Source organism: Dromaius novaehollandiae, chromosome 15, assembly GCF_036370855.1.
Source record: "Dromaius novaehollandiae isolate bDroNov1 chromosome 15, bDroNov1.hap1, whole genome shotgun sequence".
Classification (NCBI taxonomy): Eukaryota; Metazoa; Chordata; class Aves; order Casuariiformes; family Dromaiidae; genus Dromaius; species Dromaius novaehollandiae.
Genome location: NC_088112.1, coordinates 15,097,866 through 15,386,223, shown reverse-complemented (window position 1 = coordinate 15,386,223; position 288,358 = coordinate 15,097,866). Strand labels below are relative to the sequence as shown.

General features: G+C 42.0%; 3 protein-coding genes and 1 long non-coding RNA gene across 6 annotated transcripts; 3 read left to right on the top strand and 1 right to left on the bottom strand.

The window, feature by feature from the left end:
- The first annotated feature begins 49,956 nt into the window (after positions 1 to 49,956).
- On the top strand, positions 49,957 to 96,936 carry CPEB4 (cytoplasmic polyadenylation element binding protein 4). 3 transcript variants are annotated; one of them, XM_026122609.2, is made up of 9 exons: positions 49,957 to 52,966; positions 63,530 to 63,611; positions 81,781 to 81,804; positions 83,827 to 84,000; positions 86,684 to 86,773; positions 87,410 to 87,528; positions 88,485 to 88,599; positions 88,819 to 89,000; positions 92,494 to 96,936. In XM_026122609.2, the coding sequence occupies exons 1-9, from the start codon at positions 51,845 to 51,847 to the stop codon at positions 92,719 to 92,721; spliced, it is 2,136 nt and encodes a 711-aa protein (XP_025978394.1). In that variant the 5' UTR covers positions 49,957 to 51,844; the 3' UTR covers positions 92,722 to 96,936. The 3 variants fall into 3 exon arrangements, with proteins under 3 accessions (XP_025978394.1, XP_025978395.1, XP_064377086.1); XM_026122610.2 differs by lacking the exon at positions 81,781 to 81,804; XM_064521016.1 differs by lacking the exon at positions 81,781 to 81,804 and having other exon boundaries at positions 49,959 to 50,630.
- Positions 96,937 to 105,227: 8,291 nt separating this feature from the next.
- On the top strand, positions 105,228 to 112,741 carry C15H5orf47 (chromosome 15 C5orf47 homolog). The gene is made up of 5 exons (XM_026122598.2): positions 105,228 to 105,507; positions 106,993 to 107,081; positions 108,564 to 108,666; positions 111,429 to 111,478; positions 112,548 to 112,741. The coding sequence occupies exons 1-5, from the start codon at positions 105,228 to 105,230 to the stop codon at positions 112,572 to 112,574; spliced, it is 549 nt and encodes a 182-aa protein (XP_025978383.2). The 3' UTR covers positions 112,575 to 112,741.
- Positions 112,742 to 123,710: 10,969 nt separating this feature from the next.
- NSG2 (neuronal vesicle trafficking associated 2) lies at positions 123,711 to 162,371 on the top strand. The gene is made up of 5 exons (XM_026122673.2): positions 123,711 to 123,915; positions 124,335 to 124,485; positions 138,628 to 138,747; positions 158,722 to 158,832; positions 160,390 to 162,371. The coding sequence occupies exons 2-5, from the start codon at positions 124,357 to 124,359 to the stop codon at positions 160,579 to 160,581; spliced, it is 552 nt and encodes a 183-aa protein (XP_025978458.1). The 5' UTR covers positions 123,711 to 123,915; positions 124,335 to 124,356; the 3' UTR covers positions 160,582 to 162,371.
- LOC112996938 (uncharacterized) lies at positions 162,259 to 284,082 on the bottom strand. Its single transcript, XR_003262577.2, has 4 exons — positions 283,993 to 284,082; positions 170,232 to 170,348; positions 166,471 to 167,097; positions 162,259 to 164,774 (listed from the first exon to the last, which is right to left on the bottom strand). It is a non-coding gene; the product is annotated as an uncharacterized LOC112996938 (long non-coding RNA).
- Positions 284,083 to 288,358: the final 4,276 nt, after the last annotated feature.

The window sequence follows — 288,358 nt, the reverse complement described above, 5'->3', positions numbered from 1 at the left end:
ATGCAGGTGAAGCCATTCCTGCGTTATGGAGAGCGTGGTGTGGCCACATGCCGTGCCACGTGGAGCCAGCCAAGGCCGTCCCATTGCGTGGGATGTTCGGCTCCTCTGCGCGGCGAGGAAGCCTTGGGCACCCTCTCTGCCCAGGATAAAATGATCCTGGACAAAAAAACCCCCAATGCTGTGTTTGCCAGCCGTATAGCAGAGCTCCTGAGGAAGCGGATGAGAGTGGGGGGCCAGTGCAGCTCCTGAGCTTGAGGTGGTCAGAAAGAGAGCTGGTTCTTCCAGGTGACTTATTGCTCTTTCCGAAGAATCGGAATCTCTTTTTACTGTACCCCTAACAGCGTGGTCTCCCCTGACTACCCTCCAGCCCCACTATAGAAACAGATTTACTTTGGTGTTGCTTTTGTGCAGAGATGTCCCTTCATAATCTTTCCACTCCCTTTTTTACGGCTTTTAAAAAGTGACTTTGACAGGGGGAAGAACCACTGTTGTGATAGCTTTGTAGACTGAACTCTTAAAAAAAATCTGTTGCCATTAGAGAAGAGCTGAGGGAGCACTGTTTGGATTGAGTTGGATCAGTCTGGGTGATAGGTTTCAGTATTCAGTGATGAATGAGTGCTGAGCCTCATGTTTTGCAACAGTGCAGTCCCGCAAGCTGTTCTCCTGAGAATTCACTATGGACAGCAGATACCGTATCGGAATGGCTAGTCTCATAAGAGCTTCCTCATTTTTAGCTGAATTTTTGTGAGAAGTGCTTTCAAGATAGCTTCTGCATCTGAACTTTTTCCAGAAAATCATAGAATAATTTAGGTTGGAAAGGACCTGTGCAGGTCATCTAGTCCAACCTCCTCTTCAAAGCAGGGTCAGCTTCGAAGTTAGATCATATTACTCAGGGCCTTTCCCAGTCAAATGTTGAATAACTCCAAGGTTGGAGATTGAACAGACTCTCTGAGCAGTGTTTAAACTCTCTCATGATTTTTTTTTCCTATATCCAATCTGAATTTTCCTTACTACAGCTTATGGCTGTTGCCTGTTATCTTTTTGCTGGGCATCTCCGAGAAGAGTCTGTCTCTGTCTTTTCTATTATCTGTCTTTAGGTTGTGGAAGACTACAATTAAATACCGCCCTAGCCTTCACTTTTGAAGGTTAAACAAGCTCAGTCCGCTCAGCCCAGGCTTGTACACCATGTATTCATGCTCCCTAACGTCTTAGCGTCCTTCTGCTGCACTGTCTACTGTGTGCCAATATCTCTCATATCTTAGGGAGCCCCAAACTGGACCCAGTACTCCAGACGCAGCCTCACAAGTACTGAGGAAAGGGGAAAAATCACTTTTTTTGAACCTGTCTGGCTATGCTTTTGCTAATACAGCCCCGTATATGGTTAGTCTTTATTGCTGCAAGGGCACACTGTTAATTCGTGTTTAACTTGACATCCATCAGGACTCCAGGTTCTTTTCTGCAGAGCTGCTGCATAGCCAGTTAGACCCCAACCTGCCTGAAATAACCCTTTACTGGTTTCAGATTGGTCATGAGTGCAGTGTGATTCGTTTCTGGATTCCAGACTGCGTAAGCAACGTATTTTGGAAGAAGTTTGTATTTGAGTGCTCAGCTCTGAAGGTTTGTGTGACAACCATGTCATGTGGACAGACCAAGAGCTTTTCCTCCACTGCCAGCAAGGATTGTTGATATATGCCACTGCAGAAGAGATGGAAAACTAAGGCTGAAGACAGATATACTGTTGTGTCCACGGTTGAATCAACCTGAGAGGTTATTGGCAGGGAGTGGCCATTTGTTCCATGCTGACCCTGATGGACCTCAAAGGGGACCATCATTACTAGGGATCAAGTCAAATTGAAGTCTTTGAGAGCACCAGCCCACACACCTGGCAGTCTGGCAGAGCTCCCCCTTCTAATATGGCAGCACTGAAGTTGGTGCAAGGCACCAATGATGCCATGAGAGGTCACTTAGGCAGCCCAGGTATTTGTAGGTCCCACTCCTTCCCACATGGATGTTTTGAAGAGACTATTCAAAAGCACAGATGGCAAGTGCAAAGCTGAGTCCCACTGATTTTTGAAGGGCACATAATTCCCTTGGGCATCTTTGTAAAAAACAGTTAATTAAATTAAGCTTGTTAGTGAGAATTGAGTGGAATGAAAGATTGTTGTGGCTGGTTGGGTACACTGCTTAATTGCACAGAAAATGGTCATTTTCTTTAGTTCTTGCATACAGACTTGAAATGGAAGGCATGCATTTGTGTGTCTAAAATGTCAGCAATCAGATCCCTTTATTGGTCCATGTCTTGTTCTGGGATTACAGTGTATTTTGGGATGTGATGCCACGAATAGAAGGCAGCTCAGGGCAGTGTTTTACGTAAGGTAGCACTCTGCACTATTTTTAAATTTTTATGATACGACAGGCTTGTTCTAGTATTTTAATAAAATGAGATGTGCTCTTCCTCTTCTACAGCAGCAGCAAAATCTAGATTAGGGCTGCCCTGCTTGACAGCTTGTGGCAGGATTATAAGAAGGAGTTTACTCTGGGGGCATATAAATGTTATGTGTGGGTGGAGGTTGGACACAGTGGTTTCATGGGTCACATCTAGTGTGCAGAGCACCCTTGGAACAGCTTTCTTCTGCAGTGGCTGGGTGTTGATCACATAGGACTCTTATATTCTAATTTTTTGTTTATTTCACAAAAATGGGGTCTGTGGCTTTATCTGTGCTGCCTCTTGGAGGAAGGGTTGGAACAACCTGGAGCACGGCACCCTGGCAGAGGTGCCCAGCACGCCTGCAGAGTACATATCTGTACCTCAGCGTCCTATATCCCCTCAACCTCACAGCACATGTCAGTTATTTCTGGAGAAGAGCCTGGCTGATTTCTCTGCCTGATGTTGGTGTAGACAGATCGAGATACGGGGTGAAGGTTTTCTGCCTCCCTATCCACCCTGCTGCTGGGCCTGCACCAAAGCCTAGCCCATGGTCAGGCTGTCCTCCTCCTCCTCCCATGTGACCTGGAGCAAGTAGGTGCAACTCCAGATCCATCCACATATGAGGCACATTTGGGCTTCAGGCTGAACTCGTGCTTCAGGCACGCTGTGGACATTATTGTCATCTCACTGCTTCTGTCCTCAAAATAAAGCTAATTGCTTTCCAAAGGAAGCAACTGCTTTCATCTGTGATGTTACTGGAGCACATTTTTCCTCTGCAATTTCCCCAAGAGTGTGGTGCTGTTTGTGACATTTTCCTCCCAATTCTGAGTCATTTATACCTCCGTACAGTAACCCTGGCTATGTCTACAGGCCTAGTTCACCATGAGTTCTAAGTCCAGAGCTACTCTGGGACAGTTAAAATAAATGTGCACTCACTTTAATCATGTGACCTCAAATACAACACGTGTAAATCTTCTTAAAAGTTAACTAGGAGTTGTTCAGGTTTTGATAGTTTAACTGTGCTTAAATAGCATTTATCAGATTTTCCTGAATGATTCACCTTTAGGCTAAAAATAAAACAGGAGGCACTTCAGGGTGATTTACAGAAGTATGCATGAAAACAGGGGTTTGGAGCCAAAGCATCTTCTCTCACATAGTTAGAGTATCACAAGGCAGCACTGATAATTCTGTGTAAACAGCCTGATGCGGGAGAGACAGGGAGAAGAGAAAAACATTGAGAAGCAAAATCTGGCAGATTCATGAGTGTTACTCCAGATTTTTACTGTAGCAGCTGATGGTAAGAATTTACCCACCAGGGTTTAAAAAATTCAATAATGATTAAAGAAAACCTCACCAACATAGAAAAGGACAGAAAGAAAGAAAGAGAGAAAGGGAAAGAAAGAAAAAAAAGAAAGAAAGAGAGAAAAGATAAGTCTGTAGTGATGCAAGGAAATGCTGCTGTTGTCTTCAGGCTAAATCTATTGGAACAGAGCACCATAAGTCGAAGATTCATTGCTCCCTCTGCTCATTAGCTGTGTGAAACTGTGACTAAGCTTGAAGGTTAGTTGGTGTGGTGCAGGATTATCGTTCTTATTGCCTTGCTCTGAATCAGGAGTGTCGGCAGGCAGCCATGATTCACACATACAGCCTGCCTTGCTATTGCCAGATTTCCACTTTTTTTTTTTCCATGAGGGAGAAGATTATGCAGCCTTGTATGTCTTCTGGCTTCATTAATTTTGCCTGGACAAAGGCAAAATTATTCAAGTGGATCTCTTATTTATTGAAGGAATTGAATTTGTTCACTGGACTAGACTCGGAATGTAACAGGCAGCAATGTAAAGCATGAAGGATACAAGCCCAGTGGACATTTTTATTTTAACAATGAAAATATGCAATCTGTCTCAGCAAAATACAGCTGCTGAGCAAATTAACTTGTGTTGAATGCTTACTGGGGGCCCACAGCTCATTCTTTTGTTCTTCCTGTTCAGCAAATGTGTTTTTCTGACTAAGAAATAATAGATTGTGGCTCTGTAGAGTCTTTCATCAGATGATCTCAAAGTACTTGGCAAAAATTAGTGATGTGCTTGGGAGAGACTAAATCTTAGAGTATATTCAGTGGATGGTACCTAGAGAGCACGGTGAAACGCCCACTGTAGCTGCTAGAGAATCCCGCAAAATGTTATGATCATACAACGAACAACTATAAGGTAATGGTCTCTGACTGGATGTCTGGTGTTAAAGCTGAGATTTTTTACATTTATGATGATAGTAATGGGATATAATAATGAGGTTTTATTTTATTTCTTTCCAAGTTAAGGTGCCCGTGCCCACTCAAATATCTGGAGAACTTTTTTTGTCGTGTGTGTGAGCCCTGGCTCCTATCCAAGTCTTTGTTCCCATTTCCCTGCGCTGCTCCTATGGAAAGTAGCCCATCCCACCTACCAGCTGGGAATTTCCCTGACACATGGGCATTCTCTGGGTAATGTGAGCTTGGCAAATGGTGTTGTGTTGCAAGCTTCCATCTAGGCAATGAAGGATGTTAGGAGTGCCTGAATATTCAGTATCCAAAGAGTTTGAACTATAGCCTCTCTGTGCTCTGCCTCATCTTGGTTGCAGTCTATAGGAACTGTAGAAATTAAACAGGAAAACCCTGGAGCTATGGTAATTTGAGGCAGGGACTGGAGAAGTCCCCAGGCAAGTCCAGAGTTAGGGCAGAGATAACTTTCTCCCGGTCTTCTTGGTTGCTCCTACTTAGCTGTCTTGACTTGAAGGCTTTAAAAAAAGCACAGCTAATATTGCCCTGTATCTGCCTTTAGTTTGCAACTTTTAGACTTCCATTTCTGCTAACCTATTCTTTTCAACTGCTATTCCAAACAAGATTTACAAAATTTCAGCAGGAAATCAAGCATCTGCTCAGGTTTAGGAGTTTTACTGGACAGAGTTTTGAGGACAGAGTTCTGTGTTTGGAACTAGACTCAAACAGGAGTTGGAAACCTGATACTCCTCTTCCAGCTCTCTGAAATCTGCAGAGGGGAAAAATGTAACCTTCTGGGCTCAGAAATTATCTACACAGTTCCCCAACCGGTAGAGCACTCTTCTGATGCAATCCTTATATAGTTAGTGGTGAAAATACCACAAGGCTGAATAGTCACTTTGGAAATAAAATCTTATGAGAACACCTCTGAATTTTGGTAACATTGGATCCAAGCTTATGTTACTTTTTAGACCCAAACGTCAATTCACTTGTAATGCAATTTTGTTATGAAGATCTGAGAGCTCTGAACACCATCATCTTTGACCTATCTCCAAACAAAACCTGTATGATCTGGGGTCTCATGGAGAGTTTCGTGTGGTGCTAATAAAACCCAATGGAATGGTGGGAGGAGAACAGGGTCATACTGAGAGCAAACCACTGAGTGCAGCTCCCTAGAGTAAAAAAAAAAAACTTCAGCTCTACTAAGAGATTTACATACAGTCAGGAAAAGTGATTTAAATGCAAATAGCCTGGTAAGATTGTTAGAAATTTTGCAATGGCTTTGGCAGCCAGGTGTAACATAAAGAGAAAGGAAGCTAAACAAATATTTCCTTCCTTCTGTGAGTTCATTTATTTGCAACGCAGGTTCATTTCTTTGGCGGGTGTATTTTCCCCTTCATCATAAAAAAAAAACAAAAATAAAAAAAACAAGAGAAAGCCAGCTACCCCCTCCTTCCTAAACAAAGTCCTCCTGCATTACTACAAAACAAGCACCCATCTGTAGTATGTAGTCAGTGAATGACCTCTCCAGGTGCTATGTAATATGTGTATTTATTGAATTTGCCATCAAGTCCTGTAAGGTGTCCAGACGCCAGTATTTTATAATAATTTATTTTCCAGCTCTCTTCTTACATCAGTTGCGACACACTGGTTTCAGGTCTTGGGGGGATCTACCGACTGCCTTTTTTAACTCTGCATGTTCTAAAAACTTGATGAGCTCTGTCAAACTTGCAGCAGAAGTTAAGGATTTGCCCTCCTGAAATGGTCTTTCAGAGGGCAAAGCAGAGCCACAGTGTCGGCCACCAGGGAAATGCCCCTCGAGGCTCGTGGGTTTCATACAGCCCGGACGATGCAGAGAGGGCGCAGGGAAAGCCTGAGAGATGCCAACTGCACTGTGAACTCTGAAGGCAAGGGAGGCGCTTCGTTGGTCCTGCAGTAATTACAGACCTGCCTTGTGGGATTCCCCTAGCACATGGGAAGAAAAGAAACAAGACTTATCAGTGAGAAACTTTGTTTTCTGTATCAGACTTGTGAGCATGTGTCTTGGATGAGGTGTCTTTACATTTTCAGCATTTTGCTTGGGGAGGAAGCTGATATCTCACATGGAAAGCAGGGGTGATCCAATGTGACACCAGCACTGCTGATCTTGTAGCTACAGCTTCCTGGTTGTCACAGATTCACCGTGTGAAGATTTTGGGAAGGTCATTTGAAACTCCTGAGGTGAAATCTTGGCTGCACTGAAATCAGAAGATCTTTTAGCCATTGCCTAGAATCAGCTCAAGGCTTTATCTTTGATGCCTCAGCTCCTCCTCTGTGAAGGGAGGATATTAATGCTCTCTGGATGGCTGTGAGGCTCAATTCTTTTGCTGAGGGTAGAGTGGTTTGTGGTCTGGGGATGGATTCCTAAGAAAGAGGAAAGAAAAGATTATACAGTTGGTGTTAATTAGTTACCATTTTATAGCCAAAATGGTGCCAGGTGTTTTGCTGCCTTCAAGTTCCAGTGACAGTAGAGGACACTTCCAGTGCACTCAGTTAGCAGAGAGCTGGAGCGAATCCCACCACAACAAACATTTCATCTGCTAGACCATTGGTCTCGTGCTTCGTGATACTGCAAGTGTATTTGTTCTGTTCAGAGATACTGTAAATATTTAGGAATTTGCTGGGTCTCCTTTATGTCTGACAGTTTTTCCTCCAGAGTTAATGATGAGCAATTTCTAAATGAACAGAATAAACTGGAGAAAGGATCTATTTTATTTTATTTATCTCCCAATACCTAGGCAAATTTGAAGTATCTTATCAGTCAGGCTAAGAGGAGATACACATCTTTGGAGCAAAATCATGTAGCATCTGTTCAAACTTCTGTCAGCAGAAACACATTGCATTTCGCAGAAAGGCCATCTGACTTATCCAGGACAGCCCTTATCAGGAGCACGAGTAAACCTACATTTGCAGTATGTTATATTTTGAGATTGAGGAAGGACCTCGTGGTCAGTCTGCCTGCCTTGCTGACCATGTGTCACCAGTGCAAGGGCTGATGGCGATGGAGTGGGAGACTTTTCCTCATGCAATGTTAAAAACATTTGCTTAAGCAGAGACTGGCATCCCAACTTGATGGCTACAGACCAAATCCGGATTTGAATGCAGGCTTGAGCTTGCACTGAATATATCTGCCCAGTGAGCCTGACCTCGTTTGGCAGTAGCCAAAAGTGGTCACTGTCTAATGGCTGCTCATTGTGTCTCTGTGATTGAAGGAAGTTTCAGCTTGGCTTTTGAAGAAGCCTCTGTGCTAGGGATTTTTTCAGCTTCGCCAAGAAGCCAGTGAGTGACCTGGCTGTGCTTTGCCCTCGTAAGAGTCCCTGCAGGTGTAGTGAGGCAGCTTCCCGAAAGCCACTTTGGTCATTATCACTCCGGCTGGATTTGAAAGAGCTGCATCTACCATGCTGTCTCCTGAGTGTGACAGGCCCATCCTGCAGTAGTGAGGGTTTTTTTTTGTTGTTTTTAGACTTTCCAGGAATTTTTTTTTCTTGTGAACTTCTTCTTTCTCCAGACTGCAGTTTGTTTATTGAACTTTTAGTCAAATAGCTCCAGTTTAAGTCACTGGGCTCAGTAAAGCATGTGAAGATGAGTTAAGATAAGGAGCTAAACCTCCACTTTGCTGATGATGCCATTTACACTTTACTATAGCCTTGAGAGTCTTCGGAGTCTTCCATCCCTTGCATATCCCCCCTTTTTGGATCTCAGCATGCCAGCTGTGGAGAGCTTTTTCCAGTCAGTCCTACTGTACTATACGACTGGAAAAAATATTCATGAGATATGCAATATAATATGTGAGCGCTAACCTAATCTAGCAATTATCTTCACTTGTGAGGGCAGATGAGATTACTCACTCTGAGAAAGGTCATAATAACTGAGATCAGCCATCATGTGGTGTTTACATACACTGATTGTTGTTTTATTGCTAGATGCTAAGACACAGGAATAAGAGCTACCATGAAGCTGATGTGATTATAGGTATCTATGCCTATTGTAATTGGATTTCTCCTGGCAACATAAGAATGTTTGCGGAGGAATCCACACTTGACTCTGCACTTTTGCATGCTGCGTATACTCCTATGCTTGCTTTGATCTCCAGTGAAATTGTGCTATTAACAAGAGTACTTTGACCTTTGTTAGCTCTGAAATTTAAACAGACTCCAATAATGATCTTGTGCAAAATCTTGATGCAATAAGATCATCATTTTTCTAGTTTTAAGTATTGTCATAGTTTTTCTCCCTGGGATCTGAGTATGCTTAATGGGATTTTAAACTTTCTTTCTTTCCTTTTTTTTTTCTTTTTTTTTTTTTTTTTTAATGGCTAGGTTGCCCTCAGTGATGCTTTCTTTCTTTTCTTTTGGTAATAATCTTTATAATTTTTTTATGCTTCGGTCTACACAAATAACCAAGGGCTAATTAGGCGAACTCTGAAACTCCAGATTATGTACTGGAGAATCATCATGTGTTTGAAAAAAAAAGAAACAAGTAAAATATGCTCTAAAGCTTTGTTTGGTTTCATTTTCTTGTCTCTGATTCATTGTTGCTTGCTTCAGCTGGGTTAATCAATACTCTGGAGACTATTCTTAGATTCAGTGACAGGTTGACTACTCCCTCAAGGCAAAGACAAAAGTTTCCAGGTCTCCTGCAGCCGTAGGTTAGTTTTGTGAATGGCTTTGCAGGAGAGGGAAAGTGGCCCCTTTCAATAGCACAGTATATTTAATCTTGGTTTGCTACTAACCAAGGCTCAGTTTTTCAAGTGTTTCACTTCCATGGTAGATAAATAAGATTGAAACTGCCATTATATTGGAGGGAATGGTTTTAAACCTTGATGTCTTGATTTTCAGAGGTGCCCCTGTAGCACTTACTCCTTTGCTGCTGCGCTCCTGCCTGGGCTGAGCAGCCCCTCAGCTCCCTCGCGCTCGTCATCCTTGCCCCTTGAGCACACCGGCTACCACAGTGGCTTTTTTTTTTTTTCCCAAAACTAACCTGCCTGCTTTTTTCCCCCAAAGGCATCAAGTGATACGATGCGGATCCAGAGTGTGGTGACTTAAAAGACAGGAGCTCAGGACAGGGCCGCGCTGCCTGTGCAGTGCCCCTGGAGCATGTGCAGCCGCAAGGTTGGCATGTACCGCTCTGCAGCTGCTTTTGTCTTTAACCTCTACCTGTTTGCTTAGCTGGGACTTGAACAGATCACTGCATCCTTGCGCTAATTACAGTTTAATAATTAGTGCCTATCAAAACCCTGCCTTTCAACTGCCACTCATTTTGCTCTGTGCTTGCCAAATAACTTCACCTTTCCCTTGCTGCAGCCACTGTGTTCAAGGGTGACAGAGTTAGCATTTCTTAATTTCACATCCAGTTCCTTCTCCATCCTACATTTTAACCCTCGCTGGTTTAAGTTTTACTCCCTGTGCTAAAAGATACAAATCACTTTCAACATCCTTGTGAAAAGCAGAAACCACGCTGCAAATAAACCCAGTCCACTCTTTTTCTGCACAGCTACATAGCTGATGCTCCAGCAAAACAAAAGCAAAAGAGATGGCAATCAGGCTGGTCAGTGCCATTTTAGGTAGTAGAGATTCATTCTTGTTTTAACCTCTTGTTGTAGGAATTATGGAGAATCAAAAGCACGAGAAACTAAAGGGAGCCTGGTCTCTGTTCCCAGGATTTTAGATGCACTGAGACGGAAGAAAGTTGCTAAGGAATTGTTAAGACAGAGGAAAATTATTTCCTGACCGTAAGCCTGATGATCAAATTGATTGCTAAAAACAAGAATCATTTGGCACATAATCAAGTCATTTGGTGACTTTGAAGTCAGTATAACTGTTTCCATCTACTTGAATGTCAATAGCGTGGTTCAGACGCTGCTGCTTCTGTAACGAAACCCAGTTGTTCCTGAGTGACAGTGTGACTGTATGGAGGAGAGACTGTGCACCAGGAGAAGGACAGCAGGTTGATTTGATCTTGCTTGCAGTGTAAGTCAGGGATCAGGAAGAAGCTGAAATTTGACTTGAACAGTTTTCAAGAGGGACTTCTGTGCTATGTCTCGTCAGTGTTAATTATAAGCTTAGGCTAGTGATTAATCAAACATTAGAGATTCTACAGACCAGGATCTGTCATGTGAGCTTTGAACACCTTCATTGCTTTTTGTTAGGGGATATTTAATAAGTTTGTCTTCATTTTACTTTGTTTTAATCAGCACAATTGCCCCCTCACTGTCAATAATGCTGTAAAGCACCTATAAACTTCCAGCAGTGAATCAATAAATGTTTGTCTCTCCCTGCCTTCTGCCCATTTGTTCCCTTGTCCTCCAGAACTGGAGGCATCAGGACTTGTCCTTAGGGCTGCAGAAGCCAAGAGCCCTGTCTCTGCCTGGTCAGCGATAAACAGCCAGGAAGAGCTGCAAATAGTTACTGTGCTGTCACTTTCTGTACGCTTCTAAGGTTAAAACAAATTTTTAAATGATATTCTGCTAGTCATTAAAAAAAAAAGAGACGGTTTAATGGTGTTAATGTGGCAATGTCAGACTTGAAGCCAAGAACCGATGGGGTGCCTGAGGCCAGATCTCCCTTCTGGGCAGGCTTCAGAGGGCAGTGTGAGCTGCCCAGCTTGTGCATGCTACGTTTGGCCCTTACTGGACTAGCTTGATGGAGAAATAGGGCTTTATCCTTCAGATCTGTCTCTCACCGGCCCTTGACACTACACAGCTCACCTACCTGCTCTCACCCACAGCAGATCTTACCACTGAGGCACAAAGAGGCTGGAAATCACAGCTTGGCACTGCCAGGTTTTCTCACCACTACCAAGCAGCACTTTGCACAGATGTGAAGCGAGCTCGTGACTGACCCAAGCTTTGAGACATCTCCTTCCCATCCGGGCCAAGGAATTCCATAACTTATGAACAGATCCATCTCTGGGGGGGTTGTTCTGATATTTCTGCTGTTCTGTTTTTGTAGTCAAATAAGATTTCCTACTGAAATGGCTATGGTTCAGGTTAAAAATGCAATACTTACTTACCCAAAATGTTCATAACCCTGAAATATAGATGCTAATTTTTTCTTTTCAACTGTCATTATATACATGGAAAACTACCAAGAAAATCCCAAAATGTTTCAGATCTTTGTTTGAGACAGGACACTAACCAATTCATCTCCTGCTTTTATCAAGAGGGGGATTGCTCAGCTGATGCCATGTCAGAACTGCCGTCCAGCGCAAGGAATTGGATGGAGAAAGGGCAAGCATAATTTGAACACATAATACAAATAATACAAATATGAATAATCTAAATAATGCATATTAAAGTGATAGCTCAAGAAGCTCTCTGCTTCCTGATGATACCATGCTGCGTTAAAGGAGCAGGATAAATCAGAGACATGCTACAGCTGTTCAAGGAAGCAGGAAATCCTGCAAGGGGATCAGTAACCCCTATGCGTCTCCGTGCCATCCAGTGCCTTTATGTACCACAACTCATTTTTCCTCCCCTGCAGCCCTAGCAGGGCATCCTTATATCTCAGACATTAGAGAGCACTGAGAGACAGAGAGGTGAAGACAGTCCCCAGCAAACCTGGAAGGTTCCCCAAAAAGGAACACACTTGGGGGCAACATACCTGTGCTTTTATAATCCTAATCTTTTCTGCAATGTTTGTTCTCACATTAGCATCAGCAAACAGGCTCTGACCTTGCCTGTTGATGCTTTAAATGCCCTGTTACACAGCAAGCATGGGAATGAGTTAGTCACATGGAAAGTACTTAGTCTCACATGGGCTGTTCATGTGCAGAGAGGAAAAAAAACCCCAGTCTCACAAATACAATAATCTCTGCAGGAATCTCTCTCTCTCTCCCCTTCTATAATGATGAAATGCAGGCTGGATTTTTGCTTTAAGGCAGAATCATATCGCAGTTTCAAGTCATTTAAAAAACATGGGCAAATCAATACTTTATTCTTCTTAACAACCACGGTATTAACTTTGTCACACAAACCTGTCTCATAAGAAGCCACCTTTTTTTTAATGCACAATGCTTATATATCTCAGCTCAGGGTAGTATAACACTCCAAAAATTGAAAACCCAAAAGCTCCTGAAAGGAGACATGGGCAGAAAACAGCGCAGTCTATTCCCCCCATCTTGGCTCTCTGTTCCTGGGCCAGAGGTGAGCTGCCAATGCATCTGGAATTCATGGAAATGCAAGAAAGAGGTGGGTTTTCTGGCTGCAATGCCTCATTCCCAGAAACACACTCAGCGCAGACCCAAGCCAAAGCCACTGCAGTACGCTCTGAGATGTGCTCTGTTACGTTCTTAGACCATTTCCTTAGTCGTCCTTACCAAATAGCCCCACGTTTCCAAGTTCCTCCAGAGACAATGCACTGCTACTTTAACCATAAATCTAATGCGTGAAGTGGTAGGGCTTGGGTGTACAGTACACGGATACTTCTGCTGCATAGTTCGATCAGTAAAGCTCAGACAGATCTCAAGGATTTCATGCCTGTGCTATGGCTCTGCCAGGTAGCGAATTCACTAGCAACACCCAGAAAATTCTTTCCATATTTAGGGGAACCCGCAGCAGGTGCACGGACAGCATAACCTTTCCCCAGCTGGAAAGCCTTCACTAACAACTGCAGAGGTATTTATCAGGGTTGCAGGAGGATGTGGCTCTGCCTTTTGTTCCAGCTCCCAGAATAGCCTCTCGCAGGGGGACTTGGCAGCTGAGACAGGAGCGTGGAGTTAGCCCTGCATGATGCTCTGTTTTGTGGTCGGACCCACGCCAGCCTCCTGTAGCCCCAGCACAGGGGCCGTGTTGAAGGTTTGGTCCTTGACCTCCATCCTTGCCCGTGGCCAAGTAGAGCCACGTGGCTGAATTAGCCCGCCTTGATCTGTGAACAGTCCTTGTGAGCAGGGGACACCTCTGCCCTCAGCCAGGGCTACACGTGTGGGTGCTTCTGAGTTATGAGGCGAGTCCCATGAGGCATATTCATCCACCTGTGCTGCCGCACCACTTGTCCTGCTGGTGATAGATCAGTTGGCCTTTCTTCCCCTGCCCAGCTGGAGCCCATAACTCTGGCAGCTCCGGGCACTGGTGATGTTATCTCTCTCGCAGCCAAGCACTAACATCAATCGTCCCCATAACCTTTCGTTTTGCTGCCGTCTCCATGCCTCATTGCTGCTGCCTGGGGGGCTCCTATTTATGACTTCTGCATGCAAGTGCGTCTCTCCGCTCTCTCTGCCTTCCCGCTGCCAGACCTTCATGAGAGCACAAGCACTTTCTGCTGCCTGAATTTGTACCTGTTGCTACGAGGCAGTCTGGGGTGGGGGGGGGAGAGGGAGGCAGTAAATGCACAGTCTCTATCTCCATTTGAATGGAGTTTTTGCCAAATTTCCCTGTTCATGTCCTTGGGATGCTTTTACATTTTAACTCCCTGAAACAGTGACTTTCTTGGAAATCTGTAGTTTGAAAGCCTTTTCGTCTGCAACACCTGGTGCTGCTGTCCTTTCTGGACCTGAAGAGCCATAAAACCATATGAGCTGTGCAATGCCTAACACGATTCAAGGCTGCAGTGCATTAGAGGACTAGGAGCTGCTTTCTCATCCCCCTTAATACCAGCTGGCCTTTACTGTCAATTTTTCTTCTGTTTTTTAAAACATGATTTCATGTGGGGGAAGGGCCTGATTCTGCTCCTTGATGAAGATCATGATGTCAGGATTGCTGGGGGGGGTGGGGGAGTGTGCCCAAGCACATATGCAGGTTTTGGCTCTCTAATGCCTAGACTCACATGGATGACGGGAGAGCTATGATACTATTATCTGCTAGCCATGGACTCCTCTGGAGCTGCTGGGCCAAAATTCCAGCCTTGGCTCCGCAGACACTTGCTTAGAGATTGTCCCTTTCCACTCCAGCCCTTGGACTGATAACACCAAGTAGCAGAATTGAGTCCTGATTGGTTTTGACAGTTCTCTAAAAGTGGTTCTGACTATAAATCTCCCTTACCAAAGGATTTTCCCCTGAACTACACTACACAGGCTCCTTCAAAGAGATATACGTATTTGAAAAATGAAAAGAGAAATCTATGAATTATTAGCAATGATACTCAAAGGTCACATGCAAGTGCTCCATCCCAACCTGTATTTATATAACATAATAGAGCATATGCTGAAAATACACTTGGGAGCCCATGAAGAAAGTGTGACAGTAGTTGCTTGTGGCACTCATCTATTCTCAGTACATTTGCCATTGTAGTAGGCAGAATCCAAGGAGTACCTTTAACATTGTTTAAAACAACCATCATTTTAATACATTTGCTGTAAAATTAGACTGTATGTTTTGTATACTGAACTTGCAGGTTATCACAAAATAAGTTCCTGAATGAGCTCATGTGAATGTGACGCCTTTCAGACATGATGGTCCCTACTGTTGGAGAGGGTAATATTAAATGTCAGCATAGAAAGGTGTTCTACCTGATTGGAAGAAGCAAAAAATCTCTTCTTATTCTGGGAACATGCAATGCTATACACACTGCAATGGAAGGAAAATCTTGACTTTTCACATGAGATGTAATAGTTTTTTGATTACACATTTCAATTGAACTTGATTTCTGACCCTCTGCCAGCTATATGTAATGCGTGGACAGCGCTGTGTCCTGGTTATTTGCTGTTCAGAAGTAGCGTGTTGCTTTGTATGTAATTACTGCTGAACATAATATGAGGCTGTGTCTGACTTTCCCTGCTCACAGACTGCAGAGGTAGTACAGTTCTCTCCACGTGAACAGTGCTGCAATGGCTCGTTTGCTATTAGCCAGTCGTGACATTTAGCGTCGCCTTGGTGATTTTCTGGGTTCTGCAAAGTTAGCCTGAGCTAACAAAACACTGTCTTGGAGCAGAAAAAAATTATTTTTTGTGAATAAATTATCTGGTAAAATGAACCTTTAATCCTGCTTGTCGCTCTCTCCTGCTCCAGATCTGCTTTCCACAGATTCAGCTGATATGCAGAAGAGTTTGCTGAATAGCAGCAAATACATTTCAACCTCTGAATTGTTTGCAAATTGGGTGCTTTAATGATCTGTGGTGGGTGATGGGCCACGAGAATCACAATGCTGCTCCCAGAAAAAGTGTCTGCAGGTTTTAAACAGGAGAATGCTATCCGATTATAGCAGATGACTGGTGCGGAAGGACAAGTCTGTCTCAAATATGTGAAACACATTGGCTTTGGATAGTTATTTTTGTTATAATCTGTACTATAGTAGGTCACAGTGAGCCCAGTCAGAGGCTGGGCTTTGTGAATCTCAGCACTACCCACAGAAGTAACCAAAGATAATACCTGAGCCTGGGAAGCAGCATGGTGTGGGGGGCACGGTAACAGTGTGGAGGGGTGCAGCCCTGGTAGTGGTCTCAGTAGTGCCTGAAATTTCACTGATAAAATAGCAATTGTCTAAAGATTTTGACAGTGAATGATAAAAACTGGTGTTTTAGAGGAGTGAAAGGTCTGTGCTGTTTGACCGAGCTCTCAGCTGGAAGCTGGAGGCCCTTGTCACTGCCACCGCGGGACCACCAGGAAAGAGAAAAGCTTCTCCTGGGCCTCCTGCTTTTCTTCTCAACTCCTCCATCCTCTCGTGCCTGATTCTGCAGACCCCTCACTATGTGGACCTCCAGGGTGGGGTGTGCTGAGCTGCAGCAGCAGAGGGTCTCAGATAGAGTATCGCTGCTGCTGCTGCTGCTGCATTACTGCCACATTTTCCCATTTAATGGCTGCATACCCAAAAGGGCCACAGCCAGCTGCCTCAACCCTGGGCAATGGGCTACAGAGCGTCAGTTATTAGAAGAGATCCGTGCACTATGGTCATGCCTTAGCGCTAAAGAGCAAAATCCGGGGAGACATCACATGATAAAATACAGACTATTTCTCTATCTTTTAATTGATATATGTTAATTAAGGAGCTCATCCTTAAGGAACTCATCCTCCCCATCTCCTTTCCACGAGCCAGTTCTCTGTGCCTTGCAACGCCACCAGCCAGAACTCCCTAACTTCGAGCACGCTTAATTTCCTGAGGAATCTTTTGTACACTTCCTAATCATGTGCATTAATGAGAGAATGAAAATCACTGTTAGCCTGTTCCAGCAGTTGTTGACATCTGCAGCATCTCCCCAGTATGCTGGAGAATAAATAAAAAAGCTCTTAGTTACAGTGAGATGCTTCTGCGGCTGTTCAGTGGGGATTTCACCTTAACAGGACCATTCACATGCTATCTCCAGGCCATGTTTACATTAAATGACTATCCCTTCGGCCCCCACACTCCTCCTCAGAGAATCTTATTCACTCATTAGGTTTTTTCACTTGGAACCATTCAACCTTGCTGCTTTGATTTTGTAATAGGACAAACTCCAAGTCCTAGTAGGATAAACAAGATTGCATGGCTAATGATTTCTGAGCTTGGCCTGAATGCAATTTACTGCAGAAATTCTGGCCTATGAGACTTTGTAACCTGCTAATAAAGCATTTTTGGCAGTGGCTGTACAAATACAAAAGATTTCACAGCCTCTGATTCTGGGTTCATATCACTGTCCTAACTTGCAGAAATGCTGCTTTAATGTACAGCTTAAATGTGTAGCGACAACTGTCAGAATCAGACGGGGTTTTACCTCAGTTTGATTTCACTCATGAGGTGTCACGGATGCTCATTTATTTATTTTACAGGCTGTAGCCAGAGTCCAAAGATGCCTTATAAGTGAAACGGGATCCTGTCCTTATCAAGCACTGGGTAATAAAAAAATCATTATTTAGTAATGCTGGACTAATCAGTGTTAGCAACTGTGACTCAGCTTCTTTCCAGGTTAGTTCCCTGGACAGGGATCATGGGGCAATGGTGCACTGTGTCAAATGAAGATTATCTGCTGTGGCAATCTGTTGGATTAGGCATTTCCTCAAGACTCTGGGCTTCGGACTGTGGCTCTGGCACTTAGTATTTGACCTTGTGCATGTCAGTATGCTTGGAAAAAGGAGATAATTACTGTTCTTTGCGAAGAGCCTTGAGAGTCTAATAGTAGTTATTTTAAGCTGCCAGAGGTTCATAACCATCCTCAGGGTCTGGGCTCCTGTCGCTGTGATACCTAAGAGCTGCTCCCTCTCCTGACCTCCTCGTCTGCTGAAGTTCCCACAGGCGCCAGGAGAAAAAGCAGACAAACAGCCAAATACTGACAATCATGAGCCTGTCTGCACTGCTCGCTTTATGCCCTGAAAATCTGAGGGCTGACCTGGAATCATAGATTTGTTTGTTTGTTGAGATTCAGAGGCCGGCTTAATTTTATTGACTGCAGAGAGTCTCTCCCCTCATTCATGGATGTAGTCCACTCCCAGATTTTAGATGGGCTGATGAGGAAATGTCTGGTTATCCATTTCTTTGTCAGAGTCAGAAACCTCTTCCAAACACAGCATTAGCTGACACAGGCAGACTGCTAGCTAGACAAACACTGGTCTGTGTGTCGCATTCGAGTAAATACCTGCATTTGATTCCAAAGGGCTCCATTGATTAAAACCGGCTCTCCCCGCAGACCAGGAGAACAATCGTCACAATAGGACACTGAGCCATTGAACATTACTACACAAAAATGCTGTTGGATCCTTTCGTTTTGTTGCTGTTCTTCTTGTTGTTGAGATCTGGAAAATTACCCATCAATCACTCCTTAAGCTGCTTATGGAAGTGTAGCTGAATGTGGGGTCTGAGTTTGCTGTTGAATTCATTAATACTTGCCACTGAAAAAGAAATAAACCCACAGGAAGCCTATTGCACTTACATTAGATTGTCTTGGTAGCTGTTATTTCTAGTCCATTTCAAATGCATTGATACTGGCATATAAGACACAGAATCTGGGATTTTTTTGTTATATCGTTTCCTATAGATACCATTTTTTCAGGCTGTCCTCAGCACTCTGGGTAGGTCTGCATGAAGTCCATCTTGGTCACCTTTGGTTGTTAGGTCATAGAGGAAATGTCTTTATAAGAGCATAAGAATAGGGTGCAGATTGGATATGACCAGATGCTCATCTAGAAATCTATCCTTAGGGTAATTAGGGTTATTAAAGCTTTTATTTATCGTGACACACATGGAATACATGGATCTTAACAGAAAGCAGTCAGGGAATCTATCTGACAAACAAAATGCCTTTGGGATGATGCAGGTTAACTTAGGAGTCAGACCTAAGGCACTAGACTGTGCTGATATTTGAGGCCTTAATCTTGCGCTAGGTGGCAGGTAAGATAATTAATTATGAGGAACAGCAGGTAACACCTCTGTGAAGGGAGGCTCCACCTGCCAGCTGAGGAAGGGTAAGCCTGGACTGCAGTCCCTCCTGCTGTACAAAGCCCAGGGAAGCTCTCTTGGAGGTCCAGGGGAAAGGAGAGCTTGGCAGCACAAGGGAGGACAACCACACTCAGGAGACGATAAGGCAGGGCAAGTGTTTGCCAAGACTGTGTTATGGCACTGGCTTAAAGGCACTAAAAACAATTGAAGGGAAAAGGGAGACGCTGGCAGCTGACGTTCATTTTTCCCAGGCAGTATAACACATACGGCTCTTCCACCTCCAGCATTCAAGATGGGTTGAAAAGTGCTGTGCAGTGGCTGAATGGTTAAATTTGGAGGTGGAAAAAGCCCAGCAGTTGTTCGAGCTTGATCAAAGGGAGGTATTCGCTCTAGAATGTGGAGATTTGATTTTCTCCGTTCTGAGTTAAATCCCAAAGCAGAAGCTGCTTATTTCCTCGTTTAAATGTGGCCAAAAACTTACAATAACAGCCACTACTGTAAGAGTCTGACGTATGGCATTATGAGACTTAAGAGAGCAATGGCTCATGTGAGATTTCCATCATTTTGTGAAAATATCTCATAGATCGACTTTTATGATAATGACAGCACTGAATCTGAACCAGAATCTTAGTCCAGATTTGGTTTCAGATCTTTCAGTCATTCTAAAATTAACTTCCTCTTTCAGCTCATGCACACATACGGGCAGGAAAGCAGAGAAATAAAAAGCCATCATAAAATGTTAGCTAATGAAGGGAATGAAGCACCTGTGATCTCACACGTATTATTTCTATTTTCAAAGACGAATGCAAAGTCCATTGGGTGGAATTTAAACCACTGTCGCTGAGCTAACTGTAGGAACACAGCGTTACTATGGAAAATTCCTGATTAAAGTCTGCAAAGAATTTCCTATGCAGAGGCTGTTTATTAATAGGTACCTCAGCCTCACATCTGACATTGACAATTCTGCCCTTTAAACGCATCATTTTGCAAGCGGCGTGATAAAATGCTGCACTACTTTTTTTGCACGAACAGAGAGACTGTCCCAATCCTCCCCCTCAGGCCTCCGCCAGCTGTAACCGCTACAGTTTGCTTTGCTAAGCACAGGAACAAAAACTGCAACCATGAAATTATTTTAACAAGACCATAAAAAAAAAAAAAAAGAAAGACAACAACAACAACAATTTGCCCAAGTGATGCTTGGAAAAAAAATCAACTCCTCTCTCTAAACTAATTAAACTGTACTATGTGTCCTTGTGCAGTTCCTGGCGTTTTTCTGGTTCACTCAGTTTCAATAGCTGCATGAGGACTGGAGCCAGCGCTCCTGAGTGACTAGTTCAGAACAAAAGCAGGTCTCCCGAGCATTCTTGAGCAGCCAGCAAATTGAGGGAAAGTTATTTTGGGTTAATCAATGTACTTCAGTTGCAATCACATTGAGCTTCTAACAGAGGAGCCTGCAAACAAGGAATTACTGTTCTGCACTCAGCTATGGATGGGACTGGAAAGTGTTGCTGGCTAGACTGTGCTCTTCTCAATGCCTTTTTTTTTTGTTGTTTTGTTTTGTTTTGTTTTCCTTTTGCGTCCCGAATTTGGTTTGGCAGTTTTACGTGTCCTCTCCATTTGCATTTTTTCCCCTTGTTTATTTATTTATTTATTATTGGCACTGGGAGCATGGGAAATTATTGGCAGTTGCTTAAAAGTCCCTGCAGGGGAGAATTCGTACCATGTTCTAGCCAGGCCTACCGTATGGAGCTAGAGTAACTGTGATCAGGGTTCAGTTTTCCGGCAGTAAACCCGTGATTTGTGCAGGTTTATGTTTACAGGGGCTGGCAGGTGAAATCACTGAGGTGTGGGGAAGAAGGGGGATGGGTACCTGGAGCTTCTTGGACCGCAGGCAGGATGTAAGAGAAGTTCTTTGAACCAGATTCGCAGGTGAGTTTAACAGCAGCTGAGGTGCCTAAATGGAAAACATCTTCTTTCTGAAAATCACCTCTCCTCTTGAGGATCCTGAACGTCGGGAAGTGTGACACCTGCCCCTGATGTCCTTTTGCAGGTCTGGCCCACCGTGTATGCGGTGCAGCGTGTTCGAGGGGATGGCGGGGCACGGGCGCCTCGGTGCCCCGCGGTCTCAGCCGCTTTCAGCCCCAGCGGTGGGGCGTCCACACCAGCGCAGCACCGAGACCAACCCTGCTGAGGAGGCTTTCCAGCCTCCTGCTTCTGGCCCTGTGACCAGAAGCTTTCATAGGTATTTATAGCCCTGAAAGCCAGTCTGTTAAATGGAATCTGAAATCATTGCCTCTGCCGCAGTGTTTTATGCATTCAGCCACTCCTTGCCATTCATGTATATGCTATTACACTGCAAAAATGCTTGGAGTCCAGGTGCTCAGGCTGTGCTGGAAGAACCAGTTCAATAGATCCATATCTACTGGTTCAGGTAGAGCCAGTGCTCTCAGTGCAGTCCCCAAATCCAGCACCCCCATCTCTTAGGATTTCCAACTCACCTCCCCCTCCTGAGGATCCTGCCTCTTCATGTGCCAATAAGCCCCCAGTACTGATGTTTTCATTATTCTTTCAGAACTTGGCCATTTAACAGGTTGAGGTGGCCAGACCCTACTGAAATCATGTAGGAGTCAGGGTTTCTGAAGCACTGGTGATGGTCTGTGGTTACCTAATCTCTTGCAATTAAAAATTTACCTGGACAAGCACAGCTACAGGCAATTTCCCAGACAAGTTGCTTTACATCCCATCTGTCCTCCTGGTAAGGTATATGTCAGTAAATATAAGCTTAATATGTTTACTCCATGAGGTTGCTCAACAAAATACTCTTACTAGGAAAGCATCTTGAATAAAAACATGTTTCTTTCAGGTTTGCAGAAGCCTGGGCATTATATGCCCTGCGCAACTTTGCAGTGCAGTGTTCACATACCTGGCTGTGGATTTATTGTGTCCTTCCCAACTTGTGCCTCCCCACAGGGACCAGTGCGGTGTCTAGCAATGGTCTAACTGTCTGTGTGTGGAAGAGGTGGGCCCAACCTGCGGTTTCCCGTCCACACACTAACGAACTCTGGATCTCAGCCCTACTTTTGTAGCTTTATGTACAAGCATGAAATAAGGGCAGTGTGCAAAGTCCCGCTTCCCCCTGGCCTGATCAGGAAGGGGTCACTCATTAGGCATGCGGTGCTACAGAGGAGGACCTGGGATCTGACTGCAGTCAAGCTTAAGTGGTCTGCTGCATCGCGACCACTGAGCTGTGTGCCTTGCAGGGCTCAGCCCAAGGTGGGTGAGATCTCTGAATCTGTGCATTGAGTGAGACTCACAGTCTCATAGGTAAGTGAACATGAACACATCCATCCCTATAAACGTTGCTTTTGTTTTCTCGTACTCTAAGGATGGATAGGAACTTCTGTGGGTGAGACCTTCTGTTGCAGAGACTTACGATCCATCTGCTCTGGAGTTATATGTGAACATTTTCTAGTTCAGCTCCTTCTGTTAATTTCTGTTTTGAGGAGCTGTTTAAAAACGTCTTTATCTGGATTTGCTTGTGCCATTCTTGTAGAATTCTTGGGTGGAAGCCATGTCTTGGAATCCCATAACTTTCTCAGGCATGTTTTTCAGCGCTTACCGTCCTCTGCAAGGCTTGTATCAACTGCCCTTATTTTTTTGCTTTGAAATAATTATTTTTATCTTTTTTTCCCTCCTCTCCTTTTCCTTAAAGTAGTTTTCTTCTAGCTTCTTTGATTAAATATATATTCAGGTCTCCTGCTTTCTGGAGCTGCATCTGAACCAAGATTCTAGACCTGAATGCTTAATATCAAGCTGAAGCAATAAGTTACTTTGGCATTCACATTTTCTGAGATTGTTTTCTTGAGGCCATATCAAAGTGTGAAATCTTGCTTATCTAATTACAGGTGTTTTTGAAGGCCTGTTTTGAAAACTGGGTGTTACAAGAGTTACTCTGATTTGTTTTGCCAAGTTACAGGTGAACTTTGAAAGGTCTTACCTTACTGAGAGAAACTCAGGTTTTTAGCATCAACATCAAGCTTTAGGAATATCACTAGGCAATTATAAAAGCCCAAATCTGTTTGGCCTAAAGCTTTATCCCCTTGTTTTGGTGGGTTTTAGGCTACTTACACAGAAATACTTGATCTGATAAAGCAACGTCAAGCTTTTAACATTCAAAGCTATTGATAGGATGTTAACCATGCCATGATGTGCCTTTAAAGCAGCAGAAAATTCACACGACTCAAAAATGCTATACGTACAGATTTGAAAGCAGAAAAACCTAAAGTCTAACTTAAATTGGGACAAGAGAAGAGATGACTGTGGAGAGCAATTGCACTCACTCTAGTTCTACCTCTTAAGAGAGAATATTTCATGCTGGCTGGAGCAAAGAACTGGAAGTGTCAGATGGGACTTTTTTTCCAGCTCTGCCAGTGACTCGCTGGGTGACTGTGGGCTAAGTCACTCCACCTCTTTGAGCTGCAGCTTTTCCGTCTATAGTGTGCTAGTGTGAAGCTTGAATAATCAATGTCAACAAAGCTCTCCTAGAGCCTTGATGAAAAATGCTTCCCGAACGTGAAATGTTATTACTACTGTGCCAAAATTTTACAGTGGTTTTGTATGCGGTCCAGGGTGCAATAACAGAGTGAGCTGAGGTGTGTGTCCTATGTATGACCTTGGGTTTTCTCGCCTTTGGCAATTTAAGTCAGGTCTCCCTTTCTCTCTTCTGTATGTTATCTTAACACAGTTGTTTGTAAGTCTTAATACAATGGGCATTTATTTTATTCCAGTAAGTAGCTCTAATTAAATTAAGCTGCTTTTATGACCAACAGGTCAAATTTCTCAACTAAAATTGACATTTACATTCTTATTGTGTCTCCCTTATTGGATTAAGTCTTGATCAAGGAAAATCATTTACTAGGGCAGTGTTCAAAAAGGGGCAAAACAAAATCCTGTAGCCTTTTCTGTAGCCTTCTGTTGTATGAGAGACACTATACACTGTAGTGTGATACAGAGCTGTTTTCTACAGTCATTTCCCAACTTGCTGGCCACTAGTCAACCAAATTTTTTTTGACTGAAAGCTGTTATCATTCAGGTATATTTATTTATAGGCTTGTATATTCTGAATGCGTCATAGATGCTTATGATTTTAGCTCCTCTGTTCTTCCCAAGAATGTCCTATTTTGTTGGCAGTTTGGACAGAGAGGTCAAGGGGAGACCATGTCTTGACAATAAATTCTCTTCACAGGCTAGAAGGGACTCACAAGGTCAGAGCTGAAATATATATATGTAGTACATATGTTTATATATACTACATACATATATATATGTATGTATTCTAAGTGCTGAAAAATCAAGACTTGGTCTTGCAGCCCATCAGTTTCTTCCTGCAAAAAAGCAAGATTTCTGGTTTAAAAAATGTCATGAGCTCTCTTCTCTCTTTTTTCTTTCTTTTTTTTTTTTTTTTTTAAATAGAGATGTTTGGGCTGAGTTTAAAAAAGAAATTATTTAACTTCTGATTTATGAGGCTTAAGGGTCATGTTTTTAAGCTTTTCTCTGCAGTCATGAGACCCAGAGAAAAATGAAAGCTAAGACTTTCAGTTAATGAGAAGAGCCCAGGAGTTTAGGCTTCATGAAAAACATCAAATTCCACAAGACTTGCAGGAAAACTGCTAGTGTTGTGAACCCCAGCTGTTCTCCGGGGAGGGTTGTTAGGAAATACTGCCTGTGCTTCTGGTTCTAGTAAGTCAGGATGTTTTAGGGAGCAAAGGCTATGTAGCTCCCAGTGAAGCAGTGCACCCTCAAACCTTTCCGTCCCTCTGTAAATGAGGTCGTATCATTCACTGCGGTGTTACGATCCCACTCTAGGACGGCATAGGTTCCCAACTAGATTATAGCCTGGCAGCGGTCCAGAGACATAACTTCGTGATACTGAGGAAGGAATTTAAAGCTCTCAGCCCCTCTTTGCACATCCACTTCCTGACAAGGTATTTATCCGTCGGCCTCCCTTTCCCGCGAGCCTTCTGCATGCTCTGGTTTTGTGGCAAGCCTGCTCTCCCAGCACCAGCTCCTAAGCCTGTTTCCCGGATGGCACAGGAGATATCGTATTTGACTGTTCACAGAAAGTTTTCTGACCTTTATCAGAGTTCGGTATCAGCTTTCCAAAATGGCACTAGGATATAATTTTGAGCGTGTGAACATCTGTACACACAAATGCACCATCACCCTCGTTACAGTATCGAGGCCCGAAACAGCACCCGGTGGCATAGATGCTGATGTGACAAATGATGTCTGCATGGGCAGCTCTTCATTTCTATGGTAACGCTTTTCCTCCTCCTGTTTATGTTCATCCGTATGTGCACATACAAGTCTGTGTTGTTTATCCTCATCTGTACCGACATTTATAACCACTCTCAGCCCACCACCAGTTTGTCCAAAGAATTAAAAGTGCCCCTTCTCCTGCTACCTTTTTCGGTTGTGCAGCAAAGAGGAAACCTGAGCACTTGGCCAATTCTCTGAATTATTAATCGTGGGAACAAAGGAGAAGGAGGCTTCCTTGCCAGGAGCAGGGCGAGCAGAGCACAGCTTCTCCTTGGACTATGCAGGAGGAAAAGGTGATGGCTCTGCTAGTAATGGACTGGTTTAGCCAGGTTTTGATTGTTTTGGATACATGCAGGGATGCTGCAATGACTCAGACAAAATTGCTGCTTTGTCTGAGACACGTTTACTTCTCAGGGTAATGAGTTGATCTCTGCTCTGATTAGATTTCACTGCAGTACTCGTAACCAATGGGTGTTGGCAGGAATGGGAGTGGTGGAAGGTTTAAGTCGAGAGACAGAACAGATAGGAACCTGCTCTGCAAAAGAGTATTAAAAAAAAAAAAGGCATCAATTGCAGCATAAAGTGATCATGCATAATAATAGCCTCTTTCCACCCTCACCTCAACACTAGGCAGTTTCTTCAGTTTGAAGCATACTGATCCCTGACAGCTCTGGAGATTGGCAGGAAGATGAAGTGATTTACGGCCTTACGAACACCTCCTTCTGCCCTCCCGCTCCAGCTGTGCCTGGCAGGCAAATGGGTCCTACCACGGGCTGAAATTCCCATCGAGAAAAGGGCTGGAGACAGGCTCTGCCCATGGCTAACGCCCTGCGAAGGCGCTGTGTGGGCTGCCTGCCCGCCTGCCAAATGTTTGTTGGCACGAAAAGACCTTGGGAAGTTTGGGAAGGGGTCAAGTTGCAGCACATCCAGCAGCCTCCTCGCCTCTGCAGGACTGGCAGGTGAGGCGGAACAGCGCAGCGGGCTCCGGGCTGCAAAACCAGCGTGGCAGATTTCACCTCCTAACTCCAGCTGCCAAAAGCCCCAGTGAATGTCACCGCGGCTCCATGTGCATTTTAAATATTATGATTCATTACAGTACATGAGAGAACTTTGTCTCAGGCAAACATGACATAAGAGTACAGCTGGGTGAATAATACCAGCGACATTTTCTACAATTAATTAAAACTGAAATTCCAGTTTGATCTGGCCCTCTTCAAAGGCCTTCTCTAGGCATTCCTGCATGGCTAAGGAGTCCTCACACTGGTGTGGGTGGAAACACTGAGCTCACGTAGGCAGGTCCTTGCAGAGGAGCAAACTTTATCTGGGCTCGCTGTGGGCTTTCACAGTGGGAAAACTTCCCAAGAGTTTTATTTCTCAGATGACAAACCAGGAATGAATTCCAACTGGGCACCTGAATATCTGACTTCAGAGTAAAAAGTAAATAGCTTGTCAAATGATTTTGAATAACAAAAGACAAAATTGCTGCCTGCTCATGGGCTCTTTCAAACAGAGGGAGCAAGTGTTTTGCTTGCCAAGGTCTCTTGCAGCCTGTGTGTCTGATGGGCCAGCACTTCTGCAGGGTTTTGATAGATGTTTTTGCCAACTCAGGGAGAAACCGTGATGGCCTGCTCAGACCCTTGCGTCAGGGCCCAAATTGTTGGTCATTGCCAACTCCCATGTGACACCCAAACAAACTCCCCCTTGGCCCACATGTGTTGCAAGTTCCTCTGCTCTCCCCTGAACCCGTAACACCCTGGCTGGGTTGTTTATCAAGTACTCTTTCCTGCCCGTCTGCTCTTGCGGGCTGCTATTCTCTCCTATGTGCAGAGACCCAGAAAATAGGTGGGGGACAGGAGAGGCCGTAAGTCCGTGCCCTGCTGCCAGCACTGCTGCCTCAGTGCGGGGGCCAACAGGGAGTTATCGCATGCTCAGGTCCTGGCTCGGGAGTCCCATTTGGAGCCTCTTCTAGTGATGGTGCAACCACACGGGCATATGCTGCTCCTGCCATCTGTCCCAGACTTGTCTGATAAATAATTGATCACAAATGCTCAGCTCTGTTTCGCAAAGGAGCCTGGTACCACCAGTAACTCCTCACCCCCACATGCAGCAATGCAAAGGGTGCCTGCTCCCTTCGCTTCTGGAAAACGTCTGGCGACAGCAAACAGCCACCACTTCTCCAAGCCTTGAGCAAACATTTAGTCAAGGAGGTCAGTGTCTCCTTGCTCTGCTCACCACAAATGGCCAGGTCGGTTCTCCACTTCTGTGTCAATATAATACTTTCCAACCTCCCTAGCTCTGAGAGGTCAGGTCTCAGCATGAGTCACGCAGTGCTGGCTGGTGCCATTGCTTCGGGTTTGAAATGATGTTTAGTCTCTTGAGCTTTCTGAGTTGCATGTATTTCAGTCTTAAAACATCCCAGATACAGGGGTCCATTCCCTGGCTGTCCAGGCTCATTCCTCCGGCTGAAGCATCTCTCACCACACCATCTGCCCTTGGCTCCCCTTCTTCCAGAATATCCCAGAAAATTGACTGCGTTTCTTAGACTATCTCAGTCCTAGCTGTCATTTCTGTTAGGCTGTAGAGAGCTCAGATCCCTTTTCTGTTTTGCCTTCTGCTTTCATTTTGAAAACATTTCTAATATATACTCTCATCCTTTAACCTAGAGCCTCTCCTGCATGGGTCGGTACCATCAAGGCTACCCCCTCCTCTTCCACATTCTGCCTTAAAATCCTCTTCAGCCCAAAAGTGCACCCAAAACCTCAGCAGTGGTTTGGCAGCTGATGTGCTATCAAGATAACCAGTCTTGTTTCCATGTGGTCTTCCCAGAGAGCTGGGTGAGATAGTTAGAGATAGTGGGTGAGTAGTTAGAGAAGTTCTGGTAAGAATAGAAGATTTGGAAAAAAAAAAAAAAGAAAAAGAAAAGAAAAGGGTTTCACTGAGTTGTTCATTTGAAAAAGACACAAAAAACATCTAGACATTTCACTTGACATCTCAAACAAGACATGTTTTCTTTTCCTTGTTTTAGATACAGGCTGACCCTTCATTTAAAAATGTTCTTCACTTTGCTTATTACAAAGTCCAGGGGGAAACATCTTTGTCCAGGGCCAAGTGCCTTTTTAAAAAAAACTTTTAAAATTTCTGTCAAGCAAAATTACTCATTTGTGTTTACAGAATTGTCAGCAAACTGAAAAGTCATTTTTTCTTGTGCTCCCTTGCCTGGTCTGTCCGTACGCACTCGTTTCATTCATACCTAGCAATCCGTTTGAAGCAGGGAACGTTTTTGTTGTAATGTGCTGATACACCACTTAGCGCAATGGAGCCTCTTTCATTACCAAGGCCCTTTGGGCACTGTTGTAGTACAATAATAATATTAAATGGTTTGATCCACTTCCCTCTGAAGTCAGTAGATGTCCAGCCTAGCGTTTCTTTCTCTTTCAAATCATATGATAAAAGATCTCAGAAATCCCCCCTCTACTGTGGCTTTCATACACCTGTGCTATGCAGCGGTTCAGCATATAGCTCATTAGCTGCTCTGCTGGTAGATGAATGCTGACCATAAAAAAGGCAGGAGGCCAGGCTCTGAGATGGAAATGGTTTCCAGTAATTCTCTAGAGGGTATTTTCTGGTAGCTTGTAGTTGTTTGCACAGCGGTATAGTCATTTCAGCCTGCATCTGGCCTAATACATTAACATACCAAATCTTGCTACTGGTTCTTCTGTGCAAAAGGGAATTTCTTCTCTAGCACTGTCCTAAGAGTGAATCTAGCAAGTTACAGTTCTGGAGTCCTGTGAAAAAGGAGGAGAAAACATAAAGTTCCCCCCAAGTTCAGTATTGCTGTGACTGCGTGAGCCGTATGAGCCCTGAGTTCAGGGCACGTTTCTCGTGGCAGGGGAAGCGTTCGCTCGTGCTCTCCCGCTCTCAATGCTCTCCCTCAGCAGCACCAAACCCAATACCAGCCCTTCACAAGCGATTTTTTGTGTGAGAACATAGGCGGATGTGTTTACTCGCCCGCAGAGTAACGAATCTGAGAATTAATCAGGCTTCTACTTCTTTCATTGCCCGAGGAAACCTGCAAACCTTAAATAGCTTTTCTGGTCTTGTTCTTCACATTCTAGAGGGGATTTTTACAAATCATTGAGCATTTTGCTTTGGTGGGCAGGTTAGGTCATGTTGCAGTATTACCAGCTCTGGCTGTTATGGCACAGGATCAATAGCATTTCCCGCTGTGACTGTGCCTCCCCGCTTTCTTCTGCGGCCCCCATCTGTTTCGACTTTGTGGACTTCAGTTGCAAGGCAACTGGTTCCCTTCATGTTGGGAAGCGGTATCTTCTCCCACATAGGGAATTAGTTTAGCCTGGGATTTGCAGTGCAGCCTAAAATGCGTAGGTGCGCAAACCCCCAAATTAAATTAATCTAAATCCCAAAGCAGCTTTGAAAAAATTTCTGTCAAGGTCTCTCTTACCACTAAGGGACTTAAAGGAAAATAACTTGGGGGTGACTTCAGATGCCTGATTTTACTGTCTGGAATATTTTAGTTTCTTGGTCTTTTATGTATTTTGAGGGAGTAGATGGAGGCCTCTGTAACAATATTGGGTTAACCAGTCCCTCTGCCCCGATGTCTGACAGCAGAATTTGGGCCTACATTTGAGTTTGGACTGTGGCTTGAGAGGTTGGTGGTACTGAGGCGGAAATTGAGGCCTGGGTCTGTTTCTGTCTGAGAAAGCAAAACTGGGGGAAAGCAAGCAAAGTGCATCACCTGGTTCTCTTCTGTATCACCGTCCTTCCAAGTGACAGGGGTCTGGTCAGAAGCTGTTAATGCCCATCTTTGCCTGGACATGGGCTGGAGTGACACGAGTGGGCCAAGGCTCTGCAGAGGGCAGCGCGGGGCTCAGAGCAGCGTTCTCGTGGGCAGTCGGGTAGCTCCAAGCAGCAGGAGATGTTCTCGGCGAGGACTGAGGCAGGAAAGCATGTTATGTGGGCAAGGCCAGAGGCAAAGCATTACTTTTGCCAGCCGTGGGAGCTGCGGACTGGAAGAGCAGGTAGTGTTGTGCAGGGGTTCAGGGTTGCGGGCTGGAGCGATGGCACCTCGGCGGGCTGAGCGACGGCTGGCGCACACGTGCAGCACTCAGGGTCCGCACGAGGCCGAGCCAGCCCCCATGAGTGCTGTACGTCACTGTATGAGCTCCCTACCCAAACCCCGTGTCCTCACCCCTACTTCTGCCTTCTCAACCCTAAGCAAAGTGCATGGGCTCAAGGGTGTCATCAGTGAGAGGCTTTGGAGGCAATCGCAGGAATACTCTGAATGGTTTTGAACAGGTAATACTAGAGGCACCTTGACCAGGAAGAAGTTTGCTACAGGCAAGCCACAAGCTGATTTGTGTCTGGGTTAGTTTCCTCTGTGTGGGCAGAGAGGAAAGGCTAAAATTTAACATATAGCAGAAGAAGCGACAGGCATTAAACATAATGTCAGGTCAAAGACTGAGTCAAGGAGGAAGCCTTGGTAGAGAAGGGACATTCGTATTTTCTGCAGAAGGAAGTGTACGGGGAAGGGAAGGTTTGGGGGAAAAGATGAAGCTACTTGTCTGCGTGGCATGTGGGTGGGCAGCTGTCCTGGGCTATGGGCCATTTGCGGCCCGGCACCGCCAGCCCCGCTCCGTCCCAGGCTCAGTGGGAAGCGTTATTTTCAGGATGGGTAAAAACCACCAGCGCTAACATGGAGCCCAGGGCTCAAAGGAGATAGACGAAACCAGAATGTCACCACTGAGCATCTCCAAACTCAGTCACTCAGAAAGAGCTTTCGGAATAGCTCAGGAAGTTATTCCCAGAGGCACTATTCCCTGAGGGACTATCGCAATACGCACACTCACTCGTCTAATTCCTTCGCACGTAACATCAGGTGCGGAGGAGTGCACATAATAATGTATTTTTCTGAAGATAACTGAGAAAAGGTGAGTTGTTTCAGGGGAATCTGCAGTTTTTCACCCAAATCAACAAAAACGACGACAGGAACTGGATCAGTACCATCCTGTTTCAGAAGAGAGACCCTGGGAATAGGAAGAGGTACGTAACCAAACTGGAAATCATTATAGTATAAGATTGCATGTGTTTGGTTTTAAGAAGGCATTCAGGTCAGTCTCCACCCAGGAGGGATCCAGGCACGCTCTGTACTGGGAAGGGAAAAGCCTGAGCCAACTATGCAATCATTCTCCACCTTTTCATTGCCCCAACATGACTAATGAGCTAGGGACAGTCTGGAGGGAATGAGGAACATGGAAGCAGTAGCAAAGACAAAGTAGGAGTTTGCTACACTTCTTGTTCGGAACAAGTGGGCTGCAATTATGCAGCAATCCTTCCCTGCAAAGCAAAGGAAATGGCTCTAGATTAAGCAGCTAGATGATGTTTTTATCCATCCCCCAAAATAGCAATTGCTTTTTTTTTTTTTTCCAGTTGTGTGGAGGGGGGGGGGAGGTTGACAGTGGAGGAGCTGTTATTTTGTGTTTCAACTTTGATCTGATCTTCCTGTCTCAAGACTTCACTTCAGCTTCTTGTGGCAGACAGTTGCTGGTTATGTGCATCATGTGCTTAATACATACGCATGGCCCAGCTGCTTATTTTTCTGAAGGCCAGATCTGAACTTGATAGATTTATGTGATTAAGTTGCAGGCCAAGGATGTGCTGTGTCTCTTAGGCATCACTGCTCCTCTTCTTATTTTGAAGTGGTGGATCCCACAGATCAGGGGTGAAGATCCTCCTATCCAGTTAATTATAAAGTGCCTATTGGCAGAGCTGTGAGCTGGGGAGAGCTTGGCTGTATTGTTAGTGACCAGAGCAAAAAAAAAAAAAAAAACCCTTGCTTTCAGGAACACTAAATTAACTGCAAAATAAATAAATAAAATAAAGAGCTCGCTCTTGTTATTGTGCTACAGGCATCATTTATTAGATGCTGCTATACTGTGGAGTCCTTATCTCTCCCTCCAGATAAAGTAAATCAGAACTCCCATTGCTGACACCCCGAGAGTGTTCTCATCTGTCAGAGATTTAGCTGCCCTTTTCTTGTATGTTTTCCTAGAGAGCAATTTTTTATTTTTACTTTAACCCTCAGCATACTCATCATTCATGGTTTACACACTCAGGAAATAAAGGGCCAAGGAGGGATGCTCCAAGGTCTTTTGTTCCTGTTGATGAACGTTTCTTTCTGTCCTTAGTGAGAGGATCTCTGTCAAAGGCAGATGCTTTAGCCATGCTAAATATGTGGTGCCTTATGTAGCACAGAGCCAGGGCTCCCGGATTGGATGCTCCCTTCTCTTCCCACTCCAGCTACGGTAACTAGACTTCAGCCCCACTGCACTGCAGCTTTCAGTATTATTCCCTTAATGGGATTAAAGATTTTTCTGCTTCTGCAACATGAATCAAATACACAAATTACTTTTGAAGGTACTTGGGAAAAGCTGCATGTTTTAGCCCCAGTGACTTCTCTCACTCTGAGAATCAGTCGGATTTCAGCCAGAGACAAGAAAAAGGCAGATCCCATGTGGATGGAAGAGGCTTGGGTTTCCATCTCAGCAGGTGATAGATTTGGTGATTTATCACTGCTTTACCTGGTTTAAATATACTATCTGTTCATCCTGATGACTTACTGAGGAAACTGGGCCAAAAAAATCTACTTACAATTAGTTAGTGGCTGTCAGACAGGAGAATGACTCTAGGAAATACATTATCCTCTCTGCCCAGTGGATCTCTACTGATGGTAAAGGACTTTGTGTAAAGTCCCTCACTTAAATAGAGCATGGCCTTCATAACTCACTTTTTGGGAGTATAAGCCTGTGTGGAGACATACTTTTATGACCTTCCCTATCCTTCTTCCCTTGTGTCTTTCTTGTTTGTGGGTCTCTTGGCCTTATTACGCTTTGTCTTTCCCTGACGTCGCTCCAGTGCTCTTCCCTCCCTTAACCATCATTCTCATCTCTTTCATAATTTATCTGTGAAAACTGTCAACAGGAAATAGTTGGATTTTGAGGGAAAAAATGTTAGCGCCTTGTCTCCAGTAAGACTGTACATTGAGTTAACTATTTTGTTTGCAGCAAAGACAGGGTTTTAGTTTGGTTCTTCCTTTCAGCAAAGGTTCTGAGTAAACCAAATTGCTGTATCTATTTTTACTCATTTTTTAAATCTATTTGTGAAACAGAGGAGTCCTCAGGGTCTAGTGCCTAATCAGAAGAACAGAAAGAGACTGCATGAAGAGCTCAAACAAAATAAAATAAATATAGCATGATGACAAACAATCTAAGTTGTGGTATAGACATTTAAAGGTGTAAATTAATCATATGGTTTTGGGTTGGTGATCAAGGACTATGAAAAATTAAATGGTGTCTAGCTTTATAACAAGTGTTATGACAGCTAAATGACATACATGAATGCTAAAAGGAGGATTGTTTGTATACACTCTGCATCACTTTAGATATGAGTAGAAGTGTATATTCTATATGTGTGGTATATACACTCTCAACTGAGATATTCTGTTCCAATTTTAGTGAAACTGAGCAGTGGCAAAGAACAGCTCTTCATTCTTTCATCTTTCAGAGACAAATTCAAACAGCTGTTTTGTGCCTAGAAAATAACAGTCTCAGGAAATGGAGAGTCACAAAATCCAATTCCTTTTAAGGGTGATTTTGATCCAGCTGTATTTAGCTTTAAAAGTTTTTTAAAAATCCAAACAAAGCACCCATCACTTCAGGAGAACTCCAGAAAGCAGCTCTGAGGCTCCCTAGCAACAACTGCTTAATTATCTCTGCAGGTTGGTGTTCTTGTTTCAAGCATCGGTAAAGCAATCTGTCACCAACCCTAACACTTAGTGCTGTCGTTCCTAGGCCAGTTTCTGGTGCTCAGCAGGAGCTGATGGTTGCAACATGTTTTGCATGGAGAGCAGAGTTTTACTTGAAAATCCACAAAACCTCAGAGGTATTCTGGCCCACGAGCTATGGTAGTAGTTGACTCTGGGGCAACCCACATACATTTCAGGAAAGCTGCTGGAATTAAGTCGAGGCTGAACAAGAAGAAATAACCTGATGGGTCTTTACTGGTCTGATAGGTCAAATGTACCAGTTTTACTATGCTGAAGAACCATCTAGTAGGATGCCCAACCGTAACAGTAGAAAGAGAGCTTCTTATTTTGGGTGCTAGCAGAGGACTTGGGGACTTGAATTGCTCTGCTACAGATTTCTTGAGTGAACTGTGTCCAGGTCAGCTGGGTCAAGGTGCTAAAAGATATTCAGATGCTTGAATACTGTTGATATCAAGACAAATTAAATTCCTAATTCTTGTTTAGGTGCCTACCTTAGTCTGCCTCTGTTCCTACTTGTGCAATATGTCCTGCTCCATTTCCTTGCTCGGAGGGTGCCAGGGATAAAATATGCTGAGGCCCCTGGTTCAGAGGTAGAGGGCTCTTTAGAAGAGGAGTGTGCTTTGTTTGATAGATCTTAAATGATACAGCAGGAGATCACAAAATCACAGGCTGAGCTGGGCTGGCTTAGAGCAGGTTGGGATATAGCTACTTATTACTAATTTCATCTTGTGCTATGGAATCTATTTTTTTCTTTTAAAATTATGCTTTCAATGCTGTGATTGAAAGATTGTTTTCAGAATACAGATTAATTACACTCAGTGCAATCAGCCTGGCTATGGTGAAAACCTGAAGGAACATCTCAGAGATGAGCATGTAGAATAGAGGGGATACATACAAAAAGTACAGAGACACCAACCTCTTGGATGGTGCAAGTACACTGCAAGAGAGGACCTGCCCTTACTGTATAAAACTGTGTTGACACTGAAGCTCAGCAAAGGTATTTGTAAACCTGTCAGCATGGCCTGCCTTGAATAATTAAATACAAGTCAGCGCGTCCTACTGTTACCTCATTAAATATCAGCATTTACTAATAATTGCTGATTTCCATATACTGTTGAATTAACTATATTCTGCTCCTCAAAACATGAATAAAAGTGGCAGAATGATTCAGACACAAAAAGTCAGCAGAGTCAGCTGTCTGTAACTTAACCTGGAAACACAATACAGCTTAGAAATGGGATTGTGCAGCCCAGAGGATATAGATAGAATCTTTCATCTCTGTTAGATATAGGCCAGGGCTGCAAAGTTCAGATCTAGATTTGGATCACTGAACTAGTTTAGCATTATCCAGCAGGAACTTGACTCCACCAGATATCAGGGCTGTTTTCAGGGTTTTGAAGATTCTCTGCACACTTCTGCTTACCTTCGACCAAGTTACACCAGTGTAAAATGTAGAACTGAGCCTAGATCTACAGAACCAGGGACACAGAATGGCAAGTGACAAAGAGCGTCTTCAGTCTTCTTCAAAGTCAGAGTTTAGTTTTCAGCAATGGAACACTAAATTCTGTTGCTGAAAGACTGAAATTAATTATCATATTTATTTTTACTATTAGTAGCTTTTAGGGCATCAATATTTTGCAGGGTGCTGTACAAACGCAGAGGAGGAAATAGTCTAAGCAGAACGAGAGAGGAGAGAGGGGAGTCAGGGTTAGAATGAGCTGCAAGAAACCCCAAGGAAGAGAGGGAGGACACCAAAGAGAGGTTAGGTGGACAAGCAGTGCAAAGGAGCAATGAATGAGACTGGGGTGGAGGATTCTTGAAATCCCAAATGCTGGACATTTCATGTTTTGATGGGTTTTTTTGCTTCTCTTCCTCTACATGGCCCACCTTCCATTTGTTTTTCAGAATTTCATTTGTAAACTTCCAATTCATCTTCTCATCCCGTCTTTATCTTTTTTACATCCATTTACATGCTGGGCTTCTCTGAGGGCTGGCATGTCCTGGCTTAAACTGCAGCTGCCCTAAGGATGATTTTATATTTAGTAGCTCCTTATGAGCTGCTCTCATTTAAAGTAGCCCAGACTGCCTGATACAATATTTGCTCTGAAAATCCCTTTCTTGCCTCTCCACATTGCAGTGTAATGATAAGGCTGACCCTAAGAAGGGGCCAGCACCTTACCTAAAGTTTGCCAGGTAGCAAAGCCTGGTGGGGCACAGTTTCTAGCCCCTAAATGCCATCAGAGTAAGAAATAAACTCTGGAGTAAAGGATGAAATCTGTCCCATCAAATCTGTTGCTAGGAGAGCACAGCTATCAGCTGGTATCATTCAGAATATACATGTATATAAAGACTGAACAAGTGTGACCTTTGATATTTTCCCATCGCATATATTTTTTGCATTTCTTGCTAGCTAACCCCTTCTTAGGCTGGCATATTAATTTGGAGGGCTTAAGAGAAAATGTTCTTGCGCAGGAGTGATTCAAATGCATAAAATCACCTGGTTTCTCCCATCCTCTGGGTGTCAGAATTAAAACAGACAGCTTTCACAAATTCCTTTTTTTATCCAAGCCTTTGGCCTTAGTATCCAAGTGCTCTGATATGACCATTGCTCCCCATGCCAAGTCCTCCTGACAGAGATGGGAGTAAATGTTAACCTCCAGCTTTCCTCTTTTTTAATGGAAAGGTCAGCGGCGAAGGTTCAAGGGACTGCGAGAGATACGCAGCCCTCCTTCCAGCCATCCCACTAGGCTTGAATCTGTAGCAAACAGACAAGTCCCTTTTAAAACAGTCCCTATTTCAAGCCTGTGATGCTTTCAAGTGTGACAGCGTGTGGGCGGGAAGCTCTGTATCAGATGGAGCACTGGCTCAGCTCTCGGCTTTGTGCGCCTGCAGAGTAAAGAAATGGCACAGTCTTGCCTCGGTGGAGAGAAGCCTTTCCTGGAACGTGCGGCTGAGGCGGTGACACGGTAGCGCAGTCTCTGGGCTCTCTAGATTGTGTTCCTGGAAAAGCCGTTCAATTATTGATAAGGGTCGCGCTGACATCACCAAAAGACAATGAGGCTCTTGCTTCCCTTCAATAATTTCTTACTCAGCAGATCTTTCATTTACAGCTCAGCAGAATCAGCACTGCAGAGACATCAGCTGAAATGTAATATGCATGCTGGAAAGACAGAGAGGAGACTGCCCAGCTTTTTCATTTTTAATATACACACAGCAGCCCGGGTCAACTCTGCTTTGCAAAATTCTAAATGCTGTTATGGATTTGGCATTACCAGGTTTTCTTTTCAGCTGTTAACATTTGATCCTTGTTCATTGTTCAGTGCTGCTCTCCCACTTACACTGGAAATGAGGATTTCCCAATATAGGTAAAGAGAAGGGACTGATGCCAGTGCTCCAGATCGAATTGAATTTAACAAGCACTATTCTAACTAGTAGTGCTGCTGCTGTTTTGTTCGGAGTATGGTGCTGACAGCTTATGCAGGGAGGAGCATTAACCCCATGTGTTCCTTTAACTAGGTACAGTATTCCAAGATAATGTTTCAAACTAGAGATAAAGCTTTAAGTCTAAGTGTCCCTTTGAGAAACGGGACCATCCTGGGTTTGTCTCTTGACCATGGCCCTACTGAATCAGTTCCCAGCTGGAACCAGGGTAAAATTTCAGGAGAGCTTTGTGAGAGTCCAGCACTGTTAAACCTGAACCCCGTAGTTGGTTTGTACCAAAATCTGAATTGCTGCCTAAAATAAATGCATACGAAGGGTCCCATTTTTAACTCGTTGTATTGTTCATAGACATTTCTGAGACTCATGGTGGTGGCTACCATTCAGCTGACTAAAGGGATCACTAGCTGTCTGTGTAAGAAGGAGGCTAATGACTGAGACTTGTTAAAATATGGAAGAGTGGAAGAGAGACACTCTTATACCAGCAGATCTGAATGTCCGACAGGGTTTTGCATCAACTTGAAAACATGAGACCTGTAACATCCCATAAATTCCACATGTTACTGCAAAATCAAGACTGTCCCACAGTGCCATTCCATGGGGAAGGGTCAGTCTGGTCATGAAGATTTAGTCCATCGCTTCAATTTTGCTTGAGATGACCGCAAGATCAGATGCTGTCAAACCAGCTGCTTTTCCATTTCCTTTCAGTTTTAATGGCAAGAAGAATGTGCCTGTTCAAGCAACCTGTTTACTGTGCAAAGGCAAATAGTCAGGTGCCATTTTCACAATTACTCCTGTGTTCGAGGTAGATGCAAACACTGGGTTGCCAGTGCTACTGCGTCACAGACGCAAACAATTTTCATCAGGGTGAAAACCTGGATGATACCACCATGGCAACCAACTTTAAATAGAAACAATAGGCCAGCTCCTGCGCTGAAATAAAGGCGCAGGACCCGAGGATCTGATTCCATATTCGTAAACATACAAGATCATTATTTTTGAGCATTCATATTTTCTGTGTTCCTATTGCCTCTCCCCTCAAAGGATATCAGCATACTGTTTGCAATCTGGATGCAGTAAATACTAAAGAAATGAAGCTAGACACATCTCTGTGTGTCTAGCAGCAGTCAAAAAACATCATGGCAGATACAGGAAGGTCTTGCCAACTTCTTCAGCTTTCAGTTACAGAATCTTTAAGTCCCATGCAGAGAAGTCAGTCCGGTTTTCTCTTGCAAATCTGCAAAAAGAGTAAACAACAAATCATTCATGTTGGAAAGACGAAGTGCTGAATCATGCCTCCCACACTTCAGCACTTGTGTTCCACTGAGTCTAATTATTTCACACTTGCTACATAAATCTTTGAGAAGTCGCTTCCAGGAATATTCACAGTGATGGCTGAAAAAGTTCAGATGGGCAGTCTAACATTTGGACAAGAGTTTTGGTCAAACTCACTGGAATCTGATGGTGACTTCTCTAATAGGAATGGGACTTTATTTGGCGCCAAACATCTCAAGTGAAATTGCAGTGAGAACAGTACAGTCAATGTGCAGCTGACTGAGTGTGTGGAAACCACAAGAAAATGCTTAACATATTTTTAAGCATTTTCACCAGCTGTTTTTTGCATATCTGAATTTAGGTGAAAATATGTTAAAATATCACCAGGTCTCTCTCTCCCTTGTTCCACCTAATACGCCCATAATAGAGCAGAGAATCAGTGCATGTAGAAATAGGGAACTACTTTTTGCTGTTGCTTGAGCATCGAGGATAAGGATTTTTTTTTTTTAATTACTGCTGACCTACAGCAAATTCAGAAAGGGCATGTATCAAGTACACCACACCTCCTAGTTTTGAGAAGGAACTTCAATGGTATGGCATTGTTTTCCCCTCTGCCATTCTTATCTGACAGGTAATATCAGGTGCCAGAAACTATCTGGGTTTATTCTGTACTTTGTATTACAATATAAATGGAGCTGAATACTTGTCATAGTCCTTTGGGCAGGGCTCCTGACTGCTGCAGAGTTCAGTATTGAGATTGGCAACACTAACTTAGCTGATGTAATCCGTTCCATTACAGATATTTACAGCATGCCACATTACAATACAAAGGCAGAGGTTTAGAGACTAGAAAAATGTAACAAGCCAAAAAAGCCAACCCATTCAAAACTGAGGCTGCTGCTGCAGGGGTTTATTCCCCTCACTGTACATTCACAAAAATTCCTTTTAATGCCATTGGGAGCATATGCGAAGCAAAGTTCAGATCAGGCGTAAGCAGACAGTAACTCCACTGATGTCAAATAAAGTTACTCTCAGACACACCACATCTGCCTTTAGGTCTGTCTTTAACATTAGCTGGTGACTCATGATCACCAGGGTGTACTGTCCAAAGTCACTCCTAGGTTTCCCCATTCTTTGGCCAAACATCACAAGCCTTGGTCTATTGTAACGCGGGGGGGAAGGAGCAGCGGAGAGAAGTGTTTGTTCCTCTTTCTGAAGAGTTATTACCAGTCTGAAAAGGATCCCGGAGGATCCATGGCAGATATTGTGCAGAATCAGCCCTTCTGCAAGTGTTAACGGGGCCTCTGCTTGTGGAAGACCCTGGAGAGGCTTCACGTGTAACTGAGGAATTTCTATTACAGACCATCGAGGAGATATACACACCGCCTGGTACTTGTGATTCGAAGTGAAAAAAACACTGATAATGCGGTTTGAATGCAGTGTTTTGGATACAAATAGCCCCAACCCAAGAGCTTGTTTCGCTGGATTTCTTGAAGTTCAAGGGAGGCTGGTGCCAAAGCGCTTAATTGAAGCAGCCTAATTTTGTGTTTAGTTTTACATGTAATGGAAATGGCAGAAAACTGAGTTTATGAAACATATGTTGTTTGCCTAACCATTAAATCAGTTTCTTGCCTTTTGCAATGGTTCCTTAGTGCCCTTGGTACAAATAATGTTGTTTTTCCAGTATATCATGTAAGGTGATTTCAGTTGCAGCTTTTCCATTCCTAACCGACACTCTACGGGCAGTTTAGACAGTTTTATATGTTTATTGATTACCTGATGTACTATTCTAATTTCTAGGAAATAAGAATATAGCTCGTAAATCACCCAGATTCTCTGAAATGCTTTAATTTCCTCAGGCAAATAGAGCATCTTTTGCCAGGAATCTTAATTGTATGATACACGGATCTGGTTCCACTTTTACACAGCTCTTATACTTGTATAATTCCCTTCACTTCAGTGAAATTACTTGCAAATAACATTTTAGAACCTACAGGCCCGGGGTATGGGGAGGGGGCTGGATTAATGCTGTTTTTTTTCTGACATTGAGTGCCTTAAAAGCACTCTGAGGCTGTAGCCCATTACTATTCCTTGGTAAGTGCCCTCTGAGAGGATTGGGAAGGATTGAAGGAGTTTCTAACTGATAAGTCACATCAGGTCTTTCATAGCATGGTAGAGATTTAGCCATTTGTAGCTCCTGGGTATTTGGTGAGCATGTACAGACGGTAAGCTGGTGGTCTCAGTCATGTCCCAGCGGACAAAGTGTCCATACCACAATTGCTGCTATCAAATTAGCTCCCTTGCTGCCAGCCTGAAAAAAGGGTCTTTCTAGTCTGTGAAAGTTTTTCTGGCAATCAGTTAGGAAGGTGTTTTATAAAAAGGCTTTACAAAAGTGTATTATTTGCCTTATCCAGAATTGTCATGCTCCAGCACCTAATACTAAGGCTTATATTCTTTAAGAACGACGTCAAACTTCCCCCCCATGGATGACTGCTGAAAGTTATAAGCACTCCCAAAATAGGGCTGGATTTTCACAGTGATAATTGAAAGCCGTAACTTTCCACCAGGGAGCAATAGCAGAGACAGTAGTATCAACAGAGTGAAGGCTTTTTACCAGGATGTTATCTAATTAATTAGAGTGAATATACCATAATCCTATCAATGTATAGCCTTTTGTTGGTGGATGTCTCCTGCACATAGTTACGGGCCCATCTTTTGTGAGAAAAACTCTAGGGGAGATAAGTAAAAGGTTCAGTCCTTATGAATGCCCTAGGCCCTGGTTCAGGAAATTATTCATTTTCAGGACTGCATTAAAGCTTTATGGGCATTCTTAAATCCTGCTGGGCTCCGTGAACTGACAACCAGAAAAAATGTTGATGCAGGGTTTTGTTTTCCTTCAAAAGAACTGAAAAGGTTATTTAGTGCTATCACTATTAAGAAAATCCTAAAACCAACAACAATCGCTGTTTAGCTCAGATCTGATGAAAATATCTGAATATTTAAATGGGAGTTAAATAATGAGAAGCTAAACAGAGCAATATTATGAGTCAATGTAAGCAATAATTGTTTTTCTTTGGGGACTATATGACTAAAAAGATTGAATCAAAGAACACTTATGGGTCAAATTCTTATCTGCTACACCACTGTCCCAATCAAATGACTCCAGAGTTGCATTGCTGTAATTGCTGTTGAGATCAGAATCTGCATATAGATACTCTATCAAGTTCTAAAAGGACTATTATATTTCAAGTTAAAGAGAAGAGAAAGAGAAAACAAATAGCACAATAATTTATTTCAGTAGATTATTTGTGTGCCTGTGTGCTCCATTTAAAAGAATAATCTGTAAATTACTTATTATTAAGAAAAGTTATTTGTTTGCACTAATCAAGCCTTAAACTTGGAGGCATAATATGGAACTAATTATTTTTAACTAACTAATCAACATGTTTCATTCATAAGTCGGGATTTATCAATATAGCACATGAAAGGAGAGAACATATTATTATTTCAATTTAGATAATATGCAAAAAGCACTGTGTTTGTAATGACCTGCTTTCACTGAATATAATCAAGCTCCAAAGCTCTATTACAGGCTGGAAATAGCAGCAGCTTACTTTAATGAGATTTCTGGCTCTGGGCCCCAGCTGTTCTACGCAAGGCTCTCCCTTTGCTCTATGACCTACCAATATGTGCTGTCACCAGTAATGAGACAGGACCTATTTCCTAACATGGGGAAAAATTGGAAAGCATGAGTTCATTCTGCTCTGTCGGTGGAAACACACCCTCTTTCCCCCTGCAAGGCACAAGGAGGGGAGCACTGAATATGCAACATCCCCCCTCCCTTGCCAGTAGAGTTATAACATGAAACCCCTAAGACAGAGAATTCAAAGGTAAGGCTGAAACTCCCTTCTTAACTCATCCCTTTAGCACGTGGAGACGAGTATTCGTTAGGTACACACACAGTATGTCTCTCCCCTGCGAAGCACCCCAGCAGAGGACTCTGCATGATCTGCAAGGCATGGGGAAGTGGGAATGGTGGCAGCCTCAGACTCCGAACGTTATGGATTTTGTGGAATTACGTTCATCTCGGGGCTGCACTGGGAATGTGCCAGGAGCTGAAGAGCTGCACTTAATTTGCCTAAAATGGAGCAGATTGCCACTGCTCTCCTTTCTAATGATGGACATGCAGCCTGGAGACTACAGATTCCAGCAAGCAACACTCTGGACTGAGCCAAGCTGCCCGGCCATGGCGCTCGGGGCAGAGCACTGCGCACTGGGGCTCAGCCTCCAAAGGCTGGGTCTGAAATGCTGCATTAGGGACAGCGTGGCTCCAGGGTAAAACACCACCAATAGCATTTTGGTCACTCTGAATTAGACTCTTAATATTGTTTCCTGCATCCTTTTTATATAATATCCCTGAGAAATACTCTTCAAAATTAGCACTGGGGAAAATTCTGTCCCTGAAAATGTTTGATTAGTTAAAGTTTGTATTTTGTAAGCTATTTTTATCCTTAACCAGTCACTTGGAATTATTAATACTTTTGACGTGAATCTTTTTTTTTTTTTTTTTTTTTTTTTTTTAGGACAAGAAGCCACTGTTTTTCCCCTGAATAGCATTGTTAAGTATTTCAGGAATCTAAAATCCACAAATTTTTTCTGTGCCCTGAATACAAACCTCTTTGGAAAAAGCTGATGAACACTTTAGTCTGAAAATTGGAAGGCGTGTGCTTAATGCACTTTGAAATTAAATGATTTGGTGCTTTTCAATTTGTCTTTTTGCCCTTCCCAAATACCCAAAGGCACTAGCCCACTTTGCAAATGAACAGACTACGAAATCTTTTTTTGAGAAATGAAGGTGTCACCAAGTAACAGTGAAAATCATACGTAGCACCATTGCACTTCATAAGCTTCAACTAATTGACCCTGGCAACAACCCTGATGCATTCCTCCTTTATTAATAGGAATTAAATATCTAATTATTTTATTTTAGAGGTGGAAAAAAGAAAAACAAAGAGACTGAGAACCTGAGTCTCCATAGTAAAAACAGCTCTGCTCCTAAACTGCTATTGTCTTCCAGATGCCTTTGGGACAACTGGTGGATGCCCGTGGACAGCCTGTCCCAGCACGCCGGGGGCCTGCTGACCTGCTGGTGCCCAGGCACGTGGGCTGCCATGTATTCGGAAAGAGGCGCCCTGGGCTGGGCATGCAGACTGCCCGTGTTTGTGTCTTGGAAAGGGTTTCAGGGCAGCCCTGTGCACACAGACGAGGCAGCAAGGAGGCACCTCCCTGTTGCTTCCCCCGTGGAGGCGATGCTCGACGCGGCTGTGATTAGCATTTAGGAGCTCTTAGCTGCAGAAATCCCGTCTACATACAGCGACCTGCTGGGCTCTTTGCAAAAGCCTGCAGTGGGTAAATACTCCCTTGTATCCTTTTTTCCTTCTATGATTTCAGAAGTGAAATTATAGAATTAGCTTTCAAATTTGCATTTTAAAGCTGTGCATCCGTATGGAATTCTTTGCCCGGTTTGAGAATGGTACCCTTAAATGAAAACAAGAATTTCCAAAGGCCACATTGCCAGACTTTGAAGTATAGCAAAAAGAACTCTACCACTGTCACAATGCTACCTATTTCCGCTTCTAAATTATTTATGTGTTTATTGTATTTTACATGAGCCATGGAAGCTAGAGGCATTTTTGCAGTGTCAGGTCATTCTAAAGTACATTCCATACAAAGAATAGGGCTGGAAAAAACGGTTGTACGTAATATTGTTCATTAATATTACATAATTACTGTACACAAAATAGTTCTCTGGGCAGTGATAAGGTTTTTTTCCATAAAGACTAAAGACTCCAAGGCAATGCACTCCATTAAGGGGTTGCTTAACATATGAGGGTAGTATCAGGATATAGTACCTTCATCCAGTTGCAGAAAAATGACAAAGGCGGCTCAGCCAGATGAAGCCATTAACATGTATAATGTGTTTTACACAAGATTTAAATGGTTTACTGGGTTTATAAAATCATACTTTGATATTGCAATGACCAAGCTGAAATATGATCTAGGAAACGGCAGTTTGCAGCTGTATCAGCACAAAAATGAACTGTTGGATTTTCTCTGAGGCCTAGAGAAGACTTTCTGCAGTCTTTGATAACTGCTCTGATATAAAAATTTTCTCTATGTGTAGGCTAATATTAGCTACTGACAGCCTGCCTAGAGTTTTTAACTCAGCTTTCCTGAAGCAATTGTTCAGGACAAAATGTTGATGCAGCTTTTCAGGTCTGTTGGTTGCCTTTATTACCATTGAACGTGAGCAAGTCCTGTGTCTTATGTGATACATTAGACCTAAAGTAATGTGAAGGAACACCCGAACTGACTAATAATCTCATAAATGAGCTCCTTTGAATTTTAATGCAGCCCAGTGCACCCTTCCCAAAGTCCTTGTGATATAAGTATAGTGCTAATTTTGATGTTTAATTTGATTTATTAAATTGTGTTAATATGCTGTAGACATTTGTATGAAGATACAACAAACTTTATTAATATAAAACTGGAGATCTGGACATCCTGACAGGGCTTTTGACATTCAAGAAAACATCAGGCCGTGTTACACTTTTTGATACATAGAATTCAGCTGATAAATCTGTTTCTAGAAAAGAGATTCTTATCCCTTTTCTGCTCTGTTTTTAAGGCAGAAGATGACTATAAATTTATGGCAGTGGGACTTGAGTTCTCAGTTGCTCCACCAGCAGTGTTAAATAGGTGCATCAATCTGGCGTTTCTGTAATCAGCAATGTGCGCAGTGCTAATATTTGAAGTCTGTGTGTCGAGTCACTGAGGGCTCACCTTTCTTTCCAGATGACACCATGACAGCTGCAATCAGCAGATGCATGAGAGCTGACATCCTCTGATAGAAAAAAGGGGGTTGTTGGCAAGGCATTTTCCATAAGGAGTTTCTTCTAAGCTCTGTAACTCATTTCACATTGTAGCTCAATAGTGCCCTGATTTGATAACACCCAGGGTATATCACAAACAGCACATCTGCTCTCCTGGACTCCCCTGCGATGAGGAGTGTGACTGATCTGGAGAGGTTTCTGGTTGGGGCATTCCACTTTTTTTTCAAATTGTTCTGTGAGCTCACTGTATGAAATTATCAGTTCATGGTATCACCTCCTAAAGGTCATACGATCTTACCAGGGCTATGCAGTCCACCTGGCAAAGTTGTTCTGGTTTGCACTGAAGATATTTACCCTCTGTTGTGTTTTATCACTGGAAGTTTGAATGGGTGCTTTATTAAATCCAAACAAACCACAGATCTTGAGACTCTTTCTGACCGAGTAAAGTCAGTGCGGCCATTCTCGATTTTTACTGACTTGAGTCACACTTGAACATTGATTGGGTGATGTGTTACAGGGAGACCGTCCGAATAAAAGCAGGCTAAGAAATCTCATCCTCAGAGGAGAGCCATATGTTCCCACTTGTGATTTAGTCTCTCAGTGAAGAGGTTGTCAAGGGGCTTGCGATCCCGGAGATTGGTTCTGGAGGTGCCTGCTCAGTGCACGGTGCCACTGACGATCTCAGCTAGAGCTGCCTGATGCTGCCAGCCGGAGTGGTCAGGGACTCCTCTCCTGTGCAGCAGCCAGCAGAGTTAAATTGCCTCCAGAAATGAATCCATTAGGTGCTGACAGTGATTAGCGTAAGGTATCATAATGACTAAAAGTACTTCAAGTGTAATTCCATTCTGAACCCTTTTCAGGTGAAAGGCGTTAGCTACATCCATCACTGCAGAGCTGCAGCCATCTCTTTGGTGGATGTGACAGCAAATCTGGACACTGAATCTCGGACAGCTGAATGTTAGCAAGGGCAAAGGAAAGGATACGAGGACAACTTTTCCCCTTCCCTCCCTTTGAAAATATTCTTGGATTTTTATTGTTGAGGCAGAGTAAGAGAAATTTAGGATTATATTTCTAAATTATTTAGAGTCACATTATTTAGATGCCCAAGCTTTTTAAAATTATTTGGATCCTACATTTAGAGATTTCACCTATGTTTTAAAGATTTCCAAGTTAGGTCATGACAAAAGCTACAGGAAAATCTGTATGTCACTTGCCAGAGGATAAAGGGTGGATTTGACTGCAAAGATTTGAGCTTATGGTTTGAGCACTAAAAAAAAAATACTGCTTATACCGCTAGATATATATTGAATTACAGCAATAAGAAAGTTTTTAGGAATGCTTGTCACTATTTTAGTGTGTCTGTAATGAAAAGCAGTAATAATAATATCTTCATGATTCCCTGGAAATTAGCTTAGTTTTGCAGTGTTAGACAGCTGGGAAAGTAGGATATTCTGTAAAAGAAGGCAGCAAATGAAATTCTATGAAAAGTGATTGATTTTAAAATGTTTGACAAATGTGCAAGCTGATTTGATGATTAGTTTCTGCAAAACTTACGTGGCAATTCAAAAAAAATCTGCTTGGTTCTCATGTGTTCCAAATAAAGCTCAGACGCATTATTTGAGACTTTCTTTACATCATCAAATCATCAAAATGGCAACTTCCTCGTAGGCTGTTAAATGTACTTGTTTATAGACACTACTTATTTTCTTCAGGATTTATTCTTCTTTGTAACTAAATGTAGTGACTGCAATCCTTGTACAGTGTTCAGGCATTTTTCCTCAAAGAGGTTGACTAAAATGACACAAATGCTGCTGGGCGGCTGATACCATCAAAATGTCAGCCATTAAGAAATCTCCCATGATTTCAGCAAACCGTATTTCTCAAGCAAAGTGATTAAAGTCAGATTTGGAAGTTCTGCTCACATCACTCTAGCTGATCTGCATCTACCCTAATGCATTGCAAGGGTGTGTCTGAATTAAATTAAGGCCATCTAATCAGTCTTTCCCAAACTATTCTTTTAATAGCAGTATATTACTGGAGCTAGGTGCACAGCTCCTTGAGAGATGTGCTTATTAACTCTGAATCTGATGATGATGATAATAACAGTATGACAATAAAAGTATAGAGGAAAATAGTATTTAATAGCAGATGGGCTCACAAAGGTTGCAAATAAAAAACGAAAGGGAATATTATAATCCAGTAATTTCATGTTCACAAACAATGCTACTTTCACCATATGTAGCCAAGTACATTATCACACACGGAAACGTGGGATATATGATTTCAAAGGAAATGGTTTACTTAATAAAATGCTTGAGAAGTACCGGATTTGCTAAAAATATCTGTATCATCTAAACTCACAACCAAGTGACTGAATAGGTTGGAAACAGAATTGTAGCCAGTGTCAGTGAACAGCCCACCACCGAATGAGAATTCTTCAGGAAATGCTTCTGCAAGTTTCCATTTTCAGCTGATTTTTCTACTAGTGTATCTCTGTGTACCTATTTTAATTTCACTCTCCTTTTGTTATTTAATTTTGAACTGTATTTTTTGTATTTTTACTTCTACATGTGCAAAAAAAAGGCAACCATCCCTAAAAACGAACCATTTGCCAGGACTCCTGTGCAGTAGACCGAAGTTGTGATGGCCATCCTTGCATAATCCACACTCCTTTGCAAGGATAAATTTTACGGAAGACAAGCACGTGTCAGCTTTGGAGCCACAGTTGTGCCCATAGACCAGGTAACTGTAATTATGAAAAGCCAGTCGGATGTGCAATGTGTGGTGTTATCCAGCTGGAAACTGGAATTTCGCTTTGCATACGCAGCAGGCTGGGAAAACCAAGCCCATTGCTTTTATATATTTGCTAGGTGAAGTAATAATCACTAAATGTTTAATAAATAACCTAGCTTTGTAAAACACATGCTGAATTAATATTTTACATCGGACTACTGACGGTAATATTAATTCAGTTTCAACCCAAGGCTCTGTAACGTACATTAGAAACGAGGGCCTTGCCGTGTGTTGCCGGACGGATGGATAGATGGATGGACAGGGTTCCTCGTGGGGCAGCCAAGCCCCAGGTGCTGCACGCGCGAGCTGCCGCTTCATTCTGGTGTATTTTAGTCTGGCTGTAATGCGTTTGCAGTGCGAACGGTAAATGGCTTAAAACCATCTACATCGGGTGTAAGGTTATCTGGGGATCTATGCTGTTCTTAATATCTCTAATTTATTGTACATTTATTCACTTCTGTGTTTATACCTTTCACTGGGTTTTTTTTGCCTTTGCCATAACCTTTCCAAAACCAACACAATGCAATTGATTGAGGAGATGCTTTAAAATATCCAAGTGACTCAGTTCCAAAAAAGACTTTCAGAATGACAATCTCGGAAAACTCCCAGATTTTTTACATATTTTTACTACCCTTTATCACTGTATCCTATTCCTATGTTTCGAGAACTAAAAAGTCAAACCGAGGCTAGCTATTGTTGTGTTTTCTCCAAGTAAGTCGCTCTCTGAACATTTTATTAAATTAGCTTATTTACTTTCCGTTGTATGAGCAGGGCCTAGGAATTGCGCTGACTTGCAGGCAGCAGGACAAGGTGGTTTTAAGGAAGGGGGTATGTGCGAGGGGCCTCGGGGCCCTTCCGGGAATTACACACCATAGGAGGACAAGATTTGGAATTGGCTCTGGCTTGGGTGGGGGGGGATTCTCATAGACTGGATATATAACGGCAAGTGAGCGGCTGCAATTTCCTTTTCCAGTGTTTTATCCGGCCAGTTGATAGATACGCGGCTGATTTTCAGGGGCAGGCAGCCGACGCCCCCTCACCGCCCCGGCCCCTCAGGGACCGGCCCAACTGCCAGCCCGCCCCCTCCGCCTGCCCTCCACAAAGATGGCTGCCCGCGGGGGTGACTGCGCTCCTCGGTCCAAGATGGTGGCCCTGCTGGCATCGGGGTGACCTTTACGCCCTCACGTAGCATGGCTACCCAGCTGCGGCAACGTGCCCAAACCAAAGGTGGCCGCCCCTTAGCGCAGGTCTTCCCTTGCCCCTACCAAAAATGGCCGCCCGAGGCGGCCGAGCCGCGGCGGGCGAAGCCGGGGGGCGTGTCGGGGGCGTGGCCCGGGCCTAAGGAGACGAGCGGGGGGCGGGGCGGGGGCGCGCCCGCCGCCGAACCGGAAGTGCCGCGCTGCCTCCTCCAGCTGGTTGTCATTTCGTGCGGCAGCTCGGTCCGGAGGAGACGGGGCTCGGCAGCGGCCGGGTGGGGAGGAGGCGGAGGAGGAGGGAGGCACCCACCGGCTGCGGCACCGAGGCAGGAAGCGGCGGCCGCTGGGGGGGGTGGGAGGGGAAGGGAAGGGAAGGAGGAGAAAGAGAGAGAAAAAAAAAAAAAAAGGAAAAAAGAAAAAAGGCAAAACGAGCCAGCGGCAGCAGCGACTCTGCGCGGAGGACCCGTGGCGGCCAGGCTCGCCGGCTAGCGCAGCGCCTCCCCGGAGCCGGTACCGCGGCCGCCCTCGCCCGTCGCCCGCGGAGCTTCCCCCCTCCTTCCACCGCCCGGCAGCAGCGACCCCGCCGCCGCCCTCGCGCTACCGGCCGGTTTACATGAGGGGCTCGGCCGCCCGCCTGGAGCCGAGAAGACGCGCAGCAGGGGAAGGACTCCGCCGCGGAGCCGCCGCCGCCGGACCCCGCGCCCCGGTTAGTCCGCCGGGCCCCCCCTGCGCTCCGCCCCGCGGCCGAGACCCCGTCCCGTAACCTCCGGGCGATTTGGGAGAACCGGTTAAACACCTTCCATGGGGGAGAGAGGAGCCCGGCCCCCCGCCGCCTGCGCCTTCCCCTCCCTGCCGGAGGCTGCTCCTCTCCTGAGGTAAAAACACCCCTCCCGCCTTCCCCGACGCCAGGACTCTCGCGAGGGAGGGGGGACACCGCGGGGGGACCCCAGCGACACCCGGGGCCTGGCGAGCCGCGCCGCGCCTCCCCGCGCCCTCCGGCCCGGCCCCGACGAGGAGCGACGCCCGCCCGCGCACCCGCCCGCCCGTCACCGCGGCCGCCCGCCCGCCCGGAGGCGACCCGCGTATCTCGGAGGCAGCAGGCGAGCCCGGCGCCAGCGACCACCCTCCCGGCGGCAGCGAGAAAGCCTCCTTCCCCTTCCTCCCGCCCGGCTCGCCGTCCTCCCCTTCCCTCTTCCCCGAGCGCTGAGTCGCGGACCCGGGATGAGACCCTGCCTCTGCGGACCGCCGTGAGGGACGCGCGGACCCGGCATCGGCGAGAAGCAGCGAGCGCAGAAACCCAGCCCCGAAGCAGCAGCCTGGAGAAGCCACCGCGCTCCTCTGCGCGGCTCGCTCCCCACCCAGCACACACGCAGAATATTAATTTCCTGCGATCAGATCTCACCCCTTTAAACAACCACACGCGCACACACACGGTGTACATCACTGCTACACACAGTAGGTGAACCCAGCAGCACGGGAAAAAGCCTCCTCTGCAACTCACCCCCCACCTTTCACCCCACTGAATGCTGAAGTTCTGAGGTAGATTTTTCCCTTACCCACAGCAAAGACTGTTTTTGAACAGGACACAAATATATATTAGATTATAGAGATGTATTAAATTATTCCAGATTTAAATCTATTTTTTTGCTGCCAAGGAGTAGGGGGACCAGACATCATTGTATATTTTTTTTCCCCTCTTAACTCATTTATGGGCGAGTCAAGGCTGCTGAGGAGGAAAAAAACAGAATAGTTAGAATCTCTTTATCCTTATCCCTAGAAGCTTTTTCTCTCATTGCTGTGCATTTCCTTTTGAAAAAGGAAACCTCTTATTTTGTGAACCAAAGATTTATTTTTCCCTTCCTCCTGGCCAAAGGAAGGAAACAGACAAATTGTCACATTTAAGTAGTTGAAGAGATTATCTTTTACAAAAAAACAAAATCTATATCTGAATCTGAAATAGTGTGGAGGGAGAAACTGGAATATCTAGCTAAAACCAGGATACTTACTAATCTCTCCTCAGAAGAGGAAGAGGTAAACACTAAACATCAACTTGTTCTTACAGGGAGGATTCAAACCCTAAATATAATAAATGGGGGATTACGGGTTTGGAGTGTTAGTGCAAAACAACACTGGAAATAAGTCAGCTTTTCCCGTCAGATTTCATCCACATCTGCAGCCTCCACACCATCATCAAAATGCAACCCCCAGCCCTGCTGCTTTTATAAATAATAACACAGCTGCCAATGGCAGTAGTGCTGGGTCAGCTTGGCTCTTTCCTGCTCCAGCTGCCCATAATATTCAGGATGAGATTCTGGGGTCAGAAAAATCTAAAACTCAGCAACAGGAAAAGCAAGAGTCCCTAGAAAAACAGCAGCTTTCCCCTAGTCAAAGTCAGGAAGCAGGCATGCTCTCTGAACCTGAGAAAGCTAAAACTGAAGAAAATCAGGGCGATAACTCTTCAGAGAACGGCAATGGAAAGGAGAAAATAAGAATAGAATCGCCGGTGTTAACAGCATTTGATTATCAAGAGGCTTCAGGGCTAGGTACTTCAACGCAGCCCTTGACATCCACCGCATCTTCTCTGACTGGTTTTAGTAACTGGTCTGCAGCTATAGCTCCTTCTTCTTCTACAATAATCAATGAAGATGCAAGTTTTTTTCACCAGGGAGGGGTCCCTACTGCCTCGGCTAATAATGGTGCTCTGCTATTTCAGAATTTTCCACATCACGTCAGCCCTGGCTTTGGTGGTAGCTTTTCCCCCCAGATTGGACCCCTCTCTCAACACCACCCTCATCACCCCCATTTTCAGCATCATCACAATCAGCATCAGCAACAGAGGAGGTCTCCTGCAAGTCCTCACCCACCACCATTTACACATAGAAATGCTGCTTTTAATCAGTTGCCTCATTTGGCTAATAATCTTAACAAGCCACCTTCTCCATGGAGCAGCTACCAAAGTCCATCGCCTACACCATCTTCATGGAGCCCTGGTGGTGGCGGATACGGTGGGTGGGGAGGGTCCCAAGGTCGAGACCACCGCAGGGGACTGAATGGAGGGATAACACCCCTGAACTCCATCTCGCCCTTAAAGAAGAATTTTGCAAGTAATCATATCCAGTTGCAGAAATATGCTAGACCCAGCTCAGCATTTGCTCCAAAATCATGGATGGAAGACAGTTTAAATAGAGCTGACAACATTTTTCCTTTTCAGGTGAGTATACTCTGTTATATCTGTAAGAAAAATAACATGTAAGTGCATCAAAATGCCCTAGAAAGGGTGGGATGTGGGGGTTTGAATAACACGGTCTGATTGTATGACCTGTATGTTTGTAACTAAAAAAAAAATACATGTCTAACGTGAAATGTCACAGTGTGAATTACACTCTTCATGTTCTGAGCTGTGAATCATGCTTTTTTTTAACCGTGATGGTCATATCTATAGCCTACCAGCCATCTATAATCAGTCCGTTTCCTTGATCTTAATACTTACACACATTAAAAAATAATTGATGAACGTATATAGTTATAAATAGCCAGTAGAGCTACAAAAAGGAGTAAGGAAAAAAGCGTTGCCTGATGAAGTGCGAAAGATCTGAGGCTTTTTAAAGTATTTGGAGATGCACCAAATCTGAGGAAAACTATTAAGTCATTGTACTTTGTTTTACGGTATCATATGGACTTGTAGTGCATCATGATTTTTGCAGACTTTTCTGAAAACTTAATTTTTTTCTATGGTGATAATTAATGTATTTTGCTTTCCTCAGCAATGGTAGCAAATTTTGATTACAGACCATTAAATCATTACCAAAAATAGATCTGGACAAATGTCAGTTGGTGGTCTCCTGTATTTCAATACGGCCTTATCCTGACAGGAGGCAGGTTGTCTGACATTTCAGCCTCTCCTTCTAGGCTGCCTCTATGTGAATTTGAAAAGAACTGTATAATGTGGAACCTAATTTGTAGTAAACATTGAAATAGAAATACTCTTTATCTGACCACTGTTTAAACCTAGATTTTATGTGCATGTGCTTTTTCTGAACTCCTTGAGGGTGGATCTGGAAACGAAAGAATTCTTTAACATTCAGTGCATTGTTTTTCAGGACCTTCAAAGGAGGGCAAAAGTAAAAATTTCAAAATGATTGCAGTATTTCTCGCCGTGGTGTAAGAAGCAGAATGACCTAGTTTTAAATAATTTGAAAGATCAGTAGATAAGAGCCATGCAATATGTCTCTTGTCATAAGCCACCCTAAAGAAATAGAAATATGTTTAACAACGACCTTGCGGATTCAGACAGAGGAACAGTTCAGTTCCCCTTAGTAAACTGCCCAGTTTCTGTTTGGTTTACAGGGCCTATGCAGCCTTCTGACAACAGAGCAGCTGCTGGCAATAACTTTCCATTAAAGGCCTTTTTTTCTACTGCAGAGCTACTATAGCTGGTTAAATATCAGGTAGAGTCCGGGTAGCTTTAGAATGCATGGTAATAACTGATTTTAATGTTAGGATTTGGAATTAATATAAACAACCTGTGTCCAGCACACCAGATTTATGCACTGAAACCATTAGAAAAAGGGACACAGCTGGAGTCGGTCTTTTTTCAGCCTCGCTGCAGCAAGACTTGGCTCACAATTTAATTCATTCTGTACCCTGACACATAGCTGATGTACAGACTGACAGAATGAGATCAAGGGTGTCCTTGCTGCTATGTTTAAGGCCCAAACGTACATGCGCTGATAGAAATGTGTTTGGTTTGATATCAAGGGAATTTCAGGAAATTGAAAAATCAACCTTGACTTTTAGATTATGTTCTGAAGATAAAATATAAGACACCTGTCTTTTGATCATGGTCAAAAATATTTTTTATGTAGCATGCTGGTGTCTGTTTACGTAAACACTAAGATGAAGCTATGCATGTCAAGACCAAGTCTGACGCTTGCACATGCCAAGAAAGGGAAAGTGTTAAAGTGAAGTGCTTTCCAGTCTGTTACTATCACTTCTGTGAAAAAAAGGGCAGGGCCGAAAACCAGGACTTCAGCACTGCAGACCTAAAGAAAAGAAAATGCTGATTAATTTTGAAGCCATCTTGGATAACTGCTTTTTATAACTTTTTTTTTGTGTAAAATCTTTATCTCCTTTGGTCACCTAGTGATTTGAGTTTCAAAAGCACACTACAGTTTTGAATTGCTGAAAACAAGTGATGTAAAATTTGACCTTTTTAATTTTTTTTTCTTGATTATGCTGATTGTGTGGCTGACTTAAAGCAGAAATGAGGAGTTTTGCTTATGGTATACATATGTGCATGCATATACATACATATATATATATATATATGAAGCATCCTTGATGCAATCATGTATTGTACAAGACTTTTTTTAATGGAATCTTCTTAGATTCCTGTTTAGGAAATAATTGAAAGCTGCCTTTGCTGCAGCAAAATAATGGAGTAATTTGAGACAACTATCCCTCTCATTTAATATTGATGTTTTGTTGCTTAAATGATTAACAAGTGTTGCTGTAATAGAGTGAAAATTAGTTTCTTTAGAAGGCAAGATGTAAACCAGCAACTGCAGATATTTGGGGCTCACTTTTTGTGTGTGTGTGTTAGCAAAGGCTATCTTTACTCCAATGCTTAGTGAAACACAGAAGTATATGTTTTGATGGAAATGTTAGGGTAACCAAGCGTAAGTGCTCGTTTCCTCTTCGGAAAGGACAACATTGCATAATGTCCCTATAAACCACTAATGCGAACTACTGCTCGCTTCAGATATTTCTGCCTACAGCTCTTAGTCACTTGCGATGAAATGGGCATTCCAAAATTCGCAGAGAAAAGGAAAATACTGTGTTGATCTGCTTGATAATCTCGTGGTTATGGTGGTTGCTTGCTCGGTATTGAGAGTTGCAAGCAAACCATTGTGCTGTTTTTCCCGAGCGTTTCTCTTTTGGAGCTGTGTCTCGTTGCACCTCACAAGGAGACGTCTATAGCAACCTCTTGTTGCAGAGGTGGAAATTGAAGCAAGGTCAGAGAAGACTATTACCAGACCTGTTAATGAAATTAAGTCTTGATATTGTGCTTTAACCAGTGGGCAGCCTTCTCCTGTCAAAGATCTTTTGAAAAGAGAAAAGCCATTGTTCTTTGTGCGTTCATTTGAAAAGGAAATGGTCTCCGAATGAAGAAATGGTTCCCGAATAAAAAAAAATTTGAGTGCTTTTGGATACTGTAGCCTTCGCTGACCATTAATAAGTGAAAAGAAATGTGACTGTGACTATTGCATCTGACAAAGTTACTGATTTTTTTAAATAATTCCTTCTATTTCCCTCCTTGCAGCACTGTCAAACTAAGTGCTCAGTAATTGCATTTTACTGTAGCATTGCCCTCAAGATTGTTTGGGCTTTCCTTTTGCTATGTACTTGTACTTCCTCATGAGAGTGGAACATCCTGCCTGTTATGCAATGCATAAATCTTGCTTTTATAGGCATTTCCAGGTTTCCAGATCTCATCTTCAAATGCACGATGATACTTTTTAGATGGGTCTTTGAAACCACTAGCAAGTTAAGCAATAGCGTTCCAGTTTTTATAAAAAATACTTCAGAGTAATTTGTGTTTATTTCTGGAATCAGACTTGAAAGTAACTGCCCATTTGAAAGAATTTTGTACATGAGGCTAGTTCATTATATCCACTTGTTCAAAATGTTTTTTCCTTTTTTCTGCAGTGGCTAATTTCCAGGTATATAACCCCTTCCAAATTCATCGAGGATCTGTGCCAAAGGGACTTTCTCTTCCCCCAGGCAGATATGGAATGTCTGAGAAAACACATATGTGATTACAGAATGTGTTTTAATTCTAAACTATAAGTGACTATTTGTTTGCATGTAGAAATAGTTTGATTTAATAAGTGCATTAAAACAACTAATTCTCAGGAATTGTAATTAAAAAAACTGCATCCATTTGCCAATCTTTCCTCTTGAAGAAATTTTGCAAGTAAATTTCTTTACTATGCTTTTAAAGCTGCATAAAATGAGGCTACTTGTTTTGCAGAAAGTTTTGCAGATTTTTTTTTTCTTCATTCTAGTAGCAGCAATTATTCTGTGAAATTTCAGGCTATCATTTAAAAACAGAATAAGTGCTCAAAGTTGGATTTTTAAATGCCTAGTCACCCATTCTTCTATAACTATATCAGCTGTGTAGTAATTAGTGTTTTGTGTGCCGTTCCCGACAACTCTTGGTCTGTGGAATTAGAAGCACTCTAATGTGGTATGACATGCATAAGTTAAGTACTATGGAAGTTAACACTGTTCTTGTTTTATAAACTTACTACTGATGTTAATACTTCGGCTTTGGCCCTCCTGTGCGTTTTTGACCACAGGGTTTCTTTTTAAAGAGAGCTTTTGTTAGAAGCTATTTGAATTATGTTTGTATTTTTCAAAGGTTAAAAGGAATACTCTTATTAAGCATTTTGCTTTGAAAATGAATTGCATACTTAGCAGCCCAGCACAAAGACTGAGAACACAAGATATCGTGGAAAATAGTTTATAGAAGATGTATACATAAAAACAAATTAATATGTGGCTAAAATAGGATCAGACGTGTTACTGGAAATTTTTATAAAGGTCTATAATTTCTAATGCTTAAAAATAAGTTCAAATTTGACAAAAACAGAAGTGCGACCTCCCAAAAAAGCTCCTACATTATGTGTTACTTAACTTTTCCAGTTTTTTCTTATTGTTCCCTGGTGAAGCTATAAAAGATGATCAGGGCAGCATACAGCAACATCCTTTCAGGAAAAACCTGTTTATTCAAAACCTTTAATTCACTGGATACTGGACTGGGAGCTGGAATACAGCATTTGCAAGGTGGTGGGCAGGAGGAGAAGCTTACTCAGAAGTAGAATCAAGTCCAAATTTGCTTCACAATTAAGAGAAAAATGTGGAACTTGTATTTAGTATCCACAGTATTACCTCTCCCTGCACACTGTACTTTGCCTGTGATGCCAGGCTTCTTAATTATGGGAAATAGGTACAAGGTTTCAGGCTTCTGGTGCTATAAATGAGGGTGGCAAATATAGTTGTGAATTTTCTAATTTTCACTAGTATTCTGGTTTGACAAAGATTTAAATATATAAAGTAAGCCCTGGTTTTAAGTATCATACATATAACTACACTGACTCCATAAATAGTGCTTAATCACCTTCAATAAATTGCTTAACTCACTGGCTTGCTTTGCATTGTTAGTGATGTTTCAGTCTTCAGAGGAATCATATATTATGAGATTAGGCACAGCCTTAGCTACGAGCAAGGGCTCACACCCTGACAGGTTTTACTTTTGTACAGTTTGGGTTTTTAGCATTGGCAGGCTCTTCTTGGGAAGGACTGAATAGAAGCTCTCAGGTTCTGGAATCTTATTTGTTCAAGCGATAATAATGCTGTGGGTGTAGATTAAATATAGAAGGTCTCCACTTTAATAGTGAAGTTAGACCTACATTTTTCTGATATACAAGAGAATTTAGATAGAGGATTTTTGAATGCTGAGCGTGATCTTCCTATGCATGAAAAATTCCTGTTTAATTTCTACTGCGTATGAGGATATCCCAGTATATATTATATATGCTTAGTACCAAATGACTGTTCTTTTAGAATGAAATGTCTTTGGACTTTCAAAAATAAAAATGGAATAGGAATTAGAATCTAGTGATTTGCTATTTGCAAGTAGTTTCAGTTTTACAGGACCTCTAAATGTAAAATGATCCATCTAGATGCTGATGGGGAAAACACTATAGTCACAGAGGTGAAGTGGTTTGCACACACTGTATGAATCTCGTGATGAAGTTGTGACATGAAGTCCTGGGTTCTACTTTTAATGCTTTAACAATTAGATTGCATTATTACGAGCACTCTACATACTTTCAAATGATTTCTAGATAGTAGGATAATGGGAAAATTTTATTTCTCTGTGGACAGAGCTGGCCAGGGTTTAGCTCAAAACCATGGTGTTTGCTGTTGTAGGAATATCGACAGTCTTGATAGCTCTCTCTTAACCAGATTTGATAGCTGTTACCTCCTGTATATTTTGTGCAAACAATGCTGCTATTCAAAATGATGTTTAAGGAATATTTCTTAAAATGTTACTGATTTTTAAACACAATCCTGTATTAAGACTGCAGGTTGCTTTTTTGTGTTTTTTTATGGTCTTGTTTTCAACTCAATGTCCTTCTGCCTCTGTTCCGCTTTCCCAAGGGTAAATGTGCATGCCCTTTGAGCTCTCTGATAAAGCAAAATTTTAGATACACTAAAACAAACTCCTGTAAAGCAAAGTTCTTGTGATCAACCTGTGTAAACAATATCAGGCTGTAGTTAACGTAATTTGTTACTGAAGTGTACACACTCTGCTTTATTTCTGGGTAGGCACTGCTCCTATTGAAACACAGGAAATTCCAGCTGAATATAAGACAACACTTCTTCACTGTGAGGGTGGTTGAACACTGGAACAGGTTGCCCAGAGAGGTTGTGGAGTCTCCATCCTTGGAGATATTCCAGACTCGACTGGACATGGTCCTGGGCAACTTGCTGTGGCTGACCGTGTTTGAGCAGAAGAGTTGGAACACGTGATTTCCAGAGGTCCCTGCCAACCCCAACTAGTCTATGATTCTATGTCTTTTATTTATTAAAATAAATAAGTATACAGTAAGCAGTCCAGCTTCCTGGAGAGCACTGTTAACTTCATGAACTGATCCATTAAAAACACTATTACATTGTTATTAATTCCCTCTATATGAAATCTCTTAAAGAAAACATCCCTTTTTTTCTGAAGTACAGCATAGTTCACTTGCTTTCTAACTCACAACTAACATGCATTTGAGAAGAATAGCGCTTTCCCATTTTTAGTTACCAGTTAGTGATCAATATCCACTAATCTGTCATCGGTCTTTATTTTCAGATATATTAGATATGTATTAGATGTATCAGATACATACTTCAGATGTAGTATGTCTTCTTGGTAAAATGTGCTGATCACCTTGGAATTTCTTAGAGAAGCAAAGTTAGTGCTACTATTTTTAAGGCAGTCTCAAAATAAAAGGTATTTAAATTCTATAAAAACTAAAAAACTACCAGTTGTGACTTTCTCTTGTACTGTGGACCCTTTCAGTCTCCTGATAAGTAGTCAGCTAAAGTAATGGAGCTGTCTTACAGTAAGTACTGTGCAAACCTCTGAACCAGTTGAGTAAGGCATTTTGGCTAATTTTATTTAGGACATCTAGAACTCTGACATTTTTTCACAGCATAGGTGAATGTATATACCAAGTTCTTGAGTTTATTCCACTTGCCCAGGGAGATGGGTTGCTACATTCATTTCAGGAATATATCAAAATTCAATGTAACAGTAGCATCAGTACATCTCTCTTAATCTGCTCTTGCAGATTACAAAGCACAAGTGTTATGGTAAAGAAGAGCAGTAAATCAGTAATTCATATTCCATAGCAAGGGAATGTGGAATTCAATGGGATTTGTCATGAAATACTTACCTAATGCTTCTAAAAATAGTGAGTGAGCAGCTTATAATAATTGTCAGCTCCTGGTGAGAATTACTCTAGCTTCTGCTCTACTTTTCCAGATAAGCGGCTGTTTTTGGTAAAGGCACAGCGCTAGGAGCTTAACATGGTTTGCCGTCTTCTAATGAATGACTATAATGAACGGAGACATGGAGGAATAAACTGTTTCAAACAGCGCAGTATCAAGACCGATCTTCCAGAGGGTGTTGAGGCTGGAGCAAGTCAGCACCTTGAGCTAACGAGGATGTTTAGACATTCTGTAAGCGCAGAGGCCTTTCTGCTGGAAACCTAAGCAAGAAATAGGTATTAGCATATCAGCATTTTAAGGGTGTTCTAGATGCCTACAGCATCTAAACTCTGTCAGATGAGACTGGACAATAGGAGTCCTTAGATTCAGTGTTTCATATTAGTACTGCCCAAGTTAAGGGAAGCATTGAAGAGCAAGGAATGTGAATGCAGGCCATATTTTAGGCATGCTTTATAGCAAGTCCTTCTTTCCAAGTCATTGCCAATAGCTGCAGATATGAATATGACCACTTAATCTTTTATGTTGTGCACAAGGTTGTGTTTTGAAGTGTTAACAGTAGGGTTAGGAGCTTGTGGACCAAAAAAGGACAGCCAACTGATTGACCAAGAAGAGGAAAGCTAGGAACTCCTCCCCACAGAAACCTTCCCTTAGCTTTGTGGTGCCCTTATCAGATAAGCACTTCAATTCCATCTTCTAGCATTTAAACTCTGTTCTCAATGCTGAAAACTACCTGTCCCAGGGAAACTGCGTACTTCAGCATAACACAGACATTTGGGAGACAAGATACTAGCTTAGGGCTCATGCAGCTCAGCCCATACACAGCAAAATAAACCAGAAGTTACTTGACTTTGGTTTTTCTTTTAGTGTCTCTCAGAAAACTGAAATGTTAAGTGCCACAAGTTCAACAAAGACTTGAAACTCCAAAAGTTTTGCACTTTGTGAGGCAGGAATTTTGTAGCTGTTCATGGCTTTGAGTTGAGGTTAATTCCACACAAAGAAACACAATGCAATATAAAAGCCAGGATGGAAAAAGAACAGCAACTAAGGAATGTCTAGTTTTCAGAAAATGCTTCCACCTGTGTTTTAGGCTATTTCTGTCATTTTGTGGAGACTGCTGAAAATGTAGAGATTGTCTTCTAGTAACCATTTCGGAGCTGGATCCTGCTGGAACCTAATGGATCCAGGATCCATTAAAATAGTGCACACGCTACAATCTTTACACCTTTAACCGCTTATGCCATTTAATGACAACCTTCCAAATGTACTTTAGTGTAACTAGAGCTTGAAATAGTTAGGCAGTAGCAATATATAAACCAGTCCAATAAAGTAAATATTGCCAGGAAAGGAAGAAACCAGTAGGAAATGCATGAAACAACAACACCCCCCCCCCCCCCCCCCCCCCCCCCCAGAACTTAAGAATACAGATGTTTGTGATGGTTTCTCTTAGGTTCATCTATTCTCTTTTAATATATATGAGCAAGGAAATAAATACTGTGGAGAGACAGAACAACTCTATACTTTTTATAGCAATTTTGATTTTAGGCTGAACTAATATTGGAAATGGTTCTAAACTCTAATCATTCCAATGCTATTTGTAATGCAGTACGTGTGGGCAGAAATACTTCACCTGTTCTTTGTCAGTAATAAGCTGTTCTAAAGAGATGAAAAATAACAGTAAATTTAGTTGAAAAACTGTTTTTATCAGTAGGAATGTAATCTACTAACTTGGAAATGGATCAGGACCCTAGAGGCTTGTGGATTCCTGCTCTTAAAATAGTATTAGATATTTAAAATCCAAGATGACTGATCACTGTCTGATACAAGGAATGCCTCTTGCAACACTGCCCTTGGTACTGCTCTAGCACCTTAATATACTGCAAGTAGAGGACAATATATCTGGATACTCATAGTTTTAAAAGTGATCAAATCTAGATCTGTTTGTTTTGGAGAATTTTCACCTTCACAGCTAGAGCTGGGAACAAAAACTATGTATCCACTGCGGTGTTAAGGATAGTTGTAGTAGAGAAGCAGGTTAGAGCAATCATCTGTCTTGAGTTGTACATACCTTGCTTTCTTATTTGAGCAGATACTTTCCATGCTTGAGCTCGGTTCAGAAATGAATCTCTTAGTGAATGAAATATAACCTTCAGGACTGATTATAGTATTCTTCTTGGACACAGAAAAATTAAATGCAAGGTCAAGTAATATAATTATGTAAAATTCTATCTAGCTGTTTCCATAAGTATCTGTATGTGTAAACAGATGAAGAAGATGGATAGATGAATAATTTTGGGAGTGAGAGAGATTTTTTGCTTGTATTAGTGACCTTTTATGATACTATAAAGATTTCAAAATTTATATTTACTTTGGTTGTCCTGAATTTACTAATTAATGTAGTACCGGGATATTTTCTTGTGGCTTACATTAACATAATGCCAGATTTGCAAATGTAGAATTTGATGTTTTAGTTGGGAAAGAGCGAAGCATGTAGGTGTTAAATGGTGGCTTTGGCTAATATGAAGGAGAAATATTTGGTGAGTATACTTCAAATGGATTGAGATAACGAAATGGTAAGGTATACAAGTCATCTTGCCTCTGATTTGTTGTACTTTCCCTCATTTCTAGTAATGAGTGGAATATCAAATTTTTGAACTCTTTGAATTAAAAATCAGAGCTAACTTTTCACCCAGTAAACCATACTATTTGAAATAATACTATTTGCATGAAATGCTTTATAATTATGCAGAGTCTGAAATGACTGTGCAGAACTAGATTAGTGCAGTTTATAGTATAGTAGTTTAGGTGAAGGAAATGATGCAACTTTCCAGAATTCAGATTTTCTGTAGCTAGGCTGAAATACCTCTCTTGTGATTTTTCCTTGCAATGTGTCTCCCAGTATATGATCTTTACTTCCTGACTGTGAACTGAAAGTCTTTTAACAATGTTTAATAAAATTTAGCAAGAAATACAAAGGAATTGGGGATCTTAAATGATTGATTATGATAAATATAGATCTGACTCATATTTAAGAATATTCTAATTTGCATTATTCTTATGTCACACTGGCTTTAGCGGTGTATAGGTATGTGCTTTTGCTTAATTCTGCTCTAATGATGTAAAACAAAACTGCAGTTTTTTCTGTTTGAGATGGCTTTGTTTAACACTGTGTGTTGCCTAACCTGGCTTTGTTTATGTTTACCTGCAGGATCGCACAAGGACTTTTGACATGCATTCACTGGAGAACTCGCTAATTGACATAATGAGAGCTGAAAATGATTCACTGAAAGGTAAATTTAGAAAGACTATTTCCTGCAGTGAATAATTGGGATGACGTGGTTGCTTAGAATAAGAAACTTCAGTTTTGGTTAGGACAAGTAAAGTTAAATTGTGCACCTAGTGCATATAGGTCAGCTCACATAGGCCTCATTTTTTCAGTTGTCTCTAGATGAAGATGTTGCGGCACGTGAGCACTTAAGTGTCTTCTACCTTTATCCAAAACAATAAGAAACACAAATGTAAGCTGATCTTTTGTGTAAGTTGCCTGTGCTGTTTTTGATAGACACAGTGTGTGCCGCCTATAGAAATGATCAGCTTCAGGAATCTTTTTCTGATCAGTAAGAGACAACTTTCCGCTTGATAATATTTTCCTACTGAAGTCATAGTTCTTTCTGTCTTGGGGAAGAATGAGGTTTAACTACTTTAGTTTAAGAAGAACGTTGAATATTTCATCACAATTTTTTTAGTTCTTTAATTTTGCCAACTTGAATTGCGGAGTTCTTTATATACCAAGGGGGAAGGAAGGGGCATTGAACCAACTTGCACTTGGGATTTATCTTTTTTTGACAAGTGTAATCTTTCTTTGAAAATACCTTAAGTTATTGAATATTCAAAGCATTGTCTACATATTTAATTTTATTTATACCTGAATAGAAGTGGCTTATGAATTCAGAAGTTTAGTTTTTCATTCTTTTTTGGTATAAGCAGTAATCTTTGTTTCAGTTCAAGGGTTACTTGTAAGTAAAAGTGGTCAAGCTTTTATTTATATTCATTCTCTAAGAGTTCAGTTTTGTTACCATTCATGAGACCACTAAAAACCAACATGGATGTGTGGTTTTTTTAAAAGTCAGTTTCTTTTGATAAGCAGGGCTTGTGGTGTTAACGAAATCCGACTTGTTTTAATAGTGATTCTCGCTCAGAGGAACAGTCTTTGATAAACTGGCAATACTTTGTGTTCTTTGCGTTCACTTTGGTCTGAAATACAGCTTGCGTTTCACATCCCCAGTACTGTGCAACAATTTAGGGTGACAAGAAACACCAAGAGAAACACTTTCCGACTGAAATTACAAGGGGAGCTTGATAATGATACAACGATCTCCAAATAAATTCAAAATTCAAAATACTTTCCCTGGTGAGGGTCAGGCCTTTATTAATGACAAGTATTAACAGCTTTTCTTTGTTTTACATGCTGATGGCAACATCCATATTCCCAGCATTGTATACTGAAGCAACAGTCGAAGTGCCCTTCCTTGATTGCAGCACCTGGGACTTGCTCAGACTGTCTATTCAACTGTCAGGCAGGCCCAGCCCAGGTTTTAGCTGCTAAAATCTGACAAGATAACAACCCAAAGTGACATGGCTGTAGACCAAATAAAATCTACCTTTAAAGTTGAATTTAACAGAGTCAGGTTGCTGTGTACTTACATTCAGTGACTAAGCAAGGGTAGTTTTGTACAGCACTGCGATTTTTGGTTTAAATGTTCTGAGAAGATTCTTTGGGATTGAAAACTCCTTTTCAGCGCTTTCCATGTTTTAACAAAGAATGCTGGAATAAGTGTGTCAGCAAAGAATATGTATAGTTTGATGCATGCTAATTCCTGCTTGAGCTTGATTGTTAATCCCCCATGCAGAGTCATCCAGGCTTTGTCTAAAGCTTTGTATTTATTACATCAAAACAATCGGAACAGCGTAATAACAATATGGTTTCATTCTGGGAAATCTACCTTATTAATAGGGTCTTTATAAGTCATTCTGTTTCAAGCTTTTAATAGTTCTAAAACACAAGAAAAAAAAGCCTCAACACTAAGAACAATTTAATAGCAATGCTACTTGAAATACTTTGTTGTGAAGTCTCTTCTGCATTTTTCAAGGGTATCTTCAGCAAAAAAGTTAGCTTACAGTGAGGCATGCACTGAATTTGACTGTTGCTTGTCTGGCATAGCAGACTTATACAGTGTCTTATTCGCGATGATAGATTTAGGAGTGGATTCTTATTCAAACTAGCATCTCCCATGTTGTGGTAATGCTGTAGTGATGGTCTGTAAGCAGGACAGGGTTCATAAGAAGAGGAAATACCTTTAGTCAAACCAACTGATACAGCTGGAAAAAATTGCCGCTTGCTGGTCCGAAACACATTTCAAGTCACATCCGATGAAGGGTCCATGTGACCCCAATCCTTTTATATTTTCTTCCCATCTATATCAGTTGGTTTAAGTTGGTCTTAACACAGATTGTATTTCTTTTCCAATTTTTGCCTCGCCTTTATTTAAAACAATTGGAAGGAATCTTTAAAAACATCAGATGTATAAGTATTAAAATATGACATTCTGGTTGTCAGTTCAAAATCCTGCTTTCCATTTCAAATACGGGCAGTTATGTAAGCAGATCTTTAAGAAGTTTTTTATTTTGTGTTTTAAATAGGTTAATCGATACATATGATGCTTTTAAACTAAAGTTGGATAGTCTCATAAGGGAAAAGCTTCTGGGCCTGAAACTTTAAAAATAAGCTGGGCAAGACGCTAATAAAACATACTACAGAGAGCAATCTCAGAATGGCATGGAAATAATTTAGATGATCTAATAGGTCTCACTGCTATCTTTTGAGTCTTTGAGAGGCTTTATTACTGCCTTAGCGTATGTTTAATGCACAACACTACCACCACCCCTTTCATATTGTAGTGGACTCTAAGAGAAAGGGGTGCGTTGGTAAAGTATACCTTCAAAATAACTTAGAGTATGGAAAAGATATTAGATACCAATCGCAGCTTGGAATTCGCTGTCTCTTGGAACTTTAAAGAAATCCTCTGGGTCTTTAAACGGTATGTTCAGAGTAGCGGCTTTTGGATCATGAAATAAAATAATCAATAGGAGTTCTAAATTTAACAAAATCCATCCGCAGTGTGTCCATGTTGACTGAGGTAGTTAGCTCTGCTAGTCATGGGTTTGTTTAGGAGAGTAATAATTACATTCTTGGATTGTTTTGCTGTATGAAATAAAAGTCGTGTTTCCTAGTAGAGGTTTAAAGGTGAATCCTAAGTCTCATTGATTTAGTATATTCAATATTACCTTTTAACAATTTCTATAGGCATTTTACCATTTTTTTCTCATTCTAATTTATATTTTTTATCCCTGCTTGAATCCTCTTCCTTTGCTGAGCAGCTGCCATTTCAATATGTTATTTTTATCCACACGAGTGACTGTGCTGCATTCTGCATAGCCAATGACAATCTGCAGAAGCCTTTCCCCGGAGACTAATTGCATCTTCTTTACAATGTATTTGGCCTTCATGAGCTGAGCCTGGGATCCAGAGACTGATTTTTTGAATCTGGGTCTTCCAGATGGCAATTTGAGCATTACTGTAATAGTAGTAGGTTGCCTAAATATTTCCTTGTTAACTGACACTGAAATGTCTTTAAATACTTTATAGCAGCAGACTGCTTTATTACTGAAATATTCTATGCTTCAGTTCAGTTCAGGATATAGGGTTATTGCCTGGAAATACTGGAAGGTGAACTGGATTAAAGCAGCACACCAGCACATCCTCCTCTAGGATGGCAAAGCGGTCTTGTAAAATTGTGGCGTGAATAGCTCGATATCTGCACGAATGCCATGTGGTAAAAAGATGAGATTGAAGATACTTATGGATGAAAAGGAAGGGTTGCGAAGTAGCAGAAGGTCAGACTGTATATGCACCGCTGGGAGGGCATGTGGAACAGCGGCTCTAAATTTAAGAGATGAGAAAGGCAGCGTGGTGAGAACTGGAAGAATCTTTTGTTTCATTTATTTATTTTTCTAATGGTTCACCATTCAGGATTTCTCTGAGGGAGTTAATAAACTTAATTTTTAAAACAGTCATCAGCCCCTTCATATTGACCTGAAAAACTATTTCAGGTGTGAGGAAAGTGGGTGGAGATTCCCACAATGAAACTCACAGTGTTCTTGGATCAAAGGGGATGAATGGTTTTGATAGTTTTCTGAATGTCGGAGAAGAAACCAAACGGGTTGCTTTTCTAGTAGTATGGAACGTGCAGTGTGTTCATATGAATCGAGCAGAACGTGCCACTTGGTTTCCCATATGACCCAGGTAATTTACTGAGAGTCTGGAGAAAATGGGACCCAATTTTTGCAGAGGGCTAAGTAACGAACACTACAGTTCTTGGTAGGTAAGTGGTGCTTTATGCATGCATAGGATAAAAACAGAGCTTTTTTAAAATGTAAAATCAAGATCTTGAGGGTTTTTTTTAATTATAAAACCTTCTTTATGTTTTCATGGGGATGAGGAGAACTTCAAGCTGGTGGCCAAAATCAGCTTTTCTCTCCTGCTCTTGTTTTATGCTAAGAGATATCTGGGCTGTTTGCTGAGTGCTGAAGCCTAAGGCCTCTGACAAATCCGTGTGGCTGCTCCCTGACACTGCCGCTGTCCTCATGATCTCTGACGCCTCGGGTATGGGGAGCGAGTTTTCTCACGGGGAGCTGTGGTATTCTTACCCCAGGCTTGTATGAGCAAGCTCAGCTGCCGAGCCAGTTTGGGTGCCTTATCTCAGAATGGTTTTATGTAAGGATTACTCGTTACCAGCTTTATTATATCAAATAATTGATATAATTAGCATAAAGCGCGCAAAAACTTTGACCGCCGCTGCGTCAGGCACTAACGTGGTTACCCCAAACACGGTGTTTGGGGTGATTTTCTTCAGGAGCTGGTGAATGGCTGTACTGAATGATTCCTACCCAGGATCTGCGTGAATTTTACCTCTTACACAGTAATCGGGAAAGGCTAATGGGATTTGCAGACAGAGGCAATATGAATTAAGAGAAAAAACAGTTGAAATATTCTCTCAAAAATGTTGCCGAGCTGGGGCTTATCGCAAAAAGCTAGAACTCATGCTGACAGAACTGAGATGGGGAGCAGTCTGCTTGCATTTACTTCGCATCGGCAGCTGTCATTGCTGTTATACACAACTGTTTTGAATTGGGTTAGGATACAGGTATTATAATTGCTATTAACAGATAAGGGCATGCATTCTTGCCAAACATAGATAGTATTGATTTGGCCTACTTTTTTACTATTCATATATAAATTTAAATTTTTTTAGTGTTTTGCTATGCCCATTTTTTTTTTCAGTTTCTGTCTTGGTTATTGAAATGTTTGTTGATTCATCCCTACTTTTCCAGTGTTTAGATTTTACTGGAGCCTTTGTTTAAAAATAGCCAACAGTCTAGTAAGAAAATGAAATTCCCTGGGCAACAGGAAATAACAGAAATCTCCCATTAATGAATGCTGAGATCAGACCGTAGATTTGATTCTAACCACACACAGAGGTAATCGTGCCCATATATAAGGTTGTGGTTTTACATTCCCTGTTATCTAACAAACTTTCAACTTTTCGTTTAAAACAAAATTTAAAATGGAAAGTTTCGTGGCTTGAACTGAACGCTGCTTTGTAAGAGATGCTTAACTGGATGAGACTTAATTGGATGAAGGCAGAAAAACTTGCGCAGCAAGAAAAAAGCATGCACGGAACTTGCAAAAATACGAGGACTCGAACATGCAGGATACCCAGCTATATATTTACGAAAAAATAAAAGACGCCCACTTGCGTGCGTGTAGAGACCTTTTCTGCACGGCCCCGTATTGCAGCGAGGTGCTGCATCGCCCTGAGCGCCCCTAGCCCGGGGCTCCCAAACCCCGCGCCGTGCAGGTGAGCCCATTTTAATGGTAGAAGGGGGCGAAGAGAGGGGGGCAAAAATTGATGCCGCCCGCTGAAACGTGGATTCACATCTACGGGTGTTGCAAGCACGCTCCGCTTGCGTTGCATATTAAAAAAAAAAAGAAAAAGAAAAAGAAAAAGAAGAAAAGGGGAGAGGGAAAAATAAAAAGGAGGAGGGAGCTCGCCAGTCCCCCCGCAGTCCCTGTCCCGGTGGACCGTCCCGCGCGCTGCTGCCGGGCCGGCGCGGGGGCCGCGCTGCTGCCGGGGCCCGCGGGAGCCGCCACCGGGGCCCGGGGCCAGGTAACTGCGCCGCCGCGGGGGACGCCCGGGTCGCGGTGGTGAGCGCGTTATCTGCGCTGTATTTCCGAGCTGCTGCGATCTGCCCTCACTTGTGCGGACTCGGGGGGGGGGGGGGGGGTGGATCCGGCGCCTTTGTGCGCAGCCCGTTGCCCTGCTCCGCGCAGCGCTGCCGGCGGGCGCGCTGCGGCCTCCGTTGTTGGCCGTGTAACACCGATATTAAACAACGACGGGGATTTTTAATATGGCTGGAGCCTTAAAGTCGCAGGCAGGCTTTTTTTGTTGTTGTTTTTTCCCTCTTTTTTGGCGTAGTTCAGGATTCTGGTCCGTGACATGTGCAGACCCCCAGGCCCCTGGCAGTGCGCAGCGTGCCGCGTCGAAACGATGGGTATGGCAAGGGAAAGAACACAGATGCTCCTAAGTTATGTGGACAATATACTAAAGCCTGCAATTAAATTTGTTTGCCAATTTATTTAACGGTTACCTGTTTTCGTGAAACTCTGAGCCGTAAGAAAACGGAGTCAGATTTTAGGGTTTTTTTGCCCTTAATTTATTGACGTCTCCGTTTGGCAGCGTTTAGACTGCCGTAAATGAAAGGAGAGTTTGCCCTTTATTTGGAAGACGTATGTGGACTGGAGCATGGGCTGCCCTGAGGCAGTTGTAGAGTGTAATTTAGGTTAAGACTTGTGAGATTTTTCAGTAATTATTTTATGGCTTTGGCACCTTAATTTTCTGTTATCAACTGTGAAAATTCAAGACCCATTTATGCTCTCTCAGAAAATAGTGTGCACTGTGCTATAAATACTTTAAGCCACTTGTTATATGTGTATGATTTAAAAAAGATAAAGTAGGGGCTAAACTTCTTCCGTTGGTTTTACTGTTTGCTATAAATTTTTATATTACTATGAATACGGCAAAAATCTCAGGAATACAATATTTAAGATGGTTTAATTTTTTTTTGCAATCATCTGTAGTAATCTGGCAAATGTAGCTGGGTAGTATTCTCAGTTATAGAAAATATCAGTTGGAAAATATCAATTGCTGGTTACACTCAATTAATTCCCTTGTGTTTACTGATTCTCTTAATTCTAAGTGTTTGAAATATTTAAGTTATAGTGTTGCTCAGAGTTTTGGGAATTTTTCCAAATGTTGACACATTTGCCTTTGGAACTGCATTGAGAACTTCAACTTGACTTATGTTAAATATAGTGCTGGAAGAAAATGAGGTAAGGAAACAAACGCTGTCGGGTGCCTGTGCTGGTACTGCTTTATGATGCCATCTGCGTCCTTGGCAAAGAGTAGTCCTTGATAATGCAGATGTCAAATAGCTAGTTATTGGTACTTTACAGGCTTTGATATATGATAAAAATTCAGTTGAGCAAGAGTACCACCTTCGTTTATGCTGTCTGTCCTAAAATTGAGCCATTGAGTAATAAGCTAGAGGGTAATAACTTAACCACCCTTCAAGGCCAGGAAATTCTTTCCCATACCACTACAGAGCAGTACGAATACCCCAGGGTTTTCTGGTCCTCATCCAGCTTTGAAATGGATGCTGACTTCGGCCTGAGGCCTGTGGGGTTTTTTTGTCCGGTCTTGAAACATTTCTCATAGGCCGCTTGCCATGCCGTGCCATCCCTAGAGTCTGCGTGGAAAACAACATGCTTTCCATACTCCTTAGACAAGATATTAGGAACGTATGGTCTGCAAATGATGGGGTAGTTACAGCTTTTTCAAAACGCAGTGGAACATCAAAATAATGCTAAGTTTTGTAATGTCTGCGTCAGTGATTTGATCTTGAAAAGTGTTAAAGCTAACAAGCTCATGCTGCATTCCGTGGAAGCAGTCCTGCTAATCTGATTAAAACCTTTTTTTAAGGTTTTCTTCCTTTGTATATTTTTGCCTTTGTTATATTAAAGAATTGTGTTTAATCTGCCTTGATCGTTATCACTGTCCACCAAGTACTTTTTTCCCCCCCTGTTCTTGAATTCCTGTTTTGATACTCTTCGACCATTCTGGATCAGCTTCCGAGAAGCCTTTAATTTGGAGCTGCATGCCATCAGTGTTTTAGTTCATTACTTGTCTCCCCTTCCAAACTGCTGAGACTACACGTCTGACTTTTGGTTTTTTGCTCACTTCGTTCATGTTTTTTTCCCTTGATGTCGAATTGTTACCTCTTTGAGTCCTTTGTTAGCCACATTTTGCATAGTCTACCGTCATGTGCGTCAGGCTAGAGATGACATGAAAGGAGCAGCAGGAGAAGCCTGAAGTGCTTGTCTTAAACCTTGAGGCGAAGAGGAAATGAGAGGTATAATGAAAAGGAGGACACTTTTGAAAAAACATGAGATGTCAAAAATACAACGTTAGCGATAAGTAGAAATGGGAGCAAGAATCTAACTCTGTAAGTAGAAAACCTGCACTTCTATGGATGTTGTCTGTTACTAGTGTTATTTTAGGGAGGAAAGAAGTAACACCAGTTAGACGGTTACTTTTCTTCTGGATAATGGGACAGGTAGTTGCAAAAGTGTCATTGCTATTATAGAAGATGATCTGAGCTGGACATGTTTAGGAGTAATGAAATACGGATGACCTGTAAAGAGGTTCTGTGACCTGTTACATACTTGCAGAGGAGATATCTTTTCTATAATATCTATATTTTTTCTTCATTTTATCCGCTAGGGCTTTGGTAGATTTGGGATAGTGTTTTTCCAAATAGGACTATGTTTGGCTTCAACAAACAAAATTTGGATCCTTTCTTTGGAAAGTCCGGGTACAGAAATGTGGAGTTCATTCTTTAATGCTCGTCATTTCAAGGATGGGCAATGGAGCTGACTTTAACTTGCCTAAAGTATAATAATATCCAATTATTGCTTGTGTTTGCCAAGAGGGACAAATTAAGAGTGTATATGCAAACAAACACAGCATTTCCCACATTTGAGATGCTTGGTTATGCTTCTTAGTCTTTTTAAAATGCTTTTTACTGGGGGCTTTAAGAGGAAAAGGTAAAAGTAAGTTCTAAATGCTGCTTAACTACTTTGCTGGGAACAGAAGTAATGATTCAGATGAGTCCCTGTTTAACTTTTGCTTTTGAAGAGATATTAAGAAAATTTGTAAGCCCTTTAAAAATCACTTTTAAATCAGTATCAGTTTAATTATATATTTGCTTGTAGAACATTTCTATTAATTAATAGCTATTTAATTCTTTGAGGCTGGACGTATATCCTGTGCCTTCAGATCATCAGCTGCTCTACACATCAGCCAATTGGGAAAGGATGAAATATTTTTACATAGTTCCATGTCTTTCTTTCAAAATATTTTAATTAATTTTGATAAGCTTCTGGAAGAATCATACAAAACCATTTTTTAGTAATGGGCAGTTTCTGCATTTATGCAAAAGAATGACTGTGCAGCAGCCTAAAACCTGATACCACGTTCAGTTACTTAAGATATTTGGAGGGAGACCTCTGACATACCAAGAATTTCTGTTTCCAGTATCTGTGTATTTTAGTACTTGAACATTAGGTATCATGATAAGAACTTCTGATGAGAATCTGGAAATATATCTGAAAGTAGGTATCTTTCTTACTTGGCTTATTTTACTGTTTTGTGGGAACACAGATTTTTTAGCTTTGGTGCTAGGGGTTTTTTTTTTTTTTTTCAATATACTGTTGATAAGTGGGCCTTCAGATGAGTGGAGCAGTCATTTGCAGTCTCCTGATATGCAGAAGTTAAGGGTATATGGAGTGGTGGTCTTTCTGCTTTACAGTGTTAGAAATCCCATTAACAAGAATCCCAGCTCGGCAGTCAGATCCCATAGGTATGAGAAAAGGATAAATGTTGCCTTTGGAATCTAATAAGTTATTTTATATGTTACTATATTTATTTATAATAAAATAATAAATTCCCAGTAATTTAAAGTAATGTTACACACAAATCTTTATATTGTGATTCCTGTTAGTGCACATATGTTTAGTGAGATGGGGACAACTTTCTGAAAACCTTCCAGAGAATGTCTTGGTTATTTATTTGTGTTTTTAAATGGATATAATAGTGTCGATGTCCCGTCCTTTATATCATCTGGAATCTAGGTGGAGGAAAAAGTGCTGATCTATTTTAAATGCAATTTTTTGATTGTCTCCCCATTTGGATTGGGGAGATGCATAGTACAGTTCTCTTTCACATAAATTACTAGAAAAAACAGCATCTTAACTATGCTGGTTGCTGTAAAAATGAGAAATGGGGAGGTGTTACGTTGCAGAGAGTTGATTGTGTTTGATGTTGACTTTGCTTGTATTACTGTTTCCTTATTGTTTGGGAGTGAAGTAAGAGGATGCTTAAAAAAGGAACAAAGTGCTCATGTAGTATTCCAAGCTGTCTTGTGATCATTTCTTCCATGGACAAAAATAAGTTGCTTTGAACCTATTATTGTACTTAGGGGACTGTGTTTTTGAATCTTGCAGCACGCTAGTACATGCCAATGTAAATCCAGCTCTTGTGAGTCACATGCAGGAACTGCATTTCGGGTTGTTCATTAAAACATGGGCAGGATTCAGCCTGCTGCTTTACATAAATTGTATCGCTGATAGTAGAGGCAGAGAGCAGCATCTGCTGAGGGCAAATGCCATGCAACGAATCCAGGAACAGTGCATGTGAACCAGGACTGTGAACGGAAGGTTTGTCAAGTTTTTGCACCTTTTACAAATGTTTTTCTCTCCTCCCTCCCAAAAGGCTCAATAAATTAAATGTTACTCTGTCACCTTACAAAATATAACTTCTCCAGCAATTCCCTGCAAGTCATACATTAATATAAAATAAAACAAAATTCAGTGCCACCAGCAGGAGAGTAGCTGGTTTTCTGAAATGCACATATAATTCAAACTAACATCCATTCTGCAGCACTGGGTTATGATCATAATTTGCTTTTCTGCTCTTGATTTCTTATCTCTGACCCTGTGTAGGTTACCTGAGGAGAAGGAAAAGTTATATTTGAAAAGTGTGATTCTTAAGTGTTCCACTTAAGTTGTAACCAGTTTAACATAATTGGAATTACAAAAAAATACTGGTACCTTGTAGACGAACTTGCAGCTATGTTTTGGATTTAAAGCAGATGTGTTCAGAGTTCTCTGTATGCTTCTCTTTGACAGAAAAGAAAACTTCAAAGTTAGCTTTGAAGCGTCTGTGTTTTTGAGAGGAGTGAGACAGGGTTTGGTTTGTCACCTCTCATGAACAGGCAAGTGGTTTCTGCAGTGTGTGAAAGATAATTTTTTGAGGTTCAGTCCATGAAGTGGCTCTGTGTTAGTGTGATAGTCTACCTGATAGCATCAGCAGTAAAGCAGTAATAGTAGTAGTGTTTTTTAAAGCGCTTACTGTTTTATTGTGATGTTTTAATAGCTGTTACCTTTTTTTCCATTTTCCTTACCCAAGGACACTTGCATAGCATGATGGAGCCATGTCCAGGACTTGGTGTCCCAGTTGCTTAGTTTGGGTATTAACTTAAATTTATTACGCTGTTAATCTGCTTTGTGCCACACAGTCAGGTTCTGTATTTTTACCTTGCGAACCCATTTAATTCAACATAATCAGAGGTGAACCATCAGAGAACCAGTGCTTTTATAGCTATTCTTCAGGCTTTTATAGACACTCTTCAGGGTTTGGAAGAAAAGAAACTGGTCTGGTTTTTGTGTGGTGGTTGTGCTGTGTGGTGGTGGCCTTGGATTTAAAATGAAAGATTCTGGTCAGACCTGTATTCCAGTGCTAGGAAATACCAGAATCTTCATTTCATTAATGTTCCCTGCAAGAGTAATGAGTAAATACTTGCTTTTAGGTATCTGGTTTTACTTGAAATAAAGCATAATATTTGCCTCTGTAACAGTACTCTTGCTTTTTGGCAGTAGTTTGGACATTTTGGAGTTTAAGTATCAGAACTGAAAATTTTTCTAGTTGAGTTTTGAGCACATTCTACAAATTCCTGTATTTGTTGCAGGTCCATATGAGTTTATTTCTCTACAGGTTCTTTGGATAGCAGCGAGGATGCTAGGGTTTTGTTTTTAAGTAACCTTTCAACCAGGTTCAAAAACATTTGACCTGCTCATTGTAATAGTTTTATTCTCCAACACGAAATGCATGACATTTGAACACTTCTTAAAGAAAGTGAATTTTGGAACTGTGGCAGAATTCATAAATTTATATATTTAGAAATTTTTAGCTTGTGGTCTAACATTACATCTGATTTTCAGTGATGCTAGTGGAAATATGTATTTTTTTTCCCATCATGTTCTTGGACCACTGGTGGCCAACCAGAGATGTGTGATATAAATTTCAGATATGGCATGTCATAGCTTTTCTGGTGAAGCAAAGTACATAGTTTTTTCTGTTTCTAATTTAAAAATCATGAATGTGTATCAATAATTCTTTTTTTTGTCCAAGAGTGCATGCCCCAGAACAATCTTAAAAATGATTTTTTTATATTAAGGCTGCTGTCACATTTGGAAATGATCATACCTATTTACTTTCTTTTGAAGCTCTGTTTTCCTTTACAGAGTAGAATGAGTCCTTTTGATAATATTTTATACAAAGTCCTCTTAAAGTGGAATGATGTTTCTCATCACATACTTCTTTATGTTGTGTTTATTTAAAAAGAAATTAGGAGGAAAAAAGCAATTTTTTGGCATCTCTGCTGCTTAAATCTGCAGAATCAGTACTTCCAGAGGTGTCAATCCTTGATGTTTACAGTGCAGCCAAATGTACTTTTCTTTTTTGGTTTCATGCTGATTCTGACACTGCCCAAAGTGTGACAAATATGCGTTCTCCAGATGTGTATACAGAGGTGTTTATTTTTTCTAAGATTGTCTTTTGTTAGGAAAATACTGTTTGAATGTTTTTCGTTCTTTGAAGTTCAGCAGTATTTGAAATCCACGTAATACGGTCTCTTATGTGTCCTGTTCTAGTAGCTTGTCTTTGACAAGAACTTTTAAAGCAGGGATCTCATTTGACAGTATCATAAAGATGGCTGTGGCTGTAAGATGCAAAGTTCTGATATGGAATAAATTTGCTGTCAGTTCAGATGTGTTAAAATTTTGGAAGGTTCATTCTGTATTGACAGTTTTTCTGGTGGATCAGGGATTAGGTGACTGTGCCACTCTTTGCGTTCAGCATGCATCATCCGTTGTTCCGCAGTCAGTGTAAACTGTATCATGTACCCTGGATAATTTGACAGAAATGAAATTATTATGCCTGAACTGGTAAAAATTTTTGTGCAGGTGCACGTCGTATGCTAACAATCATGGAACCATGGCCTAGTTCTTTTGTTTTTAATATTTTAGAACTAAAATCAAGGAATGCATAAAAAGCAGTGCTTTTTTGCCTGCTATACAACAATTTATGATACTGTCTTATTTCAAGTTGGAAATGTCATGTAAGACTTCAGTTGTAAAATCCATTTAATCAGAAAAAAATCACGTTTATATATAGATGTGTATGACTTCTGCATTAGCTCTAATTTGAGAAGGTACGTATACTTTTTTGCAGATGTCTGATTTGGACTCATGAGTTGCTGCTTCATGTGTATAGATAATTTAACTGAAGATTAGTTAAATGTAGATGTTCTTTATCACTTTCATTGTTCTGCTTCTGATTTGGTTATGGATAAGATTACATTCTCAAAAGTAAAATTGGGGTTGAGATGTCCATACAAAATGTTTTGTGAAATGTACTGTTATCTGTGGTAGAATCTACTTAAAACATGTGGTCCATGCATTGCTTATGAAATGCATTGTGAAACATAGAGTAATGATAAAATCCAACTTGAGTTATAATCAAACCCACCTGCCCTTGGGGGATGGTGGGAAAAATTATAATAAAATACCATAGTTCATATTTTAATGGTCTTCTGTGCAGCATTATCATTCTTGTTGCAATTACAAAATATAGTTTACTATAGATTATTTTAGAAACAAGTCCTCAATGTTGGACTGGCAAAAGCAGGTTATATCTACTTCAGTTATTTTTCTATAATTTAAAAATAAAACTCATGAAAGCATATTCTGTATAATAGATGCAAGATATCTAGCTCACATCTAGAAATAATTCTGTGACTCTCTGATATTTCTGTTTTTCTAAAAGCTCAGGCCTAAGTGAACTAAAAGACAGACCAGCAGCAAATCATCTCCCTATCTTGTGTTTAGGAAAAAATGAAGAGGGGAGTAAACAGTTTCAGTAGAAGTCTGAAGCTATGTTTGTGTGTTGAGCATATTTGCCTTCTAAGATAAAACATTGGCCACCTGTGATCTAAAGCTGAAAGTTTTTCAAATAATTCAGAGGGGTTTCAAGAAATCCTAGAGAGAACCTTATTATCCCCTCCCCTTTTTTTTTATCTGGACACTTACACTTTTAGCCATATATATAAAATTTAACAAATGGCTGATGATGGTATCTTTGTTTTATCTTTGTGAGCCTTTGTCTGCCCTTCTAATCTTTACTGCTTTCATGTGCGAGAGTTGTAGCCTAGTTTCCCCTATAGTGGTTCCCTCATTTGTACCTTAGCTGCTTGTTTGTCGTTCACTTCTGTCGCTAAAAATCAGCAGTTGAAATCATTACTGCATGCATTCAAGCTTGTAAAAGTGGGATCACTTCAGCAAAATTTTGTTCAGCTTAAATATTTTTCCTATAGCTTGTATGATTGGTATAGAATATGAAAGTATATTCAAATTGGCATAAATTTCCTAGCATTTGTGAAGCTAGATAGCGCGAAACTCTCTCTTAGGTGGAACTAATTCCTGGTGAAAGGATGTGATTGGGTCATACTTGTGCTTACGGAGGGATTATGTAAAAGCTTGATTATGAAACCAAAGCTTCACATGAATATTTGTACGTCTTAAATTTAAAAATATTTCTCTTGTACCTTAACGTGCGTAGGAACCTGAAATTACATGGAACTAACAAAACTGGTCTATTTAGATATTCCAGAGGGAAGAAATGAGAGCAAATCAGTGATTAGTCTAAGAGTAAAAAATTGCGGTGTGTTATTGTATTGGCCTCGGTGCCAAGGTAAAGAACAGAATCCGTGCCTCCAGGAGCTCTTGGACTAAAAAGATGAATTGGGTGCGAACTGGACAGGTATTTCATCAACCTGGACTTTGCACTTCTTAAAACAACTTCAGCAAGTTAGTGATAATGAAGACAAAACCATAGTTTAACTTGGAGCATACAGTTGCTCTGTCCATTCCAGGGAGTTGTTATGCTTATACTAAATAATTTAATATGCAGGCTGTTCGATGCTTGCGTAGCTCTCCTGGTTGTCCTGTGGTCTTGGAAAGGTGGGGTGACATTCTCCACAAAACGTACAGATCCTCCTGCTTGCTGTCCCTTCATTTGAAAGTCTACCCCTTGCTCTGGCCTTTGTAATTAAACCCTCCACAATTAATGGCACAAAATATCCTTACAACCGCTACCATAACATAGGTAGCTCCATACCAGCAGAAGGCAGCAAGAAATCCATTAAAGAGCGATCTTTATGTAGAAAAAGCTTGTAGTAAGTTTGAGGCTTAAGGGACTTAGAACTGTCTCATACATTTTTTATGGATCCTCAGCAAGATCTCTGTCGCTGGCCTGCACGTACTTTATACAGAAGTGGATGTGGGATTCTGCACAACATGCTGACAGTCATTTCGGTGCTTCCTATAGAGAGAAAAAGCTGAGCACATTTAATTGGAGATACGTTATTGCACAAAAATGTTGCAAGGAGGGCTGAGGTGACAAAATAATTGAAGTAACTGCTTAATAGCATTTTATATTTTGGACTGATCGTATAGGAAAACATCTCTTCATGGATTATTAATAAGCAGTTGAACTGGTTGTGTAAACACTTTCTGTTTTATAGGTTTTGTAACATAATTCTTGCTCAAATACCTCATGAGGTCAGTAAATCTGTCCTAAGCCCTTGAGGCATTTTCCTGAAATTTTAAGGAAATGCAGAAATGAAAACTAGATTTCAGGAGTCCCAAACCACATTGCCGTTTTCTCATTTCTCCACGCGGAATGGGCAGGCATAATTATCTGTAGAATTACGTCTTTTACTCCTCTTGGTGACAGCTACCTTAACGTATTGTTTGTGTTAAAGCTTAGCTAGGGCACTTCCATAGCAGGGATTTCTCTGAATATGACATGCTGGCAGGCAGGGACAGAATGGGTGAATTACAGCTAGCTGGCTTCCTGGCCTGCCAAAAGAGCCTTCTTTTGTTTCACTGTTGCAGTGCACTGCTTGAAATTAATGGCATGTGATGAGCTTTGAATTCAACACAGAGAGAAAGTTTGTGTCTGTATTGCGCAGGGATGGTTTACAGTCTGTGGCTCCTGAGAAGTGTTTTGAAATGTCACATCTTGGTATTTTGTGGGTTAGATGAAGCAAATGCAGAAAACTTCCTACTGTAAATTAAAAAAATCTTAGTATTCAGTTCTCAAAACCTCTTCAGTAATATTTGGCACTGGAAATGCTTTAAAGCTGGTTGCTGAGCTCCTTTTCCATCCTGATAAAGGAGAAAAATCCTATTGTCTGGAGTGACACAGGTGGCAAAGCAGTGAGGAGTCTGCTGACCTAAATTGTGGTCACAAATCTGCAGTGAGAATTGTGTCTATGCTGAACGCTTTGTTGCCAAGAATGGGTGTACCAAGCAAAGGAGTTTGTGTGGTTTTGTTAGTAATTTAGAAACCACAGGCAAGATTTTATGGCTTTATAGGCATGGCTGTTTTTGAAAGTGCTTGAAGGTTTCTAAAACGTGCAAAAGCTTCTGAGCTTTGTCAGAAACGCAGTAAACCTACTGATTGTTTTGCACGAAAGACGAGTTCATTAAAACTTTCTCCTTTGAGGAGTGTATAAGTATCTTCAATTTCTAAATTAAAAATCACTGTGGAAAAATTATACTTGCGAAGGCCCTCAGCCTTTAAGATCCTTCAGTAAAGCTAGTGTCTGTGCACGAACACTTGAGGGTATGTTCTAGTCTGAACACTAGGACTTGGGTTTTATTTGTCATCTTGGCATTAAGTGTGAGTATCTCTATCAGCAAAAGATCAGCGAAGTAAATGATCTTACCGATGTTAAACAAGCATGAAATAAATTGGATTGATATGATTTTATTTTGAAAGAGGAAACTACTCATGTTTTGTTGTGGTTTACAAATATTTAAATGCTTGAGCTAATTGTCAGCCCCAATTTTGAAAGAGGAAGCAAAATAAAATGTGCGATGTGTTCAGAATTTCTCATAGTGCTTGCCAGGAGGATCCACGTTTCAAAAACAATTGGCCTCCTTTCAGATACAGATTTTAATGAGATTATCTTTAAAACTGAAAGAATGTGCAAGTTTGATTAGAAAGTTTGGCCATGTTCTGACAGCAGGTCCTGGAAGCCAGTACAGAAAAATGTTGTACTCACTTGTGGTAGAATTGATTTGTTTGGGAGAAAGAAGAGTAGGAGGCAGTAGGTAGCTGTCTAATAATTATGGTGAATTTGTAAGTTAGTATAAGAAAATCTATACTGTTGAACACAGACTGCAGGAGCTCTGAAAAGCAGTTTTAGTGGCCCAGATGTTATCTCTGACTTTTAAGTTTTTTAGCTGGTTATTTGCCACTAACAACTTAACCGCGCACTTTGTGGGTTGCACAAAGCGTTTTTAGCGATCTAATCTCAAACGAAAAATAAACACAATTGTCGCTCACGTTCCTTGTGTTAGGGCTTTTCCGACAGTTCAGAGATCAATGTTCGAGTATGCTTGAAGCTCTGGAGGTAGGGAGCATGTTGCATTGCAGAATGAGTGTGAAGAGACCTGGTGCATGAGAAAAGATCAATTTACTAACAGGCATACATCCAGCAGAGAAGTAAGGAATAGATACTAACAGGAATGTGCAAATTAAGAACTAAAACTGTTCTCAAAAAGTCTCTTGAGTATACGTACATCCTTTGCTGGCCTCCTATCAATGTTTCGTATCAATGAGTAACGAGAGATGGTGCAAGGAAGGCATGGTATTGTGGGTGGTGGGGGAGATAAGCTTTTGAATACCAATTTAAATAACCTGGAGTATGAAAGGGCTTGAGAATCACTGAGCTAGTATAAAGAAGATTAAACAAGGTCTTTTGGTCCTTATAACAATGTTTGAAAGGCTGTTTTCTTTCTCATTTAACATGCAGCAAGGACATATGGGAGAAGGCGAGGTAACAGTATTCCTATTTAATTTTCTAATGTTGACAATGTCTCATGGGAGAAATAACCTTAAGTTGTTACTAGAAAGCAAATCCCAAAATTTAAGATTAAAAACCATCAGTTTTGCATAAGTTTATGTAGTCTGCATGCCATAAATAAACATTTTAACTGAATTACATTGTATTCCAGAGTAGTATACTATTTAGACTGAAATGATCATAATCCTTTCAGTGGACATCATCTATATGAATTCTTACACTGGAGAGCTACATTGTGTGTATGTTACCAATGACAATACTGGAGAAGTTTATCTTTGGTTCTTTGGGTACTGGTGGTTTTCTTGATGCAGTACAGAGTATAGTGAATACTTGTCCTGGCCTACTAGGTTAAAGTGTCAGATCCTGCAAGGATGCATGTTGAGTTATGCAACACGAGTGGTAATGTTGATGAACCTAAAAGAAGATTGTTTAGGCATGGAGAACTGCTCCCTTCCAAAAACACCTGCAGGATTGGGGTCTTAAGAGACAAACAAAATATGCATCAATTCACTGGGGGGAAACAAAATCACGTTTAAGTCTATATTACAATATTTTGGTCATGGTAGAAAGCCAGATTTGCTGAGTTACAGGAATAGGCTGAATTATGGTTGATTGTTGGTTTTCAAAGTGTTACTTTAATTAAAAGCATAAAAAGATTCTTGAAGATTCAAAAAAGTTGATCAAGTCTTTGGTTTTTATTCATATAAATTCTATGGACTGTTGATCTTTATTTATTTGTTAAACCTGTGGGCTCTCTGATTTTTGCATGGAAAATGTTTGGATATTGCAACTGGTCAAATTTCCTGTTTTCAAGAAGTTGTTTTTAAAATCAGGTAAATTAATGTAATTCATTTTGAATGAAGAGTAACAGAGCAGGATAAATTAACCTTACCAGTACACTACTGTGTTAGATTGTAATGAACTCTGAAAAGGCAGACATAGTATACTGTATCATAGGTAAAAATAAAATGTATCCAAACATTTCTAGCACACCTCATGTGTTTACTTACTTTTCATATATTTATTTATTCCTGTTACACCCATTAAATGAGTAGAAGTCTGTTCAGTTTATTGTCTAACTATTGAATGTTGTAACTAAAGGGTGAAGTTACTGAAGGGATAAGTTTGTATGCTCTGTTTATGATGTTATACAAAATAAGAATCTTAGTTAAAAGTAATAAAACTTATTAAATAAATCTATAATAAAAGTTTATAGTAGGAGAACATTGGACTGCATAGGAGAAGCATGCTACAACATTTTCTCTTAGAGTGAGTCCATTAACCAATATCTTTTGTAACATCTAAGTAAACCTGGTCTTCCCGAGGAATTACACAGTATTGGCTAGTTTTCAGGCATCTTTTGCAGGCATTTACAGTGAATCTTACTGTTTTTATTAGGGTGTTTTTTTATTTACAAGTGGATGGTTTATGAAGGGTTTTGATACCAGGTGATTCATATGTGTAATGTATTTAGCTGGTAGAATTCCTTGTTTTCCCATCTGTACTGTGAAATTGTATCTGCTCAGGGTAGGGAGTTAACTGGGAAGTGATATATATGGCTTAGGTTTGAGTAATGTCTGCTATTGGGAAAGTCCCTGAAAATAATTGGGCTTATACACTCTTCTGTTTTGCATCTTTTAAAAGAAATTTGTTCAGAAGCACAAAATATTATGGAAAATAGTCAGTTTGAGCATCCATTGGAAATACTGTTTTGTTTCAAATTTTCATTAGTCGTAATTTAGTTATGAAGAAGATAGTGACTTTTTCTCTTAAATAATGTATTTGAGTTACTGAATGGTACTGGAACCTATAAGGTTCATATGATATAGAGACCATAACTGCTCATTAAAAGGCAAGATTGTAAACAGTTCTCCTGCTAACACAGCAGCCAGCGTGGGGTTTTCTTTTTTTAAATTTAAACAGCACTTTCTTCTCTTAGTATGTATGTTTTTTTTTCCCTTCTTCTTTTATTTATTTTTTTTTAACCCCCTCTAGGTCAGTCTTCACTGTTTCCAATGGAAGACGGGTTCTTGGATGATGGACGTGGGGATCAGACTCTTCACAGTGGTTTAGGATCACCTCACTGCTTCTCTCACCAGAATGGAGAAAGAGTGGAACGGTATTCACGTAAAGTCTTTGTCGGCGGACTGCCACCAGATATTGATGAAGGTATGCCCGGAAAAATTTAACCAGAAATACACCTTGTGGCTTAGTGACAAAATTGCAGTGTGAAACCTTTTGTCTGGTAGCTAAGGCATGATTGTTTTCCAAACTCTGCAGAAGACCTTTGATATGTAAATAGATCTCTGTATGTCACCACTCTCAGTCCATGTCAAATGTGAGATAATTCGAAACTAGTTTCGGCTACAGCATTGTTCTACCTTCGAAGAGTAGAATCATGTGTTCATCACACATTTAACAATATAAAATTATAAAAAAGGGATGGTGATGGGAAAATAAGTAAATATCCCCTGTTGAAATTCACCACTACTTTACAGTCTGTTTATAGGCACCAGAAGGTAGTGGTAGGAGGAGTGCTGCTGTTTTTTTATGAAGTTTGTATAGTCCTAATAAGTCTTAATTCATTATTTAGATGCTTATGTGAAATTGCTTGGAGATTGTTTTTGGCCAGTGATTATGTCCTATAGTAGCTCTTAACATACATGTGTGTTGAAGACTCAGAAAAAAATGAATCTATGCAGAGGCAGTTGCATATATTGAGGAGCCAAGGACTTCTGTTGGGTGCATCCCGCAGACTGAGGCGACAGAATACAGCAATCTTTATGAAAAGCATTTATCGTATGCAATTGTTGTGAAATTTTTTTTGACTAGACTTTGGTGTTTTGCTGTGTATCATCCTGAAGGCACAATAGTTAACTGTGAGAACTATAAACCTGAAAAATTCATGGTTTATCGCTTTTTCTTAGTTTGTTGTTTTAATGTCCACTTTTCATGTGAGGGAAAGTGGTAATACATGTCACTGCATACTACAGTAATATGACAACCTGACTTGCGTGTCAAACAAAAGAGCTACATTAATCCTGATTACCATAGCTTTTGCCTTTAGCATTTAAAAGGTTGACTATAACATGGCATCTACAAGAAAACATATTATTTTAATCTTTTTTCTTCCACCTTTGTTATTTTAAAAGCAGCTGAGTGCATGAATACGTTGGTCTGTGTAGGCACTAGTTATTGAAGCATAAGACCCTTGTTAAACCTGTGCTTGGAGAGTAGCTTGAGTTTTTCAAAGTTGCCTCTGTCAGCACTCTTCCTGTAAATTACCCGTGTCAACTAGAGTAAGGATAATGCGATTTAAAATCTACTGCACAACCAAATTTTTGAGGTATTTTAAGTATGTGCTTTAACATTAAGCTTGTGTTAAGTGCTGTTGTGAATGGAGCTCTATTTTAAGAACAGATACATGGTAAGTATTGTTTTCTGTGGTTTATATCTTCATCAGCATGTAACCTTGACACCCTTGCATTGCAGTATATGATCCTGCTGACCCGCAGTGCACAGAGAGCTGTCAGTGCAGTGGCCTGTCAAGTTGCTATTACATTAGCAATGTCGGCAAAGAGTATAAACAGACTGAAAAGGACAGCGCTAGTAACACCTTTGCAGATTTCTAACAGAGTTTGAGCGTAGGAAACTCCTCTAAACTGTGTGTTAAGAACCCCCAACAAAACACAGTTGATGAGTTTCCAACCTGGTCCTGCAGTATCCTCTGGATAGGACAGGCTGGAACGCTCATAAAGTACCATTCTCTTAGGCTTTTCATTTCGCCTGTTTGTCAGAGCTGTCAGCAGCCCCCAGTGGAGTTATTCCTGGTTTTGAGACTGTATCAGTAAGGAATAAAAATCAAGAGAGTCTGAGATTTCTTAATGAAACGTTTTTCTGAGAAGTATGATGACAAAAGGAAGAATGGTGAAACACTGTGGGGAAAGCAGTTGCATTAAACATTGCTAATATAGAAAGCGCTGTAATACCTTAAGCAGAGTACTGCTGAGCAGTGTGCCAATTTAGATGACACTCCAGCAACAGGATGTTTTATCTCTGTTTCAATTTTTTAATTAAAATTTCTTGTCCAGAGAATTTTTTTTTCTCTACTGATGATTCAAGTATGTTTGTGGAGAAGGGAAGGGAATAATCAATTTCAGGAAGAACAGAGTTGTAATTAGAAGGCTTCTAGAGGACTAGCATATGTAAATTTTTTCCGGAAGTACGAGGTGGAAGAAAAATTTAAAATGGATGCAACAGTTGCTTCATGATACAGTGATGTGCTGTTTGCCATCTCTCCTATAAAATCACACAACTGTGTTCTGCAAGTTTACTGTAAGTTAGTCTGAGCTTAAGCTTAGATAATATTTGCAGCTGTGGCACTGGCACATGATATGAACGGAGGTGGCTGTCCCTTCATTTTTCTCCAGTCTTTGCACAATTACAAGACAGATTGGCAGATCTGATGACTTACTAGCAAGTCAGCAAGTTATCTGTAAACTTTTTGTGGGAAAGTGCTTGAAGCTAGGTTATGATAGCTCTATAGATTGAGTGACTCCATTTCTTTGAATTAGTAAGTTATGAGCTTTTATTTATAACCATCGATGGAAAGAAAACCTTGATCTTTCAACTGTTTTGTTTTCTACTGTATGCTCTGACTTGTTAGAAAGATTTGTCGTCATTTACTAAGCATTTCCACAAACTGCTCAACTTTTAGGGTTGCAGAATGTTTGTTCGTAGCCTGGGAAGAAGTTACCCAAGATCTGTGTTGCTCAGATGTCTTACATGTCATACAATTGATTGATTAATGCTTTCATTTTCAGTTCATGCTTTTTCTCCTTTCTCTTTATAGATGAGATCACTGCTAGTTTTCGTCGTTTTGGACCTCTGATTGTAGATTGGCCACACAAGGCAGAGAGCAAATCTTACTTTCCTCCTAAAGGTAAGTCTGATAATTAATATCATATGAGTATTTTTGAATCTTTTTTTTCTCAGTAAAGCTCCATTTTGGACAAGATTTTTGTGTTAATGACCCTATGTTTAGAAAAAAAAGTTGCATCCTTAGGGTTGGTGTGCACTGATGGACTGTAGAACAGGGTCCTGTAATTATTATCCACTTCTCCCTTAACTTCCTGTTTTTACTTTATTTCTTTTTTTTTTCCTGTTGTTCCTTTTTCTGCTTTACTCATTTTTATAGCAATAGTCAAGATCAGCCCTTTTTAAAGGGGCTGAATGCCCTCCACAGAAGCCTGGAAGGATCTGTAGCTTATATTCACAACCATACTTGGAGGCATGCTTCTAGAGTTGTGGCTCTTGTTCATTTAATACTCTTGACTTATCCTTTGCCAAAGGAGATGGGGAGAGAGTACATTGGTCACAAATGTCGCTGCTTTCCTTCTTGACAATGCAGAGTACTTGCAGCAGGCCAGGCTGGGAGTGTGCAAGAGCATTGTAAAGTCTGTCTTTTATTATGCTGTAGCATGATGACATAGCATCAAGCAAAATTCTGGGTTAAATTATTGACTATATCTATATGCCAATAGAAAAGGAAATCGTATGTTTGTTTTTCCATTTGTAGGATATGCATTTTTGCTGTTCCAAGATGAAAGCTCTGTACAGGCACTGATTGATGCATGTATTGAAGAAGACGGAAAACTCTATCTTTGTGTCTCCAGCCCCACTATCAAGGACAAACCGGTAGGTAAAATATTCAGTGGCTATGCAGCTCCTGTATGATTGTTAGAAATTGTGCTCTTCAGATGCCCTTTTTTTCTTTTTTCTTTTTTTTTCTGTTTTTAGAGCACTAATGTTTAAATTTCTTTAAATCATCAAAGAAGTTCTCAAAGAGAAGATCAACTTGGGTATTTCTAAACTCTGAAGTTAATTCTCAGTGATGTGCATTACATACACATCATGAGGTTTTTTAGTCTTGTTACAATTCACATTTTTCATAGAAAAGATTTGCTAAATTTCATGTTTGTTGATGTAATAAATATATTTGCAGGCAGGTATTTTATGCTTATTGTTGAATGATGCAGAATTCACGCTGTCTGTAGTACTGTATGGAACGTGTTTTGACAGAGACAAATTAAACCTCAAAAAACGTAACATGGCAGTGAATTGTACATTACTAGTGCAAATGATTTTGGGGGCTGAAACAAGTCAGTTAATAGTTGGAGAGACTTATGCTGTGTATCTATCCTTTGAATTTGACCAGCCGTAGGCAAAGTAGCAAGTTCTGTGTAGTAAATAAACACACGACCTTGTGCATTGGAGTCTGTTCTATTGAGATAACACTAGTCTAGTGCTTTCACTTTACTTGACTAGAACAACACAAATAGCATAGATACATATGCAATAACATAGTTCATATACCACAGTTCAGTCATGATTAAGTAAATGTGTAAGTAGCGGTTTTTTTCCTACAAATTTAGGTAACAAGTGGTGAAATTTAGTATGCTCAAGAGGTCTGTTTTTATAGAGATTATTACCATTTCATCTTGAGAAGTGATTGCTGAACAAGTAGAAAATGAGTTAAAAAATACAATTTTTTAAGAGATTTTCTTCTTTGTAGGATACTATTTTAATTTATGTTACTGAAATATTTTCTGAATTGTGAATGGTTTAAAAAAAAAAAGGCTTTTTGTCCATAGGTTCAGATCCGGCCTTGGAACCTTAGTGATAGTGATTTTGTTATGGATGGTTCACAGCCTCTTGACCCACGAAAAACCATTTTTGTTGGTGGTGTTCCTCGGCCTTTACGAGCAGGTACACTGCGTGTTCTGCAGCACTGGGCATGTTGAATATGCTGTCTGATTGGGGGAACAAGGGGGGAGACAAATTATTTCAGCAAGGGAAGTGTTAAGTGCTCTTGACACTTATACTGGGAAACATGAATACAAATGAACTGTCACATTTGGTGCTTTTAGGAAGGGAGAAAAAAATTACTAAATCTACACCACTGTTTTCTTTTCCTTTGTGGTTTAGTGGAACTTGCAATGATAATGGATCGCCTGTACGGAGGGGTGTGCTATGCTGGAATTGACACAGACCCTGAGCTGAAGTACCCAAAAGGAGCTGGGCGGGTTGCATTTTCTAATCAACAAAGTTACATAGCTGCTATCAGTGCTCGCTTTGTTCAGCTGCAGCATGGAGAGATAGATAAACGGGTAAGGTCTTCAAGCACATTCTATTTTTGCTCCATGCCTTCTCTAGAAATGGTTTTCCATGTAAATGTGAGTGCGTCACTGTGAAGACTGTAAATGTTAGATCAGATCCATTGCATATTTAGGGCTAGATTGTGCCGGTTAGATACAACACAGAATAAAAATGAAGGAGTGGTGCAGAGCTCTTGCTTCTGGAACATAGGTGGCAACTGTGAAGCAGACTTTCTTGAACTGCCTAGCATCATGGGAAGCATTTCAGCTCCTTGCCCTTCTGTAAGAATATTGCACTTGTATACTCCCACTGCAAGTGTTTGCCCTTGTAGTGTTTCTGTAAAGTCAGAGACTGAGGTATCTGCCAAGGATGGGGCAGTTCCTGTTCCTGTTCTACATCTCTGTAGAGAGTAGGCAGAATCTGGCCCTAATGTTATATGTGCTGAATGGTCCTAAAGAGCATCATAGCAATGCATTGTAAACTCCTTGGTGGCCACTACAGCCTCATAGTCATCCTCCACAGCTTGCTTAAAGGCTGTGCCCAGTTAACTTCTTAAATGATAATTTATTATAATTATTTACAGCTTATTTTATTCCTTTATTAACAGAAATTAAAGGAGTATGCCAAATAGATCTGCAGCTTGCTTCTCACTGCACTCTAATCTAAAACGTGACTGTGACTGGCCTATTATGGTAATCTTAAGGCCACAATTTTGAGGAACTCAGATCCTTGCATCTACTGTTCTGTCTAGTTCGTGCTTTGCCTCAAGATTTTCAGGACTCAGGATTATGTGACTGTCATTATTGATCTTAATTCTATAATTACCACTGGGTGGGGGGAAGCCCTAAAGCCCTTACCTCTAAACTTCCGTCAGTTGTCATTGTTAAATGGCTGATTAGCCGATTATAATTTCACCCCTGCTTGGCTATAAAGCTGGGGAAGAAGAATTGGAACAACAATTTGACTGTGGGCCTGGGAACTGGAATGTCTTTGTTCTAATCTTGGCTCAGAAATAAATTCTGTATGGCTTTGAACAAATAATTTGCCCCCCCACCTTGTGCAACTTCTGCTTGCATAAGCAGACACTTGGGTGAATAGGTCCATTGAAGCTGGTGGGACTGCAGATTTTAAGTAAGTACTTGTGAACTCTAGCAAAGGTTTTGCAATCTATTTCCCCTTCCTTCTCTCCTCCCACTCCTCCTTATTTCCCCATTTTGTACGTGGTTCAGAAGAAATGTAGGGAGATAAGTGCTCAGAGGATTCGTTAGAATAGTTGTTTTGGATGCACGAGAGAGATAAATGCAACAGCGACAATACTATTTATTATTAAGATACAATTTTTAATCAATTCTTATAATAACATTTTTATATATACATAAAAATAAAATGAGTAACAAAGAAGGATTTCCTGCAAAATTAGACATGGAGGTGCTGTTAAAGGGTGTGCCCTTCAGTGAGATAATACAAGTTAAATGCTCGGTGGCCTGCAGCTCCCAGCACTGCAGAGGTTCTGAGGAATACTGCCACCCTAACTGTGTCTGATGAAACTGCTGTAATTTAAGCTACTTTACACTGTACATTTGAGAAGCTTCAATATATGTAGCACAAGTAACAGATCATATTTGCAGGTGATATTTTGCAAGTCGTGTTTGGCACATGTGCTTCAGCACACAGTAAATATACTGAAAACTGCAATATCTCTTGGTTGCTAACTTGCACAAAACCTAAGGCTGCAGTTGCAGGCCAAAGCAAGCAGAGGTATAATTATTTCTGCTGTAGTTTGGCCTTTAGGTTGCAGCCTAGACCAGCCTCTGAGTATGTCTGGGACACTGGTAATAGAGGAAGACAGCTTCCATATTAAGGAGGCAAGTATAGCATGTTTGTAGTTTCTGCTCCTTAGCGTTTATAGAAGAAGGCGCTCATCACCGACTGCCCATCTAAAACTAGTTAGCCAAGCTAGGTGTTGAAGCGGGAAGGTGATATGATGTTAGGAATATGTGTTTGCCTCTGCTGTTTTACACATTTATTGTTGTGGGTTAGCATGGAGGGATGTTTGAGAAACAGAACTCTTCAGGAATGGAAAACAGAAAAAAATGAGGGGAAAAGCAAGGCTACTACACTGCTTTGAGTAGTTTGTTTGTACTGTAAGCACAAATGGCATCAACTACTGCAGTGACCTGCCTGGACTGTGATAAAATTTGGTAAGTTTAAAAACACAGGAGCTTGTGAATGTCCTTATTTGGATTAGTTGGCATACTACTACGAGATCCCTGAGGTCTACAAAAGACCATCGCTATGCCAGATGCAGAAACAGAACGGTAACATTGGAGACACTAGTCTTGGTCTGGATATTTGGAAATGTTTTTGAAAAAAATGATTAAATAGGCTTCAGAGAAGGCTAACAAGCACTTCCAGAATAGGAACTTGTAATGTAGCTGTACTTTTTTTAAGTTGAGGTTTCGTGCTGTGCTGCTGAGTAGTCCATGCATCGACCTTGAGCAGTCCTAAGAAGCAGAGGAATGGGAGTGAAGGTGATCATTAGTTATGAGGTGAAACAGAGCCTTTAGGGGATGGCAGTGCTGCAGCTGTGATTTAAACATGTACACACGTCTAAACGAGCTGTACTCCACGCAGCTTGGGCGCTGAGAGCGGGGAGCACTGTGTGCCTGTCGCAGAGGAAGCGTCCTGGAGTGCCGCGGACAGGGTTTTGTAGCCCACGGTACAGCAGGCTTGTTTTTGGTATGCAAATGTGTAGATTAAAAGCCAGTAGCCTGCAGATGTTGCAGTGTAGATGTATCCTTGGAGCACCAGCTGGTAAGTTTCTGTGAGTTATTATCAGTTAAGAACTTGAAGAAAATTTTCCTCTCCTTTCTTGTCTCCTGTGCTGAATTGCTACGCATCATCTTGTCCTTAATGCCAGCTGCGTAGGTTGGCGTTTTAAGCTTTACATTTGATACCAGCAAGATGAGGTAGGTCTCCTTTTGCTGAGTGGAGTAAGCCACGGTAGAAGGAAACAGAAATGTACTATTCATTAAAGATAATAAATGAAAATTTTTGAAGTTGGAAATTCAGACATTGAAATTTGCAGACTACGTGCATTTTTAACTTGCAGTTACAGTGTTGTGTAAACAGTTTATATTCCTCCCTAAAAGGGTAGGAGCTTAATTGTGCATCACCATACTTAAACCCCCAGAATTCTCCAAGGTTTTGATAAGAATCTATGGACATAAATTCTGTAACAATGTGTTGATTGGTACTTTTTCTAAATAGGTTACAGCATGCGTGATAAAGATGGTGAGCATCAATTTTGGGTTTTTTAAGCTACAAGGAGGAGCAGTGGGAGCAGGATTGTTCTCAAGTTAAGTGCCTGTAGTTTTGAGTGTTTAATGTCTACGATCAAGTGATCTCAATCCTGCTAGAATACAGATGGTAAATAATGTGGAATTGTCATTTCCTACGTTGTTACTAAGAATTGCAAACTTTCTTCTTGTTTTCTGCATACAGGTGGAAGTTAAGCCATATGTCTTGGATGATCAGCTTTGCGATGAATGTCAGGGGGCCCGTTGTGGTGGAAAATTTGCTCCATTTTTCTGTGCTAATGTTACCTGTCTGCAGTATTACTGTGAATATTGCTGGGCTGCTATCCATTCACGCGCTGGCAGGGAATTCCACAAACCCCTGGTGAAGGAGGGAGGAGATCGCCCAAGACATATTTCATTCCGCTGGAACTAAGTGATTACTGCAGTGCTCATATGCAGGCCTCAAATTAAGTGCACTCTTCTGTTATCCTGATTGTCCCTACCCCACCCGGCCCTTTCTCTTATTCAAGATAGCATGTCCTTTTGTAGTAGTCTGTAATTTAACAATAGTATAATGAAAGAATGACCTATAATATGGGTATTTTGTAGAATCTTGTCATTGAAAACTGTATTGGGAACTCCTTTTCGTATTGATAACGTGTTGCAAGTAAGTTGCATTCTCTTGTCTTTACTACCAAGAGAACACTTAATTTCATGCAACATTTTCTTAGAGGAGAGAAAAATATTAAGAAAAGAGAATTGAAACAATAGAGTATTTTGGTTTTTTAATTAAATTATTGTTAATAAAGAACATAAGAATACTTTTATTAAAATAACCATGTAACAATAACACTATCGGTCTGTTCTGACACTTTCCCCCAGGGAAGCCTGTTTTTGCCTCTCTTTTTGTTTTGACTTTTCAGTTTTTCCAGCAACAGATAAAGTTAGCATTTACCTATCAACAGGAAAGAGCATGTTTAAAGCAACAGAAAAGCATGAGCAAAGTTCAAGCAGCATTATAATAGTGATTTTTTTTTTTTTTTATCTCTTAAGGGTTTTGAGGCTGAATTTTTAGCTCGGTATGTATCTGACCGTGCCTCTGACTACCACCCACATCCAAATTACTAATGAGATAGGCAGAGCTTACTATATTTTCATCAGAATGATTACATTTTAAGAACTCCTGAATGTAAAAGTTGAGTAAAGTTACTACTGAGGGGAGAGTGCACTTTCTTTTTTCTTTAAGAGAATTCAATTGTCTGGTTACAGCCCTAGAAATCCTACCAAAGCTAGAAAAATGACAACTAGTTAACTGGCATTTCCTCTCCTGAAGGATGAATATATAGATTTTATTTTTGATGGCTATATATAACTCTATATCCTAATTACTAACATTCATCAGGGGCCAGCCTTTGCTCTCCATTTTGACATGAAAAAGTAGAAAACCTGAAGATACCTCAAGGATATCACTGATTTTTATTGAAGTTTTGATATTCCAGTGTGTCACACAAACTAAAATTGGCTGCTTATTGGTTTCCCATCTTGGATGTAAAGTTAGTTTTAAATATCCTCTAACTTAGTTGTAACAGAAGGCATAAAGCTAAGTAATTTCCATGTCTTGCTTTGCACTGTTCCCTGAATTTGTGTGCGAGACAGTGCAAACATGCATATGCCTTTCTTACTCTTCCTGTAGAAGAATATCCCAGCTAAGATTCCTCCTTTCCAGAACTTAATATGGGGAAATAAGGAAACGTAGGTATTTTGAAGTGCCAACATTGCTAAGTTAATGCCTGCTTTATTATAAATAAGTTCTACCTTGAGAAGCATTAACAGAGTACATGTTAATTGAATGATGAAGAGTGGGTGCAGGGGTTTAGTTTGAAATAGTTGAATGAAGGAGTAGTTCTGAAAATTATTTTTATTACTTTTGAACTAATGCCCTGGCCAACTTCTAAAATGAGTTTTAGCAGTGTACAAACAAACAAATTCAGTGGCAATCTTCTAAACTGCCCGACTGGCATGGTACCATCCTCGATTCTCTCAAACCAAAGACTTGCCTCAGCACTGCTTGGAAAACATCTGCTCCATAAAAGCCTTTGCCGGCCCCCCTCATCCCGTTCCCCCCACCCCAGATTATCTTTATGAGAAGCAGTTTTTATTTTCAATACAGGCTTTAATGAACTATACCTTATCAAGTTCCAAAGGTCAAAATGGAGACATTTGCTGTCTACTAGTCAAGTATAGAAAGGGAGCTGCTTTTAATGAAATCCCTGAAAATATTGACAACAGTAATGCAAATGCAGAGTGCTCTTGTGTAGATTGTCAGGGACTTTTTTTTCTCTGAAGTACATAATTATAGTTGGAATGTTCCTTTAATTTTTTTAATGCTTGTAGGTGGCTTGGGGTGTGCTATTGTGCCGATCCTACCCAGTTAACAGGTGAGATGGGTTACCATTACAAGAAATAACACTGTTTGAGAACTAGCTTTGAATAATAATTTTTCCCTTTGTACATGACCTGCTGAATTTCGGTACAGTGTTTTTGTAGCTAACTTATTTTGTCATGCACATAATGTATATTTGTTATGCACTACTTTTGTATATCTTGTTTTTCCAACAGTGAGCATTTTTAGGCACACTTTTCACTGACGGGATATCTCTTTATGCAATACCTCAATTTTTCATATTGCAAAGAGTAGCTTTTTGTACTTTTATTACTGAGAGATCTTCATATACTTCATTTTTTAATATAAATAATTTTAATAAATTTTATTTTCTTATATTCTGCTTTTTATACATTTCAGTGCTCTGCATACATTTTGAATTATGGATGTTGTGCACTGGCAATGCTATTTTAGAATCTGCAGAGAAAAGAAAGCATGTTGCTTAAACATCTTAGCCCAGCACCAGGTATTTGGTGTACATATAATTTAAGAAATAGTATATGTAAAGTTGAGAATTAAAGAAGAAAAGCATGAAAGTGACAAATGACACTGTCTTTAGACCCTGAAATTTAAATGCATAAATATAGTGTAGAAATTTCAAAGTAAAGAAACATCAAAATTGTCTACCGCTTCTTACTAAGTTTTTAAAAATTATACACAAATGCAGACGTTTTTGGTGAATGTTTAGCCATTTTTAATATTAATAACAAATTGATGTTAGGTGTTTGATGCAGAAATGTGTCTGCTCTTTTAAATTATATTTAAAGAATAAAAGAGAGCCTGCTAGGTGGCAGGCATGTAATGTTAGTATGCATGACTAATGTAAGAAATTGTTATTCTACTAATATTCACTTGTGATTGTGTGACAAGCGTGTTTACAGATTATTTGGTTACACTTCGATTTACAGGGCATAAACAATTATATACATTACTCTGTACTTAAATGGTGATTACATGTCCTTCTGATTACATGGGATTTGTAGTTGGAGTTACCATGTCACTCCAAACATAATTAACATGTAATTAGTTTACAAGTCGTAGGGTATCACTTCAATTTGCAAAGGGGTTAATAAGCATGTAGTTTTATCACACTAGCATGGCACTGGCCATGTATTTACAATGTAGTTACAGAGTAATTACATGGTTATTTTTGCAATGTAAAATAAAGTGTTTCTGATTATTTTATATGTAAAGGAACCCCACTGCCCCGTGCTTTTTGGTATAGTATATACTTCTCCATACACAGACCTCTGCAGAATGCAAATTTAAAACTTGCAGTGAATGAATTTAGCGTTTTATAAGGATGCTGTTGGAAAGACTTGATAATTCACCCCTTTTGTTTTTGAAGAGTTTAAACCTTCTGTTAAAAGGTGATTTAAAACTTGAATGTGATGAATTGTGGCAAGTTAACTTCAAGTTATGTGCAATACCTATTTCAGACTTCTGGAAGATCTTTGCAGTGTAATTCTTTGTTTTTAATTGCAGACATTTAAAAATGTCATTTTCTACTGTTCTAGTAAATCCTCTTTCTTGCTGGTGTTTCTAAAGAAAAGAATCAGAAATCAATCTTTCTACTAATGTAAATTTGAGATTATTTTTAAAAAATGGAATAAAAGGTTTTGGTCATTTGCTTTATTTTATTATCTTATTTTAAAGCTACTGTGATAGCATTGTAAGAATTGGGACAATATTGTATTCAACTGTTTTATTTTTTATATTTTTAAATTTTAAAGTATAATTAGTTTTTATAATTTTCATCAGATTTTTTGTTATATTTTTTGGAAGTGAAACTTTTAGCAAGTGGGTGTCTAGTTTTTACTAATCCCTAATATGTTTTTCCCCCAATGTATTGCTCATATTATCAGAAGGAAAAGTTATTTAAGTATGTCAGTTAATTGTACTACTTGGCTGAATTTCCATATAGTTTTTACTGTGTATGGGGAGGTTGTAGTATTTATTATAGCATTTTAAATAAGGGTAATTCATTTTTTATTAAAGTCATTTTCACGTTTAAGTTCATATTTTTGTATGTTCTACTCTAAGTTATATAACACAAGTTACTTTTTTTAAAGAGTTCATTTGTTGAAGTGCTAGTGAAAAATTAATGTTATTAAATAGTTTGCAAATGACTATTTATACCAGTATGCATATAATTTTTAAATATTTGTAATGTGAGATGTTGAATGAATAAAACTTTTAACTCAATTTTTCTTCTTAACCTTTTTATTTTAAGCTTCCTGTAGAAACATGTTCCTTTGTGGCTGAAGCGCATGGGGCTTGGGAAGTGATTTTGAAGAAGTGTACGGCAGATGTATGACTATATGATGTGTTAAGTGCTTTAGGCTAAGTTCTGCAGTTCTGTTCTGGTCAAAACTTACTGGTTTGGAGCATGGTTTTGCAGGGGGTAAGTGTGTGAGGGGAGTACTAACCACTTAAGAGATGCTGGTACCTTGAACACTGCGTTAAATTGGTATGAAATAAATGTGCAATATTGCAGAAATGGAAAGGGTGTGTCTCTCTAGGACTGCAGAACTGCATTCTGGATCAGGGTGAAAGAAGCAGCATCTTTACTGCTGCTGTCCAGATGATGTCCTTAGGGGATGTTGAATGCTGACTACTTAATTTTGTGAATTTGGTACTTGTTGAGTATTGTCTAGAAATCTCATCTAGCTTTGGAAAAACCCTTCAGCAGGTTCAGCAGTATTTTTTAAACAACCTTAAGCATATCCACTTAGGCCAAAGAATCGTAGCCAAATGTTTCATGACTTGTTTCTGCTTGGTGCTCTCTGCTGCTCAGTAATAGGGACAAAGATAAAAAGCAGTACACAGCTGAGAAATCAAACTAACTGGGCAGGTGACGTGTTCAGTGAGAGGAATACCACTAAGGCACATGTAGTGCAGCAGATCAGTCAGAAACCACTGCCAAGGCAATAAGATACTGGTTAGGGCCTGGGTATGGCCAAGCATGGCATGGACAGCAAGGATTCTTTTTACTCATCTTGCAGTTGTGATCTGAGACTCTGAGAAGGAAGAAGTCTGGCATTATAAAGACCATTCTTAGATCAGCTTGCTAATGTTAGCTGTCAGTTTAAAATGTCTAAACTTAAAACGTCTAAAATACCATGTGGGGTGTTACCACCTTGTGTATTTGCCCTCCATCGACTATGCAGCAGGAACCATGCACAAGAGATTCATAAATTTTGCATCCTCAGCAGCTAGGAATCCCGCAAACTTTATTCATTTTTCCATTTTGATACAAAAAGCTAAGCTTCAGTGAACTATAATTTTGGTTGGTCTAGAACCAGGTCTGCTGAGTAGAATCATGCATTGAAATATGCACATGTAACTCAAGAGAAAAACTGCCCAAACTACAATACCCCGGTAGGAATTAAACTGCGTCCATTGCATCAGACAGCATTTTGCCTGAGTGTCTAAGCTGCTAATCTCTTCTGCCACCATCTGAGGAATGGTGTTGGAAATGTTAAATAGATGTTGAGTACTCTTCTTTTCCATAGGTGCTTCAGGAAATGCAAATCTTACGGAATAGAGCTCTGATAAGCCTAGTACTGCAAGATGCTAATCATTTGAATTCCCATTGGCTTTAGATGATATGAACTTAGAAGCTAATGCTTTTAGAAACTAGTGTTTAACAAGGATAAAAAGTTTTGCTGGTGACTCCCTGTGCATGCTTCCAACAACTTGAAATCAATATTTAAAAATAAAATGCTGGTTAAGCTTTGGATCAAATATGGTGGCTGGAGAGGGAATGTCTACCCAGTGAATAATGAATTCCTCACCACTGCTTTTTGTGCCAGCCAAATAATACCAGGCAGTATTGACCAGTTTATAGCATGTGACTTGGCTGGTAGCGGAAGTATTATCTATCCATTCTCTGTGTTAGTATTGTTAGGAAATAGTCATGGTTCAGCCTCTCCCAGTGTGATAACAAGTTCTTGGCATTGTTTACAAGTGCAAATAGCCTTTTGGAAAGCATGTGCTTATCAGTGTTTTACCTGGTAATGATTTTTAAAGTACTATGATAGACTTGAAATTTGGTCTTGGAATATGGGCTTTTTAAGTCTCCTGATACCATGTTAGTGGAAATACTGATATCCTTCAAAAACAAGGCACTGTCTAATTGATTTCAATTCACAAATGTTACAAACTTAGAAGTGTGCATTAGGATAGAACTTCTGATTTAAAGTTCTGGATATGTATATTCATTTTGAACTTTTCCCATCTGAAGATTGCAGAAATACTCTGAATGTTTAATAAATTAAATCTCATTTCACAGGCAGAGTCTAAAAAATTCAGCTCAATAAGTTGAAATGCCAAAAGTCTGGAGTGCTCAAAAATAAAAAATAATCACTCTTGGTAGTGACAGCCTTGGCTCAATCTAACTTGCTGAGAAGAAACTTTCTAGGAAAGATAATATGTCAGATCCCTTTTGGATTTATGTTTGTCCTGAAACTACAAATAAATGCTACAGGCAGACTGCAGAAGGTGGAGGTATGCCTGATGGGTAAAATTTGAGGATTTCCACAGTATGTGAATCTCAACTCTTTCTTTCAGCACAAGCTGCTCATTGAGCACATAGTTAGCCACCAGCTTTCTCTTGGGTGCTACTTTCAGTAAATGAACTGCTACATTCCACGTCAGTGAAAAAAACCTCATTTTGGGTGGAGATGGATAAAGTCTGGATATGGATGGATATCCATATCCATGGAGATGGATAAATCTGTACTATCTACTACAGATTTAAAGGCAAAGATGTATTTTAAAGAGAGTCTCTTAGCTGTTGAATTGTTGCTGGACAGTTTCTACTGTCTGTCCTGATTCTCCAGCTGCTGTTTATTCAGTGCTATGAAAGCCTGCTCAGCCACAGTCCTAAATGCACATTGCTTGCCTACAGGAAATCTAAGACAAATAACAGCCTCAGAAAGGATAGATGAGGAAAAAACACTGACATCTCTTCCTCTGTGTAAAATAAGCTGATTCAGTCTGTCAGTATGAAAAACAGCCTCTGGGATAAGAATATACTTGCAGCTGTCTTTCCAGTCGTAGGAATTGAATGGAGGGGAGGGAGGGTTGAACCAGTGCTCTAAGTACATTTCTGAACTCCCCATTTGTGATGGGGGGAGAGTCTTTCTGAAACTTGATGCTCTAATTAATGCTGTCAGATAGCAGCTATTTTCATGGTACCCAAACTAAAAATCGCTGGCTTTTTGGAGGGCTTGTTTTGGGGAAGCTTTTGAATTCTAAATATTACTTTATTTGAATGTATCTATTACTAAGATCATCAGTCCTCCTTGTATATATATAAAATGTGGAAATATATAAGGTCTGGTTTCGCTTTTGTTTTTCTTTCTGAAATTTTATTTTGGTGAATTGTGAACGCTGGGATTAAACCCTCTAAACACAAAGCAGGTAAAGGGTAGCTGGGGGAGCACATTTTTGGTTTTGCATGAAGTTTAGTGTTTAATATGAGCTGAGTTTTGTTGCTCTTAGCTATGTGGTGTTTTTTAATTCTGAACCTATATGGTAGGATGAGTTGGGTCTGCTTTTCGTGAGAGTGAGAAACAGTGGTTTTATTTAAATGACGCACCAATAGTGTAGATGCAGTTGACGCATGCTGTGTGCTGCACTAACACAGTTCTGTAATCCGTGGAGGGTATCAATTCACACACCAAGCAATGCATTAAAAAAAAAAAAAAAAAAAAAAAAAAAGTTGTCTCTGCCAAAGCTCTCCAACCCAATGCTTGTGAAAATGTTTGATCAGTCTGACTCACCATCTCAAACTGCTGCTGACTCATGAACCAGGATCAGTTTGCTTAGTGATTGTTTATGCCTTACTATGCATGTGAAAGCATTAAGGGGTCATTTTAGAAAAGTGCCTTTTTTCAAGACAGTACATGTTGCTTTAAGCACATGCTCAGTACCGGTTTGTGTAGAGAGTCCGTTCATGCCAAGTATTTCTAAATTTTCTTTCAGTGAGTTAAATGAGATTTTTAGATTTCCGAGGAACAGTCCCATCATAAGCAGCACGGAATAGCCCCCAGCTTTGCTTCAGCAGGCCAGCTGTTCCCAGGCAGATGCTGCTCTGTACACACTGGCAGAATTGACTCAGTTCTTCAGTCAGCAGCAAGAAAATTTCCTCAAGGCTTGCTTTTTCAGGGGAATGTCTTTGGAGGAAGTCAGTGGCAGAACAAAGCAGTGACTGCTTTAATTTTCTTTGCAGAACTAGCAATCCTTTGAAACAGAAGCCCTACTCTGTTTCTTTTTTGGCAGAAGCCTTATGTCTTTGGGAGTAGGAAGGGAGTGGTACAGGGTTTGGAACAGTTCTGCAAAGACCTTAGTACCATTACAAAGTGGAACTACTGCTGAGGAGCAAGTATGTTCAGTGATATTTGTACTGTAGTTAAATAAAACTGATGTATGTGGACAGATGTATTGATGATTACATTAGCCTGCAGGCACACTTTGGACTGAGATTATCTTAGATTTCAACAGCTAAGAAAACCTGAGCTTTCTGTGCTTGGACAGACAGTCTTGGAGGATCCAGGTTACTGCTGAATCTGAGGATGATTTAGTGATTTTGCTTTTTATATCCTGTACTGAACAGATATTCTTCCAGGATGCAGGTGAACAGTATCTGGAGGTTTATCTCAGGTGAGAATAACTGGTATGTGCTCACCAAAGACCTCACTACCCATTCTCCAGAATAACAATAGGAGCAGTTAGTGTTGTAGTCCCTGCAGCCAAATGTTTCAAAGAGCCGAGGTAAAATTTTGCTCTCTTTAATCTGGAAACAAATGTGTCATCATTAAATACCAGTAACTTGCACATTTGCATGGGAAATTGGAGTCAGAGAAACTGTAGTCCTAACCTCCTTTGTGCTACATCCACTTGACTATAAATCTTTCCCCAAAATAAGGCTGTTTAATTCTGTTGTTCCATTTCAGTGGTGATTTTTGGGTTCCCCGATAGTTTTATTTCAGATTGGGATTCTTTATTTAAATACTTTAACACAAGGTTTTTCTAAGCCAATGGCTTCAGTCTCATTGATTTGGGTTCTGACTATGGTCTATGGATCTTCTGGGTAATTTGAAAATCCCTCAAGGAGAGACTCAGGCTTTTATGTAACAAACTTTATAATCTGCTAAATATATTTATGTGCAGTATGGATAAATGGGAGAATATGCTTCTCCTTATGAGTGGTGTGAATGTAGTGATTCCCACAGGTATGGTTTGTAAAGCAATCTGAGCTATGCAAGTTCATTAATATGAAATGCAGGTGTGTTAAAACGGCAGCTGGCCGCTTTATATCTCTGCTGCACTGTGCTGTTGCTTACATTAACTGTGAAACCTATTGTAAATTACGGAATTTAAAAGTAAGCAAAAATTGAAGGCATAATGCATTGCTTCGATTTACCAGAAAGTGGTGAGTTTTGTTTTTATAATGATTCCTTGTTATACTAATAAATGGTCTCCAGTGTATATTGTAAAGTAACCACATTCTAATAAAACACCTCATTCCAGTGACTCTTATTAACTCGTCTGTGAAAACGAGGGAGATACAGTAATTATCTGCACTGTTGCAGCGGGGGTAATTAACAAGGTTTGACTGTAGCTGTAGTTCTCGGAACTTGCATAGTTTCCACAAGAAAACTTGCTAACAGTGTTGAGGATTCCTGTTTCAGATGGATTCATACTTTGAGGATGGCAAAGTGATCAAGACAAAGTAATCTTTCACAAGCAGTCTGCCTTGCCAGAGTTATGTTGAATCATGTAAGTACTCTGTGCAAGTCCACTGCAAAGAGTCCTCACAGAGAATCAACAAATCTCGAACAGTAGAATGAGATTCCTTTCTACAGCGATGAGATGAATCACTGAATGTGCATGCAGTAACGTCCCCTTGGCTGCTTCCTTCTCCCTGGCATAGGCTGTAGGCATGCTAACACCAAAACCTATGGTATTTTAAAACAATGATCAAGGTTAATGGAGGAAGACAACACATACTTGACCAAAGTAAAACTCGAACAATGGGATCTGGGGAACAATGCAAGCTCTGAATTGGAGAGCTGACATTTGAATTCAAAGCAAATGGCATGATGAGCTGCAGACTGAAAGCTAGAATCTGATCTATTTTTAACCAGACAGTTGAAGAAGTGGTGAAGCAGAGATATTGTTCAAAGGGACAAATAACACCGGAGGTAGTGAATAGCTGATACAGTCAATTTGTGTGTGTGTGGAAAGGAGGGTGAGGAACAGCGTGCAGCTAAAATAGCTGAGTTTTCCCGTTCTGCAGGTCGTTCGTAGACTTCAGCTGGCATTGATTTTTGTCAGCAATAATAGATCCTAAATGGGATCTGAGCTGAATTCGCTTTTGAAATCAAAGTTGTGGCAATCTGTTGGTGGGGAAAGTGGGCAGAACCTGTCACACAAGGGATGTGGGTTTGTATCAGCAGAGTGGAAGAATATTCCATGAAACAGATGTTGGGAAATCCTCTCATTTGGGAGGCCTTTTAAAACTGCGGTCTATGAAGATGCACTGAGTGGATGATAGGAAGGAAGCAGCCTGTCAGTTAATAAAGCAAACTCCTGGTTAGGAACACACAGCAGCCAGCATTCATGCAAAGCGTTAAGAGAGCTGGGTGCTGTTTAGGTTTATGTGGGGGTCAGGGGTGGGTGGATTGAGACCCATGTATGTTCAGCATAGAGAGCAAAGCACTTTCTTCACTGGGGCTTTGTGATTAATGGATGTGACAAAGTTTGCACTCCAGGATTGGTTTTTAATGAAGCTGTTCCCAGATTTGGTTGCCTCCCTCTCTGTGTAATGCCCCCAAATTGAACTCATAGGTTACCTCACTAGACCAATTTGTTAGCTCAGGTCTTTGAAGGGGAGGGGGGGCCCCTGGTGTTTGGAGATTTTTTTTGAGATCACAGTTGATCCCAAGGCTTTTGACTCAGCAGTTGTATTATATCTGTGACCTCCTTCTCGCTGCATGTGCTCTGCAGCCTGCAGTAGGGGTCCTTTTATCGCTGGAACATAACAATTTGGGCAAACTGTCAGGCTGTGGAGGTTGTTTTCCGTTTTTTCAACTACGAACAGAAAATGCTTTTTATTGACAGTGTAAAAAGTAGCTGAAAATCCCAGGATGGTTTGCAGAAGGGTGGGTTTTATTGGGGGTGGGGGCCTTGCTTTTTTTTCTGCTTTTCTTTTTTCTTTTTTTTCCCCCCCCCCCATTCCCTGGCCCCCCTGATTTCACTCGTGGCTGCTGCAGGAGCACCGCCAGGCTCCTTTGCGGGAGGTAAGGCTGCCATCTGGTGGGAGCCGCCTGCACGGCCCCGGCCCTGGACGCCCGGCGGGGCTGGGGGGCCGCAGCCCCCGGGGCGGGGCGGGCTCGGGGGCCGCCTTGCAGCCCGCTGCCGGCCGGGACATCGCTCCCGTTCGCACCGGAGTTTTGGGATCCAGTTTGCAAGGTGCACAAATTGTTGGTGCAATTCGTATTCTCGTGTTGGGATTAAAAAAAAAAAAAAAGTCTTTTGGTGGAATTTACTCTCATTTGTAACGCTTTCATTCCTGTGAGTGCTTAAATGGGCCGAAGCGCTGAGAAATAATATTGAGTAGTATTTCAATGCCAAAGCAAAATTCAGTACGACTTGGGCTTTAAGCGATTTGAGAAATCCCACTCACCATTGGCGGTACCCAATAAACGCGTGTGCTGCAGTGGAAGGCGTCTTTTTAGTGAACGTGGCAGGGGAGGAATTGAAAGCATGGTAGGTAGCTTCTCGATATTGCACAGCCCACATTTATACCAAGCTTGAAGAGCAAAATGACCCCACATATTAAAACTAGTGTTACTTCAACACTGTTCACCGTGTAGCTGGACTTGCCCACTGGTGCGGTGGCAGGTGGCTGTTGGATAGTTTGCCTTAGACTGCTGTGAAAATTCACAGTATCAGAGCAGACGCTATAGACGCCCCTCTAGCAGAGGGACGGCGTTGGTTCCTGTTCTGTAAATCTCCACAGGGACACGTAAAGACATCACTGCCTTCGGTCTGGAGTCTCATCCATATCAATAATATACATCAAAGACGACAATATATGGCTCGAGGCTGAAGGCAGCATACTTTGTGCTAAACCTTAATTAATGCTGGCCGAGCGCAGCCTCGTGCGACAGGTTACCCTCTCAGCCTGGGCTTTTTTTGACATTATAATGCGCTTGTAGCAGGGTCACCAGGCCAGAGGTGCCTCCTGGAGGGCTGAAGCTTTGTGGTGAACCAGTTGTGGGTGTGCGACTCTGAACTGTGCAAGGCCGGTCATGGCTGTTTTTCCCTCTTTCGCCTCCAAGCTGGGACACTGAGGTGGGGTGATCAGAGGGGGCAAGGAGGGACGGGCGCCGGTGGCGAGTGCTGCCGCCCTGCCTCCCGCCATCCCTCCGGCCTCTCCTCGCAGTGCCACCCCAGGCATGGCCCTGCCTGGCTGCCCCAAAATGGAGCCCGGCTCTGGCCTAGGCCGGCCCCGCGTGCCGCACCTTTACCTCCACAGCTTCGGCGCCCACCGCTGCGGCACTGTCATCCGCTACGGCCGGGCCCGAGGCGCTGCCAGGCCAGAGGGCGAGGGCAGCCCAGGGGCCGGCACCCCAAGGCGGAGCGGCGACATGAGGCGCCCTGGCCCCAGGGCGGAGCCGCCCTCTCCGGCGGGCAGGGCCCGGGACCGGCCGCAGGTGGTGAGGAGCCACGGCGGCACCCAGCCTGTCAGCCCGCACCATGGTATGTGCTGAGGACCCCAGGGAGCTCGTTTGCCCTCCCGGCATGGGGGACGGTGGGGCTGAACTCGAGTCCCCCCTCCACCCCTCAGGCCCTCCTGTTCTGGGACCCGCCATTTTCCTGAGGGGCGTCGCGCTGTTTGTGTCGTCCCATCGGGCTTGCCTTGAGGCGAACGCTGCACGCTTCTCTCAATTTACTGGGTACAACTGGACTGGCATCTAGGCAGGATTTCAAAAAAAAAGATGTGAAATTCATGTGGGGGGTGTGTGTGTGAAAAATTCATTATTTTTGCCCCAAACTCTCGCGCTGCTGTGCCGCAGTGTCTCCACGCTGTCAGGTAAGGCAGCTCCGGGCTGTTTAGCCTTCCTTTGTCCTTTCCAAAGCAATCACACAAATGATAAGGCCAAAAATAAAATACATCCTCTGGAGCGGCTCTATTCCACGCTAAACTTCTGGATTCTTTCTGCCTTTTCTCACTGGATTCCCGTCTAACCGGGGTGCCACTGTACTTTTTGCTCACTCGTTGCGAGAGCCTAAACATGTTTCTTAATTTTCTTTCTTTGTCGCTGGGACCAAACGAAGTTGGGATGGGCATGGGTGTGGGTGCCTTTTTTTTTTTTAAAGCAAATGAAAAGATTAGGCAGCTTTCCACTGCTTACAGTCTGTTATGAAACATGGTTTTGCTGCACGAGATGAAACGGAGTGAAAATGGGAACGTGACCTGGCTTCTGGAGAAGCGGGGTTGCCAGCCAGAAACACTGGGGAGGGTGCTGCTGATTTTTACAAGCTCACTGATCTTGAGATATTATAATCCTCTTGTATTTTTTTTTCCCCTCTTGTAAAAGTGATTTTTCTAAGGATGACAAAGCAAAGTGCTACATGAGTTTGTCATTAAAAGCACCAGTCCTGCTCGTTCACTATCTAGTCTAAGCGATGCTGGCCTGAGGTGGCTGGTTGCTTGAGCGGTTGCTCCCGTGACGTGGCCACCTCACATGGGTGGCCGAGGGGCTGTAGTGGCCTGGAGGACACTGGTTTCCCTGAAACCTTGCTGTTGGAGGAAACCAGTCCAAGAGTTTGGCCTGCCCTTCTTGCTTCTGCTTTTTTGTGCTACTAGAGGCGATTCATCTGATTTCTTGCCTCAGCCCAGTCACCGTTTCCTCTTTTAGCTCAGACAGGATACTAGTAGCTGCCATACTGAGGGGAGAAAAGGGAATTATCAACTGGTTGTATTTCCCAGAAGCCTGACGTCTTCACTTTTGGTTGCTGTACTGTTTTGAAACATGTTTTGCGAAGTGTGTGAGGACCTGATTTGCCCCCTGGTTTTAATGGAGAATGTAAGCAAGATGATAGTCAGTACAATGTGAAGGCTGGTATTTTGTAACCTGCTGGGACCAGAAATAGATACCTCTCTGGAAGATGGGGAATCTACAGCTTCCCCAGGAATACAGTGTAAACACTCAGGATATGCTTTCTAAACTCTCTTCTTAGGTGACCGTCGAGAGGATAAGGCCGACACCTTTGATTTTCCCTTCCCTTCAAGAAATGTTGATAAAGCAATGAAACGAAAGAAGCAAAAGGTATAAAACGTGAGAGTTGAATGAGCTGCCTTTGCATCTACGAAAATAGCTTCCCACTTGTTCTTTGTGTGTGAGAGCATGAGGGAGATTAAAAGACTGAATTGGTAGTCTGTTACTGAAAACCTTACTTACAGGAAAGAAAAATGGGATTATTTTCCCTCTCTTGGGGCTTTAAAACTCTGGCTCTCGTTCAATAAAGCACTCAAGTATGTGCTTACCTTGAAGAGTGAGAGTATTCTATTGACTTAAAGCATGTACTGAAATGCTTTGCTGGATTGGGGCCAGAGAGCTCCACACCTTGCTGGGTGAAACCCAGCAGGGAAAAACTCTGCTGCTTCTCTTCCTCTTCTGATTATTTTGAAAAAAGAAAGTCCACAGGTTACAAATAAGCAAAGGACAGAATAATAGGTATTATCACTATGCTAGTAGCAATATAAAATTACCATTTCATAAAAGTATTTCTGTTCCTGTTCAGTAGTTCAACAAATGTTTGAAATTTAAAAAGGCACATTTATTAAAACAGTAACTCATTATGAGATTTTGTAATGTGTGAAGTACAAGTAATCAGCTACACTATAATATAGAAATGTCACAGATACTTGATTTAAAACTAGCTAAATACTACTGACTTCAGAGGAACAGCTAATAACATACTATAATATTACTCTTCTAGTTCATTAAGTAGTCTTCAATAAGAATGAGGAATATGTATTATGTTTTAGCAATAAATGTCCATGAGAAAGGAGTCCTTTAGATTTAAACTAGTTTTACAGATGGGGTCCAGCAAAAGTCATAACATTAGCATGTTAACAGCCATTTGTATTTGTTAGTCTGCCTCTCTGAGTGCCTCTGCCTTTGTCAACAATCCCAGTTTAATGTTTATTGTGCCAGCTATAGATGGAGATCTATGCTTCTAAAATAAAGATCATCAATGTCTGTAAGACAGATTAATACTGATTTGATGTCAAACAGGCTAGGTCATTGCTGAGTTGAAATCTGAGCACTGGGTTTGAACTATGCTGCTGTGGAGGGATTAGGCAGGAAACTTTTTTCTCCTGGAAAAAGTGAGCAATTTTGTATTATTCTCATTTTTTCCCTTTCTGGATGACTTTAAAGAGCATTTTATAGTTCCACACAAGTTTTCACATAGCTCTTCTTATCCAAAAGGGTAGTTCACAAGTCCTGGATGAACAAGAGTGCTAGGTGAGAGAGGAAGAGGAGGACTCGTGGAAAATCATGGAGTAATTCATGATTTTCAACTTCTAAATAAAGGTGATTCTTCCAGTATATCCCACATACATATCCATCTCCCACTCTTCCTGCTCTCTTCCTTGCCTCCCTCCTCCACCCCAAAAGCTCTTAATGAAAAAACAGTTGGACTTCAAAGTCATCCTGGAGAATTCAAAGTTCTTTTCTATAGGAGATGTTTTAATACAAACTTTTTTACATGCTTCATTGAGAAAGCTCAATTTTATCTTTTAGTCTAAAGTCTGGCTTAGAGTCTGGAAAGTAATTTCAAAAATGCTTGAGGAAAATGAAAAGTTCAGAAGTCGACTGTTGACTTGCAGTCAGCGTAATGGAGAAGGTAGGTAATGAACTGATAATGTTTTATTGTATTAAAGAAAGCAAGTTATTAATGCATATGCTTTGACTTACGATCCCTAGGTGTAAGGTCCATTAAGTTGTTTGGTTTGAGTAATATGCTTTAGAACTCACAAATTATGGAATTATTGCATACCTTAAACACTTCTAGCCATATCTGAACAACTCTTATGCTCCATTGAGAGTCTCATAGAAAGTGTATTAGTTGGGAGGAAGAGATGGCAGAAATATTTGCTGCAGTCTGTAACATGAAAAACATGAACATAAAAGACTGTGAAAATGTCTGCAAGCTTTTCTGAAAACATGAAATATGCAATTAAACTATTATTCACAGACTGGTCTAAGGCAGTACTTGGATGAATAATAATTTTTTTTTCCACATTGAGAAATTGGAAAATAGTGGTTGGTTTCATTCAGCCAATAAATAAATTAGATGCTCCCCAAAGGTAGCTGTAATATAATTTAACATAACCATCAAACATGTCCTCATACTGTGCCCTTAATACAGCTATTTCATTACTGGAAAATGGCTTGGGAATTAAAACTGGTGCTCTGCATTGAGACAGCTTCAATTAGAGACATTGTAGTTGCTGTGCAATTTAAGATAATACAGTGTATGCTTACAAACATAATTGGAATTTCTGGCATCACAATATGATTAGTTTTTAGGGAAGAGAATATACTAATGCATTATAAGATAAGTTAAAAATGGCATATTCACCCCTCAGTGCTTCTGCTTAGCTTGCGTTAGTATTATTAGAAGTTTTGCACATGTATGCATGTTAAGACATATACCAAAATGTATGTAAAGCATTGCCAGTATCTTATTTTAGTAAAAGTTTGTATGTTGCATACCGATTAAATTTCCACATACATGATAAGAGAATATTCTCTCAAAAATATTTTTCTTGAGAACAAAAGAAGTGCAATTCCGGTTCAGAATGGAAATCTGTCTACTCCAATAGCCTGTGACCAAGAGTGGATGTTATTGGAATAATAGAAGAAAGATGGGAAGTACAGAATTGTTCTTCCCTGGGTACTGCCCTCAGCTTTTGACAATAAAAGCTTCATTGACTTTCTGAAATCAGAGGTTTTATCCAGCCCACTGTTCATTAGCTTCCAAAAGGCTTGCCCTAAAGTTATTTCTCTAATTTTCTGCTTAGCCCATTTATACTTTTATCCTCCACAACTTGCTACAACAATATATTCCACAATTTATGTATTATGTGGAAAAGCACTTCTTTTTCTGTTTGTTTTAAGACTACTACCCAATTAATTCTGGTATTATAGAATGCTGAGTATTAATTATCTACTATTCATAATCTTCATACCAGTCATGATTCAGTTGGCCTCTGTCATATTTCTGCTCAGTTTTCTCTCTCTCAACCTGAGAAGATCCCATCTGTTAACCCTCTCATATGGAAACTGTTTCCCAGTTCTGCTAATCTTTCTTACCTTTTTCATCAATTACGGTGCTGCCTGATTCTATAATTGTTCATAGTTCATTGATATTATTGCTTATTTATTTGCATTAATGAAAGACAGTAAATATTGGTGGCTTTGACACTGTATCTGACTCATGCCTATACAAGTAAGTTCCTGTTAAATCCAAGAATTCCACAGCGGTCAGGCATGAGTATCCTCCTCCTGAGCTCCTCCCTTCCTGCCAGGCAAGAGGAGGTTTGCCTGGGGGAGTCTTTCATCCCAGTAGTCACTTAGGACTTTTTCCTCTATAAGCTTGTTGCAGAAGCCATTGTAAAACTGTGCTTCACTACCTTTTTAAAGGTTTGATCTAGCACCTTCAATATACTTTCTCCCACAGCTTAGATCATTGTGGAAGTTTGTGTGCACAGCCATTAATGTAAATGTATGATTTAGCATTTACTGAAGAAAAAATAATAGTCTTCCAGAGTTTTTTTGTTTGCTTGCTTTTAAAGAAAAGGAGAACAGGAGAAAAGGAAGGAGTAGAAATCTTTAATATGTGATTGCCTGTGAAATTTCAAGTTCTTGTGAAAAAGCCAAGAATTCTGTTGATATAAGCTCTCCTTGGTGGGTTTCCCATCTTAACATAATGGCTGCTAATCTGCTTTTCTGTTTGTTACAGATATGCAGTGTGCTGCTTAGTCAAGCTTGTATTTATCTCAGGACTGAACGGACAGGGCTTGTTCACATTTCCTATACTCATTTCTTTTTGTCATTGGGGGGAGGAGGGGGAAGGGAGGGGAGTAGAGGGCAGTATTATCTCTATTTGTAATTCCACTAACTTAAAAAAAAAAAAAAGAAAAAGCGCCACCCAAGCACTTATTCTATCCTCAGTCCTAATTGTTGCTCATTTTTTCAGGAGCTTTAATTGACAATCTACTATAAAGCTCTATTTATTTGTAAAGCATCAACTATAATATCTTCTTTCTAATTAGCAGATTTTAAACAACATCACATCAAGGAGATATCTCCTATTGATCTGAATTTTTCATTAAACAGGAAGCAAATGGAATAATTCTGGCAGACATTTAGATATGAATCAACAAATCTGAATTAACTGGCTTCAGTTTTTCATTTTTTACTAGATTAATAGAGCTAGAAAATCAATACTGTACTTTATTGCCTCTATAAATAGTTTTCTTGAGAGACAAAAATCTACTTGAGGTCTAATACTAGCTATTTAATCCCTGGAAAGCTACAGTTAAGATTAGATTCAGTATGACTGAAAATGGTGACATGCCTATATATAATATTCTTCCACAGGCAGCGATATGAACCAAAGTTCACAGAATGAGGCATCCTATCTGGACAGGGTATGCATGTAGTCCATTAACTGCCAAGCACACTTAAATGGTAAAATAAGTTAAAATAAGTAAAATAATCAAAATAAAAAGATGCACAGATATTGTTTAATATTATAAATAAGTAACAGTCATCTTCTTCAGTATTACTGACATTGGGCTCAAACGTCTTTCAAGATCTCAGTCATGTCTGGGAAGCAGCAGAGCCCTGTCCTCGGCAGGAAGGGCTGTGTGCATTGCCAGGGTTGGGAGGTGGATTTTGCCTTTTCGAAGGCATAGTCCGTGTTCCTGCACTTCAGGGCTCTCTGTGTGTTTGTGTGCGTGTATGTGTGTCTGTACTGATGACTCTTCCCATTTTATTCTAGCCTACTTCTGCTACTAGAGCTGTTTGCCTCCCTGGTCTCCATAGCTCGTTAATGACTTTTCGGCTGGAGTGTGGGAGTGAATCATCATATACTTTCTCTCCTTTACCCCCAGAAGATTACTCACAGTATGTTAAGCAACTTGGGTCAATATGCCTGAAGTCTGCTCAAGTATGATACTTGCCTACATACATATGCGCATATTTCATATCTCCCCTCAGCAGATATTAGAGCACAGGCGCAGATGCCAGAATACCACAGCATTTAGGAATCATTTCATTTACAAGCTTTATGATCATGTGATTTTATTTTAGCTTTATGAATGTAGAACATGATCGTGAGTGGTATTGGTATTTGGTACAAAGAGCACAACTTTATCAACAGAAATATATGTAGCTCTACTCTGAGAAGAGTCTGAGTGGGAAATAGATGCATAATATCTTGGGGGTGGAGCAAAGTTTAAGGCTGCCTATATGTTTAGGTATTATGGAAGCTCCCCATGAGCTCTGAACTGACTACTTAATTTCATGTACATAGATGTGGCCTATGCATGGGCTGTCTAGAAATGTGGTGTGTGCCCTATTGAGCTAAATCTTTCCGTGACAGTCCAACATATCATCTGAAGAACTGGAATAGTATTTATTTGGCACACTTTGTATCTGACTTCTTTATATTACAGGGAATGTATCACTTCACTTTTGTCTGCTTTTTTCCTCTAGGAGGAGCCCATCTTTGGCTGGGTATAGCAAGAAAATAAAGGAAGATTGAATCTGACAGAAATAAAAAAGTAGTGATATTTTCACTTTTGATCTAGTTCTTACTGACATCAGTGGCAAGACTACAAGTGATTTCACTGAACACTGGATAAGGTCCTCTGTTTTTTGTTTGGCATATGTGTTTCTATGGTTTAAGAGGTTTGATTTTAGCATGGTTTAAACATCTCTGTTGTGAGATATTTATCTGAAGTCATTAAGTCTAGTATTTCACGTAGATATTAGTTTTCGAAGGCTTTTTAATGAGCATAATGCTGTGACAGTTTGTTTGCAAAAGAATAGAGATACACATTCAGTGTTGACTGTGTTTGTATCATACTGTTTTGTAGCTTGTCAGAATCATAAACAAACACAAATTCAGTAAAGTAGAACTTCACATAAAATATGTAGAAACACTTTTATTCTTACTGATTTGAATAATTTTGACTTTATTACATTAATAAGCAATTGCTCTTCTGTTCTTTCAACCATTTATACAGGAATCTCAGCAAGTATTTTGAATATGAAAACAGGTGAATGTTTTCTGTCTTATTGTTCGTTGTGAAACACATAATGATATCATCACAATCAGAAGGTATTGTTTATCTGGCTGACTTTAATAACATGATATAATTTTTTTCTCTTATGGAGTTTCATATTTAGACTTTAGATTGACTGTTAAATCCTTTTAAACCAGCAAATTCTGTAAAAGGAACATGAAGACCATATAAAAATAATATGTATATGGGTTTCATCTCTATAGATAAAACATTCACCCGTGACAATTAGACATCCTTTTTTTCAGTGCAAGTATAGTTTTCTCATTTCATAATGTCTTCGTGTTTGCAGATATAACAACTGGAATTTCAGAGTTCTGAGCTTTAGTAGCATGCTAGTGATTGTGTCATTAAGCAGCAAAACATTTGGAAGGATTTAATCTGTTTTCTAAATAGTAAAACTGCAAATATAAGTGGAATGTGCCTTTTTATGAGAACTCAGGCATCAAAGTTCTTCACTGATTTGTGTTTGAGTAACATTTGGATTTTACTTGAAATAGTTGACATTTCAGCTTGGAAAAAGAAGTGAGAAAGCAAAGTGTTACATCAAGATGTGATCATTTTTCTGGCAGAGCAAAAAATATCATAGTTCTTTGGTATTTTCCAAATACATATTTGAAGTCATATATATATGTATATTTTTAAATAAAGGAGATGGTCTCCCTGTTCCCACAGTTCTATCATTGAAATGTTTGCCTGGAGAGTATTTAGTTTACAATCCCAGATTATAATTTCTAGAGCTGCTGCTCTAATATTTGTTTTCTTGAAAACTACAGCTGCAATTGATACCTTTTTTGGCACAGACTTAAGGGGCCCTGGAAACCCAGCGTTTCCTACATGTGTGTAATTCATAGTTTTAGAGGATAGTGAGGTACATCAACCTGAAGTTGTGAATGAAATGTACCCAACTCATTAAGAATCTTTTGATAAATATAGACCAATGTCTTCAGGGCCATTTTAAAAGGAAGAAATCATAAAAGAAAACTATGGACCTAGATCATCCCTATCCTTACATCTCTTGTAATCTGAAAAGTCTGTACAGGTTGGCTGTCAATAGCTGCCAGGGTTATTTGATAATGTCTTTCTTGCATGCTGCAACCACTTTGTGTGTGTGAATAACCAGAAGGTGCAAGGGCAGACTCAGGCCCTATAAAGCAGATTCAGTCTTTCACTGGTCACACATGTGGGACTGGAGTGGTACCAGCCTCTGCTTCATGTGTTAGGGACCAGTGAGGTGAGATAGCCTAGCCCCAGCATTGCCCAACTTCAATGGCTTTGCTAGATTTTACAGGGTCACAGAGTAGCCAGGGCTGATGGGCTGTGCTGCTGCTCTTTCATGCGGGTGTGATGGTAGTTTGATGGGAGGGTCTGTGCTGCATCAACCTTGACATATAACTTGATGCTTGTTAACATGCTGCTAATCCGGAGAAAGAAATATCTACAGTTTTCCTTATTAATCCCAGCTAATCTGTAGTTTTACCTATTTTCTCCCTTGTCCAGCATGTATCTGTTCTGCCTTCTTGCGTGCAGTTCACTCAAGAGTGCAGTTCATATCCAGAGTGGAGGCTGTCATGAGCAGCAGTGCTTCTCAATCTGAGGCATATGAAACTGTAAATAAGAGCTAGCAGCCCATTCCCCAGAAACCCTGTGGTGGTGACAGTTTAATTTATTGGTTGGGATGTCCTGATACAAAAGATCCTTCTATTGGTAGTGCAGTCTCTTTGAGTCAGACCAGCTAATGCAATGGAGCAAAAAGATATGTATTGATTAAGGCTCATTTTCTGACTCTTTCTTTGGATGATGAAATCTAGCTTTCCACTGTAGGGACCAAAAGGTACTGTTATGGACAAGAGTAGTCAGAGAAGTTAAGCTACTGAAAAAACTGTCTGGAGAAGAGCCTAGCTCAAGATATATAAACTAGACCAGCTGAAATGTACACCATCACCATCCATTCAAACAACTGCAGCAAAGTATTCTTCATATGACCAGCTAAATTTAAACTGCAGAAGAGAAAGTAATTGTCATGTTGCATTAAAACATGTTTATATGATCCAAGTAACAACTTCGGCAATAAAATAAAAAGAGTTGGTTTGTTCAGTAAATACATTATTTAAACCACCTTTGTTGAAAGGAATCAGAAATAAATAATGGCATCTCAGGGCACTAGATCATACGCTTGAGAGTCAGAAAACAAGTGATCCTCCCCTCAAGTCCTTAATCATGACTGTAGAAGCAAAAGCAAGTGTCATACTGTCCCGCTGTTGTTCCTGGGTAGCAGTGTTGTTCTTTCACGTGCTTCAACCTGCCTATCAGTTACCTGAAGTTTTTAATAACAAATCTCACTTGGAGTGTGAACCGGAGAAGGTGTGTGAATGTAGTGGTCGTGCTCCGTCTTTGCAGCCTTTTTCTCAGTAAATAATTTACCTTTCTACATAGAACACAAACTCTAGCATATTTTAAAAATTTGGAAAATAGTTTTGAGCTCAACCCTGCAACCAGTTTTCAGTGAACTGAGGAGGTATATTGTGGTAGAGAGGTGGGAGTGAGCAGCCAGGGCATCCAGAATGACTGAAGGCATTGCTGCTGAATTCTTCTTATCAACAAATGTCCATCACTTGTCTCAAGATCTTGTAGTTGGTCTGAGTTAGTGCTATTTTGTACCATGTTTTCCAGAGTACAAATGACTCTATGTGAAGTTGAGCAGTGGAGAGTAAGGCCTTCTTTTTATATTCCTTCTTAGTGCTAGTCAGAAATTTACTGGTAAAACAAAGCTGAAATGGAAATAACGCATCTGCTGTTTTGTTTGAAAGTTGTCCCATTTGGTGAGTTCTTGCCAAATTGAACACCTGTGGTTCCCAGCGTGGTCTTCCTGGCAGGTCAACCCAGCAGATGCAGCCTCCTCTGTCTTGGAGTAGTCTGCCCAGTGGTGCTGAGAATTTGTCCAGGACTTGGAGTCTTGAAACTCCAGCCTGTGTTGTTAGGCTAGCATTTCCAAATGCTGTAAAAGCCTGAAAATCCTGGGAGATTGAACTTTATTTAGGTGATTTCCATGTCTGGAAGCTCTAAGAATGTCTGCAGGAGCCAAGACTGCTGGAGCTTCTGCCTCTCTGACATGGAGCTGTGACTTCAGGACAGGTTTCTGGCAGTCCTTAGTGGCAGGGCTGCACAGGAGCCAGAGGGACTTGGGAGCTCCCACAGCCACTGTGCAGAGCTGATGCTGACAGATGCTGCTGCTGTTGTCGGAGACAGTGTTGCTGATCAGCCGCAGGGTTGGGAACTTGGGAACTGTGTTTTGGAAATGTTTTGATGTTTCTGTAGTGACCTTTCTGGCAATTTCCAGTTTGTGGGCATTTTCAAAAGAGTTTGTTTCCTGCCTGATTTGGACCCAAGCCACTGATTCAGATAAAACCCCATTTCCTGCAAACTCCACTAGCTCTCTATCTGGTGTTGCAATGAATCAGACTCCTCTGCCCTAACAGTAGAGAATCTGCAGTCCTGTGCCCTGTGAGGTTATTGTGACTTGGCTGTAAGAATATAATCAATCACCAAGGTTAATAATATTTAATTGCTGATTTCTTCCATATAAAGACTCCAGCTCTCAAACAAAACTTGAGAAGTGGATGTGGAATTTCTATTGTGGTCAGATTTTGGGAAATTATGAGATGACCTTTGTCTTCACTGGACATTTACATCCATTAATTGCTTCTGTCTGTAGGGCCCTCTCTAGTAGTCAGCATTCTTCTTTTAACTTCAAAGGTTCTAATACCATTTTGCATGGCCTCTAACTAAGGAGAAACCTTCAGCAAGCAGTTCATTTCTATTGTTCCTTTGGAAAGTGACAAAGCAAATTTTGGGGCATATGTGACATTTCATGATATGTACAGTAGATTCTTAAACATAAAACAGGATACAAGTTGATTTATAGTTCTTGTGTATAATTTTCAGTGACATAGGTATCTTTGTGTATTAGGTATACTTTCATTGCAAAAGCAGTTCTATGACAATAGGAGTTTGCACAAAAAACAAAGCAGCTATACTTTGGTGTGTTTAACAGTATAGGCGTTCCACCAAATCGAAGTAGCAGGGGAACTTATCATTTAAGTGGAAGCTTACTTTATGAGAAATAGAGCCAATTTTATTGAAGTATATTAAGACCACCATGAATTTTTAATAAATATTCACAGGCAGTTACTCACTTGTTAGTGACAGCATCAGGGACACCTGATCTGATGGTGAAAGATGGTGTTTGAAAGCTTCTGCTGGCCTCATAGCTGGTAAAACTCTGCTGTGTGTAGTTACAGTTTCATTTTGTTAGAAGCAAAAGATAGGGTGACCCCCTAAGGAAAAAGGAAGTATGCCTTGATCCAGAGAGAGGCTGAATACTTCCTGAGACACGTTGAGTATTTTCACCGCTCATTGACTGTGGCATCTCTCGTAACATGGCCTTATTGCATCTTCCATGCTGGATGTGTATGGCATATTGAGAGGATCTCTTCTTATTGCGCTGCATTGTGAACTCTCTCGTGTATCTGAGAGAAGTGGTTCTGCTGAACTACGGGTGTTGCTGGGCTGCTTATGAACATGTCTGATTTGTGTATTGTCCCAGAGATCATGACAAGAATACATTAATGCTGTGAATGCATGAAAGTTATTGCACATCTGGCCTTCTTGCATAGACAAGTAATGGAGGCAGATTATAAGAGCTGTGCAGGAAGGTGCACTAAGGCACCAAAAAATGCTGCCTCTCCTCAGGAATCATAGTAATACTTGTATTTTGGAATGAATAATAAATTAACATGGCTTTTTTCCCTGTTCTAGTGTACGCTTATTTTGTGGTTAGTAACATATGTGTGATAGGACGTCAGCAGTGTGGTGTAATTTTGCATGACGGATGAGTTCCTCCATAGTAATAACTACAAGTAGTTAGCCCCTACTTAAAATACATAATCACTTTTATACCTGCTGGAATTTTAAATTCCTTTAACTACTCATTCTTCTTGGCTATAAAATTCTTGACTATGACATCAATTTGTCTGTGGAGCAATCTTCCAAGGAAAAGAACAGAACTGCCCGCCTCGCTTGGCTCTGTTGTATCCTAGACAGAGCAAAATAACTGGAAACGTGCAGGAAAGAGCAGTTTTGAGCATTGGCAGAGATCAGACTTGTCCTGTTACAACCTCTGCCTCAGGCAGGCATTTCAGTGGGAATAGTCCCATATTCTATTTGAGGTAGAGAAGGTAGCAGGAATCCTTCCTGTATTGACATGATCTGTCTAAATGTCACTTTCCACCCACATCATGTTATTTTCTCCAGGAAAATACAGGTCCAAATTCATGACCATATAGATCACAGGACTCAGGTGAGGGCTGGGTTTGGCTTAAACTCTCTCTTGAAATTCTGTACTCCTCACTACTTTTCACTGACCTGTTAGACTCATTTGGGAAGGAATTCATGTGAATGCTTGAGAAACAAACCCGATCTTTTCGCAGAACAGTCTCTGATGTGGCTGACGTTCTTCCTAGGACTGCCATGGTTTGACTTCTCTGAAGGTGGTCTGAAGTCCTGGGACTTTGTCCTCACTATTTTTATAGTTTCTTCTGTTACTAATTTCTACTGCCTGTCCGTATGTTTCCAAATACTTTCATTGAGAATCTGAGCCCAGATTTTCAATATATGGAAATTGATAGAATTAGTAAGTTGCAATAGTATGCAAAAGCTATATAGGAAAAATGCATGGTGTGCTTGAAATACATTTTCTAAAGAGAGATGAGTAGCATAAGAATTTCATAGATCATGGAGCAAGGATGGAAAATTATATTCATGAACATTGAAGAGAAGTTGATTTATACGTTCGGATTTGAACTGGATAGAAGTTGAACTATGCTGTGACTGACACGTTTTGTTTACAAGTTTTAGAATTTAAAATAGAGTGAAATGTCATAGCCAGGCTCTGTTAAAAATCTTAGGTGTCTCAAAGACAGCCAATAATCTTTAGCGTGAATGGATAATGAAAACAGTAACTCTACTCTGATTTGCTTAACTGGAAATAGATAATATATCGTGAGAGTCTTATTAAAGAATAAAAAAAAAGCATATATTTTTGTTGACAGAGGAAATATATTGTATGTTTCTCTGGAGTCTCATGTTGCTCATATTGCTGCTTTGTCTTATTGCCAGTCACTGATGTGCTATGTGTGGGTGGAAAGGTCAGACTGTATTTGCTCCATAGTGCAAGCTGTAAGTTACTCTCTGATTTGTTGTATTCAGTTGGCTTTGCCTTAATGGTGTCCCTAGAGAATGTTCTCCTTTTGGATCTTGTTGGCAACTTTAAACATCCATTTCTTCTGTCAAGCATTGCAAAAAAAGGTGTTTTCAAACTGAAAGGGGGCATATTGCCCCTAAGTAGTTAGAGGGCTAGTTCAGCCTCGTGGAGGAAATGCAAGTTATTTAATGCTAAGGAGGGGTTTGAGGGATGCAGCATCTTTCTGCACATCTCTGCCTACCACACTGCCAAAATTCTCAGATGATGGCACTGAACATGTTGCTGAAAAAGTGCTTCTATGCTGAAAAGTCATGAGGTAAAAGCAGCATCTGCTGACTTACCACAAGTTCCCCCTGCTAGTACTCACAACTAAAACTCTTTTAGTGATAAAGTGGCTCTAACCCTGCCAGTCCTCAAGGGCTAGCAGTGTGTGAGCTGGGCTCTCTGGGTTATGCAAAATATCTTCAGTGGAATTTAGTTCCCTTCAGTTATCAGTAGATTTGCGGCTGCATGGAAGATATTAAACAGTGCTAGTGATGCACAAGAGAAATAGGATTCACCTCACTGCCCCTTACCTGTGTTATTCTGAAGAGTATTCGAGTATAACCAACAAAAATTAATATATTAAACTGTGCAAGCATAGCAGCATATTCAAATGAATAGATATGCTGAACAAGCAGATGCCTTATTTGCAGCCTTATATTTCATGGTGTAACCATCCTTTTGAAGGATTTGCACAGGTGATTCTGGAGATTTAACATCAGTGTGTTTGTGTAAAGTGTTGCTTAAGACTTTTCTTAAGTCAGAGGGACTGCCTAGGGATCACTAAGATAGTATTTTGGCTAGCAGGATATTTGTTACTAATATTGATGTACATGAAAAAGATTTAGTATTCTTATCACAGAATGATTTTACAAACTATGAAAGATGTCCGTTTGCTTTTCAACAAAGCACTCTCATTGCACTCAGTAAATGCCAGGTAGGAGGTGGAAAAGCACAATGCCGTTTATGTGGAGTTACAATGTGCTGTTTCCTTTGCATGTTTTTAATAATATTTTCCAGCCCCTCAGTTAAAAAATAGTTACCTGGCTGACAGAGGGGCTAGAGTAGTTCAAATGTATGCATTCAGCAGAAGATAACTATGTGGTCTTTATGTCTCTTTGGATAGTCAAATCACTTCAGATGATATAATCTGTAATATATTGAATGCTAGAAAAAGACATGATGCAATTGCACTTTCAAAAGGGATGGGCTTCATTAAGAAGAGCATTGCCAGCATGCTGGGAGAGGAGAAGGTTCCTCCCATCTCCTCAGCCCTGCCAAGACCTTGGCGGGAGCGCTGGGGCCAGGGCTGGGCTCCCCAGTACAAGAGAGACATGGGCATACTGGAACAAGCTCAACAAAGGGTCACAAAGATGATTCAGGGCTCGGAGCCCAGATCTGTCATACAGAGAGAGAGAGAGAGATTGTTTAGCCTGGGGAAGATTTATACACTCATCAATGTGTATAAATACTGGGGGGTATAAATGAAGACAGAGCCAGACTCTTCTCAGTGGTACCCATTGCCAGGACAAGAGGCAATGGGCACAAATTGAAACACAGGAAAGTCCACTTAAGCATAACCCCCCCCCCCCTTTTCTTTACTGTAAGGCTGATCAACCACTGGAGCAGGTTGCCCGGAGAGGTTGTGGACTCTCCATCCTTGGAAATACTCAAAACCTGACTGCACACAGTCCTTAGCAACCTGCTTTAGGTGACCTGCTTTGACAGGAGGTTGGACTGGGCGCTTTCGAGAGGCCCCTGCCAACCTTGGCCTTTCTGTGTACATTTGTGCACCGAATGATAAGAGACAGTCTAACAGGAGCCTGGTCCAGTCCTGCTAGGACCAGGGGGCTTCAGCTCAGGAGCTAGAGAGCAGGCAATGTCTGGGACAAGACTGGGCTTCTGTTGTCATTTGCGTAGCCTGTGCTTTTGATTTTCTTACAACTGCCATGTTTTGAAGGCCATAATTAGCATCCTGAGCCAAACAATCCAAGTGCAATTCATCGCTGTGCAGAGCACCAGCAAAGGACTTTGCAAGAGTTATTGCTTAACGCATATTTGCACAGATCCTAGTTCAAATGGGCATTAGTGGCTGATTTCAGTTATTATCACAACACTAAATTGTTATATCTCAGTATTTTAATCATTAATCTTTAGTGGGTCGTTTACGTACTCCTTCAGTCCTACCTACCAAAAGTCCTACACCTTCAGTGCTGGGCACAGCCCACCTGCTTGCTTTCTTGGTAACTATTCCTTGCCCAGTCTGCAGCAGGCTGGAATTGCAATTACGTTGAAAATCTTGTCAAGTCTTGAGCTGAACATGCCTGCAATGGATGGAATCTGAATGCAATTTAGCTATTAAACTTTAACAAAATCTTTCCTGAATTCATATGAACTCCCCAGACCTTATAACCTAGATCAAAGTTAGACAGATGACTCTGAGGACATCAAAAAACTACCTGCTGAAAATTTCAACCCTGTGAATAAGAGTTATTCAAAATAAAGGATTGGATATGGCAGAGCCTTATTTTCGGAAACAGTGAAACTCTTTTGGATGAAATTTTCTGTAGGAGTTTTGCCTGATGCAGAAATGTGGTACAGAAGATTGCAGCTTAAGCATGTGGAATTTTGGCAAAGCTACTCGAAACAGGCTCTTCTATGACCCGTGTAAGGTGATGTTAGTAGCAGGTAGTGCTAGGTGTCCCACCTATACTGATTGTCTCGCAGGGCTTCTTGCTGTAGATATTCAACCGCGGCACTGCAAACAAACTCACACCAAGGCATCGAACATTTTGTCTTTCCCTACCAAAGTGTGTCCTTAAATGAATTTTCACAAGTGAGTTCTCAAAGGCTTTATTACAGAAACAGTTCACGCCTTTTAGGAGTATATTTAGGTCTTGTAAAAGATGCCAAATTGCAAGCTCTGGAAGCAAATTCTATATTTATAAACAAATCAGGCTAAAGTCATCCCAAAGTGCCCTCTGTTTCTAAGCAAAGTGCTACAACCTCATCTTGCAGAGGCTGGTGGTTTAAATGATGATAAAGGGTGGAACTGAATTTGTTTGCAGACCAGTCTTGGACTCTTTGGCCATACCAGATGTGGTGGTGATATGCCACCAATCTGGCTTCTGCAAATGAAAGGAGACTCCTGTACAACCCCGAGTGGGGCCACTGGCTTGCTGGTCCTGCCATGCTCTTCCAGCCATGGCCGCATTTGAGTCAAACCCCAAAGATCTGAGAGTGAGCTTGCGTGATGCGCTGAAGAGGGCAACTGCGGTCAATGGCAATGTTCAAAGGTGGGGAATGGGGTGCCTCCGAGGCCCAGTGGTGGTGCCAGTCCTGTCTTCCTGCAGCCTCACAGCTGGTGCATGGCCCTCTCCAGCCTAAGGGCTCCTGTGCACCAGTGCAGCTGCAGTATGTTCCTGCACCATCACAGCTGGCGCGTGGCCATCTTTGGCCTGTGGTGCCATGCAGCTGCATTGGTGCAGGTGCAATACGTTCCTGCAGTGTCACAGCTAGTGTGTGGCCCTCTCCAGCCTATGGGCTCCTGTGCAGCTGCACTGATGCAGATGTGATACGTTGCTGCAGCATCAGAGCTGGTGTGTGGTCCTGTCCGGCCCGTAGCCCCATGCAGCTGCACTGGTGCAGGCGCAATATGTTCCTGCAGCACCAGGGCTGGTGCGTGACCCTGTCCAGCCTGTGGCCCTGTGCAGCCGCATTGGTGCAGGCACAATATGTTCCTGCAGTATCACAGCTGGTGTGTGACCCTGTCCAGCCTGTGGCCCCATACAGCTGCACTAGTGCAGGTGCAATATGTTCCTGCAGCACCAGGGCTGGTGCGTGACCCTGTCCAGCCTGTGGCCCTGTGCAGCCGCATTGGTGCAGATGCAATATGTTCCTGCAGTGTCACAGCTGGTGTGTGACCCTGCCCGGCCCGTGGCCCCGTGCAGCTGCACCGGTGCCGGCGCAGCACGCTCCCGCCCCATCGCGGTGGCGGTGGCGGCCCCTGCGCAGCGGCCCGCACGCACCCGCCCCAGCGCAGCCGCGACCCGGGCATCGCCCCCAGCTAAATCCCGCGGGACCCCCGCCTCTTCCCTCCCTGCCTCCCTCCCTGCCGTGCCGCCGCGCGGCCTGCAGGTGGCGCCGCGGCGCCGCGGCGGCGGCGGGGGGCGGCGGAGCGCGGGGCCGCGGGCGCGGGGCCGGGGCGGGCGCGGGCGCGCGCGCGCGGCGGGGCGGGCGGGAGCTGCTGCCGGCGCCCGCCCTCAGTCGCGCCGCGCGGAGCGAGCCGAGCGCCAGAGCGAAGCGCTGTCCCTTCAGCACCGCCCCGGCCGCCGCCGCCGCAGTCATCGTCGTCGTCATAATTAAAAAATTAACCCCAATAAAAAAAAATATATATATATATAAATCCCCCCTGCTCCGTGCCGCCCCGTCGCAGCGCCCGGCCGAGCCGCCAGCAGTGACCGCGTGGTTTGCAGTAAGTAGGGGCGTGGGGGGCGAGGGGACCCCCAAAAAGGGGGGAACCACCAAAATGGGGGCTGCCGGGGAGCGTTTCTCTAGCCCCGGGGGTCTGCATGGAGGCGGGGGCCAGCCCCACGGAGCCGCGGCATGGGGCATCCCGGCGCCGGTTAGTATTAGTGTCAGCGACGGCGGCCCTGCTCTGAAGCACGGTGTGCGGGGGGAGGCTGCGGCGGCCCACGGGGCGGCCTTGGAGGGGATGCTTGGGGTGTGCAGCAAAGCGTGCGCCAAGTTGCTCCCGATGCGGCGTGCTTCATCTCTGGAAACCCGGCCGTGAAAGCCCCCATAACTGCCGTGCCGAGTCGACCCCAGCGACGGGAAGCAGCAGTCCTCGTCCTCCCACTGCTCTTGTGACATTGGTCATCTTGCTGGTTTCAGGTCTGGACAGCAAGGTCCAAGAATGGTGAAGCTGGGGAGTAATTTGAACGACAAGAACAACAAACAACCATCCAGTGAAGATGGGTTTCAGACAGTTCCTCTGATCACACCTTTGGAAGTAAATCACCTGCAGTTCCCCGCGCCAGAAAAGGTAAAGCCAAATCAGATCACGCTCATGCATGATTACGCACACCTGCACCCCCCTGCTTTTCACTGCCCGCCGACTTGCTGCTTTCTGATAACGTGCACTGTGGCAGAGCGGTTACCCAATACATAAAAAGGATTTATCTTTCTTAGTGTGTTTATCTGCTTTAACATAGCAAAGAAGCACACAACTGTCCTCTCAAACCTTTCCTGTCCCCTGAAAAAAAAACCAATATTCCTTTGTAAGTACAGCTGGAAAAAGCTCAGTGTGCTTCCCTTATAAATGCTGGAGAAACTGAGGATAAGTTTATAATGCATTATTATTGGTCAGATTAATTGCCTGCATTCAGAGTAATATGATAACTCTCTGAAATAGGCAGCTATTTTAATTATCTCAGTTGAGGTTTGTTTTCTTCTCCGTGGCTGTGCAAAGCTTATTTGGCTATTCATGGTGGTGATTTCTCTGAGGAGAGCAACCACAGTCCCCCATGTGATGGGAGGTGATGGAGCAATCCGTGCCTTCATCCCCCATTGGCTCCGGGGAGGGGACAGCTTTCCCCCCTACCCAGTCAACACTCTCAGAAGTGATTGCAGCACAAAAATGTCCAGAAATGTGCATCAGTGATTGGCTGAGGTTTGGTGGCTGGAGCTTTTTAGATGCAATATGTACTATGAAATCTTTTGTCTATTTCTGTGCAGTGACGATGCATATCGATATAACCTGGTGAGGACATGATGAGACCGTAAAAATCTGTATGCCCCCACAGTCCTTACAAAAACAAAGCCTATCTGCAGTGTAGTTCCCAGATAACACAGAGATGGAGCCAACTCACTTGAAAGTACAGACAGAATGATTACGTCTTGCAGGATAATGGAATAACAGTAACATTTACACTGATGATTATTGAACATATATCCTGTTTTTTACCATAGGACAAAATGAATTTTCTCTAAATACATTAGAAGAACATGATGATGGATGTGATAAAACTCTTTAGACAGACGAACTGTGTTTATTTTACAATACAGCTGGGTCAACTGCCTGGCCATCCTGGGAACCAGACCTATGCCAAAGGAGCTAGATTCATTTCCCATATGCATCATGGCAATCAGGAGCAACTTAAAGCTTTCAGGAGAGTTACACTTCTGTGAATTGTTGTGAGAGGATAAACTGGCCCTTATCTATAACTCTAATTAATAAGATTAAGGAAAACAACTCAGGCAAAGTAACATGATTTATCAAAGAAGTCTGAGAGGCTCGAAGAAAATTACAGATGTGTAAAAGTAACTCATTCGATGATGGTACAAATAGCTTATTGAGATGGAGAGCATACACTGGGTGTCACAGGATGTGAAATTTAAATGACTCATGTATCAGGTGAGACATGGAAAACCTAACAAAAATCCTTTCAAGCTAATAAAGTGATAATGAGTGTTTTCATGATCACCACATTCCAATTGCCTGTTGGTGAACACATGCTGAAGCATATCGGTCTAGTGCGAGTCTGTGCTGATTTCTGTGTTTAAACATGCCTACATCAATAATGCCCATGTTGTTGAGGCACGTTACCTTCATTAGCATACATTACTGTCAGTGCATCTACTGACATCAGTGTTTTTCTTTGCTGAAAGAGTGGGCTGTTTCTCCAGGAGTGATAAGCATGATTCAGAACTCATTACAGTCAGTTGTATTGATTTCTATAGGCTTTGCTTCAGCTCCTAAGCGTAGTATGCCTAGAGTTAGTGGTGACTGAAAATCTGTTACAAAAAAGAGAGGTTGTTTATTATAAGACCAAAATAATTCACATTTTTTTTCCTTTATTCTTTGTAGAACAAATTCTGTTGCGATGATTTGCACCTTAGGGAAGAGGGCCTGCATGAAGGGCTGTTAACAAGGAGTTGAGCTTCATGTAAAGAGCTTGGGTGAAGGTTAAGTGATAGGGGAGAGTGTCATCTTTGTACTTAGTAAAGCAAAACACTGAAGAGTGAGGTTGTAAGCCTGAGGAAGAGTAGACATGGATTTCAAGTCTTCCAGACTATTTTTGTTTGGATTTGCTTGTAGTCAGGAAGCAGGATTAAAAAACCTAAAAGCAATTTGAGTTTCTGTGTATAGAGGGTATTCCTAAAACCTGCCAGCTGTTGATTGTAGCTTCTAAGAGTGAGCACACAGATCAGCCTGCTTTCTGGTGTCTCTTGCATGGGATGCTGCATAAATCACTGGAGTCAAAACCAGTGTGGTAGTGGGGTCTCTGGGAAACGGCTCAGAAGGGCTTTACTTTCCTGTTTTCTTAAATATAAATCCATTGCTGTTTGCCTGTAACCACAAGGAGGCAATGTCCTGGGCCTCCGTGCTCCTCTGATTGCAGATCAGCTGCTGTGAATCACATCTCGTTTCCACTGCAATAAAGAGCTGATGTGCCTTGTCCTGTAAATGATGTCTATAAAAAAAGAAAGAATCCCTGTTAGATACTCATTTTTCTGGGGTTATTCTGACCAAGAGAGGGTATCTTCATTTAATATATGGAGTGGTCTTAACCTGGATCTAACCTTGGGTCTAGGAGCAATCTAGGGTGCATCAAAACTGCAGAAAGGAGGCCTGTCTGCTGTTTGGGTCTGTGTACTTGCTCTAACTTCACTCTATCTGGTAGGTTAACAGTGAAGAAGCTCTGTGTTTGTCTAGCAATTCAAGCATATGCTAGATCTGTGCTGCTGCAACCCAACTGCTGTTATTACCTGTGTGCAATAATGCCTCCAGTGTGCGTATGCCACACAGCAACGGTTTGCAAGCTCTGCTAATTTATAGGAACCTTTTTTTTTCCAACTGAGCCTTAGACACCTGTATGCAAGTCAAAGAAAAATAAACCTGTTGTTTGTAAGAATACTTGCATTTGCAGGCTCTTAAAAGTAACCCACAAAGCCCATGGAATTTGTAGATTGAGAACTTTTTTTTAAGGGCTTTAAATACCTTATTTTTCTTCATTTTAAGGAGTATTTCTGTATCTGGATCACTCAGAGAATAGCTCTAAGTGATTCTCAGCATCAGTTTCTGTAGATGTTTCATTATAGCTTGATCTCTTTCGAAGTGTTTTCTGTGTCTGGCCCTGATTTCAAAGCAAGGATACAAAGAAAGACCATCAAAAAGTGGTTTTTGCTCATGTGATATGGTATGTAATTCCTGAAGGCCATCTCTGTTCAGATAGTTCCTTGATTATAAGAAATAGAAATTATAAAAATTGCTATGGAGGGGGGAACCCCCCCATGCACCTTTTCTTGAAGCTAAGTGTAAACTTACTGGCTGTCCTTTTTGGGGATGCTTCCCTGAAAGGCTTGGTCTTGGAAGTGCTGAGAGCTTGGCAGCTCCCTCTGACTTCCACCTTGATGATGCTGAAAGATCCAGGCACTTGTTTGCATGCTGAAGTAGGAATTCAGGAGGCTTGAATTTGGCAACTGTTTTTTGTTGTTGTTGTTGTTTTTTGGGTTTTTTTTTTGGTTTTTTAATTCTCAGCCACTGGTCTAACTAGTTCTTTTCCCATCAAAAGCGGGTGTCTCCTACAAAGGTTTGTGTTATTCCTCCTGCAGCATCAACATTTTGGTAGTTCTGTCAGCAGTTGTATAGCTGCAAGGGAAGAAATGTACCCAGTATGGTAATTTCTCCCCTAGGATGCTAAGCCTGCTGTGTATTTATATTTATTGATGATCTTCAAGCATTTCCTTGGCCCCCCCTCTTGTCTGCTCTTGCTCGGAGGGGCATTTATAGAAGGCAAAGATGCTCTTAAATCATTTTTGTGTGGCCTTTTTGCTGAAATCCACCCACATAACAGGAATAATAGCTATCACCGCTTGACCTGGCTTTTTATGTCTCTGTATTTCATTTCTTCTGTATTCAGAAAAAGAAAAAAGAGGTCTCTCTCTCTCTCTCTCTCTCTCTCTCTCCCTCTCCTTTTTTTTTTTTTTTTTAGGAGCAGAGGGGAAAAGGCTAGCTGTTCGCTTGTTTTCCTAGGCATAGACAAAGTGCTTTAGACGTAATCGTTATGTGTCCATGCAGTGGTAATGCTAAAAGACATGCAGCTCTTCACAGACCATACTTTTCCACGGAAATTGTAAATGAGACCAAGAATGGGGACCCCTTGGTGTCATAGGCTCGCTTCAGTATAGTCCAGCAGGAAATGCTTCTGTTCTGACGGTAAAAATCCTACTTTTACAGAACACAAAAGTGCATAAAAGCCATTGTCAGGGCTGAAAGAAACATCCGGCGTGTCATTTGTGGGGAAAGCTGCAGAAGGCTTATCATGTGGTCCATTGTTCTTTATTTTGAATGCATCTGGAGGCTTGAGAAATAATTTGTCTGGTGGCAAATTTCGGCCTCCCAACACAAGAAGGGAAGAAAAGATAGATGTAACTGCTCTCTTCAAATGCTTTTCCCACCCCATGTTCCTGACTCTTATCTTCCCTGGCCGCACCCCACTCTGAATGGCCCAGGCCATGCTTTTATATGGAATAATCAAGAGTTCCTGAAAATCAGCAGGGTCCCTTGTGTTCAGAGCCTGTCCCTATGTGTTTCACAGAAAATAATGTTTTGTCCTAGCCAGCTGAGCTGGCGTAATTAACAGTAGGCTGAATGAGTGCTTTTGTACCGCGGGGACCACTTGCAGCTCTCTCCTGAAATACTGATGTCAGTCTGCCCTCTGCAATGCCTAGCAGCACACAGCAGTGCTAGCCAGTCTGAACATGCAATTGGGACGGTGTGGAGCTGGTTTCGGGGCGCTGCTACGTGTGGTGGGGCTGGGGCAGCTCAGCTGCATCCGCCACCCTCTGCTGCTGGGTCCTGATCCGGTGCGGGTGCTGGCATCCCCATTCCTGCTCACACTGCTGCGAGCTTTGGGGTTTGTTGTGAAGGGGCAAATGGCAAAGAGATGGGGCAGGGAATAGTAACTGTGGCAGTTGAAAGAGTGAAGAGTAAAAGGGAAGAGGTTGAAGCAAAGGGAAAGAAAGCATGAGTAAAAGGAGGAAAAAAAAGAGCATAGCAAATATGAGGGAATGGCCAGGCTGTCTTTCCTTTTCTTGTCCTTTTCCTGCTTGGGAAACTCTGCTTAAATCCCCACAAATACCAAAGTCTGAGCCTTCCTCTCCTGTGACATTTGTCCCCCTTCTGCCCTGTGCAAATCCATTTGTCCTCTACAGGTGGGTTTGAATGTAAACACCGCCTCTGCTCATTAAGCTGTAATAAATATTTGCAGCAACTCTCACTCTGGCAATGCAGAGTTTCTGGGGGAGCCTTTCTGGTTTTGTTTGCACATGAGTTTGTCTCGGACGGCTCTACCTGAGGTTCGTGACAGCTCATGTTCTCGTTCTGCTGTAATCGCTGTCCTGCCAGACGTCCCCTGGCACTCCAAGCACCTCGGCTCGCTTTCGATCCGTGCATGGCAGGACTATGCTGCAATCCAAATGTGTGTTTGCAGCCTTCGCAAACACCTGGGGTAGCATTAAACTACCTCACTTGCATACAGATAACGTGTTGCTTCCGTAGGGTGGGCTGCAGCTCCTGAGCATGTGCAGAAATTTTTTCTCCTTAATTTCACTGCTATCTTTGTCTGAATTAGGTGGTTTAAAGCTAGCTCATGCCTGCCTCATGTGAGCTCCATTGCCTCTCTTAAACCTGGTTGTGGCCACACTGCAATTCCTAGATCTGCATTCTGCAGAAACAGTGGAAATGGGCACAGACAAGAAAAAGTGTGTTAGAGTATGGATGTTTGGCTAAGCCTGTTGCAGTCTGTTCTTTATTCTAACATGAAAACATACTGCTGCAGGTGGAAGCTATCATTTCAGCAAGACTGTGGATTAAAACTCACTTATTAGTTACTTACTGGTTTATATAGCGAGACTGGACAAGATTCTTGACTACTGTAAATCAGTGAAGTTTAGATGAAATCAATGGAGCTCTGCTAATTTACCCTGACCAATTTACCATCACTACTGCTGCGTGATTGATTCTTTTGTCTGCTTTGCTATATCTTTCCCTTGCTGAACCTACTGAAATCAATTTTTTCACCCCTACATAGCTTCCCATGGATTCCTGCTGGTTATGGTCACCTGGGGATTTGCAGAGAGACTAAGCTGAACAATTTTACAAGCTCTCTTTGCGCTTGCAAGCAATGCCTTTCCCTTCTCAGCTCCTTTCAGCTTCCAGTGCAGCCTTTGCTTTCCATGTCCACTTTCCATCTATGATGCCAGGGCTGATTACATTTGCTGTCTTTGTCCTTTTGTGATGTTCCTCATGCCTGGAATATTCTCCTGGCACTGATTCAGGAGACCACTCTTTCTCTACCATCCTCTGTGATACTCATTTGTAGCACAACATCCATTAGATGAGCTGATACAGTGAAGAAAAAAAAAAAAGCAGCCTGTTTCCACTAACTGTGGCCTTCTTCATTGACAATGGAGATTATGGATTTGATCACTTGGTGTCCTTTGGATTTTTTTTTTCTTTTGTTGCTTGGTATTTCAGGCATTTCATATAGTCAAGTAGTGACTAGGATGTCATGGGGACTACCGTTACACACATCCCAAGTACCAATCATTATTAGTCTCTGAGAAGTCTGCATGCTGAGATGCATTCATCCAGTAGACATGGAAGCACAGCTGCCTCTGCTATAGGATGGGAGATGTAATTATTTGGGAAAGTTTTTAAAGGCCTAAATGTTTAAAAATTTGGGAATCTGCAACATGATGATTTCCAGGTAGTCTCGGATTACTGGTTCTTCTAGTCCAATGTGTCCCGTTTCTAGCAGTAGCTGGTCCAACACAGTCAGAAGAAGGTGCAGGAGATGCTGCAGCAGGTGTGGAGCACTTCTTGTCTATGAATGTTTCATCCTAAGCCTGTACAGCATGAGATTGTTTTAAGCCCTGAAATGTGATTTTTTTTCAGCTCTTTTCCTGTGCTTTTTACTGTTAAGTATTATAACTTCAGCTACTCTTGGCTATATGCACATCTCCTTTGCCCTTCGCAGCTGGCTGTGTGCAAGGATTTCAGCTGGTAGATCACTGGAGAATGTTGTGGGGGAGCAGGTGGGGAATTTTAGCCATTCTTTGGCTTGTAGCTCATAAGCCTAGACGCAGTCACCTGAGTCTCAGCAGATTTAGGACTGGGGGTCACCATTTTGCTGTCATAAGGAACCTGGACAGCATGCTACAGCTAGGACTCAGTCTAAAGACTTTTTTGGATAATGATGCCTAGTTGGGTTATCAAGACAGAGGAAACAACAACGTCAGTGCCAGTAGTTGGTTTATATTTTCTATTCTGTCCTTGCAAGGAATGAAGAAAGGAGTGTCTTTGGAAGTTGAGAGTCTCATTTTTACTTAAGTGAGCATGACTAGCCCATATGGAAACTGAGGGGTATGTTACAACCATTTTGTGGGACTAGGAAGGCCAGCTTTGAACCTGGAAGAAACCTTTCTCCTTGGTAAAGAAGCATTTTTTCCCCCTCTTCTGTCAATCCAAAAGCCTCTCTGAGTGAGAGGCTCTTCATTATTAATAATCCCAGGAAGTAGTATTTTAAATTTTTATGGTCTGCACTTTGCAGCACCTGAACCACAATATATTACATGCACCATGGCAGTGAAGTGGGAATTACAGCAGGGCTGCATGTCCTTTTCCAAATGAATAATTTAAAGTTTTCACAATGCCATTTATGTTAAATATTATTACTCATTTCTTCAGGGAAAACCATAGAGCTCAAACGCAAATATAAAGTGGCAATAAATGATGTTACATTTAGCCAGACAGAGACAAGACTCAGAATTCATATCAGTTCATTTTCTGAAACACTTACTTCATCCCACTGCAGGAAAATCCTTTTTAAGGTTCCGTACTTAATGTGATATTTTTCCATTTGTCACATTTCACATCTACCCTGCTTCTTCCCTCTGAAAGCAAATGCTTTTAATAGAGTCCACTGGGTTAGAAGCTTGCTTTCTTTTTCTTATCTAGATTTCTCAACACTCTCCTACTGTTTACTTTCCCAAGTCGATGATGGATTCCCTGCTGGTGTACACAGCCTCTGATCTGTTGTTTCTCACCTCAGCATACCTGTAATTTTCCAAGTCATCATTACAGAAAAGGTGCCTGGTCCTGCATTCATTAAAGACTAGGAAAGGCTTCCTATCCACTCCAGTATTATCACCAGTGTTAAGCCTAGTATAATAAACACATTTAGCTTTAGAACTTGATAGATGTATTGGTAACCAGCATAATTAGCAAAACAGCATAATTAGCCAAAATATTTCTTGTGTAGGCCAGTATAAAAGAAATGGCTTGTGTCCTATCACGTTTGTGTTTCTGTAACTTTCACAGTCCGTTCTCTATAGATTACTACTGAACTCTCACAGAAAAAGCGTTTAATGTGGGAATGGAATGAAGAATCAGAAGATGCAAGAAAGCGAACAGAAAGTTTAAACCTCTCAACGCAAGCGGAGGGTGCTTACGTGTGCTAACCTGGAATGACTGAGGACAGCAGTTGTGCAGAGAGCTGCCATTTCCCATAGCGTATCTGATCCCTCCCTACCCCAGACACGTCGCACGCTCTAATAGCCCCTAATTCCGAGTGTGCTGTATTTATATGGAGAATGTGCTGGAGCTGCTATTATCGCCTTAGGTGCACAGTTCAGAAAAGACTGAGAAAACATGGTGCACTATGAGTAGCAGCAAGCCCTGGTCTCTCTTCCTCTCTTTCGAATTGCTGGGGTGACTCAGCACATTGCTAACCTTTATTAATATCCTGCCCCCTTTTTTTCCTTTCCCCTCCCCTAGTCCCCCATCTTTGCCATGGGGATACTGGGTAGATACTGATAAGTTGTTGTCTTGCCAAGGAGTATAACAGGCGCCCCAAGCAACACTATTATAACTGGCTACGGGAAGGTGGTTGAGGCAAGGCTTAAGCTCTGGTCTGGCAAAGCACTTAAATACACGCTTAACTTCACATATCTGACTAATCCTGCTGATGTTAGTAGGACTACTTACCTGCTCAAGTGCTTTGAGTAGGAATTTAATGAGTTCAAATGCTAGATAAACTTAATTTTGGAGGAAGCTGTAAGAACTGGAAGTGTAGATTCTAGTAATTAGACATGTCTTTTTGATGGTCAGTGGAAGCCCTTTTCTCTCTTTAATGCTTCTTGTATTTTTACAATTTGTCTGCAAACTTCTTCTAGGAAGCAGCTTTCAAAGAACAATTTTGCTTCAGAGGTAAAGTGAAGAAAACCCTAGGTAATTTAATGCTGTCCTATTTATTGCATCTGTCATAAACAGCACAGTCTCTCTGCAGTTTACAGGTGGGGAGTCTCTAGGAAATTGTGTGATAACTTTAAGAACACTTAGAGTAGCAACATAAATTTGCAGGGAGACTCCATCCACAGTGTGGGCTGGCCTGAGCTGGCAGGAAAGCGGCTCTCTTTGGACAAGCAGAGCATGTAAAGCGAGCCACAGGCATAAGCCAGTGCAGGATCAGGGCTGAGGTAAAGAAACAATAAGACTGAAAAAGTGTCCGAAAAAAGTTTAAAGGGTATTTATGCAGCAATCACAGAGGCTCAGCTAATCCAAAAAAAGGTTGATGGGAAAATTCTTGCTCTTTAATATTGAGTAACTGGTGTGCAGCTTGCTTCATGAGATGAATGAGAATGGATTCCCTGCCCCCAGAAAGTTTGTATTTGACCTGCACGAAAGCATGTTGACTGCAAGTGCCAGACCCTTTCCACCATGAGGTGTATCAGTTGAATTAAGTCTTGGGGAGCGTGCAGGAGGAGGTGAGGGAACAAGGAGGCACGTGCTGAAAGGTGACTGAGTATGGGCAGAATGGTGCTGCTTCAGTGGGGATGGAGAGGGAGCTGATTTTTCTATATTGGGAGTATTCAAGAGGCTGCTTGTCTACTTAAGCACAGGTTTGGTTGTATGCATTTATCTTATGTGCTCATGAGGCTGAAAAATACTAGAAGTATTGCAGTACTGCACACTATGGAATTTACCTCCTTACAGCAATCCATTTCCACCATAACAACATTGCAGAGAATAAAATGAGGAGATGGGCGTTTCTTTCACTCCAGTTTGCTTTGAATTTAAACCCACATAGGACCCCGCTTCTTATACTCCCTTTCACCAGACTCAATCAATAATAACTCTACCAAAATCAGCAAGGCCGCAAAATGAACAGGAAGAGGGAATCAGGATCTTTCATTTTGCTGTGTTTTATAATAAATGCCAAGAGCTCTCCCATGATACCTGTGTTGGTGTGAGATGAATATACTTTGTTTGCATTCAGACAGTGGTATCCTGGTCTCTGAAGGAACTGCTCTAGGGGCAGCCAGTGATAAATGAACTCTGATCATGGCACTGACTGTGGAGTCAGTGGGGTTTTTATTACTGCACAGTCCAACAGCAATGTGGTTACAATTTCTGGTAGACTGTACTGTCAGGAATTATCTCTCAGTGACAAAATGGAAAGAAAAGGTGAAAAAAGGGTGTTAGGAGGGTCCGACCCTAACAATCCAAATCAGAAAACTGGCAAATGAAAACAGAACAAACCAACAAAAACCAAAATAGCAAACAAAACTAATAATGCTAAAAATATAGTGAGGAATTCTTCATAATATTAATTATTCCTTTCCTAAGTTTGCACTCTGAATAATGCTGTGTGCTTCTGAAAAGCTCTAATGTGTTTTTACTAGCTCTCGTTTAAGCTTGCTCCAGAGGCCCTCACACCTGAGGGTTGCATGGGAGGCTGCCAGCACTGGGGGCACTCCACTGGAATTGTGTGCGTGTGTAGATTGTCATCTGACAGAGTTCGCTTCTGTTCTGGACACTGCTGAAGCAGCCCTGCCTGGGATGGCCTCAGTAGCGCAGGAGGCGCAGGGCATTTGATGAACACAACTCAACTTCCAGAAGCCTTTGCTGAGGCTTCCTGGTGGCAGCTTGTGGGATGGGGAAGGGGTGAACGTTACTGCAGATCGATCCTCAGGCTTATTTAGTTAGACTGTAGCTGACTGGACAAGAGGTAGCTATTTTCTTCTGAATCTGCAACCAGCGCCTTCAGCAAAATTGTGGTGTTATTGCTGCCACAGTCCTGAATGTTACCCCCACACTACAGGTTTTGAGTTTTCTGTTTGTCCTCTGTCTTTTCATTCATGTGTCCTCCTTAAAGAGGAGACCTTTCTGACTGCCGTGTCTTTCTTCTGCTGCGTAATTCCACCAGGTGTCTGACAAAGATACTTCTGGAGCGCAGATATTTAGCTTTCTCATTGCCAAATGGCATTTAGCAAAGGATACATCTTGGCTCCTGTACTAAAGCTTTTTGATACCACTGCAAATTTCTGTGTGAAACACTGACCAGTGGGATAGCTATGGCTCCATGCATACAGTTTTAGTGCTGGCACAGTCAGCAAAATGGGTTTCAAGTAGTTTCTGTGTTGGCTGGGGACTGAGGCTATTTATTTATTCACAGACATGATAAACATTGATACCTTGTGAAGGGCTGCGTGGATTTATTTCTAGTCTCACACTGTACCCCTGTCTGTAGATAGCACAAGTCAAGCTCTCCTAATTACAGGATATTGCAATGTAAAGACAAAGTAAAAAATACCAGTAAGAAAGCTAGGATCAATGACAAAGGGTGGAAAAATATCTAAATTATATATAGAAACAAGTAAGACTTTTAATTCTCCCTCCGTCCCCATGGCTCTTCATTAAGACCTAATGTCAGAGCACGTGGGAAAGCCTTCTTATGTATATTTAAAGAGTTTATCTACAACTAAGATCTATATTAAACAGGAAGCAAGGATCTGGGAGAATTCAAAGAGGTTAACTAAAAATAAATCAGGCACTGCAGAGAGGGAGAGTGAATGCTGTGGCATGGCTTCAGCAGTTGTTTCTGCAATTAGATGGAGAAAGGTTCACAGCAGGAGCCTGCAGAGGAGCGGGGAGCTGGATACTGTGGCTGATGGGTTTAAAAACAGAACATGAGTGCAGCTGCTGAACACTGGTTACTGGGCATTAATGGCTGATACCGTAATTTACTGTCCTGGGTTTACAAAAGGCCAGCAAGGAGACTGGAAAGTTTGGGTTCAACTGTATACAGTCCTGAGTGCACTTGGCTCCTTTTAAGCCAGAGAATGAAATTATTACTTGTTCATAACTCAGAACTAACTTGGGCCAGTTTGTCCTGAGTGGAGCAAGAGCTTTGCCTTACTGGTCCACCGTGTGTTGGGCTGCACTTCAGAGAACAGCAGGGATAGGTTTGTCTCAAACCTGCTGAATCAACCTTGTTCCCATGTGCTCTATCCCAACATCTGTGCTGTGTCATCAGAAATCTGAGTTCCAGAATGCTAATATAAGTATATTTGGGTGGCTTTTTCTGCTCTCTCTTTCCCGAGGCGTAATGTTGCAAATGCTACTGTACTAAATATTATGGAGAGGGATTTGCTGAAGGATGTAAATATTCATCGGTCTTTAATGATTTGCATAAGAATCCAGAAAATTGACTTATAACTCCATGCTGATTTTCTTTCACTCTGATTTTTCACATGCATTAAGTGTAGGAGGATTAAGTACCTGGAGCTCCTTCTAGTCCAAACCAGACTTCATTTGGAAATAAGTTCTTCAAAAGCTGGCAACTCAACCTTGTACACCACTTCATAATTTTTTTCTACAATACTTCAAGACTTTATGTATCTAAGTAAGAGCTTTAGGATCACTCCTGTCACTGCCATATCAACCGGTCCCCACACTAAAAGTATTTAACTTTCACCTTATCAAGGCTGACAGCTGTGTGGTCTTGCAATTTAGAATGGGAGGCCAAAAAGCAAAAGAGTTGGCCTTAGGGTTGGGAGCTTCAATGTTTGTTCTATCCTCTTGTGCTTAACCTAGCTGAACCTTGCAACCACACTAAATCACTATATGCCTTGTGAAACTTCGTCCTATTTCAGGAGTCCTATTCGGGTATTCATACAATGTTCCCAGTGCTCTACAAATGGCTGGGAGCAGGAGCAGTCCAGGCCACCCAGTCTGGACAGGTCTTTCATTAACTTTTTGACGTCCTTCAACAAATGCCTATGAGTTTGCCAAACAAAGCCTATATTACCAGTCTCCAAATTTCTTGTAATATGAGAAAGACAGAGAGCCTGTCTGCCTAGCCATCACTGTAGGGTATGTGAGCGTAGCAGGGCTGGTAAGGGGAAGAGTGAAAAGGCACAAGAGCAGTGGTACAGTGTGCTCACAGCCACAACCCAGGCACTCCAGGGACTAGCTCCAGCTGTTGTCCGGAGTTGAAGATTGGGCCATTTTGTCTTCTCTGCCATTTCCCAGCGATATTAAAACAGTGCAGCTATGTTGGCATGTTCTCAAACTGTTATTTGGCTGCATAGATTCAGGCATGTGTAGTCTTTTAGGACTCTGAAGTTTCGTGGAACGGATATGATCTCCTCTGAAGAGTTTTTAGTTTCAGAGCACAGCCCTGTTGCTAGTCCTCTCTGGGATTAGCTGGCATTAGGTGCTGCATTTTTTTTTGGTTGCGGTGGGTGGATTTTATCCAAAATATTTAAGCTAATTCTGGGTTACAAATTAATTCAACATAGATTGAAGATGCAGTTTTGGTAATTTGATCATACCCTTTTAAAAGCCATTTACAGGCTTTTCGGTTGGAATAAGACACTTCCCTCTTTATTTTTTTTCTTTGATAAAATTAACAGGAACTGGATTAGTCAGAGAGAACAAATGGCCTCAATTTACACTGACTTCAGTGGAATTTCTTAGGACTGAGCTTTTAATAGGTGAGGCTCTTTTTTAGGATTGGCTGATACTCTGCATGTTCTGCTCATAGAATATGATATAAAAATTTTTGCCTGGTCTTAAACAAAAGTGTCTGTTAAACATTTGGTTGTCAGCTATTTTAAGACTCAATGTGATAAACACACCATAGTAGGTCTGTATATCTGCCTGTCTATTGATCTATCTCTTTTAGTTCCCAAGGGTATCATGAGTTTATGTTAATTTATGGTTATAAGATAGTTGCATAGGTTCAGGGAAAGGTTAATATAGAAAAACAGGGGCTTAGAAAACAAAAATGTGCATGCTTTGTGCAGAAACCTTAAAAGTGTTGATGTTTTCCAGGTAATTGTGAAAACAAGAACAGAATATCAGCCCGACCAGAAGAACAAAGGAAAACTCAGAGTGCCCAAAATTGCTGAATTCACAGTCAGTTTCACTGATGGTGTAACAGAAAGGCTAAAGGTAAGAAATGGTTATTCTGATACCTTATGATTCAAGTGCCATTCATTTTAGAATAACTGAATCAAAGTGACAGTAAAGACACAACAAATTTAACTCTCCACCCATTGCTAGGGTCAAAGAGAGGTTATCTGCATGCGTATAAAGCTTTTTTTTTCAGGCAGACATGAAAATACTCTCATAATTAGACCTACATTAGAAAATGGTTGTCTTCTCCCAGGAAAAGTTGTGAAAAATTTTCTAGCCCAAACTGAAAATAAAACAGGTTTGAATGTGATTTTTTTTCCTCAAATCATTTGTGTTAATTAAAAAAATTAGAAAAGAGTGATTGAAACATTTTGTCTCAACATTTAAAAAACTTTTGGTCTGTAGCCAACCAACTCATTTAATATTTAAAATATTTTACTATTATACAGTTTTATTATTATAAATGAAAAATCATTTCAAACTAGATAAAAGAAGAGATATGAGAGATGCATGTGAGCATATCCTGTGCTGCAGCAGTTTTAGTTGAGAGGAAGTAGAATTTTTTGAGGAAAAACGCTTCTTTTGAAAATTTTCAACAAGTTGTACTCAAACATGGGAAGAAACTCATGAATTATTGAGTGTACCCAGTTCCTGTCTACTGCAACAAATTAAAATGGCTCAGTTCCTCCTAAAATCAGACTCCAAGCATGTAGCAGCTAGGATTTCCTCCTATTTTTATTGAGAAATTATGATCCTTTTCCTAAACCATGGAGCATGTGCGCAATAAAAACGTGAGATCTGATTTCACATTTCCAAAGTCAATGAAAACATCCCTGATTTAAATAGAAAGTGTAGCCAGATTCAATAGGGAAAAAGACTTTTAAGAGATTGAATGTAGTGCCTAGTGAATAGTCTTGTCCCTTGAAGAGCTAGGATTGGGCTTGTAAATTTTTGCAAAAGGGTACATGATATTTTCTTTGAAACTCAGGAGCAATTGAATCAAGGAACTGAATAGTGTCTCATTTTGTCTAGTTGTTCTTAGTTTTGCTTAGAAACTAGAAGAAATGTTTTTCTTCTAAATTACTAGAAAATAGTTATAATAAACACTTCTATCAGTTTCAGAATGGTAACATGATCCAGGAAAAATTTCTATCATTCATCTTTGATAAAATTCAAGATGAGTCTTGTTCAACTTATTGAAAAGAGAAAGTTTAAGCCACTATCTTGTGAAGCACTACACAATGGCACTGTTTTCTGTTTTTCCAGAAATTCACTGACATATATTTAAGGAGGGTATTTCTATTGCTTCGATACAGAATATTTAAATCCATGATTTATTTTAACATGAGTAAATGTTTATAGATTCTTGTTTTTTATTTTTTTTCCAGTTGGCATAACATGTTTTTGATCTAAATTAATTAACAGGGCTTATCATGCTGTTGAGTTTGACTGAATTCTTCATTGATCTTATTGCTTGCATAGTACCTATTTACCACCAATAATAAAGCTCCATAGGTACCACTAGTAAAGTAAATGCTGATTTAACCACAGCCTGGAAACCACAGTCTTGGAAACTACCACAGGCACTTTCCAGTGTGAACAACATACAAATTGGAACCAGATACGACATACCTGAGAAACAGCAGTAAAATCTAGAGTGTCCTGGAAGTGATATGTTGGGCCAGTGACCCTTAATAAATGGCATTATTGTTGATATTGTAAGTAACAGTGCATCACTGGTTATGTAAAATTTAATGCTGCAGCCCTGAACAGTGATAACATCAGCACAAGACCAAGTTTTAATCCCATCCAAAAATCTGGCCCTGTTATTTAAAAAAGCAGCCAAGAACACCTCATTCTTACACACTGAGCACGTTGGAGGCCCGTTAGTTAAAAGTGTAGCTCATGCACTGCAATGGATAAATCTCATTTCATCTACTCCTGCTATGGGGTATCTTCTTTTTTCCAAATATTCAAACCCCCAGCTTGGTCTTGCATTCAAACCCCACCTTTTGAAGTGTTCTTTTTCTTCCTCTTCCCTTTATCTTTTTGATTTAGCTCTTCTGTCGCTTGCACATGTGTGCGAGTGGAGGCCAAGGGCGGCCGACGCGGGGAAGCAGGGCGCCCTAGCAGCGCTCCCAGCGTGGATACCCATCACGTGCTCACCTTTGCAGCACGGTGGGGATTGCTGTGGGAGCTGCGTCTCTCATTATGCAGCCTGGCAGCATGACAGTTTCATTTTTTCAAGCTATTTCCTTTCCCTAAAGTCCATATGATTTTCATTCTCTGCTCTTCAATGCCAACTTATTAATCACTCAGCCTCTTGCCTAATACTGGATAAGACTATAAGCCTCTCCTTGCCTGCTTTTCATAAGGCTTTCATGTATCGTATTAAGTTTGTAGTATTATTTCCTGACCAAAATGAGCTGTGATAATAGGTAACATTTCATTACCTTTTGTACTTTTTTTTTTTTATTGCACCACATTTTTATACTGGTGCATATTTTTAGTGAAGTTATTAAAAATACTGCCCTCTGGTTATAAGCAGGCCCATTATCTGGTACTGATGAAATCATTTTACATTTCTTTTTTGTAATAGCAAATCATAGTAAATACTTAACTTCTATTATTTCAGTTTGGCTACACCTTTAAAAGCTTAAAAAACAGACAGTATGAATGAGATCATCATATTTTCTGTTGCTGGCTTGTTGCTTTGTATAGCTTTCCAGTAAGTGGTGAGTTGGAAATGTCATCCACATGTTCTTGCTAATGCACTGACTAAAATTAAAGTATTCATATATACTTGAGCCAGGTTGTTGGTAGCTGTACACTGGAAGAAGCAAGTGAGTCATCTCATTGATTTCTGCAAGATACATGATGAAGGCCAAAGGTCCATCCAAATGTAGGTGGACTGATATGTGTCTCAGTGTCTGGTACCTGTATGCTGGCGAAGAGACAGGACAGTAAGAGCATATGAAGAAATAGCCAAGAGAGTGCTTTTTCACTGCTTTGGAGTCTCAGACAAATTTGGAGAATATGCAGTAGGTTGCCTTGTATTTTATTTTTCATCCAAAAGCTGAAATTATCATCAATTCAGACAAATATAGCAAAGTGAATCTCCAGCATTAATAAGTGTGTGTGGGGAAAAATGCTGCTGGCACTCCATATTTATGACTATGTTCCCCACTCACCAATAAGCTCTTTGGAGTGTTTTTTCACATTCCTGTATCAGTCTGTGAGGTGCTTTTCTTTCCTCTCTAATTCTGGTCATTTGGTATGGGATTGTTCTCAGGGAAGAAGGAATTTTTTTTGACCAAGTTCTTGTTTTTTCTGAATCATGTAGCTGCATTATAAAGAAGAGCAGGATCTCTGGGGGAAATTCTGGGACCTTCAGAACATGGCAGTCAAATCCACAGATGCCCTTTATTCTGCCTTTTGGATATCTTTTATTGAAGAGGCTAATAAATTATTAGATGACTTTCTAGCATGAGCATGCCAAAGCCAGAATCTAAGCTTATGCGTGCATATTTTTCATCCATCCAGAACAGTACAGATCTGAGCTCTTTAATTATTGTAAAGAAGAGACTGTCCCTAGGCAACGGTTCTTATTTCACACTACCTCTTCCGGGAATTTTAGATAGCTTCTGCAACGTGTCACATCCCCTAATAGATGAGATTATGATTCTCTACAGCTCAGCACACAGTGTCCTGGAAGTCTGACCAATTAGGCTTATTCTTCAGCTGGATGAGTCACCCCATACATACTTTATAACAAATGTTTAAATAGTTGTGTGTAGATGGGTTACAAGAAAATGATGTTAAAACAGCATTATGGTTGAGCTATCCATATATAAGAAATTTATTTCATCATTTTACTCCTCCAAAGAGAAGCAATGACAACACTTTTTTAAGCTGACTGGCACTGATTATAGACCTTATCTCCTACAGTCTGCTTATGCCTTTGGAGAGTCCCTCTAGGAAGTTTTTGAACCTCAAAGATCTCACTTTGTAGCAAGGATGTATATTAAGGTCTGTCAGTCTGGAGGGGAATGGTGTCTGGTGTTTGCTTTCCACTTTTCTTGCTTTCAAAGTAGTGCACGTTACCATGCTTTGTCATCCAGTGGTGATACATTGGTGTGACAGAATCTGCAAATGTGATGACTCTACATATCCTGTGCCTTTCTGGAACAACAGATCTAAGCCTATATATTTGATATAGGGCTTACTGTTTCTTTTGCCAATGATAGTCTATGTTACAACTTTTGGGAACAATCCCTAAGTATTATCATTCCTATGAGTTTCCACCTTTACTTCTTTTTATCAGTGCTGAAATGAGATCAAATACTCTTTTGCTTTTCATGCAGGTTATCCATTGAATCAAAAGTCTTGTTACTTCTGTAGGATAAGGTTTCCAGTGACTCCTTTTGTCATTTTCCTTGCAATGTGTTCAACCAATCCAGGTAACACAGAAGTCAGCCAGAAGCTTTTATGAGGTCAAGAGTGGGTTTGAAAGCAAGCTTAACCCTTCTACCTACTTGCTTAACTGTCACTTAGCTGGAGCTTGGGTTCAAGACATCAGCACTCTGCTTAAGAAGAAACAAGCTGGAGAATAGGACAATAGTTGCTGATGGATTTTGTGCTTGACCGAGTCAGACTTCGTGAACAGGAGTGTAGGTAGTCCTTTGCTAGTCCCAAGTTTGCCCAGAGTTTTCCATTTCCCTTAGGCTCCACTGAAGCCTGGGCTGGACAGGCCTTTTAGCACAGGCTTAGTTAGAGTTTATAAGATGGAGAGTGAGGCTGAATCTACATGTAGCTGCCAGTCAATTACTGGTTTTGCCCAAGTTGTGCTCTTTACTACACAAGTAAGTTCACTGCACATCCAGTTTGACCACTGTTACCACTAAATGCTCTAAGAAGTATTCATTACTGCACTTTCAGGGAGACAATGATTAATGAAATACCTGGTGATAATTACCTACCCCAGTTACCTGACCTCTCCAGTCTTTCACAGTTCTCTTCTTTTCATGGATCATTTTCTTAAGAAAGCTAAAGTTACCAGTCTCTCAGAGTTGCAATAATTAAACCATGTACATGTCTGTAGCAGAACAAGTTGGGAGTGGGTGTATGGGGGAGAAATTGAGATATTTAAGAAGACATTTTCTTGTGAGCAATTTATCTAGCTGGAAAAATCAGTTGCAAGTATTGATCACTGCTTCACTGAACAAGACTGGGAACTTCACTCTTTTTGCTATAACGTGGCAAGATCTATTTTCAGAGTCACTGGCTGTGTAATCCATTCCTGTTGAGTATGCAATGACAATAGATTTCTTATCAGTAGATCAACGCTCCCCCCCTTCCTCTCCCCCCCAAACTGCTCTAATATATGCAGTTGCAATATTCAGTGGATGTAATGATTCAACACACTTTTCATCAGGTTCTTAAAATATAGTGGAACCCATTCAAATGTCTCCGTTATTGAAATACTCATATTGAAACAATTAATTTCCTCTGACCTAATGCGAAAGACATAGAACAAATCTCCAGCCACACCCTACAAAACAGACTATGATGCAATAATTGTTCGTTACCAAAACAAGCTTGTATCTGAAATGTTTGGCTCCTAATTAAGAAAGATACTTTTTTTTCCTGGGCCAGGTCCAGGGCCTGATTTCCTGTTGGTAGCAGCTTTGCTGAAATGTAAGGTGCTTTACTTGTTTGCACCGGTAGAATTTGACCCATCAAATCCCCAAGGTCTTTAGCTAGACCTTGTAGTGGGAGGCTCCTCATGTGACAGGCACTGCTGTTTGGAGAGAAGGGAAGGTCCTCAGCTTGTATGCCTCTGGAAGAAAACGGGAAGTTTTACTGTTCAGCAGAGGCAGATCTTGATCACTTTTGTGTCTGTAGTTAAGATCTGCCGAGACATAAGCATAAGTGTCTTGCACAGTGTGGCCTTTAGAGACATACTGCTGAATGACTGCACCTTGAGCACAGCTTGGAGAAATGCCTCATTTCCCTGAATGCATGAATTTATCTACCTGTCCATCCTGCCCTCATTTTTAAAGGGCACATCGCCAGTGCAGCTGGGTGGGTGGTCACCTCCTGTGCTCTCCTGTACCCCTCAGGCTGTGGCATTCCTGTATTTCTGTGCCCCCCAACACTTTTTCCACACTCCCTTCCATGCTGTGGTTCCCACAAGCTTCTCTATAGGATGTTCTGCTTTCACTTGTAGGGTATTGCTTTACCCTGATAGCTCACCCTCTGACCTGCAAAGGAATGAATCCCAAGAAAGTGATCTAGGGTGTTTCATTGTGCTCATTCAATAGATAAATAAAATTAGAGGGTCCTTTAATTGTTAAGTTACCACAGGGCAGGAGTAACTCACAGAGAAGGGGTCCTCTGAGTGTGAGCAGAACAATTTTCCTTACAGCTTTTTAATACTAACAATAACAATGTTACCATGGCAACTGCCACATCACATCAGTTATCTCCAAGATGCAGAGTGGCTGCTGAAAGATCCCATTACACTGACTAATGTGAGTGGTGCTCGAGGGAGGGAATACGCTCTAATACACAGAGATTTTTCTCACTTTGGTGATAATCGCTAATGCGGCTGAGATGTTGTTTCCGGGCTGCACACTGCACAGCGCTCTGATGCGCTGTGTGATCCAGCAAAGCAAGGGGAAAAGTGGAGGAAAATTGGAAAGGTAGCAGGCATGAGGAAGCACGTAAGCAGCAGCAGTAGTATTCAGGCGTCTTCATGTCCTGCTGGCACCAGCTTAGGGGAGGGCATAGTAGTTTCCTACTGGGTCATGCATTCAAGGAGAGTCTTGGGTAAATTTCGGTGCGAGGCTGTCTCTTAGTCTCCAGGGACTGATTTGGATGCTTATTCACTCCCTTCGAGAGTAGTCAACTATCATTGGGAAATCTCCTTTCCCAGCGATCTCGGATTCCCTTCTGCTCTATCTGTGGTGCCTCGCGCCGTCGCATTATTCCCTTCTTCTGGTATATTCTATTGAAGAGATGTCAGGCAGCCCTCACTGTGCCTAAGTCTTCTCCTGGGAGTGATGGAGCGACTTGTCTCTGGAGCTCGAGCTGTGGGTCATCTTTGGAGGTTGGTAGTAAGAATTATTTTCCACTGCAGTGTGGAGGGTCATGGTCCCCCCACCGAGACAAATCGAGCGCCCTGCCTTGCCTGGCCTCTGGTCTACTCCTATCTGGTGCAAACTAGCGCCTGCATGGATTCAGGCTGCTCTTACACTCCCACTTGTGGTGCGTATGGAAGGAAATGAGAAATGTTGCTCATCTTTCTGCCAGAGCTCAGCAATCATTCTTCTTCTCCCCCTTTTCTGGCGGTAATGGGAACAGCAGAGGATAGGTCATATGTGTCCCAGTCAGTCTCACAGCTTGCATGGAGATAGATTGATGGTGCCATTTGTGCTCGTCAGTGACAATTCTGAGCTGTGAGGGTGAGCTGAGGGTGGATTTGTGGCTCAGCCACTGAAAAACAGATAGTTCTGATAGCATCCCTAGATATAGTACAATAATCTCTGCCAGCTTTCCATTCCCCTGTCTGTGTAAAAGTCTGAGGCTTTTCTGATAGTTACTAGCTAATACCTGGTTCTCTGGCACAGATTAGGTCCAAAGAAAGTCAAGCTGCAAAGACTTTTCGTGTCTAAAACATACATTTGGATTTAACTAGAATGCCATATAGACTGGATTGGGGACCACCTAGCAAAGAAAAGAAAAGAAAAAAAGATATGGCTTTTACATGAAATGGATCATTCCTTAAAGTATATTCATGTTTTATATCCTTTTTATACACACAAATACTCTCTCTTTTGCAAAATTGGACAGAATACCTCAAATGTATTTTATTTTTGCCATCTACGTGCACTGACAGAATAATCAACTGAAGAAATTCGTTCAGAGACTGTTCTTCTTAATTTTAGAGAGAAGAAAAATGTTAATTGCCATACAAAACATGTCTAGAAATTCAAGTTATAGAGACTTTTCACATGAGTAAGGGTTTGTGGGGTAGACCTGCTGAATCTGATTCTCTAAACCATGATATATTAGAGAAAGGATGGAGTCGTAGACCAGAAACCTCAACTGACCCTTTGTTGTATTGTCACAACTGGAACCAAGAGCTTGGATAAGGTTTTCATAAGGGGCTGGATGAAGATAGCCAGTACACTAATTACAAAATGTAATTGCAGTTTCTATTTAGTTTGATTGATTTCTTACACTGTATCTTTGTCTCCAACAACACAATGTCATTATGTTTCCTTCTGGTACTCCTATTCTCCCCCTCCCCAATAAACCCTGTTTGTTGGGTAATTTTCCTGTCAGCACTGGAGGTGGAATGAAATATGCTTAAAGCTAGTTTGGCTAATATAGCAAAAGGGACCTAATGGGATGGAGAAGGAAGAGATTTCAGCTGACTGAAGCCAATGCAAAGTTTTTTGACTGTTGTGAAGTGCATTTTGAATGCTGCAGCCAAACCACAGAATGCTAAAAAAAAGATCAGGGAAGTGAAATGCTTTACTCTTTTTTTTTTTTTCTTTTTCTTTTTTTTCCCCTTTCATGTAATGTTCCATTTCTCTATTTATAAAGCAGCACTGGCTGCTGATTGAATGTTAAACAGACCTGAGCTCCCTCCTGTTAATACTTGCAGATTTATTAAGCCTGTTGGGCCAGATCCACAGCTAATGGAACTGGCCTCATGCCTTTGGAGGCATCATAATCAGCAAGATTATTCATTTTTGTTGTTTGTTTTAAATATAGTAGCTTTTGTAAGTCATTCACAGGAATAAAGCTTCACGTTTCTAATTTAAAATGGAAAGGCTTTGAATTCATAGGATACCCAGGGAACACTTTGGTGGCTAAATCCCAGTGTGTCCTTGTGCGAAGCACCCACATAATAACAACAGTCTTTTTAAGAGAAATGGGTATACTGGACCACGGATACTGCCATATTATTAGCTTTATTTCTGGACCCATGATGGCAGGCATAGAAGCCAAAATGCATATGAATATGTTGGCCTTCTTGAAGGAACAAGCTTCCAATTCATTTCTATTTTATATTTTTTTAAACTGCAGGTGTGTGGATCAAAGGTTTTTTAGTATGTGCAAGCTTGATCTTAGATTTCACTTTATCTAAATAGCCAATGGGACTGGGGCGAGGTGACAGAAAAGTTATCTCATGCCCTGGCATATAAACAGCTTAATTGTTCTGGGCAACTGCTGTTGTGATGGATGCTGAGGAAAATGGTAGTGTCACATGTAAAAACAAAATGTAAAAAAGTGATTGCAGAGCCAAATAATAAACAGGAAAACTTGCCTGTGGAAACACCATTTTGTGCCTTAGCCCAGTGCATCAATACTTGAGTCTGAAGGTTTTGCTTCAAAAATTGCCTTGCGTATGAAAGAAGGTAACTTCATAAAGTAATCATGCTTCATCTTTTCCTTCAGACCAATCAGATCCTTAGTGTGGGATGGAAGTCATACTTGGGTGGCTTTGCACACAAGGGCCCTCAGAAGGTCAAGCTTTAGGAGACTCGGGTGCTTGCAGTTTGGATGGATCTTGCCAGAGGGTGTGTGACTATCAGTGGAGAACAAATGGTGGAGCTGGGTCTGAGTGTCTCATGGCAGGTCTCAGAGGAGAATGGCGGTGAAGCACGGAACACGACCTGCATTCCCTGAGTCCGTTGGTCATGTGCTTATCCATTCTTACTAGTAGTTTCTAATACTTCACCAACCTTAGGGAAATAGGAAGAAGGAAGATTTTGCATGTAAGAAACTTTTCAGAGGTTGAGTTCTGGCAGGTAAAGGGTAGGCAAGGAGACATTTTATTGATGACTTTATCTCTGATTCCCATCTATGAATTTAAAAAGGGTTCTTGATGAGCTGAGGCATCCATTGCCATGTCCCATGTGCAATGAACAGAGGAAATGTCACAGCCAAGTCATTGCGCAATGCAGTCAGAAGTTGCAGCATGTCACTGATGAAGGGTTAGCTGTGGAGGTGATGTGTCTGTCTACCACAGTTGAAAAACCATCTCAAATTAGTAATCTGGAAGGAAGCCTCTTCCAGCATGCTCTGCTTATGTTTTCCAAAAGCTTGTCCATGAAATGATGTGCCAGGTGTAATTGGGACCATGGATTTCGGAAGAAAAGCGCTATTGCAAATAGTGTTCCTGAGTCACTCTACTTTTTTCCTTTTTTGCTTCCATTTTTGTTTCTTTTCTTTTTAAAGTAACAGAGTCACAGAAGTAAAGAGGGAGGGCTTGTGGTGGTTGAAAAAAGAAAAAAAAATCTTTGTAGGAGGAGAGGAAAAATGTCCTTTTAATCACCCGTATGCTCTGCCAAAAAGGCAGTGTATTTGTTTGGAGTTCCTAGAAGCAATACTATAGCATCTCAATATACCAGCCTATTCTCAGCATGAGGAACCGTGCTGGAGCTTACCCTAAGGGGAAAGGCTTTACATTTTGACTGTAGGAGCTCAAAATTGGAGTTTGTCTGTGCTTGTGCGGCCTGCTTCTGTAGAAGCAAGTCATCCAGTTTTCTGCACAGATGACATATAGTATAAATAATTGACTTTTGCATGTCACATGTAACATGGCACATATTTGAAAGTGTTTGTTGTTAGCAGGCAAAAAACAGCTGTTTGGTCTGTCTGCCAGTGAACTTTTATTAAGGTATTAGAGGAAAGATTTCTTATGGCATTAAATGCCAGAAAAGAAAACAAAGCAAAACAAGCAGGGCTTTTTATTTATCTAAGTGGAAATTCACTAATATTCAACAGTCAAAGCACCCTCATTAGAAATGGCATTTTAGGACTTCCGTAAGGAATGAGGGCTTGTAAACTGAGCCATGAATTTTCCATTCCAGGGCTTTGACTTGGCACAGAAAGACGTCATGCAGACCGCAGCTGGCACCAGGCACAGTTAAAAAGATCTGAGGCTATTAGTGCCTAAACAGCCACTAGAAATTATATTACATGATGGAGACGGGCTAATATAATTGAGCCAGCTAGTTATTGTGCACATAATTTAATTATTTGACAAATTGCTTAGAAACATGGTGTTCTTGTTCCATGCTCATGCTGCACTCGCAGTATTACAAGGCACAGAGCAGAGGAATTGCTGGTCGGTACCTAGTCATCTCAGCAGACAGATGCTTCTTTTTAGATTTGCGAATGTGGAGAGGTTTGCTGGTGGAGAAGTGGTGGATAAGAGCCAAAGGGGACATGGCTGACACAATAAACTGGCTCAAAGATATCTCATGTTGCTTCAAGTGGGTACCTTTGGCACTTTAGGGGACTGGGAGAGACAACCCTCTATTTTTCATGTCTCTACCCTGCAAGTCATTTGGACTTTGATTCCTGAGCTGTGTGAGCTGAAGGGATGCCATGAAATAGTGGAGCAGATGTGAGATGTTTCCCCACTCCAAGACTACGCCTTCCTCATGGACAATATTCAGTGCTCCTAGAAGTCTAGAAGAGAATTGGGGACAAATTTTTTTATAGTTATGAATTCTAAGATAAGAACAAAAAACTCCTTAAGCTTCGTGTAAGAAGCCATGTAGCACAAAAGAGTATTTTCCATAGCTCTGAAGACTTAGGTACATGAATGAGGACATTTCCCTCTTATAAAGCATCTCCTATAGGCTGCTTAAGAATCTGGAAACCATTTGGAATATAGCTGTGCTGTAATATAAAAGACAAATGCTACATCTTCCTGAACAGTACCAAGCTATTATGAAAGCTCAAATTTGCTGCTATTTTTTGGTTAGCCTGATCCACTCCTCCAAAATTCCACAAGTTAAATTGTTTTCAAAAAAATCAGCAAAACCAGATACTTATTACAGAAAGACTATTCTAAATCAGGTGTGAAACGCCATTTTCTAGGAAGTGCAGCCAGACCAGTTTTACCAGTAGAGCAATCAGTCTGTATAAGAGGGCAGTGCAGCACACTGTTTCTTTGGCTGAATCTGAGCAGTGGGCAGCTATGCTCGGTGGTGTACTTCTGAGTCTTTCTCCCCCTGATCAATCCCAGTGACCTGCCAACCTGTGGCTCCCTCCCTGCCTATGTTTTCTTACATTAGCAACCCAGATGCATATCCAACACTGATTCAGATGGCGGGGTGGTTCACACTTGGATTTCATCCTAGCATACGGGTGGGAGGCAGCCAGGAAATACAGGAGGATCTGGGAGCTGGGATTTTAGTCTTCAGTTTAACTGTAGCTTTCATGTCCAGATTTGATGTTGTCAATCTTAGCATCTAATTGTCAGCTTGAAGAAGTTAGGGGATGAATGGAAAAAAAATTACTGTCCTAAATTTTTCACTGTCAAAATAAATCCTTATAATGGAATCCTCTTGAACTTGTAGTGAGTTGCCCTTACAACTGAAAGCTTTCCATTGAGCAGCAGGACCTCGGGGACTGGTCATGTGGCAAATTGATTGATAATTTTGTGTTTTTTCTTCTTGTGTGCAAGTTAACAGCATTGTCAATGGATTGATAGGTTTCCAAGTAGAATGGTATTAGCCTAAACTATGCAAAAAGCCTGTCATTCATTGCTGTTACACCCTCCTGTGAAAATAATCTTGATAGAAATTCTGCCAATTTTGTTTAGTACTGAATTTTCCCGCATTCAGAGTCTTTCTTCTTCTATAAAGAGAAAATTAAAAGCAACAGAATTTCTTATGGCTGAATTGCCTGTAAAAGGTCACAAAATTTTCCAGTACCTAGCAATGTTGAATGTATCTTGGAGAACCGGATCTTACATCCATGGTAGCGTTGTTTCCTGACAAACCTGAATGCAGAGAGAGCGTGAAGATACAGTGCAGGAATGGGCAGAGGTATCTGGCTTCTGCAGTCCCCTATTCCCACCACAGCTGCTAAGATTAGGAAAACTGTGCAGAATTTTCCAGGGATTTTGTTCCATGGTAAATGATCTTTACCCAGGAATGAAACTCTGATGCCCTTCATGGTAACACACAACTCTGTACACTCTAAGCACATTACCTCTTCTCTGGGTGCTGCTTATCTGGCTGATTCTTCTATAAACTGTGCTCATATCTTGAGCATATATATTGAGTGCTCTGAGCAGTGGGAAAGGTGTCCAGGGTCAAACATTTGTTTGCCAGCGTTAGAAGGAGAGCTTGCTTGATAGATATATAAGAAATCCCACCCATGCTAATGAAAAGCCCTGCACAAGAAGAGCTGCATGAATGTGGGAGAGATTTTCTGCACTGTTGTCTTCAGATAGATTGACAGAGATCACGTTATCTGGGTCACGAGAATTGCTCCACTTAGGCAGCAAATGGAGGGTGGTTTCAGACTCATGGGAACCTGGGGCCTGTGCCTGGTTCACAGGCAGCAGGCAGTTCTGGCTGAGCCCCGCGGCTGGACGACTGCAGCTGTTCCCCCAAAGAGAGGACAGCACAGCAATCTTCCAAGCAAATTTTAGGGAGCAGATAATAAGGCTGCTGCCTGATTCTGAGCAGTGATGGCATTGAGTTTTAGTAGTGGAGCACGGGGATGATGGTGCTGTGTCAGACTAACTGGACATCTCAACTGGAAGCTCATTTTACTGACCCAGTGCCAGATATGTCAGAGGAATATATGCAAAAGCCCAGAACGGACATTTCTTACCCTCTAAAGCCACCTGGGCCTACAGCAGGTGCCTAATTACCACTAATTTCAGTGTGCTACAGGAAACTAAAGGGGACTCAGACACCTGCCTGCCTTTGTGGCTCTGGGTCTGAATGACTGGTCTATGCCTTCAAATTGGAGAACTCGGTGGGGGAAGGCAGGGTTGCCCCTTTTATTTTATGGAGGCCTAGTTTAAGCCATGTGGAGGCTTTTCATATGAATGTCTACTGCTCCTAGAGTCTTACTAAGCTCCTTCTGCTAACAATATTGTACAGTGTAAATTTGCTAGATTAATAGTGTTTAATTTCATCATTTAATTGTGTCTTAGTTTAGAAAAAATCGTTTATGTCTTTAAAAGGTGTTGTTTCACAGTTTTGTAAGACATCATCTTCTGTTTTCTGCTGTGAGGTAGCTTGCATTTGAGTGCCCCTGTTATTTTTCCTATCTGATTTTTTTTTTACCATTTTTATGCTGAGTCCTCACAGTATGCTACACCATCAGCAGAACCTGTGAACAAAACATAAAGGTAGAATGACAAGCCCTGACACCAGAGCCATGATTAGAAGTTATGTTCCTCCAGCTGGTAATGCAAGTAATATGTGGCTTAAGTTGGAAAAAAACCACACACCCACAACTCACCAACATGGTCTGGATGCAGAATACTAATAGAGAGCAGTCTGCATCTAATCCCCACTGGGGAAAAAAAAATATTTGTCAGCTCAGTTCAAACAGTGCATAAATTTGAGGGAACTGTCATCTGCTGACAGACCCTTCCCCCACCTACACCACCTGAAAAATGTTCCTTATGGATATCTGCTCTCTGCAGTAGTATTCCCACCAACCAGTTCAGGATCTGCTTTTCTCGTCATCCTCGTAGGCACTGCACTACCTCATTGATTTGTGGGACAGTCCGTGCCAGCCCAAGGGCCAGTGCGTGTCAGCTCATTGCAGACTCAATAGCTCAGCAGGTTGTCAGCACTGTTGGCAGATTCCCATGTGCAAGTCAAAGCCCATATGGCTCGATTTTCAGAAGGACCAGGCACTCCTCGCTCTTGCTGACTTCCATGGGGAGTGGAGAGTGCACATCCCCTCTGAAAACTAAGGTCAAGACACAGAAAAATCTTGCCAGGGAAAACATAAGGAATAAAAATGTAGAAAGCCTGAAATGGAAGCGAATGTTAAAAGAATGCTCTGCTGTTTGGATGTGGCATTGTTCTGTTGTTTGCTTTTAAATAAGACTTTTCACTGTACCTAGAGAGAGACAAAGGGAATTTTTGATGGAAAAAAAAAATCACGGGCAGCCATTTGAATCAAACACAGTTAGAAAGATATTTAGATGAATACTACATGAAAGCCAGGTTAACAGGAACGCAATTGCAATTAGATGTCATCTCACTGGAGGAAAACCTAATGGCAACTTATGTCCTGTTGCTTTATGAGGATATGTCTGTTTTTATCCATGTTGTTGGGAAAATGCAGCATGCATCTATGGGAAAGGTGGGGAGGAACCAAGCCAAGTGCGCTATTGTTGATGGGAAGCTGACATAATCTTTCATTGATATCAAGGGCCTTAGATCAAGCCTTTTTCCATGTTTTGTAGATGTTGGGGAGTTTTTAGTGCGGTAGCAATGTTCTCTTTTCTTCATCCCAGCAGAACCCCCCCTTTTAAGTGAATCTTTGGGTACTATGTATGGCTTTGGGGATGGGGAGGGCAAAAAAAACCCCACCTTCATTTACCCAGTAGAGCAGTCACACATGACAGATTCATGCCTGCAGCACTCCTAGATTTTATCTGCTCACTAAATTTTATTTCCCCTCTGTGAGTGTTTATATTGCTTAGAGACTGCCAAGGTTCATGTTATTCATAAAAAAAAGTGGAGGTTTATTAGGTATTGCAGCTCTGTGATTCTTTGGTGTTTGAATGTTAATGAAGCTTTGTATTCTCTAGAATAGTTAGAGAGGTGAATCTTAGCGCTGGCTTGGCAAAATATCCGAGGGTGGATTTTTCATCCCTTTCCTCTGGGTTTTAACATCTTATGTGACATTTCATCCCGGAGCAATTTTACACTATGTATCATCGTGTGTAATATTGTGTCACGCTGTAATTTTGCAAGTGCATGAAAGGGCAGGAGGGAGGTGAGAGTGGGCTCAATTACACACAGGAGGGAGGGGAAGGCTCAGCGGAGGGACCTGCTCATGGGAGGTAATGAATTGGGTGTCAGCACTTTGCTGGAGCAGAGCAGCAGAGCAGAGGGGAATTTATTATCTTTAGGGACTTAGTGGGCAGACAGGAGGAAAGGAACCAGTCCTGTCACATTACTAATGGTCATTTCCATTGGCTGTGCATGTACATGGCATTTAACAATACAAAGAAAATTCATTCTAGCCCCAAACAGCTCAGTTCTTTCTTTCTTAAAGGATAAAGGAAGAACTTGACCACTTTAGCTGGCTCAGTGACAAGAGTTGAAGGAGACTTTGGTGGCCACTCTTGGGGAAGGCAGAAAAGGAGTCATTCAGGGTGAGGGAGATATCCCACAGTCCAGGGGCTATTCCTGTTTCCCGTCCTCTTCTCTAGGCACAGTCGGCCCTGAGGGAGCCCTCTGGGGTGGAGGAAACTGATGCAGAGTGGGAGAAAAGAACAAAATAGATGCTAGGGCAGCAGGAATTACGTGTGCAGGAGGGTGTGTGTGCCTGCATGTGGGTGGCTTTAGCTAGCCCTGGTGAGGGAGGTTGTATTCACTAAAAATGGCTAGGGGATGGGCAACTTCTTAGTTCACAGAAACAAGAGGTGCTTTCTCTCTGAGTGTCATTCTATGCATTCTCGGATAGTATTCAGTGTAATTTCAGTGCCTTTTGTCTCTTCCTTTGCCCTGAGCCCTAGTTTGTTCTTTCAGGTTAACCCAAGGGAGAGTGCTTCATTCACTGTACATTGTAATTCAGGCAGAACAGCCACACCAGAAAGCTGAATGGTTCTTATTTTCTGAATTTTTGGCCAGGACTGCTCTCTAAACATTGGCTTTGGTAGAGCAACATGCACCTCTTGCTTTAGTGCCTTCAAACTAACCTTGAAGGGGAACTGTGGCATTGTCATCTTTGTAATGTTACTGAGAATTGTTATCCAAGGAGTGCCAGACCTAGCATGTTCTTATTTTAAATGGGGAAGAGTTGATGGCCATTTATTCTACAAGTGAAAATACTCTTTCATGTTGGCTTGTCAGAGCCAAGTTGTGATGCATCATACTGGAAAGTGGTCTTTCTCCCTGGTCTTCCATTGGAAAAGTAAACAGTGTTGGCATACTTAATTCAGGAAGTCTCTCCTTTTGACTATTTTTTTCAAACTGACATCTTTGCATTTTTTCAGGTGTAATCTGAGTTCTTTTGGGGGCAGAAACTATGGCAAATTCTGTTTCTATCTCTCTGGAATCCAACTGAGGCTTCTTCCTCTGCAGCAGTATAGAAAGGGAGATTGCTTCCTTGGGTGGGGAATCTATGGGCTATCATAATACCAGTCAAACTTTCCATTCAAACTTGCATGCAAATCTGCATTGCTGAAGGAGAAGTGGTGGCCCTATTTTCTTGGTCAGACTAGTGAAATCCATACAACTGTACTACCTGTCTACCATCTGCCTCTTTAGTGCACCAGGACTCTCCTACACATGTCCTTTGATGAGATCCAGCAGTACATGCTTTTCCCTTTGAAGCTGCCTTTTACTTAATTGATCCCTTTTGCAGCAGACTAGGACCCAAGGAGGAGGTTAGTATTAATAATTATGCTAAAAGGAGGGTCCGAGCTTCAGTGAATTATTCATCTCTGGGAAAGCCCATTAGCCCCAATCTTCTTATCTTTTTATATGTTATTGTACCTCTCGATGTTCCAGCATTGCAAGTGGCATTGCCAGGACTTCTTTAGCTTCTGTCAGTAATAGTCCCAATGCTCCATGTACTTAGGAACACATCTCACCAGGCAGCACATCTTTCTGCAGGAATGATGAGAGAGAGAGGTCTCTTCTTGCACTGTAAGCAATTACAGTGGCCTCTTTGAGTCTGTGCAATGATTGCATATCATATAGGTTCTCAGAATTATAGCTGCCACAGTGACCAAAGCAGAGAATCAGAGCAAAATTCAGTGTGAATCAATATTAAGCAATTATTATATCTTTATTGATATATTACTAATATATAATATTATTGTTATATTAATAATATTATATTGATGAATTCTGAGATGTGCCCAAATTGCTCTTCATAAGCTGCTGTTCTCTGTCCAATATACTGGAGGAATTACCTCTGTATTTCCCCACTTTCTACCATCATCAACCTCCTATATATTTCAGTGAAGGAACAGCTTCTACCTTTACCTACTTAGACACCCATATGAAAAAATAAAGATGATTATGACATAACTGTAACAACAAAAGAGTGGCTGGACAAATAGCTGGATAACTAGATAGAGCTGAAAATTTTGTGTTTTTTCATTGCTAGGGCAGTAAGCGATAATGACTGCATTTAGTACATGTAGATGCAGCCCTGAGATTGAGGAGAGCGGGGGGGTGGAGGGTTCTTCCTGAAGGTGAGAACATCCCGGGGTTGCATGGTGTGGCTGCATGCAACATGCTTGCAGGCATGGGATGTTAGCCAGGGGCAGGCGTGCAGTACCTGCCTCTTCATACCATTGCTGTTTTCAGCTGAGGGGTCTTGGTGTGACCAGTGGCTGGGGAGAACTTGCAGCCCAGGACTGGGATCCTGGTGCCCAGGTGGGAAAGTGGAATTCAGGAGCAGACAGACTGAGGAGGGAGGAAGTAAAACCTCTTATTAATCCCTATCCTACAGTAAACTCACCCTGGCCTCAGCCTTTTGCTATAGGAATGTCATTAATGTAAGCTCCCGCACTGGCTCACAGAGCACAAGAACATTGCAGTCTCTTCCCAATGCAGGCAAACACCCTACAAAATGAATGCTGCTGATGCCCAGTCCCAGCAAGCCAAAGCCAGCTGGGGAGCTGCTGCTGCCAACTGCCCACACTGTTGCCCATGCAACAGTTTTAAATGGTTACCCCATTCCTATACTTGCCCCATTATCTCAGTAAGTGAGTTCATTTGATTATGAACTCTAGGTTGCATGATAGCACTGGAGCCCCAGGAATTATGTTATTTTTTTATGCCAATCCAGATTGGTGTGAGACAGCAGCCTCAGCAGAATGGGTTGCTGTAATTTAGGCAATACAAGTACAAAGCCTTTTACCCTGCACTTGCTGAATACCAGCTGGAACCAAGAAAGATTTAGGGAAGGAGAAGAGAGAGATGGGGCTGATGCTGACACAGATGTTCGAACTAAAACATGCACCTTAGTGGAACGTTGCTGATGGAGTGAATATGAACTTGAGCCTCTCCCTAGATGAACGAGAGTGCATTTGGGACCCTTGCTCATTCCTTAGGGAGGATACAGCTCAGCTAAAATCAAGGATCAGGGACTTAGTCCAAACATTTCAATGAGGCCAACAAGTTCATTTAATGGAGATATGGATGGTTTTTAGAGAAGGGAGCTGTAGCGAAGAAACAAAACAGTTCAGCAATGGGAACACCAGTTTGGGAATGGGGAGAGGAGGAATATTTGGACCCCAAAAAGCTTGTTGTGTTAGGTGCCTCCAGCACTGGGATCTGGGAGGCTTGCAGAGACAACAGCCATGCCTGCAGCCAGTGTACTCTTGCACATACTGTGGGATATGCTGGATGGCCTTTGTCAGTAGCTGTGATATTTTCCTTTTACAACTTTGATAAATAGAGAAGTTTTCCCTTTCTCCTGCCCTCTCTTTTGCAAGCTATTTGAGGTAGAATTTAACGTTAGGGCATCACCCAGAAAGTGCAATGGGGCATGTGTTACAAAGGCTTTATTCTTCGTACTTGCTCACCTATCTCTGCTATCAGAAAACCAAGATCTTGCCAGGGCTATAAGGCAGCCTTATCTGCACAGATTGGACCATGCCTGTGGGCTCTGGGTGGCTGCTGGTTGATCCTGCTGGGCCAGCAGATGATGCTTTTTGTTGAACAGCTGAGAGCATGGGAACACAAAGCCTCTGAGAACACCAAATGCCTTAGCAAAGCCCATAAATTTGCAAGGGGTTAAACACAAGGCTATGCACTACTGAAGGTCTAAGGGGGGGCAGGGGAAGAAACGATGTCAGAATTCAGGGCTATTGAATATAGCATTCATTCAATTACCATGCTTAGTTAAGTACTACACAGTGGAGTGAAGTCTGCAGTCTGTTAGGATGGATGTTACTATAAGTCATTTAATTATGAGGTTGCTCATATGCCATTTTAACATATGTAGAGTAATATTATCCCTCTTTTGTAGGTCACTATTCTCATAAGTCTGGCTCTTGCATTCCTTGCCTGCATAGTGTTTCTTGTGGTATACAAAGCCTTTACTTACGACCACAGTTGCCCAGATGGATTTGTTTATAAGGTAAGAAACTTCAGATGGATGAATTGCCTGAGATAATGATAGACTCTAATTGACTACATGGTTACAGTCTAGTCTGCTTTTTTGACCAGGCCAAACAGAACATTTGGCAAGAATGTGTTGAAATGGGAAAAGTGTTGTGGGAAATGTGGACTTGCATCTGCCTCTGTCAGCTACTGTTACATTGTAATTGTTGGGATTAGCGTTTGGTGAACACTACAGACAGATGTTCAGGAACAATCCCTCATATTTGTGAATGGATTTATTGCAGCTGGAATCCTGCGCTTGCTTCCCACACATTCAAGAGACTGAGGTTTACTGGCACGCATTTTAATGAAAAGCAAATTTCCAGAGTGCTGGCACATGCATCCTTTGTGAAAGAAATCCAAATTTACCCACATAATATACTTCTTGAGGTGCCTTTCAGCCTCTATCAGGAACAAAACCATAAAACTTAATTGCTTAAACCCTTCTATCCAGTGGGTTTATATCAAATATCCACAGAGAAATTTTTGCCTGGTCTGTTGACATTTAAAAGAAAAAAGTTTGCAAAATAGTTCACTGACTGCTGTGAATAAACTCATAAACTCACAGGAGTCTTGACTACATGGGGGATGGTCTGTGAGCTGGAAAATAGAGTAAGCATGTTGGTGCGTTAGTCATTGTGAATTATTCTCTTAGGCTATATAGAAGTGGAGTTGGGATTGAATCATGAATTTCAGAATCAGATCCAAACCTGAACCTCTGAAAAGATTAAAGGTTTTGGACTCAGATTTTGGTTAGTAACATTGAATTGGGAGTTGGGTTATATCATGGTTTAATAATAATTGCTCCTGAGGCCCATTATGGCCTTGATACTACTTCGACTGTGGTCCAACATTCATTACTATTTGATTGCTCTTTTACAGCTACTGCAAAATGATTTGTTTTTATCTGTGCAGTTCTTAGCATACAAGTGTCCACACTAGAGCACAGGAGACTCATTGGCAGTGTCTGCACAGACAAGAAGCTCTGAAAAGGGCTGGCCAGTTGGGCTACACTTCCTACCATCACCTCTCAAGGTGGTCATCCTACAGGTCAGAGATAACACACTGTAACTGAGCAGCACGTAAGAAGCTTACTCTGCCTCTGCCAGTCCTCTACCTGTCTGAGGATTAATTCTGGACTTCACTCTACAGAGCTTGCAATTCAGCATGTAATATGAGCAGCCCAACACACTCTGCTAGGACTCCAGCAAGGGGCCTTAATCTCTGCAGGCCAGTAATGTACTGAACTAGTCAGATCTTCATTTTACAGTCCCCGTTTCCAACCCATGAACAAATCAGCCTGCAATCAGGGTTGCTAATAGCAACAGGTTTTGAAGGCTGCTGACCGAGTCTTATCCAAGAACTTTGTGCATTCCCACAGCAGATGAAAAGCAGTAGGGTTTGCACAGACACGCTTACTGCAGCAGATCTGTGTCAAACATCATCCTTGCAAACAACTGACATTGAGATTTTCAGAATGACCTGAGCCTGATGGGACCTCTATTTACTTCTCTTGCTCTCTCCCTCTTTCTAGCATAAGCGGTGCATTCCGGCCTCCCTGGACGCATACTACTCAGCACAGGATTCAAACTCCCGGGGCAGATTCTACACTGTCATCAGCCACTACAGCATGGCTAAGCAAACCAGCTCCCGGTCTGTATCACCCTGGCTTTCGTCAGGATCGGTAAACCACGAAGCCAAGGCTGCCAAGACAGAAGGTCATTAAAGTTAATGAGTGGTGATGGGAAAGTGGGAGGGTGGGGAAAAAACACCATGTCTATACTGCATTGCTCCAGTTAAGAGAGGGCGCTGTGCTCACAGCATGACAAGAATAAATAAAACCCAAGTGCAGGAGTCATCTTAATGGATATTTCTTTTCGTGCATTGTTCTCGTTGATTTGTAACCGAGTCGAGCTCTTGTACAAAGGCATGTTTGATGTTGACTGTACCTTACGATGTAAAAATATTTTTAAATCATTGCTTAACTATTTGTTAGAAAAAGAAATTAAAAAACAAAAAAAGCAAATTAGATAAACAGCCAGAGAGGAAAAAAGCAACAAAGAGAATCCCACAAAGTTGTATTATTGCTGGAAAGTTGTGATGTGGGTGTAACGTGCAATGAAAGAATAGCTGAAATCATTTTGAGAGAGGGGGTAGAGAGCCCCTGTTACAAACCACATTGCAGTGTTGCTTAGCTTGCCAAGGGGGGTGGGGGGGTGCATTTTGCTGCAAATTGAATCCAGTATCAGTGTTCATTTGTTGATGGAGAAATACATGCATTCCCTCCTCCCTCGAACACACACACACACACACACCTCTGTGCATAGAGGCCTAAATAAGCCCAGAAAGATCTAGGCATATGTAACAGGCCATCACTGTGCTGCTGTTTCTTGGATGGGTTCTGCAGATCAAGTCCTGGTTGGTATTTGGATATGGCACAGGGTGGGAGCAGAAAGAGGCCACTGTAGTGAAAGCATGAATATACTTCCTAGCATAGGGTTGGAAGACAGGAGATCAGGACTTTATTTCTGCTTCTGGCACAGCTTTCCTGTAAGGCCTTTGGCAAGCTACGTGAGTCTTCATCCTTTAGAACCTGCATACTGAGGGTCACCAGGAGACAAGGAAATCCCTTTATGAAAGGAGGCACCTCTCAAGTGTGGTAGTAGTATGTCAACAGTGTTAAGCCTCTAACTTTTAAGCTTCTAATTTTCTCCTCACCCATCAAATGGGGGATGCTGCTGCTTCTCTCCTTCAGCTTCAGATACTTTAGTGTTTAATGTCATTCAAGGTAGGTAGAGATGGATGGCAAGCTCTCAGAGTGCAAGGGTCTCACTGAATCTCTGTGCACAAATGCAAACAAGACTGCAAGCTTAGTCCAGGCCTGGACAGCATAAAACATCCTCTCCCCATAGATGGCATGTACAATTAGTGCAGACTGGTAGGAGTTACAATGCTTGATCAAAAAGGGATGCTCTTTCCCAGAGCTGCTGCTTGGCCCATTGCTGCAAGCTGGTTCTTCTCCTTGGTCTTGCAGGCAGTGTGAGTGACTGAGCAGCAGGAGCAGACACACGTGGAGGGCAAGGTCACATTTTACTAAGGCTGCTTGTTCAGATTTGTCGCTAGACTGGGATGGAAATTAGGAACTCACCCCCTTCTCCCCCGCATTGGGCAGTTTTGTCCTCCATTTTGCATACATAGACACTAGAGGGTGTAAATGAGGGCAGAACTCAGTCCTAACAGGCATCATGATAAATAACTGTATAGTGTAGCTAAAAATGTAGTGCCAAATGCCATTGTCTGATTTCCTATCCTTCATTCCCCTTCCACCTGTAAATTCATTTCTCACTCAAAATGTACAAACCGCTCCCTCCACCAAAAATCAAAACTCCAGCAAACCACTGAACAGTTTATAATTTTGTGGTGTATTTTTTGTCAGTAGGTAGCAGAGACTGAAGTATTTTTGGTGTAATTCTTGAACTTTTCTGATGGGATAAAATAAAGCTAGATGTGACCGAGCGTCTCGGTGGCTCTGGCAGGTTTTTTTTTGGTCTGACTGTGCTGTGAGGTGACGGATGGAGATGTTTGTATGCCTGCAACTGCTGAGTGTGGATGCTCATTTGCACGAGGACTGAGATGACTGTAGCTTTCAGGAGGCATTTTCAGAACTTTGTATTTGCCCCTTGGATCACTGGGAGTTTATTCCCTGTACTCCTCTCTATTTTTCAATAGAAAATATAAAATTAGCACTTAAAAGCAAACTGATCTTCAAAGCAAACAGAGCATGGATCATGCTGTCTGCCCAGAACTGCTGGGCTCATTACTCTATTACATAGAAGCCTATTTTTCTTTTCCCCAGTGTTTTCACATAAACCAGGCAAAAATACTTTCCTCCAGCCTCCACCATGATGGCATGAGTATTTAGCACTATTCCTATCAGCGACCGTATGGAAATGAAACATTGCAATAGGAGTAACAGAAAAGAAATGTGATGGTTGCAAAAGTCATTCTCTGCGAGGCCTTGTGGAGCAGCGCACATCTCAGGACTGTCCTCTGACCTTGCAAAAAGAGCAGGCAGGGCCTGACTGCCTCATGGTGAGCATGGTTCAGGGGCGTAATGTTAGCTTAGAGCAACATCAGTCCTTTCTCCAATGTTTTCTCAAATGCAGTGATGTAACAGCTGAAAATAAGAGCTAACAATTTCTGTCAGTGATTCCTGACTCTCCTGAGGGACCTCTCCTGCTATTTTAAGGCCAGTGACTGACAGAAACTTTGGCTGCCAGCTATGTCCTTTGCCAGCTCCTCCTGATGCACATGTTCACATGCTCCGGAGCAGACTCAGTGCGAGGGGCTGTCGCAAAATGAATGCTGCAGGAAAATACAGCTGACAAATGGAGAGCCTGGATCTGGCCCCTGCTGAACTCTGAAAAACTTTAGATCTGTATCTAAACTCTGTAGCTTGCTTTCTAATGAGACCACAACTATATTCATCTCACACTGTTCAGAAAGCAGACTGCGTTTCTTCAAATCCTTCAGCTCTTTGAAAGGGAATGATACCCTTAAATTAAATTGGCTCATTCCCAAAGGCTCAAGAATGTTTTATAGAAGCCTTTGGGTAGCTTCCCTTCAAAAAAAAAAAAAAAAACCAAAAAAAGCCCACGGTATTCAGAGTTGCAAAATTGAGCTACTGTAAAAGAGAAACCACTGTGGTGTTAGAGGTTACCACCAAATACTTGTGAAATGCATTAAAAAAAAAGATTCAGTGCACTTTGCAAAATTGAGTCACATGATAATTTGACTATGGTATTTCTATTGCCACTCTCCGAGTAATACCCTAACCGTATGTTTACTTAAGGGGGAAAAAGAAAAAAAAAAAAAGGAATCAAATCATTTGTGTTGAAAGGTTCTAGCTATTATTAGATAAGTGACTCAGTGGGGAGAGCCATTTCTTTTTAATAAAGGAAAGACCAAAATCTATATGGAACAGAATGGGGAAAAAAAAAAGGCATGAGGAAGATTCATGGGAAAGCAAAAGAAACCAGACAGCCCAACTTTGACTAAAAGTTCCATTACTGTGAAAGCTGTTAGTATGGTTTTTGTACAAGCTGCTTTAGAGCTTCCAAGATCAGTCACATATTTTAATCACAGCAAGAGAAAGAGAGAAAGAGAGAGACTAAATTGAAACTGTATCTTCCTCTTATTTCAATCTTTAAAAGTCTCTTCAAGGCTGATCCTATGTTTTCAGGGCTGAATAAAGTAGCTTATTTGGTGATATACCATCTCATCCTGACTGTTGTTTCTCTGTGAAGGCTAAAACTCCTGACTATCTCGTCAGAATAGTGTTTTAGCAAGCTAACATCTGGGCTAGGACTAGGTCTCAAGCTCTTAATGGTACTAACAGGAGCCCTCCCCATACTCCTTCCAAGGTTTATTTGGAGGCCAGGTAAAGGCAGCTCCTACCTCTTCATCTCTGAGACTGACCCTAAGGCTCACTGCTGCTGTGCTTCTGCATACCTTTGGGCTGTCTTCACCATTACACTGGACTGTTGCTGTGGGCTCAGTTCCTCAGAATGAGTCTTCTCTATTTTCCCTGGTGTTGGCTATTTCTGGCATGTGGGAAAAGCTAGCACATGGTAAGTGGTGGAGGAATTTTGAATTCTGCACCAAAAGGCGTGCGTTTTGTGTTTTTTTGGTTTTTTTTTTTTCTTTTTTTTTTTTTGGCCCTGGGACTGAAAGAGTTAATTTATTTTCTGGGACACTCATGTAGGAGATGTGTGCCTGGTTTGTTTGTCGTATCTGAAGTGGTGCAAGTGAATGAATGAGACCTGTCAGCACATGAATGACGTCATCTCGGACAGACAATGGCATCCTGACAATACAACAATTTCTCTTTTCATGACTGGCAACCAATGGATGCAAAACCTGTGGGGAAAAAAAAATAGCATGACTAAAGGTATGGGAATGCCGTGATGGGAACTCAGCTGCCCCTCAGCATAGGTTCAGGAAGGGAAGGAAGCAGTCGGGGCTGTTTAGGCTTCAGAAGGCTTGAGAACAAGCGAAAAAGAGATTAATACCAGCCAAGACATGTACGTAAGCATTGCTTTTCTATTCTAACCTAATGACCCTAAAGCATTATATCCTGCTTGACTAGTACAGCCAGGCTTGTTTTGGAAAGGCTGCCCATTCTTGCTACAAACATCTGCTGACTACAGCGTGCCCGAAGGGAACAGCCCCACCAGGCATTCCAGTCCCTTCGGACTCGCTGGAGAAACAGCGGGAGAAAGCAGGGTGCTAAAGGCAAGGCCCAGGCGGGAGGGGAGGAAGGGGCTCAGTTTGCAAAAGCAATAGTATCATTTGGGGGCCTGACTAACTCTTGGAGGTGATTCTATGCTTTGGATCTGTGCTAGAAAGGCAGCTCAAGGTAGCGTCAGTACCCTGCAAGGAGATCAGAAAAGGAACAATCCATGTCCCTTTGCATGTGAATTTTTTCCTCCTTTATCCTCCTCCTCTATGCTTGCCAGCTGTTTCTGGTTTGTAATAATACCCCAAGTGATAAGTGTAGGGGTCATGCACTGAACTGTCTACAATCACATTTTATACGATTAGTCAGGGTTTTTTTTAAAAGCACCCTAATTATTACAGTCAAACCGGATTAAGCTACTGCTCTAATAGATTTTCAGTTCCTGTAAAATAGGCCACAGAAAATGACTTAGGGGAGGGGTGGCAGTGGAGGGAAGGCTCTTCCCTGCTGTCTCTCTTGCTTTGTACATGTTTTTAAAATGCCATGCAGTGTCAGTGGTGTCAAAGGGATCCCACTTAGGGCATTACATGACTTCCCAGCAACGTCAGAGGTCTCTGGTACTCAGGTCACCTTCTGGCCTGGACCGGTGCCTTTCCTAGGCACTGGTGACCCCACAACACACACCCTTGGGCATTTGACAGGGCGTTTGCAGGCAAGTTAAGGTAAAACTCTTGTGATTGAGAATGTTACTTAGGAGGGTGGCTAACAGTCATTTGACCAGTTGTGAGTGGCTCCATCATGGAAAAAAAAACCCATGGCAAGTTCAGGTAGAGGAAGGTGATAAATGCCATGGCATTATGCCTGAACTGCTCAGCACTGGGAAGACACTGGACAGGATTCGTGTTGACTTTTGTCCTGCAATGGGCAGAATATGAATGGTAAAAGCAGAGCAAGAGGAAATGGTAAAGCCTCTTAGGGGAAGCTTACACAGTTCATCTTTGTGTTGCCAGTGCTCTGCTCTGCTCTGACATGCCGGATTGCCGTGGTAAGAGCCGGGGCCCTTTCTAGCGTCCTGAGCTGCTGCTGCGGATGTGCATCATGTCCCTGATCTCCTGTCGCCTGCACGGAGGGCCCTGCTCTGCGGCCGGCAGACTCCATTAGCACACGCGTGGGGAGCCTGAAGCAAGGCTCCCTGCGGTTTCCCTTGCTGATAATACAAAGTGTGAGCAACACTGGTGCGAGCAATAATGGAAACGCTGAAAACTGAGGCAGCCATTAATAAAATATTTACACCACTCGGGCAGCGGCGTTTTAGACAAATCGAGCGCTGAGGCTTCCCTGTGGAAGTCAGTGATTGATGATAACGTTATTACTTACCTCTTCCCCGCTCTCCTCCACCTGCTCGGCTTATTGAATGCCAGCTTTCTCGAGCTGCGAATGGTCAAGGAAAGTCTGGCGCTTTGCAGTCCCCGAGGTTAAAACCAGCAGAGTTCATGCTACGTGGGACTGCGAAGTTACAGCAAGCCCCGCTCTCCCTCCGAGGCAGGAGAACACGAGCGCTTGTTTCAGATGTGCTTCAGCCTCGTCCAAGCTCCCCATAAAGTGAGACCGTCCCGAGCAGGCTGGATGCGGCGCTGGGCTGGCAGGGGCTTCGCCAGCACCGTCTCCCTGCTGGATGAGTGCTCAGCTGCTGGTGGTCACTGGGCAATCCAAATGCCCAAGGTCCTGAGCGCTCACGGTGGCATCTCCTCTTCTCAGCACGCTGCTGTGCAGCCCTATGGGCAAACCCCGCTCTTCTGGCCAACAGCCAGCTCAGGTAATTACCTCGCCCCGTCACTCAAACGGGAACAGCACTGCAGCCTCGCACAGTTTTCTGCTAAGCAGTCGCTTGCTCGCAACCCCTCCAGTTGTGGCTACGTTTCAATGGTGGGCAAATTGATTTCTGCGTATATTTTGTATGCCAGGTTATTACAATTACTCTTCAGGATCCTTTGGGATGAGAGGCTATTATAGAAATGAAAGCTCATTAACAATAAATATAAAGGGTCAAAACACCCCATAAAAATGTATTAGAAACAGATTCTAGTTTGGAAATGTAAATATAGCATTTGGCAGAGTTCCGGACTGGCTAGTCTTGTGAGCAGGACAGCTTAATCCACAGGGAAGATGTGCCTATTTTTAAAGCAGCAAGGAGAATTACTGTGTGAATTACTGAGTTTTGGATCCCTGGAAGAACAACCCACCTCTCCTCTTTCAAAAAAAGAAAAAAGGCAAAAAAAAAAAAAAATCCATTTTGGAGGAGAGGGGTGTGATAAGATAATTTCTTCTACTAAAAATGGAGTATCTTGTAGCAACTTGGAGCATCCTTAGAAACTTCTTATAAATGTTAACGAAAACAAAAATAAAGGTGAAGAGCATTTCTAAAAAATAGTGGTATGAATGAAAGTACCTAAACAGTGAAAAACGCCATATTTTATCAGATATGTTTTGGCAAATTCATAAATGAAGGTGACATTGAACCTGCCTTTTTCCACTGAAGAAGAGACCTACCAGCCTCCCCAGCACTTCCTTACAGGTACCTTGAGCAAACTACAGCTGCCACGCACACAGCGGTGCGAATAGGCCCCCATCACGCCAGTTTATGGATGCCCACACCCTGCTCTCTGTGAACAGCTTATCGGTGGTACCATTTTGTCTTACAAAGTCTCAGCTCTTATTGTAAAGTAGCAGCTGTTTCCTTACTCTTACAGCAACAGAGGGCACCTAGGACCTTTGCAAGGAGGGTGCAAGGAAACCCACAGGGCTGTGGTCTGGAGGTACAGCTTGCTCCTTGCATCTAAGCGGGTACAGCATTTTAAAAGCAGCCTCCCTAGCTGTTGAATGACCAAGCGAAACACCTAAGGACACGTCATAGCTTTGCACAGTCTCATACGGCACTTGGTTTGATGCTGCAAGCAATGGGTGTGTTAGAGGAACCATTTTTCTCAATCTGATCCTAGGGTTGAAGGTCTAGAAGAGAAAACGGAGTGAGAGAAGTGGGTTTATAATTTTTGCTGAGAAAGCAGCAGAGGCAGCAGGCAAGGGGCGCCCGCGGGGCTCTGGTGACACCGTTCAGTGCCAGCTGGGTTGGGCTCGAGCTCATGGAGGTGTTGCACTCATTTAACCTTTAAAGATGTAGCATCCCCCCCCTTGCTCCAAGTTATCTCTTGAGAAGACATTTTCCTGATCTTTTTACTCAATTGGCATAATCAGTGGGACTTTAAGGTGAATAATTAACATGCCACATACTTTGGCTCACACAAATGATATTAATCTGTGCATGCTCCACATCTGGGCAATTACCCCAGCTTGGAACTTGCCCTGTTGTCAGCTTACTTCTGTGTCTTGACCTTGCTTAAAAAAATGACAAAGAAGCTTTACAAAAAAGAGTGAGACTTGTCACTTTACCCTCTCCAAACTAAATAAACAAAGGGGGGGGGGGATTTATTCTGTTTCTTATTCAGCACCATGACTCTGTTGCTTTTCCCCTGCCACATTCAATCTGTGCAGCACGGTGGTGACTGTCTATTAAAAAGGGATGACTGGCCCCCCTCTTCAGCATTTTATTTCCAGTAATATTTTGGCATGTACACAAGGGAGAAGCTGTTGATTTTCACATAGAACCATATTAATAACCTGCCTGACAGAGGGAGAGAGAGAAGGGGCTGGAGAGTGTGGTAGGGAGGAGGAAATAAAACATTCGGGTCCCTACAACAGCTGATATTTAGCAGGTATCAGTGGTGAGAAGTTTATTATGAGGCCCATTAAAAATGCAGCAACACTGTGAGTGCTTGAGCACTCCGTCAGCGAGTATGATGGAAAAAGATGAAGGATGGCCTCCCGTTTTGGAGGGAATATCAAAAAGGGCGTCTGGTTTGGCTGTTAACTGATAACTCTACTGATGTGCATGTGTGGGTGTGGTGTGCGTGCTGCATGCATGCATACATCTGTATCTGTCTACCTTGCTGTCCATCTACACACAAACACGCGCACACACTCACACACACACACACACATGAGTGCACCCCACAAACCCGTGTACCACAAGATGAAGAAATTCTGGTAAACCAAAAACATATTTTGAGGAAAACAGCTCCTCCCACTACTATTACTATTATTTTGAGGGATATACAGCCATAATGCACCTGCTAGGACTAATCCTGATTCAGTGAGGATTTACTGCTATTAAAACGCCATTGCTCTGAAGGCAATGGGCCTTATACTGGTTTTTTGTGGGCCCCATATATGGAGTTATTGCTACGGAGAGGAAAACCTGAAGGTCCCAGGTGAACACAGTGTTTCACTGCTACAGCCTCTGCAAACGTGCTGCAAAAAGGCAAGTGCCTGCCTCAGGAAGCCGTGATTTAAAAGAGCAGGGAGCTAAAGGAGGAAGGAGCAGTAACTGTGCTGAGAGGAGCTCTTACCTGCCCAAGGGCCGATAAACTCCTCAATCGCTGACTACGCCTCGGATTGGGAGTAAAACAAAGCAGATTGGGGCAGTTAACAGCCCTGTCAGAGCTGAAATGTGGGGAGGTTTTTCCAAGCAATCAGCTCAGAGGATTTGCAGATAAAAAAGGAAAGTGGAGGGAAACCCTCACCCTTGCAAAGACTTAATGCACCAGCCCCAGGAGAGGCGTGCGGCGACTTCAGCCCCCCTGGCCACATCCAGCATGACCCCAGCGGTACCTTCACCCTGCTGCAGAAATGCAGTAGCTTTTTTTTAATTAAAAAAAATTTTTTTTTGAAAACCTACAGAATAGAGGTGCTCACCAAAGGGACATAAAGCTGTGACTTCCTGTATTTATGTCCCTGTGACCTTTTTAATGAACAGGGGTTAATAGGCTTGGTCCAAACTTGCTCAGCCTGAGCAGACCGCAGAGACGGCACTGCTGGGGCGTCTCTGCTCGCCTCCCCTCACCACCTTGGCAGCGGGGGCACAATCCTGTTTTCTCTAAGGGTGCAACCAGCAGGATTTCCCCAGGGAGTCTCCAGGAGGGTTTGTTTACTTTAGTCCCTTCCTCTGGCAAATGGCAGTCAGTGTGGTGGTCAAGCACCACCAGGAGAAAACAAACTCTGCAGAAAGAGTAAGGCCCACGTACCTGAGCTCTTACGCTGTCTCTGGGCAAGCAGTGCATTGAAGTGTCAGGTCAGAAAGCAATGAGTACCCAGGAATCTCTTCCTTGGCTGTCATCCTCCAGCACTGTCTAATATTCCACCTGATTAAAATATACAGAACAATTTTCTGTAACAATTTGCCCTCGTTTATTATGATAAATAAATGAATAGCACCAGATGAGATGGAGCTGCCTGCTAGTTGGCTTGGAGTTGCAGGGAATTGTTTTAGCAGGTTACAGCCTGACGATGCAAGTTACGCATCAAGAGTACAGATAATTCAGCACACAGTCCATCCCCAATTTGATGACACCTGTGCAATGTAAGTTTTTTTTTTTAAAAAAAAAGACTTAAAAACACACGTTAAAAAATTGGGAAACATTTCCCCCCCCAACAGCGGTGTTGCATCCCAAGCCCAGAGAGGGCCGACCGCAGGTGAGCGGCTGCACACCGGCCTCGCAACCAGGGCTGTGACAGTCCCAGCACCTCACACATGACTGCCTCAGTTTACCTGGAGCAAGGGACCAATGAACCGTCCTGGGTTTAGGAAGGAGGATTAATGCATGTTAGTAAAACATACATAGAGGACTGAAGCACTAGTAGGGACTGTTGTGAGCTTTGTATCATGTTGGCAAATGCTTCTGTGAGGCAACAAGGAATTAAGGATCATAGGCTACGAATCATAGGTTAGGAAGCATGTAACCTATAGAGAAACAGCAAAGACCTCCAAAGGTTAAGATCATATATAACTTTTTGCACAATCATAGTGTAGAATAGAATAGATGAATAGAGCATTTCCCTAAAACTGACTTCTTCTGGATGGTAAACCTGTCCATCGTGAAGTTTTCAGTTTGTTTTCGTAGACTCATCTACTTCCACATGTTTTGTCCCTGTGTCAGGGCATGAGATCTTTTGGTAAGAAAACCTGACAGGCAGCAGGTAGGATCTACACACAGCAGGATGGAAGCAACAACCTGTAAAAGGAGGCAACCAGGGGTGAGTGTGCGCTGGATTATTGCAGAAGGGTTGCACACTTGTGCAAGGGCAGCTTGTGCACAGGGAGCCCTCGCGTTACCCGAAGACCAGCAGCAGAGGTGAGCCGTGCCCAAGCCCTCACGCTCCACCTGCGCAGAGAGCAGCCTTGAAATAACATCAGCAGCTCCCGGAGGGCACTTCTCATCTCCCTGCTGGAAGCCAGGCTGCACGCAGGAACTCCTCCGTACTTGCAGTAACTATTCACTTCACCTTTGTTCCGCAGGTTATTTCATCCTTTCAATCCAAGTGCAAGTGAAAAAGCCTTCAGTAGAGATGTGTCAGCACTGGCTAAAAGGCAGCACAGGGAGCATTTGCAAAGCTCCTCTCCTAGCTCCCACGGTGCAGACAGTCAAGGAGTGCTGCCTGTATCAGGGCACTCGTGGACCTGCCTGGGAAAGTGTGCGGAGGTGCGTGTACACGCTACTGGACCATCAGGAGCTGTGCTGCCTTACTGAACAACCATGCAGCATCCGGCTGATTTAACAGATTTTCCCCCCCTTCCCTTTAAAGTCTGTGTGTCTATGCAAAAAGTCACTATAAACTGCTACGACTGCACAGTCCTGTATTACCTAATTCAATCGCAAATCCCATCACTGGCTCCCCCTAATCGGGCCTTCAGGGAGAGCTGTGTAAACAAAGCCCACAGCCCTGCGGTGGAGAAAAGTCTGTTTAGAGAATATGAATGACAACTTCAGCTAAGTGTATTTAAATCTGCCTCTATCCAGCCACAGATAATAAAATTATTCCTGGGGGGGCTCTTTAAAAATTGACATAAGACAGTGAAATGCAGGAGAGTGGTGGTGGTGGGAAATTTATGGGATAGAGAGAGAAGGAGTATGATTGGAAAGCAACCAGTGCAGCATATAGAGCTTTACATTTCAGCAATAAATACTCTGGTGCTTGCTGCCGAACGGCCTTAGAAATGATTATGGAGCAGAGACACAGCCTGAAAGTGGTGGCTGTCAGCAGAGCCCCAGCACCGAGAGCTGCAGTGCCTCCAGAAGGGGCAGGATGAGGCTCTCACCAGGCGGGAAGAAAGCTAACAATTATTAAAGTCATGACCCGCAAAACAGACAATTTAAGAGACTGTGTCCTACCCGCCCGCCTGCCTTTATTTTGGCACTGTTCAGGCTCTATTTTCTATGCCGTCTGGGCCCAAGGTTCAAGCCGGAGCACTTAAAATGGGGAGACCCAGCTGCACGGCTCAGGCTCCGAGCTTCAAATGACATGTGAGGCTCCTCCACCCCAAGCTGTCCTGAATTTTATCCAGCCGGGAGAGACTCGCGCAGCATGGAGTCTTTGCAAGGCTTCAGCTCCACTGGGCGCCCGTGCCCGACGGCACAGCCACGTTAGAGCGGTCACCAGCTGGGACCTGGGCTGAGCCTGTGGGGCAGCGGTCCACGACCACCAGCTGTGCTTGCGCTTCACCGCAGGGCTGCACTTGGCCCTTCCCCTCTCGCCCGCCTGTAGGAAGGGGTTCGTCCTTTGCGCGCGTTACCTCCAAAAGTGGGTTTGCATTCACTCGGTACAGGTTGCTCACTCCAGAGCTATGAATCAGCGATCGGAAGGAAACATGCACAGCGAGATCGAGAGATGTGATCTGTGCCATCTGCAAGCAAGGATGCGGATGCCTGGGCCTTGCCAGGAATGCCAGTAATTTCACAGCCTTTGGCTATGTGGCTCTTTACATCAGACGGCTTGCTTGCTCCCATGGGAATACAGACATTCAAATTTTTGCATTTTATTTTATTTTTTTAATTAGTGAACGGCAGTGCTCCTCTTCTTCCTATTCAAAGCTGCAATGGCAAAGAGTTGTTCCTGCAGTGTGGCTGGTGCCACGCATTGAAGAGACATCAGCTTAGTGTCTGGTGTGTATTTAAAGTCAGACGACACAAATAAGCTCTTGAAGCACACTAAGACAGTAGCAAGGCTGCTTTTATCTGGGATGTATCTGCTGTGAGTAATTCCACCACTCAGGAGCAAGAGCCTCTCTGTAATCACTTGTGCAGGGACTAAACAAGACAACCTAATTACTTTCAGAGAAAGCATTTTGCAGCACATAATTGGGTAGAAAGATGAGAGAAAGTTTGTTGTTGTGGTTAGGCTGCTGGTCTGGGATCTCTGATTACCTCTGCCTGTGATGTATTTTGTGCAAGGGAGCTACATGCTGCGAGACAGAAAACCCATCACAGCAATTTTAGGGAAACAGTCCGATGCCACAATCTTTCTTGTTTGCTGAGGAAACGACTTCTTGAGGTTAGAGGGAAGCGTAGGGGCTGGTGGTCCTGAGAGCACTTGTTGCTTATTGCTTTCTGGGGCTGCGGGACCCCTTTGCAACGTGCTTGTACGAGCTTGGTGACTCCAGCGCGGTGCGGGTGGGTGCAGGAGGCACGTGGCCGGCACACAGTCCCTCTCAGCCTCTTCAAGAGGTCGTAGTGTACATCAGCAGGCTGCGAGCAGGTGATATAAAATTTCAATTTGAATTCTCATCTCCAGACTGTTTGAAAACCATTAAATTCAGCTTCCGCTGGAAAGAAGAGCATTGTAATTGAGATGAAATGGTTCTTCTGTGTTTTTCTTTCTGTTTTTTTCTCCCTAGCTACAGAATGGCTTCATTTGCTTCAGCAGAAAACACTTCCATACAGCCATCACCTTGTTTCTAAAGTCTGTTCTTTATTGCCTTTCCCTGTATTAGGACTTTGTAATGACACAAGGAACACAAGGCAAATAGCATGTTTCCAAACGAAATGGATGCCTTGCCGGTCACTGATTCCTTCAGACATGCAGAAATGAGAAAACACAAACTCAAAATCCATGGCTGATAAAAGCAATCTTTCCTGCAGGGTTAAGTGACCCGGAGAGGTGCTGAGTGTGTGAACGTGGGGTTTTCCTAAAGCCAGGCATACGCGCTAGGCACAGGCTGCTGAGGCTCTCGTGTGCTCTAGTCAAGGATTTCATCTAATGCTGGATTTAAAGCCGAACTTATTTTTTTTTCTTTTTTGGTAAGGCATGAAATAAGTCTTTGAGGCTGCAGTTTGCGGCCCTCATAGGTTGCCACTGATTACCAAGTGTCCTCTGCCCAGGCAGACCGGCTGCTGCATTGCTTTAGTTCAGAGAGCTGGGAAGGACTGGAGTCCCAGCGCTCTGCACACAATAAAAAGCCACAGAGGAGGGTACCTTTCACTTATCTTTCAGCCCACAATGCTGTCAACTTAGACTCCACCTTGCTGGGAATGCCCCCGCCAGCTGCAAGAACAAGGCTTCGCTCCATAATTGAAAACCACATTTCAAAAAAAACCCTACTATTTCACATCAGCTGTAAAATCTGGATGGAAAGAGAGTTAGTGAAGTTTAGGGAAGCTTTCCTCATTGCTGTAAGACAATGAATGGTGAGGTGTGTTCATGGTTCACTGCTCAGGCTGCCTGAGATAACAGGAGACATATAGGTATTATCGGATTAATTATCAATGTAATGAGTCTGTACTATAAAAAGGACCAGGTACTATATAACTCAGAATAACTATGAGCACCTGCTGACAAATGGCTCTGTTCAGAAATAAGAGGATGTTACTGTCTGATCCCCTTAATATAGGGCATGCCAAGACTATCAAATTTATTCTAAACTAATCCTACCTCAAAACTATCAGAATGGAAAACGGGTGGGTGGTGGCTGCTGAGGCACATGGAGAGGGGTGAAGTGTTGGTGCCCAGGCCCCTTAGGAGACAGTCCGTACACACAGTCCATCAGCTGGCTTTGTGCTTCCACTCTGCAATTTGAATTTAATCTGGCAGTTCCTGGGGAGTTTTCCTGACTAGGTTTAAGGGCAAAGCCAACCAAGATTAGCAGTTGGCTGCCTTGTGGTTTGTGGAGAAATGGGTCAGATCATCTGAAACACGCGGCTCCCACCCTTTGAGTGCTTCTAAAGATGGGATCATTTGGGGTAGTTTTGCTGGAATGACAACTTGGACAGGGAAGAATCAGCCCCTCATAGTGGCAGTCTTTCACTTCAAAAAAACCCAGCAGGTTTCCAGGCTACTATCTCACAGCCCTTCTGAGGTTAGAAGTGGGTGTCCAGATTTTCAGAATACCTTTTCATCCACAGTGAAGCCTGAATCCAAACAGGAACTGAATTCTTTGGAAAATCCATCCCTGTAGCTCTGTTGGAGCAGAAAGGGGCAAGTCTCTGCTTCATGGGGAGCTATCGCTCTCCCTCGCTGTGGAAGGCCCCCCGCATCAGGGAGCACCACCCGGGGCAGATTCTTGGACCTGCTGGAATCAACAGCAACACTCCCATTGACTGAAAACCCTAGACTTTTACTTACATAACTTGCAGATACAGAATGACTATTTTAAGGTAGTATTTCAGGTGTTTCAGATACTTTTCTCTGAATCCTGTATGATGCCAAGAAACCTTGCTTTAGGGATTAGTAGTAAACAGCATCAAGGATATATTTTTAGCTTTCTAAAACATTTTTCAAACTGTTTTTGGTAACACATTTACCACACACAATATTAATGATTGAATAAAGTGGCTTAAGGGAGTTTTCAGCTTGTTCTAGGAATAGTTGGAGTGATTTACTCCAAGCTTCACCACTACTGAATAATATACTCATCCCAAATTACAATGAGACAATTTCTTGTCTCACCCTTGTTTTGCTCTGCAAAGTTGTCTATCTAAACACAGGTATAATTCTCTCTATATACTAGAGAAGTTAGGAACCATGGCCATTCATACCAATGGAAGATCTGGCTGTCTGTTTTTTAATAATTCACACCACTGATTTTTTAGCTTGTCTGTATTCCTGCAATCACCTGCAGGTTTTGCAAATTACAACATAAACTCAAACCATTGAGCTGCACTGAGATCTATTTTTCTCATACAATTCTATTGTCTCTCTCCTTGAAGGTCTGTTTATGCCAGCTATAACTCTCTTTAATAGTCTTGTCCATTTTTGGCAATTTTCCTACTCAGGAGCTAAGCAAACCAGAAGCAAATGATTTAATTTAGTGATGTGTAGAATAAAGAACAGCTGTTTATATTACTCATTAATGTATTTTATTCTCTGCTCTCAGCACCTACATTTTGTCAAAATACCAATGCGAAGTACGAGAGTAAACACTTCTATCCCGCATTAATTGCACTAACATCCAAGATTAAATCTCAGACATTCCAAAGATAAAGTATAATTAAAGGAACCCTGATGAGGCCTGAAGTATGACACATTTCCTCTAACCTTGGTCTATTTGCTATGGGAGATTATGGGAGTCTGAAACTGATCTTCATCAGTTTTGCTCCCAGAGGAGAAGATTTCCCAGGTGAAGTAGCCTTTTCTTCCCAAGCTCTGCTACCATGACAAACCAGGGTGTGCAGACCCAGCCTTTGTAAGTGTGGCCATCGTACTGGGACAAAACCCTCTTCTTTTATCATGAACATCTCATTTTTTAGTCTGAAAGTTCCTAAAGCTTATGATGAAGAACGTGTGTGTGGGGAGCAGGCGGTGGAGGGGAGTACAAAGTTGGAGGAGGATTTGAAAATGGAAGCTGTTTCTTTGACACTATCCTTTTCATATGATCATTTCCCCCTTTCCAAACAGGGAAAGTTTAGCACTTCCACCCACCCCCAGAGGGGGGTTCTGAATGAGAGAAAGACTTTTTGCTGTTGCCTTTGTTCTGACTATGTGGAGACTGATATCAGTGTTAATGTCCCCCAGCTGTTAATCAAAATGATATACAGGATATTAAAGAGCATTTGTGCTGCTCTTAACTACAGGAGGCTCCAAACATGCTTGGACTGCTGTCTCTTCCAATTAGACTCAGCTGCAGCTCCAGGCATGTTTCAATCCCAGCTTAGTCAATTGGTGCAAAGGGGTGGCAGGGCCATGGTCTGTGCTGTGACCAGGGTGCAGGAGAGAGGTGGCTAAGGCAGCTGTGTGCCATGAACCCCCTTGGTCACCTTGATGGTGTGCCAAAGACAATGAGACAAAGACAACTTTGCCTTGGCCTGAGAAGTAGACAAAGACATTGGCTGGATGTCACCTTGTCTATGGAGGTTATACTGCAGCTCATCCACACGTAGTGAAATCACCCCAGGAAAAGGCAGTAGGGGAGGGTTTTGCACATACTGCCACAACCTGCCTTAAATTCTTCAAATGGTACAGGTCAAATTTAGACACTTGATATAGAGGACCACTTCCATCATGTGCAGTTGTGCAAACATCAGAAAGCCGGAAAAAAGCAAAAAGTAAACATGTTACTATTTGCACTGCAGTAGCAGCTGAGCCTGGTTCCTCTGATCCTGAACACGCACACAGTCTCACCCGACAGAAGGAATGGAGGTGGGAGGACCTCTGCCCGACTTTGAGACCAGAGTGAAGGATGCCCAGCAAAGTTAAATGGCCTGGATATAGTTATGAACAGAGATGACATGTAGGAGAGAGGGGAACTGAATAGAAATCCCACCCCAGAATTGTTGTCCTAGGACTGTGCTACTGCAAACACTGTGTACCAAAAACTGAACAGAAAGTCCATGGGTAACTCCAATCCCAGGAAGAGTCAAGCCAAGCTGACCTACACAATCCTAGTTTTGGCTTTTTGTGACTCTGAAGGACAAGGTGACTTATTCTTTTCGTAGCGAATGAGGCAGGTGTACAACATACCTATTTATTAACCCAGCTTGTGGGAAAAGCCTGCCATTTTTATACAAACACATTTATAATTTAACAGAGTCCCTTTCAAAATGAGTGCACAACGGGAAGCCCTGACCCTCAAAGCACTTGGCTGATGTTTATAATCCAAACAAAGGATACACAGTCACTATGCTTTTGTTTACCAATCATATGTTCATGCACCTTGCATAGGCTGCTAAACGTGGATTTGAGGATAAGGCTGTAGTAAATTGTACCAGCCAGCAAAATATGAATTGCTGAGCATGGCATTTCAAGCTATTGAAACAGTAAATCTAGTAGCTAGGCTAGGAGAAAAGGGAATCACTATGAATGTGCAGTTTGGTAACATTCTTGGTAGTGGGAGATCCTCCAGTGATGCTTTTCCTGACTTGTCCTGTTTCCAGTTTGTGACACTCCCATGACATAACCATGAGGGTATATTCATCATCAGTGATCGACTTTTACATTCCACTAGCACAAGCATTGGGCAAAGCTAGCCAGGGAAGCCTTTCATAGGCTTTCCTCCAAATCTTAGACACTGCCACCGATACAGCTCTCAAAAGGGCCTAGTGGATTCAGTTGCTCAGCTGTGTGGTGTGATACCTCTTTCATGAGATCCCAGGCCTGTATGAAAAACTGGTATAATTTTTATACTTTTCGTCTTTTTTTTTTTACAGTCTTTACCAAGTCATATTATTGCTGCGGTTGTGTACTTTTCTTCTGTTTCCCACCAAATACATCCACAGTAAAGCACTCTCATATCTTATGTTTATGCTAACTTTGCCAGGACTTTTAGGAAATATTTTAAGAATATCAATGAATGAGAAATTCCACTATTCTTATCTTCTTATTTCTCTATCATATTTTGAGGCTTATACTACAATATGTAGCTCACACTGGCAGAGTGTCCAATGCTCAATCCTGCCACCATTGTCATATTATGCTTTATAGCTACCTCTGCCTAACTTTGTACATCCTCCTGTAATACATCTAATACACCCTAGAGCATGTCTGCATATTCTGCATTACATCTTCTCTACATTTTATCATATCTTTTGCACATTGCTGCAGACATGACTATATTTCTCTTTTTAGTGCAGCTTTGACAATACTCTTATTTGCCACTTTTTTTAATGTGTTCTTTACAAATAAAACCATCTCCATATTGTTCCTTTTTCATTCTTTAATTATGTATTTCTTGTCATTGTCTGTCTAATGACTGTGCCTCAATTATAATGTAGTCCTCATTTATCTTTGGTGCTAGAAGATCACTCAATCTATTGTCAATCTCTCATATAGTTTACTACCATTATATATTCCTGCTCTACAACATCCTCACATCCTTTTCTCTTACCTTCTCATCAGCGTAAAACGTATCTTCATGTAACTTCATGTCTGTGACTTTACACATTGCTAATTCCTTGATAATCCTTTTGCCCACCTTGTCCAGATTACTATTGCATCTGAATACCATTTATTACTGGGATGACATATGTTTAGTCCCTTGTCTATAATATGTGTGTGGAGCTTGACATAAGAGTTTAAGTAATGTCCCAGCAACCTTCTTCTTGAAGAATTACTTTTTACTTCACAGGTTTTTTCTTTCTGAAAAGCTTCTAAATGGTTATAGAAGCCAATTCTATCAGTGCCTCTTATTATCCCATTAACTGGTCCTGTCCGCTGCGACATTTGTGAAAGTCTTATAGTTTCTTAGAATATCCCTGCTTGTTTGACCCGAATACTCTTCCTACATATTTTAGAAAAAAATCTCTGCAGTTTTAACCCCTAAAACTCATTTGGTTCTTCAATTCCAGATTCAGTTTTACAAGAAATGCAAAAGAGGCCTCTCTGCTTTTCAAATTAAATAGTTTTTCTTTGTATGTATCAGTGCTGAATTGAGCATTTAACTTTGTACTAATATTGTTATTATGAATGCTGATGTAGTTGTTATTTCCAGCAAGAAAAGTCAAGAAAAATCCTACCCATTTCTATTCTTGGTATTATTTAACTCTCATTTGCTGAGAACCCATTACTATGGTAATGGCATCAGGAGTGACGTAATATGGCAAAGAGCCAACAAAGAGAAGAAAACACACGTTCGCAACACCAGCCTAGGGGTGAGAACAAGGACTGGGTCCTCATCTGACGCAACCACTCACCCCGCTGGTGCTGCTGTTTCTGTGGGCGAGGGTGAGACAGGATCAGGCCAGACCTAACCCCCACCTTGGTGCTGGCAGTGCCCAACAGCAGCATGAGAAGCAAAGTGGATATCGCATATCCACTAAGGACAGTGGTAACAAATTTGCACAGCTTTAAGAAACTGATCTCTTTAGTTGGATATCTCTCTGGAAATCGACTCAGCCTGATAATTGTGATTGGCAGTGACTGCTCCTCACAGGGGACAGCATTAAGAAGTTCCCTTATCAAGGGCACATTTAGGTAGTGTCATATTATTAAAGTGGTGCTCACTTGGCACGAAAACTGGCTCTGCTCCTCCAGTGTTTTTGTGATGTCCCTGTCCTGCAGCATCCAGATGTTGTACCAGAAACCCAAAGAGCAGAAAACATGAAAACTCAGACAAAATGAACTGCCCAGCTCAAACACTTACTTAGCCATGGAGATTTCAGGGACATGTTTGTGAAAGCATAAGACATAACAAGAAATAATAGCTTAGTTTGAGTCCCATTTCTAATCCCCCTTTCCTCTTTGATTTGACGTCTTTTTTTCTCATGGCTTAAATACAATGACTTTTTAAAGGTGTCCTCTCTTACACTCAGAAAAACCCTACAGTGCATTCTTACTTCTGTGCCTTGACTGAACATATATTAAGCCAGTGCTGAATCCAATTCCTCATTCCGATGAGGAGATGCAGTTGGATGCAGCTGCTTTCTGGGCTCAAAGGAGCAGAGGATGGAGGAGGGAGCTGGACGGGGTACAGTGTCTGCTAACGGGGGGATTGCAGTAACCTTCAGTTCTCTGCATCCTCCAGAAAATTCATCCTTATACAGTATCTGATGGGTGGATTCCCATGTTCACCTCCTTCAGCAAGGATTCTGCAGGAGCCCATCACTGCAGTTTGTAAATGGCTTTGAGATCCTCAGAGGAAAGTTGTTCTGGTTGCACAAAATAATGTTATTGCTCAGAGGTGTCGGGACTGTTTCCCAGTTGCAAGACAGCGGAATAAGACAGGGAAGCCCAGGCCAATATAGTGGCTACCTTGGGGAAGCTTACTGTAAGACCGTACAGAGCTTTAGACTCAGAGCAGTGTCACTAACGAGCGCGGTGCTTTGGGGAGGGCCACCTCGCACCAAAACTCAGGTCATTACTCTGCAGTCTGAAGAGCAGTGTGGGTCCAGCAGTAAGAGACAGCAACCCTGTAGAGGAGCACCACACAGGCATCTCCGAGGCTGGGGGAGAACTGGTTGCTTTCCTCTGCCTTGGACAGACACCACAATTTGCTTGCTTTGGCAGGGACTGGGAAGAGAGATGCTCAGGAGGAAGGATACAGGGCCAGCCTCTCCTAAGGCATGGTCCTCAGAAGTGTTTCTCTATTGTGCATTTCCCCCATGCAGATGAGTACAGCCAGAAAAGAAAACCAAAGTGGTAAGACAGCAGTGATAATAACATGATAACCTTGCAGCTACTCAGCCTTGTAAGGATTTCAGCAACACTGATGAGACGTTACCATGGAGATCATGGGAGCATCCCAGCCAAATCTGGTATTTCACGAAGCAAGGTACCCACAGTGAGAGACAATTCGGGACTGTGGTTAAACAGACACATGTGGTAAAGGAGGGGAAGGGACATAAGGCAATGAGAGGTAGCAGGCCTAAAGTCATGCACAGATCTGAGATGGTAAAAAGCTTCCCTTCCTGCAGGACACTGTCTTCTTCATTAAACAGCAGTTTTTCCTAATGCAACCCTGGAGTTGTCTCCCATCTTCCTCTTAGCCAGACTGTGCAGTTGTTTAAAGCACTGGAATAGCATAGCTGACAATGCAAATCACTAGGGATATGATTATTTTTACCACATGTTCGAAATGGTTGTATTCATTCACCTGGCATGGTATTTTTCCTGCAAGCTGCATTCCAGTTTGGCTGTATCAGCTGTACACTGATGGATGCTGGAATTGAAGCCCAATGCTGTTGCCTTGAACCTAGGGGGTCTTTGCTCCTTGCAAAAGCAAAAACTTGCTGTTTTGGAAGGTAGTAAGAAATCTCTTGGTTGAAGAAAAGCAAACTGTGGCATGGGGTTCAGGGGATGGGAAAGTGACCGCCTCTCATCAACTGGTATTTCTGCTATGCAGGGATGAAAGATATTGTGTAATTGAGGAAAGCTCCTATCTGTCTCTGAAATGTTTGTTGCAATGCCTTTTCACCTGCCTTTGAATGATTCCACCCATTACAGAAATATCATTCATTCAAAACCTCCTCTTGCTTATGACAATGCCTCCAGGTTAGGAACAAGCAGGATGATATTTTACAGCCTCAATTCTGTTGTCATGTGCTGTTCAGCCCTTCAGAGCCAAGCACCAGAACTGTCCTTAAAAAGAGAAGGAACATCAAAATTAAGCAGGCTGCTTGGAATACAAGAAGAAAAATATAAACCATTCCCCTGCAACTTTCAGGATGGTTAACGATGAGAGCATGGATTTATCTAATGGGCCACTTTGATCATTTACTTCACACACTGTCTCATCCTGCAAAGAGCTGAATGCATCCTGCTATGAATGGAGGATCTTGCAGTCCCAGTGCAGAGCTGAGGACACTCAACATCACACAGAATGAGGTCCCTGGTACTAATTTGATCCTGACAAAGAATTCTTGTGGAGAAATAGCCCTGTTGAGCTTTGCATGCAACAAGGTAATTAACAGATCATAGGACCACTTGGGACATTAAAGACTTGGAGTACTCAACAGACCAAAGGGCTGTAAATTCTGCCAAGGCTAACACAACTTGGATGCATTAAAATAAGAAGTGAGAGAAGAGAAAGAAATAGGTTTAGAGTTCTTTGAGCAATAGCTCTGAGCCACCACTTTTTTCTACCATCTGAAATCTTATTAACCTATAAGTGATTTTTCTGTTTTTTTTTCATTCCCCTCCCTCCTTTTTTGATTGCTTGGTTTTCATCACGTCCAAATGACTCTGAGATGTATGACTTCCAAGAAAGCTTTTGAAGTAGTTCATAAATGCAGTGGAAAATAGTTGTAAACAGTAATTGAAAAAAGGTAAGAAGAAAGCATTGTCTGGCTTTTTTAAAGGCATTGTTCACTAGGAGATCAAATGCATATTCAGCTCATTTTGCATGAAGGAATTGGGCGGGGGGAATCCTCTCAGTCTTTGTCCTGCCTTTTTGGGTTGGAAGCCCTGCGATGCAGGATCTGCTTCTTATTATGCGTACGCAGAGCGCTGAGCAGAATGGAGCTCTCATTAGCTTTGCCAGCCTAATCACTGTCATTTCAGTTAAAAAAGTGGAAAAGCAGTTAGCTGAAACCTCAGCCTGCAGAAGAACCCAGCCCGGCTGGGTCAGGGAAGGCAGTGGTTAGGTCTAAGGAGTCTGAGGGATTTTGCGGTGGCCCAAGCAGCTGGTGCAGGATGCTCTCCACTGCATGGGGACCGCGAAGCAGCACGGCAGTCTGCTGTTGGGAGGGCTAGGCAGCAAGTGTGCTGGCCTGTCCCTAACAAGGCCTCTGACAGCAAATGTGAGAGCATGGATTGGGTCTATTTGTCACCTAGTTCCCATTAAGTCTTGAATTTAACTCCAGCTCCCCAGAAATGGAGCCTCCTGCCATCCATTCATCTTCTTCAGCTTGTCCCCTGCTTCCTGTCCCTCGCTTTGCTGCCTCTTTCTGCTGCTATTTTCCTCTCCTCTCTTCCTTGCAGCTGGGCTGTGAGAAATGTGAAATCATCCAAAGCGTTTGCAGTTTGCAGGCCACTGTTGCACAAAAGTAGCATTTAGGTCACTCAGATGCCATGAACTGCTGGCAGCTGTTAAGGAGACATTTTGCAGCGATGTATTACAGAAATGTCAGGCCAAAAGAAACTTTAAAGTGAATGATTTAAAGGGGTTAAAGGACTTTTTCAAAGGAGATCTCCAGCAGCTACAGATCCAAGTCAATTAGTGCCGATGCTGTTCAAGACCCAAATTTCAGTTTTCCAAGTTCTGATTTAACCCTTTTTCAGGGACTAACGGCTCTACTTATTTTCCAGTACAAGCCCTTGCTCAGTGCCTCCAATAAAACCTGGCTGGCTGTAGAGTCATAGAAAGTCTCAGAAGACTTTAGGAGGAGATACATGGAACTATGTGCTTGTTGTTTATGCTGTAGCAACACTGAAGAGATTCAGCTAAATTTTTTTTTGCTGCTAGCTACTTTGTGCATGTGTAATATGATAAAAACAGAGCAGGGACAGAGAAAAGGCATTCTGGCTATTCCACATCAGTAAGATGGGGAATTCAAGTCTAAAGGGATACAGCAGCTTCAATACTCAGAGAGAGAGAAGAATTTTTGAGAGAGAGAAGAGCTGAAGGCAGATCTTGTGGGTCCCTGCTCAGGGATTTCAGTCTATCATCCTGGACACACGCTCAAGGCAGGTGAGGTACTACTCACAGTGAAATCCTGTCTCATGGAATCTCCCCTGTGTTTCTAGGGAGATTGAAGAGGGCTGCTCTAAAACTTGTAACTCTGCAGGTGAAGTAGGACGTCATTAACCAGGATTGAATAGCGAGTATCCATCAGACTCTGCTGGCCAAATTTGGTGAAGCGCCCTTAGATCGCTGTCATTAGTATTTGCTTTTGGATGAGGAAAAAAAATCCTTATCTATAATCACTCACTCAGGCTGACGTATTACTATTTTTGGCCAAAAAAATATTTTCCAGCTTTTCCTCAGAGTACATTTCCTCCTCACGGCCCCAGAACTGCTGCTGCCTGAGTGGTCTTCACATGTTCACTCTTAAGTCTGGAGGCGTGAGGAATAGCTGCAAGGGCAAATGGATCACGGAGGAAATTGTTTTCCTTTCCTGACATCTCTGTTTTCTCAGAAGAGGCTCAGGCAACTGGGTACATTCACTGAGGACATCTGTTTGTATGAAATACTACAGCACACACCTGACTCCTGGCATGCGTGGGTGTGCAGGTGTCATGTGGTGTTAGATTTGCTCAGCCATCAGTGGTGCATTTTGTCTTCCCCCTGGGGATAAGCTATAGCTTTTTTTTCCTGTTAGAACATGCTGGAGACTTGGGGCCAGATTTTTTTTTTCCTGATGTTGATCAAAACAGCTTTACTGTTGTCAGTGGAGTTGTTTTCATTGGTAACATGTCAGAATCTGATACTACCTATCTTCCAAAAATGGGACATAGAAGAAAGGCCAATTGACAGAAGAGCAAGCAGTGTTGTCTTAAAAATAAAAGACAAAGCAGAAATCTTAGCTCTTGCCTTGTTACTGGCTTTCCAGTGATGCTGCTGTGTATTGGGCCTTTATGCTACAGAATTGAACAGGCAATGCATTTGTAATCTAATAAATAATCTAATGTTCCAACTTCCTTCTGCAGAGTGAAAATCATTAAGACTTTTACATTCATTTCTAAATGAACATCTCTCTTTGGCTTTTCTAAACCTCCTATCACTGTAGTGCCTAGATGCCAATGTAAATAATCCTTTCGCCATAGCATCTTCATGAGACTTCAGACATTTAAGGAAGTAGAGAAAATAAACCTAGTTACTGTCTGAATAATCACTCGTTTATTGGTGGAGACAAGTATGCTCATTTTTCTTGCTCTCTGGTGATTAGATTATGATAAACTATGACATTTAGTGATAAACTTGATATGGTTGGTTACATACAGCTTAAAAAAGTGGCTATCCAATTATTCTTTCATGTGCTGGTAGAATGCATTAACCACCTGTGAAGGATATTGCAGTGGTTATGAAACAAACTGAGCACGCTCATCTGTAAGCTGCTGTGACAAATGCAAAGGTCACATATGTCCCCTGGCCCATGGATGTCATTTTTGTTCTCTCCTTCTGCTTTCTAATATTGCAGCAAAACCTGAAACCCAAGTCATAATGGTAATAAAGACTGTGCATTGACTGAATAAAGTGAATGTATAAACAGCCAGGACCAACCTGGAAATGCAAGAGTAAGCTGGTTTCACATGGTACTCTAAACTTCACTGAAGCTCAGAGCTAAACATCAACTCAAATCATAGCTTGGAAAGGGTTCATTAATGGATCACGAAAACAAATGCTGAAAGTGGATCCTTTCTTTAGTCAAATCTGAAGCTGGGGCTTGAACTCACTACTTTTCACACAACAAAGATAAGTCTGTCCATTTTTTTCGTTTATGGTCATGCAAAGCTTGAGATGAGGATCATTGGACAAAGGCTGCACAATGATCAAAATCAAAGCAATGCCACTGTTAGGAATGAATGTCTCTGAGCCAAACGCATTGGATTATCTGCATCCAAATAAACATCAGCAAAGTAGCTGGAATCTAACCTCCTTCATTTGGGGATGATCCTAGGCTGATCCAGAGTTCTCTTTCATGGCTGCCTATCACTGGATGTTAACTATTTGCAGTCTTAAACTTAAAAACAGCTGAGACTGCAGTCCAAAGTCAGTGAGAATTTCTTTAGCCTGGTGCAGGAAGAAATGAACCATAGTGGAGGACTGAGCATAACAACTTCAAATACGACATCACGCCCAGCTCTAGAAATAATGTAGTTCAGCTAGTGCTATCTGAACAGGCACTTCTCATGACATTATGTATGGAATTTAGCTCATGGGGACAATAGTCAGGCCCTTATTGCAACCAGTGGTTGCAAGTCTCTTGAAGCCCTTATTCCTCTTGTAGGTGTTGGCACAACACCCAGATAAGAGTGATGGATATCTTTTGGAGAGCAGCTACTGAAGTACTCTCATTTTGTCAATGGTTCCTTGCCTATCTATCTGCACTGCAATATTTGGAGCTGGCTCTTTAAACTGACTCCTTTATTGCTTTTTCAGTCATTGGTGCCCCATAACTCTGGACTTGCTATCTGACTCATTTTGAGCATCCAACCAGAAAGTCTGCTGCCAAAGACAGCAGATTTCTATCTGTCACTTTCTGTAGAGCATGGTTAATGCTGCAGGCACCTGTAGTTAACAACTAGAAGGACCAGAAACTCACACTGACTGGTTGCACTTCCTCCCATGTAAGCCTTTGTCCCAAGGCCAGGTAGCCAAAGAACCCAGATCTAATGAACCAGCAAACAGCTGTTGTGGCCTCCAGCAGTACTCCCTTGCCATTTCCATCCTCTGCAGCTGTACATCCCACTAAAGAAATAGCCCAGCAATCCACACATCCCACACATCAAGAGATGCTCTACCCTGGCAGTGCTGTTCCTGCTGTGCAAAAAAAAAATCTCATAGGCTGCCACGAGATAACACCGAAGACCACCCAGCTCTTCTCTAATGTCAAAGATCAATTGGGCATCTTTACCCACACCCCTGACATTACACATCCACCCCCTCACGCTGTGACTGGCAGATTGTCACTGTTGACACAAACTCACAGGACGCTATTTCTTAGCAGCTATGGAAAGGTGACTCAAAAGCCTCAGGAATTGAAGGAAGGTGCCCCTGGGCATGACTTTGTGTCTTATCTAGAGAACTTCATCTTCACAACATAGGTCCTCTGGCAGAACAGATATCCAGTGATGGGAGATGCTTGCAAGCTGTCTGACACTTCTCTGTCCTGCTGACAGGTCCTTCTTATTTCCTGACTGCTCTTGTTCACTGGGGCCCAGATCACCTGCATCATCAGGAGTCTTCTGTCATGAAACTGATTTTTTAGAATGCAACAGTATCTTGGCAGAAAAAATAAGCCATCTGGGCCAGCCAACGAGTTAAACCATCCAAACAAGGTGAAGTGGGTTTTTTCTATGAGGAAAGAAATCAGCAAGTCCCTGAGGGAGCAAGGTATGGCATAGACTCTAAAGGCATGTAATTAAATTCTTGGCCGCAGATTGGTAAGGTTTAGAGAAACGTTTTCCTTTGTCCTTCTCCGCTCCTTCCCCCGGGCCAAAGGGTCTGTCTGGGAGTTTGTCTGCCTTGCTTGGAGCTTTGAGATGGAAGTGTGGGATGCTCTGGGGAGAGATGTGGGGCTTTTGGGCAACAGGTCCTTATTCCATGTGTTTGCTGGTTTCCTGATTTTGTTTTGGTTAAGGTACACTCAGACATGAAGGTCCCCAGTTCTGCACTGTGAGTCTGTGCCTGGATGCCCTGCTATGCTTCTGCTCCCCTTCTTCCTCTTTTCTGTAGGCGGCTCAGTGCCTGCAGCATTGCAGTCTGCCAAGCTGCAGGGGTCTTTGACTAATAACCGAATATACGCAGCTCCCTTGCTGTTTTACCACCTGTATTCCCTAGCCTTCAGCTTAGCAACTGGAAGATCATATATTACCCTTTGTCTACAGGGAACTGCCTCTACATGCTCATGCCTCTGCTAACTTGAGATTTGCTCTGTTTCTAAGCTCCCCAAACATGCATTGCTTTCAGCTATCTGGAGTCTACACATCCCCTCGCCCCATTGTGCTTCTCCTCAGTGAGTCTCACAGCCTCCATGGCACACGCTCGGTTTTACCTGCAGCTTCCAGGAACTGCCTTCTCCTCTGGGATAACAGGCGAGGGCTGATAATCAGTGTGGGCTGAACCTTTTACAGCTAGAGCTGTTGCCTTTTGGATTTTCATATGAGCCAGAGGAGTCAAACCTCAGTGTGAAGCCAGGCTATGGCTCCCAATCGTAGATGGGAGAAGCAGCAGGGAAACCCCCCTGCCAGCAAGGCAGGGAGCTGCAAGGAATTTGAGAATTTATTTTCCTCCTAACTTCAGTAACTCTTTCTGGCATTGCAGTCTCATGGTAAAAAGAGTCAATAGCAGGTGCACATACTGTGGATGAGGATTTGAGTCCTAAAGCTCAGCAGTTCCCTGCAGTGAAGGATTGCTGAGCAGCAAGGTGTGTGACAGAGCAGAATATATCTAGGACCATTATAAGGCATTTTGTTGCCCTAGGAGAAGTGTCTCTTTCCTCTCCTGCCCCTCTGCAATCAGCCTCTTACAAAAGCAGCCTCGTCTCTCTGTACTCAAGTTTAACACCAGAAGGGACTGCACCTAAGCCTGCTGTTAAACTCATTTGGGGCTGCACTGAGAGCACAGAGCTAGTCTCTCAGCTGAGGGGTGTCTGCCTCTTTACTCCTCCCTTGCTGCAGCCCTGAATATACCATCCTTGCACCTTCCACTACCCCCCAGCACATGCTACCCTGGAAATCTAATTTAACAGAAGGCATAAGAATTGTGTTACTATATTTACTGTCCATGCATTTCAGGCTTGCACATATGACATACACTCCTGCTTTGTAGCACAGCATAAGCTCTAGCACAGAACAAAACTGCATGTTACAGAGCATGCTTTCCTCCTATTAGACCAGATTTTTAACATCCATCTTGAGTCAGCCGAACAGGAGCTACACAGGCAGGAACAGCATATAGGCTACTCAGCACTCTCTGAACACAGTACGGGAAAGGCATGAAAGTATTGGTACCTCACCTGCTAATGCTGACTAGACCTGTGGTGGCTGAGCATGGTACCTTGACGTCTTACACCTCAGAGGCATATGATGCTGCGAGGGTGACTACTGGGGTTAGAGCTCTGATTTTATTCACGTTCATCTTGCAGGACCAGAGCATGGAGGTGAAATGAAAAGAATAGAACTGGTTTGTTTGGATCCCCCCAAATAACAGCTACTATGATGACAACGACAATGACGACAACAACAGTGATGACTGCTACTGCTACTGCTACTGCTACTGCTACTACTAAACATTTCCATTTGCAGACCAGGAAAACATGAAGTAGTACAAATAATTTATTTTGACTCTCTGGCATATTAACTCATGTTTAAGACAGTAGTATAGTGTCTCTGATTTTTATTTCCAGAGCTTTGGAGAATTTAGGCTTTTTTGGTCTGTGCTGCACTTATTTTCACTTCAGCTATTTCTGAATTCTCTCTTTCTCCTTCTGCAATTAAATATCTAACTTTTTATTCCTCCTTACAGCTCTGTATTTTTTCTGTTTGTCTTGTTTTATTTTTCCCTTTACTTTCTCTTTTCAGATTCCTCTCTTTTGTTATCTTTCTACCCGCCTTCTTCTCCCAAAGAGGCATCCTTCCCTCCAGCACCTTACTCTGAACTCAGATTTGCACTTGGGGCAGAAGATCAGCAAGCCATTTAAGCCTGTATAGAATTAAATTTGTGATTAAGTGCTTCCCTTAAGAATAACAGGCTTAAATGCTTAATTTCTTTCCCAAATCAGAATTGCTGTGTGAAGCAACCATGAGTTGGAACTGCTTCAGCCATTTTCCTCGGAATGCTGCTTTTCTCTCTTGCTTTCTCTACCACTTGAGTTTTAAGGCAGCTGGGGTATAAATAATCAATATCCCTGTAGATAGAGGCTGAGTAGTGGAGCCATAACAGCCTCCTGCCAGGTCCCATAGCCTAGTGAGGCAGAGCGTGGGTAATCCAGAGTTTATAGCACACCAAGAAGCTGATAACAACTTTACTGAACATCAACAGCAACACTTTCCAGGGATCTTTATTTGGCTGCCAGAGTATGGGAAATAGCTGATATATAATAATGTACCCAGTTTCCAGGCCATTGTCCAAGGAACTATACACTAAGCTTGTGGAAACAATGATTTATCCCATTGGGTTTGTTAATTATGAGATGAATGGGCAACCAGAAACACATTATCAAGAAAAAAAGAAATGAGTGCAGAGTGACCATGTGTTTCTAAAATTTATTCTAAACTTTCTTAAATTATTCAGAGCAACACATCTTTGATTTTTGAAAGTTTACATACGCTTTTCCAGCTTAAGCCCCAGGAAATGACTTAAGCACATGCCTAACATTAAACTCAAGAGGAGTTCCACTGACATCATCTGGGTTTCTCGTGTATATGCACCAAAGACTATAGAGTTTCACTGGCCTGACAGCTGCAGTAATTTAGGTAATTCCTTAGCACCTAGGCACCACATATAACCAGATTAGAGGATTACGTTCTGCACTGTGTGTGTGTGTACATGCACAGCTGTGAATTCTCCCTTTAGAGCCAACTAGAGCTACATGCAAATAAAACCCAGAGACTTGAGTTTCCACAGACTCCCACTGGCAAGCAAAAGTAGATTTTTTGTTCATTGAGGTTTATGCGTTGGAAACATCCACTTACAATTAAAGTTTTATTTTGGTGGTGGCCTGCAGCATGCCTTCTGGCAGTACACAAAAATGGTAGCGGAAGAACAAGAAAGATTTGTTTGGGGATGTATTTATGTTAGAGATTTAGAGGAGGCGTTAAGATGTCAAAGAGAAAATACCAGTCACTATAATGGATAGGCTACTCTAAGTAACGCTCTGCAGAACTAAGAACTCAAAACCCAGCAACACCTGAAAGTCTAGGCCAAAGGCTTAGTGACGGTATTTAGCTCTTCGGAGCATGGCAGCAATCACTGGGAATACACAGAAGCTTAATAATTGAGACATTGACACTAGTATTTTCCATCTGTTCAGAACTGTCACACAGATACTATTTCAGCTACTACCCATGGCTAAAGCAGGAGGATATATGTGCAGAGATTTGCAGAGAAGCAAATTCTCACGAAGTGTGTTCAGATCAGAGATATATGTGAACAGCGCTTAAGAGGGGGTGCAATTCTACATACACATTAATGCTGTAGCTTTAGACACCTTGCTGGAATGACCTTCATGGGAAGTGGAAGAGATGGCAATGCAGTGTTGACTTCTAAGATTCAGCTCACCATTGCTCATTTTCTAAGTTCCTCACTTGGTTGTCGCTGGTGTTTCACAGCAGTGCCAATGATTATATAAGGCAACATTGGAGGGATACCCCCAATTTCCTGACTGCAACATCTCTTGTAGTGTTGCGCTGGGCTCAGAATACAGTTTTTAAAATGTATTTATGGCAGCATCCAAAGAGCCTCCTAACTGGAGAGGAGGCTTTCTGGAAAAGCCATATTCATGCATGGTGAGCTCACAGTCCTCCAGCTGGGCTGAAGACTTTCCCATCATGTTGGCTGTCACTAGCTTTTTAAGCAGTGCCATGTAGAATTATCTGTGGAATAGGTCAGCTGGAAGCTGGTTAGACTATTTATAAGGTGTCAATAAAGGGTCTGACAACTTTTAGATTATTCTGGAAACTGCAGTATGATGAGCTTTGTTAGCTGTCTTGGGAATAGAAGCTCTCTCATTGCACCAAGAGGAATAGCTCTTTATGTACCCTTAGATCATGTTGTACATTTAACTTTGGATTACCCAGAGGCAGGAACATCTAGTGTTTGATGACTTGGTGTTGCTCACAATAAGAACAGAAAAGGCGAGTGCTTTGCAAAGATCTCGCAGGGGAAAAGAAGAAAAAGCACCTACCAGTCCTTGAGCCCGTACAAGAAAAGGGAACATAAAATATCAGGTGTTAGCTCCCATCACATCGCAAAGCTCAGAACCACCCTTTGGGGCATGGGCTCTGGCTGTGACCTATCATAACTTCCACTGCTCTAAATCAGCTGCTGTACCACTGCTGCACATAACATCAGCATCAGGCCGACAGCAAGATCTGCTCTGCTTCGAGTAGCGGAAAACTGAGGGAAAGTGAAGACTTCCTGGGAGCGACAGCCACCCCAGGAGATGGGATCCCTGCAGGGATCATGGTGAGACTCTGCATTGTCATAGCATCCTTCATCTGTCACTGCTAAGGTGCTTTGCCCATTTTATTAGTTGATCAGTTAATTAAGTCCCAGGGCACCAGCTGGGTGTTATCTATGATTTCCACATAGGAAAAATGAGGTACAACACCACCAGGTGTTCTGCTCCCCATCACTCCTCACAGCCAGGGCAGCCCTCCCCATCGTGTGCTCTGTAACCGGGCTCTTAATTTTCCTCATAAGCACAAACAGTCATTGATTTAATTTGATAAAAGGCTTGTTAGCTTTCCAGCTGCATTCCTGGCCCCTGCCTCTGCCAGAGGTTGCCAGTCCCTCTGCTATAATGTGGCCCTGTGAAGAAGCCTGAGCCAAGGTGGGGAGGAGCCCTGGGGGATCCCTCTGTGCTGGTTCTGGGGGTGCTCTGGCAGCTCCCATGGCCTCCGGGAAGGTGCCCCTCCTCTCCCTTGTCCTTGCGCAGCACCAGCTCACCTCGAGGAGGGGAAATGCCTGGCAGGGAGCTGGGTGAGCGGGAACAAGCTGCTGGGGGAAGAGAAATAGGAATCTCTTAAAGTGACCATAAAAAGGGAAAAGCAATTATAATTTGTGAAAGTGATAATAGATAACCAGCTACCATTTAATAGCTCTACTAAGATATCTTGGAGAATATCTCTTATCCACATATCTCAGAATTTATTCCATTTCTCTTATTATTCAGATTCATTTTGAAGTCAGTGCCAAGAGCACCTTGGCACCTTGGAGGATTTTTAATATTTTGATTTGTTACCAAACTGCCTCGGAAATGTGCTTCAACTAAGAAGGCAGAAGACAGATTATTTGCCACATTTTTATTTTTATTTAATAGAGGGCAAGAGAAACAGGGGAGAGAAAAATTGGGATACTTCATTTGTTCCTGTGGCATTAGGATTCTCTGGAAAATCACTTACCAAGAGGTGGCACTTTTGGGGAGATTCAACTGATATTATGATGTGCAATTAAAGTTATTGAGGAGAAGATTAAGAGATGATTTAATCGCAGTTTGTGAATACCTACATAGGGAGAACATTTGATAAAAGATGATTCTTTATTCTAACAGACAAAGGCATTAAATTGCTGGAAGTTGAATTCAACAAAGATTAAATTAGAAATAAAGTGATTTTTCTTTTTCTTTTTCTTTTTTTTCCCCAAACAGCAAGGGCACTTTACTATTGGAATAAGTGATCAAGAGAGCCAGGAAATCCTTTATCATTTGCTGTCTTTAAACCAAGACTGGATAAAATGATCTGCTCTGTTCCCACAGCTGCTCAGATGTGTGTTTGGCAATGTCCATGTGGGCGCTGTGTGTGCCCTCTGACTAGCCACAGTAAGCAGCTTGAGGTTGCCTCCTTGTTGGGCAGATCCCCACGCAACAGGTCCCTGGGACCCTGGGGTGATGCTCTCACAGTGCAAACAGGTAAGTCACCATCCCCTGCTCACGTTACAGAAGACTTTCACAGATCACAGATTGCAGGGATCTGCACACAAATCATGGGTGAGACCCCAGTGCCTGTGTTATGCAGGGGATCAGTGCAGATGATTTGAACAGCCCCACAACTGAGTGAGAATGACTGGGACATCTGCAGCATGGTGGTGGAAATGGGATGATCTGCCTCCACCTTGCATCAGGAAAATATTTCTAAAGTCCATGTTGCAAGGTTTTAAATTATCTCAGCATCCATAAGGCACATCGCTAGAAATCCCTTCTTACTCTGTGTTCATGCAGTGGCTGAGCATCTCCAATGCACCAGGAATTAAGGTGGCATTTGAGTCCGTTCCCTGTGAACCACAGGAGCTAGGGTCTGTGCTGAGACCACAGTGACATGCCTGGGGCAGAGCTCAGTAACAAAGGGGCTGTGTCCTGCCCCACAGGCATCACTGAGCCTCCCAGCAGTGCTTGACAAGCTGGGAGGCTGACGTAGGTTTGATCCATCCCACACAGAAATCGAATTATCCCAGCTTTGACTGAAAAGATGCTACATTTTAGCGCTATGGATTCATGGACTATCCTCAACACAAATGCTGATTTTAAGGAAATCAAGAAGAAAGTGCCAGACTAAGTATTTTAGCCAAAGTCTAAAATCTTAAATTACTTTCTTTCTTGAACTGTAAAAAATAATATTCCTTTCCTAAGCAGTACAAGCCACCTTGCACCACAGAGCAAGTGGAAGCCATGTAGTTCCAAGAAGAGAACTTATTTTTCTCCTAATTTTCATGTTATCTGCATGCCACTGTCTTTCCATTACCAGTTTTGGCACCTAAGTGCAGTAGTGATGCAAACATCAATATTTTAATGTCAAAGAAGAATACAAAACGAAATTGAATTCGAGCAAGTATAAAGGAAATACAACAATGGCTTTCCTATTGAATCCTCTGCAGATTCCAGATAATGGATTATTCATAGACATTGAGCTCATAATAAGGTGCCCTTTCTTCCTCAAATTTGAAGCATTTCTCTCTTAAACTGCGATTATTTTCTGATTCCATTACCAGGTTCAGCTTTGACACAGTGGTACAATTTCCTTATCTCTCCCTTTAAAAGCCACTGTATTACACCATGCAAATGAAAAGAGCAACATTTTCCATGGGTGATTTTTTCACATATTTGTGATGTTTATTAAAAGAAATCCAAGTGATACTTCACAGGAAAGCCAAATGGTGTGGAACAGGAAATACAGCTATACCTTGCAGGTGCTTCTGGCTGATATATAATCAGCACTGCTTGGCCACACACAATAGCATTTAACAAAGAGCAGAAACATCCGTAACTCCAACAACAGGTACCTATTTGTAAAGACAGCAGAGATGAAGAATATCCATAATAGGTTCAAAGTGATAATTTCTCCCAATTCACCTAGGAATGCCATCTTTTGCCTGACTTGAGTATGTACCTGACCGCCCATTCACTCCAAGTTACGTGTGTATGTAACTTCCTCGCCGACTGTGGCGTGTGTTATCGGGGATGAACAGGAGCCACAAGTTCTATGGAAACTTGAGTCTCGCAGAGCTTAAAACTACACAAAAACCTTCTTGTGAAAGACTTTTAGCTAGATATTTGCACCTAAAGAGTTACTGCATTTTGCAGAATTAAAAGGGTTAAAAATGTATCAAGGTGAAGGCAGGTGTGGAAAACATCAGCTCTGGCTCTGAGGGTTTTGTTATCTTTTTTGGTTCAATACAAGGATCTATTTCAATTTGTCTGCTCCTTGTGAAACTCAGCTGTGAAAACATGGTGCAATTCTGAAATCCCCTGCTAGCTGTTGAAAGCTGTACTGTTATGTAGAAGGTAGCATTTGTCTTTCACAGATCAAGGAGTTCCCCAATTTCTCTACCCGACACAGTTCCCCAAGTTTATATTTATGTTTTATTTCTCTGGCATTTTTTAGATATAAAACAAGGGTACAGATTGATTTCCCAGTTAACGCCACACTAAAATCACCCTAACATCTTTATTTATTTTTTTAAGTAAGATTTTTAAACCTCTACTGCATACAATTCAGCATATTATTTAACAAAATCCTGCATTAAAAGGGAAGCGACCCAGTGGCCTCACGGGCTCTTTTCTGCCCTTATTAGCTTTTATGATCCTTTGCCACTAATGGTCAGGTTGGCTTTAGACAAACTGAACTTTTGAAGCCTTCATTTTCATTTGTTAAATGCATACCGATTCAGCAGGTTATTAGATGACTTAATTAATACCACAAAACTCTGATGTGTTCAGATGCTCGACCCTGCAGAAAAGCTGGTATAAAGCAGATAAAATCAAAGCCCACCAATAACTATTTCTTTTCAATGAATTTCAAACCCTGCTGCCTTGTTGTTTGTCTGCACCACTGCAATCCTCTGTGATGCTGATGACCTGTTAGTGGTACTTTGAGGAAAAAAGAACAACAAAAGCAACTTTAGCATTGAATAACCGCCTGTTTAATAATATGTTTTACCAGAAGCAGCTCACTTTGCAGGACAACTCTAGCACAAGATAATTGACCTTAATACAGTTATGTGCCTTTGCCTTTGATTTGGGCCACACAGCTAAATCTGTGGTCAATTACAGAGCCTGCAACAGAGCGCATGAAGGCGTAATTAAAGGTTAGTAAGAGGTGGACACAGAAGAAATATCTCTGAAATTAAAGTCCACTAATTCACTCTGGTTGCAGGGACATAAACAACTCTTAGCTATGCAGAGTTCAGAAAGTCATCTGCGCTAGACTGACGGGTAGCCCTGGCTTTCTATTGCCAGAGGTCTTCAGGACATCAGAGACTGACCATTCCCATCTTGCTAAATGGATAAAACAAACACTTATGGTATGAATAAATTTTCTTTACATTAGAAAGTACACTTTCCTATAAAGAAAATTAATTTCTGTGTTACTATCCATTGAGCTTGTCATCAAGATCTAGAACTCCAACCAAGCCCGTGTGGGCTGATAGCACTTTTGATCCTCACATAGCAGAAAAAAGCCTGAGTGGTAGTACATCACTGTACAGCCCTCTGGATAAGAAGGATGCATAGTTTAGAGTTTAAATTAAGGAAGTGAGATTCAGGAGGTTAGTGCTATATTTGATTTCATGTTATCCTATCCTCTCCAACACAGCTCCAGCATGATCTTAGATACATCAGTTCTCCTCCTTGTTACTCAAATTCCTCATCCATAAAATAATAATATTTACCCATCTACAGGAATGTTGCAAATCTCATTTGGTAATGCATATTTGCAGATCTTCGTATGGAAGGTATTATACAAACTACAAAGTGTTACAAGAAATCTTTCCCAAGAAGGTTTTTTTTTTAGGATTCTCTAATCAAACATAACCTTAATAAATGCAACTCTAAAAGAAGCCTGGGTAAGCTTTGAATGCAGCACTGAATGTTTCTCATATAGTTCCAGTCCATAAGGATAAATTAAGGCATGACTGGAATTCATGGGTCCACACCTTCCTGCAATATGCAGAACAACGGCATTCAGGAGAGATATATATATACCTCTTCTGGGATGATTGCTTGTTGCAATGAGAACACAGAGAAAGCAATATACAACTCCAATGATTAAAGTCAAGCAGCAAAAGTCCACTATAAAAGCAGCAGCCCAGAATGTATGTCAAAAGTGAGTTATGAAAACAGCCTCATACATCCATGGCAATTTCACAGAACTGTTCGGATAACAATGAACATGATAATGTGCCATAGGAATAACAATGCCTAGAATTATTTTAACCAATATATTTTTTAAGGACAGTCACTTTAATTCTTTCTTTGCATCTGTAAATGGTAGCTGAATTAATGATAAGTACGAGGCAAGCAATAAAAGATTCTGCATTATGTTCTATTATAGGCTCCCTTCCCCCTACCTGTAAATAGTCTGAAGATATTTTTTACAACTGAACTGCAGATGATCTTGTACCTAGTGAACCATAGTTTGTACAGAGAAACTAAGAGGCTGGGGAAGAACAAAAAGCCTCTAAGGTCACTTGGAGACTGCCTGCAAGGTTGTAGGGTTCTGTGTAGTTTAATATTTTACTGTAAAGCAATTTCTCTCCTGGGATCTCAGAGCACTTCACAAACATTAATGCTAAGATTCACACGCAGTTATTACCTTGCATGGGTAATTTTCAGGGCTGAATTTTGCTACTGTTATTAAGGCAGAGCAGTGCTGGAGTGCTACTGAAACCAATAGATACCTTGTATGGGAAGGTAGCACTTCATATCATCAAGGGTAGACATGATCAGTCCTAAGTGAGACAGTGTAAGCATGTGGATGTATAAAAGGAGACCGATGCTGGGCAGTTTCAATGGAAGGGAAAAACCTGCTTCTACATACGAGCTGGGTCTCCTTCATCAAACGGCCTATTATGAAGCAGAGAATGTGCAGTGAAAATCAGCCTCCTCTGTGCGAAAGGATGTATTTTAGGCACGGGGAATTACTATTTTTTGGACACAGCTGTGAGGTGGGTGAAGGACAGAAAGGGGCTGCAAAGTTTCCTCTGACCCTACCTGGGAGGTGTGAAAAGGGGAGCGACAGCCCTCCCATAACCCCTGACTGCATCGGCCCCGCGTGGAAATACAGCACTGTGTAACGAGGCAGTCGGGTAGTCAGTGCCTCTAGCTTTTCCCAGGCATTCCTGCGTTCTCCCATCTCCAGCTGGCTTCGTTATAGGAGTCCGTGCACATCAAGTGATGTCTCCCTGACAGCTCTTTCCCACTGGGCTGTTTCCTAAAGACATTTAGATTTTGGGCCTCCGAAAGTGCCTCTGCTCATCTTGGCTTTGGCAAGAGGCAAAGTTGCACAGTGTTCCTGAGGCCTGGGCCACCGAAGCCGCTTTCTCCCTCTACCGATATTATCATAAAGCCATGTACCTCTCTTGAAAAAAAAAAAAAAATCCTATCCAGGCAACAAAACAACACCCAAACTAGCTCATGTTTAGATAGGCAAAATTTATCTAATCATTCAGACAAAGCAGTGGGAATCCAGGCTGCACTGGTAAGTGCTGACTTCCCGGAGGGGGTACCAAAGGCCAACTGTAGAGACTATTTTCCTTCTACATGTGCTTCACCCCTCTACTTCTATATTTTTATTGGATTAGCATCCCTCACTCCAGAGCAGAGCAATTTGTTGCTGTTCTGTTCAGAGATTCAATTTTGCCCAGTGTTGTGGGGAACAGCCTACGTTCACGAAGTGAGTAAGGGTATTACTTTACCAGTCTGCTTTAAACAAATATTAGAGAGCAGTGCTCCCTTGGGTACCATTAGAGCAAACAGCAATTTTCAGGCAAGCTCCAGAGCAGATTGCTCCTGAGTCGCTTCTGTATTTGTAGGATGTGTATTATGCCTTTATGGCATTTTGAGGGGGATGGTGACTGGGAATATCTGACTGACCATGTACGGGAACAACAGTGTGCTAAGCTGATAAAGCCTACAGTTTGCTTAGTGCATGGGCGGAGGGGCTGCGTCTATATTTCACACAACCCTATTTTTACAACCCCAAACAATGTTTCCCAGCCCTCCCCAGACAAAGTGCGTGTGCTTTAATGAGTGGTTAAATGCAATGGGAGAGAGCCAAAGCAAGTAGGGGCTTGGCTGGACTCTTCCAGCCTGCACTCAGTCACGCTTTGCACCATTCGTCTTCCCTTCCCCCAAATTGCCTTGTCTCAGTTTCGTTCCCCACCTGCCCTTTTTGCTGGGCTCCCCTACACAGTCCCACCATTGCCTGCATCCTTTCGCAATGATTTCCCTCCAGCTCATCCCCTTCCACAGCACCGTCTCTTCTTTGGTCCCTCTCCCTCCCTCCCGGTGCCCCGGAGATCCCTGCTGGCTCGTCCTGATCTGCTCAGCGGGGTCTCAGCAGGACAGGCTCCCCGGCAAGGAGCAGCAGGAAGGCACCTCAAAACTGCTGCAAGGAGCAAACTAGGAAAATACGGCGCTTGCAATACCTGTCTTCTTCTTATTATTAACACTACTAAGGAGTGGGCGAGTTATTTACCAGACTGCTTTGAAACCTGTAGCTCACCTCTTGTGAGTCAACAGTCTCCAAAACAGGGCTCATTGGCAAATGGGCTAACGAATGTGTAATGAGACCCTTATGCAAGTTAAATGTGCTCTTTTTTTTAATAAGCTCTTGAGCTGTGCAAAAATGAAGCGTGCCTGTCTTCAAGGCTTTCTAGCCATGACAGGGAAAGAACTCCAAGCATTTCTGATTTATCTTCCAAGAATGAGAGCCCATGGAGTGACCAGATGTTCCTCCATTCATTAGCTAATGAGGTCTGGTAATGTCGCGGTGCAACTTGGAAGTCGGGGCTCTGCGCACAGGGCTATCTGCATGCGAAACATTACTGCTATTCCCCCGCCCCGGGACGCCCTGGCAGGCAGCAGTGATTTTGCTTAGAAGTTTGGTCAGTAGGGGTACTGGTGTGCCTGGAGCTATGAACACATGTCTGTGTGTATATTAAGGGGAACACATATTTGGTAGGGTCTGCACACTGCCTAATACTGGATCAGACCAGCTAGTGAAAACAGAGTTGCTGTCTCAGATGTACTTCATTGGTATTCTAGAGGCAGCTGGACTAGAGACTGCACAAAATTATTTTCAAATAAGAATCACAATTGGAAAGGCAAAAAGAGAGAGAGAGAGAATCTGGGGGGCATTTGTCAGCTAAGAGCCTCAAGATTGTGTTCAAGCTGCCTTGATGATGACAGAATGAACACAGGAAAACCTGAAACAAATGGTGCTTCGAGGATCAAAAAGCTAGACTCTGCCACAGATACTTAGTGTTAAAAAGCTTTTCATTGTGGAAAGGGAGTGAGCCCAATCTGACTCCATGATGAATGGTAAAACAAGACTCTCTTCTGCTAAACACCGTCTGGCAAGAGAACGCTGCTCAGGGTAAACCCCGCACATCCTTCTAAAGCCAGATTTATGCTACAAAGCATCAATGCCTTACATATTGAAGTAACGTTCCCCTTCCTATCTGCTATTGAGCTGATAGACAAGATGCTTAATTCTGCCAGATTTGTCAGTCTTAACCCACGAGTCTGATCTTTGGAAAATTCTATTCATTGCTGAATAAATAATGCATGGGCAGTCATGCATTTTTCATGCTAAGACTTTTAAAGGCCACTGTAGTGATGCATGTAAATTCAATTCCCCCCTCTGCCTCTGCACACTCAACTGCTAAATAATTATTAACATCTGACTTGCAGCATGGTGAGCTTCTGCACCATCCGGACAAGCCACTGTTGCTTTGACACTGCTGCCTCCTCTTCCCCCGCCGCCGCCAATAAAGTCAAGGCGAGAGAATGCCAGGCATTAGTGAAACAATCTGCCTCTTTTCCTCCCCCTTCCACCCACCCCCCAATTTTTTTTCATTTCTGTTTTATAAGGCTCAACAAAAGCACATGTGTATGAAGTAGAGCAGAACAAAGGGACCAGCTCGTGGATTTGCTATTCTCCTGGAAGCACACTAATCCCTTCCAGGAAAGCAAAGCCGGTGCCTTTATTTGTAGCTGTTGGCTAATCTGTATGTCAGAGAACTGCGCAGACAACGGGTCTCGGGGCAGCTTTTTCAGGCGGGTGACTGAAGGGCTCCAACTGAAGGAGGCAGAAGCAATGCTGCTAAACAAGGGCTTAGAAAACAAAGCCGGAGAGCAAATCCAGCATGATGGAGGTTGAGAGCGGGAATGTTAAAACCCTCCGGGTTAACTCCCTGCACACTAGAGTCGGCTGAGGATAACAGCAGGGTCCTCCATGGGGCTTGGGGATGCTGTAGGTGGGGCAGCAGTGAAACGCAGTGCAACTCTTAACACAAAAGGGTAAACGAGGGGGTTGCAGTGAAGAAGCCAGTGAGGTTTCTCCCAGCTCCAGGTGACACTGCTGATGTAGAAAGGGTCAGGAAAAGCCCCCCCTTTCCCATCCAGTGTGCTGGGTGAGAGTCACCAGGCAACTCTGGTTCCCCTTCTGGGAAGGGGAGGAGGCAGAGAGCCTCCCAAACCTTCATTCACTTGACCAAATTGCAACAGCAGCCACGCAGAGACTTGCCAGACAGCAATAATAAATACAGCAAGGGTATACTACTGAAATGCATTTCAGTCTTAATCCCCAGTGAATGAAACTGCAGTTTTACTTAAGACTTCAGGATCTGCTGCAGCATAATCGAATGGCCAGCGAGTACAAAGGGTGTGAGGAGGATGTCACTTTGGACCCTCAGCATATTAATGTTAGTATAAAGACTAAAAGGTAAAAGACCTGGATTCTGAGCAATTCTCAGGACCATTGACAGAAGCAAACTGCACATACAGTTGCAGCAATTTTATCTGTACTTGAGTAATTTCCCCTAAAAAGAATTAAAGGTGATGATTTGTGCTGGCGATTTCCTGATTTGTTTACACACTATGGTTTTGAGCTACTAGCTTCCCAATCTGGCAAAGAACAAAATCATGTTTCTATATGTAGTCTGTGAGATTACTCATACGCTTAAATTAAAGTGCGTGCTTAAATACTTTGCTGCCTTGGGACATAGTTTTATCATTATATGCTTAACTTGATGACATTTCAGACCTAAAAAATCATGTTAAATCAGGGTGAAACAGACTGCAGAATTTTTTGCTCCAGTGCTTTTTGGGCTCTTCTTATGAAATATGTGAAGTCATTCCACAGGTCAGAGGAGGTGAGTTTGCTTTTTCAGAAAGCCATGGCTACTCTCAAGAGAAGTGCACAGGACTGGTCATTTGCATGAGAACCGAAACAGTTTTATCCAACGGTAGCAGAGAGGGAGAGCTGAGGAGGAAGGGGAGAAAAGAGATGTGAAGATGGGCACTGAGGTCTCTGTAGGAACAGAAAGACAACTTGTCACTCAGCAGCATCCACTTTTCCTGTCTTGGGGGACCTCACACGTCCATAATCAGCCTGATCCTGTGCACTATTATTAAAAGGAGGGAACGGAATCCATCCACAAGTAATTTAATGCCTACCTTTAAAACAGTAGCCCACATTGAAAGATCTTGGCTAAAGCAACTCTTATGCACGCACACACATAAGCCTTTTATAAATTCTCCTGCCTAGGCTCAAGAGCATGAAATACTGATGAGGGCTGACTGCAAACACATCCAGCGAACTCAGAGAGAAACCTATCTGAGACAAATTATGGAAATGAAATGCCCATCTTTACAGATCAATGCAAGGGCATCCCTGGTGAGGAGTGTATAGATCATTTAAAAGACCTGTCATCTTATTCAGTAGGATTCAGCTCCAAGTACACAGGCTGATGTGGGGCTGTTAGTAGTGTTGGCATTAGGCATCCATTGTCCACAGACTTTTCCTGCCCCTTTATTTTGAGACTTTAATTTCTAGTCTGGTAATAAATTTGCATTTAGAGAAGTGTAAAACTGGTCACAGCAAAGATGGAAAGGGAAGAAGGCCACTTATTGATCTTGACAGTGAAGTCTTCCCTTCAGCAGGCTATTTTAATTGACGGTGAAAATGATAAATTGCCCACTCCTCTCACGAGAAAAGGGACCCCCCTCCCTGGTTTGAAATCCTGTATCATTGCATGGTTTGTCCTGCTCCAAACTGCTGCTCTGTCCACATCTGTGACTCAGTGGAGAATTGCTTTGCTCCCTCACTTCTGCAGCAGATTTTTGTTATGCCTTGCAATTGCAAGGGAGCAGCTACTCCAGCACGCTTTTTAATTCTAGGTGCTGCCCTCCCACAGGCAGAATTGCCGCTCGGGATGAAGATATCTCATTGGCATTAAGGCACCCTTCGATTATGTGCCAAACCTTTTTGGCCGAGACCTAGTTTCCAGCCTCTGAGTTAGCCCGTGGACCCCTCTGTGAGGGTGAGCTCAGACAGATTTCAGGAAAACCCACATATTGTCTGCTTCTGAATTCAGCACAGTTGTCAATCCCTGCAATGAAGAGGCTGAGGCCTGGGATGGAAAAGCTGTTAAATAAATCATAGTCATGCTTTGCATTTTTATAAGTGTTTTCATGTCTAGCTCGCAGAATGCCTCACAAAGGGAGGTAAATATCATTGTTCCTCTTTCACAAACAGCAAACCTGAAACCTGGTGAGATCAAACAGCTGCCTCAAGGTCACCCACGAACCGGTGTCAAAGAAAAGCCTCAAGGCCTCACCTGTTGCTGCCCAGTTTCATGGCTGAGGTGGTAGGCAATGCTACCTCCGCTCGTGGGCTTGAAGAGCTGATCATTTAGAAGAAGGGGCAGGTGTTATTTAAGGGGCACTGAATAGTTGCCGTGCAGTCAGTTGGAAAGGGCAGCACTGTCAAGATGCGATGCAAGGGCTTGACAAAGCACCACCGACGCTTCCAGCAAAAGCCCCAGGGTTGCAAGGATGCAGGCTGAGACCATAAATTGTGGAGACTCCCTCCACATGTCACGTGAATCTTTGCTCTGTGTGTGTGTGAAGAATGTGATTAGAGACAAACTCTCCTGTTAACACAGAGTATATATGGGCCATTATAAGATGCTCTGACAACAGAAGCATTTTTCTTTAGGGGAACCTCCCCCCACTTCCTCAGTCCTAACACCACTCAGGTCTTGCTTTCCATCCCACTCCTGCCAGTGAGACCTCAGCCCCCCGACACTTGTACGGATATGCTGCCTGTCCCTGTGTCCTGGACAACACCTGGCAGCAGAATGAGGTATAAATGCAACCACAGCCAGGGGTACAACCTGCTTAGGGTATGGAGGGAGGACACCCCCTCTTCCTGCTGCTTCCCCCCACCCCACAGAAAATCAGGACTCCTCTGCTCTTTGCCTGGACCAGGGACAGCCTCCAAGAGCTGCACCCTGTTGCTAGGTTACCCGGCTGCCTTCTGCGAATCCCCCACAGCCGATGGTAACCTCACATCAAATTGCAGCTCACAAGTTGGGCTATTTTTAGCTTTTTGGGGAGGTGATGGATGGACGGACGGACCAGCAGAAGGAAGGGAAATGCAAATTCTTATTCCAGGGCTAGGATCCTCTGGTCATTGGGTTATTTGGTGCATGTCTGAGAGAGCCTGTGAATATGAATATATGTGTCTCTCCTTCCTTAAATAGGTAAAAGATAAGTGGGGCCATAATGAAATATCTGACTGACTAATGAATATCAAGTGACACCTTTTGTGCTATTTTGAATTCTTGATAATTTGTCTTGTGTTCTGTTATAGCCAGAAAAAGAGGTGGAAATAGCTTCACGAAATGCACTGATGCATCAGAAAACTGTGAAGGGCTGGCAAGTATGGAATAAAAAGCTCTTGGCATTTACACAGCCACAAGATACCTGCATGTTGCCTGGATTCTGATGATCACATCACAAGGATGACAAGAAGATGGGGTAGATCCAGAGCCTTCTGTGCCTCTTTTCTTCCCATCGAATGTGCTATAGGCACATGGGGTAAGGGAAGCACTGCAGCTCAGGCCACTGTCTCTGCTGTATGCTGGGTTAAGGAAAGGCTTTTTGATTGTGCTTTCAGGGCTTCGTAAAAAATGAGAAGGGAAATGGCTTAAAAAGTAGTCTCTCTAATCCTCTCTCTCTTCCCTGTTTTCATTAACTGAGGTCCTCATTCTGCAGGTGGATGCAAAACATCAGACAATCTGACTGCCAATGAGCTGCCCGCATGGGACCAAAGCTTGCCAGGGATAAGAGGGAAACTGAGGAACTGAGAAATAGCCACTGATCCACTCTTCTCCCAGGGAGCAAAATGATACACAAAATTATTGCAGAAATGAGGGGAAGAAAAAGGCGGGGGGCAGATCCAAGACCTGCCTGGGATCCCTTTAAACTTCACCCCCAAGAAATCATTCCCAGTACTGTCAGGAGTGTCAGTTCCTTTGCTTTCAGTGAAATATGGGTTCCCCCTTAAATCAAGACTGCCAATTATGTATGAAATAAATGCAAGCCATAAAACTCAGCCCAAATCAGGTTTCCTGCCCTCATTCCCTCTGTTCTCCCGTACATCAAACAGCTACCCTAGGCTGAGACCTGGCACCTCCCCACGGCGCCAGCAGGAGACGTATTGTTGGCAGTTGCAATCACAGCCTCAATCAGCAACAAGGAGATTATTTCTATTTTCTCAGCAGCTGTTTGAAGGGAAATAATCCTGGAAGAGCCTAATGAATTAGCGTTACGAGAGTTATCTGAACTAATGAGAAGGAGTGGAAATGGGCTGAGGAAAAAGGGCTGCATTTCAAAGAAATGCAGTGCCTTTATTGCCTCTCTTCTTCTGTGGATGTTCAAAGACCATTTTTTTTTCCTACAGCAATTTATTTCCTGAGTGATTGAAGAACAAAAACAATTACAAACTGTACCAATTTCTTTTTCCTCTTAGCTTTCTCATTTTCATTTAGTGAGATGCTCAAACCAACAATGTTCCCTTCCCTTCCCTTCCCCCTTCTGCAAGACCAGAATAATTAGAGACTAGCCAGAAACAAAAACAATCCAGAGTAGCAGAACCCTTTTGAGATATGCAATGTTAGGTATTGTGCCATGGAGTGCTAGTGGAATTTAAAAAAAAAAAAGAAATGAAAAAAGAAATACATCTTTTCTAGTTCTTCTGAGATCAAAGGAGCAACCCTTGAAATTTGATGGTTGGAAACTTCTGAGAAAGAAGGTTGTTAAACCAGCCCTGACTTCTGTGTCTGTTTTATCAGCAGGGAGACAGTGACATTGTTTGAACTAGATACCTACTTTTTTCCCACTAAGGTTGTGCGATGATTTCTGAACATGATCCCCAAGGCTAAGGGTTTGCTATGAGACGTCAGGAACTGGAGCTACACTCACTCTTAAAACAACACAGGCCTTCACAAATGCAGCTAAGGACCTGGGTTCTTTCTTTAGTGCTTGAGTCCACTGGCCTTTGTAAGAGCACAACCAGATGTATTTGTAGATCTCACATGTTAGTTGGCAGGTTAGTTACGTACAATTTTCAACCTTGTTCTTTGGATCTTTAGAACAGGCTGGTGCTCACAGTTGAATACTGCAACTGCTTTCTCATTATCCACCCCTGCTGTGATGCAAAGTCAGTTGCGGTACCAAGATCAAAGTCAAAACTGGTGTGTGAATGTGCAAATCTGCTACTTGGTTTACTCCAGGCTGAACCTAGCCCAGGGCCCTGCCTGGTGCAGCCAGCATGTCTTCATTGTTTGCTCACCATCATTAGGACTCACAACATGGCCTTCACTTCTCTGGAAAATAAATATATCCCTCCCTCCTTCTCAGATTTGCTCTTTTCATCATGCAAATCATTTTCTGTTGTTTTACTTCTAGCAGTAGGAGAAAAGCAAAATGGTTGCTGTTTACTTCTCTGTATATTAACACTGAGAAAGCAAGGAAGAGTTGATCCATTAAGATTTTAAGGGAAGGGTTCAAATAAATGTGGCCCTAGATCTCAGCCACCTCTCTGAGCAGTAGAGACTGAGGCTGTGGACACAGGTCTTCTTTTGGCACCATCTGTGAAGGCTGGAAAGGTAACTGCCCCTGCCATCTGCTGCCTGGCCATGACTGCCCTTCGGCTATGGCTGAGCTTCTGGTGTGATCATTCCTTAATGACCTTCAGTCAAAACAAATTAAGCTGGCAGTGATCTACTACTTAAACTAGCCCAGCTCCTTTCACTGACATGAGCTAAAGGGCAACCACACTAACACTTGGCATGTGGAGGGAGAGGCTAGTGGTGATCTGCTGGTGCAGTAACACTTTCAGCATAGTTGCAGCCAGGAGAGGCTTTATAGACCTGTTGGCTACTGTGTCCCTCCTCCCTGGATATCTTATTATTTGTACCACATATATTTGTATATGTTGTAGTACTACTCTTTCTTTTCCCACTGTTACTGTAAACAATCTACACTCAGCTTCTGTCCACATACTCTTCCTCTTCATCTTGGTCATGGGTCTCTCTCTGGATGTTCAGATGAAATCTTCCCTTTTCACCTTCTCTGGTTCAGCCTACACTCCAGCCTGAGAGTCACACACGTGTTATTTTACTATCCCAAGGACTTACAGTGAGGCCAGCGGGAACACCAAGGGCAGTGCAGCTAAACGTGAGTGGAACCACTTTCAGGATTGAGACTGTGGTTAGTTTTGTTCCACATACAGAAAGAAACAAATGGTTTGCATGAAATAGAAGTTCCCCCCGCCTCCCTACCCCCTTTGCATTTCTGTAATTTGGGGGGGGGGGGAACATGAAAGGAAAGGGGTCAGTGGGACAGGTCTCCCACTTTCACCATCTCTGGCACTAAGCCTGTGAAAGTTTCCTCTTTGCTCGTAAAGCAGCGTGCCCTGGCTGCTCTGTGTCATGTACTGGGATGCCGCAGTCTCCCTGGTGTCCTGCCCCTTTGCCCTAAAGAGCTGGAAGGCATCCAGAGCCGGGTGACTGATAGTTTTCCTGGCATAGCTGAGACTGGCAGCAGAACTAATATGTTCACCACTAGCCACTTAACTCCAGTGCAGAGAGGTGTGTTGGCATGGGGAGAGGCATGACCTGAAAGCAGCATGCTCTAAGTGTATAGAGGAGGATAACCCAGTAGGCGTCACAGTGAAACAGTGTAAATTAGAGCATCCCTAGGTAGCTGTCAAGAGTGCAAGAGCTGTGGGTGGCCCAGCTCTTCTCTAGAGCACAGGGAGCCCAAGATGGGACCCCTGCTACTTCCTTCGCCTGCCCTGATGATAAATAGAGTCTTTACCTTTAGGTTGGACAAACATAAATTCCAGGAAGGAAAAAATATCAGCCACTCAGTCAATCAGATGGAAAAGGATTTGGCAAGGCCTCCGCTGAATACCTGTTCTCTGGTTGTGTTTTACTTTACTGATGGAGGAAGATCTCATACTCCAGAAATGTAAAAATATTACATGAGAAGCTGAAAGTAGCTAAAATAATTAGAAATAGGAGTGAAGCTGACTGATGGAAGTTCATCTCACAAAATGAAATGTGAAATGTGAAAGGAAAAAATGAAGTAAAAGAAGTAGAGAAAAGCTGAAATGTAAATTAGAAGTTTAAAATTCTTCCCTCATTTACAAATCTATAGTGGTGAATTTGTTTAGAAATGGATTAATTTTATGTTCTCTGTCTCTCTAAAATTATAGTTTTAAAATTACATGAAATATTCATGGACAATGGGGAGGGAACTAACATCACCTCTGCTTTGCTGTTCAAATGAACCAAACTGAAATGAAAAAGACAGTAAGTGACTAAAGAGCTGTTCATTCCAAGAGAGTATTAAAAAAGAAAACTTTGCTTTCCTGTATTCAACAATTACAGTGATAATGGCCACATAAGAACCTAGACAGAGAAATTTCCAGCCTCTCTCAAATTCTCTGCAGCTTGCAATTACACATAGTCAAAATTTATCACGGATGCCAGATGGCACAGCTAGAGTATTGGCAGGGATTTTTGAAATAAAAGAGGAAAAATAGCTGGCCCATTCTGTGCCTAACTTGCCTTCCTTTTTCCATCCCTCCCCCAACAGCCTTCTCCTACTTCTCCTCTGGATGGTTTCTGTGTAAATCAGTAATTTGGGGAAAGATGCACTCCAATTTATTTGGGGTTAGGCCTTCATCTAAGACACCGTTAGGTTCTCTTAATGGTAAATGGATGAAATCACTTAGTTCAAAGGCATTTTTTGCAATTAGTTCTGTTATTTTCACTGGGGTGACAATGAGAAACAAGAGCAGACAGTGATCTTGCGGGAAAAGACCCTTAAACTGTAATCAGAGAATAGGCTGGCTGGCTAGACTGACAAAGAGGCAGGCATTGATGTTGCAAACTCAACGCAGACAAAGCTATTTCTCAGTTGCGGCAACAATGTTTGATAAAGACCCCACATCAAAAGATGATTTCGATTCCAGGCACCCCGAAATGCCTGATCCAGACTTTCAAAAGGGCTTAGAATGATATTTGTAAGTGCTCAGCAACCAGCTGCTGCTCTTGTGTCACTTGTGGCCAGATTTTCAAACCATCTCAATACCCTACAGGAGCACTGTGACACGCAGTCTGCTCTCTGTCTCTAAGGAGATGAAATTCCTTTGAAAATCTGGCTCAGATAGTCAATGCCAATCAATTTTGGGAAAGCCTATAATACCCAGAAAGTACCAAGATACGCATCTCAGAATGATGAATGAAACCATGGTTCCTGGAAGGACATGGACCTTATTACCTTTAATAGGGTGGTGAATTCATGCCAAATCTCACTTTAGTTCTCCATATCGATATAAACATAGATTCTCAAAGTTATTTATTTGAATTACTCCTTTTGATTTCTTTGAGAGCTGATTGCCTAACTGCACCTGGAGATACAGACCCCAGTTTATCTGGCTGTCTATCTCTCCATCCATCTGCTTCATTTTATTTGACTATTTGTGTTCATTCATTTGATGGTTGTTTTCATAGCTCGTGGTTGCATTATCAAATGTAGCATTTCCATCTCTTTTTTTTCTGAGCAGTGCTGATAATTCTCACTCTCAGGCTATTACAGGTTAAAAGCTTTTGTCTTTTGTGTGCACACACTATCTCTATATATATTTAAATGAACATCTAACAGAAAAGAGGCAGGAAGTGAGTGGTGCAATTGTTCTGTCTTTAATCTCAGCCCATGTATATTGTGCTGTTGTAAGAATAAACACTAACCCTGCAGATACAGAACTGGCACCCAGCTTCAGCTTTTTGATTTACATTCCCTGCCCTGTGTGGGTGGGTATGGACATATATGGCACTGCACAGGCAAGAAACTGCTGCTGTCTGCTTTCAGCAGTCTGTCTGCATCACCTACCAGAGCACCAAGTCTTCAACAAGCCCTGGTGTATGTGTTCACTTTCCCTTTTGGCCAAGTCTTGCTGATGCATCTGATGGGTATTTGAAAGGTGAATTTACATCGGTTCTGCCCCTCTTGCTCTCCCCCCAGCTTTCTGCCTCTCATGGGCCCACGTGCATGTTCCATCTCTTAAACATGCAACAGAATCGTTTCCTTCACTTAGAGAGATTGTCCCGCAAAAGAGTTAGGTAGTGTATTTAGTACTCCCCCAAACAGCTCATTTCTCCTGGAGGACTTTTTTGGAGACTAAAGAAAGCAGCTTGGTGCTACACCCAGGCTGGTCTTCCCACATCCACTAATTCAGAGAATATTTCAGTGTTTGGTGGTTGCTGTGTGTGTGTCTGTGTGTGAGCAAACACACACACACACACACACACACACACACACACACACACACACACACACAGAGGAATGAGTAGTAGTTATGAAATAGTCTGCAGAGCACTGTTTGATGGCAAATAAAGTAAAACAAAAGGAACAATTACTGAAATCAGGAAATCCCAAACTAAAAAGAAATAGCTGGAGGTAGAATGAACTAGTCATGGCTGTAGCATGCAATTATGCATGCAAGCTTTTTAGGACATAAATATAATCCAATTGAGATGATGTGTCCATCCCACATTTAGAACAAGAGAAAAATAATATCTATCAGAAGTCTATATGCCCATTTCTCAGTTACTCATGCAGTCATGCTTCATTTTAGCCTCAGATTTACTCTGCAAAACCAGGTGTGATTATCCACATTGTTTCTTCTAGAAACAGGTCCTGATGGCTCTATTCAGCTCCAACAATAGCTTCTTAAGCACCCAACAGGAAGGTCCTCTGAGCCACAGAAGGGGAGTTAAGCAAACAAGCATTAGTTTCTGGGCAAAGCTCTTGTTCTCTCTTATTATACAGGGGCCACTTCAGTTCAGATTAGTGTCACCAGCACTGGGGACAGGATAGTAGAGAGTTGCTTTTAACTGCTCCAGCCTTAACAGAGCTTTGTTACCTTTCTTTTTCTCACCTAAGCCATGGTCCCAGAATCTAGCCTTTGGTTTATAGCTGTGAATAACCTATCTCAGAGCTACAAGAGGTATCATTTATGTAGCATCTTCTTAACACCTCCCTGGGTGTCCTGCAGGGTAGCTAGGACCTTGCCCTGGCCTCTGTCGCACAGCTCTTGGTGACCAGCAGTAACCCATTCCCTGGTATGGGACCAAGGACACCTTTACTCTGGTCTAGAAAGCTCTGGCCCATGGAAAAAATAGTGTGAGAGGTTTCTGTCATGGGCAGTCACAGGAAACTGGTTGAAATCCTGGGATCCCACAGAGGCCCTGTGCTGCTGCTCTCCTGGCTTTGAAAACTCAGCTCCTTTGCAGGCAGCTACAAGGGCTCCTCTCCTCCACCCCCAAGACATCACTATCATGACACAAAAGGACACTACCAGAGCTGGCCATAACGGATCTCTCCTGAGCTTTCAAGAGGCTTGTAGAGAATCTGTGTGTCCCAGATTGCTCAGATTTCTAGATAATTTCCCTAGGAATCGTGGACTTTAAAAACATCCCTCTTAGGATGGACAGAGCTGTTTTAGAGACTGACAAAGGCAGAAAGCATATGAAGACAAGAGGTGGGAGGGTCCTTCTGTCTGCTTTGTAAAACAGGTTGCTAAAGCTTTTGTACAGCCAAGACCCAACTGATCAGTGCTGGCATAACAAGACCCATCTCTCACCCTCCTTTTCTTTGAAATGTAGCTGGATGTCACTACAACTGCCTCCACCTGGTATAGCTTTTTGGGGTAGAGAGGGAACATCTGGTCCTTTTCTGGCACCTAAGTTTCTGGATTTGCAGATTTCCACAGAGACAATTGTCTTGAATAGAGAAAATACAGGAGGAATTTTTAATCTGTCTGTGGACCTTCCAGGAGCAGCAAATGGCAGCTAAATTCACAGATCCGAATGTTCAGGGTCTCCACAGGAGGCAGTGACTCCAGCAGAACCTGTTGACACACATATAACTATGCACTTGCCAGTGGGGCAAGCAAGTCTACTACTACTCAGAAGTATTGAAAGACAGCCTCAGATCAACCCCCTGAACAAAGGAGATGCCTGTTCTGTTCCCTATTTTGCTTATCTATAGATGCCAAATGTGTCTCCTTTAGTGCTCTTTGCTCTTCACCTTGCACCGTGCAGGGCCTAAGAAATGCTGTCGATGCACAATGACGTACTTTGTCATACTACTCAGGAAAACGGGGCAAGATAACAACAGATGGGTCGGCTTTGAAACTGAGAATTTCCCTGCCTTTTCTTCTTTTGCTTTGGTTTGAATCAAAGCATTGCTGAGCAGTAGGGAGGCTCTCCTCCTCTCCCCATGTTTGAGCTTGTTGTTATTTAATAGTGCAACACTCTACTTACTAGCTGCTGCCACCGTAACTGCATTGGAAATGTGGAGTCTCCATGTTCGTGGGAGAACCCTTTGAGAAAAGGAAGGAAAGCGAGGGGAAAAAACAATAATGCCACAAATAATTGTCTTGGCATTCTAGAGAAGAAAGGCAGAGGTTTATGCCTGGAAAACAGCTTGTCATTTGTCTTTAATAAGGAACAATTGCAAACAGATTTCCTACAGACACAGGCCACATATTGAACTGATTAAAAATCATGTGCTTATTGATCATCAGATTTCTTTCCCTTCACTGCCACTTTTCCTACCCTCTAGGGAGATTCGGTTACTGCATCCTCAGGCTCCCAGTGCATTGCTGAGGGCTGAGCTTCATGCCAGCAAGTGGTCACAGGCAGCAACCAGGGAATACCTGCCAGACTGCACTGCCTTTTCAGGAGGGTTGGTCCAGGGATTGTGATGAAGATGAGAAGACTGAGAATTTTTTTTCCTGCCTTTCTAGGGCCTGTCTGGGTGGACTTAGGTGGGGGACTTGATTCATCCATGCTTAGTTGCCACATTTGTTCAAATGGCCTCAGTAGACTTCTCCCTAGTGTAAAGGGTTGCGAGACTTCTTAGGCTGAATGGAGTATGTGCTCCGAATCCTGTATGCTCATTTTGACTTCTAAAGAAATACTGATGTTCTCTAGGTTAACAGGGCAGAAACACACCTCACCAGTCACAGGGTAACAGGATTGTTTAGTGCAACAGCGTTGGAGGGGATGAGTTAGAGCAGTGAATGCAGCACCGAGAAGTCCCAAAAGAGGGGCTACAGCCTCCCCTCACAATCAGCTAAATCTGCACCTGTCTAGAAACACGAACAGACTTACAAACAAAGCCATAAATCAAACCACAGTGTCCTAAACCACATTTTAACATTAATTCTTTGCTCTTTCTTGCTCCCTACAGAAGTGAGTGTTAGATACCAGGGGGGTTGGTATAATAGACCTGGATTTTTCCCTCTGTTGTCTTTTGCTTTCACTATCCTTCAGCTAGATCAATATCCTTGGAGAGCATAAAGCACTTGCCAAAGCTCCGTCCATTGGGGGCCTGGAAGATAATGATCAGGCTCTTGTTGATTTGAATTTTTTATTTTGTTTTGGTTTTTCTTTTTGTTTTCTCATGAAATGTTTCCTCTCTGTATTTATTCATTTTCTAGATGCGCTGTTTCCTTTCAAGTATAGATAATTAATCAGACCTTCGCACCAGAGAATTGGGGACAGCGACCTTTCAGGGCTGTGGGACAGCAAGAAAATCAAAGCAGACATCACAAGTCAGGATCAAAGTACTCTCCCAGGGGTACCTCTTATCTAATGGAGGAGTTAACTGCAGGTCCCTGGTCAGCAGTGGAGCAATGCTGAATCATTAGCTCTACAGAAAGCCCAAAGTGACCACACTTCTGTGTGGTCTGTGCCACAGCTCTTACCTAATGCGAGGCTGGATGAATGCAAAATATGTTTAATGGCTGAAACACACTTGTCTCAACATTTCAATGAATCATTTCACTTTGAAGCCATGAGTGTTGCCAGTGAACTGGCACCCATTTCTGAAGTATCCTAAAGAGCCTGACTGTTAAAAAAGACCCAAGCAACTTCCTTCTGAAACCTGGACTTTGTCAAGCAACCTTCAGGAGTTAAGGGACTCGGCATCACCAGTCACTCCTGAAAACTGTACTGTCAATTCAGTCCAGGATAATTTCATGGGATAAAAAATAATTGAGAAGACAGCAGCTCTGCAACTATTACTCTAAACTGCAACAAAAAATGACTGTGCCACTTCAGAGAGACAGGAAAGAGTCTGAGGAAAGAGTTAATTCTGTTTTCATTCTTTTTAAAAATAATTATTTGTTGTCACCGTGAAGAGTGACTGATAATAATAATTACAGCTCAAGTATACTGTTCAGTTGCTTTCTGTCAAAGGGGCTAAGTGCGAATCAGCTAGTCCAGGTTTTTTTGAGAGTGCTCATAATTAGGTTCCTACCATCATATTCCTTGTTTTCTTACAGAAAAGGGGGGAAACAGATTGCTGAAGTATCAGAGAATATTTTACCTAACAATGGAAGCTCACGTTTGGGGAATGTTTGAAATTCAAGGGGAAGGGGGAGAATGAAACAAACAAGGGTGAGATTTATCCAAATTTATCATGCAGCACCTGTGCAATATCATTTCTTTCTCTAGATTTTTTCCTAGTAGCCTTAAAATTTTTTTAGAGTTGTAAAATGGTGCTTAGTTCAAGACTGTTCAGAGCCCAGCTAAATCTATTTCCTGAGCATGTCACCTAATCATTCAGTGACTCCATTTCTCATCTGGGAAGTGGAGACAATATTCCCTTTCCCTCAATCATCTGTCTGGTCTATTCAGCCTACAGAGTCTTTGAGATATATACCATCTCTCACCGCTATACCACACCTAGTGCGTGGAGACTGTTCTCAGCTGGGTCTCAAATATATAATCACAAAAAAAACCCAGGCTAGAGATGTTTATTAGTGACAGTGGACCGTGCAACCACATACAACCTACTGAAGTGAACATAGTGAATAGAGAAAGGGCACAAACAGATGTCCATGTACAAGAAAGAAGAGAAGACATTTTGGTTGCGAGCTACATGGTGAAACAGTAGCAGTGTGGGAGAAACTGCCATGTTGTAACTAGGCTTTAATGGAAAAAGCATATAAAATATTTTCTCTATTGATATTTTAAAACCTGTGCTTTCTCCAAGGCTTTTTACAACCTTCTCACTTCCTGTTAAGGCTGTGGCTATGTCACTATCAGTTCACATAGCTAAGGATATATATGTTTTGGAGCCATTTTTGTATCATTTGGGGGGTTTCATCCCTATCCAGTTCTATATTTTTTTCCTCTGGGGCCTCACATGCAGAGTTTATGGAGAAGACAGGAACTAACTTATGGGGCTTTGACCTATGTTCTGAACTCGTACAAAAAGCAGAAGAGTGACAGCTTCTCTCTCATTTTCGAACAAGACGAGTGAAGGACTAGTGCAGCTTGAAGTGTTCGAAAAATGTCAAAGCATGTGAAATTCCCTGTTTTTTTTTTTTTTTCAGTCTGAAATCTCTGCCTTTCTCTAAAGAAAGTTGTTCAAACAGGGTGGGCAATGGGAATATCAAAACTTTGAAGAACGCACAGAAATCCTACAGCACAAGCTTTTTGCCAGAAAGCTGGTACAAGAGAGGGTGGCTTTATAGTAATCACATGAATGCAGGACTGGTCCTGAGAAGAGAATTCTGAAAAATGCCTGGTGGACATGTAGACAATAGGGGAGTGTCTGTAATGACAATGGAAAGCACTTTCCCTAATGGGAAACATCCTCATTACTCAAACCACATCCTTGCCCTGCGTGTTTCTTTGGGTGATGAAATGCAGGGTGGATCCAAGATCCCAAGTGCAGCTGATCCAAGTTATCTAATTGCTACTGTTTTTCTCATTGGTGGGCACAGGAAACTTGTGTATTGAAAAGTAACATTAAAATAGCACTAGGATGCTGTCTTATAGCACCAAGAGGAAAGAGATATGAGTCTTCCCGCATTAAGGATGCCAGCCACTCCAGCTCCCCAGCCGGCTCTCTTTGAACATTTTGTACAGTATCTGCAACAATACTAACGAATGCAATTAGGATGAATCACATAACAAGGATGAATCAAGGGTACAAAGGGGATCTGGCTGCTCAACAGAAATCTAAAACTAAAACCGCCCACTGCCTCACTTTCAGAGCAGGAATGCTTTGACCAGAAAACTTCGCAATATGGTTTTTTTCTGTTCTTTGGCCTAACTGGAGCAAGTCCAGCAAAGGGCCACAAAGATGATTAAAGGACTAGAACATCTCTCATATGAGAAGAGGCTGAGAGAGCTGGGACTGTTCAGCCTGGAGAAGAGAAGGCTTGGGAGGATCTGATCAAAGTTTATAAATACCTGATGTGAGGGTAATAAATAAAGAAGACGGAGTCAGAGTCTTGGCAGTGGTGCCCAGTGACAGGACGAGAGGCAACAGCCCAAACTGAAAACCAGGAAATTCCATCCAAACATAAGAAAACACTTCTTTGCTGCGAAGGTGGCTGAACACTCAAAGAGGTTGCCCAGAGAGCTTGCGGAGTCTCCATCCTTGGAAATATTCAAAACCTGACTGGACACGGCCCTGAGCGACCTGCTGTAGGTGACTCTGCTTTGACAAGAGGATTGGACTAGACAATCTCCAGATGTCCCTGCCAACCTCAGAAATGCTGTGATGCCAACACTGCAGCTATGGCCAAGGCAACTTTCCTTGTTTTTAATAATAGAGCCATGCACATGTTCTGTTAGAAGGGCTCTTCAAATATAATGTTCCTATGTGACACCAATTTTGCAGTACCAATTTCTGTTCAAGGCAAATGCCAATGAATATCCTTCTTGCTAACCAAAGGGATATTCTCAGTTTAATATGTTAGAGTTTGGTCAGACAACGAGAAGTAGTAAAATGCTTTCCATGCTTACTCAGTGCTGGGAGATTTATCTGAGAGCCCAAAGCCCACGGCTCCTTTAAGCTTAGATCGAAAGCTCACTGTCATCTATCAGAGTGCATTAACACTATCAGGGAGGTGTTTGGCCTCTGAAGGCCAGACTCTACGCTGCTGATAAACCTTCATGTCTATGCTGAGAGGCCTGTATAGCCCAAGTTTTGCAGCTCTACAGAGAGGAACACGCCGAAGTTCCTAATGAAACGGTGCTTTAGCACGACGCCCAGGTCTTGTTCATTTGATAGATAATCAGGACAGATCACTAATCTGAGCACATATCCTGAAACTACCTTAGCACAGGGTTGACCAATGCAGTCAAAGTTAAGGCCAGGCTAACAGCCAGAAATGCGGAGGGACAATGTGCATGACCCCACTCCCATGTCCCCTCTTTCCTTAGTAGCAAATACACCTGCTAGAAGTTTCCACTGTCTGTCAAGTGCCTTCCTGAAGACTCTCAGGAAAGGATACAGAGGAAAAAAATAATAATTTTGATTGTTATGACAGCAAATGGAAACCAGACATTCTGTTCAAAGCCACCTGGATTTTGTTATGGATGTAAGGAAACGTAAATCATCCAAAAGGAGATCTGCGAGACAAACCAAAAAGAAAAATACTAATGCCTTTCCCCAGAACTCATCTCTGTACTGGTGGACAAATTTTGAGCAAAGAATCACTTTGTCTCTGTCACTTTCGATTCTTTACTAATACAGTTGAATAAATATTGTTTCTCCCTTTTTGGAATATGCATTAGTTGATTTTTAAGTATCAAAGCCAGTAGCCCCCAAGGGTGTGCTGGAAAGAACCAACCAACCAATTTTACAGCAAATAATTTATTCCACAAATAATGCTTCCCTTCCCAGCTCCTGAATTGGTTCTGGATGGCTCACAAAATTCTCAGACCTATTTGTTATTCAGAATTGCTTATAAATTTCTTCCATGAATAATGAAATTGGGCTGGAGATTGTTCACTAACAGCCCTTTGTGAATAGTTGTAATTCACTATACAAAATTCATGTTGTGATTTGGTATGTTAGCTTTGTTTTGTGATACTGTCTCTAACTGGACGATTTATATAGCTCACCAGGGAGTGTGGAGTGAATTGTGATTGTAAAAGTCTTGATTGGCCATTTCTAGGTAAAGTGGGAAAAATAATCTAAGCATGGATGTTTGTTAGCAGCAGGTATGTTTCTCCACATCCACTTACACTGACATAATTGGGAGGCAGCTTCACTGATGTCAGCAGAAATGCTGACTGTAAAACTGAGGTGAAAAAGGCATTACAGTCAGTATTTCTGAAATAATACACTCTCCAGGGACTTCCTGGCTGGCATCTGGTCACAGATAAAAAATGACAGAAAAAGCAGAATGCACTTCTGACTACTGTTTCATTTTATTTATATGGGATTTTTCCCAGTGAATCTGGCGTACTTGTGTATTCTTGAGTCAACAGAAAGGGTTCATAAAGGCTTCTCCAGCTGCTATTTGCTTTATAGTGGTATAGGCTGTTACAGAGCATTTTGTTCCAATTGCAGTGTTAACCCCAGGTGAACAGAAAGGACAAACACTGGCCTGAAACACGTCCTCCGTGCCTCTTAAATCCTTCCTCGTGTTCACAGTGTGAGCTCTTTTGCCCCACTTTGTCTGCCTGTGTCCCCTCCTCACTGCTATTAGATGACTCTTTCCTCCAGCCTGTCATTTTCTATCCAAGTCCCCTCCGGCCATGGCCGCGTTTTTGCCTTTGCACACTATGAAGAGGCAACCGGAGATGACAGAAATCAGCATCTTTCCTACCTACACACAGGGCTGAAGGCTCTCTGTGTCTCAGTGCAGTGTGGCACCAGAGAGCCCAAGGCAAAAGCCGAGACCCTGATGTTCGCTGTATGAATTGTGGCACTTTCTACCCTCGCAAATGGGGTCAAAGCCATGCTCCCCATACTGAGGAGAGCAACAGCTCTGCAGTCCCCTCTGTGGCTTAAACACGGTAAGAAAAACAGAGGAGAGGTGGGTGAGTCTAGGTAAGAACCAGTGTCTTTTACAAGGAGAGGTTTCTCCTAGCAGGGTCCATGCACTGCTTCCATCCCTTTTTTTTGAGCATGTGTTTTTTTTTCTAAAATGATCTGATTCAACTAACTTCTTAAATTGTGCTTATCTTATTTGTCACACAGCTATAGGGCAGCCCAAGGTGAGAGGAGTGGAAAGCATAGCCACGCTTTATAAATCCAGCAAACTCATTTCCCACATCAGGAATATCAACCACCGAGGCTCAGTAAGCAGAAGTCCACACATGCACAACCACATAAAGCTCCCTTATAACTTCCCAAAGGTCAGCTGTTCCTCTCATAGCATTTATATTGACCACGCACCTCCACAGCCTGTATCCAAATAGATACCAACAGCTCTCACATTCCCAGCACTCATTCCCAATTCCGTGTGTTGGGAGAGGATATAGTGCTGCGCTCTATGTATGCATATATGCAAACAAGCTCATCTGAATGCTGAATGCACTGCAACAGCCATGTTCACTCCTCAAATGCATCTCCAGCTCGTGTGTTTATGATTCCTCCCTCTCCGATTTGGATGGACAAAGGGGTTTGCTGCTTTTGTCTAAGAGAATGATTTGAATTTTAAAACACACCTTTACAAAAAAGAGAAAATCTAAGTAGGCTTTTCCTAAAAAAAATGAGATGGGGAAGGGAGATGCTGCTCTTAACTTGACAAATCTTTTTTGATTTGGGGTATTTTTTTTGTTTTGTTTCTCTCCCTTGCTAATGAAATTCCTAAAGATAAGATGGGTTGTTGTTGCCATAGCAACTTAGGGCTGGCAAAAACTAAGACTGCAGTTTTTTTCATGCGGCTTGTTAGTCAAACTTGATGCAATAACGGAGAATTAATATTTTGGTCTCATCGAGATCTTGCAGCTTTTGTCTTTCTGCAGAACCTCTGGGCAGAAAGAAATGCCAGACTCCGCACTGTTGGGCTAAATTCCTCCGTCCTCCTTGGGCACTGCATGGAAGGGCAGCTTTGCTTTCTTCACAGGGAGGGCTGAATCCCCTTGCTGCTGCCTGCAACAGGGATGCTATCACTGCCAGACACAGCAGAAGGAGGCCTGAACAGTGACTGAGGGAAACTTACCCTCTTTTGCTTTTCAGAGACTCTAGAAAGAGGTTGGCAGAAAACTGATTGCTCTGCTCAGACACTTCTTGCCTATGAAAGGGTCTTATCCCTCTGGTAATACACGTAGTATTTTTTGTGTTTTCAATAACATGCATTTTGCAAGTACCAGTGGATGAATCCTTGCCCTACTGGATAAAAAGCATTTATCCCCCTTCCTGCCTGGAGACGAACAGAGAAACTGAAGTGAGGAGGATAAATGAATTTACCATGCATATGGCAACTTGAAATCCAATCCAGCAGAGCAGAATTGGGGTGGGAATTGAAGATCTTTCCATAACTCTGACTCCTCATGCATGTTACTTCTGTCTGCATTTATTCTTCCTGAGCTTTTCTGATTGTTGATGGGAATCAGCTCTGACCATAACATAAAAAAAATTGCATCTCTATTCCCTTTCCCCTCTAACATCACTTGTATTTACTTTTATACAGTTCTTCTGAATGAACACGTGACACTGCAGATAAGATTATAGCTGTGGAAGGGGAAATGGGCAGCAGCAGCAAACTCCTAAGGGATTAGAAAGAGGTAATCTTTTGTTCATGAAGCCTGCTGCAACAGCCTAGGCTACTTAAGGGTCTTGGGCACAAAGTCCAAGAGATACCAGAAAACGAAACAGTGAGTCAAAACAGTTTTTCTTTTTTTCCTGCCTTCCAGACCAGCATGAACTGATCAGCATAAATCTGTAACCAGAATTGCTCAAAAGTGTGACAAAAACTGCACCACCAGCAGTCAAACAGAGACTGGTTTGGTTCATGAAGGAGTTGAACCAAAGAGGATGAAGGCTCTGCTGCTGATGGCATTATAAAGACTACATCACACAGAAGTCACAGTGAATTGTTTTGAAATGTTCTCCCTGTTTTAAGCTTGATGATCTCAAATTCATTTTCTACTTAATGAAATAGGAGCTTTTTAAAATTATTATTTTGTTCCCACTGTGTGCAGATTCCAAAACAACACACCAGGAAGCTAAATGACACACAGACAAACAAACCAAGGGATGGGGAAAGAGCACAGCAGAGCAGCAGAGAAGGCTATCTGGCAAACTGATTCCATCAATGCTTTTTGCCTATGATAAAAAGTAGCCAAGACCACTACTCCTATCCCCAGTCCATCCAGAAGCAGGTTTACTGTAGATAACTCAAGAGCTTATTGAGTTCTGGAGGAAACTGAAGATGGTAAGGGTCATGCCAAGGGCATGGAGAAAAGGCAGCCCCTGAGGTTTCCAGAGGCACTGCAATACAGCTACGTATGTATGTGTTTGGTTACATAGACACCATTTTCTTATATCTACATAGATTATTTTTCCTTTTCACGGACAACCCACCAGCCAGTGTCTGTGTAATGGATCTCTAGTACAAGGCTACAGAAAAGGATCACACTAAAGGGACCAGTTGAATTGGCTTTGAGTCATGAAAGGTAGAGAATATTAGTGTTCAGTGGAGTTTTTGATTGTGGAGGATTACACTAATATAACTGGACTCATATTTTAATAAAAAACATGTATTTCTGTCAAAGGATGAACAGTCTAAGCCCCCACCAGCCTCTCCTTATTATTATTCTTAAGAAAGCTAAGTTTTTTTCTCTCTGTGATGTGTGGGTGCTTTGATTTAAATGAACAGAACTGGGAGGTTATTTGTTCTTTTGGAAAACTCGGAGAACTTAAAGCAAGTAGGTGTGAGCCATTGTCTTTTTCAAGGGATGTCAGCATCTTTCTGAGGGGAGCTCAGCACCAGCAACTTTGCTAAGTATGACTAGCCACTCTGGGAACTGTCCCAGAAACACTTCAATACCAAAGCGATGTACTTACTTCACAGCAATTAAGTTAGTGAATTCAAATCAGAAGTCAGTAGACCTCTGAAAGGTAAACCATTTATTCACAAATGCTCAAATACAGGGTCTAAGAGTTCAGCATTGGTCCCTCACATGACGCAAGATACATTAGCATGAGGCATACCGGGCAAAGTTTTGTGCGTCGCTATTTCACTGGTGCTGCTGGAGGTGCAAATCAGTGCAGCATCTGCCCTATAATCATTAGTAAAGTAAATTAGAATGCTTGAAGGAGCAGCCTGATTAGGAAGTGAAGTGATCACTAGCAACTATTGTCAATGTTGTGTGCTTTGTTCCACTTACAAGGCTAATTACTGTAACAAAGTGGATCATTTTACATGGAAATTCTGGATGACTCTCAATGCAAATGTTCATGATTTTTTCCTGGATGCATCACAGCCACGTACAGGAAACAAAGGACAATGCAAATAATCAAAATACAACTAAACTGAACAAACTATTCAATAGACTTTTGTTAGAGCTCATTAAAAATGTGCATTTGTCCTCCTTCTTTATGAGTGCTTTGTCTGAATTCCTCTATCAAAACCTACCATCTCTAAATCTCTTTGCAAAATAGTACGGTCCACCCAGTGAATCTATTATACTTTCTGACTTAGGCCAAAGGAACCCAGTCCATCTCCCAATGGAATCACTGGCTGCACTCCTGCTAATCTCAGTGACATTGTATTGAGCATTAATTTGTCACTCAGTCACATTCTTAACTTGCAAGACATGTCTGGTCTTATTCAACAGTGCTCTTCAGTGCCGAAGTTGCACTTGAGGAAAAGCTGTGAGTTAACTGCATGTGCAAGTGTCAGCATATTGAACCTAAAGCCTATAGTGGCTGGAATACTCACATGATAGTTGTGCAACATCCTTCTGCTGTTTGCATCAACTGAGCAAGTTGCTCAGTGATGACAAACGGGTGTGTGGCAGGAAGAATTTGCACGGTTGAGCCAAATGTTGCCCTGTTTTCATAGTTCATAGATGGCTTTTGAGACAGGAAAAATAAGAATTCTAATAAGGAGAATTAAGGAGATACACCTTTGTAGAAGTTATTCTAAGCATATGTTAATTTTCTTTAATAGTCTTCAGTATACTGTGATCCTTGCCCATTTACTGACAAATCCCAAGACTATTTATAATAGTGTCAATGCTTACACAAAACTCTCTTGTTCATTTAACTATATATTTCTTAGGCTACTCATTCATTCCTAGAGAGCGAAATGGGTGAGAAACATTGTCTTTTCATTTTGACAGCATACGAGAAAGCTGTGGCATCATTCCCTGCCAAGGTAAAAGCAGGTTCTGACACTCCCCTTCTTCGCCATACTTACTTCTGATTAAAGCCATAATGATTACTCATGGGAAAATCATCTTGGAATAGTTACAGAAGTGTTACTCAGCAAAAGAAACTTTGGCCAAGTTGGATGTACAGATGTTTCCTCTTTCGGAGAGTACCACACACCTGGTGAAAGCACTGGGTTTTAACAAGCAGAGCAAGGCAACTACCAAGGACCTGCTGGCCTCTCATTGGGGTTGAAGGTACACAGACCACATGTGTGTGCACATTCCCACAGTTAACTTCTCTAGATTTTAAAATAAGTCTGTAAGTTTCCTTTCATAACCCTTCTGACCTGCTGGTAGATTTTTTTATCTGAGAACCAAAGGTAGCCAAAAGGCTTGCAATTAAAGTCTCACCACTGCGTGCCCCTGTCAAAAGTTTTGTACAACAAATACATCTATTGCCATTGCTGTAAGAGCTGGGAAACAGGCATCCACCAAGAAGCCTGATCTGAAACCAAAGTCTTACAGAGGGTGTGTGCAGGCATCCGAATTCTATTGCTTTAGATGGTCTGCTATTGCTTATAAAGCAATTTGCACATACATACAGAGTTGAATGCATCCTCAGTATGTCAGATGTGCTGCAAATGCTCAGATCAATTGTGCTTGCAAGTCTGCATGAAACTTACTGGTCTTACCCTTTTTTAGAACCTGCTAATTCGGTTTGTCTGTGTACATTTGGAAAAGACTGAAAATATAGCTGACTTGGACTACTTCATCCCAGGCAGTTCCTTCCTTATAAAGGAGGAAAAACAGGAGGACAACACATTAAACTATCTTAGATGTACAACTTCAAACACTTTTCCAGTCACCATTTTAGTGGTGTCAATGACATTTTACTCGCTTGAATCTTATTTCAATCCTGTAAACTAGAAACTGTTACTGTGATCACTGTTATGTCCTGTAAAACCAGTGCCACTGGGATGAGAATCAGACTAGCTGTGCCAGCAGGAAAGAAAACAAATGTTTGTAATAAAGGGTAACTTAGACTGCGGTGGCTTTCAGTGATGGTACAAAATGAATATAACTTCGACACCATGAGCAGAAGTGCGTAGCAAACAAAACAAGGGCATGAAGGGCAATCACTTAAATGTGTGACTGGCTTATCATATTTGACATCTGTGTAAAACCACAGACTTCAATAGGGTCACCTAAAGCAACTAAGGATGGAAGAAGAAACCTTTTTTTCATGACTTGAGAATCAGGAAGTGAAAATGCCTGGAAAAAGAACCAAGCAGACTAATCCAAGAGAAGTCAAATTCCTCGTCTTTACTATACCAGCTCATATGACACTGGTTTCAATTGTCTCTCTCTTACACACCATCAGATTCTTTAATACCATTTTCCGTCACAGTGATGAATTTCTGTTTTTGCCAAATGAGTGGTTTCTGAACAAACTGGGGGCAAAGAAAGATATGGAGCGTTGGGGCTGGGAAAAAAAAAAAAAGATTAATATGCTTCTGTTCTAAGGCAAATACTTGCTATTCTCGATCAAATATCAGTCTGCCACCCCTGAAGAGAAGATAAACAATTTGTCCTGGATAAAACAGTAGTAAGTACTGGGACACAGAGTGACAGAAAAATTTTTTTTTCTTATTTGTGGGAACATGTTGAGGCTCTGCCTAATTGAACCAAGGGAGACAAGTTCTACCCCAAATCAATCAATAAATAAATGGAGTTGTTACCTACTGATGTTTGGCCTAACTTTGGCTCAGAAGGCTTTATGAATATTCTGTACCGCTACCTTCCACTGAAATCAGTTACACAATTGGGATATTCCTGAAAGCTTCACCAGTGTGGCAGGGGCATCAGTTTCATTTTTGGCATGAGTGCAGCTCTGTTTGGTTGACACAACTACATGCCTGTGGCAGTTTTGGACCCAGAAGTACATTCTTGATGAGCCTAGCTGGGAAATACAGCAAGCGAATACAGATTGAGGACTTTCTTTGTGAATGTATGGGGAGACAGTGATAATTAAACCCATGTACTGTAATTGGACACCCCTGCAATGTTCAGCAGCTGCTGTCTAGGCATTTTCCAGTTGTCAAACCACTTGACTACTGTCCTATCACAACAAAAGCTTCCCTCTTAGGAAAGCCTTAGCCCAACGAAGGTTAGCGCCAAATGTGGAACACACTGAAGTTCATGGCTTCTTGGACCTGATATTTGGTTAAATCTCTCCACTTAGTCTGAGTTTGGTGGCTAGCGTTTTACAACTCCTTTTGTCAAAGTAATCCATTTGCAGTTCCTTTCTTCAAGCAGAATATCCCAGCAAGCAGTTCAATGCCTCCGTGAGTCATCTTTTCTCTTTCAGACTGCCCCTTTTTCCTGCTCATCATTCCAGCCATCATTCACAGCTTGGTACAATGATCCTTATCAATATGGTACAGATCTTTCCCACGTCTTCCAGGCCTCAAGAACTGTTACATCCTTACAGGGCACCTTTAACACTTCAGTCCTACAAACTACATGGGGAATTAGCAGCTCTAACCTGACGCTTCTTTCAAGAAAGTAAGAGTCCATGTGCTCAGCTGCTGCTCTTTGACTATAACTTTCATAGTCCTCTAGACTTCTTAGTAGGAAATTCAGAAGACTAAAACTACACAGAGCTCCATGTAGACTCCTCCCATACAATCTGCATGCAATGACACTCACTCCTGGACCCCACCAGTGAGCAGGAACCCCACAAAGTACAAATATTATCATGAGTGTCATCATCACTGCACTGAGTGACTATCAAGGTAACCATAACCTCAAGCAAATCCCTCTGGGATACATGCCCATCTTGTTGCTGAAGCTAATTAGCTTACATATTTTAGCAGTGATCCAAACAGCATTTTGTGCTCATGCCACTGACTTGGTAGCACAGGGAAGCTTGTTTTGTCACAGACCGTTCTGTCATCATCTGCAAGGGTGCTTATTACATGGAAGCAAAAGGTCACAAATATTCCTGTTACATCACCAAGGAGACACAAAAAGCAATTGCTATTATTTAATTGAGTAAGGTGGGGGTAGACAGCATTACACAATCGAGAACGCTAGCAGCAGGCTGAAGAAGGAAATGGGTGGACAGGTGAGCCCTGGGGTGGAAATCTGCCATCTTCTTGCTTAAACTTAAGACTTCATGTCCTTTTTAGTCAACATGCAGCAGACTGGGCTCAGCCATTTCAGAAAGCTAATTATTCTGGCAGGCACCTCTCCAATCATTTGACAAAAGGCCTGTGATGAATGTTGAGGATAATTATCACTTGCTCTGTGTCCTTAAGTGTCTCTCACAAATGTCAGCCCCGTCAGAAGAAGAGGAGGCATTGAGAATTCCCGTTTCAAAATGCATTGGGAAAGCAGCAACCATTTTCACGTATGTTAGAATAGTGTATATTAATGCATTTCATTTGTGCAGGGGTATTTTTAGGATTCAGAATTATGTAAATTGTTTTCCAAATTACACACAGTCCTGAGACAGCAGCTAGCAGCAGTTGCAGCTGTCAGTGTCATATGATGTTGAGCACCCCAGCAAGTTGCAGGAGAGAGTGTGGAAACGGTTCTGGGCATCTCCACAGCCCCAAAATATCTGTTAATGGATAGGCAAATCACATACAAAGCTGATGGGCCTGATCTAAGAAGGGAGACAGAAGTGAAAATGGGCCTCTCCACTAAGAGCTTCCATGGGGCTTCTCACTGGTGGTTATTAGACTTGTTGTTTCTCTGTGACTCAGGTCATATTGGATGCCATTACCAATACAAACTAGAATGGACAGTTTTATTATCAAGGTCAACAGTGCCATTAAAATACTTCCAGGCATCAATCCTCCACTCCTAATGGAGAGCAACATAAAATAAATTAGCTGACCACTTAACCAGTTGGTAGAGAGAGAGGAAGAGGATGGGACAGAATGGCAGGTTTATTTCCTCCGTTTGCTTTTTAGGAGGCAAACCTTTGGAGGGTGTAAATCTGTCTGTCCAGCAGACAGTGCTCTGGGACCATAAACACTAAGTGCATTGTTGCATAATTTTTCTGAGAAACTTGTCCGAGATGGCTTTTTCATGGGACTTACAGAGTGCGCTCTTGAACAAAGCGGCCTGCTGGCTGGTACCTGCCTCCAAAGGTGATATCCTGGTATGTGACTGTATCACAGCCATTAACGCGATTCTGCCCCACTCTGTTACTTGGAGCTGCAAACTGAGGGAGGTAGTGATGGTTCCTCCTTACTCACTTGCCCAAATGCACTCAGGGAGTCCGTAGCTGAACTAAGCAGAGTATCCAGGTCTCCCAGATGCCAGTCTAGTTTAAGAGTTGATGATGAAGGGGAAAAATGTTTGCAATTAGCCACACTTCCCTGGCTTGCAAAATTTAGTTGCTATTTTACCCTGGTGGTAATTGCTTTATTTTCTAACTACAAAATTCATCTTTTACCTGGCTGACCTTTATTGAAGAAAACCGCAATGAAGGAAAGAACAGATGCAAGTCCATGCTAGAAGATTAACATTAAAGGTGGTTTCTGGTGGAGGTTTAATTCCACAGAGTTCAGATTTATGTTTCCTTGTATTCCCTTTTCTAGGGGTTAAAAAAAAAGAGCTGGCTTTCTTTATTAAAAGAGATTGGCTGTGCAGTAGGTTCATGTGAAGCCTTTCACTTGCAGAGAGCTGGGGCCGGAGCCCAGCTCTTGTAATAAAGTGGCATGCTCTTTGGTCTTACCCTTGCTCTTCTCCTTGAATACCAGACTAATGATGACTAGACTTCACAGGACTCTTGAGTTCAAGGACCACATTAAGCAGGCGATGAGTTCGTTTAGGGCTGAAATGCACTCACGGTGCAGGGAAGAAACAGCTGGAGCACTAAAGGGCAGGAGAAGCTGTATGAAAGCACAGTAGTGACACCCGGAGAGCTCAGCAGGATTGTTAGCTGCTGGCTGAAGAGCTCTGTGGAGCCATGCACATCCCTTACTCATGATTTCATCTTATCACAGCCATTTGTACAGGGCTAATTCACATTGTTATTCAGCCCTTAGTCATGTGCAACAAAAATCAGTCACCATCTTTTCTTCATCTTTACAAAAAGAAAAACAGAAAATCCAGCAGCCAAAAACAGAAAATAGAAGAGAAATGGATGTAAATCAACAGCAAATATTTTAAAGCTGCAGAGAGAGTACTATAACTGGGTAAATATGGGCTAGAGGGTCAGCAGCAGTAGATGTTAGGAATGAATGGGATAGAAGTGCAATGGTTCAGGAGGGATAGGCAGGTTGTCACGATAAGTCTTGCAGATCATTTACTAAATTCTGTTTACAGTGTAAACATTTTGTTCAAGGGCTGCTAAAAAGATTTAAGAGAACTAAGTAAAAATGCTCTCTGCTCTATAAAATGCTACTGCTTTGCCTTTCTTGTCTGGCTAGCAGAATAAATGAGAGGTACAAAAATACTGTTACAACTAACACTGGACATCATTTTTCAATTGTTGAAACAACTGATCTATATATCTCTCTTCTTTGTTATGGAAAGAAATTAAAAGGAGGGAAGACAACACTTGGAAGGGTCCTAAAGTGTTCTGACAAAGGGGCAGCACTTGGGATATGCTTGCCTAGTTCTGTGGTTTAATTGTATGAAGATGCCTCAGTGTATCATGTGGTTGCATAGCTCATTAGCAAAATTAATTCACTGTGCTCTATTCATTTATTTACAATCCTGACATACAGCCATGGAGTGTTTTGCATCTGCAGCTATTTGAAAATAAAATCACTCATGAAACATTTTTTTCTGGTTGATTTTAGTAGAATATAAATTGGATGTTTATGTAAACCACGGAGACTTTTTCAGTGTGGGATTCTTCACATAACTCCCTTCATGCTGAACAGACAAATAGTACTATATCAAAGACAGAGGACTGCAGGGTAAAACATAAGCCTTTTTACCTTAAACTTTAGTTCAAACAAACAAACGACTTTTGTGTGATAAATGATTTTCGTGTGATTTAGGCAGAGAAGTTAGATCATCCAGTTGGTAGAAGGTGAACAGAAGTGTGAAGCCCTGGTTTCCCATATTCATGTGTTTTGTAACTATGTTCAAGCCACAAAAGGACCTACAAAGGTGCTTATCCTCTCCTGAAATGGAAGATTTGGTACCTAGCTGGAAGGAAGATTCCTGAAAACCACAGGCGGATCTGACCTTTCTTTTCTGAAGGCCTGAGTGGGAAAATCATATTGCTGTCATATCTCATGGGATTGGAAAGACAGATTCCTCTAATCAATATATGCAAAACAATAAGAAGCTCCTGCATAAAGAGCTGGGGATAATTGCAAGGTTTTGTTATTGGTGTGAGAAATAACAAGAATAAAGGTGGAGATTAATAAAAAATCCCCTGCTATGCCAAGCAGAAATCCAATCACAGCAGTTCAGAAAACTCCTTACATCAATCAAAGTGGCTTCTAAGATTTGGGTCAAATGTTTCACTGCCAGGGGTAAGTTTTCAAATTGAAAGCTCAAGTTCATCCAATCAAGCCTGCAATAAAAGCAGGCACCGAGCACTCATGTATGGTGTTACGTGAACATACTGTTTTGGGATGGAATATTCTAAACTCTTAATTGATTGAGATCTCACCCTGTGAAATTCAGCGGTCACTGCTGGCCCAAAGCCATTAATGTGCTCTTATGCGAGATCCTCCTCCTGCACTTAATTAGCTATTTGTGTGAGCATTTATTTATCTACAGACACAAAGACACAGCCAGACCCTCAGCTGACATAAATGCATCCAACTCACTTCTTACTATCAGTAGAAGATCAAGCCCAGAAGTCAAGCATGCAGATAGCAAACTCCTAACTCGTGGGTGGTTCTCAGCCGTTTGCTGTCATTTTTCTGCTCCATACAGTTTTGCGATCTAATTGCTTTTTCAGGCACTTGTGTTTTAGGGATATTTCTTTTTTCCTTCTAACAACCCAAACTGCTCCAGGAAGAGTCAGTTGTCATGACTCCCTGCTTTTAAGGCTGCTGCTCAACAATAAGAGGAACAGAGGACCGAAGGAGACAGAAGAAAAAAAGCCCTAATTATAGCCCAGACTAGAGTTCTCTCTCTAAGGTAGAAGGGAATGTAAATTATCATTCCTGGATGCAAAATCAAATAGAATTACTTATCTCCTGAAATCCCCACTGATCTGGCCACCACATAGTTAAGCAACATGCTGCCTCATTATTCCAATGACATACTGCTGCAGGAGAAGAAACTCCCTGGCAGTGCAGTAAAACAGCAAAAATAAAGGAGATGGCTCACAATTTTCCTCCACTCTTTCCCAGGTAGATTTTTGTATTTCCCTTTCAAATTAAAACATACCTGTGGCAGTTTTCCCCTGGATCCTGTACAAGTCTGCTCTAGGGAGAAATATGAGCGGATGACCTTTAGAATAGCAGACAGTCAAGAAACTAGAATATAGTCTGGCTGCAGTAAGGAAAGCCTGCATTGGGATTGCCGTTTCTTTCGTTAGGTTATTTTCTGGAGAGATCTGGAGCCTTCCGGTTGTCTTGCTGTTTACTAGACACGGAAATCTCTTTAATTTTGACTCCTTCCATCAGTCTTTCCATTGCTTGTACTCTCTTTAATGTGTAGAAAAGGAAAGTCAGTATTGAACATTCACATGATGGAATAAATTCATTGCTTATCTAAGTTTATCACTGTATTATCAGAAGGCTCAATTTATAAAAGTATTTGGGTATCTGAAGGAATAGATAAGTACCTACGAGGATATTCAGAACTACCGTATGCTCCTCATGTTTCTTTAAGCCAATGAGGAATAGGGACGACTGAAAGGACTAGGACACTCCAGCCTGGAAAAAAGCAACTGAAGAGCAAAACAATAAGTGGTCTGGACAAGGTGAACAAGGAGCGTACATTAACCAAAAAATATGCCTCTGCCTTGCTAATGCTTGCTGTTAGGGGTACAAGCTCTGGTGGACCCCAAGGCAAAGCCTGACATCAGGGTAGCTCGGTGTGAGGGAGAAAAACCCATGGCAGCCTATGACAGAGCTCTGAGGGAAAGCATCCTCCAGGAGAGTGGTGATTCAGACCTTATTGAAAGCACTAGGAAGTAGTTAGAAAAATCAGAAGACAGCCCACACTGCAATGGATTTTGTGACATTTCTATTGCAGGATTTAGAACAAGGCACCAAAGGATTCAGCGTATCATAAACTGTAAACATGAAATACAGCAGAGGAGCTGCAGCCTCAAAACAGAAAACAACCCTCCCTATGAGTATTCAGTCGCGCTTTCAAATCCACAGAAAATAAATCTCCTCTTCAGCTGCGGCTTACACATTCAAGGAGAGATCAGGGAGTTTGCACTCTGGGTTATTCTCAGCATCTCTCGTGGAAGTAGGTTAACACATGCTTGCAGGCTGACATTTCTATCCCAGCGTACAGCACTGCAGCCCTGCCTGTCTTCTTGAGCAATTAGCTGATGCAGAATGCTTAATAAACCACCCGCTGCAGAGGGTGCATAGCCGGCATGAGGACCAAGGCTTTGAGGGCACCTCCTCCCTGTACTGCTCTGCACTCATCCTGCCCCACTCATTATTAGTGATGGCAGCAATTTGCATGAATTGAACCCAGCATATTTACCTCATAGTTCTCCATTTGCTTACATTACTGCTTTTTTTAAGGGAGCAGGTGCAAAGGACTTAGTAGGAGAAAAGCATTCTTCTTTCACCCTTTAGAAAATATTTTGGAGTTTCCATTCAAAGCAAAGAAGAAAAGGAAAGACCTTGCAAAAAAAGTTCATCTGAGTAGACAGTAATAAATTTTTTTTTTTCCCCAGAATTGGGGGAAATCCCCCAGAATTTTGCTTTCCCCCAGCAAAGAATTGTTCTGCAGACTGCTCCTGGGGCACCCCTAGTCATCTGCAAAAAAAAAAGGACTTGCTGCCCTTATTCTTGCAGGGAAGATGCTCTGAATAGTGTTCTTGGTTGGCCTGTGAGACACATATTTATATGTGCAAGCGAGTTAAGCAAACATAAGCCTGCCCCTAGCAACCACACATTCCTGCACCTCTGCCAACTGTGAGCTTATGAGTATGGAACAATTAACCATACAACACACACAAACAGACACATATTCATGGTCACATTTACAAATACACGTGTGCTTTTATGAAACAAAATTGCTAGAGAAAATTAATAATGATAAATATCTAGCCATGACATAACCCTGGCTCACCTACATTCCTCCCTGTTTTCTTGCCTCCTCCTTCATTGCATAATACAGTCTTTCCAAAAAACATTAACTGTTCTTCAGGTGTCTCCTCAGCATTTTAAACACCACATGACTGTAATATATTCTGAAAGGGGCTGTTTCTTTCAGAGCAGATTTACAGAGCAAGATCTTATAGAACTGAATGTCCCATTTTTTTCTTCTATCAGTCTCATTCCTTTTATTTCCAATTGGCATCTCAAAGAAAACTTAAGAATTAAATTAATTAGCTTCTGGTAATGGGGATTATCACTTTATCTGTGTAATAGAATTCTATCCATACAAATGCGATACAGCTCCAAAACTTTTTGGCTACAGCTTGGATAGTTGTAGCAGAGCTGGAGGGGCAAAAACGGCCACTGGTGCTCTCCCCATTGGAGGGACCATGGCATGAATAAATTCCTTGGGATGGCCTTAACTCATAAGCCATCCATTCAGCTACAGACATCAGGCAATCACATTGTATCCATAAATATTTTAACCCAAAGAAGACAGACTAAAGAATTGATGCTGTGGAACAAATGTTTCCACGGAAACTTTCTAGCCACCTGCAATGGAAGACACAAATCCTGTTTCCTTCCCACTGCTAAGCAAACTGTCTATGGAGTTTGTGCGAGCTGACACTTCTCACATTATCTCACAAGATGGAGCAGCCATGGTAACAGAGTTAGTGTTTCTGATAGAAACTATGACATGAAACACCACGTGTGACCCCTAGAAGGAAAATATGAAAACCACTCATATCAATACAAAACAGATGCTACTTAGAGGAGTTTGGGGACCTGACACGGAGAAGACCGGCTTCTGGTTGTAATTCACTTAGATTACACAACAAATACAGGTCAAGCAGAGCTTCATCAGGACCTCACCCCTTTCTGCACATCCCATTATCTTCCTTTACCAGGAGCAAAACTCTACAACTTAATGCATTTGTAGTGATGCCTGGATACAAAGCTGCCAAGTTGCTTAAAACACCTTTTCACAGCTCTCAAATCAAAGTATTTGAGCATGACTGCTACCATCTCACCACCCTAGCACGAGAACCCCATACAGTGAGATGACCTTTCATTGGGCTCATATCGTTATGTGGCTTCTTATTCCTTGTGGCTTTTTGTTTAAGATCACACTGAGCAGTATAAGGGTGTTTGTGTGTGTACTATGTGTATGTCAAGAGGCACATGAACATATACCACCATTAAAAAAAGGAGAAAATGAAAGAGAAGGATAAAACCATCCAGAGAATAGCAGTGTTTATCCTAAGACCGCCTTTTGAAAGGTTAGAGTCAGTCCCATCCCATTACATTATAAAGCAACATCATGTTAAAAAAAGGACATAAGCTCCTAAATCTCCAGGAAACTCCAGATACTACTGAAGAGGAGGAGAGGGCAAGGAGGGATCTAACAGACCCAAGCAGAGAGGTCTGAGTGAACAGAGATTAGAAAACTTCAAGGAGAGAGGACTGTTTTCAGTGCAAAGGGCTATAAGAGCTGTGCCAGAATGAAACGAAAGAGACATTTGCACATACATGCAGCTTACAGGCATGACAGAAAGCAAGGAGGAGAACTTTTTGCCCCACAAGAGCATAAGATCTTGAAAGTCCCTGGCAGGTAATTCTACACATTCTCATACCTCACTACCATGTTTCCAACACAGACAAGACTTTGGTTTTCAAAGGCAAGTTTGAAAACCCTCAACTCGATGCAATTAAGCGCACTAAGACATAGGTAACCCTGCTGGCTATTGAACACTAGGTTTTAAAGAGCCACAGTCTTAAAATAAGCCAGCCTTCATTCAACTATAGCAACAAAAGCATTATCAGAGAGACTGCTGACCCACTCCTTCCCTGCTACTGAACCTCCTGTGAGTAACATATCTGCAATCCTGCAGTACAGCACGTTATTATATTTCATGTCTTGGTGATAGAAATAAGTCCACCTACTCAGACAATTTCTTACTTATTCCATGCTGTTGGAATATTTCATCTTAAAAACGATTGTAATTTCTCTATATGTCATCATACGTTTATGTATATTAACCCTGTGCTAAATTCCAAGGGCTAGAAACAACCACCTGGATCATGGTAATTAAGATGAATTACTAGGATGCTTTGAAGAACCCTGAGAAATGCATTTTGCTGCATACCACAATAATGAAAACAAAGCTCAACTCCATAATGCATATTAGCTTTCTTATTTCAACCTTTTATTTTCTTTGGTCTTTTCTGATTTCCAAAATCTCTTCTCCTCTCTCAGGGATGCAATTTAAATTAACTCCCCCAGCAAGACCTCAGAGCAAGTACATCCTTGCTAGAAGCTGGCCATTCAGGAAAAGTTAATGGACCAAATTCATCCTCAGGTGAAATGCCTAGGTTCTGTACAGTTACATTATGATAAATATAGCCCAGGTTCGGGAGATGCATGCTCCTTAATGTTCTGTCCTCTGTGCTTCATTGGCATCACAAGTAGACTAAAAAGAGGAAGGAACCAGCCCACTGACATGAAGACAACCCCTCACTGACAGATTTGTGTCAGCTGGCTTCTTCATGATCTCTCTGTGAGGTGATTTGGTGATGGGAAAGAGACAAGAATACAAGAATGGTGCAATGCCAGAAGTACTGAGGTGCTTAAATCACATACAATTCATTTCCTTAGCATTTAGAAGATGCTTCATGACCCTACGAGTCCAATCTCTATAGCTCAGGAATATATCAAAAATTCAGATAACTCCGTATTTGCATCTGCAATACATAAAGGCCTAAAACTAAATGAGTGGAAAGGGGGGGGGGGGGACAGACAAGTAAGCAACAAGAAGGGGAGACCTTTCTAAGCTTTACAGAGGGAACTATAAACAGAATGGCTCAAAGGAAACAAAGAGGCTCTGCAAGGAATCAGTATGGGAGTATCTGTACTATGCTGAGCATGTAATAGAAATTAATTTTCTCCTGGAAAAGGGCCCTGTAATTAGACCTACATGTCACCTTGTTCAGTTTGCCACATAATCACACTTGAAGTTGCTGCTCTGGAAGTGAACTCTTCCCAGTGCCTCTTTTTCTCAAAAGAACAGAGAAACATCTATAAATTCTCATCAGAAAGAACATAATGGATGCTGACTGCTCCCTAAAAGCCATTTTTGAGTTTTTATTTTCTGAGCAGAAACTAAACACTGTCTACTGATGTTCATTAAGCAGTCAGCATCCTCCTCTGAAGACCTGACGTCAGTCTGTAGCCTAGGACCTGCAATTATCATCCCTTACCATTGAAGTGGATGACTGCCTAGTTACAGCACGATGTGAAGTCTGAAAGGATCGGGCTGACACCAGCTGCCCTCCCTCAAAAAGTTTGAAGTGGGAGGTGAAAAATAAGAACTAGTCAAATCTAATAATTTTTGACCCCAGGAAAACTTTTACTGGACCATGCAATTCCCCCCACCTCCTCCCAACTCTGTGCATCTCCTCCTTGCTTGCAGGAAGGAAAATGAGTAATACAGTCAATTTAAAGTCACTTCAGATAAGCATCTGAACTTCTGGATCCTTATTTGAACTCTAGACCTTCAGAGTATTTCAAAGCCATGCTCATGAACACAGAATGAACAAGGCAAAGTTTTTCCTCTGGCTTTTTAGATCATCAGGAAAATCCCCAGGAAGACTTCTCTGTAGTGATGAACAATGTTGGGATTGGAAGGGAGTTGCCAGGACTGATCTGGTGGGGAAATGACGAATAGGACAAAGTGGGCTGTTAGGAAAGCTAAGCGAGCTGTTGTGCTTGGAGAGGAAGGGACAACACTCAGTATCAGAGCCCAAAAGGTCACGGAGGGCAACACCCATTCTCTACTGTTAGCTATGCTGGACTCCAGCCGGTCTGTGAACCTGGCTAGACCCACATATTTTCTAGATGTTGAAGCAAAGCAAAGGTCAAGGTGAAAGGGGAAATTTGGCTGTGATCCAGTGAGGTACAAAGAAACTATAAGGCCACCAAAAAGCAGCTGCAGGACCACTATTAACACCCTAAAACCTTCACTGTGTCAAGTTGCTGATGTTTAGTTGCTTTTTCCTCCAATCCTACACAAATCTCCACTGGTCGTTAAAATGCGATCCACCAAGGCACACACACCTATGGAGGGCTGCAGTGAGGTGGCTGCCCCGGTCATGCAGTGGGGCTAAAAATCCCAAGAGCTCCTCATTGCAGATAGCACTCAGGTTGGTGAATGTGGCAGTGCCAAGCTGGAGCACTGAGGGACAGGCGATATTGGAGAAGGGACAGAGAGAGGACTGTGAATGTGACCATGTGTCTATACCAAGTTTTCTGCCGTCAGTTACCAGTGCCAGAAATCTTAATCATTTCTGGCACAGGATAAAAATTCCACCCTCTGTTTGTATGTGGATGGAATTCAGCCTAGCTTGCTAAATGTGCAAGTTGCATCCAAAACAGCTTGTAGGATGTAGCTTTGAAAGATGACAAAAGATACTGTTTTATAACTGCCTAGGGGGGTATGCTTGAATGTGTGCTAAATCAGAGGCTGATAATGACTTTTACCTTGTACCTTGCATTATGTCACCCATTCTTCTTTTGTGACATTTCCCACTAACGACGTGCATTTGTTTGACGAATATCTAAACTCTATCAGACATTCCTACTCTTGTTCCTTTTGAGCCATCTTACTAACATTTGGTTGTTATTAACTTCAATACATAATAGCCTAGTATTTGTATTCATTGCACTGAGCCATTCATCATGTATACTTTTTTTCTTTGTTTTGAGACAAGTACAATTATCCAACTGCTGTAAGGATTTCATTACCTATCTATTTTACATTTTTCATTGTTAGGTAAGCATATATTTAAAAGATGCAATATTGCTTAGTGCAGAGGAGTGATGTCATCTTTTTTTCTGGATGCTCTTTCAATGAACCCCACAAAGAGCAGTAAGAGTATCAGAAAGCGCTGGAACTTTAGGTGGTAGAAATGAGCAAAACCGGTGATTTGCACCCACAGAGAAACTGAGACCCATTTTTTAAGCTGTTTAAATGCTTAATGCTGCAGATAGATCCCTGCTAGGAGGGTCAGAGATACCTGAGCAATGAAGATGCCAAAGGATATCTAATATACTTAAGAAATCTCTCTGGACATCCTACTGATGGTCCATAGTTTGATTATATTGTGTCAGACAGATCCCCAGTGTTTTATGCTCACTAAAGATGACATGAATCACTTCATTCTCCATTGAAATTCAGTATCTGCTGGATGGAAGGCAGGATATAGATTTTCTTTCAGGGCATTCCATGAAAAGAAATAAAAAACAACTCCACAAACCATTGAAATTACAGGTGGAACATAGCGATGAAGAATGTAGGCTGACTAGGACATCTTTATTTCTGGGGCCGTGCTATGGGAGACTTAATGACCCTGCTTTGACAGCAAACACAGGGAGAAAGGTGGAAGGACACAAGGAGATGCTGATATTCTGGTACCATTAGAACTACAGTACTTTTTATCCAGATCAGTCTGAGCACTGAAATTAGGTAGATTAGGGATGAGTCATCCTTTCACATCCTGTTGAGCTTCAGAAGGTCATTTAATTAACAACACAGTGACAGAAAGGTCTTGTGGCTGGGATTACTTGTGTGCTAAGCAGTGGTCACTCACAGCACAGTCACTTGGAGGCTCACCTTGGTAACCATCAGGCCCAGGAAGTCTCACTTCTGCGTGCCCTACCTCTGCAAGATGCTGCTTCTTACAAGACCACATTGTTGAAAATGATCTGAGAAAGAATAATTTCTTCTTTTTCTTGGCAGGTTATTTTTAGCCTATATCAGGTTAGTGACCTGCTTCACAGCACAGCCCGACATAAGATCATGCTGGCAAAAGCGAGGTGATGGTAAGCTGCAATGCAGAAGTGGGAATAAGTAAGCATTTTGCTGAACATCATCCTCATTTTCTGCATATAGGTATGTGTCCTTCTCTTAGACACAGGTCATTTCCAGATCTGCTGAGAGAAAACTTGGCACAGTGAAAAGTTCTAGGGATGTGACAACGAGGGTGGGTTAATTCAGATGTTTAGACTGCTCATCTGAATCAGAGGTGGGTACATGACTGGGCTTCCCAGAATGATTTATGCTGCCTCAAAGGGTATTCTGTGGAGACATGATGTATAATAGGCTACGAAGAGGCTGAATTCAGTGTTTTGTAAAGAGATCTCCTGTGTCGCAATTTGTATTGTGTTTGAACACTGCTAAGGCATCTGAAAATAATTCAGGGAGTTTGGAAACTGCTGTGTCTGTCAGTTCCTGAAAAGTTGAGTCACATACTAGATCCAATCTCTAACTCACATCAACAGTCTAAACAGATGAATTAGTCTAAACTGATACTGAGCAGTTCCTGACTGGGGCATCCAACCTGAAGATAATGTCCTCATGAAAGCAGAGACGTTCATACAGTTGCTTACTCATGTATTTCTTGCACAGATCCCAATGTGCCATAGTCTCCCTTTCAGGTTGCATTACACACCACTAGCCTGAATACGGACCAGAGAGAGGGAGCAGCTTGCAGTGATGTGCAGTGTCATCTGATCACAGAGACAGCAGTCAGGCAGAAGACCATCCCTGAAGGACTGTGCTGTCTTCCCCAATTTACCCCAGCCACTCACCAGGCCACAGATATAGGCAAGTAGTTGACTATTTCTTATGGCCTTGCAAGTCAGCTAGAGGGCACGTTGAAGACTGATCTGTTAGTCTTGCAAAGGTCAGCTCTCCAGTCCTAGTGCATCAGTGGTTTAGTAGCCAATAGTTAAATCTCTCAGTGGATGAAAAAATGGGAGGAACAATAAGGAGGATACTCCAGAGCTGCTTTCAGGAGACCTGACAGACAAATTGCACAAGAATCCCAGCAACGCTGTTACATGAAAACATTTTAAACAGGGAAGCTGCAAAAATGGGAATTGGTTTTTCTTCCTGTAAGATACTTCTGTTTCACCCCAGAAGCCTGCCACAATCTACTGAGGAGGAGAAAGCTGAGCTCTGTAAAAGCTTTTATTCCATTCCGTGGCATCTGGGAAATGCCACAAATTATCTCCAATGTGCACGGAAACAATGAAAACAAGCAGTTGACTGCAGATCCAGGAGATGAGACAAGAGGCTCAAGATCTCCTTGCGGCAAAACTATTCAGACAAAATAATCAGGGTCTTTGCATGTTCCAGCAAGACTGGTAGAGTATTTACAGTGCAGGTGACTGGGCATCCAGGGATGCCAATGTAATAGCTTAAGGAGCCAAGTAAACCAGAAAGGAGCTTTGAAGACAAACTAGTGACACTTGCAAATGGCCTGTCCATCTTGCCAGTGGCCTTCTGCTGGCAATAAAACCAACCAGAAATGCCCAAGCTGTGAGGGCTAGAGGATGCCTGGGAGGTCCAGAGTGCCTCTATGCCTCTGAGGAAGATTTTCCCTGTATTGCCCTGAAGCTCCACGTTTTCAGATTTTAGAGCCTCTCTTCTCTCGCTACTGTAGTTCATGAAAACACCAAAATTGTTCTAATCTTTCAATTGCAATCCTCCCCTCAGTTATCCTTTAACTTACAGCTTTCTCCATTTATATCCTTATTCTAATTGCTTTTCCATCCCTCCAGCTTCAGAACAGTTTGCAGATTTTATTTTTTATTTGATCAGCATCTTCCTATTCTGTATATGTGCTTGCAAACACAGACACCTGCATGCGCACCCACACTCTGAGTCAATCTTTGTTTTGCTTTCTGGGTTCATTTCACACTTTCATTTGCCTCTCACCCTTGTTCAGTCCAATTTCATTTATCCTCTTCATTGTCAGAGTTAATTTTGTTGCTCATTTAGGATCTGCCTATCTATTCAGCATCTCAGGCTTTCCCATCTCTAAAAGGCTTGTTTATCCCTACATACTCCACTATCCCTTCTTTCTCCCTCCCTGTGAGACAAGTACAGTGGCTTCTCCACTTCATTATATTCCTCCCCATTCTGTATTATTTCATGTTCCTCAGGGCACATCACATCACTGTCCTTTGCTAAAATAAGCACAGAACAGCTTGTCCTAATAACACATTAGAAGTTCCATGAAAATGATCACTGCTTGTATTTACACTGATTTATCTATGCCTTTACATCATGCTTAGCACTGGGATGGAAGACAGGATGCCAAGCTGCAACACTTGCACTGCCATTGCAATCTTGCACAACACAAGAGCAGCTGATATTAAAATGGCCCATCAGTTATACTTGCCATTCAGCTGCATAGCAACTGCAGACTACCTTTTGCAGACTTATTGAACTATTTTTAGTTCAATTACCCTGCAGTCTGAGTCAGTGGAACAAGCAAGTCTGAGCTACCTTTTATGCAGTATGTGCAAATGAACTTCATTGCGCGTGCTCATCCTGACCCAAACAGCATACAGCTTTTACCAGGAAATTATTTTAGTTTCTGAGAGATATATGCTTGTATGATATTTGTGCCTGACAGATTTTCAGGCTAGGTTAGTTCCTGTCTTGCTTTCACAACCAAAGTTGTATCGTGTGCATGTCTCTGTCACATAACTCCAGGGACAGAAGCTACCTGCAGGTTCATTTAACAGCTTGAAAAATGGCTTGTGGCAGGGGAAGGACAGGCCTCTAATGATGATTTCCCCATATGCTAGTAAAGTAAATCTTCAACAAGTGAGAGGGAAGGACAACAGGAGGCTTGTTTATCATCTTTATCAGCTGAAGTGAGATAAACCTTTTCTCAAACTCTCCAGCAGGAACCACAGGTGTGGTTAAGGTGAGGTTTAGGGGCAAAGCTGTGATAGCTTCTCAACACCTTCGAGAACAGCAGCTGCTTCTCTTCACAGGATGGCTACACTGAAAAGACAACATGCATGCGTGCACATATAATGTTTATGTATAAATTATTCACCATATTCTCATTTCATTGAGCATAAGGGCATTTAAGCTGACAGGACAGGTAGCACCCAGACACGTCACAAAACTAGCCTCCCTTCCAGATTTATGAAGTAAATGTTTGCTTGTTAACCTCAGTGATTGCCATCATGGTTAATTTCAAACTTCAACTGGATGAAACAAGTATGTAGAGTACGTTAGTGATACAAGAGACTGATAGAAATATTCACATGTAATTTTGACTTGTGAAGCATCTGCATGTGTAATCTAGAACACAAAGACATAAAGGAAACCCAGAACTGATCTGGAAACATCAGTGTGCCAATATTAATTCTTAGATGACATGAATGGCTTGCATGAAGATCTTTTCCCATACTGAACTGTGAACTAGAAACCTGAAGCATCCGTTCTTGGTGGATGTTAAAAGAAAAAGTGAATATCTTTCTACTTGTGCAGCTAAATCATATAAATTTATTATACTTGATTTTAATGTGATGCTAAGAATGATGTCCTGCTTTTGTTTTGTACTGCTAGTTTGATGGCAGCATAAATAGAGTATATATGCTGATAAGTGACCACTATATTGGAAAAGTGCTGAGGAAAGACAGAGCCTTTACTTTGTCAAAATCCACCAAAAGGTATTGTGAGCTGATGAAATGCTAACTGCCCAGCAGTTTTCACTGTGGAGTACATTCTAGTTTTCTTACCTTTGTTCAGATCCCAAGGAAGCACTATACGGAACATATGCCATGCAGACTTGCATTATTTTACATTTCTGCCTTTGAACCAAGCACCTGAACAGCCTTTTTGCCAAACAGTTGTCCTGGTTAGTAAGACACTTGTTTTTTTTCCTGATTATCCTCCTATTCCTAATACCCTTAATCAATTGTATTCTTTCTCTGTTCTTTGCTAGAGGGATTGAATCTGTGGTTTCACCTCTTCAGTGCTGCCCCTTCCTATTTGTAGTATTCTTTACATTTAATTATCTCCCCAAGTTCCCATTTCTTCTTCCTCAAGTTTTCAATGACTGATGAAACAGATCTAGTTAACATAGGTCATAGTCTGTCCTTCAGGCTGTGTCTGATTTACTCACAGGTACAGATTTTTATGTATGTAATATAAAGATTTAATTTTTAAGCAGATGCTGTTTACAAAAGACATTGGTGTAAGGTGTGTCTTTCTTTGCTTGGGGTTACATTTCTGCAACATGGCCTCTGATTTCCTTATAAGTACTTTTTATGATCTAACTTTTATTTAACAGTCTGCTACATGAGCCTTCTACACAAATGATAATGTGCAAAATTCTGATGCACAGAATTTTGAGACAAAATCCTATTCTCTGATTGGGGCACCCTCCCTTAGTCCCCCCCATCCTTTTCAAAATACCTTCCTTTTGGGAAGGTATTTTCTTTGATTAACTAGTAACTAGCAATTACTCATTCCTTGATTAACAAGACTGGTAATGCTAGTGACTGATGGCGGCTAATTAATTGCAATAACATCCAAAACAGCCCAGAAAAAATTAGATCTCGAGTGCTCTTACTGTTATATTGCCTCTAAAAAGAGAGGCTTGTCTTGCGTTCCAATAGAACTTTCTCTACTTTCTTTTGCAGAAAGATTCAGAGCATTTCGCAGGTCCCCAGCATTATATCAGCCTATGAGACAAACCCGCTGATCAGTTTTGGTGACTGACTGGTATCTCTCTCAGTATTGACTCAGATGTCCTGATGAGTTTCTAGCACTCTCAGGAAGAGGACAGTGAAGTTCTCATTAGTGCCAGCTAATGTTCTGCCCAACATTACTTTAGCCAGCATGCCCCATGTCTGTGAGGTAACTGCCACCCGGTTAAGTAGAACAATCTCCCCCATCCAACTGTTTGAGCCAAAAATTAATATTCAGACAACATCACCTCAGACTTTCCTGCTATTCATTGCCTTGTTACTCTTCTTTCTCCACTTTTCTCATATCTGCTGTATTTCCTACCTTTCTACATGCACCTGTGGCCATCTGCACACATTTCCAAACAGCCTGTGCACCAACACACCACTTTGGAAACCATTCAGACTGACCAAAGGCACCCCACAACTACATCACCAGTGATCAAAAGCTTTTGTCTACCAATAGACACTTGAGTGAACTCTGTCCAAATAATCCGTAGCCTCAGTCCAGTCCCATGGACAGGCGGCCACCTCACAGCTGACCCACGCTTCCCAGTGCAAGAATGCCAAGAAATGAACCACTGATTAGGACTACCCAAAGAATCACTCTAGGTCATATCTGTGATTTTTTTCTCCTTCCATTTGAATAAAAAAACAACTCCCCTTACATCCCACCTCTAATTACTTTCACTTACATGCCCAATTCACAATGCAGGGACACAACAAATATACATCTCATGGAGTTAAAAAAAAAAAAAAACAAAAAAAAACAAGGCTTCTTTCCTATTCTGCTTCTCTCTAGAGAAGCATCCTGGGTAATATCAGCTGGAGTGGGCACAGCTTGGGGAACAATGTTTGCTCATTTATTGCTTATTATGAAGCAGCAGGGTGGAGTCAGATTTTAAGCCCAATAAACAGGTTGGCAGATTCCCCATAAATCTGCTGTGTTTTATTGCTGACATAAAATGCAAATAACCCCAAGTATAAAATGGAATAAGCCTGTTTTTTGTAGTAAGCACAGTATTTCCTATCTTAACAGGAACCTGCTTCAAATGTGATTCTGGTCATAAAAATAATCTGAAAACAGCACCTTGGTATACACTTTGTGCATGTCCCCAAAGCAGTTCTATTTTCTCAGTTTAAAGGGAAAGTTAGTTCTTAATGCCATCTAATACAGTTGTAAAGCTATATTCAAGTCTGTCTCATGCAACATCAGCAAGCCCTGCCAGGCAGGGTCTAATTCCAGGTTCCTTCCTGCTGAAGATGAACAATACGAAGCAGAGAGCACAGCTTGACTTCTGGGGTGGGAAACCCAGCACCAGCCATTTGAGCACCTTTGTTTGCCCTTGTCAGTTGGGTAAACGTGGTGTGAAAGTTGCCGTAGGAAAACAGAGACAGATCCCTGTTCAAGATCTCCTTTTTCAGGAGATTTACGTTTTAGGGAAAATATTTCTAAAAGCAAAGGAAGCTTAGGACTTATTCTTCAGTTCACCCTTGGTCTTTTCTTTCCTTCTTAGCTCCTGCTTCACATTACAGGGGACAGCAGAGTCCTCTGTGACCAGTATGGAAAAACAAGGAGCACAGAGGTTTCGTAGCACTCACACAGTTTGACTGTTTGCTCTAGCCATATCTGAACCTTGCAGAAATGAACAGATTTCATAGAAGACCTGACTCTCTACAGGATCTGCTTGGGAATGTGGCAAGAAAAACACTATTTGGGATCCCTTTGTCTAGTTCTTTTTAGGAAGCTTGAATTCAGAGCCAGGCCATTTTGAAGCTAGTGATGGTTTCCATTTAGGAGTCTAGAAGATGACTCAGACTATTTGTACTTGCTCAGAGTTTGAAGAGATTCAAGTCTCTTCCACACCAAAATCAAAAGTTGCCCTTTCCAAGAGGAAACCTGCAGAACAAGTGACTTCCTGGAGCTGGCCTATAGATAGGAGCAAGCTTAGGGTACTCACTTACAGTAGGATTCATTTTTACCTGTCTGAAACCTAAATATCTCATCTATGCTAGTGGGATAAATTCTCCATAGTGTTTATGAAAAGAGGTAGGCACTTCAGAGGGTTATTTACTCTTGGACACCTATTTTCATCTGGAAAAAGCTATTCCCTCCAGGTACCCCTGGTGACCACAGAAAGCAGCTGCATGACAACTGCAATCATGATACCTCACTTTTGCTCATGTCAGTGAAGAATTTGGCTGAAGTAAAGTAAATGAACCCTCCCATAAGACCACAAGTTTTAAAAGCTGCAGTTATCTAAAAATGCAGAGAGATATCATGAGATTTTTTCTTAAGTGGTGATTTTTTTTATCCTTAATAAGTTTCAGAGGTCCCTTCCAACCTCAGCCATTCTGTGAATTAGAAGCTTAGGGGGTTCTATAGTGTCCAGTCATGTCTGAGCATCTTTACACTCAGGGCCACCTTCTCAAATATAGCCCTTAAGCTTTCCATATGCTCTTATTTTTATCCCAGAAATATGAGAAAGAAGGTTTACTGCGTTGAACCTTTAATACTTAAAGGACCCCTTTCCCCCCTTGCTTTCTTAACCCTTAATACTTCCTTCTCATTATTCTCTTGTTCTGATCATCTGTCCAAGTGGCAGACATTTAATCCTGCCTCTGTGCTTGCTTCATGGCGTCAACGCACTTTTGGCCTTTTACCTTTGTGTGTCTTTGTCTCCAAGGAGTTGTGGTATTTGTTTTACCCCAGTTTTTTGCTAACATAAAAAACGAGTGTGAATTTTATCCTGTACAACTATTGTTCCTTCCATTTCAGATGGCGAAAGGTGTGGGCCATCAGCCCAGCGCTGCTGCTCAGAGGAATACCCTGCAGCTAGAGAAGAGGCGGGGAAGCCTTACAGTGCTGCCCACCAGCCCATGTAGACCCATGGTCAGAGTGGCCTTCAGTCTCCAGCGCTATGAGTCAGTGGCACAGCCATCATTTATTCTGATTTCAGAGAAGACAGGAGAAAGCACAGAATAAATTGCCAACATTTCAGTGAAAAACATTTCTGAGGCAGCTAATAGGTCAAAGTCCACACTGGCACTTTCACCACCTCTGTAACGTATGTCTGTTTGCACTCTCTACCGGTTAATCCTAACAACACGTTTGTTATTTCCTGAAGGCACTCTTTTTAACCAAATCAGCCTCAAGACTATGTATTTTCTGTGTCTGTGTCATAGAGAACGAGAAAGCTGAAAAAAGCAATGAAGTCACTTGATGTGCAGAGCGCTGCTGCTGTGGCTGTTGAAGCACAAGGGCTTTCTGAAGCAGTTTCTGGCTGGCCGATTCCTCCCTCACAGCAAAGGACATCAGGAAGAGACAAATAGGAGAAGCGTTTCCATTTTGTGAATCTCTGGGGATTTATGCCAGACAAGGTCCTCAGAAACCCAAAGCAGGGGATTTTTTTTTGTGTCTCAATTCCACAGTTACACAAGCATGTCCCTATAGAAACCAGGCCTTAAATTTAAGATGTTTCTTTGCCATGAGAAAAGTCCTTTGATCAGCTTTGTTGTGAACATAAAACAAATCGGAGAGGAAAACAGGATGATGTAGTGACTGGCAAGGCTAAATGTTAGCTGCATAATGAGGCTGTGATATACTGGATGCTAGCCACACCTGATCCATCAAAAAAAATCACACATACATAAGCACACATGGTGGGTGGTAGAGGTGACCACAGCTGGACACGCACCCTCCAGCAAGCTCTGGAATTCAGCCCAAATTCCCATCCCAACTGTATGCTATTATGGGAAAACTAGGGAGAAGCTGGTTTTAAGAGTGGGTTTAAATTTATCCTTATCTGTAGTCACACCCTTCAGGGCAGGATGTCCTACTGTATATTTACACAAAACAAACGTCACTAGGGCATGGAAGTGCTATGGAAGTCTCATCCGTAAAACCCATCACAGGTCTGTAGCAGCTAAGTAGGCGCTGAGTTCCCCAAAGGCAACCTGATCCTGGTGATGTTGAAAAAGGCCCAGACAGCCAACATCACCGCTTTTTTCCCCTCTCATTTATCTTTAAATAGCTGCTGCCTCTGCTTGGTGCTGTCAAAGCTTAATGGTTATTTGAAGAGCTCCATGAAAATAATCACCAAAAAAGTGCGCTAATGTGCTAAACTATTCCTCCGAACACCTGCAAACTGTTACGTTTTACAGGGCTAACAAGCCATTCTCAAAATAGGATTAGATATTTATATGAATTGGATTAGCACCTGCACTAAGACATTGACAAGAATAAAAGTGTGGCAACTCTTAATCTCCATGCTTTAGGCCCAAAGCAGGTGAACATCTGTGAGATAGAAGGATAAAGGAAGAGGGATGGGCAAGAGCAAAGTGTTATTTCTTTAGTCTAGCAGACACCAAATAATGTACTGTGTGGGGATTTCCTCTGCAGCAGCATTTGCTGTGAACCAAGTGCTGACATGGGATGAGACTGAACAGACCTTTGATCCATCTTACCCTGGCAAGCAGTATGTGTGGCCACACACTGTTTATTTTTCCCAGACACTTCAGGCATTTTAGTGACTTGAGTAATTTGAAAATGATTCAATAAGGAAATCGATCATTAGGCAAGGCTTCCACATCATAGCAGTAAGAGGGAATGCTTACCTCCTTAGCCAACTCAGCTTGTCTAAGCTATCTGGCCTAAATTAATTGTCTTCACCTTTCCTAAAATAAATGGGATGAATTACCCTCCCTGGAAACACTTTTTCCACTGACAAGAGGGAGCTGGGGTCTCCTGGACCCACACCTGGGTTCCAGATGCTGCAGTGAAGTGAGATGGATCATACCCATAGCCCTGCTGCAACACATACTCAAGAGGATGGCTTTAATCACATCCTACTGGAATAACAGCTACCATCAAGGAACTCAGCTAATCAGTGGAAGGCTATTTCTTATCTTTAAAGTTGCATATTTTTCTCAGAACTTGTTTAAATTAATCACTAGAGATATAATGGGCGATACTAAGTCTGAGGGAAGGGGACTAACTGCAGTCCAGGGGTTGCTACTAGCACCATGTTAACACACACAAGGACAGTCTGTTCCCCAGACACTAACACACTGGAGGCCCTTGCTCTGCCTGGGATGGACCTATCATTCCATACAGAGTATTGTATGGATCAGGCTGATTTTGTACAGGTGAAAATTTTTGTCCCCAAGGACTGATCGATTCTCCCAGCTGAATTTCAGCAGCAGGTTTGCTCCCAGCTCACAAATAAACTCAAAGCTTTGGGACAGAAATAGCATTGAGTGAAGGGCTGAAGAACAGGAGAGCCAAGGGGCTTTCTGCCTCATCCAAGTCTGAGGCTATGTATGGTGTGTGTGGGAGACTGGCAGAGCATTTGACAGAGGGGCTTTGGCTTATGGGACCCTTATACAATTTCTCTGCACACAGGCTGGAAAAGTGACAGCTTAAGAGTACAGCCTTTCCATCTGCTACGGGCACCACACCTATGGTTTGGCACTAAACCACCAGCTGCCTGTGCTAGCTTTGTGTCACCCTTACACAGGGGACATCCTACGAGGGCTAATTTATACCTCTGCTTTACAGAAAAAAGTGGCAGTGGGCCCAATTCAGATACCTCATCTTTACCATTAAGTGACAAGAGCAGCACTTTCTTTTCCTAGAGCATACTGTGTTCAGTACACAGTGGGCCAGAGAGCTGCTCTGCTGGGAAAGAATTGGGGAGCAATAGTGGATCACAAGCTGAAGACAAAGCCACAATGTTGCATCATGGTGAGAAAGACCAACTTCACACTGGGATATACAAAGCAGAAGAGCACCTACAAGAACCTTGAACTAATCCTACTCAGTCCTGGTAAAGCTATAGCTAGTCATTCATGCTCTGCAGTTTCGAATGCTTGATTTAGGATGAAAAAAGAAACAGATCAAGTAGTGAGAGTCCAGAGGCAAACAAGCATCATGCTCTAAAGTCTAGAAAATCTGACTAATAAAAGATTGAATAACTGCATAAAGGAAAAAAATTGAGAGAGGATATCATGAGTCTTTGAATATTTAAAAGAGCTGCAATAGCAAAGGAATAGTCTGTTCTTCGCTGCAATAGCAAAGGAATAGTCTGTTCTTTGCATCTGTGCTAAGACAAGAATTGGCTTGAATTACTATAGGATATTTTAGATTAGACATTAGGAAAAGCTTTTGATTGGTGGCAAAACAGAGGAGTAGACTTCTTGCAGAGACTGCAAAGGGTTCATTTGCTGAACAGCCTTGAACAATAGGCTAACAGAGATCTGTCAGGAGCGACAGAGTTAGTCAATCCTGCTTGGAGACAGCAGGATGGATTACGTGATCTCTTCAGTCTTTTAAGCCCTTGTTCTGTTTGATAATCAGATTCTGCAATATGAATAGGTAAATGCATATTCCCAGTATGTGGCTTTTTCTTCCCTCTGAGGCTTCTGCATCCTTCCAGAACTCTTCACCTTGTTTTTACCCATGACCCTTTTCCGCCTTTAAAACTGTCTGCCTGAGTTAACTGGTTGATCACTGCCCTCCTGGAAGAATTCAGCTTTTTGAAACACAGTTCAGTTCTAAATTGCAGTCCAGGGTCCAGCAATTAGTCACAGTAATTATTCTTCTTCCACTCCCTGCAAGCAAAGCAAATCCTTTCTCAACCTCACGATGGCCCTGCTACGCCTTGCAGTCTAGCCAAGCAAAGGCTCAGTCTCAGTGTTTGCCTCCCACATGGTCACCCACACAGAGCCGCTTTTAACATTGTGAGATATGAGAAGCAATAATTGACCGAAACCCTGACAAACCTGCTCGTCTTTGAACTGTATGTCAGAGGAACCCTTCCCTTCCTCCACCACTCTGCTGTGATTAACTGACCTTGTCCCACTGCCTGTCAATTGCAAGATAGGATTTAGATAATTTTGTATCTATCTGAATAGCAGAAATTGAGCTCAAAGTCCAGACATCATTGCTTTTACCCACTTGCTTGCATAAACCTCCCCACTGTACCCAGCAAGCAATCTCAGCCTGTTCCATAGTACAGAGACACACATTTAATCTCAGTTTATTACATTTTCCACTAGAAATGTTGCACTCAGATGCTGTTTAAGTATTTAATGTTTTTCCCCTTTACCCCCTTTAGAACTTTATCTCCTTTTGCTATGTAGCCCAGATCAGATTCGTTTCCTTCAGCTCTTTTCCAGATCCAGCATGGAGACAACAGCCCATTCCTGCCCCAGGCCCGGTGGGAGTACCCCTCTAACCACGATGGCACCCTTCCTCTGTGGAGCAGGTTTTTATCTGGTTAGCTTGGGCAGTGAGGTTGCCTGGTCTGCCTGAGAATACCCTGCGGATACATCCCTAAATTGCCCCCATTTTTCATCCTCTGTGCACACTGCTTCTGCATTTGATTCTTAGTCATTGCCTTTTCATGGAGTAGCTTGCATGAAAAAGTTTACCATGTGGCTTGTTAGCCAGACAGTTTGGCCTGGCTGTTGCTCCCTCTCATTCAATACTGTTTACGATCAGTCACATAAGAGTTCACATTGTCTTTGCTTCCTGATGTTTAAGAGTAGGCAAAAGTTTCATTCCTCAGCTGTCTGCATATATGACAATAAGTCCATCAGGTAAAAATTAAGTGCGAATATCCTTCAGAGCCATACATGATCTTTTTCCTGTCAGTGAACACTTCTGCAAGCAATGCATGTATTGCTTGCACATCAACATCAGTATCAACAGAAAGGCTCATACTGAATCAAGCCCTCAGTGTGAAGGTTCACATACTGCCAGATTTTATATGTGCAGATACCTACACACACTTTTAGGGTGTGATTTCCCAGCTCTTCATAGTAATGAGTGTGAGATACTACGCACTCAGTGGATATTTTATTTTAGAGAGGCTCAGACATATTGGGCTGCATCTGCTGGTTTATTTTTAGAAAGACGAGCTAAGATAGATTTGCTTATATACAGCACAAAGAATTGTGAACTTTTCAAACAGCAGAATATTTCAAGCTCTGGGTATATGAGCCCTGACAGTGTTCTTTCAAATAAATTACTTGTTGTAAAACTCATGTTGACCTCTTCTCCCCAAAGGCAGAAATCCAAGAGTCATCCCAGTGGTGTGTAAGGTCTTAAACCAATTTAAGCCTACAGGAAATAGAGAATTAAGGCTGACACCAACTTGTATTTCCATCTTTGCCTGTGACAGTACAGTGATGATATTTGTACCTAGCTTGAAGTAGAGTGGTGGTCATTTTAAGAATTTTTGTTGCAATCAGAGCAGTCAAGTCATATGTACATCTTGAAAAATAGCTCAGTGCAAAATATACTGGCTATTAGTTTTGTCTCAGCAGGTTAACAGAGGACAGAAAAGGATGGGATTTTCAAAACAGCTTAAGCAGTAGACACCAAGTCCCACTGCAGCTGGAGCTGGAAGCCTCATTCTTAAATTCCAGTCTTGCAAGAGCTTACATATGCGCTTGCCTTTAAGGGCTGCAAATAAAGCTAACAACTTAGCAAATCATTAGAGTATTTTGAACCATCATAGCTGGACAGCCCTTTGAAAATTCAAGTTAGTAGCTTTACCAGTTTATGTAATACAGCCTGTTTTATTAAAAAAAATTTGAGTGCAAGCACGAGCTAATATAAGCTGTCCTTGATTTGAACTTAACTTTGCTTACTCAGATTAAGCCTTGCTGCCTACTTGCAAAAAATCTATGTTGCAAAAGCAACGATAAAGAAAGCTTCCCTTTTCCACCCAGTAGTTCTTTCAGTCCATCTCTACTCTGGCCAGATAAACTATTTCCCACAGGGAGGAGGGAAATCTAGCCAACTTCTGAAAACACCTGCTAGGTTTTCAAGGTAGCCAAAGTGTTTTGAAGACAAAATTGAGCTGGACTGTGACAACTACCATTTGTTCTTGTCTGAAAAAAAATAGTATGAGCAGGTCCTTGTGGATGCAGAAAGACAAGTGGGCATTGGCCTATTCTCACATACATCTCTGAGTACATCTCACACTGAAGAGCTGTAAGACCATAGAAGAGATGCCTGCATTTGAGCATCTGTGGGACTGATGAAGATAACATTGTTTTGGCAGGAGAATAGGTCTAATTGTATAAGGTGATTCCAATAGCAGTCCCATTTAGCATAATAAACTAATTTTTACTTTAACGTCTGAGCTGCTAGCAAATCAGTTACGCTTCAAGCTGAACTGACCTAATTAATTTTTGTTTTGTACTGCTACTGAATAAGCTTGCACAAAGGATGCTCTTTCCTCTCTTGCATGAATAAATTAGAATTTAAATATATAAATATATATCCATGAGGCCAAATTTATCTTATCTTGTCTTGTCACCCTCAGAACGCCTAAATCCCTGAAGTGCAAATACAATGGATCTACAGTTACCCACACTTGCCTCTTAACAGAATTGCTCCTTGGAGCCCAGCAGCTTGCAAAGCTGGAGCTTTCTAGCACTATCTGTTGGTAAACAGGACTCTAGCACTGTTTTGGCCCCAGAAGCCAGGTACCCAGGGCATCAGCTGGGTAGCTTCTGTTCAGGGGAAGGAGGTCTCTAGCCCCATCTTTTGGTAAAACTGAATTTCACATTATCTTTCTCCCTCCCAATTCATGCAGTGACAATTTGGACCTGCCCTGCAAAACTGTGTAGGTGAACTGAAGTGGGAGGCTGAGCAAACCTCCATATTGCACCAAGTGGTATTTTCCAGGGCTGTGCTTAAGCAGGTTTTTGCACAGATGACTGTGGACTACTGGGAAGATTCATTAGTGAAATGTAGCATAGACAGCTCTTTGCCACTGTCTTCTGGAAAGTCAGTGAGGCCTTTCCTAGCCAGCTACTCCCTGTAGCTTAAAGTGTCTACACGTAGTGTTGCTTATTTACTGACAACACCAGTGCAACACCAGCTGTGAATGCAGCTAGCTGCAATCTAAGCAGTTCCTTGTACTGGCATAACATATGGGAATGAGTTACAGCAATAAAACCATTTTATGGCATATTTGTGCATATACCACTTTCCTATACAGGCACTGTTAGCAGGACAAATTGTGCGAGGTGTAGTTTAGTGCCCAGATGGCATAATCATTATTAAGTTCTCATTAGCTGTGCTTCAAAGCACTTCAGATTGAAGGAGAGGTGTGACGTGGAGCGCAGCAGGTACGATACAAGATCCCCTGTGCACAAAGGACTGAAAGATGAATTTAGTGGTCTGTGGCAAGGAGTTTCAGTGAGCATAGAGAGGCCAGGGTTTAGCTGGTATCAGGGGAAAAGGGGGGCTGAGACTATGCTCAGAGCAGGCTCAGCTCCAGCAAGGGAAGGTGTGATGGAAGCAGGGATATGCTGTTGACCCTGTCTGTAGGAGGGATGTAGTGGGCCAAGGCTGAACTGGCTGTGAGAGCAGGAGGGAAGGATTACTGCTCACCCACATCCACCTCAGCACGAGTTTGCTAAGGGTAGGTCCACAAAGGATTAAGGTAACATGACCATCTCCCACAGGGCCTGAAACCTGTCCATCAGAACCCCTCAGCTCCGCCAGGAACATGCGGGATTAGCTTATCAGGGCTGTGGCAGGGGCAACCTCCTCCTTGGGATGCTGCAGCCAAGCAGCTGTCTGGGGAGGAAAAAAACCTGCTGACACTCAGTGAGCACCCAGGACAGCTTTCCCAGCCAGGCTTGAAAGGAAGCCAGTGGGTCAGATAAAATGACCAGCTAGTAACAAAACAAGGAAAAATTAGGAAACCATTCCTATCAGAAGGGAGAACAGTGGGCAGCTCTTGTTCCTGCTGCTTTTAATAACACATTGAGATAACTAACAAATCTACCACTCTCACACTGCTAATTGCAAAAGTGTTTGCCACTTCCCCAGGGCATTTCTCACACTATCCTGACACATTATTTCCCCTGCCCTTTTTTCTCCCTCCTTTTCCATGAGGTTTTTTTTTATTTTTATTTTTAAAAAAAGATGAGTCACTCATTGAACTAAAGACTGAAAACAGTCACAGTCCAAAAGGTTTAAATATTGACACAGCATCCACTGTGCTCTCATCAAGGCGGCAACCTAAAGGTATGAAAAAGAACTGTATATAATTATTCAACAAGGAGTTGCACAGCAGCTTATTTACATTAAAGTATATACTTTTAAGTTTACATATTCAGCAAAAACTCTTGGCTCTGCTATAAAATCTTGAAGCTCAAATATTGCTTGACAGAAAACAATCACCTGCAGGTTTTCAGGATTTCACTGTCTCTCCCTCAAAAAAGTACCACCTTATCAAAACTCTTAAGCATCACTGAATACAACAGCTTTGCAGCTACTGTCTGCTTATCACCTGCAGTTAGACTTTCCTACCAGGGTTTGATTTAGGGAAGACAGAGAGTAAAAGGGTAAAAAAAATTAGTTTCAGAAAACTATAGTGCTGATTTAATGTTTTTAGGAACAGAAGTGAAAGGGGACACTGAAATGCAATAAAAATATTGCAGGGTTTGATGTGTCTTGGGGATCTTTACATAAAATAAAGGAGAAATCATGGGAAAGAATTCAGTATACTGGCAATTTTACTGGCTGGGTGAAAAATATCATTAAGGCCAGTCCAGGCTTCACCCTCATTTTGTTAAGCTACATGTCCCATGACTAATATAACTAGATAGGGCTGCTGCACTCAGCAGATAAAAGCGGGCCAAAACTGGCAAAGCCTCACAGTCAATGTTCAATTATTCTAGGCCAGGAAATGGCTTCTCTGTGGCCAGCTAGACTGAAAGAGCTCAAACCTTCTTACATTTCCAGCATGATGCCCCGAAGATCTTGAGGAATCTAAATGTAGTGTCTGTGGGCATGATTTAATCAGTTGCATCTAACAATCTGCATGTGTAACTGCTTTAGGAAAAAAGCCAGTATATCAATTAAACACTGATATCAAGTCCCATTGGAGCCAACAGGAAAACTGCCAATGACTTTGTACCAGAGCTTAGAAGAAAAGCTGAATGAAAAGCCACAAAGGATGAGCAGTGACAGAAGTGTCTCTGAAACAAACAGCAGGGTTTCAAAGTAAAAACCTGCAGGTTTTCAAGAAAACATCTATTCTTCTGGTTCACACTGACTTCTTCCAGGGCTCCTGGGGCATTACCCCACCTGCCATGCAACCCAGCTGCTGGGCAGAAAAGGGATGGCATCTATTAGAGATTCTCCCACTGCAAACAGCATTCATAGCCCAGCACTTTCCTGCTACTCTGCAGTAGCAGCTAAACACCTCCCAAAGCAGCACCCCTTCACATTGCCCGAGTGCAACACTGCTTTGACAGGAGGCATAATTCCTGCTATTTAAAACCCTGAGGAGTCCAAGCAGTTTTGAGCCCTGCACCTAAGAAGCCACCAGGAACTCAGCGACCGGCAGCATCCAGCAGCTGAACAAGTCTTTTCTGCGGGCTCCTAACTCCAGTCTCTTTTCCACCAGATGAATACAATGTGAGATGCCTCAAGCTGGTCCCTGTGTGCAACTCTTCACCTCCTAGACCCTGGCATAAGTGGGCACACCAATTTGATAGAAGCTTTAAATAATTTATATCCCTGGATCCAGCTCCAGGGGTGTGAACAAACATGCCAGTGTCCCAGGGACATCACTGGTGCTGGGGGAACAGTGGGTTGCACTGAAGGATATCCATCCTTACTTGTTCTGCTCTCACCTCTGATGATTTTGCCATCTTTCTCTGAAAAAGAGACCTGAAGACTCCTTAGGAAAGTACCAGACTAGCATACTTTAAAGTGCTTGCTGCACCTCTGCCATAGCCCTACTTAAAATCAATAGCTTTACATTAGCATGGGGTTGGCACAACTGAGAAGAATCAGGCCTCCTGCCATTGGGCATATGCTTAGTGGTCTGTGTTGCCGTAACAAATGCTTAAGCATAAGCAGCTGATTGACTGTCTTTACTTCTTGACTAGAATTTGAGAAGCCAAGCAGTGTTTTGAAATGTGCTCACTACAAAAGTCTACCCAATGAATTTTAAACACCGAGTTGGATATCCAGACCGAGGAGCAGTTAACAGATGGAAAGCACAGATAATGGATTTATCAGCACTACACACTGAGCCTGCAGAAGTTCAGTCTTTCTAAGGCAGCCTGAAGAAAATAGTTCTTGTGCAGCCTAAGAGCAGAAAACCACTAGTTCTTACCAGTTTGAAGATAAAAAGTTTATCGTTTTCAACAGCATGAGTCTAATATGCAGCTGCAAAGAGCAATGCTTAGCAAGAAAAAAGGTACAGATTAGGCAGAGCAACCATACAAATGCTGGCTGCTGAGGATAGCAGTGAGGGAAACTGAGGCTAATTAAGTCTTGCCAAAAAGAAAACCTTTTTAGTTCAGTTCTGAAACCTGCTGTTTTCCCCCAATTAAGTGGTCATGCAAGAAATCCCTCCATTTGTGAACACAACTTTGATATTTTTCAAATTCGATGGAGGAAAATCACTTATTTCATTTTCTTTATTTTTCTTTTTCACTCTTCCTCCTGAAAGGGGAGAAAACACGAAACATTCCACACACAAAACTGAAGAACACTGAGTTTTTCCAGAAAAATTTCAGGAAGTTTTGAAGAAACTGGAGAGTCTTGTGGATAAAGCTTCAGATAAGAAATTGAGCAGCTCCCTTACTGATCTTAGTAATATTGATACATACTGCTCATACCCATGTAGAACACCTTTCAACCATAAAAGTCCAAGTAATTTGAAAAGGTAATTATGAAAAAGCTGATGTGACACCTCTTCTACAGACAGAAAGTTCAGCAACAGTAAGATTTCTTGCCTTACGAAAGGCAATTCAGAGGACAAGGCAGAACAGGCTGGTTCCTATCACTTGCTTCTTGAACCATTGGTGGTTACAGTCTGACCACCAGCGTTCATCCCAGTGCAGCTTGCAGGAAAGCTCTGACATGACTTATTTTAAAGGGATATATTCTTGAAAGCAGAGGTTTCTAATAGGAGAGTTTTCTAAAGTGAGGCCCAAAAGAATAGTATAGATTTGTTATTAAACTTACCCCAGGAACTCCCTGGGTTATGATATTTAGTACCATGTAGGACTGCTAAAATAGTGACAGATGCATGAAGGTACATGACAGCAGCAAGTCTTACTCTCTATATTGTCAGCCTGAAAGTCTCTCTACTGACCTTCCTCCTTCCAGCCAGTCTCATATCTGTCTCCTTGACGCGCCCTTTTAGACATCATGTCATCAGCTTCACACAGATACCTCATTTTCTCAAGTCTCCTCTAATTCATCTTCCTCATCCCTCTGAGGGCATCAGCAACCTCTCCTCTCAGGTTCACCATTTGGAGGTAGTTCTCAATAATTTCCCATGTTTACCCTTCTCACCATTGCAGACTACATCCAAATCCTGGGGTCCTGTCTCTTCAGTATGGCCACAGCCCAGCCTTTTCTACATTATCACTCAGCCCATTTGTGTCTGCCCTTCATCCACTGCCAGCTGACCATACTCATCATCTGCTCCTGCTCTAATGGATGGAAAACATGAACACATCCTCCTCCCCCATTTCATCACACCATTCCCTACACACCATCTCCCTAGATGCCCCACATCTCTTCCTGCAACCAGCTGAAGCTTGTGGCCATTATCTTCAAAGCTTTAATATAGTTCACTTTCTCTTTTGATTGGCTCAACACTGTTTTTTATACTCATGCCTCACAGAGAAGAGAAAAAAGCAGCAGCTGCCTGTGCTCATCCACAGAGTGCCTTCAGCCATTCTTGTCCCTTTTCTGCTGTGTTGCTTGCAGTGACTCACACTTTTATACACAGATTATCTACAGCTGATCCCTTTTTCCTTAACCTCTTTGCTTGCATGCCTGCCCTGCAAATGTGAACTCCTGCGATCAGGAGCTACACTGAATACTTGGAGAGTGCCTATTGTACAAGGGACACCGAAGTAAGCACAAAGTAACAGTCTGAGCAGGTTTTCTGCATCAGGAAGTTGACAAAAAGTCAGTCACAAATCCAGGGATATTATAACAGTACTCTGACATAGGTCCATCAAGCTCACATCCCCTTTGGGACTCTTAACAGTGCCTCATCCTCCGGCTGCACTACCCCTGTTCACCATACACCAGTCACCAGTTTACTTTCCTGCTGAACGCGCTGTACCAAAGCCAAAGTTAAAGAAGCTGGCTAGGCGACCCAAGTGGCCACAGCCCAGTGCCCTTGGTCACTCCTTTATGCGGTCTGACTGTATGGTGGCAGAGAAGCAACAGAGCTATCATCTGACCTGCCACCTTACATGTTGGGACCCTGAGATGCTGAGATGTCTACAGCACATATTACAAAAGGTGGATAAAAGGGCGGCCACAGCCATATGCCGAAGTGTTTGCCTGGAGAGATGCATTTACAACATATTACACAGGTAGACCTACATCATGCCAAAATTCACATTAAATGGTGGTTCTTTACAACTATGTTCCTCCTCACCTTAGGTAACCGCAGTTCTCTTATGTCCTGGATTCACCCTTAGCTTTCCATCCCCTAGTCATTCACTCACTTGTGCTGGGATCCTGCAGCTTGAGCTTCAGTGAGAGTTTATTGGACAAGGAAGAGGGGTCAGGGCCATGATTCCAGAGTTAAAATAGTTTGTACTGATGTCAAAGCAGTATAACTTTTTCACCTGACCATTAAAGTCTTAAACAGGCTAGAGAATACAGGCTCATGCAGGTACTTTTCCCTTTTAAAACATGTACCACTTTGAAGGGTGGATATGTCAGCTCCATGCTTTGAGCCAAAATATGATTATAAACTGTATTTGTCAGGCTGCCTGAATTGTACTTTCTTCAGTTCCGTGTGCAGTTTCTTCATGTGGGGGAACGGCTGTACCCTTCAGTCTTATTGTACTGTCTGTTCTTTCTGGGTGATGCTGGCTCTGTTCCTTGCCGTGGTAAACACAGTGCATATGTCTTGGGGATCCCAAAGCAATTCTGTTTGCTGCAGTGCACTGGGAACAGCACCTCCTGGGCAGCAGAAGAGAGAATCAATTGTTCCCAGGCCAGCTGCGAAACGGGTGCTAACCAAAGTCACCAAGTACAGGCCTGGTGTCTCACTGTGCCTGCTATTATGGTTGTTTACTATTGCCTTCTTTCAATCACCATCAATCTCAGCAGAAAGGGCTTAGTTAAGATATGATTAGGTTGGGATTACTGCATATTAGATTCTTGCTAGGGCTTATAAATGTGACAAACTCTGAAATAATTTCCACAAAAAAAGGAGGGAAGGGAGGGAAATGGTGCTTTTACTGAAATATTCCACAATTCTCTAATTATTCCTCTACATTAGTGACTGAGTAGTGGATAACAACAATTAAAGGAACATTCTCTGTTCTGCCCTCTCATGCCTCCAAACTTATATTCTCTTTAGGGACTCAATTTAACAGCAGCTGCAAAGTAAGACTTGAATGAAATTAGGCTGATTTAAGAGACTGCCTGGAGTACTTTAACAGAGGGATTAATCTCTAAAAGTGTACTATGTTGTCTCCCTATTGCTTGTGCTTTACTACTGCCAGGAATCATTAAGCAGCTAAAACTGACCAACTATTTCTTAGTGAGATCTTTGGACACAAAACACCCAACAAAAGCCTTTAAGACCCAGGGAATGCATACTCTCTTCAAAGCACTCACTGAAGACCAGACCTCTCTTCCATACTATGTCAATGTATTCAGGGTCACTTAAAAAGAAGGTCTGAAGACAAGTTAGATTCAGCCTTCAAACTTAGTGTTACTTCAGCCTTGGAAAGACAGCAATGCTTATCTGGACAACACTTAAGCATCTTTTAGTATGACAAGAATGTTTAATCAACTGGTAGGGAGTTAGAACTAAATTAACGCCTCCCATGCTGTTTAGCATTAACAGATACTCTCCTTAAATCCCAGCCTGGACTAAGCAGCAATGTAAAGGACTGCTGACTTCTGTAAAGGTATTCTATAAAAATGTATGTTAATACGTAGAGTATGGCGCAGCAGGAAATTATGTACAGATATGCTGACAGAAATGACTTTCTCTTGGAGTTGGGACAGTGCATAAACCCACTGATAGCCAGTAATTCTTCCCTATGCCTTCTCCATGGGTTGTCTTTTATTAATAACAGTAGAAGAACATAATAAGCAGGTGTTTAAGATGTGTAAATCTGTTCCCGCCAGCTCCTTTTGATCACAGTGACCCCAGTGACTCTTGCTAGCTATGCTGCATTTAACACCTCCACCCCCTACCCCCTGTTGTTTTGAAGTATTAACCACTGGGGATCTGAGATTAAAATATGGAAAGTTTTCTACTTTGTCTTCTTGCCAAAACTATTAAAATATTCTCTGCACTGTCACATCTCATGCCACCTCCCAGGGGAGTTGATTTAAAAGTAAATTACATCTAAGTGTTGGATGAAGAGAACTTCATTATCTAATTCTTCCTACACCAGCATTTCTTTAAATTGCTTACGAGCAACAGAAGACAATTAGTCTTGTGTTTGAAATGAGAAGTAATAAGTATCTGTCATTCCCATTAACCATGATTATGTTCTTGCTATGCAAATACAGTTGCTTTCTAAACCAGTTGGTAGATGGAGTAGCCATATTTACATGGGACCAAGTGCTGGGTGTGCTTTGGCTAGCTTCGAGCACAGTCAGCTATCATGGGTTCTGGAGGCTGTTGACTGGACTGTCTTGCTCTAGAGCCTGCAGACTGAATGAACTTTGCAAAAGAGGAAAATTGGAGGATGTTTTTCTTCCCTTTGCAGTAAACAGCACTGGGTACACTGTTTCTGTGGCACCAGGTAGTTTCTAAACAGATTTCGGAAACATCTGTGGGGCCCTGAAGGTAGTAGGAGTCTTCCTCACCCAGACCTCAATGGGCATAGCTCTTCCAGGCAGCAATCAGGACATGGGAGCTCTGATGCAGTTCAGCAGCAATTGCCTTTAGCAGAGGTTGGCTGAAAGCCCTCTTTTCTCAATCACTGATGAGAAGCTGTCCATCATTCAAGCCCCTAGCTTGGTCAGCTTTTCAGTGGGGCTCTCACTAGACCCTTACCCACCATGTTAAGTTTAAATTTAAGATACCCCTTTCATATCCATGCTAACAAGTGAAATTCTCATCGAGTCAAGACCAAAGAGGAGATTGCAATAACACAAGCACAGTCCTGCCCAGCTTATATCCATCTTAACCACTCTCACAAGTGTGATTAAAGGGGCAGACTAAGACCATCACCCATATTTTTTATACCATTCTTGCTTCCTCCTTCTCTTGGATCTGCCTGCCTTTCACCAAGTAACTGTAAGTTAGTGACAAGATTAAAAGGCTTTCCTGACATAAGACTTCTCCTGCACTGAATACTGCTGTTAACAGACTTGTTCCCTTCTGCAGATGAGCCAAGATGTTCCTCAAGCTCCAGATCTCAGGCATGACATCTTCTCTATAGCGCTGGCCATGTCTTAGTCCCTTTCAACTGGTATGTATAAGCTCAAGTTAGTAACCTCTGCCATGATTATGTATGAACTCTCCACACTATCCTAAGTATTTAAAATGCAATACAAGCAAGTTCTTTTAAATCTGAATACTGTGCATGTGTACTCTCTCTGGGACAGGTATCTTGGAACCCAGGTCAAATCTAAGCACCTGATCTAGACCTTGGTCTCAGACATCTGTGTGCATCTGAGGAACACAGGCCTATCAGTTACAGGCTGCGTGCTCTGCAGCAACCTTTTAGTCACATGTTTTCCTGCCTTTGTTTCCATTCCTCTTTGGTGTTCTGGCTCACAAGGTTACTACCTCCTTACAAATCATTCTTCATTAAAAATCTTAAATGGGGGTTGGTATTTTATGAGGTGTAGGATAGACTCTGGTGAATTGATGACATACCTAATACTGTGGACAGTTATTAAATATGCATGCTGTAAAGCTAGCAGAGAGACTCAGTAGTGAGAAATACAGCGCTCAAAGCAACAACTGCAAAGCAAACTAAAGAAAAGGCAGTATCTGTTAGGGGATACCATTAGGAATCCAGAGATATTGGATTTATTTTTGGCTCACCCAAATATACACAGGAAGCTTCTGCAAAGTGATTAGGGCTCATTAAACAAAGCACTTAAGAATGAACTTAAAGTGATTTACCTAATGGGGATAAACTTGTTTGTGCTTAAAGTTACTTTATTAGAACAGTGCCACAGATGTATCTGTACCTTCACCCTTATATCAAAAATGCTAATATTTAAGGGGTTGCAAGACTAAGTTCATTGGTGTTCATGCCACCCTTTCAGATACTGCAGAGGTCAGGGCTAGGGAAGGGACAGGAGAACAAAGCAGGATCAATAAGGGCAGCAGATATTATTTGACAGCTTTGCTACTGTACCACGTGAACCCCATTCTTTGGGATTTTCTTCATTCTCATGTCCCCTCCAAATCATAGCCCACTTCAAGGCCAGAATGTAGATTTTCACTTTGCACAGATCTAGGCTCTGCACTCAGTGTCAGTGTTTCTAAGGTTAAATGGAAGGTTGAATGGCATCCAACTCAGATCCTGAATTTTTATACTCCTAAACACTGTGTGATGTTGAGAAAATAACTACCACATTAGCTTTACTATCTGCAAAATAGAGGCAGAAATACTTATTAACCAAGGAGGTGAGTTGTAAGGAGTAGCCATTCAGAATCTGTACTATAAAGATCTAAACTTTTAGATATGTCCTGCAAGTCAGTTACATGTAGTTGAGAGCGCAGAAAACAGTGCAGAAATCAGAGCTAGCTTTAAGAAATGCATTCCCCCCCAATTCTTTTTGAAGCTCCAAAATTAAGCTTTCTGGTTAAGCGTAAAGACCAATTCCTTTGTTTCTTAATCAGTTTCCCTAAGAAAACATGGTTTATGCCACTACTCCGGTAACACCCTTAAAAGTAAAGGGAAGGAGGTCTTAATCTCTTAAGATTTTTCATACTGCATAAAAACAATAGCTCAAGGAAGAGCTGTAGCATTAGTCTACAAAAGCAAGCAACAGAAAACTGTTTACTCATTTCAAAGGTCTATCTGCAAGTAAACAGCAGTGGCTCCGCCAGTGCTCTAGCAAGCCTCTGTAGTGCCTGCCCCCATGCAACCACAAGGTTTGCTTCAGACTACAAGTTATCTGCTGTTTTTATGAAGCACACATAGGCACTAGATTATATGAACAGGTTTTAATTTGTGATTTGAAGCTGGGATTTGGGCAGATGTCCCCAGAGGTAAGCATCCACTGTGCTACTCCTCTGCATGTTATAGGTCTCATTGAAAGGGTTAATTTGCAGGGGAAGTCAATTTTTTAAACAGATTTTGAGATAGAACAGAAACCTTCTGCATCACTTCCCTGTCCTCCACTCCTTCCCCCCAAAAATCCCTTACCCCACCTTGCTGTCCCTCGATTTTATAGCTTGGTTAAAATCTGACTGTAACCGAAAGCCCTCCTGCCCGTCATGTTGCAAAGCCAGACCTGAAGCCCCATCTCCTCTGTCAGTGTTAAAACTGGGCCAGTTCTGCACATGATCATAGTTTTTAGATCTCGCCATTCACCTGTGTGGGAGTGCATAAAACCTGGGTGTCGGGTGCAGACAAGTTCTTTAGCCACACAGGCATCCAGTATTGGGGAACACTCAGAGGAAATGAATGTTCTATTAATAAATGCAATGTTTTCATCACAAGCCCTAGAAAAGACACCCTGGTTAATTGGTACTTTGTCTATACATAGTTTGTGTATAGTTCAGTAACTATTTTAAAGAACTGCTGAAGGAAAGGTATGAGTAAAGTCTTTGAAGAAATTTGACTCTGCTTGGATTCTTTCCCAAGTGGTTTCCCAAGTCTAAGCTCACAGGATAGCCCTGCCTATCATGGGTGCATTCACCCAGGGAGCACCTCTGCTGACATCCCTTTCATGGAGAACCAGCATACTCCATCTTTGCATGCTACAAATTTGCTGCAAAGAGTTTCCTTGGCTGTTGTCTCTGGCTTCTACAAAAGCTCAAAAGGAGAGACTGTTGAAAGCTTGTTCTGTTATCTCTGCTTTATGCAGCCTAGTAGCTCAGCTTGCTTACCTATTCCTTCTCTCTCAAAATAGAGCTTAAAATGATATGAAAATAGAATACCTTTTCCAGAGGGGGTTCACAATAGTAAAGTATTGGGAAGAAATAAGGAAAACTGAAATTACAATGAGCTGGCTGCATATGTTTGAAAGGCTTCAAGTGAAGACTAATTAATCCCATTGTTGATGCTAATATAGTTCTTTTTCAAAATTCACAATTCAGTGCTCCAAGCAAATTTACCTTTGATCTTTGGCTCAGAGATGATGATTGAAGTTCTATCAATCGAATTTAGCTGCCCTAGGCTCATGTGACGAGCAGCACAGGGCAAGTGGATGTGCAAAGTGTCACCATTGCACTGGGGAGAAGGGAGCTCTGGAGGGGTCTGTTGTCAGAAGGGGAGCAGGGCTCAGTATGGCTCCAGCCAGCTGTTTTGCTTTGCTGTGAAATACCTGCATAAAGCCCAGGAAGGTGGGAAGTCCTGCACTGTCATGCACAGCTTTGCAATTGTGTCAGCCTTTGAAGACTTCTCCTGTGTAATGAAAGAAGCTTCCTTACCACCCTCACTTTGCCCTTAAGATTAAGACTTCCTCCCTCACTTATCCACTCAAAGATGACTAATACCATCTGCAAAATACAAAAACTCCCACTTCACAGGCCTTCTTGACCCACCAGCTGCCCCCAAAATAAAAACAGATCTGTCTGAACCTCTGTAGGCCTCTGTTCACCTTTAGCCAAACCAAGCCTTGAGCAGCTCTTGCTCACCCATTCCCCATAAACGGCACAGATTTGGTGAATCCAGAAACCAGCCTTGGCCTGGTAGCATCCACTAATTAAGAGTGCTCTTTTATCTAATCACAAGCTGGCAGATTTCACATTCCCTGGGCATTCAAGCAGTAGCTTTGGCATACGAGGCAGCCTGGTTGGGGAGCAGAAGGCTTTCATCAGGCACAGGAAGGTGGACAGAATAATAAGCTATGGGCTGGAGAGATGGTAACTGTCAGAAAGGCCTGGAATATAAGCAGATATTTAGAAGAGCCAACAGCATGAACATTTCTCCATCTTTGTGTCCAACTTGGGCCTAATTCATTAAAATTCTCTGCAGTGGAAACAAGAAGCATGTTGAACTCCTTAGGTTATATAAACTTCTCAGAAAAACAGGAACCCTTTTTGTTTTGAAAAAGGAAAGCTGTGTTAGCTGTGGTGACAGGAACACTCGATTCTTTTCCTGGATGGGGCACAGATGGTGTTACTTGCCCTGACATATTGGGGTGCCATTAACCCATGTAATTGGGATATACTGGGCACCAGATACAGTACAAGAGCCTCACTTTTCACTTTCAGAGCTTACATGGGAACAGTTTCCTGCTAGGTTTGATTTATTATCCAAGCTCTTCTTGGGGTCACATTAGCCACTACACTAACGAACAGCCTAGGGCTCATTTTGTTGCCAAAAAAACAAGGCAGTTTTACAGACCTCTCCCTGATACTGCTATTGCCCAGTCAGCTCATCCATCACTAAGTGATGGACCAGGGAGAGCACAAGGTCTGGCAGTTTCAAATCAGCATGTCAAAGTCCACAGGCACTGGCAGGTTGTGGGGATAAATACTAGAAAGAGGAGACTTAGCAGAGAATAAAAAGCTCAAGTTTATTCAAAAGGCTGTGAGGATGATCAAGGCAGAGACGAAATTGAGACTAGTGTTGGATGTTTTTTCTCCATAGCTTCTTCCCCACAAACTAGCATGTGTGCTCTTGAAGCTCCTGTGTATTGCAGCAGCTCTGCTATTCTCTGCATCAGAGCAGACCCTTTGTTTCTTGCCAGAGGTTCAGCTGATGTTCCAGAGATGGTGCTTAATGAGTTCCCTTCAGAGCACAAGGGCTCTCAATACCTATTCCTAACCACAATGGAGCAACACAGTCACTACAGTCTTTAAATGAAGATGTGCAAGGCTGAACAGCCATGAGCTCAGTGCACTTCACGATCTGCCTGCAGCCTCGTGACACAGGTGCCTTGCAGGGTGGTGGTGGACATCAAGTTCTGGCCAACTTGGCAGCCTACCAAGCTGCTTAATGACAAAGACCATTAAGCTGCCAGGTGTATGTTATCCCTTATAACCATGTTGCCCTATGACACTGCCATTGATAGTAATAGATCAAACTTTGTACTGAGTTTGTAAGGCCTCAGGACTGAGGCTTGCCAGGCCTACTGCCTGAGCTTTTTTCAACCTGCTTAACTTGGTTTAGCTGTGACAACAATTTCTAACTGACCAGGTGTCTATGGCTGTTTTTTTTTTTACTTCTGTTTTCTGTGGTACAACCATACTTTTACATAGATAGCAGTGACAAGCATTTTTTTTCTAGGTAGAATGAGATTTATGACCAATTTGATGCAGTGTAGAGAAATACAAGCCTAGCACAACAGCAGAGGCCTTGAGAAGTGAAGACAGGTTGTGGTGTAGAAGAGTACAGGCATGTGATAAGCAACAGGGCACAGGCTTGGCACTGGAGACCCTGTGGCTATAAGCAGCTCACCAGTATACAGTTAAAAGCATACCAGGAGCTGGATAAAACTGGTTTTAGGGGTAACAGAACAAAGAAATAGTAGCTAACATGCATGAAGAGCCCCATACATAATAAATTCAGATGCAACCAAGAGCTATAGATCAGCCAAGAAAGGTGTCAAGCATGTTAGCAAACAAAAATGACCCCAAGTGGATCTAAAGAAAGAAGCCAGCAAAATCAACACTATTCCTCCCAAAAGACTCCAGACATGACTCATGGTGTTATCAACCCCAGCAGCCTGAAGCTACTAGATTTAAGACCCAGAGGAGCTATGATAGGGCAAGCATAACTCCAAAAAAGCATAGAAACTGTGTGTCACTATAGTTTATTATTACTACTACTGCAATTTGTATAAGGGTACTGTAACTGCATTATTATTTCCTTTTCTGCAATACTTAGATCTAGACTAATTACGATTCTTTATTTGGACTGTTAAGATTTCCATTATAGTAACAACAAATTCTTAGTGTGTGTGTATATACACATACATACACACACACACCCCTATATAAGGTATGCCTCCTCTTGGCCCATAAAGATTCTGAATGTAACACCCTGGGAAGCATCAGCATCTGCAGGCAACAACACTGTCTGAAAGAACATAGCTCATCTTGGGGACAAGCCAGAGAGCATTCCCCAAAGGAAGGCCACAGACATCCTTTACATATGTCTGTAAGCCACTGTTTTGTTTAGACTTGAATTTTTAACTTAAAACCCTTTTACAATCATTTGCTTTTTTTTTTTTTTTTTTTTTTTTTTTTAAATACCACTGTTGCAACTCTTTGGAAGTTCTCATTTCAAGACCCAGATGAGATCTTTCAGTGTCATCTATAAAACTAGCTCAGTTTAAAGAGACAGTATTTTTCCTTGACTTTTACACAGTGTAAGCTTCTAAAACACATTGCCTGCTCTGAAGAAAAGTAATAGATCTTGTTAGCCAGAGCAGATCTTACCATAACAATAGTATTAAACCCTGCTTAGGCTCTCTGAGAACTAGTATTACCCTCCTGCTTAGATTTAATGAACACCAGAGTAAGAAACACTTTACAGAGCTTTGAGGAAAGTAAACCATTCATATCACCTACCTTCCTGTAACCTTGGTCACACTAATCAGCACTCACTTATATACATGCAAAGTCATAAACAGGCATCTGAATTACTGGCTGGCTAGCAAGAGATTAGGCACAACTTACAATGATGGAGCAAGACAATGGGTCTATTGCACTGCATCTGGCATCCAGATTGACAGTAGCAAGATTTCATTTCTGGAGTTTGGATGTTTTAGGGGAGCTTTAGGCCATGGGAATTCATGCAGATAATGTGATATGCAAAGCTCAAAGACCAAGAATAAAACCAGTGTAAGCTGCATTTGAGATTAATCAGTATACAGAAATGAGTCTACACTGTCAGAGGGCAGGATCTTAGTTTGTGTCCTCCCAGATTTTTGGGGCTGGTGCATTTTATCATCTAAGGGCTCAAAAATGCAACTGAATTACTGAATTACCACCTGTAAGTTGAACTATGGTAGCATGTAGAAAACCAGTTTAAGGCACTGCTATATACCAAAGTCATAAGCTTGCTAGCATTTTAGACAGGTCCAGGAAGGGATTCATGGTACAACATAGCCCTTTTTCCAGTCACCTTCAGCCTTCTAGTCAAAGACTGCCTTGGTGGCATTTACAGCCAGTTTCTAACACTACAGATTCTTGGCACTGAAGTGTATCAGGTGACTTAGCTTAAAGGTTGCCTCTGCAAGACCTTGTCAATAAAGTCAACTTTTAAAGTCTAGTAAATTGTGACTTCCTCTTTATTAGAACCTTGAACAGATCACATGAGACTGCATGCTCCCACCTGATCTTCTGTGAAAACAACGTTCCAGTCATATACCACCCGATGTGCTTCAGAGAACGGGCTATTTACCTGTCCTCTTAGCAAGCCTGAAACAACTGATGCTAGCTGCTTGCTCCAAGACATTTAGTGAACATTTATCAAGCCAAAAGATTAAGTTAGTGGGCTCATGCAGGGTTCCCTGGGTTGCCTGCATCTGATAGCTCAGCTAGATTTGCCTGTAAATTTTAGAGTACCATCTGTAGCTATATCGCTCCTCTAGCAGATGCTCAGCTCTGGACTCTTTCAAGTCTGCTGGCTCCTGTCCTGGTAAGGCTCAAGAATTTTGCTGCCTGGCCTTACTCTATTTGAACCATCAGCCCCACAGCTTGTGGCACAGGGCTCACATTCAATTTACTACTTCCATTACACTCTTGATCTCAGCTGCAGATAAGCATTGGCAAGCTGCCTGGATTTCAAGGCCTGTTCCACTTAGTCCCTGAAAATTGTCCCATATTTAGACTAATATCACTGTTTTAATCTTTCAACTCCATCAGGTTCTTGTGTCCACCTTTCTTTCCCTTACAAGGTCCTGTACTAAGCAGGGAGCTCTAACGAGGCAGGATGATCAACATTAGCTTTCCATCAGAACTGCTTTTCAGTTTAGCACAATTCCTGAAGCTCAAGAACATGATGGACTCAAGGAGAGCTGTTGTAGCAAGCAGATGAGGGCAGTCCCTGCACTGCTATAGGTCAGATTCAAGGGGGGTTAGGGCCAAACAGTATTTGAGAGAAAGACATTTTAGCTAGTTTCACAGACATAGTCCTTGAATCCAAATGTTGATTTTTGTGACAATGTAGATTTGAGAGCAGGCAATGAAGGGTTCTGACATTTGAAGGTTAGTATGAAAAATTCACCAGTAAAAGGAAGAAAATCCATCTCAGCAGATCTGCAGAAACATGCTACTGTACATGACCCAAAATGATAGCACTGTGACCAGGCTGGCATATGGCTGACAGCCCATTTAGGTCTGGGATGGCTCAGAACAAAGGGAGGTTTGTCAGACAGGCTACACCAGCTGCAGAGTTGCAGAGCAGAACTGGTATCAGCTTCATCCTTCCAGGACTGCAGCTTAGGCCTGGAGGAGGCAGGAGAAGTAGGCAAAAATGACATTATATTAATGATACCCATGAGAGGGGCAGGGCCATGGCTGAAGGAAGAGACACTGCCTTCTCACCCTTCCTAGCTCCAGGTTTGTCCTGCAGTGAAAGAGGTCTGTGTTTATTTTCTGGCAAGAAGGCTGGACAAGGCAGAAATGAATTGTGAAGCTTCTTTGCAGAAATAAATCAGCCAACAGGGGTCAAGCTAGGGAAAGCTGTGGAGATGATTATGGATTATTTTATCAAAGTGCAAAGTGCTGGCAACTAAAACACATCCAGAATGTCAAAGGACTGTCACAAATACACAGAATTTGTACTCTAAATGGGGAAGCTTGTGAGTGATGTAAGAGTAATGTGCTGGCAGGCTTGCAAATTGTCTGCTCCTTTATAGGCTCAATCACATAGCCTTTTCCACACCATGGCTCCACATACACACACTTCCAAATGCAAAAGGCAACATGTATAATAGCACTGTAGACTTGCCCAGCAGTCTTAGACTTTCAGCTGTCATGCCAGCCCTGGAGAAGCTGCAGTTTGAGTCACACAGAAGAACAAACAGAATATAGCAGTTTGGGAAGGGATTTACTGGTGGTGAGGAAATTGCTTTAAGAGTTTGGATTTAAAGAAGGATAGATATATAGGAAAGTGCTTAGTAGATGAAATCTTTCACTAGTCTGGTTCTCAAGTACACCACTACTGCAGGTCATGCTTTTTATACTCCCTACAAGCTTAGGCCTAAAGCTGCAAAGGCTTTTAAAAGATGAAAATTCAAACTCATGAAAAACAGCAGTCAGTCAGTATAGCAGGCAAGTCTCTTCCAGCTCTCAGCTCAGATATGCTACTCACCCTGGGTATCTGTGTACTGTACACAAAGACAGTCTCAGGGTGAGATGCAACAAGTCATTCTGCTGATAGTTGTGCAGGCTTCAGTAGGGAGGGATTTGATGAGTTTAGTACTGCCTTGCCACCTTTCTAGAAATTGGGCATTTTTTTTTTTTTTAGGGAGATGAAATGCAGAGAGCAGGCTTCATCCTGAAAAGATTCCCCTCAGATGTACGCACAAAATCCTGCAGAATACCAGGGTTTTCCTGCAACTACCTATAATCCTTGATGAAAACAGTGCCACTTGGGTTTACACTACTTAAACCAGGAATTCTGAAGATCATTATACAGGAACAGCATATTGTTCTGTCTTTAGCCCTGCAAAATTAAGGGGGGGGGGGGGGGGGGGCGGGAACTAATCACTGCTTTCACCACAACAGTTCAAATCCGCAGCCCTCCATGCATTTAATTTTCCACTGACTTGAACCCACTTTGGAAGCACAGTGAGTAATGTTCTTATCTCTGGGGCAGAGAGATGAAGGGAAGGCATCTAAGAATCTAAGTCCCATTGATGTGAACACCTAAATCCTTCCGGCAGCTTTAAAAGAAACTGAAGCCTAAACACCTAGTTGCTCAGTTTTGGAGCACAGGCTGAAATCACAAGAGGATTGGTTCCCATCCTTCTGCTAGACCACGCTGCCTCCCACTTAATTAATTCTATTGATTTGTTTGTTTTTATCAGCCTTTCCACACTCAGCAGTTATTTAGGACCTACCTGGATAATGCATTTTCCAGTTAAATTGATCTCACTTTTTATATCCTTTCATGCACTCATTTGAAATTTCCCTGCCAAGTGTTTTAATGTTTTCAAATTGGATGCTGATTCATATTATTTAAAACACCCTGCAAAAGGGAAAAAAATCTGTGTAGCAGAGTAACTAATAAAATGGGCTCTTTAAACCTGATTAATGACCAGTGAGGCTAAAGGACTTCCCTCCAACAAAGTAAACAAAACCCAGAACATTACATCCAATGGCACCTGCTGAAATTGGGTTCAATCTGCTTCTATTGGGCCATAATAAAACTCTTATCTTCCTTCCTGCTCCTTTTCTAAAGCTATTCAGTTTGGTAACTGAACAATTTAGGTCAATGAATTTATATATTTTAAGTATGTCATGGTAGCTGTTCCAAAAAAACCTCTGTACCTTGTCAACATAGAGCCAAGTTCTTCCTAACAGCCAGACCGAAAGCAGATAGCTTTGCACATGCTCTGTGGAATTGGCCTGTGGTTGAATCATTATAGGCTCAAGTGATAAATGTTGTACTGGTTAGCAATAACTTACTCCTGATGATAGCTGTTGTTAGAAGCCTCCATGCATATTAAGCAGCAAGTATTAAAGGGCCTTAAAATAACACCAGACAGTTTAGTGTGGGTGATAGGGCTTGGAGCTGGTGGGTTTCCTCAGCTTAAGTGCAGCTATTGCTAGCTCATGCATTGTAAACCTTGAGGGAGAAAGAAATCAAAGGAGAGAGGGGATTTTAGTCTCACATTGGCACTAATAACAAAACAAAGACATTAAGCTCTGTTGTCATGCTTCAGGAAGATGCCTTTCCACACCTCCTGTTTATATCCATCCTAATACACATGAATAAAGTGTTACAGACTGGGCGGAGTTAAGCAAAGGTTAAACTGTCAACACCAAGGTCACTTGATTGTAAATTAATCAGAAAATCTTTTCCTTCAGACCCAAAGCATCTTTTCCGACAGAAAATACCACCTTTCTTTAGTCAGGGTCTTTACACCTCATAGCCTGGAGACTGCCTGTCAATCAGCTGAAGAGCCCCAGCCAGTCCTGTATGCAGAGGGCCTGCTTAAATTCTGGATGGAACTAAACAGTTTTGGAAGTGACTGCGAGCAGCTGTCATCCACAATGACTTTTAGAGGCCACCCAAGCTGTCATGCAGTGATGCTCCTTTGTATACAGTGGCATAGAAAATAACTGATTAGAGGTAGTTTGCAGTCTTACCACTCCAAACCTATTACTCTGTGCTCAGTGGGAGGCAGTCTTCCAGGGTGACTGACTTTCCCTTGCTTCATTTATTTGTGCTCCCTCTAGCTTTGTGGTCCTCTGCTATTTTTTAAAATCCATTGATCCTGAAAGAAGGTGTCAGGCTGATGTTAACTCCTTCCAGCCTTTTGACCCTTAGGTTCTGATGGCTAAGATGAAACACTGGATTTTAAAATAGTATTAGGTCAGTGGCTGCAACAACAGCTTCTGCTTGAAAGTGGTCACCTCTTCACTTTAAGAGACCACAGTGCAGCCCATATAACAGATGCTAGTGTTGCTCCCTGGCTGTCCCTTGTATGAAGCCAGTTCAGGGGAGGAATATGCAAGATGACAAGACAGACAGCATGTCAGAACATTACAGTTTGCAACAGCACCTTTCTACGAACAGCACTGACATCTGTCTCCAAGAAGGCAGCATTAGAAGAAGCCTGTCCCCACACTGTACATATCAGCATGCATAAATAAATCCCATTAATAGAAGTTTTGTCAATCTACTGGACAAAGATCATAGCCTTTACATAAAGAGACCAGCCAAAAGCACACTTCTATTCCTTTCTTCATCATTAAACTTGATAACTCAGTCATAGGCAGCTATTCAGTACGATTAAGGCTTGCAGCAAAAATAAAACTCAGTGACCACAGTACTTCCCTCCTTCCCCCCTTCTTTTTATATAAACATTTTTTGGTTGAGTTTACAATAAAGTGAACAGCAATGATACTCAAATCTGGAATGGACTCTAATGGAGAAAAATTTCAAGCCGATTTACAATGAAAACTATTGTCTAGAATTGTTCAGGCTCAAGCAATATTCCTGCATAAGGACCTGTGAACAGAAAGCAGTTATCCACAGCAGTTTATTTTATCAGGTGGGATATCTTTTTAAACATAAACGTATTTGAGATTTTCATGACTGCATCTCCATGGGTCTCATGCAGAGTGTGGGACAGGAGGTAATTGTTCCAGTTCTGGCTGCAACTCAAACTAAGCCTGACATTTTGATGAGCTTCCTAAGCAGTAGACAATTGGCAAGTCTTAGAAAAACATCCACTGGTGAGGGATGAGAAATCAGTTCAAATCTCAGATAAGTGCCTCAGTCAGTGGGTTTGAGTCACTAATGCACCAAGTATTTATTTATAAATACAGAATAAGTAGGAACAAGGGCACCTTGCTGCCAAGTGATTAACAGTAGCAACCAGGAGGCAGTATAGATACATATAGTGTAGGGACTCATTTGTCTAATTTTAGACACCTACAAAGTTGACTAGGGAGGGCAGACATCTGGTCTGCTTTGGAGGTCTGCCTTTGATTAAGTTGAGCTCTTGCACAGAAGTCTTCTCCAGTGATAGCTATAAGGAAGCTAGACATCAGACCTAGACAACTGTCATACCAGATGAAGCCACCTCCACAAATTAAAAGCTCCCTCCAGAGAGTTCTCCCAATACAGAACTTAACATTTTCAAAGTTTGATCTAAGGTGAGCACCAGCAAGTACACTCCTCTTAGAGTCTTTGTGAGAAGATTTTCCTAAAGAGAGAACAGTCCCCTTGCAGTACAGTCAGCTGCAGTTCATCCACCCATGCTCTTCAGGGAAGTTTCACTGACTGCTTCATCTCACTTAAGGCAGTTTTAGTGAAAGCAGCAAATGCGGTGTGACAGTGCAATGACAGCTGCAGAGGTGGATGTAAGACAATGCCTGAAGTCCTTATGTCTGAAGGCTTTGTGTAATGTGGGCAATCATATCTTGCTGCAGATTCCCTAGAAGGAGGGCCAGAGGCAACAGGGATCTAAGCTAGAAGCCTAACCACATGGAAATCCGCTCTTTAGCACAGGACTAATTCATGCCCTTTGTCATTTTCCCTGAACACACGACCTCCAAATTGTATTGGGGCATCAATCAAGGCAAGCGGACCTCTCTGGAATCACACTACCACTTTCAAAGGAAAGTCTTTCTCATTTGAAGCCTCAGTGGGCATTTTCAGTAAATATTTAGAACAGCTTGCTCTGCAGACCTAGGAGAACATGTTTTTCATCTTTTCACATGGTTTCCATTGCAAAATTGTAAGTGCCTGTGGAATTCTTCCCTGTCCTGTAAGTATTTCTACCAACTGGAGTAAGGTGTAGCAAGAAGTAGGAGACTCCATCCCATAGGAATTCATGAGATGAAGCCAGATGATGGGTAGCTGCTTACGAAGCAGTAGAACACAGCTCATCTGCTGATTCAGGCATTAGGAGTCAAAAGTCAAAACAGTCCATTTCATCAACATTCATCTTTAGACACAGGAGTCCTGTCTGCTCCTCTGCCTCTCAGATCTAAGGTGTTAATACAGATACAAGTCATGTGAGAAATACAGCATATGAGGGTTTAATAGAAACAGAGGATTTAATCTTTAGCAGTCATTGTGTTATGACTGAACTGCTGTGATACATTACATCTGATCTACTCCAAATGAGGTATTATGCATGGGCTTGATATAGCAAAAGCAGGGAGGAAGAACAGCCAGTGGCAAATCTGGCATAGCCCTGGCTTGGTCTAGCCTTGCAACACCCTATCTTATTTGCAATTTGCAGTGACTGATGCAATGATTTGAAAGACATGCTGTTTCTGAGTACATACACTTTAGCCTACATACCACAGCACCAAGCTAGCTGCATGCAGTTACTGCTACTTATATTGTGATGCTGCTGCTGAGTGGTAGCTATTTACATTTCCATTACCTTCACCAATAATACTGAGCACCCCCAGCCAATTTTATTTGCTTCAGACTCCTGAGGCAAGTGGTCTGCCCACTGTTGATTGTGTACAATTAAAAGTGACTAGCCCCAAAATTACACTGGAAATCTGCAGCCAAGCTAGGAAATAAAGCAATTGTTAGACCTAGCTTACTTCTGCAGAGTCCCTTCAAGTGAACCCTAGAATGACTCATGCACAGTTGAGAAGCCTGTTTAAGTGGTCTGTCCATATCAGTGCTGTGACCTAGCTGCCATTTTTTGACACAACCACCCCCTCACACATTTCTGGAGTTAGATGACACTAGCACACCTTCTTTACAGATACACAAATGATATCTTCCAGCCCTAAAACCTGAGATAGACCCTGGCACACTAGCAGACATTCAAAAGGAATCCAAACTGCACATGGCCAGAAAGCCTGTTCTCACCATACTTCCTGGGTGAGAGTCACTCAGGGAGTATTAAAGCCATTAGAATGGCTGTGCTGCCTGCTGGACCATTTCAATAGACCCTAGTTTACTTTAAAAACCTAGTTTGTACAATCATTTTTTAATAAGACAGTGCCTTGAATAAACTGCAAGAGATCAGAGCTACCACAGTCTCTAGAAGATAACAGTTTAGATGACCTAGTTTACATTATGCTTACTTTGCACCAAGAAGTGGTAAGAGTACAGTGTGTGCACAGAAGTGACAATACTGCTTTTAATGCAAGTGGCAAAGAGCCAAGAACTCCTGGTGCTGCAAACACAGCATGTCACATCTCCGGATATGAGTCTGCTGATTAAACATGTCCCACTTGCTACCAGCTCTACGATATCTAGGTACACCTTGTTTGAGCAGTGTGGTTTGGTGTCCTTTTAATATCCCAGGACACTGAGCTTAAGGACAGATGTTCAGCCAGTAAACCAGTCCCAGAAGGTGCTATACAACTTTAGCTGCAGAAGTGCTGAGTGTGTTGGGAGGCCTATTTGCTCTCGCAGAATCAGGGGCAGCAAACCCTTCTGCCTTTATTTGATGAGATCATCTGGAAAGGCTTTTAGTACCTCACTGGAGTTTGAGAACTGGGAGCAGGGCACAAGAAGCTTGTCTGTGCAGTATTTTGGACACTTGTTCCACTTTGCTGGAAGCTTTTGTCAGGGCCCTGAACATCTACATGCTCCCAAAATGTTGTTCAAGTTGATGTTTATTAATACTCCTATTAAAGTTTCTCAGAATAAAATCTTTCCTAATTAGTAATGTTGGAGTGCCTTTTCCATTATTCATTAGAAAAAAGAAATGGGTTAGTCCTTCACAGCATCTTCTAGAATGCAGTTATTGAGGTTACTCTGATACAGTTCAAGTGTCTCCAGCTGCAGCTGTAAATTTCCACTTAGATTTTCTGCCATTCCTCTTTCTCAGAGAAAGATGTGCTCTGGCTGCTAATCCTCCCCTGCACATTTTCCCTTGTGTACAGCCCAGAGTACACAGGCACACAGCACATGCTTCCATATGTACATACATAAAACAAAGAACAAATCCTTCCTTACATACAACATACTACAAGTACTAATACACACACCTTCATACATATTTTTTTCCACACCAGTGCATAGCCTGTCATGTACTTGCATATTTCCTTTGGAAGCAATCTGAAGGGAAGAGATTAAACACACATTTCTGTATGTAACGATTAAAATGCCCACTCAACATTAGACATGTCTAAAGACAGTACTCTGCTGCTCAGGAAATCTTCTCAGGTAACAGGTGTTTTGTCATGGGACAAGGCATTAGAAATGAATTAAGGACAGTAACAAGGAATGTCAGACTTCCAGCAGACAAAAATAAAGTCTTTAGGCTAATTCCCTAAATTCCGATTCCCTAATTCCTAATTAGGCAATTAACTAATTCCCATTCCATGCATAGCTAAACAGGACAAAACTACCATCCTCCTTTCTGTTAAAAACACTAATTGATCTGAGAAGTGCTCAATGTTCTCCAATGCAGAGAATGTGGCATCAGGGGCAACACTTTTCTCTCAGCTCATATGTTCTAACAAATCAGGCAAAGTGAAGAAAGAAGTTAGGGGAGGGGATTAGCAATTCAGGAAAATACCTCTCCTGTCAGAGGTGAAAAAAATGGTTTTGATATTTTCAGCCTTCTGATTCTAATCTATTTATGGAAGAAACCCATAATAAGAAATACAGGCTATGGCCGTGAACACCATGATGCTATCTTGACCTAAGTCAAACGTGCATTGAGCGTCAGTAAAACCCAAGCAGATGTAATGACAAGAGGGTTTCCTCCTGAACCCCTGACCACTGTAAGCAAAGTGCACGCTCACTCCTGCTTCCATCTCCTACAGCAGCCTCCTGCTGCCTTCCCTTCATGAGGTGGGCAGATTTCCAGTTTAGTGGTCAGACCTTGGGCAACCTAAGGACTTGTCTGAAAGTCAGTTGGGTCAATTGAACTGATCAGGAATTTATAAAGTAATTTTTCCACTGGAAAAGGATGTTTTGTTAAAATGGAAGATGTTTAAAATGCTTTAAATGCTATTCTAAATGCTATTTCTGACAGCTGCCCTTAGTAGGGCTGTAGGAGAATTCCTGGTCTGGTGTTAAACAACTAGCTTCAGTCTCTGCAGGGCAGTTCAGCTCTCCTATAAGGAAAGCTGGCACTGGACATGGCTTTTTTACCCAGTGCAGATGCCTAAAATAGCCTGGAGTGAACCACTTGAACTCCTTCAGCATTTCCCTGGGGCAAGAGGCCTAGTCAGTCACTAGTATCCTTTGCTTGTCATGTAGTTATCAAAGAACTTCTCCCCTTAGGCTTCCTCATTTTCTACAAACATGTATTTTTCCATGTAATCATGGAAGTAGGGCAGTTTCTTGACCTTGCCTCAACACTTAAGGGGATTTACTGAGCTACAAACACAAAGAGCATCTTTGCAATCCTCAGTTACTCCATAGCTAAGCAAAACTCATTGAAATCCATATATTTTTTGACTGAGCAAGAACAAAGGAGTGCAGAATATATTTAAAATAAATTAAAATTGTTTCTTTGCCACAGGCTAAAAAAAATCCCCCTTCCCTTGGGCTTTGAGTTTGATTTGTATTTCAGTAAAAGTAAATCAAAGTGGACAGATTAGTGAGTTTTGAAGTGCAAATGCTTTGAAAACATTAAAGGACAAATAACAAGGTGGCATGTTCTCATAGTTTATTTTTGGTTATTATTTTTATTTGCCCTTTTTTCTTAACAGAATGATGTGTATCCTATGTGCTTGATGGAAAATTTTGCTGCTCTGCAATAAAACAGCTGTAAGAAATGCAGTGAGTTTCTTCTGCAATATTTCCCTACTACTGAACAATGCAAAGCAGCTACTTGAAATACTTATGTAATTTAAATCATGATCCCAAGGTCCGTCCTAAAGCCTCTGAAAGTCACTGGGTTGTTTTAGTTCAACCTGAATATAAGTAAATAGTAACAAGCTGTTTTTCAAGTGATACTCAGAATCTGGGTTTTGAGAGCTTGTTTCTCATCTCACTTACACAATTGAAAAACAGGAGAAGCACTTGAGTCAGTGAGGTTACTTCAATGCAGAAAGCAAGTGCAAGACTTGAACCAGGCCCAAAAATGTTTTTAGGAGTTAGGATGCTCATTCATAAGGCAGCATTGTGGTTCTAAGTTAATTGACAATGAATTGTCAGCAAACAAAACACTTGCAGAGATTGCTTTGGACAAACAGACCAAAGCTCAGTGGCAGCACATATGGACAGTTATGATCTCCATGAGTATTCTCATAAAGCAGTTTTGCACCAACAAGCATTTCATGCATTTTAGTAATGTGTTTGTGCAAGTAAGAAACCATCCTGAATACCCCTCTTATGCTGCTACCTGCAGCCTATTAACACCAGAACAGGGGCCTTGCCAATTAAGGCATTCAATGTGCCAGGTCTCAGCTTTGCCATGATGCCAGCTTCTCAACCCACAGCTGATGTCCATCCTGCACTGCAAAGGTCTCAACCCACACATGAAGCAAATCCCTGAAATCTTCCTCTTGACCACAACTGAACCAAACAGAACAGATGTTTTCCTAATGTGGAAAACTGAGTAAACAGAACTTAAGTTGTTTGCTTTTATTTCATCAAATAGCTTTAGGTTTTGAAGGAGTTTCCCTTTGAAATGGATCACAAGATCTTATGAAAGCCAAGAAAGAGAAGAAAGAGCCAGAAAGGCTTTCAGTGTGTCTGAGCACTGAGGAACAAAGACCTTGCTAAATTTCTTAGACCATTCTGTGTTCCTCCCAAGATAATCTGATGTCAGTATTAGAGGGAGAGCTTTAGGCCAGAGCATGGCTCCAGCAGGAATTTTTTCCAGACTTCAGAGATTTAGAGCCTGGCTTTGGGATCCAGTCTCATTTGGAAGAGAAATATTTTGCAAATTGCAGATCTAAATTAAAAGTTAAATTCACCTTAAGGCTGTCTAGCAATGGATATTTGTTTGATATCATCTGCAGATATTCTGAGCAGGCTGACAGAGAAACCTCAGTAAGCTGTTCTAAGAGACTTAGCTTGTTTCACAGGATAGTTGAAATCCTTCAGAGATAACAGCAATCAGTTTGTGTACAGGTTAAAGCTTGGTGGCTCTGGATTCAGGTCTAAGGTGGGAGAAGCCATAGGGGAGAGACCTTACTGTCTCCAGTTCCCCAAACTTGGGATGTTTTATCACTGAAAGTGGTGTAAATTCCAAAAGAACAAGCATCTGGCAAACAACAGGATGCACTACTGTTGATCTAATAAGGTATACTAGATCTCCCTATGAACTGTGCCTGAGATAAAGCACTATTGCTTCTCATGCTGCTATCAGCAGTTGCTAGGCAAGCACAGCCAAGAACATGCTTCAGTGAGATACATTAGAAGAGAATTTGGCCCACTCAGTCCAAGCAAACATTGACATTGCTTACATGCTCTCTATGCACTCCCTAACAGTTTGATCCTAAAGATAAGGCCAGTCAGCAGGTTTGCATTGCATAGTCACCATCATTGCACACTTCCTTCATAAATCATAAGAGCAGTGGACAGCACTTACAGTAGTTCAGTCTGTCTTCCAGGAATTACCTTCAGTGACAGCTAGCAATTTAGTCATATATGAGGACTAACTGCTCTCCACAAGTCCCTATTTTAGTATATCAGGACCACCTTCAGACCTATGAATGACTTCAGTCTAATGGGAAGAGCCATTTAGCCAGTTCTTAAATGATATTTTAAGACTATCTGCAAACTGAGGATACATATCTGCACATCCAGAGCTTGCTATGCAATACAGCTTTCCTAATATAAATGAAAGTCAATAGCAGAGGTGGTGAGAATGTTAAGTTTAATATTTGCAGCTATACAGTATTTCCTCAAAGTGACAGGAGAAACCTTAAAGACCACTCTTATTGCTCCAGGCAACCTTAAGAAATTTTTAAGGAATGTCTTATACCTAAAGAAAACTTGTAATTTACATTTAGCCCCCATCCCCCTCACTCCCCAAGCTAGAGATGCAGCTAGTTTACCATTCTGCTTTTACACACCTGACTCATAACACATGTAATTCTCTTGTTTTAAAAAACTGACATCAGCCTTAAGAAGTTACTGGCAAGGGGAAAAAACTGAACTCTTTCATTTATTATACGTTCAATACATTGAGGCAAAAGGGCTGGTAAGCTCTCTAGGTGGTCAATGACTAGGGAGGCACAAGTCTGCTAGCCAAGGCATGCTGCCTAGCCAGCCACCAAGTTCATCAGCCCAAGCCCAGACTCAGGAGATGTGCAGGCATTGATTTCAGCAGGACTAAGTACTCAAGTACCTTTGCAAGTCCAGGCACTTACATTTTAGGTAGAGACAGACCAGCATGTAAGTGTTAAGGCTTCAGATACAACAGTCAGTCTAGACAGTCACAGGAACTCCAGAAAAATAAAGATACCATTCACAAGCTGAAAGCACATGAATTTCACAACTATAAATGCTCTCATTACTAAGAATACGCCACATCTCAGAACAGCTTACAGCTTATTATATTAGATAAAAGCTCTGCAATATGATGTTTACTACACTTTTTTAAGGAGGCACTATCACCTCCTATTTAGGCATAGAATTTAGCAACGCAGTTACAAGGATTAAATGCAACTTTATGGCTAAATCAGGGCTATATTCCATACAACAGTGTGTGGAGAAGCTAGCCCTTGCCGGTACTCACTGCTACTACAGTACCTGGCTCTTCACCAGTTCAAGGTCCTTTAACTTCACCTGAAGGGTGCAACTGAAAGGATTATTTTTAACTAGCAAGGCACATTAAAAATGGATACAGCCATTTAAAGAGTTGTTCTAGTACACTAGAGACTTCATTCTCTTCCTTTTCTTTTACACATTTAAAGTGGTTAACACAGCTGTGCTAGGCCAGGTACAAACACATCTATCATGAGCCACATACAGAGCTTGACCTGCAGCCCTCAAGGATTAAATGTGTGCATCATGACAGCTTGCACTAAAGAATCAGAACTACGCAGAATTATAAGAGTCGCCATCCTCTGCAGCTAGCACATAACAGGGACTGTGCAACACATTGCATTTTATAAACTCTTTTCACAGATGCAAATATCAGACTATCACAAAAATTGGCCAGTGGTTTAACATACTAGCAAAGTTTCAGAGAAATACATTTTAAGACATTAATCATGTTTAATCCATTAGCTTTTAGGATTCTGCATTATCACAAGAAGCAGTTACTACTGTATGCAAGACATATCCAGAACACTAAAACTTTTAGGAGGCAGCCCCAGTACCCTTGCTTTCCAAATGTATTTTCTCTTTATGAATTCAGTGGAGAGTATCACTTGCCCAGTTTCAGCAAAACTGCAGCCAGATGTCAGCTTTGATCTCATCACCACATAACGAGGACAGATAAAGGACAAATAGGTTACACTGCACTTCAGCAATGGGAAGAATTGACTTCAGTGTTCCTTGCAGCACCATCTGGATTTAGCAAAGTTAATTCTCATCCATGTCAAGAGTTCATGCCAGTAAATAATTTTGTTTGCCAAATACTACTACTTCCTGTTTTTTGTGGATATGCAGTGTCTGATCCCTTGACCTACTCCTTCTGTCTTCGTTATTCATACTTTAAGCATCTTAAAATGAAAAGCACTGGAGACAACTTGGGAAGGCATTTAAAGCACATTTTTAATATGCAAAGCTGTACGCTGTGATGTATTTTCTTATCAAGACTGGAATGAAAGGAAAGGACCACAACTCCCTAGGCAGAGCTCTAGGCCAGGGAAACCAGGATCCTGCATTTCAGGGCAGGCTGTCATCAGACTGACACCAGGCACCTGGCAGACCACAACCTCACCATGTTTCTGCGTCCCTTGTGCAGAACAGAGCCAGCCACACACTGCCCCTCAATGCCCTGAGGACAGGGACTTCTGGGCAGCACTTCCAGAGCATGTCAAGATCAACTACCACAGACACACACAGCACAACCATTTCAACAGACACAGGCCAAGCTCTGAAAGCAAACAGGCCACCGCACTCCAGCCACCCAGTTCTCAATCCCCTCCATCAAGTGGCCAGCAGGGCACTGAGCCCCCTTACAAACACAGAATTTCAGAGTCCCCAACAGCTGAAGGATTCACCCGCCTGCCACTGCCTCACTCAGACACCCCCAGACAAAGCAGTACCTTTGACTTGACCACCATCTCCATACAGCTGAGCAGTCCTCTTCATACAGCAGTCCGTCCACCCCAGAGCACCTCCTGCAGTAGCCCAGACCTTCACCAGCAAACCATTCCAGCAGCCACCTTCCTGCCTTATATACCAGCTGGAGGGTGGAGCTGGAGGGGCCAGTGGAGCCCTTAAAGGGCCTATACGCAGTGGAAGACCTTCTTTGTGTCAATAGGCTCATCTGTATCTAGGCTGTGTCCCTGCAGCTTGACCCTTCCAAAAACATTTTGCCACAGCTAGAAAAATGTTAGTTTTTAAAAACACTTTTTAATAAAATTACATAGAATTTGATTACATTTCCTGTTCACATTATTTTTAAATGGATTTTTTAATCATTCTTGATCATATCAATATCTTATTTCTGGACTACTTAACCATTTTATTTTAAATGGTATTTGTTTAATTTTCACTTTCGTACCCCTTTACTTTTTTCTGCAGGTCCAACACACTGATGTATAGATGATGTGTCATATTGCATCAAATAAATGTTACATAATCTTCTCATACTAAGTATATAGTATGGCATGACAGATTATAATATGATTTTTTATCAAATTTATCATAAAAATCTTTAAGGACAGCTGCTAATTAGCACACATCTAAAACACCTTATTTTTTAGATCAAAGTATCCCGTATTTGAGTTTATAATGAAATAGACTAACACTTTGAAGAAGAAAAGAAGTATACTAATTAGAGAAAAAAAATTGTCAGTGTCTGTAGATTAGCCTTCAATTTTTTTTTCCAGTACAATTTTATGGACCTTCAATTTCACTGAAAATGCTGACATATCAAAATTTCAAGTGAAAGAGAAATTCAGAGTTTCCAGTTGCTCTCATAACTTATGGTAACTTATTCCATTTGTGGTTGCTCCATCCTTATTGATTCCAGACATGGAAGGAAATAACAGTGACAGCCACGTTTCCTGCACTGTCATTTATGCCTAGTACCCACCAGGTTTACTGAACTGTCTTCATGTCATTGTATAAAGACTTATAATATGATAGCATCAGGGACATTATCTGTCCTGTTATCTCTCATCACAGCAATTAAAAAAAATAGAATAGGAGGCAGGAATAGGGCCTTCATTGTTGGAGCTGGCAGGTCTAGAGTTACATTCCCCTGAATGGACCACGTATCTGAGGCACCTGGCAAGGCACAGAGAGAGGTGTTTGTGGTTCCTGGAAATCTGTTGAAGCCCCACCGTTGAGAATTTGACTGAAGGTGTTCTGTGTTGGAGCCATATGTTTTACTTCTCCTGTTGTGAGCTTGACGGCGTGGTGTGGCTTTGCATCTTTTCTCTCTTTTCCTTGCTATCACAATGATTATCTATGATAGCTGAGAAAGTGAACCTTGTTACACTGTAGGGGTGTGTGTGAGAACACCAAAACCCAGAAGGAAATCACAGATCTTGGCAGTGTGAAAGGAATATGTCCTGTACAGATATTTTTAAATGCATTCATTGGGGATGTCGATTTACACACAGAAGTGCCAGATCTGAAACTCTGTCTGACAGTGCTGTGAGGTTTCCCTTAAGGTGCAGGATATTTGCAAGATGAAATGATATAAACCAGCTCAGGATTTAGGTGAATGGACAGCATTGTGTTAGATATTTGATCCAGCAGTAGTTCCATATTTGAGATAGCTGTGCTGTATAGAGCAGGCAAATTATGATGAGAATGTGTGTGTGCTGCTGTAGCCATAGGAGGGTTTTTAGCACAGAAGCTATGTTTGATCTCACTTCTACTGATGTTAACTGTTTTTATAGGTCATTTCATTATTGCCTCATTGTGGGAACTTGGATTCATTAATATGCAGCAGCTAAAATCCTTTGCATTTTAAAATGCTAATTTTTTGGTGTCCATATGGCAATAAAATCAGGCTTGGAGCCATCCATCCATATCTTTATATATCTGTCTGTATAAAAAACAATTTTGTGGTCTAGTGAGTAGGGCACTGAACTGGGAGTTGAAACTGAGTCTGTTCCTCTATCTGCCATTGACTTTGGGAACAGGAACATGAACACATTATTACGGGGTACACTTAGTTGTGAACTTCCCATATGCCATCTACTCTTGAGTAATGGCCTCAAAACACACTTCTATCCTAGAGAAAAGTATGGTAATTCAACCCTTTAATGAAAAGCAGGGACTGTTACTTGGTGTTTATTGTGAACCACAGCTGACCATGTGCTGAGTTACAACCTCGGGCTGGTAGCTGCACTGGAGTTTCATATCCCTAGAGCTAACATGTTTATGTACCTACTGCATTTCTCTGTGTTTTGGACAAGGTGTTTTGGCTCCCTGTGCATCTCTTTTCCTTCTGTCTTTTGTATTTGTGCTGCCAGCCCTTTTGCCAGGCTAGTCTCTCACTGTGTATAAACTTTGGGGGTGAGGGGAGGGGAGGTAGGTTAGGGAGGACTCAGGTTCTGCTGGCAACACTGAGTGCAGCCATATAATAAATTATAAGAATGGTAAACACCATCTCTGGCTTTCAGGAGATGGAGGTTTTCTTGTGATCAAGTGAAGAGATTTACAGCATTTCAGGTACCATAAAGCACTACTGTTGGACCCACATAGACAGAAGTAGATGCAGCCTCTTTATTGCTTTTCCTCAGCTCTTGTTCCTGGATTTCCACTCCACTATGTTACTTCACTCTCCTGTGCCATTTTCCCTGTTGGTTTTTAAATTTGTTTTCAAACAAATAAACGAGGATGTGCTTTCTTTAGCTGAATGCTTTAAATGGCACTAGAACTGTTCTACCTGGTGCGATTGGAACAGCATGTTCTGGCTGAGATGCTGAAGATTGGCTCCTGTTGGGATAGCTTAATTGTGTTTCTGCTAATTATCTTTCTATCTGTGTCTTATTCATTTTGCTTTAGCGAAGTTGCTCTAAGTCAAAACCTGCTGTCCCTACTCGTTATTCAGCCCCAGGTTGGAGGAGGTAGAAAGATTTAACTCTCTAGCTCTTCTCAGAAAAGAATTAGTGAATCTTGGACCATTCATGCTGGCTTGTGTTCAAAGATGACCAAAGTTGACCTCTTCTCCCAAGGAAAATGGACCTATCTGTTCCAATTCTTGCAGAAAGGTTTCCTAGAAAATGGTAAACTTGTAATATTTCACCCCAAATCAGCAGCCTCTAAATTACTTTTCTCGCTGTAGGAAACATTTTGTCATGGGCAGAGAACATGGGCTGTGTAGCCGGAAAAAGGCTATTTCTGCATCACTGATATCTCTGAAAGTAGTCTGAGGCTAGTCAGTGATTAAAGATTGGTCAATATATACTGGCTAAATGAGTGGCTGTTTTTTTCTCATCTTAAGTACTCTTCTAACTGAAGCACTGTTTGACAGAAAAGGTTTCTACTCGTAGGAAAACAAATTAATAAGAGATTTCATCTTCTCATTATTTAAGTCTTTTTTCCCCAAAACAAAAACACTATCTGCAACCACTGCAGCCAAGAAATGACATGAATAATTCATTCTAATTTCACACCATTTAAGATACTTTACTAGCTTCTAATTAACATGTGTAGATTATTTAAGGACAAGAAGATTGCTTTTAAATGCAGGTAAGAGTAAGCTGACTATCCCCATGTATTATGTGATTCGATGCCTCCTTAGAACCCAGCTGTGCTGATGAATTTCCCAGGGTCATTTTAGCTGAAGAAGAAAGCTTATTTTTTTCAAGAGTGGGCTAATGATATCACAGCAGATACTATGAAATGTCTAGGATAAAAATTCTAATTTGTATGTTAAAGTACAGTATTTAACTGCTATTTCACCAGTGTGCCATGGCAGCAGAGAGATTAACAGTTACACAGGATAACAGTTTCTCTGTAGTTTCCACATTGCTTTAGAGCTGGGAATTAATTTTGTGTTCTCCTTCCCTCTCACCAGGAGAGGAACATCAGGAGAAACAAGTCAGAACAAGCTTTGCAGAACACAAAGCCTGCAAATAGGCGTTGCAATGGGACTTTACAATTCAGCTTCTGTGTGCTTAAGATTTTCTGCGTGCTGAAAGCATTAATTTGAGAGTCAAGCATCACTGCACTGGAAAAAAACCCTCTTTTCACAGGAGCAGATGCCAGGCAAATTCTGGCATCTTTCATGTCTGTCAGGATGACACGGTGAGGACAGACCTTGTTGCCAGAAGGTCTTATATCCCTTTTTTTCCAGGTTTTGTAGAGTAGAAAGTCTGAGACTCCTTTTGGCTGAGAAGCTTCTTGGGAATGATTAGTCAGGAGTTACTTGGTGTAAAGTGGAGTGTAGCTGGACCTGCCTTTTTCTTCCCACCTTTGAGGGTGGGAAAGGCTCCCATTTTTCCA

Excerpts from the sequence above, each read along its gene's own strand:
- C15H5orf47 (XM_026122598.2), top strand. The coding sequence starts at position 105,228 with ATGGAGCCCGGCTCTGGCCTAGGCCGGCCCCGCGTGCCGCACCTTTAC. Across the intron at positions 107,082-108,563 it reads TGAAACGAAAGAAGCAAAAG|TCTAAAGTCTGGCTTAGAGT; the intron begins GTATAAAACGTG and ends TTTATCTTTTAG. Across the intron at positions 111,479-112,547 it reads AGGCATCCTATCTGGACAGG|GAGGAGCCCATCTTTGGCTG; the intron begins GTATGCATGTAG and ends TTTTTCCTCTAG.
- CPEB4 (XM_026122609.2), top strand. The coding sequence starts at position 51,845 with ATGGGGGATTACGGGTTTGGAGTGTTAGTGCAAAACAACACTGGAAAT. Across the intron at positions 88,600-88,818 it reads TCCTCGGCCTTTACGAGCAG|TGGAACTTGCAATGATAATG; the intron begins GTACACTGCGTG and ends TTTGTGGTTTAG. Across the intron at positions 89,001-92,493 it reads ATGGAGAGATAGATAAACGG|GTGGAAGTTAAGCCATATGT; the intron begins GTAAGGTCTTCA and ends TTCTGCATACAG.
- NSG2 (XM_026122673.2), top strand. The coding sequence starts at position 124,357 with ATGGTGAAGCTGGGGAGTAATTTGAACGACAAGAACAACAAACAACCA. Across the intron at positions 124,486-138,627 it reads AGTTCCCCGCGCCAGAAAAG|GTAATTGTGAAAACAAGAAC; the intron begins GTAAAGCCAAAT and ends GATGTTTTCCAG. Across the intron at positions 158,833-160,389 it reads CAGATGGATTTGTTTATAAG|CATAAGCGGTGCATTCCGGC; the intron begins GTAAGAAACTTC and ends CCCTCTTTCTAG.